Source organism: Stegodyphus dumicola, chromosome 2, assembly GCF_044657685.1.
Source record: "Stegodyphus dumicola isolate Sdum_Otavi_A_Nest chromosome 2, ASM4465768v1".
Classification (NCBI taxonomy): Eukaryota; Metazoa; Arthropoda; class Arachnida; order Araneae; family Eresidae; genus Stegodyphus; species Stegodyphus dumicola.
This window is the reverse complement of record NC_140769.1, coordinates 219,947,490-220,235,847: the sequence shown is the minus strand read 5'-3', so window position 1 is coordinate 220,235,847 and position 288,358 is coordinate 219,947,490. Positions and strand designations below refer to the sequence as shown.

Sequence of the window (288,358 nt, the reverse complement as noted above, 5' to 3'; positions counted from 1 at the left end):
CATTTTGCGTCACCTGCCTGCAGATTATTGTGGTTGCAAAAAGTAACCGAAATTCATGATCTCTAACAAACCTAGCCATGTAAATTAACCTAACCGTATAATCTCCAACCAAAGCTAGTCTGATCTAATTGCACTCCCTACAAACAGCTTAGTTAACGATGCTACTAAACATTAAGAAGATTCTCAAAGTCCTTGCAAAATATATCAAGAACCCTGGAATTAGCGAAATCGCACAAAAGCTTCAAAGCTGCAGATTTCGCTGTGAAATCATTAATGCACTATGGATAATGCGCATAACTGTACTTCCTGTTCCCTAGTGGCTGCATGGAACACACACAGTCTTAGAAATAAGACTACTGAACTTCATGATTTCATTCTGGAAAATGAAATTGTCTGGTTACAGAAAAAAAGCTGCGCTTAGTGCTAGACTGAAAATCATGAACTACCGCTCACATTGTTGCGATAAGTTCGGGCACAGAGATAGCGGAATCATGATCTGCGTAAATAACAAATTCTTCTCGTGTGTAATGTAACAATAGGAAAGGCTACAAGATGTGGTTGTCTCAATTACCCATCAAAGCTACGGTGACGTATTTTTTGCTGCAGCATACAACCTCTCAGGTAACAGGTTTACTGGAAGCATCCTTTCATGCATTATCCCCGACAACATGCCTATTATTGTAAGAGATCTAAATACCAAGCGCACCGAATGCGCTTGTAGAAACAGTAGTTGAAATGACAAGGCCTTGCGTTAGTTCACCTTTAATAATCACATCTGAATTTATCAGGCGGAAGAAACTAAGTGTAGATCTTACTATCCACGGCTGCTTTTCCATAATATTCTTAAGAAAACCCCATCTAAAAGCAAATATCCACAAATCATTCAGATATTGATAATATGACTGAAGAGTTTACAGCTCGCTTAAACGACATCCATCGTGATGCTTATCGTTCTTCCGAAGCCTGGAAAGAACAACACCAAAATAGAAAATTATCGCCCTATAAATCGGTTTTCCAATCTTAGCGAAATTTATGCATGCATTATTTTAAAAAGAATGAAAGTATATCTTCTGCTACTTCCCTCTGACAAGCATAGATATAAGGAGTAACAATGTACAAAGTAAAGTTTTATTACAAAGTTCGTCAGGCTCATTGAATTCACTGCGGTAGATATGCATCACAAGAAATTCATGGCAATTCTTATGACAGACGTGGAGAAATCTTTCCAAATCATTTGGCATAATCTTGATCTTGAATTTTAATTGAGAAATGATCCTCCTCCTCAATTACCTCCCCAATCCTTATAGACCAAATTTCTAGTGTTAGTCAAAGAAATGTCCACATCCCTTTGAAGAACATTACTGCAGGAACATTATTCTTGTTTTAGATCCCTCATCTAGCTTTTTTAAATAATAGATTTAACAAGAAATAAACTGGATCATAACTGAATGTTAGCTTGCCACACCGATGAGACGACGATAGTCATCAGCGTTATATCACCAAATCATCAGTTAACGCCATCACCAAACTACAGAATTTCTTTATTAAAATTGAGGACTGGTGAATGAAATTGAGAATCACCATAAATACCTCTAATTCCAAGCTCCTTCTTACACGTGAGAAGACGTAAATTTGGCAGACTGTAATGAACAACCTTTACTTATCTGGTGATGAAGTGAATCGCGTCGCTTAATTAAGGTATGTAAAGAGCTATCATGAACCGAAGACTCATATGAACATTTCATATTAAGGAAAATCACAGGGAAAGCTGTGTTGGCAATCAGTTTACCATATTCCTTGGAAACTACTCTGGGCTTTCAAGATGAACGGAAAGATTTATCTGTCCATAGTAAGGCTAATGTTATGTTATGCATAGCATTGAATAAAATTCTGAGGAAAAACTGTAAATGCCCATTAACTAAATAAAAACAAACTACTGCACGATGATCTGAAAATTGATTCTCTATTAGACATCATTCAGTTTAACGAATGTTTCTCCAACATTGGGCTTAAGTGTGATACTGCAAACTTCTCAAATATTCATTATTACCAAATTATCCTCTAGTATACACTTGCTTGGAAACCACAGTTTCATAACTTAGCTGTGACCTTGTAAGGATCTTAAGTTTTACTAACGTTTATTTTATTTTAAATCTTTACTATCACTTCTTATTTTCTACTTCCGGCCAGAATTATAAGCGTTAAAGTATTTATGCAAAGTTTGTCTGGCGAACGCCAAGTATTTAAGTTGTGGCTTTTTGCCAAGCCAGAGAGAGGAAGCAGTGAGTCGAAGCAGGCCGCTTACCTTAGAAGTTTCACTCAGTTGCTGGTTGCCTTCCAGGCCAGAGGTTTTAATCCTCTTGATAATTTTTAAACGTATTGTAGTGTTCACAGTTCTCTGTACTACATACGGCTTCCTGTTAATATAAGGCCAATCTTCCACGTTTATTATTTTAAAGTTAAATTAGAGTTTAGTTCTATTTTTATATTTTTACGTTAGACCCCAAGTAGCGGGTCTGTGTATTCCGAAGTACGGAAGTTTTTGTAAATAGAGAAAAATAAAGGGTTTTGTATACCCTTCTTGTGTATCCTGTCTACTTCCCACAGTTTTGAACATAGCTTTAGTAAGCTCTCTGTTCCGAGTCAGGTCCTTGCATGTTCCCGAAGAAGGTAAGACGGAACATTGATCCTGATAGTGGCGCCCAACGAAGAAGAATAACCATGGCCGAGTTTCAAGAAGAACCTGTGCTGCCTGCAGAAACGGCTCAGAATCCAGAAATGCCAGCTGCCGCCCTGGAAATATTTGGTTACATCGTCCAGACCATGCGCGCTTCGATGAAACCAGAAGCAACATTTAATGGAAACTCACCGGTAACCAGTTTTTTGGAAAAATTGGATGACCACTTCATGCTCTACCCCGTGCACGAATTTCAAAAAGTTACCTTAGCTACCAGCGCTTTGAGGGGCCAAGCGCTTAACTGGTTCAAATGTATAGGCAGAAGTCTCTTGGGTCAAGCAGGAAGTCCCACCTATACTTAGGAGAATTTCAAGACTGCCCTAGTAAAAGCCTTCCCTGTTGTAAGGGATCGTGCGAAATTAGAAACGGAACTTTTTAGTATATATCAACAAAGAATCGAAAACCTCTCAAGCTTTATTTTAAGAAAAATTCACGACTTCAAACTCTTGTATGGAAACCGTCCGGATCCTGAGATAATTCAAGTGATTTTGCCGAGGTTACTACCCCAAGTGCAAGACTTTATTGAATTAAGAAATCCGACTACACTGGAAAAGTTATTTGAGCTAGCAATCCAGTTTGAAAGTAGAAGAACGGCGGACGTTGAAAGAAGACGCCAATATCAACAGCGAAACCAATTTGGTGCGCCAAGACTACAGCAAACTCAAGCACACGGCTACGGAAGCAAAGCGAATCAGTGGGCAAGGAAACCCGAGCATTCAAAAACAGCCGGCGAACGTCGACAGTTGAATAGCAATCCAGGAAAAAAGTCTCAAGGCCAGTGGAAAAAGAAGGAAAGCACGGAAATGAAAAATAATTTAAACTAAAACGGATTTCTGCTGACGGGAGGGTGCGGAAATCCGAAGGCCACGAAAACCCCTCTTCCTTCAAGTTAAATACAGTAATGGTGAAAAATTTGACTCTTCCGAAGATTGAAGTGTTGGTGAATAATATCCCAGCCACCGCCCTCCTGGATACAGGCGCGCAGTGTTCCTGTGTGGCAGAAGATTTTTTTAGGAAGTATTTTCGGAAATACCGCATATATAATTCGGATAATACGACAGTGTTAGCGGCGCAAGGAGAAAAATGTAAGTGTATAGGTAAAGTACCGCTGTATGTCCGTATCAAGGACGAACAAGTAAAGGTGATGTTTTTTATAGTAAAGAATCTGCAAGCACATATAATCTTAGGAATAGATTTTCTTTCAGAGGCACACGCAACGCTGGATTTTAATGAAGCGTCCCTTAAGCTGACAATGAAACCAGTTCGTGCAGAAAAGGCTGAACCGCCGATGTTAAATCTTGACCACCTGCTTAATGACGAGCAAGGAAGAATCCTACAAGTGGTAAGTGAATTTGCTTCGTTATTTAGTGATATTCCAGGATTTACTCAGGTTACTAACCATAGTATTGACACCGGAGATTCAATGCCAGTTCGCCACAAAGCATACCGGTATGATAAGAATAAGGAAAAAATTATAGAATGGCATATCACCGATATGCTACGTAAAAAGATCATAACGCCCATCTCAAGTAGTTATGCTAGCCCGGTGGTTTTATGTAAGAAAAATAATGACTATCCTTTGACACATCCGAAAAGGTGGAGATTCGCGATTGATTACCGTAAATTAAACTCCATAACTAAATATCCGGTATATCCGTTACCTATTATTGAAGAAATTCTAAGGAACATAACATCCACCAAATATATGACGACTTTAGACTTAACGACTGGTTATTTTCAAATAGGGGTTAGGCCTGAGGACGTGCCTAAGACTGCTTTTATAACCAAGTCTGGCACTTATGCATTTTTGCGTATGCCGTTTGGCCTTTCAGGGGCCCCGGCAACATTTCAGCGATGTATGGACATTGTGTTAAGACCTGTTCTTGGAAAGTCCACATTTATCTATTTAGACGATATCATTATTACTAGTGATAATCTCGACCAACATGTACAGGATTTAAGACAGGTGTTTTCTTTATTAAATGAGGCCGGTCTAAAAGTTAATGTCGAAAAGTGCAAATTTGCAGCCCCTGAATTAAAATATTTAGGTTACAAGATATCTCAGAAAGGAATAGAGACAGACGAATCAAAAATAATCGCTGTACAAAAGTATCCGACTCCAAACACGGCGAAGAAGCTCTCTTCTTTTCTAGGACTTTGTTCATATTATATAGGTCCTTTATAAAAAATTTTGCAGCTATTGCTGAACCATTGTTAAAATTAAAAAGGAAAAAGGCAAGATTCTCGTGGACGGCCGAAGCCAATAGTGCTTTCGAAAAATTAAAACAAGCATTAACGCAAGCCCCTGTGTTGAAATTTCCTGAAAAGGATGTGAATTTAGAAATTTCAGCGGATGCTTCGGATTATGCGGTAGGAGCGGTACTTTCGCAAAATCAACAGCCCGTGGCATTTTTTAGCCGAACTTTAAATCAAACACAAAGAAACTATTCCGCGACCGAGAGAGAGGCACTTGCAGTTTTGTTAGCAGTGCAAAAGTTCCGAGTCTATTTTGGAAAGGCGCCAATAACAGTGTACTCTGATCATGCGGCGGTAACTAGATTGTACTCAGGGAAAAACTTATCCCCAAGGTTAATAAGATGGGCACTCAAGCTACAAGAATATAATCTGGTAATCAAACATACCCCCGGAAAGGAAAATATCGTAGCAGATGCCCTATCAAGAATTAAAATAGATGAACAAGGTAATACTGTAAAGGTGGCAATGCTCACAGCATATATAATAAATTCCCGAGAAACTGTAATAACCGAACTGGGTAAGGATCCTGAGTTTGGAAGCATTTATGAGTATTTAAAGGATCCTGAAAATTTTAGCCACCAAGATATTGTGGCGATAAGAAATAGGGCGGCCCATTACGAACTAATAGATGGTCTATTATTCTATACAAAAACTAAGAATTCCAACAACGAATTTCGACCTGTTATCCCAGCTAGTCTTAGATTAAATATCCTGCAGGAGCTCCATGACAGCCCTTTAGCTTCTCATGCTGGTATTCGAAAAACTATCCAACGCGTACGCGAGGCAGTTTATTTTCCTGAACTGCAAAAGTTAACAAGGGCGTATGTCCAGTCCTGCCCAACATGTCAAGCAGTTAATTATATTAATTTCCGCCCGGCCGGGTTTCTAAATAGTATTAAATCCGAATTTCCAAATGAAATAATTGGCATCGATTTATTGGGCCCTTTCCCAAAAAGTCAGTTAAATAAAAGTCGCTATCTCCTTGTTATGGTTGATCATTTTAGTAAATGGACCGAAATTGTTCCCTTAAAACGAGCCTCCGCGAAATTAGTTACTGATTCTATTTTAAATAAATATATTTTAAAATACGGGGCGCCCCTAAAAGTTATATCGGATAATGGTACTCAATTTGTAAGTAATGTATTTGAAGACATGTGCCAAAAACTGGGCATACGTCATTTAAAAATGGTTCCGTATCGGCCGCAAACAAATATAGCGGAACGGGTCAATAGAAATATAGTGAAAATTATCCGTAGTTATGTTAAAAATCTTCATAAAAGCTGGGATAACTATGTCAATGAATTTGCTTTCGCCCTTAGGACCGCAAAACATGATACAACGGGCAAAACTCCTGCTGAGTTATTTTTAGGCAGAAAGATTATAACGCCGTTAGATAAATTATTTTATGTGCAACAAAGAGCCCCAGAATTTAAAATGGGTGATATAGAAAAACTAATTAAGGAAGCAAAGAAAAATACTGAAGTAGCACAGAGAAAACAAAAACTCTATTACGACTTGAAACGACGGGGAGTAACTTATAAAGTAGGGGATGAAGTTTTAAAAATTAAGCATTCACTTTCTTCAGCACCAGAAGATTACACTGCCAAATTTTTTCCACGATTTTAAGGACCATATGTTATAGAAAAAATAACTCACGCTGTAGTAGTGTTAAAAGCCAGAAATGGTGAAACCTGCTCCGCAAACATTGATCAAATCAAACCCTACTATGATCGTAATAAAATGCAAATATTTTCAGATCTTTTGCAGGATCCGGCACGGCAGGCACGGCAGGCACAAGCTCCAGAGGTGGAAAAACGACAAGTAAAAGGGCAAGCCATTAAGAGGCAGGAGCAAGTGAAAAGAAAGTTTCCCCGCGGAAAAATTGAAGGTAGCAAGAAAAAGAAGCCGTTCCACTGTCCAGAAAAGAGAGTTCACGAACACCCCCAGAATGAAGAAGGGAGAAGGACGACGTATGCAAAGAGAACCAGGAGAAATGACGGCAACTATAACCCGGCTCTAAAACGGAAGATCTACTCATCCGACAGGACTCTCCGCAGCAAATATCGCTGAACTGCGGAAGGGCCACCAGCGACGGAGGAAAAGTTACAAGGAAAATTTGAACTGCCAGCAACGGGGTCCAAGCAGGAACATGAAAGAAGTTTCCCGGTTCCGCCAAGACCAGCTGCCATCAAACGACCAAGACCACAGGCAGAAGCGAAAAAGAAGGTATTCAAGGGTGACAGAACTGGAGAAAAAAGAAAGCATCTAGAGGAAGGAACTGAAGGGCGAGCCCGTACAAGAAGGAGGATAAATCAAACAACAATCTGCACTACCTTTCAAGACTGGGCCCAGAAAAGAATGTCCGAATATCACAAAGATAAGTAAAGTTTTATGTTACTTTGCAAACTTAAGTTAATCTTTCATTCTTACTGCAAGTGGCAGATTTCAAGAAGTTTTACCTCATGCGAGGTCTACCTTTATCGCCAAAAGGGCGAGAAATGAGTTGTTACCGATTTTGGTATTATGTTTTTCAATTACTCGCGCGTAAAACTAAAGTTGATGTATAATAGCGTTGTGTAAAGACTTAAATATTGTAAAAAGTTATTGTATAAATATTATTTAAAACATTCTGGCAAGAAAGAAGTTTTAGTCTGAAAGACTTTTTGAAATGTATTATTTCAATGTAGAAAGAATTGGCACTTGCTTTGAAAAGAATAGAAGTTAACAATGTACTACTAATGTATGTTTTCAAATGTGTAAAATTAACGGCATGTTAATATGTTCTTATATACAATGTGAACTGTTATTTTAAATGTTAAGAAATACCGTGATATGGTAAAAGTGAAAGTAATGTTAAAATTTTTTTTATTCGTGTGACTGTAAAAAGACTAAATCATGGCGAATATGTGTTAAAGGTTGAATGATGTAGTTAGGCTCTCTGACGCTACACTTCAGAGTTAGCCACTTTCAGAATAGTACCTCAGGGTTTAGAGTTGAAATTAGGGTGTGTTACGAGGTCTTGGTATGTTGAATTTTAACACGTTAGTGTTTTGATTGTAGGAGGAAGTGTTGAACACGTAGACAGAAACACATTCGTGTTTGGTGTTCTTTTACAACACATGTCAGAGAGCACGGGGAGAGATAACTAAAATAGTTATGAATGAAATAAGAATGTTAAGAGAAATATAATTCTACATGTTACTTGCCATTTCATTGTGTAACATTTCATTAAACTAGTTTTCCTTCCAGATCTCTGGAAGGAACCAGATTTGAATAAAAGCTCCTGTTTAGATGCAGTACAGATGAAAAAAAATTGTGTGTCCTGGGAGCTGCTATTGTAAAAACAAATTTCTTTCTTTTAAATTTCTAGTTTCTAGCGAAAAATGTTTGTAAAAGATTGGTCTCGCGTTAGATTCTAGAGCTAAAAGTTTTCAACAAGGTCGTTTTAGACCTCAGTTTCAAACTAATTAACTCTGGCGTGAAGTATGTAAGGATCTTAAGTTTTACTAACGTTTATTTTATTTTAAATCTTTACTATCACTTCTTATTTTCTACTTCCGGCCAGAATTATAAGCGTTAAAGTATTTATGCAAAGTTTGTCTGGCGAACGCCAAGTATTTAAGTTGTGGCTTTTTGCCAAGCCAGAGAGAGGAAGCAGTGAGTCGAAGCAGGCCGCTTACTTTAGAAGTTTTACTCAGTTGCTGGTTGCCTTCCAGGCCAGAGGTTTTAATCCTCTTGATGATTTTTAAACGTATTGTAGTGTTCACAGTTCTCTGTACTACATACGGCTTCCTGTTAATATAAGGCCAATCTTCCACGTTTATTATTTTAAAGTTAAATTAGAGTTTAGTTCTATTTTTATATTTTTACGTTAGACCCCAAGTAGCGGGTCTGTGTATTCCGAAGTACGGAAGTTTTTGTAAATAGAGAAAAATAAAGGGTTTTGTATACCCTTCTTTTGTATCCTGTCTACTTCCCACAGTTTTGAACATAGCTTTAGTAAGCTCTCTGTTCCGAGTCAGGTCCTTGCATGTTCCCGAAGAAGGTAAGACGGAACATTGATCCTGATAACCTATTGACTTTAATGTAATTGCTTTACAGATATAAGGTTATATTTAATCTAAATACTGGAAATTTAGTCCTCTAACCGGAACAAGTATGCAGTGAATTATCGCTATGTCTGAGATAGTGCGAGAAAGTCTTACGAAGGTTTAGAAACAACCTTTTTATTTAAACAGAACGTTGAACATAAGGGCTACAAATAACCAGTTTGTGGTAATGCAAATTAAATTAGTACAGTTATAAGGTATTTCTCCCGCCTTCCTAGCTTGCCTTCGTGGTGTAGTGGTTGTGCACGCTGGGCCGGTATTCCAGTGGTCCGTGGTTCGATTCCCAGCGAAGGCGGTTGCTAATTTTTCAATATCTCTTGCTTCCAAAGTAATACCTAATGTTTCTACACTCAACTCAAATTAAAGGTTGATCCGTAGTCTATGACCACAGGATTAAACACTAAGCTGCTAGCTAGCTCAACAATAACAGCGAGTAAGCTTATAGTATCGGCGGCGAGCGAACGCAAAGCCGACATCGTTACAACTAGCTACTGATGACAGAATCTGACCACAAAATGAGCATGCAAGGAACACTCTCTCTTACAAGATCCAAAAACTTAAGCATAAATACACAACCAAATAATTTACATTCTGGTAAGAAATACGGAAAGAAGGAATTAAAGTTCTAAATCATAATAACTAGTCGGTTTAAAATAAAAACATCACTCGAAACATTTTGAACCTAATGAAATGAACTTTTTTTACAAATAAAATTATAGGTCGTACCGAAGAGTAGTGACTGTGCTTGAGAGTACCTTAGAAAAAATTTCACTTTTAGTTCTCGAATACCTAGATCAAAAGTATCTGAAATTTTTCATTTAGAGTATACATGAATAAGCATTATATTGGAAATTTGTTGCTTAATGTTTGTTGTTTAAGCGTTAAGGTATAGAATCTCATTTTCTTTGGTAGCATAAACTAACGAGCTTTAAAAGACTGCATGAGGAATTATCCTCAGATCTTTACTTGAAACAGAAGGCTAGAAGAAGAATGTAAAGAACTCTTTATTCACTCAATATAAATTAATAGATGGGCCCACTTTGGCTTACACAAAGCCAAATAAAAGCTTATTTAAAGTAGTAAATCACAAGCAAGTCATGAGTAATAACGGGGAAAGCAATCCTTATTTTAAGATCAATGTTGCTAATGAATATCTTCTATACAACTAGAAGTTACAATATGGAAACCATTCCGAATCTGACATTTATAAAACTTACGTTCCCATTGGAAATAACCTCGATAACAATCTTCTTACTTTATAACTACGATTTTAATTTGAATTTGCTAAACGTGTTGTTGAAAATTTACCGTTCTCTAAATCCGTTTTAATATGTCAAATGGAATTTTTTTACCTCAATATCCCGAATGGAATTTACAGTATTGAATACAACCATAAATAAATAGCAATTAAGAAGATCAGGTGTTGAACTAAAGCATGAAAAACAACAATCACTTTGATGAGTCATCCCATTCCAGTAATGTCTGTGTAAAAACATGCAGTTTGCGGAATTTAACTCTAAACAAAGGTAACTGTTTTCAGTTCAATGAGAAAATGTTCCCCCCCCCCAAGCTGGAATTTTTTAAAACTGAAATTAAAAAATAAATCCAACAAAAACAATTCCGTTTCTGTTGGAAAGATAACACAGCATCGAATGTACCATTTCCGTCCATCGAGATAACCAGCTTTTTTACCTTTCATGCAGAAACATCGCTAAATGACAGACTCCTCGATGCTTATATACATCATGCTCCATCCTATAACGTCCGTATTTGTCTAAGAAAGAGTACCATTTATCTCTAGAAAAAAATCCCCCTGGCAGTAAGCTGAGGAAGAAGAACCAAGTCACGGTTTCGAGAACAGGTTGGTTGTGCAACGAGCTCTTCCTTCCCCCCCCCAGGTCCGCCGTGCAAATGACTAGTTTTTGATGCGATTCGGCCCGCCACACTGTGATTATGGTGCGGGGAGTGTAATCAGGGTGTCAACATACACCAGATGATATGCTTCATCATTATATTTACTCAAAGATACACGTCTATCCGCTGAATTTACCATCTGCTTGGGGTCTCGTCCACCTTCCTGATCGCTGTCATCAGATTGTCCAATCTTTACCTACCATGCCAATCAGCCATGTTTGGTCATTATTATTAATGATTATTGTCAAAGTTAATAAATGGATGAGCAGCATGTGAACTTTTAAATTAGGCAAACAGCAGTTTCGGACAGGCTGTTCTTACATGATGGGAGAACTTTAAGAAAGAGAAGGAATTCATATTTTGGAAGATTATGGCAGCGGTACAATCATAACCAAAAACTTTACAAATTTTTGCGTAGAACATCACAAAATATCTCTACTTTAACCAATAAAATTCGAAGTTCAGATTGAATAATTTTTAAAATGGATTTTCACTAACATGTCAAAAATACTGTGTTGTCAATGCACATGAAGACTTATTTCTATATTGTATCAGAATGTATGGTAAAATAATAGTATAATCTGGCATCTAATGATTGGAAGTGCGAATAAACCGGCCAGCATAATATGCGATATGTTAGGTTAAGTTATTCGAACATGGCACAGCATGCAACAGCTATTTGCCTAAGGGAAGGGATGCCTTCATGGAGAATCATCTAAAGGAAATTGATTCTTATTCGTGTTACACATGGGGGAAAACCACGAAAATTAACCAAGTAACCAACCTGTTTGCTTGGGATTGAACCCAGGCCGAATTCCCAGAATCCAGCGGTTTTCACCACTCGGTCACTGTTGAGGGTATCTAATATTAATGCTATCTGTTGAGGCTACAATTGGATTATTCGGAAGTAATCAAACTCGGAAGTATGCAATTTTCTTTGACCACCATCATTAAGGTAAAATGTTTTATAGCAAAATTCTGTTGACGAAAATAAAGTAAACTGGTAGGTGTGACTAAAGAATTACTCGAAGTATTCTTTCCAATAATTCTTTAGTCACACTTACTGGGGAGGAAAAAAAAAAAAAAAAAAAAATTTGGAATGGATTAAAAAAACTAAAAATCAGCCAACTGTAAAAAACTCCACTGAAATTTTGTGCTCAGAAAATTTTGAGCTGCCACTGGTATCAGGAAAAAAAAAAAAAAAAAAAAAGTAGAAAGAAGATTTAACTAAGATTATCTGGCGTAAAGCTGATAAATATTAATAACGTTTGTGAATTTACAAAGCATAATAACTAAAAAGCATTGTAGAAATAATAAATCTTCGCATTTTCGTCAATGATGGTTTGACAAAAATGAATAGTATTCGAACTGTGAAAAGTTTTTCTGCAACAGCAGTATAATACATTTCAAAACGAGAAATTGATTAAGCGTAATAAATTACCATATCCTGTAGTTTATGTATTAAAGTATGCATTTGTAGACTTATTTCATTTTAAGACTTTGAGTTCTTTAACTAGGTCAAATAAGGTTTATGAAATAACTTTTGCTGCATCATCTTGACAAGCAGTATAATCCGACATATTTGACAATTATGCATTACGGAAGTCTGGAACTTGCTCGATTATCGAACTCTTACAATATAAACTAAATAATATATAAAATGGAAGTAACTCCATTCATGACAAACATATTCATTTGATAATCAATAAAAACATTTATGAACACTAGACAAATCTTAAATCTTAAATGAGACGCGGCCTAAATTTTCTCAAACCCGAATCCGAAGTTTAAAATTGTCTGGAATCTTTTTGAAAATATTATTTAAAAAGAAGAAGAGAAAACAAGACTTCCTATTTTTGACTAAAACAAGGTTTGAAATTTCCATTCAATGAGAAACAAATTCAAGATTACAGTTTTTTAATACATCTACATGTATTACAAAATATGTTTATTTAGTTGAATATAAACAATGGAAACACCACTACAGACAGCGCATTTGTTAGAGTTCGCACCTGGGTCAAACTACCGATATTTATCGGAGTTATCCACTCAGCTACTGGTGGGACAGTGGCCGCTCAGGCAGGAAATTGGTTAATGAACCGAAGGTTTCATTAACCTTCGGTTCGAAACCCTTGTTCGAAACCCGGGAAAGGCAGAGATGTAGTTTTTCCGTCCCTACACAGCAGCTAACGATATCCTACCTACTAGGTGCCTCCATATTAAAGAGACCACCGCGTCCGTCCTTTGTAGTAGCCAACCCATGGGGAGGGAAAACTGGCGGGATAGTTATTAAAAAGATGTAAATGAAATTCAATAAATGAAGTACATGATAAAAACTTTTAAATCTGGAGATTAATTTATAGAAATTTATATTAATTAATTATTACTTTTTATCTTTATTCTCACTTCTATTTTCGTCTACTCCCAGCAGCATACAAAATTCACTGGTTATGCTTAATTAAGGAAAAATCACAAAAATGACGATTGCTAAAAAAGTTACATGTAGAAAGTAATGAAACTGATTCACAGTATACAATGAAACTGATTCACAGTATACAACACATAGTAAGGTATAAAATAAGACGAAAAGAAATTACCAGGCAATGATGGTGTTATAGAAATTGGCATATGTATAAAATGCACAAATCGGATGTGTCAGTTTGGTGTAGGAAAATTACCTTCAGTATGGTGTGTGATCTTCCCTAGAAGTAATACATCATATACAGCGATGTGAGATGCTGTCAATTATACAGTTTATCAGTTCCGTAGGAAAGGGGAGCCATTGCTCTTGCAAAGCATTTGTAAGCGTGGCAAAGATCTGAAGAAGAAGACTGAGAACAACTGTGCGCTTTCCTAAAGCATCCCAAATGTACTCGCTAGGATTCAGGTCTGGTGGTCGACCTGGCCGCTCCATGCGCTAAATGTTTCCTGCTGAAGATTATCATCCACGATGCGAGTCCTGTGCGGTCTAGCGTTATTGTACTGTAGCAGGAAATTATCATCTATTGCCTCGGCATAAGGGTGCACATTAGCATCAAGGATGTCATTTCTATAGGCCTCAGTATTCATGGTTCCACGTGGAAAGACATGGAGATCTGTGAGTCCACGCAAAGGGATACCATCCCAAACACAGACACTGCCTCCTCCTTATGCATCTCTCTCACGTCTGTTTGATGGATGATAACGGTTTCCAGGTTCTCTCCAAATCAAATAACACTTACTATCGCTGTAAAAGCTAAACTTGGACTGATCTGTAAAGAGAACAGCCCTCCATTAATCAGTTATGCAGAGGCCATGTTTACGTGCCCACCTCAAACGATCCTTTCTGTTACGTGACGTGAGCAAAACGCAAATGGCTGGTCGCTTCACGTATAAACTTTCCACATAAAGCCTTCTATTTACGGTTGACGTTGACACCAGTCTTCCAGTGGCTGTTGCAAGGAAGGTTCTGAGTCGGAGTAGAGGTTATATTCCTAGTCCGTCAGTGTCCGTCTTAGCCGTTGGCTGTCCGTCTTAGCCGTTGGCTGTCCTTGGCTGAACCTGCTGGATTCCAAATCTGCGGCTAAAAACTGTTGCTAAAGTAACCACAGATGGATTCGCATTTAGCTATCTGGCCACTTCTATCTAACTTTGTTTTGCCTCTAGTTTCCCAGTAGCTCTCCAGCGCAGTTCTTTCGGCAAATGATGGAGGTCATTGCTATAAATTAACTATCCCAGATTTCTTATCTGAGAATCACAACAAAATTTGCAGGCTTCCTCGGATTTTATTCTCCTAGTAGATGACATATTTCAATTGCAGCGCCACTAATTTGCATATTGCAGTTTTACTCAGTAATTCATATTTGATAACATACTTAAATTTTATACAGATTGGCTTATTTTTGAACGAGTTATCGCTATTTTTGTGATTTTCCCTTAATTTTTGGAAACTAGTTTAGTTAACGTGTATATAAAGAGACGGGTCTTTGAGTTCGAGAGAGAGCCCTTGACAACTATCGCTCACCATGCTTCTACTTCTTCTAACTGTAACTGAATTACTTAAATCTGCTAGCAGTAATTGCTTCGTGAAGGATCCGGCACTAATTCTGCTTTAATAGCCTGGTTTTAGCTTGTATTTTAAAGTAACTAGCATTTACTCTGAATTTCATGCAAGCTGCGGAGATTTGATTTCTGTTATTATTTTTCTAGATTGTATAACTGCCAGTCTGCTAAGAAAATAGAAATGTTTATTTTAAACCTTTACCCGATTTTTTTTGGGGGGGAAGGGGTTACTGCAGAAGTTATGATGAAACGATAAGTCTTTACTGTTCTTGGAGTTAACATTCTGAAGTAGTACATATTTTCTCAATATTGTTGCCTTCTATGGTTTCGTGGATTTGGAATAATTGATGACTACACTTGATGAAGACTCAAAACACAATTTATTCGCCAGTAGGCGTTATTGAACAGAACAGTTCCAAAGACACGTTTACACTCGTGGAAGAACTATGAAAAGCACGCTGAAGCAATCAGCAACACAACCTGTAACGGTGAAGACAGCGTTATGGCAAAGCATTAAAATACAGTTCCTGACTCGGTCGATCGGTCTCAAACTAATCGCTGAACTCAAGATACTACTTTCTCCCCGTACAGGCAATGTATACATAGCTTTAACCTACCTCCGACAATATTCCCGAGAAAACCGCTAAGGATGTTCTAGAATGTTCTCGATCTGTCTACGACATATCGCCAGTTTTCCGCCAAATCTGGCAACCCTATATTTCTCTGCCACTTCTGGCACCCCAAGCCCACTGTTGACTCACGCTGCTCAGCTTGCAGACTTCTTCTCCGCTCCGCTGGTGGAGTTTCGTTTTCGACCCGCTTTGGGGGTAAGCTCACTGCACAGCCGTTGAGCATTTCGCAACAATATGTAGAGTCATAATTTCTTTTTTCGAAACGAAAATTCTTCTTTGCTCTCGCCCGGATTCGAGCCAGGGCTAGCTATACCACGAGAGCACGCATGAGATAATGCGATACTTCTTTATGTGTTGAGAAATAATATTTGAATAAGAGCAAAAGTTTTTTACGTATTTCAAGAATCTTTCTTGATCAAAACAAATGTAGAATGGAGACTATTACTTTAAGAATTAATACCGTTAAACATTAGACATGGGAAGCTTAATATTTTTTGAAAATTAAAAGTGTGGCTCTCACAGCCACCAGGAGGTAACACTGATGATATAAATTTAACAGAAAATTCAATAAAAAATAAATAACCTTTTTTATTAGCGAACACATTTAATAAATTTAGGGACAAGTACGGAGCATAGGAACTTTTTAAGCAGGGTCGGCGTTTTAGAGGCCGTAAACACTTAAAAGATTTTACAAGATATTCGTTACGTCTTTACATGCATTCGTTACGTTCCATTTCAGGCTTTTCCAGTTAACGGTTTTTTATTTATTTATTTTTATTGTGCCATTTCAGTCTCTCTAAATGGAACGATTCCCATTTCAGCCTTTTCGTTCAGGGTCAACGCAAAACCCGAAAAAGTAACAGAAGGTCAGTTGACTACGATGTATGCGTAATATGATGCCATGTTATGAACCTTCGCCCCTTTAGACACTGTTTAAATAAAACATTAGTGACAGTGGTGATTGTGATGACTTCATGGTTTAATAAGGCACCATTTAGCAAGACGAAACAAACATTTATTAAATATATAATTCAAAGCATAATATAATAGTTACTCAGAGCAGTACGTCGCTCCTACCGCATAGTACAATCTACTACCTTCCTCTTCCGAGGCTAACATGCAACTCCTAATAAATACATTAACCCTTCTCGAAGAAGAGCTACCTGCGCCAAGCATGCTCTGTTGATCGCCAAACAGTCGCCAGATATCACACCCCCGTCGTAAGATTGTTGTTGATATTATTTACAAATCAATCAGCAATCTGGAAACTAAAATCTAGCAACTGTTTGCGATCAACGTGAAAAAGAAAAAAAAAAACTACACATACTTTTATACATTCTATCCTAATTTTCAAATCTCAATTACTATAGACATACCTCAATTTACTACATAAACATAGATAACACATTTTTATATATAAACATAGATAAATCATTTTTAACTTCACTTGTTCCGAACCTTATTATTATTGTAACAATTTATCAATTCTTAATTCAAAGAAACCAAGTTGATATTTTCTTTTATAAACATGTTAAAATATACCCTAGTATTATTCCAATGATGACAGTAAAATTATTAAGTTTCTTATATATATATAAAATTATATTCTTAACATTCCTTTTAATTAATGATGCTGCAGCATAATTTAAATCCTTGGGAGACAAATATCTAAATTTACCACTTACCTCGAATATTTGTTATCCAATAATTTCTCTATCTATTTCAAATTACATAAACATCTTATTTGCACAAAATTGTAAAATGATTATGAAAAGCAAAGAAAACTATCTAATTATTAACTATACAAAATGTTCGTGAAGATGAACAGTAAATTAATGTTCAAAGTTCACAAGTGGGAAGTCTGGATAATGCATCCGCGTTTGACAGTTTTTTTCCAGGGCAATGTTCTATTTCGAGATTATATTTCTGCAAAGCTATGGCCCATCGTTGCAATTTGGACGATTGCGGAGCATTTCTCACTATAAAGGCTAGAGGATTATGATCAGTCACAATTTTCACCGATGAACCGAATATCCAAGGTTCAAACTTCTTCAATGCCCATACTATAGCATAAGCTTCACGCTCTATAGTCGGCCAGCTCTGTTGAGGTTTCGATAATTTCTTGCTCGCATAGCAGATGGGAAATTGCTTCTCTCCCCTTTGCTGTGACAAACATGCACCTATTCCGATTTGGGATGCATCAGAATGAATGACAAACGGATCCTGCAGTGTTGGGGTGATCAGCTCCGTTGACATCGCTAATCGTTCCTTCAGTTGTTGAAATGTTGACTCATGAATTTCTTTCCATTCGAGTATTTCCGGTTGTTTATTTTTCGTGAGTTCTGTGAGTGGGTAGGCGATCTCTGCATACCCTGGGATATAATCGCGATAATAATTACATAGTCCTAACAGACTTTTAAGATCTCTTTTCGTTTTCGGCGTTTCCAGCTTCTTGATTGCCTCTATTTTCTCGGGATCTGGTTGATGTTTTCCTGATCCAATGATGTGTCCTAAATATTTAATTTGAGGTTTTGCAAACGAACATTTCTTCGAATTGATAGTAAATCCAAGTGACTCTAGTTTGGTAAAAACTTTATCCAGATGTCGGAGATGAGTGTCGAAATCCGTGGAAAATATAGCTATGTCATCAATATAGGCTCTTGAAAATTGTTGAAATTCTTTCAGCGCGTTATTCATTACTCTCTGAAAAGTTGCTGCTGCGTTCCTTAATCCAAAGGGTAGCACTTTAAACTGATATTGACCTCGATGAGTTTTGAACGATGTGTACTCTTTACTTTGTTCCTCCATGGGAATTGCCCAATATCCTTTCAGCAAATCTAAAGTTGTTATGACGTTGGCTCTTCCTATACTGTACATTAAATCAATGGCATTTTGCATAGGAAAGTCATCTGGCTTCGTCACTGCATTCAAAGCTCGATAATCTAAGCACAATCTGATATCTCCATTTTTTTTGCTTACACAACCTACTGGATGAGCTATTTCTGCATTACTTTCTTCTATTAGTCCCAATTTCAATAATTCTTCTACTTCTTCATCGACCTTGGGTTTCAATGCTTCAGGAATCCTATAAATGTAAGGTTTCTTCCTCTCCATATTGGGTATTAATCTAATTTTATGAGCTTCAACTTTAGCTATTTTCAGCTTTCCGGTGAATAGTGCTCGGTGTTTGTTGATAAGAGCTATCAATTTTCTTCTCTGCTGCGGATTCAAATTTTCTAAATTCCTATTAGCATCTATTTTAAAATCTTCCAGGTGGGTCGAGAGATCTTTTCCTGGTAAAGTTATAATTTCTCCAAATTCTTCTTCATTTTCAAATATCACTCCAACTGCATTGACACTAGCTTGGAATTTTCTAATTTTATTTGCATGAACATGTTTGATCTTTCCATCAGGTAGTTTTACTTTATAGGAATGAGGTGGGCAATGATTCACGATTTCTCCTGGACCAGTCCATCGTGCATAGAGTTTGTTATTTGAATCTGGTATGAGTAAATAAACTTGTTCTCCGATTTTGAAATTTTTTGGTATTGATCTCCGATTAAAGTACTCAGCATATTTTTGTTGTTTATCACTTGCAATTAAATTGGCTTGTTCGGCTGCTTGTTCTAACCTTATTTTTAAAAGTTGTAAGTAATCCACTGCCGATTCACTTAGATTAGGTGGTATAGGTATTTCTCCTGACCATGAAGACTTCAGTACTGCTAAAGGACCTCTTGGTTGTCTTCCATACATCAGCTGAAATGGTGAGACACCCGTGGTGCAGTTTGGTACTTCTCTGTATGCAAAGAGCAGGTATGGGATGTGCTTATCCCAATTCGAAGGATCAGTCCTGATGACATGATGTAACATTTGCTTGAAGGACTTGTTCCATTTTTCTACTAATCCATTTGAAGCACTGTAAGCAGGTGTAGAGAACCTAGGGTGAGAACTTAGTCTTTTCTGGAATTCTTTAGTTAATTTTGAAACGAAGTTACTTCCGTTGTCACTAGCTATTGTATTAGGGATTCCTGTTCTCATGAAAATCTCCAAAAGCGCGTCGCAAGTGGCTTTTGCTGTCAAGCTTCTCAGTGGAATGGCTTCTGGCCATCGGGAATGTTGATCTACCAGACATAACACATATTTATGTTTCCTAGCAGAGGAAGGTTCAATAGGTCCAATAATGTCGATGTTAACTGTTTCGAAAGGTAATCCTGGCCTTCTGACCGGTGTGATGGGAATCTTGTCAGATCGCTTTTCTGGACTTTTCAACTGACAATCTTTGCACGTTTTACAAAAGGTTTCAACATCTTGTGCTAATCCAGGCCAATAAAATGAATATCGTATTCGCTCCTTTGTTTTTCTTATCCCAAGATGTGCACCGAAAATGGAACTATGTGCTAATTCCAACACTTGTGCTCTTCTACTAAGTGGAAGCACTAACTGAAAAACATTCTGTCCTAATATTTTTTCTTGGTGATGTAAAAGATGATCAATAAATAATTAATTTCCTTTTTTTTATTGCTAGCTTCCATGCTTCTCTCAGCGAGGGACAGTTAACTTGCTCTTCGCGTAGGCGTTCAGCAGACGATAAGTCTGTGTTTACATAAACACTCGCCTTCTTCCCTTCCTCCTTTTCGTTTTTCTCCTCCATAAGCATTAGCGGGGGGGGGAATCGACGCTGTCGTTTGACTGTGCATTGGCGAATAAAGTTTGTAAGTTTTCGCTTCCGTAATTATTTCTTTCTGCGTTTGGTTCTTCTGCCGCAGGATTAATCAACAGTTCGTATATTTCTGGAGTTATTAGGCAAGGCACATTTAGCTTATCAGTCACTGCAATTAATGTATCCACAAAATTAAATATATTGCTTCCATGATCTTTATGGTAAATAGGTACACGGCAAACTTTTGCTTCAATTGGTTGTCCGAAAGCAGGTGTTAGCAATATTTTACCTCCTTCTCTCTCCTCTAAATTTGGAATGAGCGATGAATGTACGATCGTTATCTGCGTTCCAGAGTCTACGATAGCTTCGATTTTCTCAGAGTTAATAAAAATATCTACTTTTTGCAGTGGTTGAACGATGCGTTCTGCGAATTCAGATCGTAGATGGGATGAGTCTACTTTAGCTACGATGGCTTCTTCTTTTGATGTTCTGTTTGAATTTTTTTGAGTTTTGGAATCATCCTTTCCCTTCTTATTTACTGCAGTTTCGTTCTTTCTTCTTTTGTCTGGACAATCTCTCGCGATGTGTTGATAATTTCCACAAATATAACATTCTTTTCTTCTCGCGTGAAATCTTTCGTGTTTTGGATATTCTTTTCTCATGGGTGGTGGAATATATTTGTCGTGTGCACATGTTGTATCCAGGAATCTCGGTGATCGCTTAATTCCATTTCGAACTTCGTCGAAAGATTTTCCTTTGGCCGTGAAATAAATATCACATTCTGTAGCTAATTCTTGAGGCTTCAGCCATTTATTTCCTTGGCGTATTGCGACGTGTGCAGCTGTTTCTTCATCTAATGCTTGGAATAATTTATCGGAAATAATTAACTCCTTGAGTGTTTCGAAATCCTTTACTTCTCTTGACTTGCAGTAATAGTCCCATGTAGCTGTTAGTCTTGAAGCGAACTGGATATGCGTTTCGCCGGAATAACGTTTAGTTTTTCTGAAGTTTTCTAAACAGGTTTGAGGAGTAGGTTGATATTCCTTCAGAACAAGAGTTTTCACTTTTTCGTAATTTTGCAGATCTTCCTCCTTTATATAAACAAGAACATTTGAAGCTTTTTCTCCAATTAATTTCAATAATATTTCTGATTTGTATTCTTCAGGAACCTTCTTGTGCTTAAATGCTCTTTCGATAGAATCGAAAAATATATTCCATTCTTCTGCTCTCTTCGGTACTGGTATAGTCAGTGTTTCTACTCCTTTGATCAGCTTGTCCAGGGAAATTTCGGTTTCTCGTTCTGTGTTTTGGATTAAAGGTGTTGGACTTCTACTTCCTTCATTTTGAGTTGCTCGAATCTTCGCTAGTTCTATTTCGTGTTCTCTTTCTGTTCTTATTCTTTCTTCTTCCATTTGCATTCTTTCCATTTCTTCTTTTCTTTTTCTATTCTCCACTGTAGTAATCAGAATTTCTTTCACGAAATCAGCATCTTCGATGTATTCCTTGCTATTCTGGAGTTTGTGTTTCAGTTCTACCAGCTTCAAATCTGGGGATGCTTCTTCGCCAATTTCCAATAGAACTGTTACTAAATCCTCTTTCTTTGCGTTTTTGAACATTTTCTTCTATTTTCCTTTAGAATCAAGCCTTTCAAACTCTCGATTAAATAATTCTCACGTTTTTACTCTCTTTTGCAAATGAACACTTCTTTCGTTAGTTAGGCTTAACTTTACGCCTCTTCCGTTTTCAACGCTCTAAGCTTCTAACCTCTCTGGTTTTCTCGTAAGAGAGCGTGTTGTGATGACTTCATGGTTTAATAAGGCACCATTTAGCAAGACGAAACAAACATTTATTAAATATATAATTCAAAGCATAATATAATAGTTACTCAGAGCAGTACGTCGCTCCTACCGCATAGTACAATCTACTACCTTCCTCTTCCGAGGCTAACATGCAACTCCTAATAAATACATTAACCCTTCTCGAAGAAGAGCTACCTGCGCCAAGCATGCTCTGTTGATCGCCAAACAGTCGCCAGATTTCACAGTGATTATATCTAACACAGAAAACAAGATGTTTTTAAAATTTGAGTACTATTATTTTTAGTTTTTAAGATTTGAGTATTACTATTTTCTTGGAACAGAATTCAAAATCTTGAAAACTGAAACATCGGAAGCAAAAATCACATTGAAACACAAAAATAAAAAATTTTGAGGGTTTCACTAGCATTCAGTCTGTAGTAATCTTACCTCTTGAAGTTTCCAAAAGTTCGATATCAGCCATTTGCATGAAAAAAAGATCTTTGTTCCTTGACAGATAAAACTGAACACAGAGTGAAATGTGAAATGATAATGGTGCTTCATTTAATCGAACTTGTCTCTTTGAAAATTCCACTTCCCTTTCTGATGTCTTCCCACCATCTGTAATATAATATAATAGAATACAATGTTTTCCCATTGAAAAGTTAAAAAAGGATACACTGAAATTGCACGATATTTGTTGCCACCTTCAAAAAGTCTGAATTTGGAAAGCCGGAGATGGGATATCACGCATACATTTACGCCTGCCCTCTCCACTACCACACACACTTCTTCTCTCTTGATCTTGGTTAAGTGACACCATATATTCTATGGTAAAACTGGCAATGTGCGGCCTTTCCTTGATGCCCTAAGCAGCTTTCTAGGATACCGCGATCCTTTATGCCGTATGCACGTACTTACGTTGCTTAATGGTTAACCCAGCTCTGTCTACAAGTTTTGTCCCCCCGCAGTACTCTGCCATAGAACAGTGGTCTCAAACTCTAAGTGTGAGTGGGTTGCATGTGTGATCTAAGAACAGCTCACGGGTCAGATTTTTTTTAACAAATTATAAATTTTTTATTAACAAAACGAAAAATATTTCAAATAAATTTTGATTACTAAGTATTTTTCAAAACACACATAAACAATAATAAAAAAAAAAAAGAAAAGAAAAGAAAAAAGAAAAAAAAAAGAGACAAAAACTTGCGTTTATTTTTTATCTGAAATCCAAAGTTTGATAGCTGCAAGATATTTTTGTTGGTTACAGTTTATGATATAAAAACATTAACAACTAAATATTAAATTTTCAGGCTGACATTTATTTAAAATAATTCTAACATGTTTAATTAATAATTAAATAACTTACTTTTAATTAAAATTAAAAGAAAATATGAAAACTTCCTAAAGTCCCAAAGAAATAATTTTGAAGTGCAACAAAACTTGCATATAAATAATAATCGTATAGTCTATTTCTCTCATTTATTAAATTTTTCTTCGATGTATAAATTAAAATAAACATAATTATTAATGGCTTTCATTTCTTACTTCATCTTGTTTGCCCACAAGCTGAGCTGTAAAATCACTTAACACTGGTGTTTCAACCTGGGTTCCATTCCAGGCGAACGAGCTAGCTGCAAGGAATTTTCATGGTTTTTCCCCAGGTGTAACGTGTCCGAGCCAATTTGCCTTAGAAAGTCCCCCACGAAGGTATCCTTCCTCTTAAGCAGATAACTCTGGAGTGTTATACTGTAATCCAATAAATCAATTTTACAACAGCTTGATATTTGATGACATTCCAATTCTGACAAAGTCTATAGCTCCAGAGAGAAATAATTAGGCATTACCTGGGTCACAGATTGTAGATGCTCATCGCTGAATCGTTATTGTTACATCGCTGAGTTTTTCGTTATTAATTTTCAACTGCGAAAAAGGTCGCTTATATATAAATGCATTGCAGAACAAAGAGTATTGCAAAAATTCGTAACTGATCTAACTTTTCGCAAGTATGAATAAAAGTTAACAAAATCTTTTATTATCAAATAAATCTTATCTAAAATAAATCTTATCTAAAAATTATACTCGTATTTGTATCACGCTATAAATCAGTTAGCTCCATTTATAGATTTTCTAATGCGTTATTCACGTTCCTTTTTAATGGTAATGAAAATCATGTATACTCGAACTTCAAATAATTAAAATTTTGGATTTTTAAAATTTTGATTATTTGAAATTCACTGAAGACTGTTTGGAAACTGTTCACTGAACACTGTTTTCGCAACAAATTCATAATTGAAATGTCTCTGCGAGCCGCATAAAATTCCTTCGGGGCCGCATGCAGCTCACAGTTTGAGATCACTGCAACGCACATCCATAGCATCCCTCGAACGACCTTGCGGGTGTGCGTTCCATTAGATGCCAGTAAAACTAATCTTTCAGAGTTAAAATTTTTAAACAACTTCTACAGTATTGAAATCGTGAAAAATTTCGGGTGTCATATTTCAACGAAAATATCCATTTCGACCGCTCTCGAAACCATTTGAATGACATTTTTGTGTGACATCTGTACGTACGGACAGAATAAATGACTCTTTTGCCCAAAACGGATTGTAAAATGGATTCAGAAGAGATTTTTTCCTTGACGTCTGTACGTGCGTACGCGTGTATTTATCTCGCATAACTCAAGAACGATTACACGCAGAAAGTTGAAATTTTGTATATGGAACTTCTGTAACATGTAGTTGTGCACCTCTCTTTTTCGTTGCAAACGGCTGTATATAAATAAATATATATATATTTTCCCACTCTGTTATCTGGCTCGGTGAGCTTAAATTTTATTTCTTACACGTTGGTAAATTGTGCAATGTTTCCCTTTAAAAATGATTGGATTATATGGTTTTTATGTTCCGTTAAGGTTTTTATGCCTCCACATCAGGTTTTTTAGATTAGGATTCCAAAGATTCAAATGACGGAAAAGGCGCAAAACTCTGAACGAGATCGGAAAGCCGAGTTTTCAAATCTCGAATCATTTTCAAGATTCACGGAATTAGCAGAACTGGATCTCTCGTCCCTAGTAAAAATATTAGTTTATAATTTATTAAAATTAAAGATTTGATATTTTTGCATCAGAACTCTGATACACTCATCAAATACATCAGAACTCATATAATAAAGTTAAAAATAAGTAAGAGGTTAATATAAATTTATACATCATTTTCACTGTTTTGATGTCGAAATTTACACACACCGAAATAACTGCAGAACAGTGAATACCGAAGACAGAATTCGACGATCAATACGTTAAGTGCCACTTTTTCCTATCGATGTTTATCACAACTACTGTAAACATAAAGAAATAAACGAAGAATATATATTCTGTGCTCAATTTAAAAATGAAAAGAAAAGAAAGAAACATCAAGAAGATCCAGAGTGATACGCCCTTTTATAAGATAAGAGGTCGACTAAACTGAATCACAAACAAAGCTTAATTCTTTGATGTCAATCATTTTCCAACTTAAAGAACTGAGTAGATATTTCAAGCAGTCGGCTAGAGATAAATAAGGCAATCACTGGGAATAGTACTCGAACAGGAGACATGAAAAAATCAATATGTTCGATACAATAATAAAAAGAACCTTGCCTGTGGTTTACCAAATATAGCAGCTTTCTAAACTCCAGCTTCATTATACTAGCACCAGAAGTCTCAGAATAAAATTGTATCTTAAGAAAAATAATCATCTCTCAGTGGGATAGAGGGTACAAAAATTAGTAAAGTACTGAGTGAATTATTATTGACAAAAACGTGACTGTTTCGTACATTATAAGACATGCACATAATTTAGAGAAATGGTTCTCAAATACTTTTGGATTACAGAATCAATTAAGAAAGTATTAGCGGCCTTCAAACTGCGTTGAGCGGAAACCTGCGATGCCATGCTACTCCTAAGGTTCCGCAAGTTGGAATTTAAATTCTAAAGCTATTTCGAAAACCAAGCGTGTCACAAATTAAACATTTGAAATAAATTAAGTTACACACTTTTATTTTTAGCCCAAACAGCGCTAGCTTAGAAGGGCTATTAAGCGTTTTGGCATTTTGCGTCGAATCATTATAAACGGCGTATCACTTTTCAGATGATTTCCACCAGATATTATCACTTTGTATTATATTTAAAGAAATTAAATAATGAAGAATCTGCATAAATGTATGTATATTTCTCGAAGTGTGATACAACAGTACCTAGAGCTATCAAATGTTGAATAACGTAATCCTCCATCCGAATATGGGAATCCGGAAGCCCAAATTTGGAATCTGAAATTTTTTTTTATTATCTATTTTATAAAATTTTAACGAATTTTTTTATTAACAAACTCAACAATTTCAAAGCGAGCAATGGCCACACTGTACGAAAAAGAAAACATTTTAATCTCCAGGGAGCGAGACTGTGTGTCGGAAGTTCTAAAGATACGTTCTTTTTAAATATTTTGCGATATTGCTGTTGAATTGAATTTTATGATTTAACTGCGAAAAACATATTATGTAATAAATAAAGGTAACACACAAAACGTTAAAAAAAAAAAAAAAAAAAAAAAAAAAAAAAAAAAAGCCTCTTTGGGCATAATATAAAATCTGAAAACCTTCAAAAACAAACTTAGAATGTTCTAGCTAATAATTGAGAAATAAATTACTAGGACCATCTACTGAGTGAAAAATGAATGAAAAGCATTTAAGAAAAAAAATTTTTAAAAACTTACGCTAAACAGAGATTAGAATTGAGATCATTAACGAGAACTGAAGTATTTTTACAGACGAAAAGCTTCTCCGGAAAGTTTATTGCGCCAATGAAAGACGTCTTTTAAATGATTAAGTTACAGAATAATGCAAAATGCAACTTTTTGACTAGCAGAATGATAGGTAATGGAGATTTATAAGTTTCTTTCATTTCCTCTTTTTTTTTTTTTTTTTTTTTTTCCGAAACCTAATTCTCAAATTCTCAAAGTAGAATAGTATATTAAGTCAGTTTCTGTACCTTCAGTGACTTTTTGCCGAGTGGGAGTAAAAGTAAACTTTCAGATTTGCGCACCGAAAAATCTTAAATCCTGCTTGCTTGTCGAATTGCTTGTTTTTACGTAGAAAAGCTAATTTTTAATTGTAAATTTTTTAACTGTTTTAATTGAATTTGGTGTTTTATGTTTTACTGTGATTTACAATTTTTAATGAAGATGTTTTGAGCTTTCGTACATTTTTGTTTTGCGCGAAGTGAGAACTGAATTAATTGAATAAGAAATATATCTCAAATTCGTTTAAATAAAATGCATAAAAATGTGTATAATTTAATAGACCATACAAGGAAGTCATATGGTGTCAACATCAGACTTTTTTTTCAGCTGGAAGATTGTAAATGGCAAAGGAGAAGCATGTGCTTCCGCGATAATAATGGACCAAAAATTCGAGAAATTTCTAGTTAAGGAAAGCAAAAAATACTGGCGGCATCTATTGACAAGGAACAAAACAACTATGAAATAATTTCTTTAAAAGCTGAAAGTAAAAACGGATTCGAATTATGATTATAAGCTAGAAATGAAAGACATTTATGAGTATGAGATTCCTCTACGAAATCTAATTCAACAAAGGACAGTATTTTTAATAGTTTTAGCTACAAAAAAGTAAAAAAAAATGTTAATTTTTGGTCAGCAATGTTGCGCAGTAGGAAATTTATGTTTTTTTTTTTTTTTTTCCTTAACATGTGCGTATGCCTCTTAAGACTCTGTATGTATCTCAGAAGTTCGTATCTGGAATGGGGGTCTTTAAATATGAAACTAAAGGACATGAAAAGAGTGCATAATTATTTATCAAAACGAAAGAATACTTTTTATTATGTCGAAATCAAAATTTTTTAACTACTTGATCAATAATACTAGTGGAAAAGCCTCTGCATATCTTTAAAATATAAGAAATATTCTTTTACAACAAGATACAAACATTTTTGTTTTAGATTAACCACCTTTTCCGGTTCTAGTAAGACAACGCAGATATACGCGGATATTCCACTCAATTAAATACACCGGTAATTTGAAATTTATTTCACCACGCATTAGTCAAACAAGTCAAGAATGCATTTATTCAAATCATTGTTACAATGTTACCTCTAGTTATTATTTTTTTCTTTCCTTATTAGGCGGTTGTGCGTCATCCAAGATAGGAAACAAAAAACGAGAAAAAAGTAATCAGAAATAAAATTCACTAGCTATATAATTTAAAGAGCATTCTTTAAAAATAGACGCCCCTTTTGAAAAGGATATAATAAAATACTTCCTTAAATACAGGAAAGATATAATTACCAGCTAAACGAGAAATTTTTAACCGTGGTACGCATAACCGCAGGGGATACGCAAACGTAATTAGATAATAACGACACGCGAAGATTTATTGTTCTGTGGATGTACCAGTCTTCAAATGACACTTCATAATGATGTTTCTATTCTCAGTGATTGCAAAACTTCCTGTTTCTTCCGTGGTTTTGAGACTAAATGCATGTATATATTATATTCATTAAAATATTAAAATTCCCGTTAGTTCTTCCTACTGAAATTTTATATCGAGATGCAGGCTTTTTTTTATAATTTGCTCATTTTATTTTCCAGGTTACTTTATTTCCATAATGTCGGGAGACCAATGCATTTTTAAAAATTATATGCTTATTTTTTCGCAAACCGAAATATCTTCCTTTTAATTTAAATTCTACATTTTGCTCATAAGTTACATACGGTGCTCCTGTAAAGTTTTATTATGCTTTTTTTTTTAAAGCAAATTCCAGTAAATCTGCCAAACGATAATTACCAGTATTTTTTACTATGACATCTCAACTTACTTTTCCTAAAGTATCGTCTGCTGTCATGGATTCGAAAACTGAGCAAATGATTTTATCCAAATGAGAGATATTCTTCTTGATTTTTTTTAAACAAACTATGACCGGAGATTAACATTAACTCTTGCTTATAAATCTCAGACAAAACAACTGACATCTCTTTGGGTTGGAAAAGGTTCACCACGGCTACTGAAATGTCGATTTCAAAAATATCTGATAAAGAACATGTTGGTGATCATTTTTGATTGGAAGGAGATAGCTCACAAAGAATTCATTCCTAACGAAATTTACATCTTATAAAAATATAAGGTGGTGCTTCCGAACAAAATTTAGTGCGTTAAGCCTGAAAAATTTCAATCCGATAATAGGTTTCTTTTCTGCAAGATGGTGCTACGTCACACCATTCTGTTTTTGTTAAGCAGTTTCTGACAAGGAAAAACATCACAATTTTCACCCACTCTCCCTATTCGAAAGGTTTGGCACATGTAAACTACTTTCGTTTTCTAAAAATGAAGTCTTTCCTCACATATCCTTAGATTGATTCAAAAAAGAAATGCAGAAAATCTGAAGCAGAGACTTGAACAGAATTCCAAAAGGCGAGTTCTACGAAGGAATCATGCAGCTGCATGAACATTACCTAAAGTGTTGTACAGAGCTTGAACAAGATTATTTATTGAATGCTAAGAAATAATAATGTTGTATTCTTTGTTTTCCGATTTGTACGAACTTAGTCCAAAACCTTTGTAAGCGGATCGCATACTTTCCATAGCATTATATGAATCAGTGTTTGCAGTTACTAAAAATTTAAATTTGTTTTCCCTAGATATCTATACTTTTTGGTATTTTACTTATTATTTAAAAAATACGAAGTGCAAAATTTTTATTGTCTCATAACAGAGAGATCCCATTCCAACAATGTTCGCATTCAAAACATGTTCACATCGACGAAGACGTGCGTGGTCATAGGTTACTGAGAAACTACTTTTGTGTTAGACTTTTGTTCTAAATAGCCCTATCGCTAAAACGTAGAGAAAAATGAAAACCCAATCCTTGAAAATGATGCATTTTGGTACCATTCTTAAGAAGCATATCTTCTGTTTAAAGAAGTGACCTAAGAAGTTGAAGGAATTCTGCCATTTTCATAGAACTTTTACAGGTTTGTAAGCTTGCATTTGATGAAAGCAGGAAATTTCGGTTTTAAATTTTCTGTTACATTAACTTGCACAAAAATTCAAAAACCAATAGTAGGTGGGTAAGTTTTGCGAAAGAAAGAATAAGAAACGTATATCAAACAGCAATTAGGAATTCTACCAGTTACCTTTTGGGAAATGGATGTGCTATACAATTTTATTGTGTCAGATTTATTTGAAAATAATGCAGGACTATTACGTGAGACTTTAGATGGAGAAAGAAATTGTTAAACAACTCTAATTATTAATGACGTATCTGTCATTTCTTATGCCTTTTACTTAACTTTCAGGCAAATTTTCTATCCCCTTTTTGAAGAAGTCTTTTAATTTTAACACACAAGATTCATTTATTACATTTTCGAATTTTCGTTTAGCATAGAAATGTTTGCCGACAACCCGTGATTTTAAAGAGTTTTAACTAAGAGGAAAAATAGCTAGACTTTTAGGCCAATGAGTAAAGAACTGCATATCACTCATTTTTTGTCGTATCTTCTTGCAGTCTGTGATTCAGCTTTATCCTGCTGAAGAATCACATTAGATTAGTTTATCAATGAACGTCGTTTGTGGTTGAAACCAGAATTTAAATTGCGCCGGAGCCCGTCTCAGGTACTTCTCAGTTTGAGATAAATCCTACTTTTAGCCGGCGCGCACAGGAGCCCTAAATAAGAAGAGCTCCAGCAGCATATAAGCATTCGGTACTGCGCCGCGTGCATAGGTAAAATCCGTCTTTGTGTCTGGCCGTACTTTCCGATGGTATCATTCTCTTTTTGCTTGGGAACGCCTTAGCATAACGTTTAAGCGGGATTCTTACAGTTTTGTTTTCGCTGAATGATGCCCAGGAATGACCCTAATGCGTGAAAATTGTGGTTTGTTTTCCTTGAATAATAATTCCCGTCAAAAAATTACATGCAGATTTCTGCAGATGGCCTCCCTGTTTCATGGAATAAAAAAATTATAAAATTATAAATCTCGAGCCCTAACAAATTTAAGGCATCCTAAGCGTAGATGTTACCGAAAGCCAATCATGAGCACGGATTTTTCACTATGCGCGCTACGCGGTAGGGAATGCTTATATGCTCCCCGGCACATTTTTTTGTAAAATTAAAATACAGTTTCAGAAGGATTTGTTCTCGAAACTTTTACTTTAACAACGAGTAAGTTTGAAAAATTGATTCAATTTTCTTGGGAAACAAACCCTTAATTGGAGTTTGAAACTTTTAAGGTAAGAAAAGCCTCCACTTAAATGTCAAAGGCTTATTTTCCAGAAAGGGCAATGTCGTTATAACAGTGGATAAATTTTTCGCTAACGAAAGTACTAGAAGTAAGTACTCTGGTCGTGCCTGTCCTACGCTAATGACTTGCCCCGGAAAGCAGCACTGAAATGATTAAACAAATCCGTTGGGATGAAGATCGTAACTTGTACAGAACGTTACTTTTGTTCTCAGCTTACAGATCAACCTCTTTGTGCAATTATCTGATTTTTTTTTAGTGAAAGCAGATCGCTGTATACGTGACGAGAACAACACAACAAAAAACTGAAAAGTGCGCATGTCTTGTATAAAAAAAAAAAAAAAAAAAAAAAAGAATGTTAAAAAATAGGTGGCAATGGATGCGTTATTGAAATAGACATCAAGAAACCCAGACAAACATTTCTATCCAAAGTCGCCAAAGAGTTCGTGACTTTTCGGTGGCGGTGCTGACAATTAGAAAGTACCAACGACAGATGTCTGCGATTAATAGCGTGATAATTTTCTAACAGTAAACTTCAAAATAAACCATATTTTCCATAATCACTATGTGCGAAGCAAATCTTTTCTGTTGATGCAATTCTATCTTTCCTGTGAAACTTTTCTTTTAGGCTCAACCACTGTCTTTTTCCAATGGCATCAACATATAGAATCCTTTTTGTATCTCCAATCACAAAATGCCTTAAGAAACGACTCCATTTCACGTAGACAGAGAAGTGTAAATCGTTTCTGATGAGTTTCAGCTGTAATTTACTTAGAACCTAAGCACTAACAGAAGAAAACTTTTAATTTCGGATTCATTTTAAGCGAACCATTGCTGTTTACTGTGCATAGGTAAAGCTTCTCCATTATCTCTTTACTGGCGAATGATGGATTTCACTCTGTCAACATATTCGATTCATCATTTTTAATCTTCCTCGTCGGTCTGTTCTGGACAAAGAGGGTTAAAAATTAAAATATTCATTTCAGATATTGGCATTAGATATTGGATTACTAAAATATTCATTTCACCTTGGCATTTTCTGGTAATGTCTGGTGAATTAAAAAAAAAAAAAAAAAAAAAAAAAAAAAAAAAAAAAAAAAAAACCTTCCGACTGGCTTATGTGATTGAAAAATTCTCCAGGTTAGTTCATATAATATTTTCATGCAGGGAAATTTCATTCGGCATTACTTTCCAAGAACACTGATGCCTCAGAATTTATGAATCTTTTGCAGTCGCGTATCAAAAAGTTTAGCGCAAGGGAACAAAAAGTTCAGGAAATAAATGTCCTTTAAGAATTCACCAGCCAAGACATGAACCCCAAAAGTAGGCAAGATCGAATATTCTCTCAAAATCAATAGACAAACAAGGTTTTGCTCTTTCCAACACTTGACTTACAGAAGTAGAGAAATGAAGACACAAAGCGAAAACGAAATAGTTGCTTTTGAGCAGACTATGAGAAGTGATTTCACCGCTCAAAGAATTTTGGTCGAGAAGAGCTAACCTAGTAGTAACGTTGATATTTTTTGATCCTAGATCGATACTTTTCCGACTTCGAAAGTGCTACATATAATGATGACAATGTTGGCAAAAATTTATGTGGCAATAAAAGAACGATATTTCAAAACAAATTATACACGTGGTCAATGATGGAGGATACCTGCCAGTCTTGCATTTCCTCTTTCTTCATACCGATCCCTCTTTATAGGGCTATTAAATTTATCCTTCAGAACTATAATGGTTGCCAGATAACTAGAGACAAGCACTTAAAAGAGATGATACGACTGAATAATGAAGGTTGGAGAAGACAAACACACCCAGGATCTATCTTCCTGTGCCGCCGTGCTCGCTCATGATGAAAATGATGAGTTCCATATGTAGACACTGGCAAACTTTATATTTTTTTTTAAAAGAAATAAATTAACTAAACTAAAGACAAAATTTTTTGCTCGCGATTACGCGGAATCATGAATGTAAATATCCAATTACACTTTCAGCAGTACTGATGGAACTGGCAATTAAAATCACGTGACGCAGTGCCTAATTTCCTATAACGTTAATAATAATTGGAAGTGGAGTTTGGATAATTTTGGAAATTAGAGGACGGCACAGGTATGTTTGTTTCTCATACTGACAGTCAAGAACCTCCCTCGAAATGTAATATTATTACCTGTTATTACGTGTTCAAGCATCCTAATATTTGGAAGGCTGAGCGAATTTTCTCTCTCTTGTTCAATGGATGATTAGACCTTTAAAAATGCAAAAACGATCCTTACGTATGACTGTATTACAATCCATCTAGTAATGATTTTCAGAAATTATTTACACCACAATGCCTAATTAATGTATCGTTCTGAAATTATTAACTAATTAACTGAGTCGTGCTTGTCAGGTTGGTGATGATTTATATGAGAGATAAACGACGAACAGTTTTAGAGAAATTAAATTCTTCAATACAGGGCCTCCATTAACCGCGTGCGGAATAACTGTTTGCGCATTAACTGAGCCTTGATTAAATGAATGTTATTTTGGAACGACAGGAAGATTGTTGTCTACCATCAGCGTAAAATAAAACAAATTAAACATTTTTAACAATTTACATTCAAGTTACTTTAAAACAATTTTCGAAATTGAACTTACTAAGTATGGATTCACTCTTTTAAGATAATTCTACTAAAATTAATCTTAGGAGATAATATAATCAATATTTCTTTAGTAAATAAATTATTATTATTAATATTATTATTATTATTATTATATATAATAATTTATCAAGCAAAGCAGTAATAACAATTTTTAAAAAACCAATTTTGGTCTAGAAAATATTTTTTAATATTTTTTTAATGTTTTACATGTCTAATGATTTGATTTTCATGTGTATTAATTTTTTTCAAAACGTGTTGAACCTTTTGGAGCAGCAGCTCTTGGTAACTTTTAGGCGAGCTTACTACAATTTATATATATTATGTAGTCCATGGTTGCTGAACGATTGGCCCAGATTACATCCCAAGCTGCCATACCAGATCAACTTCGGCAATGTGTGGAAGCTGCTTGGTCTGCTGTACCCCGAGAACACATCCAAAGTCTCTTTGAATCAATGCCGAGGCGTGTGGCAGCGGTGATCTCCAACAATGGCGGCTACTCTGGCTACTGATTCTGGAAAGAACCACACTTCACCGATGTCTATAAATTGAATCATTTGATACTTGGTCAACATGTTATCCACTAAATAAATTTTGCTGTAATATCTCTTGTCTTTCTTGGTGTTGCAATTTGGGTTGCCAGCAGTGTAATTTTCGAAACATTTGGTGTTCAGTAGCATGCCTTTATGGAAATTCAGACTATGTCCCTGATTATGAGTAACAATTAAAACACATCTCACTGATACACATATTTAGTTCACACTGAAAAAAATGTACGGAAAAAGACAAAAATCTTACCTTCGAAAGCTTCACATTTCCACATCACTGAAAAGGAACTTCACGAAAAGCAAGAACAAACCGCCAAACTCAAAGCAATATCAATAAATTGAAAGTGTTATGCCGCCAATTTTTAATTCATGTAAACATAATAATGATCGCTTATTCCGCTAGGGCGCCATCGATCAACAGTTAGACAAAACAAAAACGGAAACTTCCAGTGATGCAATTATAAACAAGAATGCAGATATTTCTCATAAAAATCTGTCAAGTTGCCTATTACACCGAGAAAAGCTGCGTTATTAACGACTACAATAGCATATGTTTGTAATTCAAAAGGAAAGAGAAGTCCAATTCGCGCTATTATTGATAACAGCAGCATATCTATGGATGCTAACTCTTACTTTCAAATGTCTCTAGATACATCTGCAAAAATATCTAAAAAGTCACTAAATTCAGAAGGAATTTCGCTAAAAGTAGTAGCTAATTTTTTTTTAAAAAAAGTACAATTCATATTCTATAATAGGTTTTGTTATTCGTCATTTTTTTAAACTGAATTATCATAAAAATATAAATAATGTTCCCAATTTTTCTGCGGACCATCAGTGGTCCGCGGACACCGGTTGGCGACCGCTGATCTAAACAATATATATGTAAGTCTGTAATAAATCAGACTGAATCTAATTTAAAGTAATAATCAGAGAGCGTTATTCTACACAACGTTTACTAACGAACACCAAAGATTATCTGCTATATATACATAATTATGACGTCACAGTTTCTGTTTACAAACAAACACTACCGTCATCTATTGGCAATCTGAGAATATATAATCGCAAACTTATATTTAATATTATCTGTTGATTGGTCGTCCTCCAGATGCGCCCTCATAGCCTGAGGAGTACATTCAGGATCTCCAGGCATGGATTGAAGTGGTGCACAATTTTGCACGAGAACGAGCAAACTGACAACGGAAAAAATAAAGACTCGAAATGACACGAGAGCTGCAGATGATCGATTCAACGAAGGCGACAAGGTAGTGGTTAGGGAAACCGATTCGACGGAAAGGTGTCCCTCCAAAACTACAGTCCTCTGGGACAGTCCTTACACAATCCTAAACAGGCTGACCGAGGTCATAGTTTGGATGCATAAGTCATCAAATTTTAAGTCTAAAGTTGTTCAGTATGACAGGCTAGCCCTTTACTATGGCCATAGTTCGTAGTCCCCATAGCATATATAATGCAAATATTATACTAAGACCACGCTCCTATATGTATATAAATTTGCAAATTCATGCATTTATTTATTGATTTAGCATTTTCATTTGTTCTATGTTATTTATTGAAATGATTATTTTAGTATTGCATTGATCTTCCTTAGTTATAAGTATGGTTTCCTGTCGAGGATTGTACTTCCCGGGATATGCAGTCGATGGGCTTAGAGTATTGGTAAATCACTGTGCGAATTACGCATTCCAGCGTTTTTTATACTGTCTTGTGTTTAACATTCTTAGTAGCTTGAAGTGGTAACTACTGATAGTGCTCTATTATACTGAGAAGAGCTGTCGTACGAGTACTTTTGTGACAAAATTCTTTGAGGAAATTAATTGTATCAAGCTATCAGCGGTTCTATGTGCATTCAATCATTACGAAACCGGTTGGGTTGGGTTTATTTGATTATGGAAAAGCTATGTCGAGGGCTTTCTACTAAGGAAAGGGATGCCTTCGGGGATGACTTTCTAAGGCAAAATGGATAGTATACACGTTACACATAAGGAAATCCACGAACAAGCTCAGGCAGTCGACACGTTTGCTGGGATTCGAACCTCGGACCCAGCTATCAATGTTCAGCGACCGTTCGGCCCCCGGTGAGGTCATTACTAACCCGTAGGCACATAACAATATACCAGAGTTGATATTCTAAACACAAAAGTGGCACTAAAAATTCTAAGCCCTTACAGGATGCAGTGTATGCAGCTTAGCTTTGATAATGTTGATAAAACTGCTCCAACACATAGTTCTGAATAACCAAAACAGCAAGGAAAGAAATGGAGAGATGCAAAGGAAAAATAATTAGAAGCGTTTTATTTGTTTTACTCTTAGCTGTACAATGCGAAGTTTTAAGATTTCTAACTATTGTTTCAAATTGTTTACAAACTGAAACTATTATCAAGATAACCCGAATATATTATGAAGGCAAATGAAAAAAGTTCCATGACAAAGCAGTTGATTTTATGCGAAGGTTATCAGAGGATGTGTCATGAACATTTCCATCTTAGTTACCTTTAGCTCGCGTAATTTAAAAGGACTAAAAAAAAAAATTAATAGCATCCTATGGATTGGCAAAATCGATACGAATTTTCTGATATATGCACAACAAGCAATATGTACTTAACGGTTTCTGTAACTCTAGCTGAAGAATCAATCTCAAAACTAAAAATAATAAAAAACTATTTGCGAAGCAGTTTCGGATAGGGAAGACTTAATTTGTTAACTTTGTTTTCAGCTGAGATAATTGAGACCAAAAAATTAACCTTGATAAAACAATTGATAAGTTTAATTCTTTAAGAAAACAGAAATTTTCGTAATCCAAGTGAAAAAAAAATATATATATATCCTGAATAAAGCGCTAGCAAACACTTTACCTTAAATATATCGCGCATGTTTCGTATTATATACTGTGTAACGTCTAATAGCTCCTGATATCTTTTTTTTTTTTTTTTTTTAAACTCAACTGCATTAAACAAGAATCAAAAATAAAATATAATACCACACATCAACGAGACATTTATCGAAAAATTTGTCATTCGATTAAAGTGTATAGAGCTACTTTAATTATTATGAAAATGATCAACCATAACTAGAAAAAGTTTCGGAGGAAAAATAAAGAGGGAGGCCCTCAAACCCTCGTTTAAGTTTTTATTAAATTAGATTAAGTTATTTATAATTTAAAATTAAAAACTGACGTACACATTTCAATATCAGTTCCGTTCTGTTCGTAATAATGAATTCAAAAATTCGTTGCAACTACATCTGCACAATTTCATAAACATCAGTCGATTGTAATGTTGCGCCATCTATTGAATAAATATGAAATTATAAGTTATAGCGCCGATAAATAAAATAGTTTTGTTTAAGAATTTAGTGTTGAAATTTTTCAAGAAACAAATCCATTAAGTAAAATAAATAAATAAAAAGAAAAACAAAGTTAGTCTCTATTGCAGCGTAATAAAATTCGAACTGGTTGCTTAATTTACTGAATTTTAAAAGTCTTTCCTGGAATTGCGAATAACCACATACATTCAATAAGTTTCAATAAAACAGTAATATGATTAAAATTCCTAAAGAACAGTAACATTCTATTAATCCTAATTAACTGAGACGGAATTATTTCGAGTAGTGACTGCTCAGGACTGTTTCACAGAAGCTAGAATTAGCTTATTTTTTGAGCATATTATTTTTTAGATGAATTTTTCGCATTAAAAAAAATTCTTTTAGTTTAATTCAAGCAAAATAACGCAAGAGCTTTCTACCAAAGCAGAAATGCCTTTTGTGGCGCATTTTTAACTCCTTCACAGCCAATTTATATTTTACATATGATTGACATTTTTTTGGTATTGTACAATGTGCTCCAATTTCATACTTGGTGAAATCAAACTACTTTCTCAGGAGTAGTAGAAAAAGGAAGTCTCTATGCTTTTACTTCGGCTAATAGTTTTCCATTTTAAATGTTTGTTGAAACCATGTACACAGCGGCGTTACTGCAGCTTTTGGGTCCTTATGCGGGGGAGGGGACAACTGGGCCCCTTCCGATGATTTTCCACACTCCAAGGAAAAGACTGAAATCAAATGTCTTAAGAACCGGCTTTTTTAATGATGACGATTTTTATTCAAGCTTATTTTCTGGATTAATTATTTAGAAATATAAGCAAGTGGTGGAAGGTGTACGCTAAAGTTTTGCGTACTGGAGAAAATTGTGTAATGTCACTCTCCTCTTTTGTTTTCTCTTTCTGGAGATCTTAGATCAGCAGAGCTTAAGAAGGATGAAAATTTGAGTCTTTATCCTGGCCTGAGCTCATGTTATTAGTTAGTCTTAATCAAATTTTGCTTTCATGGGATCCGTTTTGCATGAAATTTTTCTTCCACTGGGCTATGTAATGGTGACAAATAAATACAATTATGCAGAAAAGAAGCACGCCATGTGAAGTGTAAAGTTAAGAGGAAATATGTGAAATATAGAATTAAAGAGGAAGGGAACCTCAGATTAGAAGGCATTTTACCTAAAACTGCATTTTGAGTTCTGTGTGAAATCTGCGCCAATCTAAATTATTATTATTATTCACAATTTTACTATTATTATTATACATGGCCGAGCCAAAACCTTATGACCTTCTCCACATTTTTCTGTGAATTCATCTGGATGACGTCGATGGCACGTGATTAAGTGAAAATTGTATTTAACTGCTGCCTTGGAAAAGGTAAGGAATTTTTCATATTATATTACTGCTTGTCAAAAATGATGTATAATAACCTCACCACAATCAGGAGACGTTATCAACTCACGAGACACAGGACAGCAAATCAAGCCTCTTCCAGACCAATGAGTTGAAACTTCAACACCCACGTGGCAATAGTCACGTCCCTTACCTCACCCTCAGCGCTCCTACAACAACGGCAGCAGTCAGTCAAGAAATGCTACAGCCAGGCGTCGAACGACACTTCTTCAGAGAGCCGGATCACGTCATGCAAGTTCGCATCATAATTCCGTTATATCAGCGGAGCTAGAAACTAGGTAAGGAATCATTCTTGCACTTACTTTTGCGAGTGATGCGAAAGGCTTGCTGATCGAAGCGAATTTAATAGAGGACAGATTATAATTGGCCCGAAGACTCGGAACAAGTATCTCGGAAACCGCGCGACTGGTAGGTTGTTCACGATCTCATTGTTAGTATTTATGCGAAGTAGATAAATGACGGTGAAACTGGCAGGAGACCATCAATATAGAAGCTACACCACCGTTTAGACTTTCAGGCTCTATTGATGGATATTATCTACCATCAGCTAGGCATTTATCAGGATAAATATATAAATGGTTACAATCAATATACAATAATAATTACAATTAACTGGTTCATAAAACGTTTGTTAAGGTGCTTTTAAGTTATCGCTATTAATGGATAAATAGTCGATGAGAATTTCAAGTTTATTTCGAAGGAAGTTACTTTCCAGAATTTGTTTAAACCAGAGATGAGCTGATATTGTAGAGTATGGCTTGAAGTGAAGATCCTCGGTAATTTCACAACTGATAATGATGTATTATAACTTCTTGTTCACAAATGCACTGGTTTGTATGATGTAGACCAAATCTATTTAGGTATGCAAGAAGAAAGGTTATTGCACGATTGCACGATTAGAGGAAAGTAAAGGAATTGGAATAAATAGAAAAGTTCTTCTGCCTATAGTATGTGTAGACTATTGATATTTCCATAATTTTAACAAGTCATCATTTAGTAGTTTATTATTTAGATGCGATAAAAGATTTGGTATATTAAATTGGGGCAAAGATGGATTATTGGCACCATGCTTTGCTAATTCATCTGCTAGTTCATTACCCGTAATTCCAGAATGTACTTTTGTCCATCTGAATTTAGATATTAAGCTGTTTGGAAAAAGAGAAGTTAGATTATGTAGACTGCGTGCTGTGGCCTATTATAGCAGAAATAGCGGATGTGCTGTCTGATATTATCATTCAAGAAAGTGAACGATGTTTAGCATATATATATAATTGCATCTTTGATGGCAAATAATTCAGCCTGAAAAACTTAGTTAGTATCATCATTTCATTGATTGATGAATATATTCCTTTGAAATACACAATAAGCACGTCCGATGCTTAAATTAGTTTCTGATCCATCGGTGTAAATTTGTAGCGTAAAGTTGTTTGCAGATCTTGTTAGTAGAGATTTTGTATACAACTTGGAAGGATTTAATTCAAGATTGTATATTAGGTATTCAAATTTGTCTGGAGAGTAGTGACTATTATTTAGTAATGTGAGTAGTGACTATTATTACTTAGTAGTGATTATGGAAAGTTCCAGAAATGTAAAGTGTTTCTTGAGGTAAAATGAATTTTATCAAGTTATCATCGGTTCTGTCCATAACGAATCTGAACGCAATAACTTTTTGTGCCAGGAATGCGACTGAATGCTGATGACAAAACGAATGAAGAAGCAACTAAGACAGCCGGTGGTAGGCTTTGCTACATTCAAGGAAGAGATGAGAGTGGGCCAAAAATCCGTTAAAGAAGTGAAGAATGCAGGCCAAAAAAGGATGAAATCGGGCCAAGAAAACACTGAGGCAGGTCAAGAGTTTCTGCTGTCGAACGACTATAGCATTACAGAATTTCTCTTGGAAGCTCTAACAAATTGACAGCTTAGAGAAATCCATAATTAAAGCAAAAAATAATTCTGTCGCTTTTAAATTCGTCTTCTCGACCCTCTTTAGAGTTCATCACAGATGATGATAAGACCTCCTAGCAAGTGTACAAAACTCAGTTTTCTGTAGAGGCGGACGCAAATGGATGGGATTCTCAAGCTAAGGCCTGTCACCACTCCACTTCTCTGAGAGCGGACGCAGTAGATATTCTGCCCGAAAACCAAAGGCTAGTCTTCGAAGTTTTATCAGGCGCTCTGGAGCTGCGCTTTGGCGAGAAGTCTGGCGGAATACTGATGATATTTGACTCTTTTATCACTTATCCCACACATCACATAATTCACCGCGAATATATATCTGCTGATAATTCAGACAGCTATATCACTTTTATAACTACACTACAAATTCACAATAATCTGATGATCTTCGGACAATGACTGTCCTACACACTTCCTTGTACTACATTTTCTCGGGCACAAAGATGATCGCCAAATTATAAAAATTGCTGACGATATCTGGACACAGCCGAAATTCAGTAGATCGAAAATCTGGCGTCCGTAACTTTTCCCGTGGATTTGCGAATGCACCTGCTTTGAAGAGCTGTAATCACTTCACTTTAACCGGACCCTGTCGTCCATAACCTTTCGTAGATTTCCTAATCACTGTTTCTTAATGAATGACGTATTCACTTTTTCGAACGGATGTTCGTAACTTTTCGTGGAAATTCAGAACCTAATAGTCTATAATCTGTGCATGGATTTCTTCATCTGTACCGCTGCCACCATTTTAATAAAGCTGTAACGACTGAACACCCGTGTTGGGTGAAAAAAAAACAATTATCTTTTAAATATTTATTTTAAAAACTTAATAAAAATTTCTTGATTACTATTAAATAACATATTCAACCATTACAGCCATAGTTCACACAATGGCCACTGGATTGCGTCTTCCTCCGAGCCTTTTACTACATAAAAAGCTCACACACAAAGCCCTCTCTTTCGTTTTGTTAAAAGTCTTATCGGAAATACCTGGAATGGGGTAATTACTAAGTCCCTTATGTCCGGAAACCGCACCAGGTGATTTAGGCAACACCTCTACTCAAAGTTCTAACTGACGATTAGTCTCCGAACAAAACAGGAAGTTCTTCTCATTAAGCACCTGTGTGTCAAAGGTGTGTATATGTTACAAAATCAATTAACTTAGGCGGAATAGAAACGATAACAAATCAACCCTAAATTGCTGGAACAAAGGAGGTGAAGTCTACGTAAGAAAGAACTTCAGAACAGCCGAAGGCACGAAAACTAAGACAGCTGCCCATCAAGGACGCGGGAAACAAATTATTAGCAATCGTAGGTTACCAGATTTTGAGAAGCCCGATTTTACAGCGCTTAAAGCTTATATTTCTGCAATGAATGGCGGCAGTACTGGACTCTTCGACTCTTTATGCGTCATATAAATGGAGTTCATAGCAATATAGCCATCGATACTGGGGGAAATGTTACAATCATTCTAAAATATTTAGCTCAAAAACTGAAAGTTAAACTCATCTGAACGAATTCTTTCGTTACCCTCCAGACTTCGTCTGGTGATAAAATCGACATCGATGGAAAATTAAACGTAAGCATCACGTTTGTCCACAGATTGCTAAAGTTGGGCAGGAGGAGGTAGGAAATATTCTAAACAACATGCAAGAAAGCGATACTTCAGCAAGTCCTTGAGCCTGTTGCATCTTCCTGGTCAGAAAGAAAAGGCGTTCGACTAGATTTTGCGTTGAATATCGCCGAAGAGCGAAATCACGTAGAAAGAGAGTTACCCTCTTTCTAGAATCGACGCTAGATCTAGAAAGTGGATTTACGACCTTCGACGCTAGATCTAGAAATGGCTACCGATTTGGCATGTAGCGATACACCCTGACGACCGAGAAAAGACGCTACTTACTACTGGACAAAGACATTAGGAGTTTCAGCTGATGCCGCTTGGATTATGTAATGTGTCAGGAACTTTCAAACCCCTTGTGGAGATCGTATTGAGAGGTCTTTCCTGCGAAGCCCTAGATGGCATCATCATCGTCTGAAAAAGCTTTAGATAGCATTTAAAAAATTATGAGGAAGGTGTTTCAGAAATTGAAGGAAGACAATCTGAGGTAAGTCCTGCCAAAAGTAAACTGTTCAGACAGGAAGTGACTTATCTCGGACGTGTCATCTCTGCCGAAGCATTGTGTGCACGAATCCAGAAAAAATATCGGCAGTTAAAGATTGCAGACGCCCCGAAAATGTTCATCAGCTAGAAAGCTTAGTGGGACTTTGCACATACTGTAGGAAATTTGTGAAGAATTATTCTTCCATCGCAAGACCCCTTCACAATTTGAAAGAGAACAAACGTTCATGTGAAGAACGTGTCGCGGCGTACTGGAGCAAATATCTATCTAAACCAGAAAGGAATTACTTTGTCACCAGGAAAGGGTTGCTCGCCATAGTTAAAGCCGTAAAACATTTCCAGCATTATCTCTAAGGCAGAAGATGCCTGCTCCGAACAGATCATGCATCGTTGACTTGGCTATTAAATTTCAAAAATCCCAAAGGCAATAACCAAATAGATACAGAGATTCCAGGAATGTGATATAAGTATCCGGTAACCCCGACGCCCTATCTAGAAGACTCTGCCCAGAAAGCTGACGCTATTGTTAAAGGGTCGAAGCGAAATACGAGCTGCTCAATCCGTTTGCACGTCAAGTTATAACTTCATCGTCTGATTGCAAACCATGGAGTGACCAAGAAGTCAGGAAAAATCAGTTGGAAGACAGCCACAATAAACCCATCATTGACTTAATGAAAAGTTCAAATAGAAAGCTACCCGGCATAAAATGTTGATCTATAGTCCTAAGACAAAGAGTATTGAGCTGTCTGGGACTTACTCTTTACTTGAAATGGCATTATGCACCGGAAGTTCTAAAAGGCATTCCGATGGTAGCTGACACTTGCTCACGGTCGTTCTTAAAGGAATTACACAACAGTCCAATAGTAGGCCAATTCTACTGGAGTAATGCAAGGGTTGACGTGCAGAAGTGGTGCCAATTTTACAATGATTGTGCGGGTCGTAAAGGACCAAAGAAAAGCAGTAGAGAGAGTTAAAATATCTCAGTTGAGAAAAGAATCTTCTCCACGGAAAACATAATTTATTTTTCGACATCGCATATTGATTCACATTAAACATTGAAAAGAAAAAAAATTAATATTTAATTGCTATTTCATGTACAGCATCTATCTCTTTCATATTTATGACTGTAAAATTAACCAATAGGCCAGAATTCCTAAATTTGCACTCTTCTTACACGTCCATACTCGCAAGAGCCGAACTATAACTCATTCTCTAATAAGACAAAAAAAATTTAAATTTTCTCTCACTAGTAGAATCCCTGGCGCCATTTAGTGAGAGAAAAAACACTTTAAAATGAGTGCCTAACATACTCCCACCTTTAATTTATGGTAGAAACCAGAAATTAAACACAAAAATTATATTTACATCATTACTCAAAAATAATAACAAAAAAAAAATTAATATCTTAAAGAAAATTTCAAACAATAAAAATTAAAGTTCTAAAAGTGTTCACACAGTTCACCTACTGGAAGATTGGATCATCGTTCTTAGATATCTCCAGAAGGTAAGGAAGTGGGTCTTCTGTTGATAAATTAATCAATAATTCCAAGTGTACAGCTTGATACACAGCCCATGTGCAGATGACAATCCATACCTTGAATATGTTCTTTAGAAAAAGAAGACCACATAAATCGATGCCCACGGCTTCAAAAACTTTTGTTTTCCTAACTCGGTCAAATGGAAGATGAATGGGCAGAGTGACAAACAGTTTTGACGTAAACATTTTGCTTTTCACTCATTATAATAATTTACTTTGGATGTTAAGCTTAGCAGAAATAGTGTAATAATTTACGCGCAAGATGGAACTTACAGTCTGGAGACCAGTATGACAGTCTTTAAATAACAGTCTTATATTAAACAATTTACTAAGTGATATTTTGATGGCAACAAAATTGGATATTTGAATGATAATTCATCATCATGTTCTAACAACTTTGTTTTGACTCGCATTGTTATTTTGACTTTTCATAACAATGAGACCTCCGACAGTATCTGAGACGCCACCAAAACTTTCTATGAATTCTTGACCAAAGAAACTTCTGTCTCTTTCTTTTCTTCGACAGAAAACTCAGATGAAAAAAAATGATTTCTATTTCTACATTTTCATACGAATCTTTTCATCCAACAAAATATAATTAATATAACTGAAATTCTTTCATAATTCATGAATTCATCATATAAATAATGATATTGCAGTTTTCTTTCTTTCTGACATAACTAAATCTTCATTAGGAACCTGTTCTGACTTGACCCAATTATTTTCTTCGTCTTTTACCCATCTTGTTCCCGTCTCGATAAGATGTTTAGAGCTACAACCACGAAATGGCAGCTCCGCCTTAGATTACCTGGGACAAGATACCATCGGTGTGATTCTATGAGTTTGCAGATTTCTCTGATTCTGCTACCCACAAAATCCTATCCATACTATAAGTGTTGAAAAATCAGTCCAGTGATAAACTGGTACAGTAGCGACGTCCAGAACCTCAAGAGTATAATTTGTTAATCTGACTTCCAAAACACAAGCAAGAAGTTCCAGACGCGGTATTGCCAAAGTCTGTTTTGGAGCAAGTCGCGTTTTGCTCCTGGAAGCTGTACCGAAATTCTATTATCATCTTCACAGCGTAGGAAAATTGCTCTTGCATATGCAGACTCGAAACGCAAAATAGATGTATGGACCCTTTCTCTTTACTTGCATAAACAATACGTTTGTTGATATTTTAGATAATTGTTTCAATTCACTGTACCATTTCTGACGTCTTTCAAACGACTTCTTTTGAATCTTCTGTGGAAGCGGAGAATCTCATTCTGGCTTAGCTAACGGGGCCTTCTGAATCATTAGCTTGGCTAGCAGCAGTGCTGAGACAAGAAAACCGATGGGATCGTAAATACTTTGTGTCACAGATAAGATCTTCCGTTTAGTAAGATTTTTTATTTCAGCGTCAAATTTATTGCAGATCATTAAACAATTCTCCTTTCTATCACATCTAATTCTCCAAAACGGAACTGAAACTGAAGGATCTCCTTTAACCAAACTTCTGTTCTCAGATGACAAATTTTCTATTTCTTCTACAGTAGGGTTTCTTAAACTTTTTCCAGTCGCGACCCTCTTTTATCACTGAGATTTTTCGCGACCCTTTTTTATCACTGAGATTTTTTCGCGACCTCCCATAATATTTACAAAAATTTTGTGGGACCCCATAAGAATTGCGTAAATCCGACACACGCATGAGTGAAACTGTCACTTTTTTCATTTGTAATGTAATATACTATTGCAGTTTTAGGTCATTAACTTTAATTTTTAATTTTAAGACATAGAATAATGTGAAAATTTAAAATAAGTAACAGACGAAGTGACAGCGTCACGTGCAAAGCAAGGAAAATGAACGTTTCTATTATAAAAAGAATGCGCCGAAACGTTTTCGTTTTTTTCTTTGTTTGTAATGTCTTATCTTTTTCAGATACACTGTGTAAAAATATTTGGTAATTGTAAAATTATTATAATAAGTTAAAGAAATATCAGAACTGTAAAATTTTTGGCGCCCCCCCCCCTGCTGCAGGTCCCGCGAAACCCACAGTTTAAGAAACCCTGTTCTACAGGATCGATTTGCCAGAATCTCAAACCCATTTTATCTTCAGCCATAACTTCAGTTGACTTTGAGATAAATTCTTCTAATTCTGTACGCTATCTACGCAATTGTCAATATAGGACTTGCCAGTAACTGCTTTGAGTTCTTCTGAGCACTTTTTCAAATGGTACCTTATAACCGCACTGACTAAAAATGGGCTACAAGAAGCTCCAAACACCACTCTGTTATACTGTTAATTTTATCCGCTTTCTCCCACCATAAAAATCTCAAAAATCGGTGATCAACTTCCATTTGGAGGAAGGTATTTCTAATGTCTAATTAGGCACAACAGCTCTTCTCGAAATTTCAATAATACATAGCCGGAATTTCTTCTATCAAGTTAGGCCTTTCGAATAGAGAGTCGTTAGGGATGATGCTTACCCAACTTTGCACGAGTCGTCGAAAATTGGCCTGACAGAGGTAGTGGTACTCTCTGGCATAATAACTGGATGGTGACACAAGTAGTGGCTTCCTACTTCTTCTAATTTCTTTTCTGAGACTTTCTGTACGGCATTCTCTTTCTGCCATTCTTTAAATACTAGATCATAATCTTCAAATTTATTTAACTTCCTTCTGGTAATGCTAAACAACCTTCTTTCTGCTTCATTTCTATATGGGAGGGTGTTTGAGTTAATACAAGTCCATGGAACACCAACACAATAACGCCCGCTTTCACTTCCAGTAAATTCTTTAAGGAACAGCATGTCGTAGGCTAGATCTACTCCCTTCCTAGACACTGTTTGAGAGGGATCATTAAGCCGTATTGTTTTTAGTCGCTATAAATCTGGAACGCTCAGATCTGTCAGAGATAAATTAGCTATCAGCATAGCTGTATAAACACTACATAACTTTGGGATGGATTCTCTAACTCAGCGCAAATTGTCCATCCAAGTTTTGTTTGAACTGCCATTAATACCATTGTTCAGATGCTTGATTCGACCCATTAGAAGTTGGCTATAATCGTCGCTGCCAATTAAAATTTCTGTTTCTGGACTCCCCAGTCTCAATATCTGATAATCACAATCTATTTTTCTTAAGCTCTTCTAGAACAGGCCCTTTTGGAATGAGAGGAATTTTTCCACACAGATTTTCGTGCTCAAGAAATTTGGCTGTGAGAACTGGCTTGTGACTATTACCCGGTGCACTTAATTAAATTTTATATTTACTGTGAGGTTCAGCTTCTGTTTGTGCACCTCCAAATACCGTGTGGGTAATAGCTGCTGTATCCAGAAGCTTAAGCCCAAGTTTTTTGCGGTGCTCTTCAAAATGTAACCCCTTTCGGACACAGTGTCCAGTAAAGCCCGGACCCTCTTAATATTTTTATTACCATTTCTAGTGTCACAAGAGCTATTTCCTTTTGAACACGGCTGATTTGAAAATATATTCTGGACATTCGCTGGCGGTTTGCACATATTTCTTTGGCAACGAACAAACCAGTTGCAGTAGAGTTCTTTTTATCCCTTTTCTGTAATTTCTCTTTATCTTTTGGTATAATACTTTCAAAGCCTGACCTCGCTAACTGTTTCTTCACCCGTGACCTCCCTCTTCAAAACATTCATTACCATTAAACTCGGGGAACTTTTTCCCAACATTGTATCGCTATCATTCTCTTAAAATATCATCAAGTAAGCAGGATTCTATCACGGGGTACAGCCAGACTGAATTACTTCCTACATCAAGCCCCCTGAATTCTGGAAATCTTAAATGTGCTTCTACCTTAGTAAACAAGTCACACAATGATAATCTGTCCACAGCCCTAGTTTGAACATTTGCTGTTCCTTGACATACACTTTGATAAGAATATCTTTGTCCCCATAACGCTCGCAAAGCTTTCGGATAATTTTCTGAAGTTATTGGGTAACTTTCTAATAAATGTCTAGCTCGAGTTCCAGGTTCTACAGCTTGCAGCAAATACTGAAACTTGTCACAATCATCTAATTCTTTATCTTCATGTATCTTCTTAAACTATGCACAAAATGGCAAACAATTGATTAATTGATAATCAAAAGGTTTTATATTCAATTTAGGAAATTTATACATTTGACTTATAGAGTTACTGACATCAGAATCAGTAAAAATTGCGTCGTTTGGAACTTTGTTTACATTTAGTAATTCACTAACTTTTCTTTTAATTATCATGAATTCATAAGAATATTTCTCATTTTCATCCATCTCATTTGGAATGATAGACTCATCATCTACTAATATATCTATTATACTATTATCTAAAACTTTTAATTCACACATGATGCTGTTCGATTTTTAGTACAAATTAGAAATTTCACAAATCAGAATTTTCATATAAATCAGAAATTTCAAATTTTTTTTTCTAGTTTCGATTTCAGAATACAAGTATTTCATGCTTTTGTAAACGACGCATATTTCTTTTTTTTTAATTTATCCATATTCTATTATTACTCAGTTTTAATACACTACGACCAACTACAGCTGAACACTAATCAATAACAAATTTGTTCGGATACCTTAAAAACACTGAGAATGTTAAATTCAATATCATTCTTTCACAAAATTAAAATATATACTTTATTCAAGAACACAAAAACTTCTAATATAGCTTTAAGCTGAAAATATTAAATATCTATCTCTATCCAACTTAAATATTAGCATGCTTTCGTTCAACATAATGAATCTTCAGAAAAATAAACAAAATTTAAATACTTCTGTTTCGAAAATAATAAACAACTAGTTTTCCTTAAGTTTCCACATCCCAGAGGCGGATGCCAAAATTTTATGCTATGTAATTAATCAACTGCTGTTGAATGAAGTTGTCCGCATCCACTGAATATGCAAGTTCTATAATTAATCTGGTTTAAAAATAAGAAAAAACTTAATTACCTTTTCTTGTGAGCAGGGACTGTAAACATGATTCTTGTTGAAAAAAGGATCTTCTCAACGGAAACAAAACTTATTTTTCGACACCACATTTTGATTACCATTACAAGAAAAAACAAATATTTAATTGCTGTTTTATACACAGCCTCCATTTCTTTCGTATTAATGGCTGTTGGGCCAGAATGCCTAACCCTGCACTTTTCTTACACGCTCAGCCAAGAAGCCAAATAAACCCTCTATTAAGACAAAAAAAGTTTATATTTTCTCTCACTAGTGTAACATCTGATGAGGGTAAGAAACACTTTAAAATGAATACCTAACATATCATTACCAGTCCAGGGATTGCACTGCCTAGGAGGAGGAGTCCTCCGGAAGGTGGGCAATACTACGAATTTTGTACGTAAGTAAATAATTTTAGTGAAATTAGTATCTTTTGTATAATGTTACTATAATGTTCAAAAACTTATATAAACTCCAAGAAGGCGAATTTCACCACATGTGGAAGCGCCAGCAAAAGAAACTCGCCAAGATGGGTAGTTGGGTGAAGGAGGCAAAAGGAAGAGGTGTGGTATGCACGAACCAGCATATTCCGCCGAAGTTCTTATCTGTAAAATTTAGTTATTATATTTTTATGTGTGTGTGCGAAATAAATTCACGTATCGTGAAGCTGGTGTGTTCATTATTGATCGGCCATTTATTATGAATTAGCAAGCTCTTCTATGCCGTGGAATGGTGCAGTTTAAAACCGAAAGTGGATGCGTTCCGGTCGCAGACACTTAGCCGACAATGAATCTCGTTCTTCCCAATGCTTTGAGATTTCTAATACTTTCACATTTCATTACTACTTTACTCAACACATCACACTACATAATTCTCGTATAAAGTCGTTTCGCTCCTCCCACTAATGAAGTTTCCTTTCTCTGTCAGGAAGTAAAGTGATTCGCCCTACTCCTCGCCACACTTGCTGCTTTTTTTTTTTTTTTTTTTTATCTAAAATGCTATTTACACCCTCCAGAATGCTATTTACAGGTTAGGCATCGCATATTTATTAATCTGGGTTAGGGTTTCAGCACGGGATTTCGTACCTCGTGGCCTGCGGCCACCTAACAAAAGTAGGTTTGGTTTATTTAATTTCGGCAAAGCCAGACGGCTATCTGCCTAACGGGAAGGATACCTTCGTGGAGGTCTTTCTAAGGAAAACTGGCTCGTATACATATTACGCATGGGGGAAAATACGAAAACACCCATGCAGCCTGTCCGTTTGCGGGATTCGAAATTCGGACCGAACTGCCAGTGTTCAGTGACTTTACGCTCGGCCGCTGCTGGGCCTAACAGAAATAGAGTGACCGTTTTACTTAATAGATAACCAGTCTCTTCCAATAAAATTTGCCTTTTTAGGCTAGAACTTTATAAATGCATTCAGGAAAATGGGCACCAAAAATATTCTGTTACCATGTAGCTAAAACAAAAACGGGAAAGAAAAGGAATGAAAGAGAAAAAATAAATTTAAGTTAATGAAAAGTGAAATGAAAATTTATACATTTTTAACGGATATTGAGAAAGTTACATTTTATAAGAAAAACATGAAGAAATATAACATTCTATTGAAAATTACACATTGCGACTTACAAAACAGAGTACATAATTATCTAGTTACATAACTTATCTAGTTAAATCTGGAATCGATAGATGGAACCGCATTACGGTGACTTTTCAGGATGTCTCGCTTTGCTTGGTGCCCCTCCTTCTGCAGATTCCTGCATTTCTCTTCGGAGATTTTCCCACGTCCGGAATTCCATATCAGCAACGTTTTCGATATATGAAGAGTGAAAAATGTAGTTTCTGCAGAAATGTATTCAGTTCTGAATGAAATAAAACCTTAAAGAATATTTTATTTCTAAATTAAACACAATGCACCGGTTTAGTGCTATAAACATTAACCTAAGTAAGTATTTTCAGCGAGAGGCATGGTCAATAAAATGCTACAGAGCTTTTATCTCAAGTATGGTGGCATGAACAGCCCATTATAGAGGTCAATAATTTATACCTTTGCTTGTCTTAAAAATTCACTTTTTTTAACTGTTTCTAATAACAAAATAATGGTTCCCAGACAAAAGCCCACTGGACGAAAGCGCACGCGACAAAAGCCCACAAAAAAAAAAAAAAAAAAAAAAAAAAAAAAAAAAAAAAAAGCCCACTGTGATAATTGCTCACGCGACAAACACCCACAGCGATGAAAGCGCACATTGATAAAAGCCCACTCTGATGAAAGCGCACTTTGATAAAAGCACACATTGATAAAAGCCCACATAATGAAAAGGGACATATGGTTTTTTATTACTATAAAATGTATTTGTAATTTTAATTATAGTAAATGGAGAATTCTGAATTTTAATTATCTCAAAAATACGTCTGTTTGTATATTTTATCACTACTTTATCTGTTTATTTTATTAGGTTGAACGCAAACTTTCTACTCTCTGATTAAGTTATTAGCTATAACGTTTCGATGAGAAATCTGAAAATGCATTTTATGATTTATTTACTTACTTAACTTTGGTACGTGTATGTGAAAATGAAAAATATCATTATGAAGCTCCTCACATGCTATTTTTAAGGTAATATGGCTGAGATTAAATATAATTATGCTTCATTATTAAACTATTAACTTTTTAATGGAAAAACAATTGAATTTAATTTTCTTCCTTTTTTAGTTTTTCCTTTAGTTCCTTTAATTTCTTTTAGTTCCTTTTTAGTTTAGTAATATTAAAACAGTTTTATGTAATTAAGCACAATGAAAATTTGGCTAAGAGATATTTTATTCTTTACTTTAGACTGAGCTTATCAAATTTTAAACACATTTCTGATTGAAAGCTTTCTTGAATGTAACAATTATAATTTGGAGATTTTCTAGAGATATTTTCTTTTAGATTCCTGAATAAATTAAAACTGTTAGTTGACACCTATCTTTTGTGTATATATTGTATCATAGTTATTATTCTATATTTTTATGTTTTATTAATCTAGAATCTTTTCTCTCATTATTTAATCCAGAATTTTATTTCAGTTATTTATTATATTGCTTATGAATGTATTTTTATTCTGTTTGTATTAATACTGTACTTTAATTCATTTCTATATCATGCCTATGTATGCTCTACCACCCTACTTATCAGGACTTATTTTTCATGAATTTATCACTTCCCCGCACTCAGTCTTGTCTCCCATGGTCTTATTGTCTGGTTTTCCATTCTTGTGACGCATGGTCACCTCCTCTTCCCCCTAGACTTAAGTTCCTCCTTTACCACCAATTTGCTACCTCCAACTGCCAGGTGCCATCATGGCAAACTATCAGGAGTCGGTAGAATTGCATTTACTCGCGACGCACCAGCAATATATGCGTGGACTGGATTGGATTTGGGACAAAAGAAAAGGAAAGCAATGGTTTCCCACCTGAATAGCCAGTGGACAGTTAGAAAACTGCATGACAAAAGCTCATAAGACGAATGCCTACTTAAAAACTGCCCACATTTTCAGGAAATCCAAAATAGCTATGACATTCTGAAAAATGTTACGAATAATAATTATTATGATTAAAAATGAAATTTCAAGTGGGAATGAAATTGATTTATGCAAAAGCGAAGTTTCAAAATTTAACTAAACTATTTAAAGCCGTGCTTTTAATTTACTATTAAAACTATTTATGATAGCGCACGCAAACGTTTTCTTAATTATTAATATAGAATACGGTACTTTTACCTTTTTCGTTGAAATTAAAGTTCGGCTTTAATTCTCCATATTAAATTCACTATATGCAAAATTTTCTGAATTGTTAAATTATTCTCTGTATATGATGAAATTTGCATACATTTTACGCTGCTTATAATTTTGTAGAATTGAAAAAAACAAGTGTGGCCAGTTTTCCATTTCACCTCCCTTTGTCGGACTTATACGAGGTCACTTCCCTTTGTCGCGTAAATATAATAACAAAGTTACATATACATGTACATGTTTTTAATTACACCATTTTGATTGAATCTGTTCTATTTACATACAGGGTTTTAATTCAGCCGGAGCCCAAAATGAAATGTGTTCGGCTACTTAAATTTATTGTTCAATTATTTGTTATTAATTTAATTTAATTTTTTTTTATTTTATTTTTATTCATGAATCTGCTTTGTACAGCTAAAAAAAAAAAAAAAAAAAAAAAAAAAAAAAAAAAAAAAAAAAGAAAAAATATTAATTTTAACGTAGCATATATATCGGTGTGGATTTTTGTCAGTGTGGGCTATTATCAGCGTGAGCTTATATCTGTGTGGGCTTTTATCAATGTGCGCTTTCATCGGTGTGGGTATTTGTCGCGTGGGCAATTATCACAGTGGGGTCTTTTTTGTGGCCTTTTATCGCGTGCGCTTTCGTCCAGTCGGCTTTTGTCTGGTCACCCAAAATAATACATATTTCCAAAATTAACCCTTCACGACCATATTCTATAAAAAATATAATTCAAGAATAACAATAATTTTTATTGCATTATTCAGATTTTTCATGACAGGGAAAGGAAATTTCGTTAGTGGGAGGAGCGAAACGATTTTGTAAGGGAAAGAATGTAACATGATGTATTGAGTAAAATAATAATCAAACGTAAAGGTATTAGAAATTTGAAAGCATTTGGAAGAGCGAGATCGGAAAATTAATATTATAAAGTAAACAAGAAAAATTATTAATGATGTGAAAGTGTTTCAAAGGAGCCGAGTTGATTAAATGAAGAAGTTTTACGGATAATTTTTGAAGATCCCAAATGTAATTAAGTGACCGCCGTACTTAGCTAAAAAAAATTCTTTTTTCCTTTCGAAATTTAATTCATATTCCCTGATGAGAAATTTCAGCGCCTTTTCAATTTGGCCAATATACACCAAACAGCACCATACATATCAAACAATGCTAAATTATCCCAATGATTAGAAGCACATATGAGATCTTTAAGAATCGAAAAATGAATTTTACTAATAGGGAAAAAAATAACTTAAATATTGAACTTAAGTATGGTGGCATGAACAGCCCATTATAGAGGTCAATAATTTATACATTTGCTTGTCTTAAAATTCACTTTTTTAAAAAATTATTTCTAATAACAAAATAATATATATTTCGAAACTAACCATTCGCGGCCATATTCTATAAAAATTATAATTCAAGAATAGCAATAATTTTTATTGCAATAAAAATTATTGCATTATTCAGATTTTTCATGACAGGCAAAGGAAATTTCATTAGAGGAAGGAGCGAAACGATTTTGTAAGGGAAAGAATGTAACATGTAGGTGAAAAAATAACTTAAATATTGAACTTATGGATAAGTCGAGAAATTTTGTAATTCATAGTAAATTTAAACAATTATTGGGTACATGTCAGCTAAATCTCACTGTCGACTTAGTGTCCTGTTGACTAAATGTCTTGACAGTTAAGTGTCCCGTAGCTAAATGTTCTGACGGCTAACTCTCTATGTCGGCTAAATGACCTGTCGGTTAAGTGTCCGTGTCGGCTAACTGGTGTCGATTAAGTGTCATGGACCCGATGCGTCCATCGTCCCGTGTAAATTACAGGTAAACTTTACTGGCCCAGCTCTTTGCAGGATGAAGAAATCATTAGATACCTGCGGAAATCAAAGAGGTGAGAAATTAAATTCGTAGTATATACCCTGCACATAATAAATTCAGTTTTTGTGCCATTTTGTTAATTCGGGTTCGAAATCGAAATCGAGTCAATGGCTAGGCGGCAATTAGTAGCCAACCGCTACTTTAACCGTCTCTGTTGGTAAATTGCCCTAAGGCGTTGGTACTTAAGTTTTTAATTAAGGCGATTTACGCCGCGCCAACTAGGCGAAACTTGTCAAATTTTGGGAAATGTAGGTGGAGTAAGGGAGATGATTGGCAGGAGCCTGTCACGTGGGTGGTCACCAGCTTACGCGTACAATGAGAAATATTGGAAATATTAATAATTATCAAGTTTTGAAACAGGTTATCTAGATTGGAATAATTAAACTAATATCGCGATCTAAATGAAGAGAAATGGCACAACTAAGTGCAACAGATTAGCTAAACAAAATATTCAAATTCATCCTTTCTGTAAAACACAGATTGGACAGTGGTAGTCACGTGGGAGTCACCCTCCCGTGAACTGTCCACAGCCCAATGCATCTTGAAATAGTAGATATCACAATTCAGTGAAGTCTTGGTCTGAGAAATTAAACACTAAAGTTCTTGTACAACACTGAGGCACATGAGTTACTGTAACTATACACTATGTACATATAGGGACGGCGGTATTTGAGCGAAGTGGCAAATGGTGAAAAACATTTTACACTAGCAATAAATAATCAGAGCTTTGAAGATCCAGGTACACGGATCATGTCCATAAGTCCACAATATTACAAAGTCTCTGATATAACAATAAGAAGATTACGAAAATGACAAATAAAAGATCAGTGCTTTGAAGATCCAGGTACACGGATCATGTCCGTAAGTCTATAAAGTTTCAAAGACACTGGTAAAATGACACAATGAAGATAAAATAAAGATAATAGTACTATGTACACATTTCACCATTTGCTGTTATGGAAGATGCCTCTTGGGCGCTTTGCTGTAATTTCTATAGTAGGATCATAATTTATCAGATTACGGATATTTTCGTATTGAGAAAGTTCTATTTTAGCATAGAAATTGTGGCTCGTGGTGAGAATTTGATCATCTATGGGTCTTATTTTTAGTTCTTTATGTATCTGCAAGTTACGTACGAACCATGGGGAGTCAACAATTTGTCTGAGTATTTTGTTCTGAAAGACCTGTAGTTTGTGTCTATAAATCTTGTACACAGTGGCCCAGATAGGCACTGCATAAAGTAGGGTGGGTCTTATTAAGCTGGTATAGATCTTCTTCTTGAGACTGATATTTAATTTAGCATTTCTTCTTATTAAAGGGTAAAGAGACATTTTAGCAGCGGTGGCTTTGCGCAAGGCATACTCCGTGTGTTCTTTGAATAACAGCTGTGAGTCGAAGACCACTCCTAGATACTTGGTACTTGGAACAATTTCTAGGGCTTGATCATTAATTTTTATATTTACATTTACAGGAGTGAACTTCCAATGACGTCTGAAAAGGAGAATTTGGCTCTTTGACGGATTTACTTTTAACTTCCATGAATCATAATAGTGTGCTATGATATTTACTGCGCTTTCAAGTTTATCTACAGCGAGCTGAGGTTTTAGCGACTTGGTTAAAATTGCTGTGTCGTCGGCATATTTCACTACTTTTGCATTCAAAGGAACCGGCATATCATTCGTGTAGATATTAAACAGAAGCGGTCCCAGAACGCTTCCTTGAGCCACTCCGCTTTTAATTCTTTTTCTTGAAGAGAGAGAGTCATTAATTTTTACCTGAAAGGTCCTGTTTTTAAGATAGCTTTTCATGAGCTAATAAAACTGATGGGCAGATGAACAAGGTGCAGCTTGTAGAGTAGACCCTCATGCCACACCTTGTCAAATGCTTTTTCTAGGTCTAGAAAGCAGCTGGCGATTGTGTTCTTTTTTGCGAAGGAGTCTGCAATAAATTCTGTAACGTTCAGTAGTTGGTGCACGGTACTATGACCGGCTCTAAAACCAAACTGCTCTTTACATATAATTTCCTTATCCTCTAGATGTTGAGTTAATCTCTTTTGGAGGACACGCTCAAATACCTTTCCCAAACTGGGGAAGGAGATTTTTTCCTTACAGGAATAATTTCTTCAGCCAAATTATGAAATTGGAAACGGAGCCTAAGTTCTCACTTTCGACAGCTACGTCCTGATTGGTGGATGAAGCATTCTGCTCATTAACATTTTCATTGCTATTTTGAGTTATGTTTCTTCTTGGAAGAGGTGGGAAATTTTCTAAGTTGATATCAGGGGGACTATTTTTTGAAGTTTTTCTCGCTTCTTTTTGGAATTCTTTTTCTGCAATTTTTCTTTTCTTCAAGTTATCCGGATGCATTTCGCAACCACGGTACGAACTAATGTGGGGGCCTCCGCAGAGGCAACATTTGCCGGGTAAGTTTCTGTCTTTTGTACATGTAGTAGTAATATGGTTTTGCCCGCATTTTAAACACCTGGGCTTGTGCTTACAGTGAGCACTACTGTGGCCATACCTCTGACAGTGGTGACACTGTTTGTGTCCTGGAGTGGGTCTGAAGGGAGTAATTTTAACAGCCAAATCTAGAATATGCGTTATGTTGTATATTTTCTTGCCTTCTATGCTGCGTTTGACTTCAGCCATGAAAGTGGGTAGTTTGACAATTTCATTGTCTATTTTCTTGGTAACTTGTCTTACTGTTTTAACCGGGATGTTATTGTCTATTAATTCTTCCATAATGTCCTCGGGTTTGGTGTGAACAGATAATTTTTTGATTACAACTCTTATCGGTTTATCCTGAGGGAGAGAAAAGGTATGGTAAGGAATTTCCTTTTCGTCTAGGTATCTCGTGACTTCACGATACTCAGTGTCCGATTTAACTTTAATGTGGATATCACCACCTTTCTGTACACATTCCATGGATATGGTAAATTGCTTAATATTATCTCTGAGTCTTTCCAGTCCGTGACATCTGAAATGATAATCGGCGGAATTCTGTTAGCCTTTTTGTTGGGCGTGATGAAATCACCTTCATTAATAGTACTGTCTTCTTGTGAGTTTAGCGAACTAACATTTGTAGTGTCCATTTTATCATCTATTTTTAGTGAAGCGTATTTATTTTTGGTTGACGTCATTGAACCGTTGCTGCTTTCACTAAGTGTGCGTTTGTGGTATTTTTTGGGTGTAATCCATTTTTCATTATAATTATTTATTTTGCTTATTTCCTGAATAACATTTGAAACTGGTTTGGGTTGCTTTGTAGTTTGATTAGATGTCGAATCATTGCTAGTATTAACTAACGGGATGCTACCGCAGATATTTTGCACTGAATCTCCTGCAGCTTGTTTAATCGCTACACACTTCTCAAGCTCTGCATAGGTTTTTGGAGCCATTGCTCCATTTCTGGGGTGATTTTCCGTAAGCCATTTCTAAGCGTGTTAAACGCTAAGTTAAACTCAGACATAATCTGCATACAATCCTCAATCGTGCCATGTTTAAGAATATTCTCAACAATATCGCGCTTATTAAGGATTGCTAAATCATTTATCTCATCCATATTTACCAAGTCAAGCTATCCTATCGATGTACAAGACAATGTCGATAATGAAGCGTAGAAATCAAAAATATACTCACGAACTTGTCCAGATGAGCTACTCCAAGTACACCTCTCGAAAGAGACCAACGAAAAACACTTACTATTTATAAATAAATTTCCTTCACTTCCTAAATTTTAGAATCACACTCGTAAAGCAAAATAATAATACGAACTCTAATTCGGGTTTAGATGCTAAATCTTTATATATATATTGTCGCCGATAGTTTATTGTTGCCACTCGGAAAAGTGAGCGCGGAAATTAACGTTTCCGCAGTTTTTAATTAATATCTCGGCCGATTAAAGTCTTACGAAGATGAGAACGGTATCAATGGATTCGGAAAATTGTTTGTAATCCCAGTTTATCAGTCTCGAATTTCAACTCGGCGCCGTTTAGTAGATATTCGAGAAAAAAGAATTTGGCACGTAGCGAAATCCCTCTATTAGGGAAAACTCAAGAAAGAAAGTGGAAAATGTAGGGGAAGCTTCGTTTTTAATTAATATATTTGCTAATTAAAATCCCACGAAGGCGCGAATGGTCAAAATGGCGTGCTACGGACCTTCGGAATCCAACGGTGTGCTTCGCTAAGCCCGGGAGCCAGCCGTGTCGGAGGAGACAATGTTACTTCACCCCACATATATATGCGGCTTAAGTGCCTGTTTGTCGCCGACAGCTTATTGGTTGCTTGCGTAACTGTACTAGCCAACACACAGGCACAACGCTACAGGGTTGCCGTTTCAATTCAGACGTAGACAATTTCGTGTAAAACTTGCCTTTGCTATGACCATCCATCAGTCTCAGGGCCAAACGCTTAAGCGTGTTAGCATTTTTTTTCACCTGAGCCTGCATTTGGACACGGTCAACTTTTTGTTGCCTGTTCAAGAGTTCGTGAAAGAACGGACGTAAAATTAAAAATAACTAATGGTCCTCTGCAAGGCGAGCTTAAAAATGATGGAAAGATCTACACAAGAAATGTTGTGTACAAAGAGATCTTTGACATGTGAATTAATATTTTATTATTTAAATCACATTTATTTATTGAGCTAGCGGTGGCTCTTAAAAATGTATCGCCAGTGGTTTCCTTCATTGCACTCTACTTTAAGTACTTTTACTCTACTACTAAAATATATTTACTTTTGGTTTATGTAATACGAGTAAATATAATTGCAAATTATATCAAATGTTGCGGAAATTCATATTTTTAGCAACGTGTTATTTAATCTGATATATCACTAATGTTTGCTATTTTATTTTACTCATTTTAGAATTGTAATAAGTTGCTAGCATTACCGTTGAGAATGTTCCAAGTCAGGGGTCGGCAACCTGCGGCTCGCGAGACACATGGGGCTCTTTGGATATGAAGCTGCGGCTGTTGAGTTCCATACGCAAATATTACTTATTTTACCCCCCCCCCCCCAAAAAAAAAAAAAAGAGAACTAAAGAAGAGCATCGAGAATTCAATCGGGATTGGACGCAGTCGTTCACTTTCATATGCAACTCAGATGGCCTTCCGACTTATCTCATTTGCCACGAAAAACTCGCACACGATAAGAAATCAAATTTAGAGAGACACTTCACTAAAACCATGCTCAGTTTGCTAGTATATATTCAGCCGGCGAAGAACGGAAAAAAGCTGTCGACGAGCTCCAAAAACAAAAACAGCAATCAAGTTCCATGTTAAGTAACTGGACGCAATCTACAAGTAATGTTAATCTGGCAAGCTACGCGGGATCATTAGAAGTTGGAAAAAAAGGCAAACTATTCACAGATGGTGAGTATGTCAAAGATTGCTTCATACGTGCATTTGTTTTGTGATTTCATTAACAAACCAGAAGTCTTGAAAAAAAAAAAAAAATCAAAGATCCGCTAAAACAGTACAAGATAGAATAGCTAAAATGTCTTTCAAATGTAACGTATTTGCAGGTGGAAGATATTCAACTTTCTTCTGCCTTATCAATTGCTATAGATGAGTCTTGCGACATAAAAGACACGGCACAAGTTGCCCTTTTTGTCAGGTACATGTCTTCTCAAGATCCAAAAGAAGAACTTATAGGATTGCTACCGCTCTCGGGCGGGACAAAATAGAGGGGAAGATATAGCGATTGCCGTGCAAAAATGCGTTGAAAACAATAAGATCGATTTAAATAAAATCGTTTCAATAGCAACTGATGGAGCCAGAAGTATGGCAGAGAGAAATAAAGGGGCAACAACGATTTTTCAGAGCAAAATAAACTACGAAATTCTTACGTTTCACTGCATAATACACCAAAGAAGCTCTTTTGTGCCCAAATATTTCCGGCAGAAATAGTTAAGGCCATGAATTTGGTAATCAAGATTGTTAAGAGCATCTTGTCAAAAGCACTCTACCATCGCCAGTTTAAAGAATTCTGAAACGAAATGGAGACTCAGTATTCCGACCTCCTTCTTCACAATAAAGTACGATGGCTTTCCAAAGCAAAGGTGTTGAAACGTTCTCCTTTGTGCTTGAATGAAATAAATACATTCCTAAATGAAAACGGCATTAATCACCCTGAATTAGAGAACGACAAATGATTGCAAAAATTTTACTTTATGGTGGATGTCACAGCAAAATTAAATGAGCTGAATCTAAAACTGCAAGGAAAGGGAAACCCAGCTTATGTTTTGGAAGAAGAATTGGTTTGTTTTGAAGAAAAATTATTCTTTTTGCAGAAGATATTAAGAGCGGTAAATTACTTCATTCTCAAATTCTAAAGCAATATCACGATAAAACCAGTGCAACTGTTGACACGAATTACTTCAGTTACAAATAATAATAATAATAATAATTAAAGATGAATTTGATGACAGATTTGAGCAATTCAAAACCCCTCTAGCATTCATAGTAAATCCTCTCAACACAAATAGTAACGAAATCCACATTGAGCCATTTGGAATTGATACTGAATCTCTAGAAATGCAATTGGATCGATTTAAAAAGTAAAGCTTTGTGGAGTGGAAAATTTACGGAGTTGGAGGTCCAGAAATGAATGTATGTAACGCAACAAAAGTGGACAGCTTTAAAAGAAATGCCGCGAGTTGATGTAAATGTGTTACATATAAAAATAAGAAATTTGTTATATTATCATATATAAGTATTGTGTATGCAGAGGTCTTTATATATGTGATTTGTATGCTTCAATTAAATGGCACACTTAGGGTAGGACTTAGCATGTGTATGCAAGGTACATTGAAATATATACAATGAAACAGGTGCATTGAACCATGCACAGTGAAACAGGTATAACGAAAATGATATAATCTTACTGTAACTTAATGATACATAAAAAATGAGTTTAGATTTTTGACTGTGCGCATGGTCTAAACTTATATAAATGCCAAGATGGCGAATTTCACCAAATGTGGACTTTGGCACAGAAGCGCCAGTAAAAGAAACTTGCCAAGATGGGCATTTGAGTGAAGGAGGCAAAAGGAAGAGGTGTGGTGCGCGTGAACCAGCATATTTTGGCGAAGTTCTCTTCTGTAAAATTTAGTTATTATATTTTTATGTGTGTGTGCAAAGTAAATTTATGTATCGTGAAGGTGGTGTGTTCATTATTGATCGCCATTTATTATGAATTAACAAGCTCTTCTAAGCTGTGAAATGGTGCAGTTTAAAACCGAAAGTGGATGCGCTCATCGCCCCGAGTAAATTACAGGTAAACTTCACTGTTATAATGTAAAATGAAAAGTCTGAAAAGACAAAGCTTCATCGGAAAAATAAAATTTCAGAGGCAAATCTATTTAACATTGGGTAAATGTCTATTTCACTCTACTGGCAAGATATCGCTAAATCGGCAACTAATTTTGTCGCCAAATTTAGCTAGAAATCGTCACATTTGGCGACATCCAGTTTCTGTGTAACTGTAACCTTATCTGGCCTTTAGATGTAGCTTTAAAACATATATGCTTTCCAGTAATTTGAGATATGGAAGATACTAGAGATTTCTTGATGACTGGATGAAAACTATATAAGACTGGAGAGAGCATCTCCTCTCAGTTTTCAGTTCAGAGTCAAATTCGGAGTATTGAAAAACCTTTTACCTTCATTTGAGCTTCGCTCTTTAGATGCATTTTGCATTGCATTGTTTTTAACATGTTTTAACGTTTGCATTGTTCTTCTTTTTAACATTCTATGAAGATAATTAGTGCATAATGAAGCAAACAAATGGGGAGAATTACCTTATTTTTTTTAAAATACCTTTAAGTAAATAATATTTTAAAATAACAAAAAACAGATCATATGAGTAAAACAAAAACTTTAGATCATAAATTTTATTCAGAAATTATATACCGCATATTAAAATATTCATGCAAACTGACTTAAGCTACTAACTACTACTACTTCCATTTCTAAAATAAATAAATCTACCATCTTTCTTATCTGCAAATCTCTTGTGCAGCAGACTGACAGAAATACCTTCAATCACTTTTCATGATATTTTTAAGAAAATTTTTCAACCGTCTTAATTTCATGTTTCTGAGCATCTTAATCTAATAACTTAGGACTTACAAAAATATAAAATTAAGGGTAAGAAATTACTATAAATAAAAAAATAATAATAATAAAAAAAAGCATGCATACATGCACTGATGTACCGACTTCAACATAAAATGGTTGGTCAGAATAACATCAAACAGAAAATGCACTAGTGCTTCTTCAGCATTTATTTTCTATACGTTAACAGCTTTGCAGGCATGGAAAAACAAAACATACTAATGGCTTAAAAATGTATGGAATTGTAAATGTAAATGAAAAATTTAAGTACTGTTAATCCAAAATGAGGCCGAAATAATACCATTAGAAAGGAAAATAAAAATTATTTCAAACATAAAAATGATATATCTACAGAGCTTAAACAATCAGTTTTTGATGCATCACTAACTCCTGAACAACCTCCAATGCTCTCTTTTCAGTTTTGTGAGAGAAATGTAGTGTTAAGTTATAATGCAGTCTGGGGCCTCTAAAACTTGGAACTTTAGGTTCAGATCTTTTAGCGGCAATCAAGCCTACAGGTTACACTGAACTATGCACCTACTTTCCGATGTGTATTATCAGCATTTTTCTGCTGTCTTCATCAACATAATTCATAAGTCAGAATTTCCATTAGAAATTGAAACATCAAAGTTGCTTTTGTGTATTTGTTTCCTTTTTCAAAGTCCCTGTAATTATTTCTTCATTGCAATCATGGAACATGAACTTTAAATCGGGACATACTATACTTGTATCACAGTTGAGTGCTTTTTTCTTCTGAACTTCCCACTGAAAAGCTAGACCTGAATTTTTTTACTCTACTGAATTTTATACTATGTATTTTTTTATTATTTTTTTCATACTGAAAGTTATATCCATCCCAATTTCATAAAGTGGGCTATTTTAATAAGACTTTATTTCAATACAGAATCACATTTTTTATTACTGCATTTAACATTTTAATGATTTATATATATATACTTTATATAATAGTTGTTATGCATACATTCAAATGATAACAGAAAGTTTACACTCAATATAAGATATCTTTGAACTTGCAAAAACTTCATAAATAAAATACACACCTTTTTCAATTTAACAACTTCAGTGCTAGTTAATTCTTATCAAAACAGAAGAACTCAACAAGAAAGTCAAATAATTTCAAGGTATGGTTATATATATCTAAATGAACAAACCATAATAAATGTCACAAAAAAAAAAAAAAAAAAAAAAAAAAAAGAAAGAAAGAGAGAGAGAGAGAGAGAAATGTAACATGAGACAATCACAAATCACTTTTTCCATATCATACAAAAATACCTATATACATTTCAATTTAAATATGACTGTGTTAAACAGGTTTCAAAAGGCAATCATATTTTAAGGCAAATTCGTACTTTTACAGAACATAGTGCATAGAGAAATTTATAATTAAGGAGTTTCAATAACATATAAGTGTATACTATCACAGTGTTATAAATCAACAGATATTTTCAATTTCTTAAGTGATATAACTTGGCTCATGAATTTGAAAAATAAATAATAATAATTATAATTAATAAATAAATATTTTTTCAAATACTTTAAGACATTTTCCAGTGATTAATGAAGTTATACTTCCATAATCAGAAACTACAATTCCATATGTATGCTTCAATGTAAGGCACTGTATTTTATTGTTTCCACTTTTTAACAAAATAAAAATAATGCATATAAATAAGTCTGCTTAATCAATAATATAATAAACAATATTTGGCTTTAATTACAATATGAAAAGGCTAAATTCTTGTTTCAATAAAAAGCCAGTTTTCATTCTTGAAATATTTTTAGGATTTTAATTTAAACCAATTACATGTTTCTTATAATTAATTAAAATCAAACCTTCCATCATTATTTTCATCATAGGTTCAAAGCCATGACAAGAAACAGAAAAATTCCATGATGAATGAACACAAAAAATAAATATCAAGCTGATAACACAGGATGCTTTTCTAAGAGAATGAACCAGTAAATTAATTATAAATATGTAATTTACTTTATGATGATTAAACTGCAACACAATATATCTGATTACATGGAGGAAAACAAATGTTACTAGGTGTAACTAAAAGAATGAACAGAGGTTCAGTAGAAAATAGAAACTGAGTGAAAATTTGGTTTCAAATAAATCCAAATCACCAATTGAAGATGTTTGAGGCTTACAGAAGTGGTATTCAAATTATAAATCACACTTTCAAATGGGGTCACAAGGTGGATAAAAGTGCTAAAAAGAAAATTCTGAATATATGTTTAGCAAATCAACACTATACTGCAAAATAGATTTTTCACAAATTTCTCCCCTCCCCAAATGTCTAAAAATATTATTGGAAAAATACAGCTAATATATATTTAAATACCATAAGATGACAGAATTTTGATATTTTCATAACATACATGCCTTTTACTTATACTTGTATGTTGTGCATACATAAAAGTACTCATTTCTTTTAAATGCAAATTAATAATTAATACAACTGATTTAAATTCAGTAGACAGAAGCTTAAAAATTATGTAGTGATAAACATAAAAGTAAAATATAAATTGATTTTAAATGTTTTAAATATTTGCAAAAACCCTACAACATAATAAAAACTTAGGTTCTGAAAATGTGTTAAACAAGGCAATGTTCTACATAATGTATATATATATATATATATATGTAAAATTAAAGTAGATTATAACTTTAGGTTTAAAAAAAAAACTAAGACTAATTTTAATAAATAAAAATGATGAATTAAACTAATTAATAAACACACTAAGAGTGCAATCACAGTAAAAATACTAAATAAAGGTATTAATCTCATAAATAAAAATGAATTTGGAAAACAAATAAAAACTTGCATTTCATAAATAAAAATGAGCTCTCATTTGAAATAAATGAATTTAATACATTTATAAACCAAAATACTTCCTTACAACTTTGCAAAGTTAATCTGTTTCGCCAACAAGTAAATTAGTGCATCCAACAAGGAAATAACATAATAATCTGTGTGCAAATGAAAATGCCCTTTGTGTATGCAAAATGTATTACAACATGAAATACAATGAAACAAATTACTCTAATCACCCAAACCTCCAAATCAAAATTTAAACCAATCAAATATACGACTCATAAAATATTCTGTTACTCCATCAACAATTTTTTGAATTTTCATATTTTGACCAGAATTATCATACAATGAATTGCTTTTTCTTTTAACAGAACTGAATCTAGAAACAAACTCTTTTTCTCCTTTACAAAATTTATCATTTGAAGCAAAATCACCACTTATTTTCCCATTAGCAAGAACTGAAAAATCCATACTAGGAAAGTTTTTCTGATTTAAATGCTTAGGAACAGTTGAAGTTTCTACACATTTATTAACTGCATTTGGTGTCTCTGAAGATTTTATTGGTTGATTAGATAGTTTGTTTTCTGAGTTTTCCTCAGTGTCCATGAAGCTTTGTTCTTTTACTCCAAATGAATTCTCATTTTTTAGCATCTTAAACTTTTGAGGACATTCATCTTCAGCTTCTACATTTTTCACTATCCTAGTTTCCAAAGCATTAATACGTTCTTCTAACTTCTGAATTTTTGTAAATTTGTTTATGAATTCACAAATTACATTTTCTAACTTTCTTTGCTCACAGAGTTCATCCCCTGTAGGTTTTTCTTTCATAGCATCAAGAATGGTTTGAAATTCATTCTGGTCAGGTTCTATAAAATTTTTATTTTTTGGTTCCAATGGCAACATCTGTAAAGATAATTCCTCATTCTCAGTACCATAAGCATCAGAATTTATGTCAGATTGACATGGATTGTGTTTAATGGGTGAAATAACTTCATCTTGTCGCATCTGAAAATTAGAAATTTCATTTGAAGTGCTTTTTGTAGTCACTCCCCTGAACTTTTTAACACAGATTTCATGATCAAGAAACAATTTTCTTTTAACAGCAGCATTTCCCATTGAAGTTTCAAAAATTTCTACATTTTCTGGCTTTAAAGGACTTGCATTTTCAATAACACATTTCAGATTATTTTCAGAAATATTTTTATCTGGCTTGTCATCAGAAATTTTTTTATCGTCTGATACTTTATGAAAGCTCCTCACTAGTTTAGAAACATTATTTCCCAATTCTGAAAAAGTAACAGTCTTAGCTGATTGATCAAGATTGTTATCGTGTTCAGTATCCCAAACATTATACTCAGTATCCATGGTAATCTGATTTCTTTCAACTAAACTGATAGTGGTTCCATGACGAAGTAATGCAGCAGCATTACTTTCTATTGAATTGATTTTTTTGTCTACGGTAGTGGAAATATCATTTATAACTGAATTAGATTTTGAGTTCGATTCCTCTTCTGTAATATCAATAAAAGGAACATCATCATTTTTCTTCTCCAATGCATCCTCATCACATAACACACTTTTCAAAACAGCTGAATTGTTCGTTATTATTCCCAATTCATCAGCAGCTTCAAACATAATAATATGAATATTCTGAAGCTTAATATCTGGTTGTTCACCAACAAAAGTCAATATATCTGGCTTCAAGTCATTGCATTCAAGCCATTTATTGGTGACTGGGTCACGTATCCAAGTAATATAATGATTTATTGTTGATTCAGAAATTTTTTCCATGGTCATTAAACCAGTAAGCTTATACATACGTCCCTGCAGGTCAAATTCAAGATGCTGAATAGCTCCAGTGCCTGCTCCATTTTCAAAGTGAAATATTAAGCAAGGAGGTAAACTTTTATATATCAAAACCATTTCCTGATCACGTTCTTTGCAAGAAGAACACTGAAAAAGAGAAACTGGAGCACTAGGTTCAAAAGATTTCACTTTAGAGAGGGTGATAATAGGTTTCTTATGCTTTAAAGTTCTGCGCACATTACACTTTTTACAATCCCTCAAAACAGCATATTCTGTTTCAAAATGATTTCTTACATTTTCATCTTTAGCTATCAAATTATAAAGAGAGCAGAAGGCAGAATCAGGCTCACCTTCTTTACATTTCATGAATGGTTGTAAATATAAAAGTGTACTTTCCCGAATATTTTTTAATTTTTCCTTAGCGATTTTCAGCCTTGGATCATATCTCTTTGACAGATTCCTATCATTAATGACATAAACTGCTTCATAATACGATTTAAATATCTTCATAATCTGAGGGGATTCAGTAATCTTAAAACTTAGACTATTCTTAAACACTTTACGCAGTGTATGGTTATGCACAATTAAAGACATTGATGCATCCAGCCAACAAAGATTTGAATTATTTTCCCACATAATATAACACTTACTGACAAAATTTTCATTCAGTGAATCACTAAATTTTTCTTCAACTACATCACTGTCGCTCAAATCATTACTCTGAGGTACGGTAATGACTGTAGGTACAGATTTTGGGGATAAAACACATTTGGTAGGATTTACTTTCTGAAGGGGTGAACTTAGATTTTCTTCAACCTCTGGCCTGTTTACAGTTGATATCTTTGCATCAGAAGATTCATTCTTCTTAATATCCTTCATTTCATTACAGGAGGTTTTATGCTTTTTCAAGGAAGAAAATTTATTTCCGTTACGTTTATCCAAATTTGTATTTTTTCCAATCATACATATATCAGGAGCAGCTTTTGATTTTAACTTATTTATTGCAAGATCAAGATTAATTGCTTTCACAGAACGGTTTCTTTTAATAGGTGAAGCTCCTGGAGAGACAGTCACACTTTTAGGGCAATCCATATTTAATGCAGATGACACCAGCTGTTATTAAACCACAACAAGTAACATAAATTTTCAGTCACCAAGAATCCTGTACCAAATATGATCATGCATCTAAATAAATAAAAAAATAAATTATCAGAGATAAAAAGCAAATAACAAACAATCAAATGTTAATTTAATAAACAAAACATTCATTTTAAAAATCAGTAATTAAATCAGTTATATTATTCAGAAATGAAAAATATGTATCTTAAAAAATCCAACGCACAGTTAACTTCACAGCTGCTTTTCAGTTTTTAGAGCAATGACAATATGAATAAAAGAGTTTCTTTCAAAATTTTATTATTTTCAGATAATGTACTTGACCATCTTTCACATTTAGCAAATTCAAATACCAATGTGAATACTGTTTTCTTGTTCCCAAATACAATGCCATTGATTCGGCCTGTGGAATCTTGTTTCACTACTGCATTTAAGGCAAATTACTTACATGTTACATCTGCCAGGCTATTGCAACAAATGATAAAGTTGCTCAGCCTTTGTTGCACGATTCTGGAAAAAAAGTATTACATTTTGAAGAGCATTAAAAGTCTTGCTACTGCTTGGGAAAGTGTTAGAGTTAAATGTATGAATGGAATTTGGATGTTGATAAGCATTTTCTATATGAATTCAAATATTTCAATCATAAGAATGATCTCAAACGATTCATGAAAATACTGTGACATTCACTAAAGATCTTTCCTTGCAATGTGAAGTTGCAGATATTTTACTCTTGCTAGACCAGCAGTATTGTGAACTAACTAATGAGGAATTCACTGAATATGAACACAAGAAGAAGAGAATTAGAGAAGAGGGAAGAATGAAGAAATTCAATCAGAATTTGTTCCCCCCTCCTTAAAGGACTTACTTATTTGAAGGCTTTTACAAAGCTAAATTAACTTTCTGCTATATTAGAAGTCATAGATCAACTTTGAGAGATTTAACAGTCTTCAAAAAATGGTAAATGAAGTTTTACATCTCCATCGTGAAATTTATAATGCAAAGAAAAACAAACAGTTCATATAAAAACAATAACACTTATAGAAAAACCAAAGCAAAAAATTGGAAGTGTTTTATAATTTTTTATTGCAACTGAAATATGGACAACTGGTCAGAAGAAACCTGAAACCCAAGGTTTATGTTGACAATTGTCATAGTTCATGAACCAATTTGCAGCCTAAGCAAGAAATAATTAGCTACAAAGTAGTAAAAATTGATTGCACAAATCAGGGGTAGTCAATATTTTTATACCACTGCCCACTTAGTAGGTAGTAAAATTTTTTTACCACTCACTGGTTTTGCAGTAACTTAGTTTAGTGTAAACGCAAAATAATTTTTTGAGTGGAGGGTTAGTAAACATATATGTAGCTAAATCAATCCATTTATTTATATTTTGCTTGTATATATTAGAGACAGAAAATTTATGTTCCAGGTAGACAGGACATCGGTTACAGCGAAAGTGTTTCAGCTACGAAACCTTCAATGGTAGGAAAAGGAAAAGTTCATTTCTCAGAAAAATTTCTCTGCTTTGTTAAAATGTGATAACCCCATTATGCATGCTATAGTTACAGAACAACAGCTAAGAGAAGTGGCAAGGCCTTAAGGCCTGTTTCCACTTCTGCGTATGTGTTTCTTTAATCAGCGAATGAATTCACTTTGATTAAAATCTGCAATCTGGTCGATGTGCGGTGACTGATGACGTACGGATGGAGTTCAACAATGTTCATCTTCTATCCATATGTCTGCAGAAGCATTGGGGTCACATGGTACAAAAGGAGCCATCAGGTGTCGTCACCAAAAACTAATGACGGCAGAAGTAGCGATGAATGCTGGATCAGGGAAAGTCTGGATGTTTTGCTAAAAAAATACTTATTTTTGAATTATATAGCGAGAAATCTGCATACCGAAAAAGACAGCAATCAACTGAATTTAGTTAAAAAAAGAAAAGAAAATAGCAAAATTTGTCCTTTCAATTATTTCCTAGTTCTGCATACACATTTACTTTTAATGAAAATGAAGTCTGACTATATAAAACTACTATAGCAAATCAGATAAGGCATTAAATGATTTTTTTTTTTTCTTTTGAAACAGATAAAAAGTAATAATGTTATTTATAAATTTAATTTGATATCCTTTTAAATATTCTACTGCATTAAAAAGTATGTTAAGTTTATATTTCTCTATTTATACATATACCTTATTAACTAATATATATTTGTCAGCACATCTTTCACTTGGATATGCTTTTGTCAGTCCGTCTAACTTCAATCGGAATGCCACTTTAAAAAACTATTTTTGTAAGAAATGCCTAGAAGCTGAAGAATAAACTCTGGTGAATTTTTTAGACGATAGCACACTGAAATAGAACCCAAAAATTTAGTTTTAAGAATTCATTTACTTGATGATTTACATAAGCCAAAATTGCTAATCCCATCAGTGTGATGATAGCGTAGTGGTAAAGCTGATGGAAGCGAGAAATGTCTCCTGGTGTCATAAGTTCGAATCCCATACTCTTTTTCCACTCTGTTTGCAACTTTTCTTAGCTCCGTATTTCAATCTAATCTATATTTATGTTTTAAAATTTATTACTATTATTTTTATGCATTAAATTTAATGTTTTATTTATGCTCTCATTTACTTAAATTTTCCCCTCAAGAATTTATTTTCAAAGTTATAAAATAATACAAATTTAAAGCATACTCCCTGTACACACACACACACACACACACACATATATATATATATTCGTTTCACTTAAACTTATGAATGTTACACATGTATCTCAGCACATGTATGTGAATGTACATACATGTGCTGAGACTCTGGGATATTTCCAGGAGCTAAACTTTCACCACCAATTAATGTGAGATAGTATTAATGCCCTAAATATTTTTTAATGAAACATTTAAAAAAAAACTTAACAATATTTTATGGATTATGCATATAATATAACTGCGCATAGTGCGTTTTAAAACAAATGAGATTTCTATTAAATTATCCAGCTATGACATTGAAGAAATTGATGCTAAAATTTTATATGCTATCTGTTTTCTCCCGAAATGTGGGCATATTTTAAAAATATAGTCTCAAGGGGCAGTCCACAGTATTACAAGTATGGCAGACTTTGTGTAAATATTGTGAACCTTTCTTTACAGTTGCTCTGTATTTTTAAAGTACTAGCTATTTTTAAATGTGTTTAACTTTTTTTCCTTTGTTTTGCATTAACAGTACATTTTAGTTTTAATTATATATTATTTCGTTAATATTTAAGGCTTCTAAAAATGCGAAGAAATTTTTAAGAATTCCTTCAGCTTCAATGCAATTACAGATGGTTCATAATATAGATTATTACCTTACTTATCTAAAAATTGCTAGCGTGCTTTACTTCCCAGTTCATAAGCAGAAATAAAATTTTGCAACGACATCGAATTTGTCCAAATCCCGTAAGTTAAATACAGAGACATCTGGTGGCAATAAATGCAATCGACCAGCGAACTTCCATACACGTAAATCCACCGCAATACTGTAAACAGTCTTCCGTCTGCATACACGTTTCTCCCAATGACGCTACGTGTTAGCAACGCACTAATGGAAACGAGCCTTTATACATGGAAATGGAAGTGATCTGCACAAGCGAGAACAGACGCCTATACTGTTCAAAATTAAAGCTTAAAATTGCCCACTAGTAAGTGGTAGGGACCAGGTTGACTATCAGTAGCATCAATATTATAATTACAAAAATTAGTTTTCCAAAAAAGAAATCAGGATGTGGTTTTGTCAAACAGGTATGAACCAACTGAAGCTCACAGCTGGGTCTGTTGCAAAGATGCAGATAAAATAAAAGAGTGCAAATGAAATTACACATTATACCTATTACAGTTCAACACATTATTTGATTTTATCTGGAAATATCTGCATCCAAGTAAAAACACTACTCTTTCATGTCCTTGTGCCTTTTAATAAATAAATAATTCAACTTTTGCAGCCATTCATTTAAAAATCTCATACATTTTCCTAGTCCTAAAAAAAAGATTATTTTTCTGCAGTTGAATATATACATATATACATATAAATGCTATTAATTGAATTTCACTGTTTAATAAAATAACCTAAGTAAAATTACATGAACGCTTTATATTTAAACTAAAATGCAAATTTTAATCTGAAACAAGAACTGCATGAACACCTAGTAAACATAAAATAGCTATCCACACACTTTCACCAATATTTAAAATATATCAAACGTGAGGCAAAGTACCAAACATATTAGCATTGGGTTGGCAAGAAAGAAATTTCAGTTTGCACAAGACATCATTATGTTTGTTTTGTTATTCTTCTGTCAATCTTATAACTTTTTTTTTCTTTTGAAACTTGTCAGCTGACACTTTTAGACTGCTACTGAAACAAATTCTATGCATTTTTGTTTACAACTATAAGTTCACTGTCAATTTATTTGTAAAACGTAACAATCCATTAAAAAAAAAAGATCTTATTCAAAGAGTCTTATGAAATTAATGTTCTAGAATAGCAAGCTTTAGCATTGGCACAGCCAACCCATAACACTATTTGCATTAAATTAAAAACAATTTCTAGCTTAACCCTTTGAGGGGCGGTGTATAAAATAATTTAAATTGCGGTAAAATTTTTCATGAACTATAACTTATGGACCCTAAGGACACAAAATTGAGACTTAAAAAAATCTAGAGCGAAGTCCTAAATTTTGCCCTTCTAAGACATTTTTTTTTTCCAGGTAGCTGCCAATTGTTAATTTTGTTTTTTAAATTAATTTTGCATACTTTTGATGTGCATCTGTAGAGATGGGTGCTTGAATATAGTTACGTAAGTCTAAAGACAAAAACTTTTAAAATTTTGGTAGAAATTTTAAAAATAAAAATTATGTTTTTATGCACTTTGATGATGCAACCCAGCTGAATATACTGATGTAAAATATGGGTAAAAAGCTTTTGAACTTGATTTAAATTTGATATTATTATTTTATAAAAAAAATTAGTAAATATGACACTGCATGTGTAAATCGTATCATGCTGCAATTTAACTAGTATAATATTACAAGGAGATATAACAGCCGAAAAATAAAAAAGATTAAAAAATGAAACACTAGGACTCAGATGAGAAAATATGTTGCATTTTTGAAGTCATATTTTATGCTTTAGACAATGTGTAAAAAAACCATGGTTCATGCTATGATACCAAGAATCGCCACCCCTCCTGATGCATACACACTTTAGATTATCAAGAACCATAAGGACCACTTTTTAATTTTTTGTAAATATAGGTTCTAATATATCTTTTTGTTCAGGAAGAAACACCCTTAAACAACTTTATTATTTTATACACCTCAAAGCTCTTATTTCGATTTTCAAACCCTTTGGCCTCCTAGGGGCTCCTTTTTAACTTTTGGATACATTCTAGTTTGCATCTAAAATGAGCCTTAGAAATATTTTCCCTCATTTCACCAACTGTGAAATTTATGTCAAAAAAATTGATTTTTAATCTAACCCTAAATTTCTCTTGGGTTCCCTAGTCTTTCATCTGAAATTAACAAAGATGATAAGAAGAAGCATGCTTTTAAATCAGCAGTTTTTTTGATTACACTAAGAGATGGACCTCAAGTGCACTTCCATTTCCGGCATTTTTAAGTGAGCTTTCTCTTTGTGTAATCTTATCACACCACACAAAGGGAAGAAGGCCTGACTCGGGAATGACAAATCAGTTGTCAATCACCTCCTTTCATTTTCTTTGAATTCTAGGATTTTGGAAAATACTTTTGGTCTTTTGGGGGCTAACATGCCACATTTAACCCCTACAATTGTGTAAAATTTTGACCCCATATGGCAATTTTGATTGGTTGGTTGGTTTTTTTAAATGGCACAAAACCTCGAGGGTTATTATGTGCCAGACAAATGGTGAGTAAAATTCAAGATGAATAAACAAGTATCAAGTGAATTGATGAAATGAACATGAAATACTGATGAAGGCATGGAGCAATGACTTTAAAATGCTCTAACAACAGGTAAAGCAGGATAAAATGTAGTTCAAATCATATGGTAAAAGGAAATGTCTTTTAAAAAACTTATGAGGTTGATGTGAGGGTTTCTTCCAATGAGATCTGTTAAGTTAACATTCGTAGAGTTAAAATAAAATTCACGTTTCTGACTAAAAGCAGGACAGCAGATTAAAATATGATTGGCTGAAACGGGAACGTTGCAAGTGCCACAAATAGGCTCATTGTCTCCTTTCAAGAGGTACTGATGTGTCAGTCTGCAATGACCAATTTGTAAGCGAATCAGTACTACATCCTCCTTCCGATTCTCTCTCGACTCCCAGTACTCCAAATTGGGTTTTACCTGCCTTAATTTGTTAAGAGTTTGGCATTCCCAGAATTCTTGCCACCTAAAAAAGACCTTTGTTCTAATGTAATTCCGTATGTCTGTAAAAGGGACATCGTTTTCTGAGGTAATATCAGCAGATTTTGCTGCAATATCGGCGAGTTCATTGCCTTTGATGCCAGCGTGTCCAGGCACCCAGCAGTACGCGATATAATAACCTGTGTTTCTCAAACGGAGGTGTGCCTTTAAAATTTCTAAGAACAAAGTGTGGCTGATATTTTTATTTATTGATTCAAGAGCACTCAGAGTAGATGAACTTTCTTCTAGTGATGGGCAACTTTCGTACCGGGTACTTTTATGTACCCGGTACAAAATACCCGTTACTTTGAAAAGTACCAAAAACCGATTTCAAGAACCGAGTACCCAAGTAACAATTTGGAGTACTGAAGTAATGAAATACCAGAGTAACGGTTTGCTGTACTGGAGTACCCTAGTAACGATTTGGAGTACCGAAGTACTCTAGTAACGATTTGGAGTACCGAAGTGCCCTAGTAACGATTTGGAGTACCGAAATACACAGCTAATGATTTTGCGCACTGAAGGAGCTAAGTGCAATATCGCCTAATGATTCTATTAATCAGGCATGAAAGAGCAAAAAATGCAAAGGAAAAAAAAGGAGGGACATGTATGTTTAAACATGTCCGGATAATTTCCGGTGTTCTATTCGATAGTTTTTCTCCCCTCAAATAAGCTCCAGAGGGAGTAAAAAAAAAAAATGCTAGATGCTGTGACATTTTCTGAAGTAGGTACAGCGGGATAAAAAAGGATCATATTTATTTAAAAAGGATCATATGATTTATGTTGCCCTATTAAGCAAGCAAACGAAAAATATTTTTCATGATTTATGCTAAAAACATGTTGAGGAAAAGGAAGTAATCTAGTTGGTAGTTGATTCCATTCACCAATCCAACAACAGCAACTTACCAAATCAATCATTTCAGATCCACGCAGTTTTTCTCCTACAAATGATGAAAAATTTAAACATGCACAATTCGGATTGCAAATCATCTAGCGCTCCCCTCCCTTTCCCTCCTGACTATACCGACTCCAATCACAAGCAAGCAATGCCGGCGACAGTGACTCCAACTGTTACTATTCCCCCCCACACACAACAAACGGCCTTTCAAAAAATTTCCACTATTTCACACTCGTCCTCCCGCACACACAAAAGCAATTAATTATACTACCTCAAACTCTAGTCTCCGTGACGAACGGAACGGAAATTCCCCTCCTTTCACGTTTGCCATTCCATGCCCTATTTCAAGGTCATTCATGGACACAAGGAGCGCATATCCCCATTTCGCAAATACAACCAGATACTAATGTCCTCGTACCAAAACTGAAGTGAGCTGAACCCTCATCGATCCTCCAGTAACGAATACCGAAATACCGAGAAGAGATGCATATTTTCGTTACAAAGTAATGAATATCGAAAAGTACCCGTTTCGGTACAGAAGTAACGAATACCGAAAAGTACCGATTTCGGTACTGAAGTAACGGGTACTTGGATGTACCAATTTTCAGTACCCCTTACAAAATACCCAGTTTGGTAGTACCGACTCATCACTACTTTCTGCTATTTTGCCTAGAGATAAGGATTAAAGCATTCAAAATGGCAAAAGTTTCCACAGTAAAGACAGATGCAGCCTTATGAAGTTTACTACTCTTTATTTCTTTATCACAAACAAAAGCTGCCCCGACGTGGTCATGATTCTTTGAGCCATCAGTAAAAATTGCTTTGTAGTTAGAATAACTGCTTCTACGCTCTAGGTAAATTTGTTGGTAATGGATATCATTGGTACTGCTCTTCTTTAGTTCTCCAAAGATGTTAAGTAGGTGAATGTTCACTTCTTGTCAGGGAGCAATACCGAAAAGCTTTTGGGTCAAATAGAATAGTCAAAGCTTTTGGGGTGCAGATTATTTAGGTTAAATTCTTCAATCAGTGAGTGAAAGCGAAGATGAAAAGGTGGGATACATGAAGGACAGGCATGGTAAAGACGCCAGTACTGATCAGATGTAATGAGTCGGACAGGATGTTCGGCCTGTGACATTACTTTATAATGAAGATCAATAGATAAATGCTTGTGTCTGAATTCCAAAGAAGATTCAAAACAGATGACATATAAACTGTGGACTGGAGATGTTCTGAAGGCTCCACAGCAAATCCATAGCACTTGATGGTGGACTGGATCCAATTTTAGAAGCACAGAAGGTCTTGCTGATTCGTAGATAACACAGCCATAGTCAAGTTTGGAACGGATTAAAGCTCTATAAATACGGAGCATAGAACAACGTTCTGCTCCCCATGAGGTATTGGCCAGGACTTTCAGTATGTTGAGAGCTTAGCTCATTTTTTCTTTTAGGATATTTAGATATGCGAAAGATTAGGATAAAGAGTTTAGGATATGCGGAAGGAACGTGAGCTTTCTGTCAAAGATAACTCCTAGGAATTTTGCTTCTGGCTCAACACGGATCAAAGAGCCGTTAAGATGCAGCTCTGGATCAAGGTGTAGATTTCTTTTGCGACAGAAGTGCACACGGACTGTCTTCTGGCTAGAAAATTTACAACCATTGTTGTTGGACCACTTTATGATTCTATTTAGAGCTATTTGTAGTTGTTTCTCAATGTATCTCATAACTTGATCTTGACAAAGATCACCAGATCATCAACGTACAGGGAACCATGCACTGTGGGAGGAAGTTCTCTTAAAATGGAATTAATTTTCAGGCTGAAAAGAGTGACACTGAGCACTGAACCTTGTGGTACACCTTCTTGTTGTACAAATACTTGAAAAAGCAATGAATTAATCTTGACTTGGAAAGTGCGGTCCTTCAAAAAGTTTTGAATAAAGATGGGTAGATTTCTTCGCAATCCAGTGCTGTAAAGGTCATGAAGAGTTCCATGCCGCCAAGTTCTATCGTACGCCTTTTCCATGTCAAAGAAGATAGAAACCACATGATTTCTTCTCACAAATGCATTGCGTACTGCGGTTTCTAAAAACAGGGCATTATCAAGTGAAGATCTTACCTTACGGAAACCACTTTGGTAAGGCAGGCAATGATTAGTCTCCAGATAGTAGGTAAGACGGTGATTTACCATTTTTTCCATAATCTTGCAAAGGCAGCCAGTGAGCGATAATTTAAAGGCCTTTTCGGGTCCTTGCTGGGTTTTACTATAGGAATAACAAAGGCCCTGCACCAGGCAGTAGGAAAAATCTGTTCCTTCCATATCTTATTATATAGAGCAAGAAGGATCACTAGAGATTCATAGGAAAGGTCCTTTATCATCGGATAACTTATGCCATCAGGACCAGGGCAAGTCCTATCACTGCGAGATATTACATTTCTTAATTTAAACAAAGTGAGATCTTTATTATAAGATTCTGCATTAGGATTTGAAAAGTCGATTTGATTCCTTTCCAAGCGCATCTTTGTGGGCAGAAACTCTTTTGAGTAATTGCTAGTGCCAGAGACAGCAGCAAATGTATCACCTAAAGCATCGGCTATTTCTTCTCTAGTGCTAATCAACTACTTATCTTTTTCTAGAACAGAAAAGGAATAATCATTATAGAGTCCAGAGGCTTTGTGGACTCTTTCCCAAACCTGTTTGCTAGACACTGAGGAGGTAATAGGGGACAATTAGGCTGCCTATGATTTTCTCTGACTTTGCCGTCTCACTTTTCTTGCATTCACCTTAGATTTTTTAAAGGCAAAAAGATTGTCCAGTGTTGGATATCGGCGAAAGATACATCAAGCTTTCTTTTGCTCTTTCGAAGTTTTACGACAATCATTGTTCCACCAGGGTTTAGGGAACTTTGGGAACTTTGTCGAGGACTTTGGAATACAGAGTTCAGCAGCTTGTACAATAGTATCAGAGATCATTTTTACTGCAGTATTAATATCCACATCGTTGACCATTTCTTCAGTCAGCACAGCACAAGATTCAAAAAGATCCCAATCATCTTTATCGTAAAATAAGCGTGGTTCTCTTGAGATCTTTGAATTCCCTGTAATATTTACAATGACTGGGAAGTGGTCACTATCGTAGAGATTCTCCCCTACACTGAAAGAGCAGAAAGGTAGTAGAGATGGAGAACAAAAAACCAGATCAATTGCATTAAAGGTTCTAGTCGACTGATGAAAGTAAGTGTATTCTCCATTATTAAGGAGACAAATAGAGTGATCTTCCATTAATTGTTCGATCTGCTGGCCCCTTGAATGTGTTCCTACTTCCCCATAATGTACTAAGGGCATTGAAGTCACCTAAAAGCAATAAAGGTTCTGGGAGCTGCTCTATTATTCTGTCAAATTCTTGCTGATCAATATGCTCATGTGGGAGTAAATAAATGGTGTATACAGAGATTGAAAAGCATAAATTAATCTGAACTGCCACAGCTTGAAGAGAGATCGTCAAAGGGAGAGCAATGTATGGGTGAATGTGGGAGGTGATAAGGCCCACACCACTACAGGCACGATCCCCAGATGGATTGTCCTTTCTTACTGTTGTATATCTCCGTATCTTAGCATGTCTGCTTGGTTTTAACAAGGTCTCCTGAAGCGCAAGGCAGGCAGGTTGATACATGTTTATTAAATCCTTGATGTTATCTAGGATTTGACGAAAACCTCGGCAATTCAACGAAATAAATGTACCCATTATTGATGCTTGTTTTGGCGGTGTTGGTGTTTTGACTTTCGAGGCAAAAGGTGCTTTGGAAGGGATACCCTTCTTCGACGTCCATTTTGTTTGAGTCGTCTAAGCGTCTTGAACTTATGCTTGCGATGGAACTTTGACTGGGGGTCCTTGGTTTTTGCTTATTTTTCTCTTTGATACCATCTCTATGCTTGTTCTGTTGGACATCCTGTTTTCCTTTGGGTGCTGTCACTGGCGTACTACTTTCAACATCAGGTTTTTCCCCTGATTTTTGGTTTCTAGGATCTTCTGTGGTTGCTACTTCTTTTTTCGGTGCAGTTATTGTGGTTTGCGTTGATACTGATCTGAATGATTTTGTTGCGGATGCATAATATTTATTAGGTCCTGGCTGATTAGAAAGAACAAGTCTTTTGGCTTCTGCAAATGATATCTTTTGTGTAACTTTAATGTTTTGAATTTGTTTTTCTGTCTGCCATTTCGGACATGATCTTGAAAAAGCTGGATGCTCGCCTTTACAGTTTATACACAAGGGGGCAGCAGAGCAGCCTTCATTAGCGTGGCCTATGATGGAACATCGAGCGCATATGAGGCTACCGCGAGAAGAGGCCTTTCCCTGTCCAAAGCGCTGACATCGAAAGCAACGCATTGGATTCGATATATATGGCTTGACTGAACAGTTTAGGTATCCAGCTTTGATGTTTTTAGTCAGGTTAGGAGACCTGAAAGTAATTATGACATGTTTAGAGGGAATGAGTTGACCTTCTTTCCGTATTTTGATCCTACGAGCACCACACACGTTTTGATCTGCCAACTTTTTCACAAATTCCTCTTCAGTTACTGACAGTAAGTCTATTTCAGAGATTACTTCTCGGGATGAATTTAGAGTGTTATGTGGCTTAACTACAATGTCTGCTTGTCCTAACTTAGTTTCAAAAGATTATTAGATTGCTTTCCGGACACAGTTTCTATCAAAAGGTCTCCAGATCGAAGTCTCTTAATATTTTTCAGTTCTCCTACAGAAGACAAAAGATGTTTGTTTATTAGAAAGGGTGACATTTTATTCAATTCTTCAGAGCTGGTTATAATTAAGAAACGTGGACAAAGTACATCTGATGCAGTGCTTTCTATGTCGCTTCTTAATCTTTTAGTCACAGTCGAGTATCGGGCATATTTTTGAAGCAGGAAGGTATCATAGTATTCATATTTAAATTGAGTAAGATTCGGGTCCGACCGCCCCACCCACCATGGAGCCCAACAAGGGGACGCAGATTCCTATGCCAGGGCTAGCCGGACCTATACGCAATCTGAAGTTCCACAGTCGGCTTTCCCAAAAGCAGGTACTTCCGAGAGCTTGTCCCCAAGCCACTGACACAAGGACTACTGACCAGCCGATTGACACCCATGAGGACGACAAGGTGCCTCCCATTTAACTGAAGCAGAGGCCAAAGCAGTGTATTGGGGATAGTACCTCGCCCCTCAGCTACCAGGACCCTCCTTTCCAGTGACACAGGTCTCCATGCATGGCAAACACGTGGGCAGTTTTCTCGCCACTCGAAAAACTAGAGACAAGGCTGTTCCAGTTTCTTATGACGAGCCCGAACCTCGGAAGAGGAAACCACATGGGAGAAGGAAAATGGGCAAAGTTGCAGTGAAGAGGAAAGGAGGCAGAAAGGAGGAGAGATCACTGGGACTCCAGGATTGTGACACCCGATCACCGATACGGTAATCCCCTGAAGGATCTTCACCTGCTATGCTTTAGCTGGGCATGTTGGAACGGCCTTCACGCCTAAGGTGGCCCTACCAGGAGCTATGCTCCCAACGTACTTTGCCCGTTCCGCCCAGTGACACCCCCCCACCACACTGAGGCAGCACAGCAGGACTTGGGGAGGGGGCAATTTTGAAATCGTCTTTCTCTTGGGAAAGGGTGAAGTGATGAAGTTAAAATTTTAGATTAATAGAGAGGAATGAAACTTGTGCAGAGTAAAAAAAGAAACAAATATACTCGTATTCAGTCCTAGTGCAGGGTCTGTAAACTCCCCATCCCTTCATGAACATAATACTGAATCCTAAACAGCTTGTAAGTTAATCATAAACAAATTATTACATCATAAACTATTATAATGTAAAGAAATGTCGTCATCTCACACAGTAGAGAAGGAGAAGCCTGGTGCTGCCATCTATTGGCAAGATAACCTCAGTAGGGGCGTCGGTATATATTATATACCGGTATTAAAAACATATACATAATCTTCTTTTAATTATCAGTTTTGATTAAAATGCAGTAAATATAAAAGGTTCAGCATGTGTACATCATATATTTAGATTTTGAATTTTTTCTTTCCCTCAATAGAATTTATCAATCTTCAAACATGATACCTTGAAACGAGGTATTTCATAACTGCAAAATATTGAGCATTCATAGGGTGGTGCTGCCATTTAGAATCGAAAGGAAACACTAGAAATTTATGATTATAGCTTTTGGTGTAGAGAATTTAGCATTTTTTCGAGGTTAAAAAATTGACAAACAACCGGTATATATTATATACTGGTGCCCTTCAAAGGGTTAAAAATTTTTTTTATAAGATTATTGTATTATCATCTTAAAGTAAAACAATTTCATGAGAATATTAATAACACATTTATAGCTTTGAAAACTTAATAAATTCTGTAGCACAATAGTAAATTTCAAAATATCAATAAATGGCATTTAAGAAGGAAAAACCAATTTTAAATTATTTTAATTTATTTTTACTTTTTTTAAACCAACCCTTGAAACAAAATTAAAAATAATGTTAAATAACCCCAATTTTGCTATTAAGTATTTTATTCAATTTTTGTCACATGGGAATCAAACTTTATGTATAAAAAGTATGACTTCAATATTTTTTAAAAATCGATTTTTTTAAATTAAAAGTGCCAATAAATGAATATTGAAAGGATATGTTTATGACCAACAGTTACAAAAATAAATGCCAGATGAAGACTTTTATGGACCAACATGTGTGTGTGTGTGTATATCAAATATGTAAGATCCAAAATTGTCAGGCTTTCAGATATTTCTGTATTTGATATCATCATTTTAAATCTAGAAAGATGACATGTAGACATGGTAACACTGGAGCTTCATTTATTGCTTAGGTCAGGTAAAAAACTGTTGTCTCCCCATAACCACTCAAAGGCTGAAAGTGTGATCTTGTTAGATATCAATACAGTACAAAGTCCGTAATCCAGACGTCTATTATCCGGAATGATCTATAATCCGGACCTCAAAACCACAAACTTTTTTTGTATGCTTTACAGATGCGCGTTTAATGCATAACGATTGGTGTAAGCTAAGCTAAAATTATCTTTACTGATTCTAAGGCATTTCAGTTAATGTTGCAGATTGCGCTGTTCCTTAATCTTCTAATTAGATCCGGCTTTTATTTTTTGCAGACTGTTAGAGCAATTTTATAAAAATTAAGCTTGAACTTTCAATGCCGCGATGATGATAGCCACGAATTTGAAGGTTTTTGGACATCACAAACTAGAGATGAAATTTTCCAGTTATTGGATTTTGTAAAGTAATGTGGAGAAGCGGTAATAAATGAAGATGATATAACAGAAGTTTTTGATTGCAACAACAATGCCCCAATCATCAATCAATTAAAGGATGGCAACCACTTCCGACAGTGAAGAAAGTGACAGAGAAGTTATTGAAAACAAAAAAATTTCGATTGACAAGTTAGTCAGGATTGTCGACACTGCAATTACAGGACTTGAGCAGTGGAACTTTGTAACTGAACAAGAAATTATGTCTGTTTATAGAATTAAATAGAAAGTATTAGCACAAAAAACGAAGCAACTTAACTTACATTGGAAGAAATGTTTAATAAAGTAAACAAATAAATATTAAGCTTTTTTTTTTTTGTAAATTTTGATACTCTTTAGATCATAATTGCTCTTTATTTCATAAATTATGGTTTCATATTTTTATTTCTATAATTTCTGCATGCAATCTTACCAAATTTAAATTGATGATCTATAATCCGGAAAAGCCCCTAATCTGGAATCACCAAAGTCCCGACAAGTCCGGATTACGGACTTTGTACTGTACAACGTCAAATCCCTGTACTGACATTGGTCCAGGAACCACTTCCGTAACCAGAAAGTGCCTGGTTGTGACATGCAAGAATGTCAATTAATCAGGAGAAAAATCACATTTACCATGCTTCTTTTAAGTGAGTATTATATTCTCCATTTCTAGATTTCGAAAGAGTAAAGAGAGTTCTAGTTTGTTTTTTCTTTTTTTAAATACATTTCTCAAAAGTTTTTTTTTTTTTTTTATTTTACATTTATATATTTTTTTGCCTGGTGGTCCAGATACTGCATGTTTGGATTTCGGATTCTATACTTTATGTGGTAAAAAACTAGATAAAATATATTTCTAAACTTTCATTTTCAATAGCCTCTTAACTCTATTTAATTCATTTATTTTCCCTTCTTATTCTAAAAACAGCAACTGCTTAAAATAATACTCTAAACTGTGTCACTTTAAGATGCATTCTACTCACATTATTCTTAAACAATGTTAATGATGCAGGTACTGACATAATGCTTCAGGCAAAAACAATTTAAAAATTTTCAAACCAGAACTCAAACAACTAATCAAAATGAAGCTGAACCAAAATTTATTTATTCTGAACCAGGTTTTCATCTTGGAAATGTCACATTTTTTTTTCACTTCTCTAGCTTGCAAGAATTCTGTCTGCAGCTCCTTTCTTCAAATATTCCCCAAAACATTAAAAGTATCAATGTTGCTCTTGCTTCTTTCTTAAAATATTTTCCAAAATGTAAAAGTATTAATATAATTATTCAGGGAAAAGTGTGCTTTTTGTCCCAAAAAGGAGACTTAAGGTATAAATTACAAATTAAAGCTAGAATTTTAGCTTATCTCCTCCCCGCCCAAATTTTACATGCACACATATTATGTGTGTGTGTGTGTATATCACTGAATACAATTGCATTTCCAGCCATTTTGGTTTACATTTTTGCAGGCAAATACGTTAATTTTAATTTCCTTACTAGTTTGATCTTTAAATTACATCTAATTAACTACTAATAAAAATAAATAGTAAAATTTTATTTAAAGGATTGTGTCAATTTTGATCTTTTGATTTTGAATTACTTCATGTTAAAAAATGTTTAACTTTTGAATTTGAGTTTGAAAATGAGAGTGTCGGAATATCTCTTCTAAAGTGAGAATCTCATTTAGTTGTATTCTTCATGAGCAACTTAAATTTAAGAGATTATTTACTAATTTATTTTGTTTATTTAGTTACTAATTTATTTTGGCTTTAATGGACTAATATCTTTCTATTGATTGAGCACTGTTCGTGACATATGATTTGGCTCTAGCAGAAATATAATTTGATCCTTACTTGGAAGAAAGACGAAACACTCTCACTTAATTTAGTTGTTGTTAATTGATAGTAGATTGGTTTGTTCCCCCTTGACAAGTCAATTAATCTGTGATCAATGACAATAGCTACTTTACTTCAAATTTTAACTTTTTTTTTCAGTTAAGGATTTTTCTCTACAGATTTTTAGGTTTTTAAAGCAATAGAGGTCTAGAAAATACTAATTTTTTTCTTTTATAATTTATGGTTTTAATTTAATTCCTGTTTTTGGAGATGGTATATAAAAAGTTTTCTAATTATACATACTGTTGCGTGCGTACAGGTTTGTTATGAATTGAAAGCACAAGTCCAATGAAAAATGAACAAAATTTATCATTATCACAACTAAAATGCTTAAATTTCCTCAGATATTCGTGCAGTATTACAATATCTCACAGTAGTTATCTTTTAACTGCTCAAATGTTCAAGAGAACTTAATTCAAAACAGCTAGAGAAAGCTAATCCGCGATTCGCTACAGTCAACAAGAGCAGTTTTCTAAACAAACTCTTAAAACAACTAACTAATTTGAGAGGTATTCCTCCTTTTTATAAGCTTTGTAAATCACGCGTGATTGTTCTAGCAATTTCTCGAAATCAAAAACAGATATTTATTTATTAAATGTTAAACGCATTCGCTCTTATATTTTTAATTTTCTGGCTTAGCTTTCTTTTAATATTCATCACACGCTGCACTGCAAGGGGAATAAAACAATTTTATTTATAATTCCACTAACATTAACTCATTAAATACCAAATCTGTAACAATACTCACAAAATCACAAAACAATTTTTAAAAAATCAAATATAAACATGCCTAGTATTTTTGAACACTAAGCTGTTGAAAAATTATCGTAAAGACATAAAGTATGAAATTTAGAACTAATTTTTCACAAAGACCAAAAACTGAAATTCATAATTAATAAATTTCAGATAATCCTATAAATGCAAAAAATAATTTTAAAAATGTTAAAACCAAACTTTTCAAACAAGCAATGACCCAATTCAAAAAAATCAAAGAAAAACGAACATAATTCAATCAACTTCAATGGCACTTCGCTAGGAGGAGGAGCATTAAAATCTCTCTTCCACAAAAATCCTTGCTTTTCTGTACCTAGAATTAGCCAATGAACCATTTCAATGTATTTTAATTATAATAGATTCCCTAAAATTCTTGCCCCTCCCCAGAGCAAAGAGGGGGGAGGGAGTAAATTCTAACTAGAATATTGTACCTTACATAAAGAGAATTCTACTTAAAGAATGAAAACATAAGTGAAATAATAAAATACTTCAGCAAAAAATTCAAATCAAAATTTTACCTTTAAACAACTAGCATATACAGTCAAAAGTCTTTAATCCGGACTCGTCGGGACTTCGGCGATTCCGGATTATCGGTTTTTCTGGATTATAGATCATCAGTTTAAATCTGGTAAGATGGCATGCAGAAATTATAAAATTAAAAATATGAAACTGTAATTTATGAAATAAAGAGCAATTATGATCTAAAGAGTATCAAAATTTACAAAAAAAAAAAAAAAAAAAAAAAAAAGAGCTTAATATTTATTTGTTTACTTTATTAAGCATTTCTTTCAATGCGTGCATGCATAAAGCATACATTACGCATAGTCAAAATTAGAAAATTGCAACCAAAAAACTATTTGATGTGTATTCGTGATATTTATAATGACGAGGAATTTGATTTAAATCGTATCAAAGACGGAGTACATCGAGATGAAATACTACATTTGTTAAGGAATTATAAGCCAAATAAAATAAAAATATGTGCCCTGAACATAAGGATAGTGCTGACAGATCAACTTCCAGTTCATTGCGCACCATGACATCCTCCCTCGCAGAGCAGCAAAAAATTGATAAACAGATTTCGGAATGGTTAGAGAAACAAAGGATATGTCTTTATCCTATTTTGCAGCAATTCCACTTTTTGTTTGATGGACATCGAAACATGCTTTCGCTTTTAGATCCTCTGGGAGCTCCAGAATCGGAAATTCTTTTTGACATAATCATAAGTTGAACCTTACTTTTATAAAATTGCTCTAACAGTCTGCAAAAAATAATAAGCCCGATGAAATTAGAAGATTAAGGAACAACGCAATCTGCAACATTAACTGAAATAGATAATTAGATAATTTTAGCTCAGCTTATACCGTTCAATATCCATTAAACGCACATGCAGCAACGTATTAGTTTGTAGCATTGAGGTCCAGATTATAGATCATTCTGGATTATGGACGTCCAGATTAAAGACTTTTGACTACAATCCAAAGAATTTAAAACGCAAATGAAATTATAAAACTTTAGGGAAAAGATTCAATTAAAACTCACAAGAAGCAATTAAAAACTTTGAACACTTTCATTAGAACACAATCGAAACTATGAAGATTGTTACAAGTAGTGAGATATAGGTTTGCCATTTAGGCTACATTGGCAAAACTAAAATACCTTGGCGAGAACGTAATCGCTCAAAAGGCTAAAAATTAGAACAAAAGATGGAATTTTGAAACCAAAAGGAAAAACTTTTTAATATTCATATACAGTACAAAGTCCGTATTCCAGACATCCATTATCTGGAATGATCTATAATCCAGACTTCAAAGCCACAAACTTACGCATGCGCACTTCCTGTTTACGCATGCGCGCTTCCGATATTGAAGAAAGCGACAGAGAAATTATTGAAAATGAGAAATTTTTGATTGACAAGTTAGTCAGTATTCTCAACACAACAATTACAGGACTTGAACAGTGGTTTCACTCAAAAATTTCAGAAAGAAGAGGAGAAAAAATTCGAAAATTGGTGGTTTCAAGGCGCGACCACCGCACATCAAAGGGTTAAAATAAAATACATAAGCATAGTGAGCAATAATCCGGATCAAAGGGTTAAAATAAAATACATCTTCCGACTCGATCGATCGCTTTCAAGCTAATCACTGAACTCAAGATAAAACTTTCTCCCTATACAAGCAATGTATACATAGATTTAACCTACTTTCGAGAATATTCCCAAGAAAACCGCTAGGGATGTTCTAGAATGTTTTCGCTCTGTCTATGGTATATCGCCAGTTTTTCTCCAAATCTGGCAACCCTATATTTCCCTGCCACTTTCTGGCACCCCAAGCCCACCGCTGACTCACACTGCTCAGCTTACAGACTTTTTTCTCCGCTCCGCTAGAGGAGCTCCATTTTCGACCCGCTTCGCAACAGTATGTATTTGTAGAGGCTTTTTTTTTTTTTTTTTAAATTGAAAAATTCATTTTTGCTTTGCCCGGATTCGAGCCAGGGCTAGCTTTAAAAAAAAATCCAAAAAATGGTACTATTCCGTTAAAGCGGTGTCAGTTAAAAACGAGAAGAAAACAATGCTAAATATCCATGGGTTAAGATTTCTAGCTTTCATTTGAAATATTGCCACTCGCTATTTTGGGTATTTTTTATTTCAACGTGGCTCTAGGTTTCTAGTTCTTATTTGAAACATCATCACTCATTATTGTTTTGCTATATTTCGTCATTCTTTTCATACGATGGATTACACAATTTCACAATTACCTAATGACGAAGAGGCTACCAAAAGATTCTTTCAGGACAAAGGAAAAATTCATAGCAATAGACTTTGTTTTCAGAATCTTCCAATGAAGTTAACTTTTGACTCAAACAAACTCCTATTTGGCATTGTTATGTACGTTCTTGCTGTGGGGAAGAAAGGATTGAGAAGCAAAACATGGCTAATCAGGTAACAGGTGACATTTTGGTAAAGCGATAAAGGCCACTAGCTAGAACTTTATCAGTGTACATGGATAAAGTCAAGAGTGTGTGCAATGTCATTTTTGTGGAATTCTGGGATTTTTTTTAAAGTGAAAATAGGTCGACGTGTACATGGATACCGTGTATGTGCAATTCTTAAAAATGCGGCAAGCAGTTTGCGATTCTGCACTTTCTCCCAATTTCGCACCTAACCGTCATCATGATTAAGCACTTTTGTTCCATAAAAGTTCTAGCATAAGCGTAATTTGGCTAGCAGATTGTTGGAAAAAAAAAAAAAAAAAAAACATGCCTTTACTTCGTGAAAACAAAAACTAGCAGGTTGCTGTAGCAGGGTTGGTCGCCAAAAAATCGCCAAGTTACCATAATCCAAAGATTCACCGACATCTCTTTTCGAAAAATCTTATCCTGAAAAGTTAAAAGAAGTAAGCCCTAACAGTAACAGCTCTTCCTCCTACTCAAGTTAGTCTGGAAAGACTCTTCTCAGATCTATGGCCCTCCAACAAAGAAAATATTGCCGAAGCTATACTGTTTCTTAGAAATAACTAATATCAGTTTCTCCATTTCATAATAAATGCTAATTAATATAAATAATTTGCTATGCCATCAATTTTTTTTTTTTTTTTTTCTGTAGCATCTATTACTTCTTTTATATTAAAAAAATAAGCTGTTACCCATGGGTATATGTTTACATATATATATATATATATATGTGATGTACCAGCTTCAGTCGTAGCTTAAATGATCAGACGATAAGTTTAAAAAAAATAGGATCCATTTATTATTATTCAGGAGAAATAGCAGTTACAAAATCAGATATCCTGAGTAAATAAAAAGAATTACTAATAACTTTTTGTATGAAGTTTACTGCATCGTGACATTTAAGAAAAAGCCCCCGATATTCTTTTGCGAGTCTTTTTATAGCCTCTGGAAAGGCGGAGCTTCCAAGAAATGACGTCAGCCTCATCAGCCAATTCAGTTCGCTTTAAATATTTCCAGAACATTCTATAACTGTACGTGTAGAAGAGGCGGGAAAAACAACTTGACTATGGGGCTGTGGATTTAATTCTACATACTTTCAAATAAGAGAACGTCAACATTAGAAATGAAAAGAACATACAGTTAGAATTTTAAGTGTATTCTTGACTATGGAATTTTATTATTACAAATATATATATACAGTCAAAAGTCTTTAATCCGGATGTCCATAATCCGAAATGATCTATAATCTGGACCACAAAGCTACAAACTTTCTGCGCATGCATAAACGCCTAATACCTTTACTCATGCGTGTTTAATGTATAACGGACGGTATAAGCTAAAATTATATAATTATCTATTTCAGTTAATGTTGCAGATTGCGTTGTTTCTTAATCTTCGAATTGGAACCGGCTTATTATTTTTTGCAGACTGTTAGAGTAATTTTATAAAAGTAAGCTTGAACTTTCGATTATCCCAAACAGAATTTCTGATTCTGAAGTTGCCGAAGGATCTACAGAGCGAAAGCATATTTCGATGTCCATCAAACAAAAAATGGAATTGCTGCAAAAAATGGATAAAGGCATGAAGAAAGTGACAGAGAAGTGATTTGTTTCTCTAACCCTTCCGAAATCTGTTTATCAATTTCACGCTGCTCTGCCGGGGGGGGGGGGGACGTAGCGGCGCGCAATGAACTGGAAGTTGATCTGTCAGCACTATCCTTATCAGGGCAGATGCTTTTATTTTATTCGGCTTATAATTCCTTACTAAATGTAGTATTTCATCTCGTTGTACTCCGTCTTCGATATGATTTAAATCAAATTCCTCGTCATTATAAATATCACGAATACACATCAAATAGTTTTCTGGTTGCAATTTTCTAATTGCGACAATGCGTAATGTCTGCTTTACGCATGCGCGTGTTGAAAGAAATGTTTAAAAAAGTAAACAAATAAATATTAAGCCCTTTTTTTTTGTAAATTTTGATAACCTTTAGATCATAATTGCTCTTTATTTCATAAATTACGGTTTCATATTTTTAATTTTATAATTTCTGCATGCCATCTTACCAGATTTAAATTGATGTTCTATAATCCGGAAAAACCGATAATCCGGAATCGACGAATCCGGATTAAAGACTTTTGACTGTATATATATATATATGAGAGAGTCGGAGTCATTAAAATTCCAAAAGTCGGAGGTCAATCATTTTCCCTACCGACTCCACAGCCTTGATTCTAACTATCTGTAGCCAGCATTTTAACTTTCATGCTTGCTTACACATTATTACCTATGTGATGAAAGATTCGAAAGAACAACAACATTTTTTTAATAAACAATATAAAAACAGGATCGATTATTCACAGTTTTGACAGAAGCAAAGTGGCTAAAGATTTCATGTTCAATATGCCACAATATTCATACATTCTTCTGATGAAGACGCACTTAAACAAAGCCTATATAAACTGTTATTATGTATATTGTTATATTATTATGGAAAGAAAAAATACGCAAAGAAACAAGCAAATATTAACTACCAAACCAAAGTAAATTGCTAAAAGCTGAGAAAGAAAAATTGTCGCCAAAAAATCGCCAAGTTACCATAATCCAAAGATTAACTGCAAAACATAATTTGAAAGCTCGTTTCGGTTGATCTTTACAATATGGTAACTGGTAGTTTGGCGACATTTTGGAGGCGATAAAGGTTACTACCTGGGACTTTGGTAATAATGTGAGCAGTACTCAGTTCCGATTACGCATTATTTTGTGTGAGGGAAATGAGAGATCATGGGATATATCATGTGATATTAATGGACGAATTACGGTTCTTTAATCGGAAAAGGGGGGAAATCGGGAAAAAATCTGGAAATTTTGTATTTGGCTTTATTCTGTGTTGTGTGAAACAGTGTTCATGAATTTTTGGATCCCATGGCCGCAACTAAAGTGAATTCGAAATGGGTATTTAGTGGTATTGAAAAGGGTAGTAATAAATGTTTCTTTAGTTAGGGTAGTTCTAAATATTTCTATCTCGCACAAAAGTGCGAGATAGAAATAAAGATGTTTTATTAAGTTATTTATTTTACCTGGTACCTTGCTGTGAAATATAAGTATGATTTTAAAGATCCTGAAAGAGAAAGAAGAAAAGTTTATCGGACACATAATCAAGATTCTGAAGAAGATTAGGTAAGTTAGTATTTTTAATTATTTGAGGATATTATTTTTATGCATTGTTCTAAATGTAAGGTGGAAGTAAAGGAATTTGGTATTATTGGGAAAATTGTTATTAGCAATGATTTAGTTTAAAGTAATTAGGATTGTAAGGTAATTTTTATTAATTTAATGTATGTGCTCATTTATATTTTAAGTAGTGTTTTTGAATTTAATTATATTTTAATTAAATGATAATTATTTTGTGAATTTTATGTTTGTAGGAATTTGGTATACGTTTAAGTTGAAGTAAACGTGCATGGAAATAATTTAAATATTTGATACTAAGTATTTGTAATGCTTGCGGTATGAATTCGTTGGTGACGTGTAATAATGTAATAGATGATTTAGAGGTAAAAGTTTTTGGATATTTTATTTATTTTATATGTGGAAATGTTCATATTTGGAAAGAGTAAATACTTTTTCGCGATCAGGTAATTTCATATATGTTCTTTTTACCGGGTTTAAAGATTGAGAAAATTGTCATGTATTTTCGTGAAATTTTTCTAATTTATGAGAAAAAAGCAGTGTACATGGATATAGTGAAGAGTGTGCGCAATGCCATTTTTGTGCAATTCTGGGATGTTTTTTTAAGTAAAAATAAGTCGGCGTGTACATGGTTTATGTGTATGTGTTATTTTGAAAAACGCGTAAGGAGTATGGTATTGTGCACTTTTTCCCAATTTTGCAGTGAATATTTGTCATGATTAAGCAGTTTTGTTAGATAAAATTTCTAGCATAAGTGTAATTCGGCTAGTAGATTGTTGGAAGAAGTGTTCAGTAGATAAAAAGAAAAGAAACACGTCTTTACTTCGTGAAGACAAAATGGCGGCGGGGAAAAAAAAATAGAGGGTTGCTGTAGGAGAGTTGGTCGCCAAATTTTCGCCAAGTTACCATAATGTAAAGATCAACCCTCGTTTCTTTCTTTCCTCAATGCCGTTCGTTTTACTATCTGTGGTGTCAAGAATTCACGTCGATTGAATTTTGCCAACTTACCCTAGAAATCAGCCATAATATGACACTAGATTGGAATAACTCCTTTTAAGTCTTTTCACAAAAAAAAAAAAAAAAAAAAGTCGGATGTGTTCTTCTAGAACGATGGGTATTCCGGGGTTTATGCCAGGAAAGCAAAGAACGTTTGCTGGTCGGTGTTCAAGCTCGTTGTGCTACAACATTGATGACAGCCATTCAGGAAAACATTGTGGATGGCAGCATTATATTTTCAGAATGATAGAAAGGATATAAGAAAGAGAAATTAAAAATGCTGGATATGAACATTTCACTGTGAATCACATTTATAATTTTATAGACCCTGAAACTAGATGCCATATCTAAACTGGGGAGTGATTGTAGGGCAGTGCTAAATGGATCAGCAGTTCATTATTTGATAGAATTCACATGGTGTTGGTTATAATCAAAAAATGAAATTTTTTCTGCAATACTGAATATTTGTCATTTTATGCTACCTGTTTAATCAAATTTCTCATTGTTTTGTCATTTTTTTTATTTACATGTAAAATATTGCAGATTAAAAAATTAAAAAGGAAAAAAAAAAAAAAAATACTTTCTACAGAACTAATTTTTTTAGTCTTTTGAACTCTAATTTCATAATTTTATACTTGTCAACAATTGGTGGTAAAAAAAGTGACACATTTTTAACTAATACTGCTTTAATGGAATAGTACCCAAAAAATATACATGCTGCCAACCTGTTCTGTGGGATCTGAATTTAAGTTGAATTATCAGTGCTCTTATCCACTTGGGCCTGAAGTCAGTTTAACTGCCTGAAAGGAGCTTGTAGGTGCATGGATGATTACAAAGATAGTACCCGAGTGGTATATTTTTCTATGTTATACATAATTGTCACTTGGCGAAGATGCCAAAACTTAAGACCCTTTTTTATTCTACATTAGTAAGCTCTGGATAACTGAAAAAGTGGATAGAGGAGCATGATTTAAATTACAAATTCAGAACTGTATGAGAGCATCTTCAACATTTAGCATACCAAATTATTATTATACCATGCACTTTATTTCTTATACTACACCAGAACAAATAATGCACAAAATCAATTAAAATAATTTAATATATATATAGAATATTTTTTAGTATTTATATGTAAAAAAAGATAATGTGAAAATTGCTTTTGCGGTATTTCTATTATTAAATAAACAAGATTCGCAATCACTCCCTCTTCCCTCCCAACACAGAAAAATATATATATTTCAAAATAACAGATTTATTTGGGGGAGGGGGAAGAAAACATTATATCAATTCAGACGAGATAATTGCATTATACTATAGGAATTAAAGCTGTCTATACATCACTGCTACATCCACACATACTCATATCAAAACTATACTACATCCATATCCACACAACCAAAAACTGTGCTACATCCACTACTTAAAAACTATAATGATACACAACACATTGCTGTATTATTGCAAATCACATGAATACTATATACAATTCACGATTTCTCTGTAACTATTAAACTGACGCACACTTATATTTACAAATTTTACCAGTAAATAATAAATTAGTAAGCACTGAAAAAAAAAAATTCACCAATTTCTTCTTACTTCTTTTTAAGACAATGCATATTAATTTTATAAAAGTTCAGCAATTTTTAAAGCTATGTAGGAATTAAAAATTACTTAATAAACACAAATAGAACCATAAAAACATCAAAAACACTGTTATATACTATAAAAAGCAACAGTTCATCTTAAATCAAGTTCACGAAGACACACGTATCTCAATTAGCTATAAAATATACTCACACAATACATTACTCTAACATTAAAAGTAATGCAGACGTTAAGAATTATTACAAATTTTGTTTACACTATGTCAGACTTAAACGTAGTTTAAGCATCTATTGATATAAGTTTAATTATTTCGATTTAGATAAGCATTTTCAGAAAATAAAATGAATTTACGATGCCCTGCTTCAAATCCAAGGCATGTTTCACTTACTTCATTTCTTAAACGACTTTGTACATCATTGGTAGAAAATCTACAGATGCCCTAATTATCAGTTAAATTTATCGAAAAAAGGAAATTTTTGAATAAAAATTGAGACGTTCAACAAAACATCAGATTACAAAACAATAATTATTGCTTCGCACTGCTGCATAAAATACATATAATTTCCGACTCAAACGACGTTGCCAGATATATATTTCAAAGTTTGCAACAACAACAACAACAACAACAACAACAACAAAAAAAAACCATGTCATGTAAATGTGTTTGCATATACATTTCTTGAATTTATAATGTGTAAGCTGTACAAGTTATTTTCCTGTATCATTCGTAAACAGCACTATTCTTCAATGCGGGGTAGGGTCTTGGACACAGTCACTCTGGTGCTACACCAAAATTTTCTCTTCCTGACAGACAGATCGTATTTTATTCTCGAGTGTCAAAAAAAGATGTAAAAACATCTTAATACTCGACTTCTGATAACAGTCTGGAAGAAAAAGAAAGAAGAGTAGTAGTAGGAAGTAGTAGGAAATGTGGGAAGGGAAAAAAGAGAGTCACGTCCGTGCTAGCGGCGGCGAATGAGGGGGTGGTGGTTAGGTCAAAGACGTTACATGATGAAGCAGCGGGTGAAACTGCAAAGTCAGTTAAGCGGGAATGAGTCAATTTTGGTTCTATTTGTTATGTGAGTAGGATGTCACAGGGATAACGATGTTTTTCACCGGGATGCGAGAAGTTGATGCCATCAACTCAAAGAAGTAGACGGCAAGTGCTATGATTTCACCGGGATGCGAGTGCTAATAAGGCTATTACTGTGGGTTTGTACTGAAGGAAAGAAGTTGACTGCTAATCGTTTAATATACTCTTGAATAGATTCGATTTGAAAGTCTCTGTGAATGTAGGAGTTTGGAATATACCAAGAAGCATTGATAATTTATCGTGAAATTTTATTTTGCAGAATTTGTAATTGTTTAATATTAGTTTTAGCTGCATAAAGGAGGGCTAGACGAAGTATGGAGCGATATAAAATTATTTTTTTTGCAGTAAATAATTTGCTTCTTCTACCAAGAAGAGGTCGCATAATAGCTGTGGTGATTTAAAATTCTTTTTCTTTTGCTACGTAGCGGAAGTGGATTCTGAAGGTAAGTTTTTGACCTAGGGCTAACTCTAAGGTATTTGGTTTCATTAATCCAGTCTATTTCTTCGTCAAATATTTCAGGGGGTGGAGAATAGTATTTCATGTTTCCCTTACGGAAAATTATTGCCTTGATTTTATCAGTGTTAATTTTAATCCTCCAAAGGGTGAGCCATTTTTCCAGTTTTCCAGCTTTGGAGTGGGTTTCTTACAGCTATTGCTGTGCAGGCTTTAGTAAGTATGGCACTGTCGTCCGCAAAGAGTGCAAGATGAACAGAAGTGTCTTTAGGGATGTCTTGCGTGTAAATATTAAAAAGGTACAGTGAAAGTGCCGACCCCTGTGGAACACCAACTTTGATTACTCTGATGGTTGAGTTTTTTTTCTTTGATTCTGAGTTGGATTTTGATTCTGAATGTTCTGTCGCTGAGAAAAGAGGCTATTAAGCGAATAAAATGATCTGGAAAATTGAGAGTGATTAATTTGTAAATAAGGCCGCGATGCCATACCCTGTCAAAGGCTTTCGCGATATCGAGGAATATGGCACCGATCGGAAGCTTGCAGTTGTAGCCTTCAATGATAATGTTGATAACTCTAAGAAGTTGATCGCAAGTGCTAAGATGATTGCGAAAACCGAATTGTTCTTCTGGGAGAAAATTCATGGAAGGGTGAATTCTTTGGATGTGGAAACGAAGAATTTTCTCAGTAACTTTAGAAAGATGGCTTAGTAAACTGATAGAGAGATAGTTCTGTGGGAAGGTGAGATTTTGTTGCGGTTTAGGCAGAGTCGTAGATAGGGTTTTCAGCGCCCAGGAACAACTGAGGATTTCGCGCCCCCTACTGCTTGCCAAGAATGGAAAACATTTAATTCTAAAATGTCGTAACATCAGTTTGGCGCCCCTTGGATTCTGCGCCCGGGGACAGATGCCCCCTCTAGCTATGCCCCTGGGTTTAGGAAAAAAAAATTATAGCTTGCTTCCATGGGCTAGAAAAATGAGCGAATTTGATAATGTTGTTGATAATCTTAGTTAGGCAGGTAGCAGCGTTGATCGGAAGATATTTCAGTGTTTTGGTCGAGATGCCATCCTGCCCTGGGGCTTTCTTCGTCTGTAAGGAGCTGATGGTGATGGTGATGGTGATGGCTACGATTGTTGGGGTTGTTAGGAAAGTGAAGTTGTACGGAGCAGGGGTATTAAGGAAGTTATTGAGCACCAGGCTGACCGGTTGAATATGGTTATTGTCGTACAGAGTGGGGTTAAGAGTGAATGTATCTTTCACATAGTCCACAAAAGATTTAGCTTTATCTTCTGTATATGAAATTCTACTAGGTCCATGGGCGTATTTCCAAATCCTACCCCACTTTTCGAATTTTTGACGTCACGGAAATATCGACTAGTTTCACCTGGCAAGATGCCTACCCCACTTTTGACTACTATGGCGCGCTTTCGAAAGAATTGTGCTGCCGAATAGTGTGTTTAGGTGCTAATTGCGAGATTTTCGCAATTTAAATTATTATGAGTGGGAAGTTACGCAAAATCTTTAGTGAATGGTTATTGTTTATCGCCGTAGTGTATTTGAGGAAAGAGGAGAATAATTCACTGCTGATGTATACATTAACAGTATGAAAAATCTGGAAGGTGACACTCGGCAATAAATGTGCTGCATTTCATCGCAAAATTCAGCGCCGCCAGTAAAACAAACGAAAGTGTTCGAAAAACTTATCCACATCTGAAGCCACTATACGAAAATTGTATGTGTGCCAATACAGCAATTAAAAAAAAATAATAATAAAAAAAAACACCAATTGCAGAAAACTTCAGATCAAGGAATAAGAAAGAATTGCAGTGCCTCTATGTGCTTAAAAACTACGAAGCATTCTGCAGACTTTCGTGCCAAAATCAAGGTTGACAAATAGATTAATACATTTTATTGTTTCTTTTAGTGTATATATTTCAAAATTATTAAAATAACTTGAACAGTTGTTTAATTGCTTAAAACAGCAATAAAGTTCATTTATAAAGATATACAAGGAACTTTATAATTGATTGCTTTGGTGAACAACTGAAATTTACTAAATTACCTAACTTTATAACATTAAATATCTTCGTAACTGTTGTATTATGCTCTGTTTTATAAAAGCTTAACTACTTTATTCATTTGTTATACATTAAAATATTTTCTGATTTATTTATTAAATGCGTAATCAATTATCAGGATTACTAAATGTATTAAGAATTTCCATACATGCTTGTGCAGTGTGAATGCATGTTTGTGTAATGAACTTTGATTTTCATGAACGAAAAAGAAATACAATCTCTGAATAAGTACTTTTTTGTTTTCCAGTTCCTGTGTTTAGCTGTAAAAGTAAATTCACTTCAAGTATGTGTCTGTGCATTTGTGACGATGTAAATGCTGAAATGTATGTATAGTAAAAACTCAACAAAAAAAAAATATCCGGAAAGCTCTTGAAGTTTTGGATAGCCGGGCATATAAAAAATGAAATATTGTAATAAGTGAATGGAAGAATAAACTACTAGTCTAAAATCATAAAAACAATTCATCTTATTTGTATCAACTTGACTATCAAAAGCCAATATTTAATATTATGCACAATTTTGAAAAGAATGTATGCTGCTGATCTTTGGAATATGATAACGGGTGATTTTTACAATGGTTGTTATGTGGATTAAGACTGCAAGTTGAAACTTTAAATATGAATAATAGTAATCTGAAAATTTGAAGTAGTAATTTTATATCCAACAATCTCTGCCAAATAACTTCCATATTTGAAGTAATTAAAAACAATATTTTTAACCACTTATTATTAATTTTATAAAGTGCATTCTATAATTTAAATTTTATTTACTTTCATCTATTTTTAATGTTTGCCATTATAAATTTCATACTATGTACTTTTTTAAGATTTCATAGTTGCTAATTAAACTTCTTTTACAATTTATTTAGTTATTCTATACATACATTTATATTTTATGTAAGAAAGGGATTTATGTGCAACAGATATACAGTGAAAAATCATTTAACATAAAACTGAGGGGACTGAAATATTTTTTCGTGATAAAGAATATTGAAAAGAAAAAAAAAAAAAAAAAAAAAAAGAGCATATATTCAACAAAATTAAGCTTATTAGAGTACATTTTATTTACATAGATATGTATATATGCATGTATTTAATAAAAACCAATGAAACTAAAACATCCACAAGAACTTAATGGAATTTAATACAAAATTTTCAAGTTTTTGAGAAACAAAACATTTATTGAGTTTTGGGAAAATAATCTGATATTTTTCTTTGCATTGTCTTTTTTAGCATCAAATTGTTCAATGTCAAACATTTTGTTATTCATTTCACCATTGGAATGTGCGTCTGAATAACTGTCCATACTTTTTATGATGTTCCTCATTTCGGATGAGGTGGGAACAGGAACTGCATTATTCACTTTATTTTCGTCATCAGAATCTGCATCAATGATAATTTTTTAGCTTTGAACAAACTCCAAAATAACTTTGCCTGCCATAATTGAGGCTGTACACACATTATCATAAACTACTGCAACGAATTCTTCCGATAGTATAGTAGACAGTTCATTAATAAACTTTCTCAAACATTTCATTAAGTGTCAGCTCAGTTTCAATATCCTACTTCTCCATTTCTTTTGGCGCCGAAGAATCTGATACTTTTGAGAATTGTGTGTAATGAAAATAATTTTCATTCATCCTTGGAGTTGCTGAATTCTATGCAGTGCAACATATGAGCCAAACTCACTAATTTTTACTCACACTGCCATGTATTCATCATTGAATTCCAAAGCTAACTGATGAGAGATGAGATGTTTGTGTGGCGTTTGTAGACGTGGAAGGCGAAAGTACCGTAGATAAACAAAACCGGCTCGTGTCACAGGCTATTCCGAGGGTATTTCAAAGCCAAATTAGCCTCTTTTCTACGAAACATGTGAAACCACCTCTCTTTCGTTTCACACGCCGCTTAAATCTCGCCAGCGATGCCAGTGTTTTCTGTATTTTGTTCATTTCCAGAAAGGATATCTTTTCATGTTAAGCAGTTTTTGTTTCGTGTTAAGAGAAACAAATTGCATGAAAATACATAGTAGTTTGTTGGGACCGTTGCATTATTTCGTGTTAACCGATATTTCGCCTTAAGCGTTTTCACGTTAAACGTATTCCACTATATACAGATGTGTTTGGACTATGTATATACAAATAATTTTTTAAAAGGAAAATTTATAATCCTTCCAAAAATTTTTGTGCATTATGCTGCTAAAAATTGATCAGTTAATATATAAAGAAAGAAATTTAGAACCAATTTTTCAGAAAGAATAAAAATTGAAATTCAAATTAACTTGATAAAATCCTGTTTAGACTAGTAAAATCTTTTTAAATCGAAAGATATTTTCAATGATTTTCCTTCGCTTTGAGGAGGACTAGAATTTTTTGGTGAACTATTAAGATAAAAAATATATTGAAATGGTTCATCAGCTGATTCTGGATACAGAAAAGCAAGGATTTTGTTTTAGAAGGGGAAATGTAATTAAATTCGACATACTTCCTCTTGACGATATTATGTTAAAGTTGGTTGGATTCCTCACCATTCTTGTTCTTTTATACTACTTTTTGGTTTTTCTTGTGATGGTTTATTTTAACACGTTGACTGCCGTGGGGATCACCGGTGACCTGCACTCGACTTGGCTACAGCGCGGTGGGTGCCACTGGCAATGCGACCAATAGTAAAATAAATAATTAAAATAAATATTGATACTGATAAATTTTTAAATAGTACCATTGTTACTATAATGGTTTGAAGAATAATAAATCGTAAAAATTTAAATTATAAATCACAAAAATGGTCTACTGATGTTTGGAGGTCGCTGGTGACCCCCAGCACGAAGCACAATTATATAACATTATGTTCTGTAGATAATATTTCAACATAATATATATCGCATAATAAAAATTTCAAGTTGGCGTCATGCGCAAATCACGTAAAATGCACGCGGCAGTCAACGTGTTAATTTTTACATTTTAAATTATTCTTGTTCCACATTTATAGGATTTTATGAAGATCATTTGAACTTCAATTTTTTAGTCTTTGTGAAAAGTTGTTTCTAAATTTCTTTATATACTATATATAAGAACTACACTCCTAGAAAAAACTAATTTATATATTTATTTATCCCAAATTTTCATTTTGAAACATTTTAGTACATGCTTTTCCTCAGTATTTTAAAAGTTGATTTTTTGTTGATCTGAAATATGTAATATGGAAAAATTCTATCAAAAAACATAACTCAGAAACAAAACAGGAGATAAATAGAGATAATAATAATGTGGGATATTTGATTATCTTCCCCTAATAGTCATTTGAAACATTTTAGCGTGTTTTTCCATTCAGCTCAAACGGTAAAAATATAGAAAAATTCCCACAGAAACATTATTCGGCTGAGAAACAAAACAGGCAAAAAAATGGGTTGGCGTCAGGAAACTGATTAGTCTAAAACAGGCCTTCTTTTCAGTCATGACCCTTTTTTATCATAGATTTTTTTCCACGACCCCAAAATATTTATGTAAATTTTGTGAGACCCCATAAGCATTGCAAAAATCTGACACACGCGAGTGAAACTGTCAATTTTCCCACTTGTATTGTAAGATAGTATTGCAGTTTTAGGTCATTATCTTTAATTTCTCATTTTAAGACATAGAACAATGTGAAAATTTTAATCAAGTAACAGACAAAATGACAGCGTCACGTGCAAAGCAAGTAAAATGAACATTTATATTATAAACAGAATGCGTTGAAACATTTTTGTTTTTCTCTTTGTCTGTATTGGCTTATCTTTATCTATTTTCAGATACATTGTGTAAAAGTATTGGGTAATCGTAAAATTATTATATTAAGTTTAAGAAATACCAAAACTACTAAAATTTTTTGCGACCCCCTGCTGTAGATGGGGGTTGCGATCTACAGTTTAAGAAAGTCTGGTCTAAAATAACGTTATAATATTTGATTTTGTTGGAACATTGGATAACTGAGGCCACAGCTAGTGCAGTTATGGCAGGTGTGCAAATTATGGAATTTACAGAAATATCAAGTAACAAAATTTTTGGAATTTAGGAGTGAAAAGTTTTTAGAATTTAAGACCCACAGAGATTGAATAGCATAACAAAATGTACCTGCTGAAGCTAGGACTCCAGTGCATGGTTATATTCTTATAAGGAGTGTATGCCTGAATGCAAAGATGCATTTTGAGTCATCATCGCTAGGTCACCAGCCTACACAGCATTGTGTGATACATCATTCATGTAAATAAGAAATAAAATTGACTGCACTTTAGTTAAATAACCAATTTTATTCCTTGTAAGTATTATGCAAGAGTATTGTAATTGTTGAATAAGAATACAACACCTGCTTTCTGTTCATCTGAAATGAGATAGATATTCTAGCAGTTATTCCAGCAGAAGTTTGTAAGAACGGATCATTCTGTATTTAGTTAGATAATCAAAATACACAAGCTATGAACATAACATATTAAACCGTAATTCACTTTTCATATTAGACAGCCAATGTTTATAAATTTTCACATAAGTCGTACTTTCTCGTAAATTTGAAAATACTCTATTGTATGCTGTTCTGTTGAAGACAAGCCTGAAATATTTTTTTTTTTTTTTTCAAAATGCAATTGATAACTTGTTTTTTTACAAAATTTTAACCTGGGAGTCATGAACAAATTTGTGGGGGTCACCAAATTCAAAGAAATTTATTTGACAATAAAAGATATACAGAATTTGAAGAGAATTTTGGATGTTTTTTAACATTTGCCAGGAATTTTAAATTAAACATTTCCATATTTTAATTCTGATTTTATTGCTTTCACTTGATTTATGCATTATGTTTGATGATTTCCAAACAACTCGAATCAAATTTCAAAGCAACTGATTACGTGCAGCTAAGATTTAGTTTTTTTTGGCTATCTTGGTAGCGTCTTGCATGCAATTTCTAATTGTAATACACATCATTTATAAACTATGTTTCTTATTTCTAATAAAATTTGTTGTCAAGTAAGCACATAACATTTCCTAAGCATTGGAAAATTCAGTAGTGTCTCAAAGGATAATAAAAACAATTTTGTTTTCGTTGCAATTTTGTTCATGATGGTTAAATGGTCCAAAATCTCTTGTAAGAGAAATGGGATGGATGCACCAACATCAAATAAACTTAGAGAAAAACTATTAATGAAAATGCAAACAAAAATTTAACCATTGGCTCTCTTTCTACTTCTGAAAAAAAAAAAAAAAAAAAAAAAAAAAAAAAAAAAAAAAAGAGTAAATATCAAGAGTTTATTTTATACTGTTTTACATGTTGCATTATCAATGGAAAAAGAATATCCATTGCATTGTGTGTTAAATGCAGTGAAAACTTGGCAAATGGAAAGCATGAAACCTGCGAAATTAAAAATACATTTAGAAACGGTACTTTTCCTATTTTGCCGCCGCAAACAATAAAGTCGCCAACAACGGTACTACTGATGCCAAACGGAATATCTTCACTGCCAACGTTTTCCGCCTCGTTTTCGAAACAAGTCGCAGCCATTTCTTATCACATTGTTTCTTTCAATACTGGCATACAACTACATAGAATTTTTACAAGATAATTAAAATTTATGCCCCAAGACCATTCACGCTAATTAAGACAATTAGACTGCAATCACACCACTCACCCGAAGGCAAAATGAAGGGTTAAATTCATCAATTTTAATGAGAATGCAGTAGTGAAGTAAAGCACTGCGGTTTTACATAATTTCTGAGTAAGCTATTTGTACGAATTGAAATATTTCTTACATTTAAACTTGTATTCCAAATTAAGATTTAACTTGAAATTAATGTAGATAATTACTGAGAGAATTAGATTTTTGTAGCGTAGTTTACGTGAGATGAGATCACGTGGTGATATGTGATATGAACCGGCTAATCAGGATGTTGAACCATGAAAACATAGTAAATTCTTAATGTCTTTTTACAATTTATTATCTTTATTTATTGGTTTTTTTATAAAATTTTAAAAGATATTAAAATATTTGTGCCTTCAAAATAAAAAATTCTTAGAACTAACGTTTGTTAACATTTTTTATGTGTATACTGTATGTCGTCAACAAAGTCTGCTTGGCGAGATTTGCGCCAGTGAAACTGAAAAGTACCTCAGAAACTAAACATAAAGATTAAGTAAATAAATCTGAAGAATTTTTTTAAGGAATGAGCTGAGAGCATGAAAAATTAAAATGTATTTTTGAAAAAATATACAACAGTTCCTGAGAAGGATTTACAGGCATCCTTAAAAGTTTCATATTTAATTGCAAAAAATTTAAAGCCTCATACGATTGGAGAATCGATCATTCTTCCTTCAGCAATTAAAATGACATCATTTATGCACGCAGAAAAATATAGTAACGATTTAAAAACAATAGCACAAAAAAAAGATACTGTTTCTTACCAAATTTTTGTCATATCAGACACTATAGAATACAAAATCCAGTCTTTACTATAAAACTTGATGAAACTACCGACATTACTAAAATGTTTCATTTCATCATTTATGTGAGATATGTTTTTGAAAACGACGCAGTAGAATATTTTTTATGTTGTAATATTTGGGAAGGAAAAGCAACTGGAGAGAAAATATTTGAAATTATTAACAGACATTTTGAAACAAATAATCTTACCTAGACACACTGTGTTGCAGTTTGTATTAATGTAAGCTTTTAAAACTAAGCCAATACTTTGGCAAGGAGAATTGAAAAAAAAAAAAAAAAAACCCAGAAACATGCTTTTTTTACAATTTACTAAAGAAAATAATACAGATTTCTTGTTTAAAACAACATATGATAAAATTGACAGAAATTTTTTTGAAAAATTTCCAAATAAGGAATTAGGTTGGATCTGTGACCCATTTTGCCTTTGGTGTTTTCAATTCGATGTATTTCTAAATGAAAAAGAACAATTAATTGATATTTTAAGTGACGGAATACTGTGTGTTAAGTCTCTAACTTGCCAAAAATTTTAGTTGATTGGAAACTAATATGCCGATTTAAAAGGAATGAAAGTAAATTATGTTTCATACATAAAATTGTACAGTAAACCTTTAGCTTCTATTTAAAACTTCTAAAATGCTTATGTTACATTTTTCTGTTATATAAGCATTGAAAGTGGATTTCTCACTGAAATAGAAATAGTTTTGCTATTGAATTAACATGGAGAACTTTTTTATTGAAATATTTTTTCTCTGTGACATTAGTTGCATCTATTACAAAATAAAGATTAAAGAACTGTTTTTAAAACATTTTGAATTCGTTGTCATATTGATCTATGAAGCACTAGATTAGTGAGTTTTTATTATATTATTGACAAATATAGTTTTTAAACAATCAAAAAATTTAAAGCGGAGATAATTATTTGTCAAATATGAATGTGTTTTCAAAGAGGAAATAAATAATAAGTGACAAAAAAAAAATTCAGTCAGAACATTCACACCTCTAACAAAGTAATTTGCTTTGATTTAATCTTTATAATACAATATATTTTAAAATGATAAGGCAAAATCCAATGTGAAAGGTTATGCGAAGATTACGATAGTACCTAGAGTATTCAGCATTTCGTATAATCCTATAACCAGATAATAATAATATTAAAATAAATTTTATCTGAATGAAGTTTTTTATTACAGAAACAGTAAAATTATGCAATTACATAAACGATATACACTTTCATACAATATCGTTTACAAGCGCAAGCCAAAGTTCTGTTTATGTTACATCTCGCCCTTCAGCGCATGCTCAAGAATTACCATCCAGGCGAAACTAGTCGATTTGTCCATGACGTCAAAAATTCGAAAAGTGGGGTAGGGATTGGAAATACGCAGGTCCATGGATAGGTGGGATCAAGGTTCTTTAATATACTAAGGTTAGGCCAGGAACGGAAAAAGCGTGCCATTGGTTGCTGGCAGTGACGTCACCCGGGAGACAAGACGCATCGGCCGACGCGTCTGCTACATGATTTTGGTAATGGAAAAAATGTAAACTAAAGCAAAATGATCATTTTACATGTGGTAGATACACCGGAAATACCGGATATATACTTTCCGATTAAGTATTTAGTTAAAGAAAATGTTTATTTTATGCACAGAATTCGTACGAATGCTGAAAATAATTGTAAACATTAAATTCTTTTCGTAAAGCAAAGCATTAGAAAATGAAAAACGATATTTAAGTTAATTAAGGGAAATAAATATTGTAAAACAAGATATTTTTCAATATTTTTTCGTAGTATTGTTTGCACTAAATAAATCTTGTTGAACAGAACACATCATGGCATAACTGCTAAGACCATGGTAAAAACATAATCAAAAAGTATTATTCTATTTATTTTCATTGCTCATGCACTTTTTTTAATACAAATGAACTTTGACATTCCATGAGAAATATATGATCGTGATTTTCAGTTTAAATTACATATCTCAAGCAAAAATATATATAAAAAGATTTGACTTAACAAATTCATATTTAAATACCATAAAATTCTACAAATTTCTTAATATCCGTCATTATACTTTTAAATAGTATACTTATCACATTCTTTTTAAAGTGAAAAGTCACTTAATACTGATTCACTTCAGATTTTAGCAGAAGTGCGTATATTTTCAGTATAATCTAAAAGTACTCTTATAATCCCTTACACTCCCAAGATTTCTATATAACATTTATCCTGACGTGATTATTTGCTATAGTAAATAATCTATTCTTCCTTCCATACATTAAAAATGGAACAATTAAAATACATTTTCTTACACATATACGCACAATAATAATAATAATAAACTTGCCTTACATCTTAGTTTCGGCCCACCAGCGGCCGAGCGGTAAAGTCGCTGAACACTGGGTAGTTCGGTTCGAATCCCGCGAACGGGCTGGCTGCATGGGTGTTTTCGTGGTTTTTCTCATGCGTAACGTGTATACGAGCCAGTTTTCCTGAGAAAGTCCTCCACGAACGCATCACACCTATTACGCAGATAGCCCTAGTGTGCTTTGCCATAATTAAATACACCACCACATCTTAATTTCAATTCAGTCTGTACACAAATTAAATATTTTTAATCACTAATGTATTTTTATTAGCTTGTTTCTTAAAATACTTTTGTTATACTCGAAATATGTGTTCAATATTGAATTATTTTTCTTTCTCTTATAATTAAAACCAAGTTATATGGAATCAAAATTAAAACATATGCAGCAGGTAAATAACACTGAACAGAATATCTTACTTACTCTTTCGCTATTTGTATTCTAGCATTATACACAGATTTGTTTTCCTTTAGGTTCAAGCATGTGTAAGTTATATCAATTAAATTACATCACACATACCTGTATGCATCAGTTAAATAACACTGAAGGAAATATGTCACTCACTCATTCGATGTTTGCATCATAGTGTGGTCGAGAAATTGTTCTTTCCTCACGGTGAGGCATGTATCAGTTTACTTACTTCGCAAAGCTTAACCCAGACGCTGCTTCAATACACAGAATTACGTTTGGGATGTAAAGAAAGTAACCAAAACATGTGAATGAAGTTGGATACGCGAATTCATTAACTAATCATTCAGGTACTCAGTATTGGTAAACATGACACTGAGTTTAAATATCTCACTACGATGTAAGTCTCATACACAAAATGAAGATTATGATAAAAAATGATTTAAAATGAGAAATTTTTCAATTTAAATGTAAAATAGCAGTAAAATGAAAAATAAATGTAAAATTACATCACAGTTATGTATGAAAACTACATAAATTCATTAAAAAAATAGTTATTTTATCTGGTTGTAAAGAGTGTTTTCCGCCAAAAAACGTATTAACGTGTATAATTCTGACACAACGCTATAGCACAATTTGCCACTTCCGCTTAGGTATAATAATAGTAAATTAACAACACAAATCAAATCAAACTGTTGATGCAACGAAAGTAAACAAACCCCAAGAACTAACGCTGTCACCCACATGACGTCATGCGTATGTGGCATAACTTTCTCCCTGCACTGCGCATCGCTCTTGGGCCCCCCCCTGAGGTGGGATCATGGAGTTAGGAAGTAAGAAGGAGTCGCCCTAAACAAGTTTCTCCGTACCCTGCTCTGAAGCACCGGCGATCCCTACGTGGTGACCAAAACATTGGGTCATTTACCATTGAGTTCTATGGGATTTGACGCGTTCGGATGTAAATATTTTGTAATTACGTCGTAAATATACATATAAATGTATATATTTTCTTTTTCTACAACACTTCAGAGTCCTAAGTATGTGAAAGCAACATATTTTTAAACAACATTTCATTCTGAACGGAATTAAATGCTATACTTTTCACAGGACAGTTTTCTCAGAATGGTTTAATTTGAATGAAATATTTTCACAAGTTTTCGTTAATTACATTAAAAAAAAAAAAAAAAAAAAAAAAAAAAAAAATTAAGGTAATTCGATTTATTCGGTTAAGGTACAAAAATTAAGATCAAAGTTTATTGTATTACTAATATTAAAATTATTATTTCTTTTCTATTTATAGAGCTTCTTCCTAAAATACTTTCTTAAATATGACATGATTTTTTGGCTTCTTTTAAATCGAAAAATGTAAGTCAATTTATAATTAATGCTCTATTCGGTTCATTTTAAATTAGAGAATTATTAGGAAAATAGTATTTGACTTTCTCTAAACATTTCTGAAAAAAAAAAAAAAAAAAAAAAAAAAAATTAAAAAAAATTTTTTTTTAAAGTATTATTTAAAACTTGTAACTGATTTATTACAAAATGTAAATGGAATAATTCTTTTAATTATACTTATCAGATTTTTTTTACCCTTCATTTCAACAATACATATTCCAAAACTCTTTATTACGTTCTTAAGTGCGCATCTCATAGCATTTGCTTTACAATACCTTTTAACAGATTGCTTTCCAATACGAACAATTCTTGCTTCTAGTTTTATAACGTATTTGTCAACAGGATTTCAATTTATGTTTACAATTCAATATTAAGGTTATTATATATTTAGATAACATTTATAATCATTATAAATTAGATACATTTAATCATTAGATTTCTTCACAGTACTATCACAGTTGTTTGTAAGTGAATAAATTCTTCATTTCAAATACATTTATAAATAATTTAATGAATATTTAAGTATTTTGTCAAAGGCAGATACATGCTTTTTGCAAGCACATGCATAAATACCCATACATATTTCCTATTTATCATTTCCGGCATGTGCAAATCTTTAATTTCTGTGCATTCACTATATATTTCGTGTAAAGTAATTTACACTAATTTAGCATACACCCGAAAGTTTTACATAAAAAATATATATGAATATAATTTCAATGAAAATTATAAGTATTATTTTTAATACCCACTCAAAGGTCAGTTTTTCTTCAAAATTCCCCCCCCCCCCGATGGCATCTCTCTCTTTAGGCAGATAGCCCTTGCATGCGTTACTCTATTTAATAAAAACTTAATCTGACCTATGTGCCTAATTACAAATATTTTAACATACATAATTTTATATTTACATTTAGCCATCAAGTTTCAAACTTTTCAAATCTTCTAGAAAATAAATTTTGGCGGATCTCTTTTAGCAATTTTCTTAAAATCTATATTTTTGTAGTGCAACAGCTTAGAATTTTATAAAACAAATTCATAATCAAAATCGCTGTTGTTAGTTATCGAAAAATAACCAAGTTGTGATTTTTGCGTAAATGTCAGTAAACTATACAAATTGCTATTATCCATCACACTATGAATGTTTCTTTCATGCGAGAATGTCCCTTTTTCGATTTCTATGGAACTGTCGTGTGTCGAAATACTATCAGAATTTTGTCAAGCGAGCTTCTGAATGTAAACAAAAAACACCCTGTCTGGTGACCCAAGCTTCAAAGCAGTGCTTCACTTCTAGCGCGGAATGGCCCCTCCTCCCTTTCCTACCTCCATGGGTGGGATAGATTTATAAGGTTTCTTGAATTTGCGGGAAATGTCAAATAGGGAGTTATCCTCTATAGCAAGGTTATTTAGGAAATTGGTCTATTTTTGGTTTTTGAACTTCTTGATTCATCTGTTGACTTCTTTTTGCATAGAGTTTAGTTCGCCTTTGAGTTGTGGATCCTTGGTGGTTTGCCAATCACATCTTGGTTATTTTTCGGTAACTAACAAAAGAGATTTTAATCATGAATCTATGTTATAAAATTCTAAGCTGTTGAACTGCAAAAATATAGATTTTAGCAAAAAATGTTATGCTTAAAGAATGAAAAATACCTCACCGTACCTTTAAAATTGTATACATCTTTCGATACCCTTAATTTGCTACTTTTATGTTCCAAACGATATTTGCTACTTTTATGTTCCAAACGCCAATATGTTTTAAATAAAATAATTTTTTTTCAAATCCGCATATTATTGTAACATGTACTTTTTAAAATTAGTGTAAATTACTTTACTTGAAAAATATAGTGAATGCACAGAAATTAAACATTTTCACATGCCGGAAATGAAAAATATGAAATATATATGGGTATTATACATGTGCTTACAAAAAACATGTATCTGCCTTTAACAAAATACGTAAACATTTATTAAATTATTTTAAAATGTATTTGAAATGAAGAATTTATTCATTCATAAACAACTGTGAAGAAATTTAATTGTTAAGTGTATCTAAATTTATAATGATCATAAATATTATCTAAATATATAATAACCTTGACATTGAATTGTAAACATAAATTGACATCTTGTTGACAAATAAGTTATAAAACTATTTAAGCAAGAATTGTTCGTACTGGAAAGCAATCTATTAAAAGGTATTGTAAAGCAATTTTTATGAGAAAGTAATAAAGAAGAGTTTTGGAATATGTATTGTTGAAATTAAGGGTTAAGAAATCTGATAAGTGTAATTAAAAGAATTACACCCCTTACATTTTATAATAACTCAGTTCAAGTTTAAAATAATATTAAAAAAATAATCCTTATTTTATTCCCTTTCAGAAATATTCAGAGAAAGTTAAGTACTATTTAAAGTATTTCGCTATTAAAATAAAAGGTTCTCTAATTTGAAATGAACCGAATAGAGCATTAATTATAAATTGACTTATATTTTTCGATTTAAAAGATGCCTCAAAAGTTAAAAAATCAAGTCATATTTGAGAAAGTATTTTAGGAAGAAGTTCTATAAATAGAAAAGAAATAATGCATAATTTAGATATCAATAATATAATAAATTTTGATCTTAATTTTTGTAATCCTTAACCAAATAAAATCGAATTATCTTTAAATTTCTTTCTAATGTAATTAACGAAAAGTTGTGAAAATATTTCATTCAAATTAAACCATTCTGAGTAAACTGTTCTTTGAAAAGTATATAGCATTTAATTCCGTTCAGAATGAAATGTTGTTTAAAAATGTATTCTTTTCATATACTTAGGACTCTGAAGTATTGTAGAAAAAGAAAATATATACATTTATATGCATATTTATGACGTAATTACAAAATATTTACATCTGATTGTGTCAAAATCCATTAAACTTGATGGTCAATGACTCAATGTTTTGGTCACTAACGAAGGGATCGCCAGTGCTTCAAAGCAGAATATGAGGGAAAACCGGTTTAGGGCCACTCCATCTAACTTCCTACCTCCATCCCTTGAGGGAAGTTTCATAGTTTCAAGGGGAATGGGAATCAGCCTTTCATTCATCTGTTAAGTGTCTAGTTTTAGTTTATGAAAATAAAAAACTACTTTTATTAAATTTTTGGTATTTATCAACATTTTCAACACTTTCTGTTGTTTAATTTATAAAACGCGTTGAAAAGTCATCTAAATCTAGATAAATATATATACTTCTTTTTCAAATTTTGGAAAGGAGGTGGTAATGATCCTCCAGCAATTATAAAAGGAGTGCATGGGAAGAAAGGTTGAAAACTCCTGACATATACTAGAACCTGTATCTGAAAAATCAGCAGCATTTTTACACACAGTCTTGTCCACCAGCAACCGAACGTTGGCTATTATAGGTGAAGGTGGTGGTTAGTGGTTATGTGGCAGTTTGCGTTGTTACAAGCCAGTTTCGCTTAGAAATTCCTCTATTAAGGACCTCGAGTACGTTGTCATAGTAAAATAAACCAAACTTTTACAATAGCTTAGTAACACTACTCTGTCTAGTATTTTATCAGCATTCAGCGACTTTACTGCTTGGCCACTGGTGGGGTTCTAGTATTTTATCAGCAGCAACAAAATTATCTCTACATAAATACCAAAATTATTATGAAAATAGTTGCAAAAACGTTGCTTGGAGAAGAAGCAGTATGCAGCAAAATGCTTGGTCAACATGGCATATTAATAGATATCTATCATTTAGCAAGTATGTTGCAGTAATTATGTATAAATATGAACACTTAATTTCGGCAGTGAGTAAATTACAAAGTCTTAGTTACTTAAACTGAAATTTATGCATTACCAAAATTTAGTGTTAGCACATAGTTTAACAACCAAAATATTAAATTTAGTTTTAATATCCAAACTATAAATAAAATTTTATGAACTATAAATGTGATCAGTTTCTTATCAATACAGCCAAAAGTCGTTAATTCGGACACCCGTAATCCGGAATGATCTATAATCCGGACCTCAAAGCTACAAACTTTCTGCGCATGTGTCACGTTGACGCATGCGCATAGGCGCTTACGTGTGCGCGTAAGACTTTTACGTCTGCAAATATGCATTTACGCATGCACGTTTAATGTATAACGGACGGTATAAGCTAAGCTAAATTTATCTAATTCAGTTAATGTTTCAGATTGCGTTGTTCCTTAATCTTCGGATTGGGTCCGGTTTATTATTTTTTGCAGACTGTTAGAGCAATTTTATAAAAGTAAGCTTGAACTTTGGATTATATCAAATAGAATTTCCGATATATATTTGCTAATATGTAAAGGATCTAAAGCGAAAGTATGTTTCGAAATCTGAAATCTGTTTATCAATTTCACGCTGCTCGGCGGGGGGAACGCAGCGGTGCGCAATGAATTGGAAGTTGATCTGTCAGCACTATCTTATCTTCAGAGCAGATGTTTTTATTTTATTTGGCTTATAATTCCTTACTAAATGTAGTATTTCATCTCGATGTACTCCGTCTTTGATATGATTTAAATCAAATTCCTCCTCATTATAATTCGCTTCCGATAGTGAAGAAAGTGACACAGAGGTTATTGAAAAAGAAAAAATTTCGATTGACAAATTAGTCGGTATTCTCGACACAGCAATTATAGGACTTGAACAGCGGAACTTTGTAACTAAACAAGAAATTATGTCTGTTTAATAGAATTAAAGGCAAAGTATTATCACATCAAACGAAGCAACTTAAACAACTTACATTGAAAGAAATGTTTAATAAAGTAAACAAATAAATATTAAGCTTTTTCTTTTTGTAAATTTTGATACCCTTTAGATAATAATTGTTCTTTATTTCATAAATTACGGTTTCATATTTTTAATTTTATAATTTCTGCATGCAATCTTACCAGATTGAAACTGATGATCTATAATCCGGAATCGCCGAAGTCCCGACGAGTCCGGATTAACGACTTTTGACTATAAAATTATTTGAGAATAGAAAATTCTAAAATATTAAAGAAAAATACCAATAAATAAGTGTTATATTTGTTTCTAACTTATTAAGACAGCTAAACCATGGAATAAGCGTGTTTATGAAAATTTACAGAGCATTGGAAAACAAGAATATAGCCCCATTTGAATTCAACACAAGTTCCTAAAGCACTGTGGGATATAATTACTTTAAATGACCGGAACATTCGAGAGAGTAATATAAATGAAAAGAAATGGTAAAATGTTTTTAACAGGGTTGCCACTCAAACGGAAGAATGAAATTCCCTGACTTTTCCAGGTGTGTTTCAAGAAAATTCCAGTCTATCCGCGTAATGTACGTTGGCTGTGCTAAGGGGTAAATTAATTATGGTATTACATGTATTGTGTAGCAAATTCACTTAATTATTCAATAAATCCCAGAGGACATTTATTCTTAATTATTCTTGGTATACTTTGTTTGATAATTTTGTTTACTTTTCGACTTAAGAAAATTTAAGATATATACATTGGATAACAAATGTACGTTTTATTTAATTATTACTCATGATTTGAGACAAAAGCATCTCGACGTGCGTGGCACGTCTTTTTAGCACAAGTGGTTAAAGAAATTTTAAATGATATTCATTTTATGAACTCTTGATAACGTGACCTTCAAACTTCGACACCGGTTTCGAGCTTTGGCGACAGATATATCACGCATGCACGGCTGTTTCCCTCTGTAATGGAACGGAGCCACGTCTGCTGCAGAGAGGTTTTCCTTCGTTACAATACATATTCTTTGATTCTAACCTCCATGGTACCGTATTACTAGGATTAAACCCATTTTGTTTTATACGAGAACAGGTACTTTCTTTAGTTCATGCACTGCACATGCGATTCTCGAGAATACTGGAAACCAAAAGTTGTGGGAAACTTGCTTTGCCTTTCTAAAAGACAGTCAAATTGGAGCTGCGAAAATTGGCTCTATGCCAGCTGCCCGAATGACACTCACGTAATACACAGTTCGCCCAAAAAGTTATCTCTTCCGACGTCGGCGCAAAAATCGCTTTTTTTCTGGCGGGATCGTTGTATGAACTTCCCTGACTTTTCCAGATTTGGACAAAAATACTTAAATTCCCTGACTTTTCCCTGAATGTTTTGGTCAATTTTCGAATTCCCTGACTTTTTCCGGTTCTCCCGGTTTTGCAGGTAGCGTGGTTCCAGGCCCTGTCTTAAAGTGAGGTGAGAATTCTTATTCTCTCTTGATTACATCAAAAATGATTCTCTATTGATTATATCAAAAAAGATTCTCTGTTAATTATCCCATCATCAGTAACAATTTTAATCACTAAAAATATAATGCTTGCATACAAAATGTGATTAATAATAATAATCATAAACCAAGATTTCTGATTTTACCAAAAATAATTGCCAAGACATTCACGTAAAAAATTTATCTTAATACAGAGGGAGAAAAGTGCAGATAGTTGCTTCAGATGCAGATCTTGTGAAGAATGTTTCCATACAAAATTTAAAGTTACAAATTTTGCACATTGCTTCTGAAGCAAATTTTTGTTACAAAAAGGATAACATTACAGGATATATTAGTTGAAGTTAACTGATTTTACTTCTAAAGAATAAAAATAATCTACTGGTTACCCATATAGTTACGAATTTTGTACATATAAATATGTACAAAATTCATAAAGAACAGTCGTGATGGCTAAGTGGTTCGGTGAGAGGAAGGAGTTGATACCAAACTAAGTATACATTTATCATCTTTATTTCCAGGCACAATAGAATAATTCCACGTAGACAACATACTCTTTAATCATGCAATTACGATAATTTCTTATACTCATTGGTTTAAAAAAAAATGACGCAGGCATTTTAGAGAAGCGAAGTGAGGAGATATCAGCAAGGTGGATGCTAGCATAATAATGACATTATGCTGATTAGCCGCGAATATCTAACAGATGGTACGACTTGTTCCTGCTCATTTGAGATAGTGCTGCAAGCTGCATGACAGCAGTGTATCCTTGAACAATGGTTCCCTAGGAGAGTGGTGATGAAGGGTGCAGTAAGGGACCGCAAGATATCACGGGCCTAGGCAATGGCCCTAAAAACATTTTTTGATAAAACTTTAAATTCTCAGATACACTGATGAGCCTAAACATTATGACCCCCACCACATTTTTCAATGAATTCGTCTGGATGACAACATTGATATACGTGTAATGATAGCACAATTTTGGAAGCACTGATGTAAGTACACTGACACGTAGAAGCGTAGCAATGTTGTTTCGCGTAGATACTTGATTCATATTAAAGAGGACCAAGTCGAGCTGGATTAATTTCCTTTTTTATTTAAATTCACATTTGTGACCACAATTTACTTGGCACTCCAATCGCGCCTATTTTCTGAACATTTACATTTTTGATAATATGGTGATAGAAGCGAGCATAGATGATTGCAGGTTTTGCCAGGATGAAAGCGCAAGCGAAAAAGGGGAGAGTGTCGCACTACTTCAGAGGAAGAAGGGAGTCAAAAATTTCAGTTCGAATAAGAAAAAGTTTTGGTTTACAATTATTTGATTATGCAAGAAGTATCTGTGTGGTTATGGAGGATCGCGTGATTAATTTCGATGCTGCAGTTTAGACTTATAGCGCTATTTTTAAGACAGAGAGAGGAAGTCCCCAAATAAAAATAAAAGAGGTTATAGCAAATTAAATTTAGAAGTTTGCTTTCATATATTTTAATCTTATTTTTTAATCTTATCATATATATTTGATCTGTGATATTTATGCATGTATGTGAAAATTACACAAACTATTAAATAAGAATACTGTAACATTATGAATAAAATTTAATATTTCCAATCAGCCAGATAAATTAATATATTAGTAAAATAATGTACAATATTTATCATCAGCTTTTATGAAACAATATGCAGTTCTGATATATAAATACATTTTTCATTTACAACAAGAATTGCACATTTTTGTTATGCAAAATTATGATGTCAATAAACACTGCATGAAATTCTTCACAACTAAAGTACTTGATTAAATGAATAAAATTTTTTACTATAAAACAAACTAGATAATGAAAAGTAAGGCATTTTAATGAGTGAAACAAACTCTTTGATAAAGCAAAATCTCGTAAGCAATTCTTCAGTGATGTACGTTTCATTTAATTCTTAATAATAAATGACATACAAGCAAAAGGCTGAATCAAGAGAAACATATTTATCATACAGATTCAAGGTAATATACAATAGTACTCATAAACTGTTTACATTTTAATTCATTCATATTAAAATGATACAACAATTTGATAAATTTTTATTAAGAGAAGTAAGGAGATATTAAAGACATAAAACATCAAAAGTTCTAAGCAGCATAATATAAAATGGAAATCAATAAACAGTGCAAGAGCAAAGAAACTGATGTTCTCAAACACTAATTTGTCTTTCTTCTTATTACATGCTGAATTTAAAAATTTATATATATAACTATGATACAGGGCTTAAATTCGATTCAGGCTTGGCTATTACATCATTAGTTTTTGCCAAAACTGTAATTCCAGTCACAGCCCTTAAATAACATGAGCTCTGGTATTTTAATTTATTAGTTTCTTATCTCTAAATTTTTATAGTAATTCATGATATTTCTAATTTTAGAAATTAAGCCCTGATGATATTTATCAACTATGATAATTAGTCATGTGATAGACAACTGGGGAAAGATCTGTAAAGTTTAATGATTTAAAAAAAAAAAAAAAAAAAAAAATATCTTAAATAATAAATAAACATGAATGTCTTAAACAACAATTTACATATGGAGCATAAAAACTGTAATCCCAATACAGAAAACAATTTTCTCAATGACACTTCTTCCCTGTACAGTCTATATAAAAATTTAAATTTTGCCCATTTTTATTCAATGTTTCACATAATCAAAATTATCATAATCTTATTTACTTCTCAATCTGGTTATATTTTACTACACAGTGTCATGTGACCAAAACTACCAAAGTTTGATTTCTTTCTTTCTTTAAATGATCTAAGACAAGTAACGTTTTTGAAGGGGGGGGGGATACATTGCATATACTATTTTTCCAGTACAGGCTTTATTATGAAACAAACATGCAAACAAATAATAATGAAGAAAATGACTTTGATATGAGGAACTTGCTTATTTCGTCAGCTATATAAGATTTCATTTTATTTCAAAATTAACGAATGAAGTAACTTAACTGTAAGTTATAGTCCCTGTTACTAATCATTAAATACAATAAGTGAGAATTCTAATCAAGTTAAAGCTAAAAAAATTCATCATTCAGTTACTGAAAATGAATCAGGAAAATAATTTCTCTGTTTGACTTCCAGAAACTTGCTAATAACGACAGGAACTATATTTTAACAAGTGAAAACCTAATGCACAAGCCAAAACTGTTTTTCAGACTCAAATCCATAGCAATTATTTTTGATTAATAAGAGATTTATTATAAGGCATTAAGAAAATGCAAGAAGCTTGAACTACAAACTTAGTTTGGGACTTTTGTATCACTATCTATAGTAATGTACATTCAATTTCAAAAGCAAAACATGTTAAATAAAAACATCGATAATTATATTTTTGATATAATTTACTAGCATTTAACTTATTAATGTCACATGCACACTAAATGATAATTTTCAAGATAAAACTTTTTTCCTATAATTAAAAATTTGCAATTTCAGTTTTTTTATACATCAAGCAAATACAGTCAAAAGTCTGTAATCCGGACTTGTTGGGACTTCAGCAATTCCGGATTATAGATCCTCAGTTTAAATCTGGTAAGATGGCATGCAGAAATTATAAAATTAAAATATGAAACCACAATTTATGAAATAAAGAGCAATTATGATCTAAAGGGTATCAAAATTTACCAAAGCTTAATATTTATTTGTTTACTTTATTAAACATTTCTTTCATCGCGCGCATGCGTAAAGCATACATTACGCATAGACGAAATTAGAAAATTGCAACCAGAAAATTATTTGATGTGTATTCATGACATTTATAATGACAAAATATTTGATTTAAATCATATCAAAGACTGAGTACATCGAGATGAAATACTACATTTAGTAAGGATTATAAGCCAAATTAAAAAAAAAAAAAACACTGTAGATAAGGATAGTGCTGACAGATCAACTTCCAGTTCATTGCGCGCCGTGACGTCCCTTCCCCAGAGCAGCATGAAATTGATAAACAGATTTTGGAATGGTTAGAGAAACAAAGAATATGCCATTATCTATTTTTTGCAGCAATTCCACTTTTTGTTTGATGGACATCGAAACATGCTCTTGCTTTGTAGATCCTTTGGCAGCTCCAGAATCGGAAATTCTTTTTAACATTATCGAAAGTTCAAGCTTACTTTTATAAAATTGCTGTAACAATCTGCAAAAAATAATAAGCTGTATCCAATTAGAAGATTAAGGAACAACGCAATCTGCAACATTAACGGAAATAGATAATTTTAGCTTAGCTTATACAGTCTGTTATACATTAAACGCACCTGCGTAAACGTATTATGCGCAGAAAGTTTGTAGCTTTGAGGTCCGGATTAAAGACTTTTGACTGCATATATATATATATTTCCTATTAAATGGCAATATATAAAATCAGAAAACATTTTTTTTTTTTTTTGTAACACACACCCATTTAGAAAATTTAAAAAATTGGTATCTGAAGACTTAAATTTTATGTTAGGTTATGTCAATTGATTAAGGCAACTTCACAGCTATCTGTTTACGGAGAGAAATTTCTTCCTGGAGGTCATTTTAAGGGGAACTGTCTTGTAGACACATTAAATTTTACACTTAATGTAATTTATTAATATTTTTAGACTAAGAACTGTGATATTTAAAGCATTAATGAGAAACTACATTTTTTATAATTATTCATGGCTTCATATTTATGTACACATATGTCCCAACTGATAAATACTTATAATTCTGACCCCCTTAGTAGGTTAAATATGTTTTTCTATCAAATGAAAAAAAAAGTAAATTATTTTTCTTTGCGCACATCACTAATTACTAAAGTTTAAAGTGCAGTACAAATAAGGGTCATTAGAAATCAGTTATTCCTTTTTCTAAAATTATGAAAATATTATAAGCAAACAAATTATAACATTAGTTGGAGAAATTTTAACATCACCTTTTTTCCAGTCCATTAATTTATAGTAATTCAATAATTAAATATACACATTAGTGAAAAGAATTTAAACTTTTACAAGAATGCAACATCAGGTTTTGTGGTAATAAAAGCATAGATGCAATAATATATGTGAATTTGTGGACAAATAGCAAATTTAATTATAAGTTGTCCAATATTTAAATCAATGCTTTATTTAAATTTTCAAATATAGTATTTAATCTAATATTTTAAATTTTCATGTTTTTATTTAAAGAATTATCTTTAATTTCAAGAGATATTAAACATATTTGATTATTTAACGCTGTAAAACGTGTAATATTTAAAACAATTCATAAATGCATTTCTAAAACAAACATGTAATATTTAAAACAATTCATAAATGCATTTCTAAAATGTTTTGATAATTTTGTAAGCAATTAAAACTGCAAAGCGCTTATCAACATTATAAACACATAAAGCTCTAATTTAAAACCACTCATGTTTAAGAGCTTCATATTACTTACATTCAATATCTTGATTTTCTTAATAAAAATTTTTATGTAGTGTGCAAAATTTGTTAAAATAACATATGTTTAGCAACTTATTCCCCCATTTTACACACATACTTTCACCCATTTTAAAAAATTCAATAATGCTTAAACTGCTTTATCTTTGTGAACATTAAGTTGCTACGTTTTTGTGTTACCTTCTTTGCAAAAGTAATTTGTTTCACAGTGCAAAAGCCCTAGAAGTTTATTTCCTGAGCTCAAATAAAATTATAAAATTTCTTCCATTAAAAGCAAAGAATAAAAACATAATTTGAAAACAAAGTTACATTAAAAATACATAACTAGATTAAATGCAGAATCAGATTTAAGTGTCAAAGTATTAAGCACAACATACAGTGAACCTTTTCATAGCAACCACATCAATGAACAGTACTTCTGGAACATAAATAGGACATCAGTGTTAAATATTACCTTTATATATGATTATCATGTCTCAGAAGACCAAAATCACTGCAGCCAAATAACCTTAGAAAGGATTCACTGTAATTTACATTTATCATAATTTATAACAAACAAAACATAAAACCTTCCTTCTTTCAGAAAACACACAAGCATATCACGATTTTTAAATGATCTGTATGTAATTTTTCAATCAGCTCCCAAGACAGCGGAAAGAGAAATGAACATACCATATATTTTCAATTCTAAGATGCATCTGTTAACTCTAAGATGCATTTCTGTTAATTTCAATAGAACCAACAGAACAAGATGGGAGGAACCTTACTTTCAATTTTTAAGAAAAAATAATAAATGAAATAAAATATTAAAATACAAGTAATATACTTTAATAATTAACTTTGACTGATTAATAAGATTATCTAAATTAGTAATTTAAATAACCAACTACTTTGGAATAATTAGTAATTCAGAAACATCTGCAGTTCTGTGATGTACCTTATTTTAGTGATATTTATTTGGGATTTTTTTGGAAACAAGGTTGCACTTTAGAAATGAAGTAATATGGTATTACAAGGGTTCAATAACATAGTATAGGCATTTGAATTGATAATATATTGATGCATTAACAATTCTTAAGAATATTTTCCTCTGTGAAAAAAGAAAGACTTTAAATCTGATGTTCAAGAACTTAAGACAAGAACTTATATAAATATTGAACATAACTAAAGCATGTAAATAGAAATTGTATTTCATGTTCATGAATTAATTACTTAAAAAATATAATACGCAAATCGGGCATAAAAATAGGATATTTTTCTTTTGATATTTAGCTTTGTTGTAGCATTATAAAGTACCAAAACAGAATATTCAAATGCCCTTTTTGCTAATAAAAAATATTTTTATTAATTTATAACATTATTTCTCTATAACATACTTTCCTCCCTTTTGTTTTGGCATTAGAATGAGAATTTCTTTAAACATACTTTGTTAGGTCGTAAGTTAAATACAACACGTTTATTTCAATTCTAAATGTTTTAATTTTGTTGCATCATATAACAATATCCTATCACAGGCTTCAGCAACCTATGACCGCAAGTAACCGCATGGCAATTTCATAATTTAAAAGTGACCCACTTGAATTTTGAAAATAAAGTAAAATGTGTAAAAATGTAAAAATAAATTATGAAACATAAATAAAACAAGCACTTGAAGAACACATTAAAAAAAAGTATGACATACTTTGACTAAAAATTTTCAGTTAAAAAACATTAGCATAATTTCAAGAAGAAACTGCTAAGTTTGACATCGGCCATTCTCTAATCCATAATAAAAAAAAAAAAAAAAAAAAAAAAAAAATTGTCATTTTGTCTGCATTCAGTTCAACTTATAAAATACGAGCAAATATTTTCTACACATGAAATTAATTTCAAGTAAGAACAGAAGCAGCTTAAGCACCTAAAATCCACATGCTTGTATTCATCTTAAGATGACTAACTATAGTCAGACTTGACTAAATTGACATTAGTTTACCATCAGGGTAGCCAATGACATCAAACACAAAAATAAACTTCATTCAGATATGTTTGCTTTTATAATAATTTAATATTTAAAGTGTATTGTAATGATTTCTCAACAAAATTTATCTTATTATTCACAAAGAAACATTGTTCTGAACTGAAAATACCACTGACCTGAAATGTCTTCTTAATAGACATATTTCGGTTGATTCTGACCCACAGCCAAAAAAGGTTGCTGCCGCCTGTCCCATAACATTGTATTTCCAGTTAACCTCTATAGTTATCAAAATTTAAGAAATTAAAAGTAAGATAAAAGATTTCATTCCTTGCCAAAAACAGAATTATTGCTAACATAAGCTTAGCAACTAACACATACTACTAATAGTCATATACATTGTACCCAATATTATTTATATTTATGAAATACCATTTGGTTTTAATTTTAGTCATAACTCTTTCATTGATTTTAAAAATATATAATCAACAAAAATGTTATTAATGTTATTAACAAAGATAAGTCTTTTCTGAAGATAAATGTTGTACATGTCTTTATTTTATTTTTTGAAATTCAGTATTCACAATCATCATATGATTTACATATTAACTAAACAAGCAGCCTTATTTACACAGGAACATGACAACAGCACAATGCTCAATAAGCAAAGAACCTTACTCACACATATGCTAATTTGAAACTAATCTGTAATGAATCATGCATTCCAAATTTTCACACATAAATGCTTGCATTCATATATACAAATAGACTGGTAATTATACATCAGTTCAGAAAAAACTTGATTTGATCATTATGTCAAAACACCTACATAAAAAATTATTTATTTTTACAGCCCTGTAAATACAATACTTACAAGTTAGCCACGGCTTTTAACAGATGTCTGCACAGAAAGTAATAAGAAGAAATTTGATAACAGATAAGAAATGACCAAATACTAAAATTAAATTTTATGACAAAATACATTTCTAAATTTAATGAATGTCACAATTAATTATATAAAAATATATGTTTATAAAGTTACAAAACTTAAATTTGACATCATTTTTGAGTTGACATATGCTATTCTTGAATTCGTAACATAAAAACAAATTTATTTGAAATGTTAAGCTCGCATCTTATCAGCTTTTATATATAGTTACAGATTTTGCTTTGACTGACAAACTTTCATTAGTTCCCAAGAAATCATTTTACTACACTCTAAAAAATGGAAATACTTCTAAAACAAATAGAGAATTACAGGTTTCAAAACTGAACATGAAACTAGAAAGCCACAAAATGTTTCTCTTAGTATCATTTTAACACGTTCACGCCGGGGCCAATTTTTATGTTCTTTGCCGGGAGACGACGCTCGAATTTTTGCCGCGTTTCATCTGGTGGCACGCGATTATTATCTGTTCAGACCTGTATACGAGTTATACGTTTGCTAATAGTTACTAATTATAATTGTTACTAAAAAGTTCTTATAATAAATAAACATTAATTTTTCATTATTTTAATTTTCAGCATCTAATAACACAATCGAATGCGTACCATCAGTGGTATGCGTTGCCCAGTGAGACACACTAGTGCGGACCATCGGTGGTAGGCGCTGCCCGATAAGACAAATTAGTGCGTGCCACCGGTGGTAATTGCCGCCCGATGAGACAGACTAGTACGGGCCACTGATAGTACATGCCACCTGATGAGACAGACTAGTGCGGGCAACTGGCGGCCCACGCCGGCGTGAACGTGTTAAATTAAAAAATGAAAAGGTATAACTTTCAGGAGATATAATTTTTGTTTGCAAAAAAATAATAAACGATAGTAACATATTATTTTTATAAAATATGATATATATAAGCTATAAGCTAACATATTTGCAGAAAGATTTATACGAAGTTCAGTTCACATTTCAATTACATAAAACTTACTAATTTTAAAGAACAGAATTTTAAAAATGTTGTATACAGATGCTTTGTAATACAGTACAAGCGATATGCATTTAAACCAACAAAATAATCAAACTATCTACCTTTCACAGGGTAATATTAATCATTGTTTAGTTTATTACACATGTTGAAAAACTTTTGAAAAATTTACTACACATGTTGCAAAAGATAAAGAGAGAATTTTAATTGTAATTTTTTGCAAATACAAAAACATTTAATTTTGTCAGTATGCATCTTGTTTTCAATTACAAGTACATTAAAACTTATATATTTTTTAATTACCATATGTAAACTAAAAAGAAATCTTGGGTTTAATTTCTTGTTTAAAATAATGGACATATTTATAATAAAAATAATCCTTATTAGCTTTTTAAAATTTAATGTAAATTCAATTTTTATAATGTTCAATTTCTTTTCTTTGAAACAACATTTAATTTCATATATTATTCAAAGTTATGATATGTTCACAATCCAACTCCGAAATCACTACCTAGAAAATCTTTAAATTTTACTTAAAATATTTTAATATCTGATTTGTATTGTGGTAGAAGTACACACTTATATACCAAATGAAAATGCTAAAAATTTCTTTCAGCTTGCCTAGATGATAAGATTCAAACAAACCTCAAAAAAATTTTTTTTTCTTTACGAATTCCAAAATGGCAATGAAAATGCAGTCAATTCAGGGGAGGGGCCCAATACTTAATTAACTCTGTGTAGAGTATAAACTCAGTTAAGAAAATAGTCCTCCCTCCAAGCACCAAATGAAAGTAAAAAGAAATTCTGTAATTTACCATACATATACCAGAAATGGCCACTGAGCTTCATTTTTGCTTTCAAAATTAAATGCTTCTAAATTATGTCAGAATGTAGAAATTTATTATTATATACCTAATTTCATAAATATTTATTATTAAAATTTACACATTAACATTTTATTTCATAAAATTCAACATTAATAATTTTTATAATATATTTCTTATAATATGGTATTAAGTATTTTACTATTTGTTTTATATGTACATTAACAATATTCATCATACTTCTTTTTTTAAACATTTTTGTCTTACACCATGGTAAATTTATCACAAATATAAAACACTCTGAGAAATGTATACTTTTAAAATAATGCATAATATAGAAACAGAACTGCTTTACCACAGAAATCTTTTGCTTTTCCATCTGCATGCATTCCCCATACATAATCAATTTGTACATAACAGGCCTTCTTAGCATAATGAAAATATTAAATGAAAAATGCAACTATCTATTACCTATTTAAAATATTTTAAACAATATAAAATTAACTTATTACTTTTTGAAACAGTAATGAAAAGTTACAAAATTAACAAAGAATTAAAAACTATTTTCTAGTTGTTAGACAAAAAGGAACCTCCTAATAAATTTCAAATATTTCTAAACTTTTTTTATATTGAATGGAATTAATAAATGCATAAGCATATAAAAAATCCCCTTTCTATCATACTCATTCACAAAATTATAAGACGATATAATCATAAAAAAGGTTTGTGCTATTTAATTTATAAATACACCAAATTTTTATGTGCCTAGTTTCACCCATGCCAAAATTCTACGATGATTGTTATGCAACAGATCTTATTCCTATAATCTAAAGGCTGCAAAATAATCGAGAACCTATAATAATAATATAATTAATTTTATAAAAAAAAGTTGTGAAATTCAAGTTCAAAAATATAAAACTGCTGCTTTAAACAATATTATAGTGAATATCTTAATTATAGTTAAAAAAGTTTGGTTAAAGTTTAAGGATTTGAAAACATATTTTAAAAATGGAACTTTACAGTTGGTTTTACACAATATTTTTGCAATTAAAATAGTTCACAGATATTGGCTCTTCAGAATATAAAGTTACTGCATCGTAATTCGAAATAAATCTACTTGAAAATTACTGTCCTTACGTATCTTATTTACTGTGCAATAAAAATGTTCAAATTACTTGAAATAATGTGCAAATTAAATTTTCAAAACAACAATTCAGCATTTATATTATAATGAATTTAAATCTCACAATACCTGTAAAGCATGTTTCTAATATAAAATGTTCTTGTTTGAAAATTATTAAATAATGAATATATGAGATTCTTTTGAAAAATGTATGCTGTGCATCAAATAAACTGTAGTATAAGCATCAAATAAAAATAAAATATTGTATTGTAAAACAATAAAAAGCTAATACATATTTTTAACATGCATACAATGAATAATTTCAAGCATAGCTCAACAGAAATTTTTTATGCTACATATTTGCATTATTTTAAAACAATGAAAATATTTTTCATCAAAATAGTTTACATAATCAATATGCTTTTTTAAGGGGATCAATCAGTAATTCAATTGAAATTTATTCAAAAATGATGCTGCTAACTTTTAAGCAGAATAATAAACCTTTCCTTGATCACATATATATATATATATGCATTCTTGACTAATAAGTGGTAAAAAGAGGCTTGAACACACCGCATAAGATGCAAGGTCTCATAAAAATGAAACTATGCGTAAAGTGTATTTATTAATTGAAATACTGGAATGATTAAAAAATGGCTCTCAGGTTCTTTTAAATGTAGTAAAATGGCTGTAAGCATTCTAATGGAACACCTTCACAAAATGATATTAATGCACTTAAACAAACTTAAGAAAATGGCTTCAAATGTTCAAGCTGTATCTCAAGAGCTATCCGTTCCTCCATGATTTCTAATAATTCTTGATTCAGTTCATTATTAAGTCGGGTCAGCATCATGTGTCTTTCACGATGTGCCTGTATTGCAGCTAAAAGCTCTCTTTTTTCTCGGGGAACAGACCTGAAAAAACAACATTTTAGTATTCTATTACTTTTTGTATTTTCACTTTCCCACAACAATAACGGATTTTTATGCAATGGAGGATTCATAAATTTAAAAAATAATATTTTTCTGTAAAAAAGAACTAAATAAAAAATTAAATTTTTGTCAGGGGGTAAGAAAAATAACTGTTGTAAAAAGTTAGACCTCAGTATGCTATTCTGAACCTCTAACATAATTTATCAATTTTTAGTAAATTTTCTACAGTTGATAAATTATTTAATCATTAAATGTGAAATACTTTAAAATTCTGACACTAAGATATTTTTACAGATTACGAAATTAATCCTTTGCCGTCTTAAAGATACCCCCTATAAATGGACTAATAGCAGTCTAATAGCTTTTCAAAAATGAAAATATGCATTAATTTCTAGGCCTATTTTAACTAACTACTTTAACCCTAAATATCCTTCTCATGTATTTTTTGATACCTCTAAAGGAGCCGTTGGTGCTGTTTTAAAACAAGAATATCCTGATGGTAGTTAACATCCAATTGCTTTTCATTTTAGAAAATTAAGGTCTTACGAACAAAATTATGCAATTACTGAGCTGAATGTTTATCTGTTATTGATGCAATTAATAAATTTTATTATTATTTACACGGTAATCATTTTACTGTACATACTGATCATGCTGCTTTAGTCTGGATTAAAAATATAAAACATCCTACAGGTCGTTTATTTAGATGGTGTTTAAAATTATCTATGTATGATTTTGATATAAAGTATAACAAAGGATCCACTAATGTTGAAGCTGACATGCTTTCTAGAAATCCCATTTGTCAGCATTTAAGATTGCAAGTTAATTTATTATCATTGGAAGAAATAAAAGAATATCAAAGTTTAGATAATGTTTGTAATCCTAAATATAAGGAAATGAATGACGTTTTATAACTATTAAAAAACAAGGACTGTATAAAATTGTAATTTCCATGTCTCTTCATATTAAATTACTTGAAAAAGCACATCTAGAATTTGGTCATATTGGCCTGTCCTCTATGCTAAATTTATTGTCTCCTCAATATTACTAGCCAGGAATTGTTCAAGATGTTAGAAATTATTGCAAGCATTGTGAAGTATGTCAGTTTAATAAAAAAAGTAAACAAAAGAAAATTGGTTTAATGCAAAATTTACCATCAGTTAGTGAACCTTTTGAAATACCGCATTTACGCGAATCTAATGCGCATCGTTTTTGGCCAAATGCAGTATTTTAAAATTGGGGTGCACATTAGATTCGAGTGCAAAGTTCGCCAATGACGTCAGCAGTTCGCTGATGGCGTCAACCAAATTTAAATCGTAACAATGAATTACTGTATTTCTCGACTACATTTACCGTTGACACATTATTGCATAGAGGATACAAGCTGCAGAGTACGTAGTCACGAAATGGAGGGCAAACAGAGAAGAATGTCATATGACGCTACTTTCAAACATAAAGTAATTCTTTGTGCTTAAAATAATGGCAATAGAAAGGCAGAGAGAGAGAGAGTTCAACGTAGCTGAGAGCAATGTTCGCTTGTGGCGGCAACAGAAATTGGCACTGTTTGCAACTAAAGCTAGTAGAAAGAAATTCACTGGCCCTCGCAAAGGAAGACACCCTAAAATTGAAGAAAAAGTTTTGGAATTTGTATGTGAAAGGAGGAAGAATGGACAACCTGTGACTAGTAACACCATGAGAAATAAAGCAAAAGAGGAGGCTGAAGTTCTTGGAATACCGAAACAAGAGTTTAAGGCTAGCCGTGGATGGGTGGATTGGTTTATGAAGCGGATGGGCTTATCTCTAAGACGCCGTACAACAATATGCCAAAAGCTTCTTGCAGATTTTGGGGGAAAACTACTAACATTTGAGCAGTATGTCATCACACTTCGGAAGAAAAAGAATTTTTCAAATTGGCAACTCTGACGAGACGTCAATTTGTTTGGTATGCCTCGTAACTACACCATTACGGAGAAGGGGACTGAGGAAGTTATCATCAAAACTTCGGGATGTGAAAAACAACGCGTAACTGTGATGCTAGCAATAACAGCAGACGGGTGCCCTTTCTTAATCTTCAAACGGAAAACATGCCCTAAAACCCATAAGAATCAAAAGCTGTTCCCAGATGATTCGAAACTAAGAGAAGGGGTGGATGACGGAATCATTAACGCTTGATTGGCTCCGAAATGTATGGGAATGCCGTCCCGGTTGGCTCTCCAATCCACCATCAATGCTTTGTCTGGACGCATTTCGTGATCATCTCACCGACGATGTAAAAAAAGAAGATGCACAGCCTTAGGCAGTGATTTTGTTATCATTCCTGGAGGGATGACGTCTATGTTACAACCCCTGGATGTTAGTATAAATAAACCTTTTAAGGGGTACGTTCAGGCGGAGTACGAAAAATGCTTTTGTGAGCCAAATCGTGAATTGACCCAGACAGGAAAAATTAAGCGTGCTGCACCGCACATTGTAGCAGACTGAGTTTCTGCTGCCTGAAAAAGCATCGAAGCACCAAAGATTGTAAAATCTTTCAAGAAATGCTGCATTTCAAATTCACTGAATGGCAGTGAAGATGACGTGCTCTAGAATGGCGGAGGATGACGATGATGATGATGAGGAAAGAAGAAATGAATCTGCACCTGACGAAAAGAGCTGCGAGGATTCCAGTGATGAAAACAGTGAATAAAGACGTTTACTACTAATCACTAATTGTAGAAACTGTTAGCTAGATAGAAATGTTACGATTTATTTCATGTTCATATTTTACGATAGATAACGTATATACGGTAGTGGTAATTAACAATGATTGTTTCACATAACAATTGCCCACTAATAGGTTAATTCTATGTTCTGCTACTTTATGTATAAATCCATTGTTGTATAAAATATGGTATCTAAATTTAAATAATATCATCATACCATTAATTGATAGTTTATATACAAATCCATTGTTGTATAAAATAAGATTCAATAAATTCCTCATATCATTGATGCGCATTACATTCGCCGACAAACAATTTTTTTATTATTTAAAGTTTTAAAATGGGGATACGCATTAGATTCGCATAAATACGGTATTATCTATTGATACTGTTGGAGATTTAAATTATTATAATTCTACTAAAAAGTATATTCATATAATTATTGATCATGCCACCAGATATATTTGGACTTTTGCTTACATAAATTGCTTATAACAAATTTTTCAAATTCAGGTACTTAAGAAAATTTTAAGTGATAGGAATGCTGTTTTTGCATCTTCAAAATTTAAACACTTTTTAAGGAATCATAATGTAAAACAATTATTGACTACAGCAAATGGACACCAAACTAATGGTAAAATTGAATGTGTTAATCAAACGATTATAACTAGATTAAAATGTAAAATAAATTCTTATCAAGGTAATATTGCTTTGACAAAATTACTACTCTAAGTGACTGAAGAATATAATAATATCCCTCCATTCTGTAACAAAATTCCCACCATCATACTTAATGTATGGAAAATTACCTTATGATTCCTTAATCCAAAATCAAGAATTATAAACCTAATCCTCTAACTAAAAAGAAATCAGAAATTGTTCATTCAACTAGACTCAGACCTTTTAATCCAGCAAGTGAATTTCAATTAACTGTTAGAAATAGTAGAATTCCTATCTTTGTTCAAAATTAATTTTAATTTTTCAAATTTCTTTCCTGATTATGACTTTTAATATCTGATCTAGACTTAAACACTAACTATGACATGACCTTTTATATTTTTCACATAATTTTGAGTCAGCTATGGTCACGAAACTGGCTTGGCTTTTTATATACTTTTTCATACCAGCCACGATCCTCTGACCATAGTTTAGCACAGAAATGCTACCCCCCACATGTAAACACATATTTTCCCCATAAATTTAGATTATTTTGTAACAATTTTTTTTTTCCTTCCTTCTTGTTGTAAGGTAAAATTCATTTCTTGTTTCTAAATTTCTAAAAAACCCTTTGATACAATGTACAATGACAAAAACCAGTTACCTTTAATTAGGCAATGGAGGTTTTTTGATATTTTGTACCTAGCAACCCCCAACCATCAGCAAGCTGCTCTGTTGGCGAGAACATGCCAAAAATTTTGATTCAAAGTGTTAATGTCTTATTGTATCATATCATTATTTATATTGAATTATATCGTAATGTTTTGTATTGAATTTTAAAATTATTTTCAAATATGATGAAAATAAGCTGGACTTACTGGCCTCAAGACTTTAAAAAATATTTCATTCCATTTCAACTATTTTTATGAAAGTACTGTGGACATTTTAAGAAAAATTGAGGACTTTTATGCTTATAATTTATTTATTATTATTATTCCATATAAAATTTAGTTATATGTTTATTTATAAATCATTGTAAATTTGTATACTTCAAAAACTTTACACTTATATGAGAAAAGATCATGATTTATGATAGGACATAGTTAAAGCTTGTAAGCTATGTCCTGGATGTTTCTTCATGTCTTTCCTCATACTTCCTGCTTCACTAATCTACTAATACTTTGCTCACCTGGCCTTTTGTTTTGAAAGCAGGGGCGAAAGATGTAAAATATAAAAAAATACGATGGCTTTGCTCTATGCAAACACGCAACCTCTAAGTAACTTTTCATAATTTAGGATCTTCCCCCTTGACTAGTACCTTCCAAAATTCTCTAGTCTGTTACATAACCCACTTGTATAAATAACAAGCTCATGCCATTTTGCGGTGCAGAAGACTGCTTCCTAATCTCGCTGCTACAAGACTCCGCGCTGCATTGTCCACCTTTTCTCCCTTTGTTAGAATTAATTATGACGCATAAAGTTTAAATTCAATCATACTTAGTTAAAATCACTATGGATCTGCAATTTAAAGAGTGTTATCTAAAAGGAAAATGATCTGCTAATTGGAGTAAATAAAAATGGGCAATTAAAAACTAAATCAATTTGTGTCATCTTTGGATATCCTCTTTACTACTCTGTGAACATGCACACAACAATTATGAGACTTTTACATTTTTTTTTAATGCTCTCAACAGAGAATTTCACTTTGTTCAGATATAATGATTTCCTTTTTTATTTATTACTGTTATTATTTTACATGTTTATGGATTCTGCCAATGCTTTGTGAGTCTTCTAAAAATAACTTTCTTTTCTCCCGAGTGAAGAACAGATACTGTTAACCACAGAATAATTAAAAATTTTTTATATTTAACAGAAACTGATTTCTGTTTGCAGTGTGTCACATTTTAAAAATGAACTTTTATAATGGCCACATAAACTAAAATTTTTCAATAAGAAATTTTTTAATTTGGAAATATGCCATAATGTTGTATTATACAGACACATTTTTTTTTTTTGCAATAAATCTAATAGATTCATGATGTAACACTAAAGTTCATATTGCTATTGTAAAACATAAATTTTTCCAACAATTACACATTGAACTCAATATAATGGGAAATTGAATTAATTCTTGCAGTTTGTTGGACAGAAAACAAATGTTTATTTTTATAGAACGATAAGATATTTACTGAAAGTAGTGTTCCTCGGCAGCTACAATCTTTTCCCACTTTTCGGGTAACAAATAGATTCCATGATAAAAAAAATTCACATTCTTTTAGGGTGATTCACTTTCAGTTTCTGAAATCGTTAAAAACATGTGTTGTTCAGAAAGGCCATGCTGCATGGAGCAAAACAAATGTTAATCAGAAGAAGCGATGTCTGGTGAATATGGCGGATGGGGTCCTTTGAAAGGGATGCTTGACGGAAAGACACATCTTCGAAATCTTTTCAAGGCTTTTTTCACTCGGTTTGCAACAAATGGTTTGGCATTATCATGAAGCAGAACTACTTCATTGTGTCTCTGAGCATACTGCACGATTCAGATTGAGTAATTGTGCTTCGTAGAATTTAGCATTCAAAGTTTGATCTGGTTGCAGCAACTCATAGTTCACATCAACTTGACCCCACCAAATGCATAGCCTAATCTTCTTGCCATGAATATCCAGTTGAAGTTGATGATTCACCCTGATATGATTTCATGCAAAAATGACTTCAATTTTATTTTTGTCTTTGAAGCAATACTTTATAAATGGTAAAGCATTTCACATCTCTTTTTGTCAATTCCCGAGGTACTCGGTTTCAGGTTCAGAAATTTTTGAATCATTCCCATTGGTTTTCAACACTTATTTAACAGTTGATGCATTCACATTTAGTGTTTGAGACAACTACCTAAGTGTCCAAGACGAATCTTCTGTCAGTGATGTCTGTCAGTCTAAATGCCCATCATCAAACTTTTTCGGTTACCAGGATGCATTTCATCCCTTACCTCAAAATCGTTGTCTTTGAATCGTCAAAACCAATTTCTGCACATTGTTTCTGATAAAAGACATTCTTCATACACTTCCACTAGCTAACAATGATTTTCTCCAGAAGATTTCTCGAGATAAAAGCAGAAGAGTAATACTTCTTGCAAATGCTGTTTCGTAGGTATGAAACCTGACATATTCAAGGCACTAAATAGGCATGCTTTTTTCCACTCTATTCGAAAATCACATACAGAACTGAAAGCCTAACATTTTTACCATTAAATACTTCTTGTTTCACTGTCCACTATGCTGCACTTGTACAGCTACTGTCCTCTCTGCATCAACAGTAAGAATTAATTCAAGCTCAAAATAATGAGGCAATATAAATATTTTAAAAGCAAAAATTCATTAAACTGCTTATTTTAAAGTAGTACAGACAAAAGTCGTTAATTCGGACCTCAAAGCTACAAACTTTCTGCGCATGCGTCCCTAAGACCTTTACGGCTGCCAATATGCGTGTGCACACGCGCAAAATATGTTTACGAATGCGTGTTTAATGTATAACGGACGGTATAAGCTAAGCTAAAATTATCTAATTCAGTTAATGTTGCAGATTGCGTTGTTCCTTAATCTTCGAATTGGATATGGCTTATTATCTTTTGCAGACTGTTAGAGCAATTTTATAAAAGTAAGCTTGAACTTTCGATTATGTCAAATAGAATTTCTGATATATGTTTACTAATATGTAAAGGATCTACAAAGCAAAAGCATGTTTCGAAGTCCATTAAACAAAAAGTGGAATTGCTGCAAAAAATGGATAAAGGCATATCCTTTGTTTATCTAACCATTCCGAAATCTGTTTATAAATTTCACGCTGCTCTGAGGCGGAGGGGGGGGGGCACCTCGGCGCGCAATGAATTGGAAGTTGAACTGTCAGCACTGTCCTTATCTTCAGAGCAGATGTTTTTATTTTATTTGGCTTATAATTCCTTACTAAATGTGGTATTTCATCTCGATGCACTCCGTCTTTGATATGATTTAAATCAAATTCCTCCTCATTATAATTCGCTTCCGATAGCGAAGAAAGTAACAGAGGTTATTGAAAAAGAAAAAATTTCGATTGACAAATTAGTCGGTATTCTCGACACAGCAATTATAGGACTTGAACAGCGGAACTTTGTAACTGAACAAGAAATTATGTCTGTTTATAGAATTATAGAGAATGTATTATCACATAAAAAACGAAGCAACTTACACAACTTACATTGAAAGACATGTTTAATAAAGTAAACAAATAAATATTAAGCTTTTTTTTTTTTTTTTTTTTTTTTTTTGTAAATTTTGATACTCTTTAGATCATAATTGTTCTTTATTTCATAAATTACGGTTTCATATTTTTAATTTTATAATTTCTGCATGCCATCTTACCAGATTTAAACTGATGATCTACAATCTGGAAAAATCGATAATCCGGAATCGCCGAAGTCCCGACGACTTTGGAGTGTATTAAAAGCAGTTAGAAAACGATAATATACCTCTAATGAGTTAGCTAATAAAAATATTTATAAAAGTTATTTTTTAATGTTTTCTTTTTGGCATTTAGGAAATTACATTTTACTCCCAGTAATAAAAATACAATTACACATTCCCAAAACGAAACATGTCTATTGAGAATGATAATTTTCAAATTTGATTTCTCATTACATAATAAACCTAATTATTTGACCTAGGCAGACAAAGGATTGTTTAATAAGCATTCACAATTCAGTTTTAATATCTCACTGGGAAAAAAATTAAAAACCTCGCAACAAACTAGGCATGTCTTTTTTCAACTTTGGAAAGTGGAACTATATTATTACATTATTTCTTTTATTGTTACTTTAGTTTCAATATATGTTTTCCATGATTTAATATTAAACCTCATGACTGGCTTTATCCGGTCATGAAATTTTTTGTCACTTGGTATAGCTTAAAATTTATGTTATTTTGCTTTCTTACTTTCTTTAAGATTTCTTGAGATAAAAGCAGAAGAGTACTTGAAGATACCTCACGCAAATGCTGTTTTGTAGGTATGAAACCTAACATGTTCAAGACACTAAATAGGCATGCTCTTTTCACTCTACTCAAAAGTCTCATACAGATCTGAAAAAGCCTAATTTTTTTTTAAAAACTTCTCCGATAAAAATTCAAGTCGTGACTGCTGTTATGCTTCATGCCATTTCAGTTCAAAATGTGTTTCACAGAAATGCTTTACTTATGTAAATCAGAAAAATCTTATCACCAGTAAAAAAATACACTTGCAATGAAACTTTATTAATCCATTAAATTATCTTTGGATGCTTTAATTTCCCATACATCATCACTTTACTCTAAATCTGTAATTTTTTTCAAACTTACAGCGGTTCATTTCATTCATTTATTTAACATCATTAATTCCTACATAAATATAGAATAAAACACAGTACTAACATATAGTTTTCCTGTATGTGCTCATATTTATTAGTCGTAATCCATAAAATTATAAATATAAACTGAAATTAATTTAACTTGTGGACTATACAAATATGTTTCAGATTTACATGTACTGATACAGCAAAAATATTTTTACAATGAATCCTCATTTCATTAGGACATTAAGGTGGAAGACAAGAAATCTTTTACTCTAGTTTGAAATAAAATTCTATACTCCAAAACTTTAATTTATGAGTACTGATAATTACTTACGTGATACTGGCAGCTTGTATAGCTAAAGGAGGAGGTGCTGATGGATGCCGCTTTCTATCACATGAAGCTTCATCAGGCTGGCTAATATCTACTAATAATGCTGTACTGTCATCTGTGGCAACAGGTGTTGACACCTAACAGAGGTATGAATTATTAGCTACTTTCGCACAAATAAAAGATGTTTAAACACACATTTTAAAAAACTATACATTGATACACACAAAAGGTTTCTTATAAAAAGATTTAAAATTTGGGAAACTTTAACCTTAGCTGGATGTTTGTTATATAGAAAAGATGCGATATTTTTCCCAAATTTATATTTTGTGGGAAATTGGGTGATCCTTACTTCAGGAAACAAAATTATTCTATGCTGTTAGTAAAAGATACATAATTCAACCAGATATAAAATAAATAAAGAAAAAGAAAGGAAAATACTATTGCCTCCCATAAAGGGAGAAAATTTGATTTTTTTTTTTTCCAATTTCCCCCTATGCAAAATTTTTTGCATTACGAAAAAGTGAATGAGATTTCAAATCACTTAGAGCATAAGACATTTGTGAAATGAAGAATTCATTAACCAGAGAAAATTTCTGGATAGTTTTAACAGAATTAAAATTAATACGAATAGTTAATAGATCAGATATCATTATCTATTATCACATATCATTATTTTTACTTTCTGATGTAAGACTGTTCTTCTTAAATGTGAAATTTGAATCTTGGTTTAGTGGTATATGTTAAATAGTACTGATAAAGATTATAATTAATTCTCCCAGAATTAATTACAAATTAAGTCAAGATAATAACTTGAAGTTTAGATTTATGTATAATCTAAGAATTTTTTCAAAAAATGGAATGACAATGAAATTACCTTGATTGTTTTTAAAGGTAAAATGCTTTTCATAATGATAAGGGCACTTTTATAAGTCTTAGCTACATGAATGACATTTCTATCAAAAATTAAAAAACTATGTTTATTTTTCGGCAAAATCAATACATAGCTAATTTTTTTTTCTTTATTTTGAGATTTGAATTAGTACATTTTCTTCCACTAAAAAAGAAAATTAATATGAAACAACAGAAAGAATGTGATCACAATACTAACCTACAAACTCCTAAAATTCAAGTACAGTCTTTCAATAAGCAAAGATTATGGTGTAAAAAAATTTACAGAAGAAAGGGAAAAAATTCAGGCCTTTAATTACTTTTGATAACTATGCCCCTCAAACTCATAATTCATTACTGTGTTTAGAGAAATTACCCTTAATTAGTGACAAACCTTATGTAATTATGACAGTTTTAATCTGCAGTTAAGAACAAAATGAATTTTGACTGAAATTTTGAAGCACATTAACAAAATATCCCCTCTGCTACATCTACATGACTAACAGTAGCTACAATTAAGTGATGACATTCCTATACAATAGTAATAACAACATTTTCAAGTCTAGATAAAAACTAACTGTGTCACACTAACATTTAAGAATAAATCAGTGAATAAATAATGTCAGTAAGAAAATACACTGATATCTGAACTAAAAATTTAATAATTTAAGGACATTTTTGGCTTAAGTTCTCATATATGAAAAACTGATAAATGAAGAGAATGATGACAAAACAGATGACGGAATATTTCAATAATTTCATACTTATGACTGAATGTAGGAGAAAAATGGATTCTAAAAGTAAATAACATGTGAAATCTGATCATTTTTACATTGGAAAAGATGGTATCACCCAGTAGAATAAAGTATAAAACTACCAAGAAAAACTGAAGAAACCATAAATGTATTTTATCCCATTCATTTAAGAGCAACTTTTTGTTATTAAATTATAATTGTCAACAGTTATCAATTGTTAAATATTTATACTAAAGCAATTTACTACCCACAATTTTTAAGAAGAATAAGATATTTGCTTACCTAAATTATCAAAAATTAAAAAAGGATTCATATGTTGTTTCCAAACATTTAAAAAAAATCATCTCATGTAACTATGCGAGATTAACGGGTTACCACTCACAGAAGCCAAATATACTTCATATTGTTACGAAATGAACAGGCACGGCGAGATAGCTGTTTAGGGTTGCCATAAAATGGCAAGGGAAGGCAGGGTTGCTACATTCAGCAAGAAATGACCTATTTGGCGATATGTCATGGACAGATGGAGAACCTTCTGGAACGAATTCTTAACGGTTTAGCCCAGAATGTTCTTGAACACAAGCCGAAAACTACATAAACCCTGTTGGTCCGCAACGAGAGTGTGAGCCTTGTCTAGTGAGCTAAAAGTCAGTATCGAGTTAGCGAGCCGTGTGGAGTCGACTGAGTTGACAGCCGGGCAGCGAGTGCCGAGTGCAGCGAAAGAATCTCATAGTGTATTGTGGTTAGTGCATCATTGTGAGAGTGTCTTGAGCTCCGGGAATGATTGAACCGAAGAGTCGGGAGCTGTGCTCTGTGTGTCTCGAGTGCATTGCGAGTTGTAGCGGGGTGAGTCTCGAGAGTATGTGGAGTTCCGAGAACGACCAAGCAGAATCGGGAGTTGTACTCTAGTGCTCTGCAGTGAAGTTGTCTCCACCGTGATAGCCTGATAACCTGGCGGCTGTGTCGCTGATCGTGTCAGCATGTTTATAGTATTTCATCAACGACTGTAAAAACGTGTTTTGGAGCTGTCCTGACAATACTAGCCAATAAAGTATATTTCGATAATTCATCAAGTGTTGTCGTTATTCACTCCAAATCTACGAACGTGAAGGAAGGAAATAATGCAACAACTGGTGTCAGAAGTGGGATTTGCTAGTTAATGCCAGTGACCTGCCTGCAAAGGAAAGCCATGACGGAAGAAACAAAGACTTTAATGGACTTCTTAGCCGAGATCATAGCCGGACAGGAGGAGTTGAAAGCCAGATGTGCTGAGATAAAGGACGGATATGCTGAGATAAAAGCTGGATATGAAGAGATGACAGCTGATATGAAAGCTGGACAAGAAGAAATAAATGTCGGCCAAGAAAAGGTGCGAGAACAACTACGACAGGTGAAAGTGGAGCTTACAGAAGAAACTGGAGCCATAAAAGATGATGTGGAAGTGAGAGAAGTGGCTTCTGAAGAATCAAAGGATGAAGAAATGAAGGAAGTAACTAACAAACTGCCTGAGAAAGATCTAGAAATGATAGATGAAGCATTAACGGGATTAACGAAAAAGAACAAAACCACGAAGAAATAAAAGACAGGAAAGAAGCTTCTGATTCTCAAGTGCCTGAAGTGGACGTGAAAGAAAGTTAAAATGCGACTGTTAAGTTCTTCGAAACTGATGGTGAAGTTATGAAAACGAAGTCAGCAAGTGTTGAACCATCTGAAAGTTCATGTAATACTGAGATTGAAGAAGCTGATGTACAGCTGAAGCAGTGTGCTCCAGTATTGCAAGAAAATTCACGCACATCACAAACTATGTGCGCGTCTAATAGTGCTGATTGTGCAGATAAGGACTTGATTCTAAACCTCGATACTTATGTTTGTGAAGCATTGGGTTCCGTTCATGACTCTGATGCAGAATTTTAAGCTGGTTCCCAGGAAACGAAGGAAAATAAGCATGTGCCATCTGCTAAAAATACTGAGGTGAATTGTAAACGTGATTCAAATAAACCACATAGTGGTGAAAGAATTGTTTTAAATCTCCCAATGGATGAAAAGTCTGAAAGGATTGAATGTTCAGACTGTGACATGAAAAACAGAAATGCATCTGAGGACTGCAGTGGCAAAGTATTTGACCCGTGTATAAAAAATGAAAAGACTGAGACTGAAATACATTCAGAACTTTAATTTGTATAATTTAAAATTGTTATAACTTGAACATAGTGTAAATATTTGTTTCTTTAGTTATGTTATCTGTATGTTTTAAAACGTTTTGATTGTATCGAATTTGGCTTCTGACCAAGGACTGTACTGCCTGGGATGTGCAGTCCTTGAAAGGGGGCAGTGTTACGAAATGAACAGGCGCAGTGAGATAGCTTCCCCGCAAAGCAGTTTTAGGGTTGCCATAAAATGGCAAGGGAAGGCAGGGTGGCCACTTTTGACAACAAAATTGGCGATATGACATGGACGGACCGAGAACCTTCTGGAACGAATTCTTACCAATTTAGCCCAGAATGTTCTCGAACACTATATAAACCATGCTGGTCTGCAGTCAGTGTGTGTGCCTCGCATAGAGTGCGAAATAGTTAGTATCGAGTTGATGTCTCATCTAGCGAGTCAATCAAGTTGAGAGCCTGGCAGCGAGTGCCGAGTGCACCGAAAGAGTCTCGTAGTGTATCGTGGTTAATGCATCGCCGAGAGAGCATGTTGAGCTCCGGGAAGGACTGACAGTGTGAAAGCTGTGTCGCTGATTGTTCCAGCGTGTTTATTGTAGATCTTCAACAATTGTAAAAGTGCTTTGGAGCTGTCCTGATTAATATTGGTAAATAAAGTGTGCTTCGATACTTCATCAAGTGTCGTTGTTATTCACTCCAAATTCACACAAACCCTGTACGAACGCAACAATATGTTTATGTTCACCTCTTTGTCGAAGGGGCTGGAAATCAATCTCAACACAATAAATTTCATAAATATTTTACTTGCTCCAATGTACAAACTGCAAATACAACATAATATTATACCTTTAGAACAGAGTTATAAAAATAATCATGTGTTGCCCCATTTCTGAAATAAAATCATACAAAACTTAGTTTATTTAAAAGTGGAAATAAGTTATTTTTAGTGTTTTATGAATAACAGCAGCACCCTCTTTAGGCAAACACAATGAATGTTACAACAGTTTATTTTATTATAAACAGTAACATTAAAAAAATCATTTAGAAAAAATTCAGATTTTATTTAAGGAAAAACATTACTAACAGCATTCCTGTTAGTAATGTGAGCTCTTGTAGCTTAAGTAAGATAAGAAATTATGACCTCTACTTCTGGGAGAAATGCAGCTTTACTTTTTTTTTTTTTTTCTAAACAGAACTAATTGAACAATTACAAAAAATAAAGTTGATTACAAATATTTCTTAGTAATGAATTAATACATATGTTGCCAATGTATTCATATATCAGTTATCTATTTTAACTTAAATACTCAATATATCACTTTCGGGTTTCATAAACACATAGAACAAAATGAAAGTAGGTATTGAAAATGATATAAATTACCTGTTCTAAGAGAAAATTTCCACTATCTGCAGGATTCACACGAAGACCTAAAATTAATATTTATATTTATACAAAGAAAACCTAACAAATGAAGAGTTATAAAAGTGATTTAGACAACAAACATTTATTAGAAATTTAAAAGAAATAAACCTTTGAGCTTCCCTTGGGGGAGGGGAAGTTTAAAGTCAGTAACATTTAAAAAATTATTATTTAAAGAAATTTTCAATAAATATTACAGCAATAAGAAAAAAAAAAAAAAACATTTTTTTGGAAGTCTTAAAATAATAATAAAGATGTTTTAGATCTACCTGTTCAAAAGGAAGTTCTATAAAAAGAAATTTTGAGGACATCAAGAATTAACACAGTTTCTGACATGGTTACTAATAAAAAACTTTTAATGAAATATTATTTTAATTTGGAATCATCAACCATAGTTTTAAAGACCCTTCTGTCATGTGGATGAGCTGTGGGGTAAAAATGAAGATAATGATTAAGAAAGTTGGAACAACTTTAGTTTTGGAGTTATCATCCATAAACTGCAAAACAAACATCTAGCAACCACTGCAATTGCAATATTGAACATTCTATGATAGCCATCAGAATGAAAAAGTAAAAAAAAAAAAAAAAAAAAAAAAAAAAAAGTGGTACTGCTCCTGGTTTTCCACAGCAGAAAAAAATTTCATGATGAGTTTTCAGAAAATTGAATTGATGGAAGTAATTAATGGCTGTTACATGCTTTGGGTGATGAAGTCTACATTACCTTGCTCTGTAAGCACATACAGTGGCAAAATATGATAGTAGAAATTCCACTGTATCCACGAAAAGTAAAAATGTAATGATGATTCACTTTTTTTACATGACTGTAGTTATGAAACTGTCATAAGTCAAAATTACACTATACTGTTTTGAAACAGGATTATCTCTAGCACGGAATCAAATTTAGGATCTTGGAACACTTGATGGAAAATGCAACATCAACCATAATGCTTTTCACCGAAATAAATTTCTCAACTTGTGAAGATAATTGGGTGATAAGCTGTAACTTCCAGTGTAAACAACCTTCCAATTCTCCAGACTTGACACCCTACAGTTTTGGGCTATGGCATTCCTATATCAACAACTCTACAGAAATGGTATTTTAGTCATATTTCTGCAAAAAAAATAAATATATGAATCTCAGGCGGTTCATAATATTGTAGCTTTTCTTCAGACAATACCCAAAAAATAAGAGCTGCCACATGGAATATTTACTACAATACAGAATTTCAAGTTGTAAATCTATTGTTACACAGAAGAAAAAAACTAACTAAAAATGCATATATTGTTACAAATTTTGTATTTAGATAGGTAATTTTAGTAGAATTATTATTAAAATTGTTGTATTTTTCTGAGTAATGTAGTGCAAGACAAATTTTAAGAGAAAGCTATAGCAGAAAAATAAGAATACAGGGGCACATGCATTTAACCCTGAGTAAATGGGATTGAAATTGAATAAATGTTATTGACCACTGTGTTAGTTGTAACCGTAATTCCTTCCTCGTATTGCTCTCCAGTAATTTCGAGAAGCAGAAAGTACTAGAAATATCTTGTAGATGGTTGAAAACTATTTAAAGCAGAGCAAAGAGCATCTCCTCTCAGTTGTTTAGTTACTACTGAAGTGAATTGTTTAGTTCAGCCTGAACTGAGATATCCAAGTCAGCTTTCTCTTTGGATGTGCTTTAAATTGAGTTGTATTTAATGTTCTTAGTAGTTTGAAGTGTAACTACTGATTATATTATGTGATACCATGAACATGTGTCTGAATATTTCTGGGGAGAATTCCAGAGTCCTCAAATAATTCTCCTGTTAAAAAAAATTCATTTTTATTAACGTATTATCCAACTTGTGCATTCAATCTATTACGAACTTGTATGCATGCAACAATTTGTGATGTCAAGAGTGGGGTTAAATGCTAATGACAAGAGCGATGGAGGAGCAATTAAGACAGCTGCTGGCAGCCTTTGCAGCGTAAAATGAAGAGATGAAAACGAGTCAAGAATTGGTTAAAAAATAGATGAAAGCAGGTCAAAAGGAAATGAAAATAGAAAGCAAATTTGAGGCTATGGAAGGAAGTAAAGATGTTGTTGAAAATACACTGAAGAAAGAGTTTCTGATGTCCAACAACAAATAAATGACAGGGTTTCTGTGTTCGCCAAAGAAGTTGATATCCCGACGAAATTGTTACCAATGGCAGGGAGCAATATGGATGGTTTTAAATTTTTGTCCGTCTCTGAAGCTATCCACATATGATGGGAAGGTTTTTTGGCAAGCATATAAGACACAATTTTCTATAGTGGCGAAGGCGAAAGAATGGGATTCTCAAGCTAAGGCTTGTCATCTCGCCACTTCTCACAAAGCAGATGCAGTGGATATCCTTCAGTCTCTTTGTGAAAGCCAAAGGCTAGATTTCGAAGCTCTATCCAGCACATTGGAGCTGAACTTTGGGAACAAGTGTTTAAAGGTTTATAGCAGGCTTCAATACAAATCCCGTCCACAGAAGTTCACGAATGTTAAAAGGTTGTCTCATCTCGCCTTTTTCGAATACCCAACAGACACGAGGGAAAACTTGTCCCTGCAGTACTTCATCCACAGCATGGCATCCAGGATCCTGAAATGCAGAAGCTCTATGAATGGCAGATGTCAACGATTTAACAAGCACTCTGGTGTAAGCCATAAAATTTGAGGCAGTCCAGCAACCAACTTGTAGAGACCGCCACTCAATCAGAGCTGGTCAAGTCCAGGAGCCACGGTGGATCAAGTGACTGCTATCTAGATAATTTAACTAGACAAGTGAATGCTTTGATATGGAATAGGAGTGAGAAGAAACGGACTCAAAAGTGTTGGAAATGTGGTGCTGAAGGCCAAGTAGGAAGGAACTGCAGAACAACCCAGGGCATGGAAAATAAAACAGACAAGTCAGTGCCTCGAGACAGAATGTGAGTTACAAGAAACCTAAAGTGAGGAAACTGTGGTGCTGAGGGCCACGTACGAAGGAACTGCAGAGCATCCTAGGGCACAGAAAATAATACCATTACCCAGCAACAGCGGAGGAAACAAATTAACGGCCATATTGCACAGTGGAGTCTGAAGGATAATGAGAAGCCTAATTTTAAAGTGCTTCTGATTTCTGCAGTGAGTAGCAGCAATAATGGATTCTTCATCATGGGATATATCAATGGAGTTCCTTGCAATATGCTTATCAATAAAGGTGCGAATGTTACTATCAATTTGGAAATATTTCGTTCAACAGTTTAAAGATGAACTCATTTGCATGCCATCCTGTGATACTGATCAAATCAAAAGAGATGGGAAGTTAAAATAAACATCAAGTTTGGAAGTGTCACCTACAATCAAATGGCATATGTCGCAGATATTACAGAATCTTGCATACTCAGATTGGACTTTCCCCGGGAAATACAATTTTTCCTTGGACTTTAAAAATCTGCATTCAGCCTCTGAGAACATAACTATCCATCATCAGAAGGGATCCTCAGCTGGAAACATCGATGTCTTGTCTTGAAGACCCTGCACAGAAAGCTGCCGGTCAAAGATTTAGATCCTGGGATTTTTATTAACCTATTATCGAATTTGTGCATTCAGTCTATTACGAACCTGTATGCACACTACAATATTTTAAAATGATCAGGGATAATGTAACCCTCTTCTCTATAACAGCATTACCACACATTGAAAATTAACTGTAACAGGAATGTTTATGAATGTTTGGATCACACTGTGTAACAATGTATCATTCCAATATTTCCAACAGACTGATTTAAAACAAACTCTCGTCTCTACTCTAAAAATAGCAGATTTCATTTTTTTTTTCTTTTTAAAGGGAGGGGGGTCAGGATACAGTGAATGAGGGTTTATAAGGGGTATGAATCAGTTTTCAGAAGACCTCTTTACAAAATGAATGAGAAAGTTTCTGAACTGTAAAATATTCATAGGGATATCATGATATGCTGAAAGAAACAATATGATTTGATAGAGATTATATAAAAGATATCCATTCAAAATACTTAGCAAATGTTGTCTTTTAATCGCTTCAAAATATATAGCAAATATTCTTGGTCACAACATAAAAAAAAAAAAAAAAAAAAAAAAAAAAAAAAAAATTCTATAAAAAATTTATTGTTTACCACTTAATTAGGAATTGGTATTATTTCGATTCCTACATCTTTAACAGATTTTCTAAATATAAGTTAAATCAAATTTTACAGTTAAAAATTTTGATACAGTTACTGAAACCAGAAATATGAGATAGCAGACAGAATGGCAGGCAGAAGAAGCTTGATGACAAAAGTGGCTTTTAATTCAGACACAAAAAGAAATTATTCTCGACAGAACTTGATAGTATACCAAGACTATTAAATCGTACCATGGGCACACAATGTCAGATTTCAATTTGCATGTTAATATAAACACAGTTATTTGCAGACTTTATTTTAATTTTAGTATGATTAAAAGATCAAATGCTGTTATTACTTAAAATCAAAGACAAGACGTTAAAAAAAAAAAAAAAAAAAAAAAAAAAAAAAAAAGACTATAGCCAAGAGATAAGTAAAAAAATTTGATTATTTTCTTTTTAATTTCTAAAGAGAAGCATAGTTGTAATGAAAACAGATTTTGCTCTGGTGATAACAATAAACTAATATTTAACATTTTTGTACATTATACAAGTATACAGAGGTATGCTGTTATCAAGAAGACGGTTTTTCATATGATAAATAAAAGCATTTATAAAATATGTGAATAGATGTTTTGAAAATATAAAACTATACCTCTGGATGCAAATTCCACTAAATTTTAATAATTTTCAGTAAACCTTTAATTATTTTAAATTGCTTGTAATTATTAAATTATATTACATAAGTTTCATATTACAAGAAATACTTATCTGCAAGACTGCAAACAAATTTAAATACTATGATAATGAAATAGAAGGCACACTAAGATTTGTACTTTGATTCTTTGTTAAAAACATCCTTCAGAAAAACATTCATGTGCACAATTACACATAAATCTATTCATATCATAATATATTACATACCATCTTGCCCTAATGGAGGTTTCTTATATATCTCAAAAGCTCCAGACTGTAAAAAATAAGACAGAAAACATTATTGCAAATGAAGCAATAAAAATAATATAATTACAGTAAAATTAATAAATTAAACTCACAGGTATTTTCCAAGATACAATTTAAAAAAATAAAAACAAACAATGGCAACCACAAAAAAAAAGTGTATCAACGTTCCACAGAGTAAATTTCATGATATATTTGGAGCATGAAAAAGTGCGACAAAATACTGTTTGTTACATCACTGTGAAACTACTTTTGATTTTGAAAAAGTTTTGATATCGCAAAATAAATACAGAGGAAATTCTAAAGAAGTTACTCTTATTTGACAAGAAAAAACTAAAAAGAGAAAACAATTTGTTCCTTAACGGCTTCTCTAGTGAAAGAAATTTAGTTACCTTTTAAAATACTTCACATTAATTCAAAACAATATAATAAATAAATGCTATACTGCACTGAATTCCATTTACCTTCAAATGCAAATTTGCACTATCTGCATCATCAAATTCTGTAAAATCTGCGAAATCTGCACTATCACTTACAGGATGTTCATCAGGGTGGAAAGCATTCTTCTGTGGTGTAGCCTGAAATATACATACACTGAATTCATAAAAGCTTTCAAATAAATATATATGCATTAATATTTTGTTTTCTAAACTGTGCTACCATATTCAATGGATTAAATGATAAACTGACTATACAGCAGATCAAAAGTAACTAAAAAATTTTTGAGAGCAAAAATTCATATTTTAATGTAGGTAAAATTTAAAAAAAAAATCACATTATGAAATTTGATGATAAAGATTCATAAAACAATTAGCTGACGCTTTGTATCTGATTCTCAACTAGATCCTTATTGACAAAAATAGTTCTTGATACCATAATTTCAATGGTTAAGAACTCTCTCTCTCTCTTTTTTTTTTTTTTTAAATCAATGGACTGTACCGATGGGGCAATTCTACTCGAATTTTTTCTTTAGATAAGCAGATTATAGGTTAGGACAACCAACCATTTGGCAACATTCCCAAAGAGCTCCAAGTAGAATTTTCGGTTTGGTGTAGTCCATTAAGAAAAGGGTCATTACTGGCATTAGAATATGGCCATAATGATAAGGAAATACCATATTTTTCAACCTTTGTGCTTTTTTTGAAACAAACTCTAAATAAAAGAATGGCAAGTTATTAAAAATTAGACAATACATTATCATGGGAAGATTATTCACAAATTCATTGGAAGAGATAGCTTTTGTGGAAGCATTTCTTTAAACAGAAACTTATCATTCCTGCTCACAGGAACTATGTAACATCTCTTAAAAAAATATGGACTCTAGACAACAGATTTATGAATAGCCCACCTCACTATAACTTTGGGATCATGGAATTCCTTCCTACCACATAGTTATGCTCCTTTCAAATCAACTTATTTTGATGGAATTACCATTTGTCAAGATGCTATCTGCTCAACTGCTGACAGGAGGCATAGCTAGGGTTTTCAGTGTCTGGGAAAACTGAAGATTTTATGCCCCCTCCTGTATTCCAAAATGCAATGAAGGGAGAGAAATTCCCTTTGCTCTTCCCTAGCTATGATACTGCTACTGACCCAAGTTAATTCACTGAATTAAGCAGCTGTCATTCAAATAATAATAATAAAATATTTCAAACACTAGAAACTTCACGAGAGTTCATATCTCTTCTTAAGGATTCTGACAATATCTATTTGGAAAAACACAATAGGACTATAGATAAGTCTTTGTCTTTTCTTTTTTTTATCATAAATTGAGCACTTACTGTAAAAGAATGGTGCATTATGTTTTATTCAAAGTATAATCTATCACTAGCCACTACTTTTCCCCCGTCTTTCTGGCAGCATACGGATACCGCACCAACTGTCTGGTGGAATTTCAGCGAAGGTAAGCTTCTAATGTGCTTTTTATTATAATTCTTATAGTCTTATGTGTAGGTGCTGGTCCCTGTCACGACTTCTTGCTTTCTACCGAGGGAGAACTCGTGCTCTTGGATTACACGGATTTTTAAATGCATTATTATGGACGTGGTTAGTGATTTGGACTATGAATGTATTTCTGATTACAACTTGGACAATTTGGATAGGGCCTGTAATTCTTCAAGGATGCCTCTTATGAAAACAGATAAGGATGAACTGTTGAAGAATTTATTTGTGAAAAAGGTGTATGATAAAATAGACTGCCAAATGCAGACTTTCTTCAAAATTCGCTCAGATTTGAAGAAAAATTAATGGTTGCCATGACCAATATCTTCGGTAGAATTCAGACAGGATAAGAATATACATTCAGATATGGTATGGGCATAGATTATGAAAATCAACTCACATATTCAAAACAGAGATGAGCTCTTTAAATTGCCGCATGCTAATATAAACATTTGTGTGTCTGATTTATATCCAATTCCTTTTCTTATTCTATTTTTCCCCTCAACTATGTATAATCTTTTAGAGTTAATATGTGGAGTTTTGTTACGTTTTGCATTGCCTTCACATATATTTTCGTTTCTTCTCTTTTTATTTCGGAAAGCATTACCTCCAGTCTATTATGGCGGGAAGGCGCTATTTATCAGATGAAGAATACCCTTGTATGGTTAATAAACCATTTACTAATGTGCAGGTGAGAGTGATAATTCGTTTTCTAAAGAGTTAGAAAGTGATACTTCTCCGTGCTTCGAGATTTACCACATTCAGTCTTCATTTTAAATTTTGTTACTTCTTACTGTAAATAGTCTTTACTGTGTTGTTTTATTACTTTTAAACTTTAATGATGGATTTTATCAATTAAAACTTTGGAATAATTCAAATAGCGCTTCCGAAAATTATTTTCCAAGATACGCAATTTTTTAAGTATATTTTCAAGTAAAATAAAGGAAAAAACGTTATTAAGTCCTAATTTTAACATATATAAGAGCTCAAGTAATAATCTAAAATGATGCCAAAAATTACAATGCTAAAAGTGAAACATTTTTTCCCCCGATTTTTTTTTTTGAAAATTAGGCTTAGCGATGCAAAACCTGCGTCCTGTACAGTGACTGCCTTCGATTCCCTTTCGTCCTGCATGAGCATCTTAAACAAAGGTGCGCCGTTGCGAAAGGGTTAAGTAGGATTAAATTTTTTTATAATTTGTTATGCTGCCCTATTGATTGATACTTGCCTTTAATTGTGATACCATGATTGTATGTAATCTATTAACCAGCATAATAGCATTGAAGTCTCTTTTACCTACAAATCCAATGTTTCTTTCCTTATCAGTTTAGCACTTTGTCCTATTTTTAATTAGTTTGGATTATCTTAGCATCTACATTGCTACTTTGGGACTAAGTTCGAAAGCTGACAATTTTTGATGAATGTAGGCTTTTTCGAGCCAGGTATTTTGGTGTTTTAGCAAAAGCAAGAAATTAGGTTATAGTGCCGTAAGAATGCTTCATCTTTAAAGGCTATCCACAAATCAACCCAATTTTTGGTTTCTTTATGATGTGAAGTGCTGCTCAGAGAGGTAATGTGTCATTAATGTAAATATGTAATAATCAGAAGGAGCAATGTCTAGTGAATACAGTGGGAGGAGGTAAACTTCTCATTTGAGTGTTTCCGAGTAGTTTTTGACCAGCAGCACAGCATGTGAATGAGCCTTATCATGCAGGCGAATAATTGTCATGTCTGGAGTAGTAGTAAGTGCATTTTTCTTTGAGTGCTTGGCTCGATCCCATCAACTGCGTTTGGTAGAGAGCCACAGCAATGGTAACTCATAATACATAAGACCAAGCTGATCCCACCATATACATAACATGATATATATATATATATATTTTCATGAACATTTAGCTTGGCTGTCGATATTAAAACATGGCCAGGTCGCTCCTACGATTTCATCTTCTTAGCGGATCTATTTTTCATCACCAGTGACTATACAATGCAAAAAACCCCTTTTGTTTATACATTTATATCTAGCAAGCAGAATTTCATGTGTAAAAAACCGGCATTCAATGTTTCTTGGCTTCAGGCATATGGAACACAAATTTCCTTGCTTTTGAGCCAATGCCAATGATTATAAACAAAGTGAAATTGCCTGTTGTGTCACTCCTAATGTGTGTCCTCCTAAGTATAAGTTACATTCGGTATGAATCTTCCTCCAATAATTCTTCTAATTCCACGTCTTCATGCACTTTCATCCTTCTGCTCTGTTCTTTGTCTTCTTCATCAAATTCACTGTTTTAAAACTTCTGAAACCACTCACGACAACTTCTTCCAGTTAAAGCAGCCTCACCATATGCTTCTACAAGTAACTGATGCATTTCAGCTGCAGATTTCTTCAAATTAAAGAAGTAAATAAAAAAATTCCCTCAAATAACGATCATTCGGTTCAAAACGCAACATTTTCGCATGAAAACCATATATGATACCTATATAAAATTGCTATTATTTCAAGGTTATATTGTTAGCAGATATCCAACCTTACAATACAAAGTTTACATCAGACAATTTTAACTTACTGGTAGTACATTTTTTTTTTTTTTCAAATGGCAGAGACTTATTTGTACTTCCAATATAAATAGAAGCGTATCTAATAAATTTTAAAATTATCTTTCATCTATTATTAAATGATCTGATAAAATCTTTTCTTCCTGCTTCCTTTGCAGTTTTGTAACATTGGGGATGAAATAAAAACACCTATAGGAAATTATAATCAGAATTGATTAGCTAACGAACTGGCACTAACAAAGGTGTATATGACATAGCATTTTTTTAAAATTAAGCTCAATATAGATGTAAAAATTTACTGATTTCTCATCATGATCTTCTTCCTCATTACTTCTTAACTTTGGTTATCTTCCCATTTTGTTCATCTATTACTATATTATACCATACTATAATAATATAAACTGCTTTGTTATTTTGCCAGTTTTAAGCAGATTATTTACATACCATGAATGAAATTATACTCAAATACAAAAGGACAGTTCAAATAAATATGCATCAAATTACTATTACTACAAAACAATGATAAGATGGAGAAAAAAATATAATTAAGCTTTGTTTTATCTTACTTTTCAGCATCTTAAAGTAATTCTTAGTAAACTTTCAATAAATAATTTTGTGTTTTGGTGGGGGGTCTTTTTTTAATGTTGTTTCTCTTTCTAAGAGAGAATCTAACTTAAAAAAAAAAAAAAAAAAAAAAAGTGATCACTCAAGTGACCAACAAAAAAGAATATGTTACTTTATAATAAACTGTTCATATTCAGAATTCCGATGACAATTAATACTTTTGTCTATAATTTGTAGCAATAAAAATTTAGCACGGTTTAACTTAGTTATTCCAGAATACATGTTTATTTTGTGTTATTGCCAAGATAATCAATAATCTGCAATGCCATGATTTTTCCAGTTCTGGATTGATGTTAGTTTTGATTGGTTTTCCAGTGTATCTTTTAAGGCATTTTTCATATAATAAGCACATTTAAAAAGTGATCATTTCTAAATCTAATGGCTGCAGATCTATGATTTCAGTATTAGTATGGTTTGGCTCATTATGAAAGAATAAGAGACCTTAACATATGCCTTTTATGTAAGCCAATATGTCTGCGGGAAAACAACAAAAAGTAAAAAAAAAGGTTGTTAACCAGACAGTCACTAAATTCACTGTTGCGAATTGGGCATTTTTCATGGAATTCTGAAATACTGTCATATGAATCCTGTCTTCAGTTTCTTGAACTTGTGGGTTCAATAACAAGATGGCATTATTATTTTGCCACTTGCATTCATACGAAACAAAGCTGATTTCTGATACTGATTTCAGTTCTTTTTAACTACCTAGGAATTATTCCTTTCATATATTAATGGATAGTTCATTTTCATATATATCTAGTTATTTTAATAAGTATACAGACACAGCAGCTTTTAAGCCTGCTGTGACCATTGTTTAATTGCTCTTTAATTCTTTTCGCCCTTCTGGTATATAACAGACACAGCTAGTGTAACATCAAATGCTATAAAAACATTATAAAAACCATATGAGAAAGTAAACTCACAGTGCTCGGTGAAACTCGAGGAGGAACAGCAGGAGGAACACCTAGAAAATGTGGTACAGTCTTACCTAAAATTGTAATGATAAAATATGACACAAATTTTGTAATTTATCATATTAACAGATAATTTTAAATTCCCAAAGCCTTTTCAAAGATTCTGCATCAGACTTAATATAAACATTTGAATGCAGTTTACAAATGCATTTAACGCTGCTTAAGATATAATGTTACGCTTCAGATAAGAAAGATTTATCTGACAGTAAAAACATTAACAAATTTTCAACAACCATAAAATACCTGCAGAGAAGTGACAAATACACACACATAACACTCAAATACCGAAATGCATGAATGAGATCGGAAAATGCACATTTTTAGGTAGTATCTGCAATGCAGGAAAGGAAAGTATAAATAAATAAAAAAAATCAGTTGCCAAGCAATTTTGCCTGTCTTGTGAAACAGATTCTATTGTGATTATGGTAAGTCAATGGATTATTATACTTCTAATGTAGAATGATATTTGGAACTTGAGGAATGGACACTCAATTTCTGAAAGTTGTTCAGACATCCGATATTCCTCAAACCCTGGTGTCACATGATTAGCCAGATTACCTAGATGCTTGAAGAAAGGTTTTACTAACGATCGTGGGCAGCCTTGTGGTCAATTATGGCTACTAACTATTGCTCAGCAATATCTAGAACTGTCCATGCTAAGAAGTAAACAATAACGAGCAAATAACATCCACAGACAACTTGGAAGGTTGCAGATGCATATCTACGAATGAAGTTGGTGCAATGAAATTTAATGTTACTGGAATATGGCTTCAAAAGTTCTAGCAAAGTGCCTCACATGGACTTACAAATGCATTAATTAATTTCAAGAAGGCAAGAAAAAAGTGGCTTATTCCAATGAGTCAGAGTATCTAGTTATTATGAGATAATGGTCAGATTTGAATGTGGTACAGACTCCAAAATGCTATAGACAAAAGCTGTCAACAGTTAAGCATATTTTAAGTGGTAGAGGCTCTATAATTATGTGGTATGTGTTTTTTGAATTATGGGATTTCTTAGGATTGATTGGATCAAGAATGTTCAAGACTGGTATAAAAAGTATTTTGTACAATTCTACAAATGGTCTGGCAGCCACATCTGCCAGATATAAACTCAAAGGTACGATATGATCAAAATATCTTTTTGTGCATAAGATCCCGCACCTATAACAACCAAGTAACTGCAAGTGACCCCTATCCAGAATACATGACTTAGTCTCTTTCTAAGAGACTTTAACGACTCATACAATCTATGCTAAGCTGCCCTTCATCAGGTTAAAGATAGTCTCAAACAACACAGAATATGTATCTTATGATATTTAGCATGAGTGTGTGTACACACACATTCATACATAAAAATAGACACAAATTGCAAATTATATCTATGTTTATGAAAAGTTTTGACAGATTTGTGGTAAGAAGAGAAGCAGCAAGCAGGTGAGGTAATTATAAAATGAGGCTGCACACCTTCTAAAACGCAACCACATGGGAAGAGGTTGACACTGGAATGCGGTTGAGTAGCCACCATTTGTTTTATCTTTCTGTCTGCTTTTTAGCCTTGGTTATAAAGGACACTAAATCTCAAATTCCTTGTGAAATTTAAAAAGTCACTAACGGAATGTTTTCATATGTTAAAGGAGTGTTTGGTGATAAAGCTATGTCACGTGCACGAGTTTTTGAATGGCACAAATGGTTTTCAGAATGTCAGGAAGAGGTTGAAGATGATAAACATCTTGGTCTATCTGTGAGGTAAAGAACTGAAGAAAACACTCAGAAAATTCGTGAAACTTTGCAGAAAGAGCGGTGTCTGAGCATTTGGAACATTTGGATAACAGACACTGTGAACATTAACGAAGAGACAGTAAGACAAATTTTACATGATGAATTAAAACATGAAAAAAGTTTGTGCAAAAATGGTTTTTCTCTCAGGAACAAAAAGACAGTCGCAAGAACATTTGCTGTGATGTCATGAAACGACTCAATGAAGAACCGGACTTGCTCACCCATGTCACTACATGTGAAGAAACATGGATCTTCCAATACAACCCAGAAACAAAGTGTCAATCGATGTACTGGAAAACTCCGTCACCAAGAATGAAAAAAGCACAAATGAGCAAGTCAAAATTGAAAGCAGTACTGATAGTTTTTTCAACGTAGGGTGCTATCATGACTGAACGGGTCAAACAGTTGGTCAGAAATACTAAAAAAAAAAAAAAAAAAAAAAAAAAAAAAAAAAAAAAAAAATTTCTAATCAATTTAGGGAAAGAGTAAGGGGAGAAAAATAGATTTGTGGAAGAACGACACATGGATTCTGCATCATGACAATGCACTAGCCCACAACACCTTTGTCAGCGAAACAATTTTTTGTGGACAAGTGCATTCCTTTGTTCGAATATCCTCCACATTCACCAGATCGGGCTCCTTGTGACATTTACCTGTTTCCTAAAATGCAAAGTGAATCAGTCTGTTGAAGAGATAAAAGCAGAAACGGCAGAGTCGTTGAAAAGGGTAACCCACAGCATTGCTTTGAACAATGGAAGGAATGTACACAGTGGTGTATAGATAGGGAAGGGGAGTAAGTTGAAGAGGATAAAAGTTAGTTGTAACTTTGTTTCAGTAAATCACATTTCTGAAACTAGTCTCGTTATTCAATTGCCACACCTCATATCTAGGTCAAGGTGCAGAAAGCAAGTGCTTAGTTATTCACTATGCCAGCTTATTAAGTGAAAGGTTTCAGTTCAGGAAACTTTTACAATTTTTAGAATAGAGGGGAAGTACTGAAATTAAAATGAAGAATTAAGGAGTTATTGCTAATTTAAATTCTAATTTTTATGTTTTGAATCTTACACATGTATATATATATAAATGCAGTGGAAAGAAGTGATGTTTAAATTTGACTTAAAATAGAAATTAACAGGATTTAACTATAAGCTGTTTAAAAGTAAAAAAGTACTATAAACTGGAAATCTCCGATGCCTAAATGAAAAGATTTAATTAAAAGACTGAATTTTATGAACAAAAATATTCTATTAAAAAAAAAAAAAAAAAAAAAAAAAAAAAAAAAAAAAAAAAAAAAAAGGGGGGGGGACTCAAATGAGATATAAATCATTTACAACAAAACACAATAAAAAGAGGTATGTTTATACACTAACAGTCAATTGTTATGGATGGATGACATTGGCCGTGATAGCATCAAAGACAAGCATAAGTACAGGATACAGTAAGACCGAATTTGTGCACATGCAACTTTTGGATCACCAAAGTTGTTCGCCACGTGATAACGCTGATTAGAGATATAAAGGATTTGATGCATACTGACCATTGTTGTTCAAAAACAAAATTTAAATGGAAAGAATCAATTGATGAACTTGCAATTTTTAGGATGTCTTCCCTAGATTACTCATATGATTTTACACATGGCCATATTACTGGTATGATTGAAGAAGGGCAAAAAATAACAGATGTTACTAGGGAGTTTGAAGTCAACCACTGTGTTGTTTCAAGGCTTTAGAAATCAGATTATTTCAAACAAATGGAATGTATAGCAAGTATTACACGGGACATCATGTTTGCAGTAGAAAGCATGCAGAAGATAGGTTTATAGTGCTATCGACAAAAAGAAACTGGTGCAGCACAGCTACTAAGGTAGCAAATTAGTCACTTTCTGCTACTGGTAAGTGAATCACCTGAAAAACTGTAGGTAGACATTCGCATCAAGGAGGACTATATGTCCACTATCCTGTAGTGTGCATTCCACTGCCTTTAGCTATCACTGTTTTCACCCGTATGCAGTGGTGTTGTCAGCATCACAATTGGAGGGAAGATGACTGGTTTTGTGTACTATTGTGCAGGTTTAACCTGTCATTGCATTGTACATGCCAGTTGATCTGATGTGTGAGTCGCACTGCTTATAGTCCAGCACACATAAAAGAAAGGGACCAATATCCTACATGTAGTATGAATGGTATGGGGCTGGAATCATGATCAACAGCCATACATTGCTCTATATGCTTTCAGCTGGGATATGGCTGCCAACAACACATTAATGTTGTTCTGCTGCTTCATATTTGCATGTTCCATGGTGCTGTTGGTGATAAATTTGTTTTCATGGATAACATGTCATTATTCAGGAGTCTCAAGAAAGTGACAATATCCAACAGCTTGTATGACATACATGTTCTTCAGATATGAATCCAATTGAAAATGTTTGGGATACTTTAGGGAGGAATCTTGCAGGTGTACGATGTCCTCTAATAAACAAGGACATTCTCATCCGGGCATCAACAGAGGAATAGTATAAATTACCTCAACAGCTGCTGGATAATATTGCGCAAAGCATGACACAATGTGTGGAATCTTGCACTGCGCTGCATGGTGGCCATATCCCGTACTGACATCTTATGCCAGAATGCCTGTGGAAGGTAACTACATTTTTTGCACTTCTATGTATTCAGCACAAAATTTTGTACCTTGAGCACTTTTCAAAGCCTGAATTTCAGAGCACAACAAATTATCTTTACTGTTATGTCTCAGTATTCTGGCATTATTTTACTTCACTTGGCATCCAACCACAGTTATTTTTTAACATGCTATATTACCGTCTGTTCTTAGCAACTGTTTACCAGTGTATCAGCACACTATTAACAAATGATAGCTATTTCAATATGTTAACATTTACTAAGAAATTCAAGCTAAGGGGAAGAGAAATTAAAATTTAATATGGAATTTTATTCAGTTACTATTTAGCTACTATTCAGTTTATACTGTTACTAGGCAAGGGGTTTTCATTAATGAGAATTTTGTGAACTCAAAATTTGATTTGTCCATCTAATTATTGATTGAAAGGAAACAGCATTTTTAGTTGGCTTAGTGAGAAAGAACTGTGCAGAAACTACATTTTTAATTCACATTTTTCTACCTCTGTATTTTGTAGGTAACGAAAAATTTTCTAATTATGCTTTTTAAAAAACTCATTTATATTTCTGCAATAATTATAACGAATAATACTATAAATACATGGTATTATAAGTCAGAAAAGATTATTCACACAGTCACTTATTATTTCAATTTTGAACATTTAAATAGAGTCCAATGATACATAGTTAACCCATGCCTGATTTCAATAATAACTATGAAATTTAACTATTGGGATTGTTTAAAAATTCATAGAATAATATAAAACATCAAATCTTTTATAAATAAACAATAAAATTGAATGAATCATATACCTAATTTATTTAAATCTAACGAGGAACTTCTGATATGATTATGTTTAGGCCTTGGTGGCGGAGGAGGTGGTGGCTCTTTTTTTGGACCTTGAGGAAGACTAACAACAGGTTGAGAAGATGTGAAGTTGCTTGCTTTAGAAGCATCACTAGTACCAGAAAACGAACTGGAAATATTGAAATAAAGTAATACTTATAAAAGAAAATTATATTCTATAAAAAGTTAAAAAAAAAAAAATGTTACCTTCTTAAATAATCTGAAATGGCATAAGTTTGATTATCTAATTACAGTTTTATTAAATCTTTCTTGTAATATTTTCATGATTTGAATTTAAAAGAATACATTTAGAAAATTTTGTTTATTTGCAGAAAGTATATGCAAAGTAATATCATCTTTATTTGAAATAACTGGTAAGAGCTATTCAGGATAACCTTTTTATAATAATAGGAAATAGCTAATTTCTGAAAATATCATTTTGACATACTTTCTATAAAATAAGCATGCAAATCCTCCCCTGTAACCTTTTTATTTTAGATCTCAAAATAATGTGTTTCTATAATTATGGAGGAGAAGGATTCTAAACTTCCATTTCATTACATTTATAATTTTTTATAGTATTAACATTCAGTGTATGAAATTTGAAAAAAGAATAATGAAAACTAATCATTATATAGTTAAATACTTTTAAGTAATCACATTAATAATAAATCAACTTATAAAAGCATGAAATAACCATTATTCATAATTAAGTTTCAGTGAAACAGAACTTTATTGCATACTAATAATCAAATATATTAATATGTTCCCTTCTTTTTAAAATTAAATGGTAAAACTCTTGAGCATTCATCAAACATCATTATGTGCTACATCCATGTGTATTGTTGTCATGACTTTTCTAACCTAATCAGAACAGGCCCATGAATTTTATCATGGCAACAAGTACAAGCTTGTGTTTGTCATTGACAAAAGCCTAGAGCACTATACAGGTGAGAGTCTTACTGCCCCAATTTGAAGGAGAGCATCCTGAAGAACAAGTTCAAGTCTCTCACCCCTCTATCCCCTATGGTTACAGCCGGAAACATCGCGGAGAAAACAACGCAAGGCGAAAACGTCGTGCTACAAAACATCGCAGTTCTAAAACATCGTCGTCGAAAATAAAGTGGTTAAAAAACTTCGCGGTTTAAAAACATCGTCGTCGAAAATATTGTGGTAATAAATAAAGTATATACAAATCATCGCATGACGATAACATCGCAGACATGCTTTTTTCAGGCTTTAATAACTGTAAATGGATATTCCCGTAATGATTTGTGAGCGCAAGATGGAAAGAAGGATAATTTTTACTTTCATATTTTTTATTAACTAATAAATTTTAGCTGAAAAAATAAGAAGGAGACTTAAGCATAGAAAATTAATGCAACTTATAGCACTTAATAGAATTTTAACTAACAAAGTAATATATATAGTAGTAACAAAGTAATATATATATAGTAACAAAGTAATATTAATAGTTAACTAACAAAGGTCATTAATAAATCATTTTTATAAAGTTTTTACTGGTAATTTTTTATGAAAAGTATTATCTAAAAAAGATTAGAAAAAGGAAGGTAAGTAACTGCATGACCTTATTTATAAAAAAATTGCTAAGCTAATTTTGAGATTATTTTCTTCATTTTTGTTAGTCTAATACTCTTATAGCGAAAATTATTTCTTGTTTTGTTTCAGTTTATTCTTAAAATGTCATTAAAATTTCCATGCACAGCGTGCAGTCAGTTACTTGAATGACGATTTGTTAGTTATGAAGAAAGTCAGCTATGCATAATATTTCAGTAGGATTTGGATATATTAGATTATGCCAAAGCACACTACGGCTATCTGCTTAAGGGGTGGGATTCCTTTGTGGAGTACATTCTCAGGAACTGGTTCATATGCACATTATACTTTAGGAAAATCACGAAAATCTTCCTGCAGCTTTTTTTTTTTTTTTTTTTTTTTGTTGTTGTTGTTTAGAAATAATGTATACTTGCAGTGAACATTCTTGGTGACTATCTCCCTCTAAGACGAACAGTGTTTTTGAGAATAAACATTGGTTTTTAATCATTATGCAAGTTCACCACATTCTCTCAAGATTAAACAAATATGGAATTTTGAGTAGTCGCTTTAAATAGGATTGCTCACTTTAAAAGTATTATTTAATTTTTTATATACATTTTATTCGAAAATTTTGTAGTTACTTGTTGAACTTACAGTGGCCAACTTTCTAAGACAATTTTGAATGTTTTCTTCGGTATTTCTTAATTTTCAGAATATCTTAAATTATGCTCGCCAAAAATCTGTACGAAATTAAAATTAATATTTCTGAGTGAGATTCTATTTTGTAGCGATTCTTTGCCTAGCAACTTTGAAGCGACTAATTTTTCTTGTAGATTTTTAATTAAAGATAAAATTTAGTAAAATAAAAACTTAATCGAATTTCCTTTATATAGATTTCAAGGATAAAAACTGTACATATTTTATATTGTCTTTTCGTTTCACTGACTGAAACGTTTCAAGTACAATTTCTTTTTGTATTTATATGACAAATTTTTTGGAATAAGAAAATATAACATTTTTATGAATCATATGAATACATATTTATGAATCATATATGCTTTAGAAACATATGATTTTGAATATCAATCGTAATTAAATTTTAAAATCCGGGTTCGCTTCGTGCATGATTATTTTTTAATTAAAGTATCCAGAAAGAAATTGTTTAAAAAAATGAAAGTATTTAGTGCATCTAGCCATTAAACTATTGGAAAAAGATATCTTGAAAGAAGGCATGTTAAGTTCCATAGTTTATGTTTTAAATCAAACAAAATTATCTTTTTGTTTTAATAATTTTACAAATCTTATTTTTTTTTATCTGTAATTAACTGTAGTTTTAGTTTCTCAGTTCACAATAATAAGCAAAGATATACTGTGAAATAGCTAAGTCAATGAGAGGTGTGTTATTAGGTTAAATGTAGAATTCAGTTTATCTATGTGCACCACTGTAAACAACAAATATACTAATTGCTTATCTGGATTTCTTTACCTCAACGTTAAACATTTTCTTCCTCTTACACTCCACAGGGAGGGAAAAAAAGCTTCTCTATCTCTTTTCCCAGCCATAAAAACTCTACTACGATGTTCATTATTGCATCTGCATGTAACAAAAAGAACAAAGTGTTGCATATAAGTTTATAACTTCATGGAGTTACCCATTTTTTATACTTCGATATGTGTTCTTTTTAATATTCACGTAAGGCTTAATTAGCATGTTGGCTATGATTCATACTATATACTTGTATAAAATCGAATCACATGCTTTTTTAAGTGCTGGATTGCTCAAAAAAAACTTTTTTTCGTTTTATTGTTAAAATATGACTAATTTTTATATAAAGTGTAGTGGTGATGGTGCGTGTTAAGAGGACTACATATAGTTCTTATTCGTTTTGTATATTGTCCGTATTTACTAGTCCTTATTTAATTACATATTATAGTAATGCATTTTAGTAATATTTACGAATTCGCATTGATACTGTGACACAATCATTTTGCTTCTTGAAGGCAACTTTTGCAATAAACTTCGAATGTTTCAGTTTCATCATAAAATGAATTGATACGAAAAATATGATTTAAATTTTGTGCTCTAATTTTGCATTAAACTGGACCAAAATTTTTGGGAAATCCTCGTTATTGAAAACTAATACATATATAAAAATAGAAAATAGTAGTTTCTCTAAATTGTTTTGAATTTCTTTTAAATGAATGTCAAATGCTTCTAGGATTAATATATTCCTAATTATAATGGGTAAGAATTGCAATAAAAATTATAGCTCATAGGAAATGTAGAATTATAAAACAATCAGATAATTATGAATTTTCTCAACTGTATTCAGAATTCTTGCATCTTTTTCTTTAACATTGAGTCATCTATGATTGTTTCACTAATGACCTAGCTAACTACAGTGTTATCAAATGAGTCTTACAAAAATGCATATTATGATGCTTCAAATCATTAAAACAGTATAGATAATAGCTCTGGTTACATCTCTGTGTAAGGTCTTTCTGATTTGTATACAAAAATATTTGAGTTATATTTATTTTATTGACAAATGTTTAGAAAGCAGACGTAAAACTCTGATTGACTGAAATGAATGTAGGTCTTTATACTGAAAATAATGCTAGTTTCACAATGCCCTACAATTAAATATAATATGAATTTCTTGCATATCTATGAATTTGCAATTTGAAAGACACACAATTTGCATTTTTGATAGTCCAGTATCAATGAACACATAAATTCAGAAATTTTAATGAAGAAGATTTCTACTTTTTCTACAATATTCATTTAATTTATTTACAGTTATGTATAGAGTATGAGCTTAATTTCAGGAGAGGAGACTAGAAAGGTTAACTTTTTGTTTACTCGTTTACCTGTTGTAAAAGTATCTGGAAGTGGCATTCAAAGGTAATTTGAAATTTTTACTTAACTTTAATATCTTCTACAATTTAAACAAAATGAAGTAATGTGCTATGCATTATAGAAGAAGATATGATTTTACTAAATAATTACAATATTATTAAAAAAAAAAAGCTGGTGTAAATATCTTATTTTTCTTTCATGTCTTTCTTTTTTCTTTTGCTTTCCCCCCCCCCATTAAATTACTAGACAAATTGCGTACTTTTGACCGATCTTACTAAAAAAGGTTTGGTTCCTGGAGTAATCATCCAAATAATTTTAAAAATCCTTTAAAATGGGAAAAAGGTTGGATAGGAGGTAGTCAGCTGAGGAGCATTTGATATTTTCGTTTGAAAAGTAAAAAAAATATATATCTTTTCTCATTTTAGATATTTTTTTTTTTTTTTTTTTTAACATAAACCAACCTTATCTCATATAAAAAAAAAATAAAGCTTTGAAAACTACAGATCTCAATAAGTTCAATCTCAGTGCAGATTTCAAAAGTTCTTTTGATGTCCTTCAAGTTCCATAACCGACATAAAAATTCTTGTCAAAGGCATCTCTCGTGAATAAAAAATACATTTTTATTTTAATTAAAAAGAATAAATATTTTAGTTAAATAATAGTTTTACTTTTAATAAACATTAAGTTAAATTAAATTTAAATAATTCTCTTGCGCATTGATTTAAGTAATGAAATTTGAATTTAAGAAACATTCTCTATTCGTAAAAAGTAAATTTAAAGTTAATTAAATTTTAAATTATGAAATTTAATTGTAAACAAATGAATGATTAATTATTGCTGCGAACTAATCTGCAATATCATTTAAATTCTGAATACATGGATGATACGAAACACGAATGGAATAATTGAAGAGTTAGGTTTGGAGGCAACTTCCCTTGATAAGTTTGTCTCCTGCCTGCTCAACAATTATTCACTTATACATTTTAAAATTTTTTTTACGATTAAAAAATTTTTTGGAATTATATATTTATTCATGGATTTTGATACTTTCACGTAATTTTTATATATGCTCTCAGAATTTAAATGATATTGTAGATTAGTTCGCAGCAATAATTAATCATTTATTTGTTTGCAATTAAATTTCATAATTTAAAACTTAATTAACTTTAAATTTGCTTTTTACGAATAGAGAATGTTTGTTAAAGTTTTATTTTAATTAAATATGTTTACTTTTTGTTTATTTGCATTTTTTCTATTGATTAGTTCTTAAATGTTAATGTTTTTTAAAGAAATTGAAAGTTGATTAAAGAAATCGATATATTAATATATGAATATAATATATGAATCATATGCTGAAAAATTCTTTCCCTATGCTATTTACATAATCAAATGGGTTTTTTTATACTGAAATAAGTACTGGATATATACTGAAAAGTTTTTTTACATTCATATACTGAAAAAGTATTTCCTTATGCTATTTATATAGTGAAAAATGTTTCCTTATTCTGAAATAAATACTGAATGTATACTGAAATGTGTTTTATATTCTTCCCTAATGCTATTCATATGCTAACTTGTTAGTTTTGAGACTCTTTTTAAGTTTGGAAATTAATATAGAGGGAAAGTTAAGCTGAAACTTCGTTTGCAACATTAAACCACAGTATTTTATAAAAGAAGACTTCCATCATAAGTCATCTATTTTATGAAGCAGTATAGAGATTGTTTGTTGAATTACATAATCACCTTGTATTAATGTTTATTTCTCAGATCAAATTATATCCAAAAGTGCATCCTGAAAAATTCGTTTAAAATAGACTGTGTTACTTTCAGATTTTGCAGTGCGTCAGGAAATAATATTTTGAATCTATATTTTAATCAAAAGTTGCCATTCTTAATATTATATTATTTTTATTCAACACAGTGCTTTATAATCCACTCTTTTACTATTTTTAAGTAATTATAAAAATTTATAGTTGTTATTGAATAATGAAAAATATTTATGGCACCATTATAAAATTTAGTGTAGATATGTCAGCCTTGTTCAAAATTTGTAGCTTAAGAATAAACAATAATTTTACTTTCCTTCATTTCGTAAAAAAGGTAATATCATGTCAAAACTTTGCAAATAATGTACCATCTATTAATGCAGTTATAAAAAATTAATTAAATAATAAATACTTCATTGTATACATTTAAAAAAATTAGGAGCGTGAGAAACTGTAAACATAGCAGAAATTTCCGCCTAAGTTAGAACTAATATTTAATAATTGCTTCATAAATATTTTCGAATAAGCTATACATGGAAAACCATAAGCATATTTTGAGAATGTATTTTTGTAGCAAAAGACCGATATTTATAGTGTTACCCATTGCAGAAAAACATGAAACTCTCTAAAATATCTTTCATATTTATCAAATAAAACTTCCATTTATATATCATTCTATATTTAGCAAATGAAAAACTGCTGTTAAGGATTTTTAACGTTAAATTTACATTACTGTCATATAATAAATTATTTTTAAAATTAGGTTATATAATCAGTATTGATCAAAATTGAAATGACTAGGGATTTAAAAGCAAATATCTTACCTCAGTTTTCAAAGTTTCCCCCTTTTAAATATGCAGAAATACGCAATAAAATACCGTATTGTCTCAAAACATAATGGTGTCATATATGAAAAAGTTTTTTCTTTTAAGAATCTTTCAGAAAGACAAAAGGGGCTTACATATAAGATGTGCCCACGCATATAAGTTTGATATATCAAAGTAAGTTACAAGAAAAGCCATTAAAAGTCTAATCTTATTAGTATTTGAGATAAAATTAAGTAAATATATCTCCCATTGCTTTACGAGTTAAAAAATACTCTTAAACGTATTCTTTAATATTAAGCTGCCTGATCAGGATGATTTCAATAAGGAATAGGAATTGAAAATTTCGTCTTATATGCATCCACAATGGTATTAAATTTACTGAATTTTATTAAAATATAGATAGCTTATTGAGCTAAAAATTTATCCACTGTAAACAAATACTCTAAAGTTATTTTCTCACACAAACATGAATTAATGAAAAATGAAACGAAATAAAATTTTAATTGATAGGAATTTTTCAAAAATATCGTTATTGTTAACACCAAATCTCCAATAAATTTTAGCTTCGCATACCGTTTCAGTTAATAAATGATATTTAAACGAACAAGGCATCATCATTTGTCGTTCATAATTTCTCTGATGAAATAAAATTTGATTTATACTACCAAAGAGTGTATACCAAAGAGGCTTAAATAAAACACATTATATGGAGTAAAATATCATTCACATATATTCATGAAAGCTAGTATAATTGTAAATATCAACTCTAAGAGCATAAAAGTTCGCCTAATATTTTTCAGAAAATATAATGTAATTACGACTCATGTTAAAGCTGTAGTAATAAAAACATGTATAATTATATCAGACATTAAACATCCTCATTAATTAATGTATAAATAATTTACACCTGCAGTTGAAAATTGTAGGCTATTCCCCTTAAATAGTCTAAAATAGGCCGATCATTATACTCATTTACAATCTTTTGAATTCTGAGAGATGTATCTCTGTAAACTTTTCTACTTACTGGTGGATGGTGACCTGCAATGTATTGTTCAATTTTTATAGAATTTAAATTTTGTTCCTTTTTTAAGTAATCAATAAATTTCCAGATTGTTGGATGTCATCCGTTCATAAGTTCGTTGAATCTGTGATGCCATCCTTCAACCGCATTATTTGTCCTTGGAACTTTATCTTTTACAGCATCATAACTGTTCCAAAGAGGAATGTCAAACACTGGTCTGCGACGTTGACCACGACGAGTAAATCTACCAATCCATGTGTCTTCAAAATAATTTATGATTGGGTGAATGATGTTCATATTATTTACAAAATAAGTAGATGATATTAATTGTTCAAATGCTTCACTGACATCTGAAGTAGGAACGAAAGCCAAAGCTGCAAGTTGAGAGATTTCCAAAATGAAATTCGGATCAGTTTCATATTTACTTTGTAAACCTGCAGACTGAATCTTTCTATACACACACTGACTTAAATGAAAAAAACATCCTCTCTGAATGATATTCGGAAAGGAATTTTTAAAGGCATTTATGGCAGCCTTTTCAAAATCAGTCATTACAGTTTTGGGCTGCAGATTCGGTTTCAAAGATTTTATCACCGTAAACACTCTATTGTATGTTTCTTCGCGTTTGTTTGGCATTAATACATACACTGAAGGTATCACATTATCATATTTAACACCATGGATTGTATAAATCTGACTGAAAAGCGGTGGTGTTGCTTTAAAAGTTCCATCAGCAAACCAGTTCGGACATTCAGCCATGAAGTCCAGATTTCTGAGGGTCGAAAAAATTAGAATTCTGTCTGTCTGCACTCCACTGTCATACAGCAAAAATTTCTCTTCTTTTAGTGTTTTTGAAAACTGTTCTGGGATTACTAATTCTTCAAGACATCTAGGATTATGCAATGGCATTTCTCCGTGTCGAGCATATCTGATAATTTTTTAAAATATTTTCCACTGGTGGAATATGCCCCGAAACAGCACAAGGAAGACCAATTGTACCAACTGCTGCTAAAGAATGTGTCGATTTTTGCGTTGTTACCGCACGCTCTTTAATTGAACTCATAATCTCTTTCGCTGTAATTTTGCCAGCATTTGGAGGATGCCCGTGAGATGTTTCAAGAATGATATTATCATCTTGAGTGTGAATTCGCCCTTTACACTTACAAGTAAAATACTCTACACATTTCCAAATACTTTTCTCAGCACTAGCACGTTCAAAATTATAGATGTATCCTTTCACCATAAGTTGTTCACGGTTCTTTTGGCTGATGATATAGTGTAACGGCATGTTGGCTTCTCTGACAGAAAATGCAGTTAAGTTTCCGAGTTTCAGGTACAACTAAGACTTGGAGCATGAGACATACATTATTTACCTAATTGTCAAACAATGGTTTTCTCGAGGCAGGAGCCACCTGTTTCCCCTTCACGCTCAAATGACGTTTTACAGTTTGTTAAGTAAAAATAAGCAGGTGTTCCATTATTGAACACAGTTAGTATATGTTTATTAGTAGTTGAACACCAGGAAAATTTCTGTGAACTGAAAAATGTCAGCTAAGCAATTTACAATTTGATTTATTTTTAGTGTATCTGGAATCATTATTGCTAGTTTAAAACTAATGAGCAGTTTTTGTATATAGTGCTGGAACAGATTAAAAATTTAATAAAAATTAAACTCGAGGTTCCTTTCAGGTAACGAATATTAGCATCTTTACTTAGAAAAGCTAGTAAACAGAGTTTTGAAATCGGAATAAATTATTTAATTATTTTAAAATGGTTCAAACCCAAAGAAAAAGATCTTTAAATCAAATATCAGATAGTAATTGAATCTTAAAATAATTAGACTGAAATTTTATGATAAACAATTAGAAGAAAATAAGATAGAGAGATGAGTCTAGTTAGAATACAAATATCTGTGTAGAATTAAAATAAAAAGAGTAAAAAATACAGCAATCCAACATCCAAAGTTTAGTTATAGAGATGTCTTATATAAGCATATTATACTCTAAGTAAAGTGGTAAAAAGCCTTTCGTGTCATATTTTTTTGTACAACTGGTCTATTGTAATGATCTGAATGTTGAGTTTTATCAGAAGTACTTTATTAATTACGTATCTTGAGGTCTCTATCGATATTTATCCACGTACTGTCGAGCAGCGAGTACCAGATGCATGTAGATCACAGCCACTATCATACTTTAAGACTATAAGGAAACCATTTACTTGAGAAACTTAAGATTTAGTCTACCAGGAAAATCAGAAATGAGGTATGAGCTTTAAATCTAAAAGTCACTCTGCACGTTTTTTGACTCATTTTCATTTTTTATTGAATCTTTTTGTTTTTGTTTCACATTTAATTTTACATGAACAAACGTTTCGCAAAGCATTCGAATTTGTAAATTATAATCTTTAATCTTACTGTAATCATGACCCCTATTAGGGGTCGAATGATTAAAATCGCTGAATTCTAGGGGTTTGAACGCAGTGCCATTTCAGGCAAAGAGGCTGGCTTCGTGGTTGATATCGCAGGCATCCTTTCTCTAAGCTTGATAGCCTTTGTGTGCCTTGCCATATTTAAACAACCTAGCCTATTGTGTAAACATAGAAACATATGATAAGAGATTACACTCTTTATGGAAACGAAATGTACGTGTCGAAAGTGTGCAATTAAATTCTACACATGTTGTTTACATATATGTTTATATGTAAATGTAGTATGTAAATTGTGCAATGCGTTTATTTGCTAACAATTTTTATTAAGAATTTAAATACTTCTTACATAATAACAGGACCGAGACAATGATGAAGAGAAAGAAGTACTCAGCTAGAATAAATAACTCAGACGGGAAATGCACGGGAAAAAATAACATGAAAGACAGTGTTATTTAAACCTGAAAATTAATTAATATGCATTATTCTCTGTCCTGATAAATATTTTATGTAGGTTTTTTAGTAATTAAGTCTTTTAATTAAGTTTCGTTTAATTAGGTTTTCTTATCATATGTGTGGAATTCAATCATTTAAGGTAATGTGGATTACCTCAGATAACAGGAAGTGCGGATAAATGGACAACTGTATTATTTCATAAAAAATTATCATTACGAAAATTTATTGCACACGGTACTGTTATTACGCACGGTGTTAAAAAAAATGTCCCTGAAAAATTATCCTGAAAATGTTCCAGTAAACATGTTTCCAGAAAAAACTAAATGTTTCTAGAAAATGTATGGCTATTTTCTTATTTTTCCAAATCTTATACTAACTATTTAGTGTCATATCATAAATATCACCACAAGTTTATATAACTTTTAAAATTAATGAACATTATTTAGCTTTTACATAAGAAAGTTGCCTTACATTTAATGAAATATGTTATACAAATGTACTAAATGTGAAATATTCTATAAAAGATACTTAAAGTGAATAGAATTAATCATACAATTGTGTTATGTGGATAATCACATATAAATTTAAACTAGGTCTTTGGAACATTGTGCATTATGCTTATCAATGTAGACATTACGTCGATTATTTTTTTAACAGTTCGTCGTAAAGGCCAAATCATATTCCCAATTAGTAAAGCCGTATATCATACTCCTAGTTAATAATAATCCGTAAAATGATATTCCCAGTCCGTAAAGCTGTAGATGCTGTTTCTAGGCCGTAGATGTGAAATATATGATATTTTATTCTTTAAGGGGCTGTGTACAATTCTAAATTTTATTTTGTATAAATTTTTTTAAATATTACATTTTAATTTAGAATTAAGATTAATTAGATAATTAAGATTACATTTTAATTTAGAATTAAGATTAATTAGATAATTAAGATTACATTTTAATTTAGAATTACTCGGTCCTGTTATTATGTAGATTTAATCTTACAGGAACAGACGTTGTGAACACGAGACATAAAGAAAGACAGTCGTGTGGGCGTTTGTTGAGCAATCGGAAGCAAAGGGGAATTAATGAAACATTTCGGAAAGCAGAACTGGAAAAAAAAAAAAAAAAAAAAAAAAAACCCACAGTTCTTTTAAAAGCATTATACCAATTTCATTTACTTGTAAAGCACTTATATTTTTTCATTTCTTCGTATTTATATTATTCTCATTATTTACATAAACTAAAGTTTTATTCCTTAAATACATTAAATCGTAAAAGGAAATTTTATAATTTTTGTGTTTAAAGACCGGACACCAAATTTTTAAAGTTGTTTTGACAGATTAAAACATATTTCGGGAAAATTTGTATATTTCTCTTATTGGTCTGAAGAAGTATTTAATAATAAAGAAATTTTAAAAAAATAAATAAATGCATAATGCACAGTTCTGAAAAGACACTGCTTAAAGTTTATATAATTAAAAAAATTATTTAATTTTGGAAAATCTTGTTCCTCAGATTTTAAATATTTTCCATTCTCAGCGACAAAGTTTGAATTTATGATGTTTTTATTATACGTATAATCGTAGAGTTTCGCCTCCTTAATCGAACTACGTAGATATGTAATTTTATTGGAAAAAGTTTAAAATTTTGGATTATTCATTATTCGTATCGTTGAACTTAGGCCAAAAAAGAAAGAAAAAATGTTAATTAAATCTATATTTTTAATATTATTCATTGATGAAATTATATATTAATTAAATAAATCTGTATGTATGAATACTTATATGCAAAAGAGGCAAAGGGCCTTTTTTCAAAAACAAACAAGGAAGGGCGATCTAAACACGTTTGAACTCTAAACTTTTCTGGGTTCTCTTTTTAAACTGCATGGTAGACGTAAAACACACAAATACTAAGAAGTTAAGAAATGCTATTTCTGTCTGTACATGGACCATCATCAGTAATGACCGAAATTTTCAGCTGTCTTTTATTAACCAAATAGCCTTCAGCGGCCAGAGGGGACAGGACCCTGGAGTAAGGCTTGAACGAAACACCTGTTCTCACGGATGTTAACTAATGGTTGACTCTCCCCAATAGTATAAATAGCTGTAATTCATCCGCCCTCCTCTGAGTTCAGCCACTTCGCTTGTTTTTCAACTCATCACTCAAAACTAAAAGACCTTCAAGCGTTAGTTTCCCGAAAAGTTCTTAATTGCTTTCATCTTGCATACAGATTGCTACAATTCCCAGGCAAATCCTAATTCTCACTTCTCTTTCGAAACAAATATATACTATCACTATTAATGAAAGAAAAAATTTCATTTTATGAATAACTGAATATGAAATGTAATCATTTATTAAAAAATGAACTTTTGTAAAAAACTCATAAATCAATATTCTGAAAATTTTAAGTGCGGTGAAATACAGCATTTAAGTCTCTCCCTTAACCCTTTCAGTCCCAATGGGTTAAGTCCCAGTAGATGTTTAAAGACACCTAGAGAGAATTAAACACATTAATTTACAACATAGTTGATGTCCCACTGGTAGCAGGCATCATTTTTAACATCCCCATTACAAAATTGTTGCGCGCATCTTCTTATAGAGGCTTAGTGACAGACTGTCAATTTCTGTTAGTGTGATTTGTGTCATTTGTGATAATTACCAAGAAGGCATAAAAAATCAAGTCAGTTGAAACAAATAAATTGGGATTGAAAGGGTTAAACAATTTAAGATGTTTTATAAATTTTCAGTATTTAGTTATTCAGATTTAAACCAGTAAAATCATCTTCTCCAGATGCCATTTGTTAAATGTATTTAAGTCCTCAAAAAAAAGTATTTTCCCTTTTATTTAAAGATTTTATATTTTGACAACTTGCAGATCCTTGTTTTTGATATTCTGCACTATATCACACGTAAAATTATAAATTTTTGCTCATAAAAACTCACAGAATCATGAGTCTATTTGAATTAATTGTGTTTCTTATATCCAAAACATGTTTAATATGTTGAAGACGCATATTAATAGAGTTTTATAATATATGTTTAGTGGGAAATATGCACTAATATATAACATGCATTAAAATAATTGAGTTACAGGATCAGTAAGAAACCATGGTTATTACCAAAATAAATAAGGACAATGTGCAACATAATAAAGACTACAGAAATGAATGAGCACAGTATTTAAAATAAATAAGGACTATATACATCTCCTCCCACTCCCACATAATCACCACTACATAAGAATTAAACATGTTGCAACAATAAAATGAACAAAAAAGAGAGAGTATGTGCAATCCATTACTCCAAAAAAAGCATATGTTTCAAGTATATGCAAGTATTAATACATAGTATGAATCACAACCAACACACTAAAAGTTGTACTAAACTACAGCACACTAAAAAATACTTTACTTCAAAGGTAAAGAATTCTTAGGACAAAGAATCGTCACAAAGTAGACTCTCTCTCAGAAATATTAATTTTAATTTCGATACAGATTTCTGGAGTGCATAAATTTAGATATTCTGAAAATTAAGAAACACAAAAGAAAAACATTAAAATTGTCTTAGGAAGTTTGTCACTGTAAGTTCAATAAGTAATTACAAAATTTTCGAGTAAAATGTATATGAAAATTTAAATAAAATACTCTTAAGTGCTTATAAGAAATGTCTTAATATAAAAGTTTTCTTCTACCAATGGTGGCCCTCAGCGGACTTCGGTTTGGCCTCTACTAAGTGATGGTCACTTTATTACGGAGGCACCTAATGATAGGTGGGCCACATTTGCCTCCTATGAAGGACAGTTACAATCCTGCCTTCTCCGAGGTTCGAACCCGGGACCTTTGGTATCGCAGCCCGGCGACTCAAACCACTATACCGTCTAGGCGGTCTAAATATAAATGTAAATGTAAGCAATCCTATTTAAAGTGATTACTCAAAATTCCATTCTTTTTAATCTTGATTGAATGTGGTGAACTTGCGTAACGATTAAAACCAATGTTTATTGTTCTCAAAAACACTGTTCGTCTTAGAGGGAGATAGTCACCAAGAATGTTCACTGCAAGTATACATTATTTCTAAACAACAACAACAAAAAAAAAAAAAAAAAAAAAAAAAAAAGCTGCATGAAGATTTTGGTGATTTTTCTAAAGTATAATGTGCATGTGAACCAGTTCCTGAGAATGTACTCCGCAAAGGAATCCCACCCCTTCAGATAGCCGTAGTGTGCTTTGGCATAATCTAATAAATATAAAACCTACTGAAATATTATATAGCTGACTTTCTTCATAACTAAAAAATCAGCATTAAAGTAACTGACAGCACGCTTTGCATGAAACTTTTAATGTCATTTTAAGAATAAACTGAAACAAAACAAGAAATAATTTTCTCTACAAAGTGTATTAAATTATCAAAAATGAAGAAAATAATCTCAAAATTAGCTTAGCAATTTTTTTATAAATAAGGTTATGCAGTTACTTTTCCTTTTTCTAATCTTTTTTAGATAATACTTTTCATAAAAAATTACAAGTAAAAACTTTATAAAAATGATTTATTAATGACCTTTGTTAGTTAACTATTAATATTACTTTGTTACTATATATATATTACTTTGTTACTACTATATATATTACTTTGTTAGTTAAAATTCTATTAAGTGCTATAAGTTGCATTAATTTTCTATGCTTAAGTCTCCTTCTTATATTTTCAGCAAAAATTTATTAGTTAATAAAAAATATGAAAGTAAAAATTATCCTTCTTTCCATCTTGCGCTCATAAATCATTATGGAAATATCCATTTACAGTTATTAAAGCCTGAAAAAAGCATGTCTGCGATGTTATCGTCATGCGATGATTTGTAGATACTTTATTTTTTACCACGATGTTTTTAAACTGCGAAGTTTTTTAACCGCTTTATTTTCGACGACGATATTTTGTACGACGATGTTTTAGAACTGCGATGTTTTCTCCGCGACGTTTTCTTCCGCGATGTAATCGGCGGACACCATCCCCCATAACCAACCTCTCGAGAGGACTTTCGGCTTGCCATATATTTTGAGTGTCTCCATGCCATACACACACACTATACATTTACAAACATCCGTTTCTTCTCCGAGATTTGAACCTGGGCTCTTTGGTAAGGCGATCAGCATATGAGAAATAACTCACGAAGAAAATCCAAGATATATTTCTAAAAGTGGAAGGAATAGTGCATATAACAAAATTATTTAGAGAACAAAATCTAAAGCAATAACTACTGAGCACAAAGCTCAGCATTGTAAAGCACAAAGTTTCCAACCCAATTACTCCTACATTCACTGACTGACAGCCCTTTAAAGCCTTCTATTTAAAGGTTGTTCAAAGAGGAAAGTAAGCATTTTTCAAAACTTTAAAAATCACTCCTAGTGATTCAAAAATATTTTGTAAATGAGCAAAAATAAATCCACTGATGAGCCAAAACATTATGACACCCCCCAATTTTTCAATAAACTCATCTGGATGACATAATTAAGTGGGAATGCTATTTAACTGCTGTTGTAGAAGGTAAGGAATCATTCTTGAACTTCCTTCTGCAAGTGATGGACAAGGCTGCTGATCTAAGTGAATTTGACAGAAGGCAGAATGGAAGACCAGAAGACTTGGAACAAGTATCTCCAAAACTGCACAACTGGTAAGTTTTTCACGATCTGCTATTGCTAGTATTTATACAAAGTGAATAAAGAAACCAGTAGTAAACACTAAAGTGTTGGACATCCACAAGTCATCAAAGAAAAAGGACATTGGAGACTGTCCCTTCATACAGCAAAATCGGAACCAGACAGAGGCTCTGACAGCCCAATACAATCAGGTCTAAGTGCAAGTGTTTCAGAACATACAGTTAAAGCAGACACTGTTGGCTATGCAACTGCGCAGCAGACCTCCCACTCTGTGCCTCTAATGACCAAATGCTATTGGTAACTAATGCTACAGTGGGTCCGGAAACATCCAGACAGAACTATAGATAAACAGAAGACAGTTAGTTGCCTTGTCAGATGAATCACGATTTCTCACTCATGACATCAATGGTTGTGTCATAGGTACAGCAAGTCATACAGAGCCTGGTAGTGGTAGTATTATGCTTTAGGAGACGCTCTCATGGGCGGCTCCATGACCCATAGTTATGGTACAACTAATCATGAAAGCTGCAAATTAGTCGCATCTTTACATGGTGCCTGTCTGCCCAACTGGAAATGGAGTTATCCAGCAGGACAATGCCTTACATCATAAGGCTCGAATTGTGTTGGAGTGGTTCAAGCAGCATACGGATAAATTCTAAATAATGTCCTGGCCACCTAACTCGACGGATCTTAGCCCAATACAGCACATTTCAGATGTCATGCAGCAGTTCAGAGCTCAAACAGCCCCGTGTTGGAATATCTGAACTATGTGTGACTACTGCTGACATTTGGTAAAATCTGTCTCCAGTCATCTTACCAAGAACTTGTGGCACCCATGCCAAGGTGAGCTGCAGCTGTTTTGCATGCCATAGGTTGCATAATGCATTATTGAGTAGGCAGTCATAATGTTTTGGCTCTTCAATGTATATAAGAATATAAGAATACAAAAATACATAAAAACCAAATTATAAAAAAATACAAATATCTACAAAAGTACAGTATTATGCTTGAACTAAATTTAAGACAGATTCAATTAAAAAATGCATGAAAAAAGCTAGCAATGATAATTATGTTATGTACAACATTGAGAGACTACATTTAAATTGTTTTGAATATACAGTGTACAATTCACTTCTCAGCAAATAAAGAGGAGAAAATGTAAAATTCACAAAGATAACTATAAATTATTATCAGTAAATTTAGTTCTCATTTGAGTTATGAATTATTTCTCTCTGGATAATGAAACTAAAAAAAAAAAAAAAAAAAAAAAAAAAAAAAATTCTCTAAGAAAAGGGCTTTTAATAGGTACCATTATAAGGCAAATTTTAAAAAATTGCTGTAATGAAAAGTATTCCAATCAGGTATTCGGTTAAAACATTTTCATACCTTATATATTTATAAGGATGCAACTTACCTTCTCCTCTGTTCCCTGAGTGAGCAATGCACAAGCAATAAACAAAAAAGAAAAACCGAAGTTTAAAATCAGAATAATGTAATGCAGAGATAAGCAAAAGTGTTAAGCTAAAATATGCAGACTTTTTTTTTAATAATAAAGCAGCAAAAGAACAATTTGACTTATTGATATTTTAAAGTGTAATGGTTAAAATTCAATGGCTTCAAACTAGAAAGCAAAGCGCGCGCGCGCACACACACACACACACACAAAAAAAAAAAAAAAAAAAAAAAAAAAAAAAAAAAACCCACCATTTTTGGTAATCCATTTTTATAATGGGTCTATAAATAAACCTCTCCGCAAACTGCAGAAAATATTTTCAAAATATACACAAACTTAAGCAGTCCCTGGAATATACATGAACTCAGCACACATTACATTAAAAACTTTAAAAAAAAAAAAAAAAAAAAAAAAAAAAAACTTTTAAAATGTAGACAAATATTTTGAGTACTCTGAATTCCAATTAATTTGAGTATTCAATAAGGTCCATTGTATAATTCAAATATAGAAAACTCAGCATGTCGCAGAAGACATCATGACACATAGAAAATGAAAAAATGAAGCAACCAAAAATGGCAAAAAAATCTCCAATGGGAATCTTGAAATAATATACTTAAAATGCTTGCCAGCCACTGTGCCTTGCAGTATTAAATTACAGCTTTTACCTTTTTCTCATTTGCACATGCATCATAAAAAACATTTTTATTATTTTCGTAGAATGTTTATTCCTTCTACTTTCAACATATTTTTTCTGCAAAGCAGATTTTAAATTAAGACATAATTATACGAGGCGTATTCGGAAACTAAGTACCGTTTTTACATGAAAATACATGTCTTAAACTATTTTTCAACATAGTTTCCGACAATGATCAAACAATTGTCATAGCAGGTGACCAGTTTTTGTATATCATCGCCAAAGAAACTTCCCACCAGTTTCGATAACCATGACTCCACAGCATTTTTCGTGTCATCGTCAGATCCAAAGCGCTTGCCACCAAGCTTGCGCTTCATGTGCAGGAACAAGTGATAGTCGGACGGCGCCAAGTCCGGGCTGTACGGCGGGTGATCGAACTTGTTCCCAATGAAACTGTCGAATTAACGATTGAGAGACACCAGCTGTATGGGGTCGAGCCTTGTCATGGAGCAACACAATTCCTTTACTGAGCATTCCTCTTAGTTTGTTTTGAATGGCAAGCCTTAGTTTTGTTAAAGTCTCACAAGAAGCATTAATAGTTTCACCTCTGGGAAGAAATTCAGTAAGCAAAATGCCTTTCCTATCCCAGAAGACAGTGCACATGATTTTTTGTGATGACATTGTCACTTTGAACTTTTGTTTTTTCAGAAAATGAGTGTGTCTCCACTCCATCGATTGTTGTTTCGATTCTGGTGTGAAATGACACACCCAAGTTTCATCACCTGTCACAATTTGGTTTAAAAAGTTTTCTCCCTCATCACTGTACCGCGTGAGAAATGTCAGGGCACTACCAAGTCGCTTTGTTTTGTGAACATCAGTGAAAATTTTTGGAACCCATCGGGAACACAGTTTGCGATAATTCAAGCGGTCAGACACAATTTCGAACAAAATGGTACGTGAAATTTGTAGAAATGCCTCTGAGAGTTGTCATTGTGAAGTGTCTGTTCTCATGAATTGCTTCATCAACTTTCCTTACCAAATCATTGGTGACAACAGAAGGGCGACCACTTCGAGCCTCGGCGTGGACATTTCTTCGACCTGCATTAAACATTCTTACCCACTTTCTCACCATTCCATCACTTATCGCGTATTCACCGTAAACTTCTGTCACTTGACGATAAATTTCGGCCGGTTTAACATTCCTCGCGTTCAAAAATTGAATCACGGCACGAATCTCACAGTCAGCGGGAGAACTAATTAATTGTCTTAAACATTTTGAATGTGCACAGCAAACTGAAAACACAACATAGAGCAAGCAAAATGGCGACAATTGAAAGTCAGTGAACAAGAAAGACTAGTGCGCATGCGCGGGACGCCTACCACAGCGCTAGAATGAAACGGTTCTTAGTTTCCGAATACGCTACGTATGTCATGAACCTGCTCACACACACACCAAAAAAAAAAAAAAAAAAAAAAAAAAAGTTAATTTCATTTAAAAAGAGAGAAGAAAAAGAATTTTTGACACAACTAAGCCATCAACAGTTCAGCAGAAAAGACTCCAGAAATCCATACTTCAATAGGGTCACTTTTGTGAAAGAAATTGCTACGAGATTGAAGTTTGTCAATGAGGTTTAATGATAAGGGATAATTTTATCTTGAAGTCACATCCTTTGCTTCATGATCCAATTCATCAGTTGTTATGAGAATTTCTTATGATTCAAAATTAACAGAAAAGGAAAGAAGGTGCTCTACAGACTGTAAGACTTAAATGTTGTAAGATATCTAGTACAACAATTCTAAGAAAAATAATATTTATAATTGTTAGTATACATAATCTTATAAACATTTTTATGTATATTAGGTTTGGATTATTAAAACAGTGCTGCTTTCCGTTCATGGTTAATAATACCTTTTTAGTACCAATATGATTTTCCTTTCTTCAGAAATCAGGAATTTTGTTGGCCCAAATAACCAGATAGTATGCATTTCACGGACTGATTACAGACAAAAAGGAATAAATAAAGAAACACATAGCTTGTTATAGCTTCTTACAGGTAATCAAATTTTAACATACATATTAGATACTAATTTAGAAGTCAAACACTAAAAATCAGCATTATATTTTCAAATTTGAAAAAATAATGCTGATTTTTGTTATTTGACTTCTAAATTAATACTTGTTCGGTGCATAATGGTACCATAATGCATATTAGATACTTTTATGTATAAAGTATACATATTAAAAAACGTGATAAATTTGTTAAAAGTATTTGCAGATTTTTAATAAAAATCGTTTTCCAGATACCATCATAAGTAATTTCAATTTATCTGTTGTTAACAGACTTTTCCAAATCAATTTTATTAGCTTAATTAAGAAGAAACAAGCTAATAAAAAACTTAAAGTGAAATATATTTCTTCTTCAGTAAATAGGTTATGGGATTTCATACATGAACAATTTAATCTTCTGTATACCATTTCCTTACTGACAGTTTGTCTATTAATTTAATATATCATTAAACAGTTACAAAAAGAAAAATAGATATGAAAATTTTCCTCAAGGTTCTTATATTTTTTTATGAAGCAAACAGTCTATATTATCAGCAAATCTCTTGCAGCAATCCCCTCTCTCTGAAAGTGACTAGCATTTCTGAGAATATGAAGAAAATGATAATAATAAAAAAAGGCAATATATTAGACAAAGTACAACTCAAAAGTATAAGATCAGTGCATAAATTCCACTATGAAATATAGGTGAAAATATTATTATTCAGGAATGCGTAACCGGTAAAAATTAATATGCACAAAAGTGTTATAAAAATATGTTAGAAAAGAAATCATTATCCTTGCTCATCTTGATGGAACAAATGGGCTTTAGTTTATGATAAAAGAATTTTTTATTAAAATGCCAATGGCCCATAAAGCTCAGTTAAAAAAAATTACAACATTTCAAATCTTAGAAATGCCATCAAAGGTTTCGTACCTCAATTCTATTGTATGCCTGGAGGACTTTATTCAGCAAAAACTTGAAATAGCTATAATTGCTTCAATGCATATGGAAGCAAATTTGAAGGAGTGGGGGTTGCTGGAGAAAAAATTAGGCTCCTCAGAGCCAGAAAGATCAAAAGCTGTACTTAAATTTAAATTGATTTCAAACAAAAACTTATTTTTTCACTATTATAAGTTCACAGTTCAATATAGTTACTGCTACTGCTGCTGCTTAAAGAAAATGAATCAGCATTCTTGTGTACCATATATGTGATTGTAACAAATTTTACACATTCTCAAGGAATGGAGGGGAAGGAAGGGGAAAAAACCATACTTTTTTTAAAGAATGTATGTAAAAATGTGCTTCTTTAAATGTGCAGCGAATTGCAGTTCTTCATAATTTCTCTAGAAGATAATTCATTAAAAAAAAAAGGGGGGTGTATACTAAAATGCAGTTTTCTTATATATTTACACGACTATCCATACAGACAATCTATTTTCTTCAAGTGTTAAAACTAAAGCATTAAAAAATACATACCTGGATTGAACACGGCCACTAATTACATCGATACTAGATTCTGAAGTTTGGGATGGTAAAGCATTACTAAGTGAAGGACCTACAATAGCACAAAATTATCAATTTGCAGTCTTATAACAAAATTTGGCATAAATATCTGCAAAAAATAGGCACATATACAGTTATACCATACCAAGGGATTTTCTAGGAGCAGGCACCTGTGTTACTGTAGAGGAAACCTGATCTGATTTTAAAGTATCTTCACAAGCTTTTGGGGGAAAAAAAAAAAAAAAAAAGAGAGAGAGATTAATAATTGAAAAGGAAAAAAACTAACATAATTAAATTATCTGCTGACTATCCTGAGACCCACTTATACACTGCCAAAAATACCATCCATGATTTTGATTCTTGTGAGCATTTGGTAACCCTATGAGCTGTTTTATACTTTTCTATAAATATACGAAGACAGAGACAAGTTGCAGAGAATAACAGTGTTTGATCAACATTTTGAAAGGGTTTGCCAAACAATATGCCCCAACCCCAATTAAAAAAAAAAAAAAAAAAAAAAAAAAAAATCAGATTTCATCAGCCAAAATATGCCAAAAAATTTTTCTCAAGGTATCGGCAGGTACAAAATAACAAGTCAGAATAAAATTTACTATTATTAATATATGATTGAAGTATATGTTTACTATGCACAGATAAAAACTGATAATAAAGATTAACTGCAGAGTAAAATGTACCATCTAGTAAAATGCCTTAACATTTGAATTAATACTTTTGTCAAAATTCTATAAGATAAAAAAATTTAATAACATCTTACTTGTTTGTTCTTTCTCACTATATGCAGCTTGACGCTCGGGAGATAATCGAAGGGCTACTGGATGAAGAATTTTTGGATCCTATTAAATAAAGTTAACATTTAAGTAACTAATTTTTTAATAAGTATCATCTATTACAGAATTAGCTGCTAATAAGCTCATTTTTAAAAATATTTCATAATTTTTTTCTCACAAAAATATTACATTAAAGTGTTCCAGTCTATTCTGTTGAATTACTTCAGTCTCTTAACCAATTAGTTATGTCAGTTTTGGTGCTAATAAAATTATCTACAAAATGTCTTCCCTAAATAAATATTTTTACACTCATAAAAATGGGCTTTAAAAAATCTAATCCAAGGCATTAAAAAAATCAACTCATGAATATATTCAATCCTTTAAATTCTGCAGATGATGTAAGAGAGGAAGCAACAATTCCTCCATTCAACAAACAGTGAATAATTATCACTTTCTCTCTCATTATTATTTAATTTAATTTCATTTACTTAAGTGACATACACACACACACACACAGAAAAAAAAAAAAAGTGTGTTGCACATTTTTGCTCTTTAATGAAAACGGATTATGTCAGTATTCTTTGAAGTGCATGAAAATTTTCTATAAAAATAATAAAGCTAAAATTTTAAAATTCAAATTGATGTGATTCTTATCTACCTATTACGTTAAAATATTTCATCATCAATATAATTTGAATCATTTTTTAAAAAATAAATATAAGCCATGTACAAAAACTGCATTACACAAGATATTACAACATGAGACATTTGAACAATGTAACTCAAGTTTACATTTATTATGTTTACATTAATTTTATTAATATTACAATACAGTTCTTGACACATTTTTAGTACTAATACTATTTTATTAATAATTTGAGTTTTTATAAACAGGTTTTTAAGTACAGTAATTTTAATCTACAAAAATTCTAATTTTTCTTTTCTTTTGGAAGTTGTTTCAAACTCAAGTAAAACAAGAACTATCTTTCACTATGCAAATATTTGTTCATAATTTTAAATCCAATTAAAGAAAAAGCCTTGCTCATTCAAATATTGCATAATGCTATCAGGATATTAAATTAAAATTTTCATTAAGGTTTCTAAATAAAATTGTGCATAAACATAAATAAATTATATATTACTTGCTCAACAGATGCAGCAGAAAAGTCAAAATTTACAGGTTTCATTCCAGGAGATGACAGGGAACTAGTTGGAGAATCATTAAACTTTGTCCACTAAAGGAAAGGAAATATTAAAAAAATAAACAATTCTATAAATAATATACGATTTCAAAACTTTTTGCTTAATTATCATATTTACTCACATATTCTGCCCTCTTTTTACTAACTTTATCATATGAAAATCAAGAGGGGAAAATTTTGCTAATAATTTAATTTCCAAAGGATGTGGTTAAATTAATAACATAACAACTAAAATGTGTTTATAAACTGCCATTAACTATCACAATATTACCTGTTTAAAAGAAACCTATATTGGAATATGAATATAATATCTAATAAGATATCTTCATTTATACATCTCAGTACTCGAATCTCATCTCCTCTTATTGTTACTAGTTCTACTTCCTACACCTCAATGCATTCAGCACTGTTGGAACTTCTGTCTGTGTCACTTGCTATAGCTTGCAAGTCATAGCCCTTCAACAGCAATACCATTGTCTTTGTCAGTATTTTTTACCTAGTGGAATGATTTTCGGAAACATACAGAGCATAAGATATTCCTGTTTACTGGAAGCTCTTCATTATAATTGTCTTATCAATCAGAACCCATGCACCCGAAAATTACAAGCAACTCAATAAGTAAGATGAAAACAACCACTATGTGGACAAACATATTTTAAAATTTAGGGAAGCTAACTTTCTGAATGCTTTGAGAAAGGCAAATATATGATTAGAAATTTCAGAATCTTATGCTAAAAAGCTAGGGGGAAAGTGTGAGTAAATACGATATTTAATGAGCAAACTCATATTGTTTTACTTTAGACAGTCCATAGTGAATGTGTGCCAAGAAAGTAACATGAAAGGTTTACATGCACAGCCAATGATAGAAACAATAATAGGTAAATAAAATAGGAACAATATAGGTAGCAAAAAATTTTTTTGGTATTAAATTCAAAATTCCCTTTCCTACCATATCCCTGCTTAATTTTAATTAATCACTAACTGAAATGAAAATTGGACTTGCACCATCAAAACAGTCTGGTAGAATGGATGTAATTTTTTTATGTAAAATAACAGCAGACATTGGTAAGAGTTAATAATTAAATAATTTAATAATATTTAATAATCAAATTAAAATAATTTCTTTATGGTATACACAATATAAACATATTTAGAAAAAATTTAAATGATATAGGGCTGCAATATACAATGAATAAAATCATATGCCATTTCCAGTGAAACCATTTTTTATTGAAAGATACATACCTCCTTACTCTGAGGTGATAAAAGCTCTGATGGAGAAGTATTTTTTGGGCTACCAACAGCATGGCTTTGAGGCAAGTTTTGTGCTTGGTTTGGAATGATATATACATCGGCTGAAGAACAGAAACAGAGTATTGTTACATAAAATAATTCTCAATGTCACAACTATTATAGATTAATTAAAGCAAGAAAAACACGTGTCATTCATAATGATGATTACAACACATTTAAATTTCCATCTCTATAACAATTGGTTTTAAACTCATCTATACTAATTTATTAAAAGTACAATAATTTTTTCAACTTCTTCGGCATGGGTTATACAAAGTGGAAGGACATTACTGGTAGGGACAAAGATTATCCAAGAGGTCAATAAAAAGTATGATATGAAGAATTTAAACACGAACAAAGCAAGAGTCACATAAAAAAGAAACTAAAATGAACAAAATGGAGATATTATTTAACTATTTTTTACTTCTCATTATAATCTTCCAGCTATGTTGAATTCATTTTTGAGTTTTAATGTGCTCAATGAAACAAAACTTACTAGTTTGACTTACATTATGCAAACACAAATCCTAAGTTCAGTTTTAAAGATAATGTATGGATAAAGCAATTGCATTAACAGCCCAGCACTATAAAGCAAAAGCAAAGTATAAATGCATTAACATTATAAAAATGCATTGTAAGGAAAAATTAAAGGAACAACTACACAAGGTACTTTATGTTAGTGTGAAGTCCAATAAAAGGTAATTGTTTGGTAGTTCAAGGACAACATTATCATATCATCCAATGGAAGCAACAGAAAAATATATTTCTGCCTTTCTTTCAGCACATGTGGAAAGGAGTACAGAGAGTACTTGAAATTTTAATTTCAAGGATTATACCAGCACGTAAATTAAGTCTCACATATGGAAAGTGGAATGTGTTGTGGAAAAGGCATCTGACAGATTATGAGAAATGAAGTGCAACTGAGAGGATGAAAACAGAACAAACATCAATATAAGGCTGTAAAAGTAGCCCAAAATCTGGAAACAGTTTAAAAATACTGTGGATGTAAGCAGACAACCAGGTCAAGGCTGGAAACTTACCAATGATTCATGATATAAGAAATATGATTTTTGGTCTGTTTTTCAAAACCAGATTTGACCTCTTCACATGGCAAAAAAAAAGGGGGGAGTATTTTGCACAATAATACGTGTTTCAGTTTGTCAAGAGTTTGAATATGCTCAGTTTTATTTCAGCACAAAACACCTATTAATTTGCAAAGCAACATCTTCAACTCTCAGTGTATGAAAACCAATGCAAGGGGAAATACTTAATTTCCTGACCCATAGCTTTCAATCTCAACACAAATGAACATTTTATTTTTTTCAGCTAAGCTGGGATGTTAGTTATGTATTAAACAGTGGCATAGCTAGGGTGGGGCAAGGAGGGACAGCTGACCCCAGGTGCAGCATCCAAGCGGTACCAAATTGATATTATGAAATTTTTTACATTCTTGGTACATAGAAAGGGGCGAAGAATCTCAGTTGTCCCCGGGCACTGAAAACCCTAGCTATGCTTCTGGTATTAAACATTAAACATGTTACTTTTCAACTGTTTGTCATGTTTCAGGAAGAACAGAATAAATTTCAGCGTTTGTTTTTACCAGAACTTAGGGAAAGGTCTATAATGTAACGCTATAACACAAAAGAGATCTTAACTCTCATTAATAAAAATTGGTACTTCCTTATCTTTATGGCTCCCATCTTAACAATATCAAGATTATCATCAAGTATGTGTTTACTTTTCACATACAGTTCGAAGCTACAATATTTTCACTTTTGCTTTCAATATGACATCAAAAGCATTATATTTTTCCAAAGACTTTTGGTACATGAATTCTGCAAGATAGGAGATAAAATGATAATATGTTGCACCTTCTTGCTTTTTATTTCACCACCTATCATGGATATACAGTCTTTCAAGATTTTATGTATGAACAGCCATTTTTGGGTCTACAAAATGAAGTTTATAATTCACAGTTAAGTAAGCATACTCTGCTTTTTCCAGTTTTACTGTTTTGTATGCTTGTCAACAGTCTGAATAAATTGTCTATCCCTCTTGTTCATGATCCACAATTTTTGGTTCATGTTGTGTTGTCAATTTTTTGGCTCTCAACAATGTACGTGCAATTTTACATGATAGTGGTATGAGTCCTGAATTTTGGTCAGATGCAGTAATATATTTTGCATATTCATTTAACAGAATTTGTCATAAAGGTCAAGATAGAACCCTATTTGAATTGTATACTAAGCGAAAACCATCAGTGCGTCACCTTAAGGCATTTGGAACGGTTGCATATGTGGGAATTCCAAAAGCTAAAAGAAACTCTAAGCTTGATCCAAAGGCAACGAAGGGCCGATTGATTGGATACAGTGTAAGAACAAAAGGGTACAAAATTTGGTTGGAAAATGAACAAAAAGTAGTAGAAACTCTAAACACTACTTTTAAAGAGTCAGTTGGAATGCAGAGAAGTTGCAGTAGAGCTGCACTAGGCACCTTTCCTGATTTGGAATCTGAAGAGAGGGTCGAGTTCTAATCTATTGATACTCCAGTTGGCTACTCCCCTGAAACAGAAGAAAGAATTGATACCAGTGTACTCTCTTCTATACCTAGCACTGACACTCAATCTATATTGACACAGGTAACTTGGCTTAACTTGTTAACCTGTTCCAAGGCCAGACGGCACTCGTACGGATGTGTACTATTTTGGGAAGGAGTCTAATCAAACACTATGATCACCAAATGATGAGGAAAAGTATTATAATGAGAATAATATTCAATATAATCCTACTCTGTTTGATTTCAAGGGAAGCAATACTTATAGTGGTGAAATCGACCCAACCGGCACTCCTTCAACGTCATATACCCAAGACAGCTAACTAGAGGTTTCAATTCCGAACACTTATAACCAAGCAATGAAATCCACAGAAAAAGATAAATGGATAGAGGCGATGGAAGAGGAAATGGCCAACATGTGAAAACATAAGGTATGGCATCTTGTTCCACTTCCTAAAGATAAGACTCCACTAGGTTGCAGGTGGATCTTCAACATTAAATGTGACGAATTTGGAAACATTGTTCGTTTTAAAGCTTGTTTGGTGGCTCAGGGTTATTGGCAAATTAAATACGATACTTATGATAAAACCTTCTCTCCTGTAGTCAACTTTTCAGCAATACTGCTCTTTTTCTCTCTCCTAGTTGCACAGCTTGCATGGCCAAACATACAGTGCGACGTAAAAAGTGCCTATTTCTATGCTCCTTTATTGGAGGAAATTTACACGTCCGAACCTCAGGGTTTTGTAGAGCGAGATACAGAAACTTTTGTGTGTCGTTTAGATAGGGCCTTGTATGGTCTGCATCAGAGTGGGCAATTATGGTACTATGAGTTAGATAGAACACTATGTAACCTAGGGTTTACCAAGTTTGATTGGTGTAATTGTGTCTATCGATTTAAAGATTTTGTCATTCTGTTGGTTTATGTTGATGACATTGTTGTGTTCAGAAAAAGTGAAATTCAGGCTAAAAAAGATATTAAAAGTTCCGAGTTCACATTTTGATTTGAAAATTTTGGGTAAAACAAGAAAGCTCTTGGGTGTGAAATTTGAATATGAGAATAATAGTGTCCTCATTCATCAGCAATTATATATAGAAGACATAGTTAATCGGTTAAAGTCTTTTAAAATACAAATTACCTCCCTCCCAATAGTTAAAGGTGTGAAATACTCAAAGTCCCTGTACACATGAAGAAACGACTGAGATGATAAATTATCCTTACAGAAATGTTTTAGGATGCCTCTCGTTTCTTTGCAATCGCACTCGTCCGGACATGGCCTATGCTGTTAATATATTTTCTCAGTTTCAAAGCACTCCTGGTAAATTTACTGGGAAGGATTACTTAAACTTTTAGGATACATTTCAAATAGCAGACACTACAAACTTAAACTGGTATGCAAGGAACTGAAGCTCAATATATATTCAGATTTTGCTTCAAGCAGGGACAATATGGTGACTATTGGCGGACAAATAGCTTTTTTGGGAGAATCACCTGTATCTTGGCGTACATTTAAAGAAAGGGGAGTGAGTTTGTCTACTACGGAAGCTGAATTTATTTCCATGACTGAATCAGCAAAAGAACTGGTTTGGTTTAAAAACATTTTAAATGAATGCCTTCAGTTTAAAATTGCAAGTAACTATGTTTCAAAACCTGTATTGTTTTTGGATAACATAGCTGCTATAAAAGTTTTACAAAATCACCCATTGAAAACTCAAGGACGAAACATATAGATGTAAAGCTATTCTTCATTCGTGATCTAGTTAACAGGGAAATTTTTTATCTAAAATATGTTCCAAGAAAAGATAATCTGGCTGATCCCATGACAAAACCGCTGACTAAACATAACTTGATAAGATTTTGTGGAGCAATTTTCTTATGAAATTTCTTTTTGTGTGTATTTAACTTTAAATTAAGAGTTTTGTTTATATGTTTCCATTTTTTGACCCTTTTGGACTGTACCATTGAAAAAAAAATATGTTGTAAGTTATATTATGATGAATATTGTGATAATGTAAAATTTATAGAATGAATGTTGTGTGACTGACCAGGGACCTGGGTAAATGTATTGAATGTATGATCATACATGTCTTTGTATTGTTTCATAACATGATGAACTTTTGTATTATGGTAGAAATTTGAAAAATGGGATATGATGTGCACATCGTTCCTAAAATTTTTGAATTGAATGGAATTGTGTATTGTTACATTTATATTTATTCATTCTAGTTTTGAATTTTATAAAAATACTGGTGTTCAGTTTTCATTTCAGGTCGGAGATGATGATGTGGGGGGCATTTGTTGAAAATATGACCTATTGTAACCCTTTTTCTGCATCATCTCTCCTCCTTGAAATAATTCTAACTTTTACACCAGGTTTAGTTTTTATTTTAAAGGGATATAGCAATTACTTCTACATCTTTTTCACTGCCACTGTTTGTATTAAGAATGGACTGTTCCAGCCTAATTAACATGCATAAACGAAACTCGTGGTTACGTCATCTGGAAAGCTGAGTCGTGCCGATAGCTGATTGGCTGCCGTGAGATGACATCATGTATACGTCATGCATAAGTATCTTGCATCGCTCTGGCTTAGTCTTTCTTGTTCCTGTTTTCATTGCTCCTGGCGTGCTGTTCCAGCACTCATTGAAAGACGTTATTGTGATGCGTGTCGTCCAGCAATAACTACTGTTGTTCCGGGCCATGTTGGCTTTTCCAAGATTGAGCGACATCCAATCTCTTGTGGTTCCCGGTGATCAACTGCTGCGGATGGCATCCTGTTTCCAAGGTTAAATGAAGTCAAATTTCAAGTTGTGGTTCCCAGTGAGCAACTGCAATGGGCGGCACCCTGTTCCATGGTTCAGCGGTGATATATCTCAAGTTGTGGTTCCCGGTGATCACCTGCAGTGGGCGGCATCCTGTTTCCAAAGTTAAGCAACATCAAATCTCAAGTTGTGTTTTCCGGTGAGCAACTGCTGTGGGCGGCATCCTGTTCCATGGTTAGCCGGCGTCAAATCTCAAGTTGTGGTTTCCAGTGAGCAACTGCTGAAGGCGGCATAATTACCGCAAGTGTTTTTCAGGTCTAGTGGCGATGTTTTTCCAAGCTGTGATTTCCCACATAGGTATAAGCCCACGTTGATAAAAGTCCACACTGACAAAAACACACACCGATATATATGCTACGTTTAAAATTAATATTTTCCCCTTTTTCTTCAGCTGCGCAAGTAGATTCATGAATAAAGATAAAATAAAAAATAAATTAATAAAAAATAATTGAACAATAAATTTAAGTAGAGGAACACATTTCATTTTGGGCTCCGGCTGAATTAAGAGAGTCAATAAAAATAATGTAATATACTGGCCACACTGCTTCTTTTAATTCTACAAAATTATAAGGAATATAAAACGTATGTAAATTTTCATCATATATAGGGAATAATTTATGACTAATTTATTTATAATAATTTATGATTTTTATAATTTATCGGCCTCAGAAGCATGGTCCATGCTAAGAAAAGAGGGGGTGGCAGGAGAGCAATTAGAGGTTGGTGAGAAATAAATTAAAGAGGATTTTAGATATTTTTTGTTAGCTACTGGAAAGTAACAATACAGTCAAAAGTAGTTAATTCGGACACCCATAATCCGGAATGATCTATAATCCAGACCACAAAGCTACAAACTTTCTGTGCATGTGTTGCATTGACCTTTATGGCTGCGAATATGCGTGTGCGCAAAATACGGTTACGAATGCGCTTTTAATGTATAACGGACAGTATAAGCTAAGCTAAAATTATCTAATTCAGTTAATGTTGCAGATTGTGTTGTTCCTTAATCTTCGAATTGGATTCGGCTTATTATTTTTTGCAGACTGTTGGAGCAATTTTATAAAAGTAAGCTTGAACTTTCGATTATGTCAAAGAATTTCTGATCTATATTTACTAATATGTAAAGGATCTACAAAGCGAAAGTATGTTTTGAAGTCCATTAAACAAAAAGTGGAATTGCTGCAAAAAATGAATAAAGGCATATCCTTTGTTTATCTAAACTTTAACGTTTGTTTATCTAAACTTTGCTTATCTTTAACGTTGCAGCGCGCAAAGAATTGGAAGTTGATACGTCAGCACTATCCTTATCTTCAGGGCAGATGTTTTTATTTTATTTGGCTTATAATTCCTTACTAAATGTAGTATTTCACCTCGATGTACTCAGTCTTTGATATGATTTTGATATGCAGCTGAGGATGGTGGTTCGGTAAAACCATTGAAACTAATCCTGTGAAAATTTTGTAAATATAATGCTGATTTTTTTGGTTTGACTTCTGAATTAGTATTTATTCGGCGTGTTATTGTGCCTTTATTAGTTGTGCTGATACTTTAGCAACTCAACATTTTGTCGATTGAGTTGTTAAAATATCAAAACGACAATTTAAGTATTGTTGTATGGTTACACTGATACTTTAACAACTCATTCGTCAATACTGAATGGCTGAAGTATCTGCACATCTATACAACAATATTTAAATGAAAGCAGTAAGCATAAATATGCAGAATAAGCTTTGTAAACAATATTATAGTGCCAACTTAATTTTGATAGTAAACAGATCATGTTTGCAAACACGCCCTAAAAGAACATCATCTACATCAGTATTTCTCAATTGGATTACTACCAACTACCGGTCTCGAGGACCGAGAAGTTTAATAATTCGACCCATTAGCACAATTTTCGGACAGATAGCTGGATATTTCGCGGACCTTCGGTTGTGAAACACTGATCTACATCACGCATTTATCATCTTCATCACGACTTTATCTACTGGAGTATGTATGTCCTGAAACATGATGCCTGTACCCATTACAATAAATAACGCAATAAAACATGCACCTGTACAACTATGTATCGTTATGTATACCATGTAATATAATGCATTTTGCTTAATCTAATTTAACGCCCGGCGGTGGCAGAACTTGCAATGTTGAGTGGAGTCACAATTTCACCATGACTCGAGGACACCGGAAGGTTGTTGGTTTTCTAGTCAGTGTGTAGAGCTAATGTCTACTTACTTTGGGTAAATATTAGGTGGTTCCTTTATTTCTACGTAATATAACACCACAAACAGTGATCTATATTTTAAGCACGAGGTGTACTCTTCTAAATAGTTCTCTTGAATAAAAGGTTTCAACCTTTATCCTTATTCTTATTGTTACTGTACATCCTGTTGATTAGTGAGTTTGGTTTGGTTGGTGTATGTGAGTATGGCAAAGCCTGTCTGAGGGGAGGGATGCCTTCGTGGAAGACTTTCTAAGAGAACTGGCTAGTATACAACTTACACATGGGGAAAACCACGAAAACGCCATGCAGCCAGCCCATCTGCAAGAGTCAAAACTCGGACTGAACTACGAGTGTTCCGCAACTTTACCCCTCGGCGGACTCTGTTGACTAGTGAGAAGTCACCAGCGTTCTTACAGAAGGCCACTGACAATTTGTATGCTCCCGTGAACGATTAGACCTCATAACTTGTTTGTTAGCTCCATTCTTGAAGCTAACATTCAAACATAAAAATTAAACAAAATTCTACATTTTATTGGGGTTAGTTTCATAAAAAAAAATTTTCTATTGATTTCAACAACAACAAATTTGAGCATTTGTTGAGATAAGCAGTATACATAACAACTTGCATAACACTTACATTCTAAACGTGAAATTTTTTTGATTGGTAGAACGTATCTCATCTAAGACCTAATCATTTATTTTCGATTCGCAAAACTTTCGAGACATTGTTCCTTTGAAAATAAATCTGAGAAAAAGTTCAAATATCGGAAAAAATAATTAGTTAGATGAATAAAAATTAATAAAAAATGAAATAAAAGTTAAACATTAAGAAAGCATCTTTCATCCAATTCTTAAGCTTTTCATGTACGCACAAGCCTCACCAGCGGCCAAGCGGTTAAAACGCTGAACACTGGTAGTTCGGTCTAGGGTTCAAATTTTGGAAAGGCTGACTGCATGGGCGCTTTCGTGGTTTTCCCCTTGCGTAACATGTTTACGAGCGAGTTTTCTTTAAAAAACATCCTCCACGAAGGCATGCCTTCCCTTGGCTTAGTGCCATTTCATCCTTTCTCTTTTCATGCTGAGTTCGAAATACTGTCGTTTCATCCGCTGCCGTCCGCACTTATTTTGTCTTTCCCGTTTCATTCGCTATTCGAAAAGTCACTTAATGATTAAGAAAAGATATATTCAGACGAAATGACCCTTACTACATTGACCTGACTTAGCCTTTGAGTTCTAATACTTATTAAACATTTCCTTTAGATAAATTTATTCCGAGCAGAATAATGAATTTCAGGCATGTTCAAGAGGTGTGTTTTTGAATCTAATTCCATTTTTGTCATATAGTACCCATTTTTTTCACATACTTCTAAAGAAATAGAACCACTATTCCTCTGATTTGACAGAAAATCAAAATGCAGCAAATGTATAACTAAGATGTATTTGTTTTATTAAAAATATAGTGAGTCCTCTTTAAACGGAACCGTTCACGGTTTAAAAGGATTTTGGTTGTAGATATGATGGTCTTAGAAATGTAATATTCACTGCAATGTTTGTTAAATGTTCACAAAAAATACTGGTCTCTTTCAAAAGGCGACCTCTTAGAAATGTTGTCAATAGATATAATTCACCGTAACTATTTTCTAATGGAAATGGAATTAATTTAATCTAATGTCAATTAGAAAACGGCTATTTACAACAGGAAGATTTAAAAGCACTATAACTGTAATTTTTCTTTCACAATCAGCTGTTATATAAGATTAGCTGCTTTCTGTGTATTTTTTCATGTTTTATAACTGATATCCATACGTCTTGAACAAATATACAGTAAATACAAGACAAATTATTAAAAAAATTGCAATTTGAAACACTAATACTAATTTTCTATTACTATACATAATACTATTAATGAATGATGAATTTATATAATATGAATACTTAGCATCTAAAAACGACGAACTTTGAGTCTGATGACTGTATATATTCATGTAGTTACAAAATTTTATTAGATAATATTATATGCATAGTTCTTTGTAATCTTCGCAAACTCTAATAAAATGCTGCATATTTACTACTATAGATTGAGATGATTGTACTACTTAAATTTGTAGATATGTTGACTTCTAATAGTTGTTCCATCCCCCCCCCAAATAATTAAATAAATAAAATGAAAATTAAAAACACTATTCCAAATTGCTGTAGTTGAAAGATTAAGAGGTTACACTTGAAATTCATTTCCTGACAGGGTGTCAGATGACAGTTTTAATTTATTCAGAAATCTGAAAGAAAATATTTCTAGAAAATCACCAAATTATAATTGTTACATTCAAAAAAGCTTTCAATGAGAAATATGTTTAAACTTTGATAATAAACTCAGTCTAAAGTAAAGAATAAGATATCTCTTAACAAAGTTTTCATTGTGTTCAACTGTTTTAATATTTCCAAACTTAAAAGGAACTAAAGGAAAAACTAAAAAAGAAGAAAATAAAATTCAAGTGTTTTTTAATTAAAAAGTTAATGTTTTAATAATGAAGCATAATTATATTTAATCTCAACCATATTACCTTAAAAATAGCATGTGAGAAACTTCACAATGATATTTTTCATTTTCACATACTCAAACCAAAGTTAAATAAGTAAATAAATGATAAAATGCAATTTCAGATTTATCATCAAAATCATTCAGAGAGCAGAAAGTTTTCTTTCAACCTAATAAATTAAATAAACAAAGTAGTGATAAAATATACAGACAGACATATATTTGAGACATTAAAATTCAGACCTGAATACTCCATTCATTATAATTAAAATTATAAATACATTTTATAGTAATAAAAACCATAAGTCCCTTTTGATTAGGTGCGCATTTATCAATGTGTGCTTTTATCAGCATGGGTTTATATCGATGTGGGCTTTTATCAGTGTGCGCTTTCATTGCTGTGGGCAATTATCATAGTGGGCCTTTTTGTGGGCTTTTGTCGTGTGCGCTTTTGTCTGGGAACCCCTTTCCTCATGCCCATTAACACAAGCATGCCACAGCATCACAAAATCAACAACATTGCAAAATACTTTTCAGAACAAGGGCAAGTTTTTTTTTTTTTTTTTTTTTTTTGTGAGCAATAACTGTCATGAAAAAGTCTTTATATTAGTACACAAATGCTTCTGAATAATAACTGAAAGAAAATGTTTTTGAAAGTCTGCATGGATCTTGACATATCCACAGAAAGCATATCCTTCAATTCACAGCTTGTTTACATACAACAATTTGAACCAAGAATAAATTAAAAGTAGCAAACAATATTTTTTATTTCAAATAAGCTGCTAGCAGAATTTTTTATTCCAAAACATAAGCTCTTTCTAATTTTTTTTTAAATCAAAATTAGTTCTAAAAATGAGTAATCACCCTCTGTAGAATTTATGGAAGAAAACGGTGAGCGGTGACATGTTAACTGGACAAAAAGCAAAGCAGGAACATAGTAGTACGTTCATAAGGAAAGCTTGGGAGAAAAGTCAAAATGATATGGTTTGCAATTTCACTTTCAATCCAGAATTATTTAGATTGGCTAAAGTGTTTATGTTGTCTTTTATCTGCATTGACTTAATGAAAACTGTATGTCAATCATGAATAAAAAGTAATATTATTAATCATAACTTCAATATCCTATCTGCAAAACATTCCCAAATTCTCACTTGGCCATTCACACACATTCTCTCGCTTGTGCGCATGCACGTACATACAAAGAATTATTGACATATACCTTCTGAAGTCTTTGGAATTTTGGGAACCAAAGAAGGAGGTAAAACATCAGGTAAATCAATATTATTTCTTCTAAGAACAACTAAATGCATAGCTGTGCAAAATTCTTCAATACTAAGAGCACCATCTTTATCTACATCTGATAACTGCCTATAAAACAAATTATTTTATAAAATTATTTTTAAGTGATTATAGAAATCAATGATAATATATGTATAGGAAAAAAGTAATACTAATGAAAAAATTATTTTTATTGAAATAGAAAAAAATATTTTAAATTCTTTTTAGATAACACATTAAAACATAATTCATGAAAGAATCTTACTTATTGCATTTTAATGTGGACAACTTTACAAAATGCCTTTTGAATCACTTACAATATTCATATAAGATTAGTATCAGAATTTAAGAAATAATGGTATCAAATCACATGAATACAATAACGAATTCATATAGTAAACCCTGAGCAGAAATTTTTCTAATGATGTAGTATGCGATTTACTGCTTTTATTTATTTATTAATTTTTTTAATGGTACTACTAACACACTGTTTTTTAATATGAAAATAAATACAAATAATTAAGAATACAATAAGTGACAATGATTCCATTAATGAATTAATATTAACCTATTAAATCTCTAATTCCATTAAATTTTAATTCCTTCCAATTTTACAGAATAAAAACAGGAGTGGTCCTTAAAAGGGTTACTTTTCATCCGTCATTCAGCCACACATTATGAATGTTGCACAGTATGGCCAAAAATTTGCACAACACTTTTTATTATGAATCTCCACCATGCTTTTGTGAGATAACACAAAAATATCCGTGGTGCGACATTTCACACTTGCGTAGACTTTTTAGATATATAATTCTTGAGCAACATTCAACTGCTTGAGCATTAAAGTACCACTTGACGGATTGAATACTAATAATATTGCAGATGGTACTAAAAGAAATGATTAAATCAACAACCAATTTTAGTGGCACCATCTAAAAACAAATAACTAAGTTAAAACAGTAAATCACATACTACATCATTACTAAACATTTATTTTGGAATTTACCAATTTTGCATACAATTTATTTTGCTTGTAAAATATGCACTTATATTAAAAAAAAATAGTGTTACTTTTTTTTTCATCCTTTGGTATATTCGTTATGGAGCTCACAAAGATTTGGAGTGAATAACGACAACAGTACTTGATGAAGTACCGAAACACACTTTATTTAGCAAATATTAACCAGGACAGCTCCAAAATCACATTTACAGTTGAAAAACTACTATAAACACACTGACACAACCTTTACAATATCAGGCTATAACGGTGGAGACAGCTTTTCTGCAAAGCACCAGAGTTCAGCTCTTGACTCTGCTCGGTCGTTCTCGGAACTCCATGTACTCTCGAGTCTCTCCACGCTAGAACTCACAATGCACTCGAAGACACACAGAGCACAGCTCCTGACTCTTCGGTTCAGTCGTTTCTGGAGCTCAACACTCTCTCTTGATGATGCACTAACTTCGATACACTAAGAGACTCTTTCGATGCACTCGACGACCCACTCGGCACTCACTGCCCGAGTGTCAACTCAATCGACTCCGCATGGACTGACTGTTTAACTCGATACTAACTATCTTTGCACTCACTCTCCGCGTACCAGCAGGGTTTATATAGTTCTTGGCTTGTGTTCGAGAACATTCTGGGCTAAACAGGTAAGAATTCATTCTAAAAGGTTCTCCATCCATCCATCGCCAATTTTGTTGCCAAATGGGTGATTTCTCGCCAATTGTGACAAAGATGCCGTCCCTTGCCATTCAACCTTAAAACTGCTTTGCGAAGGAGCTCTCTTACTGCACCTGGACATTTTGTAACACTAGGCTGATTAAAAAACTGGAAAATGAAGAGGATTTTGTACACACTGATTCAGTATAATTTTTCTTTACATTTCAAAACTGAGATTTCAGTTGAGTTTTCACTATACTCGAAAAATATCTTATATATGCTGTAGATAGAACACCTTTATTAACATTGTTTATGCCTATTACAATTTCACATTATGTTGTTTTTCTTATTCGCAGAGGTAAGCTTTAAAGAGGTATTCCATTTTAACTAATTCCTATGCAAATATCCTTATGTGATCTTATGCATGTGATGATTAAGGATGGCTATATGTTAAAATGTTAGGATACATGTTAGAAGGTGTAAAAAATGAATATATAATATTTCAAAAAGAAAAACCGAACTTCATCTTCCCTCATGAATAATTCTGATCTGGGTAATAATAATATTTTATTTCATTATTTTTTTAAATAGCCTGTCTTAAAACAGTACAAAGTCTTTAATCCAGACACGGAATAATTCGGAATGATCTATAATCCGGACCTCAAAGCTAAAAACTTTCTGCGCATGTGCATAATATGTTTACGCATGCGTGTTTAATGTATAACGGAAGGTATAAGCTAGGCTAAAATTATCTAATTATCTATTTCAGTTAATGCTGCAGTTTGCATTGTTCCTTAATCTTCTAATTGTATCCGGCTTATTATTTTTTGCAGACTGTTAAAGCAATTTTATAAAAAGTAAGCTTGAACTTTCGATTATGACAAAAAGAGTTTCCGATTCTGGAGCTGCCAAAGGATCTAGAAAGCGAAAGCATATTTCAATGTCCATCAAACAAAAAGTGGAATCGCTGCAAAAAATGGATAAAGGCATGAAGAAAGTGACAGAGAGGTTAGTGAAAACGAAAAAATTTCGTTTGACAAGTTAATCGGTATTCTCGGCACAGTAGTTAGAGGACTCGAACAGTGGAACTTTGTAACTGAACAAGAAATAATGAAAGTGAGTGCAAGATAGTTTATAGAATTAAAGAGAAAGTATTAGCACATAAAACGAAGCAACATAAACAAGTTACGTGAAAGAAAAATGTTTAATAAAGTAAACAAATATATATTAAGCTTTTTTTTTTTTTTTTTTTTTTGTAAATTTTGATACCCTTTAGATCATAATTGCTCTTTATTTCATAAATTACAGTTTCATATTTTTAATTGTATAATTTCTGCATGCCATCTTACCAGATTTAAATTGATGATCTATAATCCGGAATCGCCGGAGTCCCGACGAGTCCGGATTAAAGACTTTGTAGTGTACATCAGTTTGGAAAAAAACAAAATTACTTAAGCTACTATTTCATAAGCGTTGTCGATTTAAAAAAAAAGTCTGGATAGAATTCCCGCAAGTCAAGTGTTTAAACTTATCTCCCAACTAGAATGCAAGAATTTCTTGTTTCAAGAAAAACTAAAAATACTCAATTTTAGGATCAATTTCTTCTAATGGATTTTTTCAGATATTGCATGATTACTGTGTAAAGAATAAAAATATTTAAAGAAAACACAGTAATATTTCTTTATTAAATAATGCAGCCATTAACAGAAAATAGTTATGTTATGAAAACAAAGGATTTTACCAGAAAGTGAAAGAATTTTTTTTTGGGGGGGAGTGCACGTGTAATGTACTTGAAGTAATACAAGAGAAATAGTTGCTAGAGTATTGAATGGTGAATAAAAAAGATTTAAAGAATACAGTTCACCAAAGCAGAAAACTATTTATCATTGAAATTCAACTTTTGCGTTCTCTATTTTCCATCACCAGAGAACAATTTCCTTGATCAAACATTAATTACCAAATTAAATTTTATGCCTTTAAAATACAGTACAATTAAGAACATTAGAAATATTTAATTTTCCTTAGAACTGTGAAGTAAATGAAAGAAACAGATATAGGAAACACATTAAAAAAAATAAAAAAAAAATAAGAGAGAGAGCTTGTAGGGTGTTTTAAAAATAAACTCTGAGAAAAAATTAATAATTCTGCAAAACAAATTTATAACCATACATCATTTATATAAAAACTTCGCAATCACACAGTGTAATAATGACTTCTTAACTGAACTATTTACTTTTTCTGAGGGACAATTAAAGAGAAGAAGGGCAGGATTTGCAAAGTGATAAGTGACAAACAGCTCTTTAACACATGGAGAGAGATGGTAAAATTGTGTCAAATATGAGGTGGGTAACAAACTTTTTGCAAAGAAAACTAAAGATTACTTACTCGTCATATGTTCTTTTTTTTGGGGGGGGGGGGTAATTTCTGATTATCTACATTTCCACCAAAAAATTAATTAATAATCTTACAATCCCCCTTTGGTGCTGCTTCTTTCCATTTTTTTTTTTTTTTTTTTTTAAACTCATTTGGTGCTTTCTAATTTAATGCACTCCTATACCGCAAAATTGTGAACTTCCTGCCGATTCATTTTTTGCTAATCTAGCACATGAAAGGTAAAAGCTACTATCTAAATGGCTGTAAATTAAATATGCCTTAAAATAGTTATCAATCAATAAAATTAAAATAGCAAAAAATATTTACTTTTTTCTGTAACTCTTTTGCAGTATTGTTCTCACTATGTACACAACAATCAGTTTTAGCTGAAAAAAATCACAGAATCGTACTAATTTGGCATCGTGCTCTGGACCACAATAAATAAAGCTGTGGTAAACGAGATATGGCTATCTTCAAACCAATTTCCAAGCCACATTTCATACCTTTTCTTACAATTTTTCATGTCATTTCCATAAAATTTGGTCTTTATAAAAAAGTAAAATATCACAGAGTATAAGTTTTTGCAATCTTAGTTGTTGGACAAAATACTTTGTTTCTGCAGGCATGCAACATTTTCTTTTTTATTAGCCAGCAAATTCCACAGCCCCATTACAATTTGTTATGAGAAAAACAAATACTTGTAATGCCTGCCTCCCCGCCCAAAAGGCTGAATTTCAAGTGCAAGTCCATGTATACTAAACAGATAGGTGGTATGTATATAACCTAGATCTGCATATAAATACTTTTTTGCGCAATGTATTTTGCAATATGATTATTTTGAAACATATTACATTGCCTGATGATTAAATTTTCATGGAGGTGAAGATAATCAGAAAGTATCCTTCCCCCCCACAAAAGACAACTACATTTTGTTCTATTTAAAATTAACTTTTTATTTTTTAAGAAGAACGATTTGAGTTGATTTCCCTGATTTATAGCTGCCAACCATAAAATATGAAAAACTGGAAAGTTATCGCACAAAAGCAAGAAGTTACCGTGCTGCGCATTTCTGCTGTCATTTTAAAAAAAACTCAAAACTGACTCTTTAAATTCATTTTATAATGCATGACTTTTACTAGTGAATACTTTATAATGTGATTCTGCTGTAAAATATATTAATATTTAATCAGATATTCAAAATTTTATGTTTTTTGAATACTGTAAAGGCCCTTATTTTCGCAAGCCGTAATTTTCGTGAAAATGAATATATCAGTGATTTCGTGAATTTTATGAACAGAACGAAAAGTTGAAAAATTTCAAAAGTACCTAAGTTAAGTTGAGGAAGTTGAAAAATTCGATTGATTTGTTTGATGTTTTTAACCAACCACATCAAGATCCTCTTTTTCTGACTCAACTAGAGAAGAGGAATATTATTCCAGTTTTTGTGCCCGCTTCCTGCACAGGAGAGATCCAACCTTTGGACTTAACTGTAAATGGTGAGTTCAAGCGTTTGCTCAAGAATGAGTTTATTGAGTGGTATTCTAATTTGTAATAGTGGTAAAATTTCAAAAGTACCTAAGTAAAGTTGAGGAAGTTGAAAAATTCGATTGATTCGTTTGACGTTTTTAACCAACCACATCAAGATCCTCTTTTTCTGACTCAACTAGAGAAGAGGAATATTATTCCAGTTTTTGTGCCCGCTTCCTGCACAGGAGAGATCCAACCTTTGGACTTAACTGTAAATGGTGAGTTCAAGCGTTTGCTCAAGAATGAGTTTATTGAGTGGTATTGTAATGAGCTTTAATTTCTAGAGGATAAAGAATCTGTGGACTTGCGAATATCACAACTAAAACCTATTCAGGCTTCTTGGCTTGTGCGGTATTTAACGATATTGAAGCCAAACATGAGATAATTTTGAATGGCTTCAAGAAGCTAGTATAAATAGTATTCTAAGTGAATGAGCTGCCTTCTATTAATTTTATTGTTTTATATTCGAGAAATATAGTTGTATATTATTCAAAAAATAGTTACAAGAAAGAAAGTTGTGAAGAAAAAGATTGTAACTGTGAAATAAATCATTAAATTTTGGGTAAGTGAAAAATTTCTGATTTTTTATTATTATTTGAGGTGGGGAAAAAAAAAGCATTTTGCGATTACGACGGGCTCGTGAAAATAAGGGCCTTTACAGTAACTAGATTTAGTAATTTTTTTTATAATTTTAAGCGGAGAAAATTCTGACTTTGAAATCTTGAAGAAGAGCTTTGCCTAGGTACTCTTATACATGATGAAAATAAAATTAATAACTCATGCACATACTACTGAGTGAATAAATTTACAAATGCACCATTTATTGATGTAAAACAAAATTACAAACAAATATCAAGTATGAAATATTGGTTGAATTTTCATTATTAGTTCTATAAATGTTTACAGTAGGTAAAGGCAATTCAGATCAAACAAAATTTAATAAGAAAAATTATGTTGAAAGTAATTAATTAACACAGGGTTCGTAGCCACATTTTAGTTAAAAAAATAAGCACCTATAAGCACTTTTCAAGCACATTTTAGGTAAAAAAATAAGCATATGTCTAATTACATTATACACAACTGCATGATCTTAAAAGAAAAATTAGACTTGTAATTTAAAATATGAGAAATTCAGTATTAATTAAGAGAGAATGAGCATTACTCAACCATGGAAAACAATTACATTCTTTTTTTTTTTTTTTTATAATTTTAAATAACAGTTCAATTCACAGAACTAGTTTACAATGAGAGGGAAAAAAATATGCAGAACTAAATCATATTACAAGATTTAATGACAAAATTTCTGTTCAAAATAGAGAAAATAAAGAAACCATAGTTATTATATTCGCTTGGCACCTAAAATAAATACAATTTATTTTTCCACTCTTATTAATATTTAAATAACTTAAATCAAAAGGAGCTTTTCTGAAATCAGAAGATGGAAAATTTCTTCATGCAGCCATCCTTTAACAGTAAAAACTTAACTAACCGGCATACTCGGAAATTTCCGAATATCTGAAAATTCCGAATAGTCGAGCGTAACTGGTAAAAGTGGAAAGGAAGGGAGGGTAGGTTGTAGCCATTCTTTAGATTTTTAAGCTAAATAATGCTCTTGACATTTTGATATGCGAATCATATAAAAAATAGTCCAATGGAACTGAAAATTAATCTGCTTAGCAAGCACAGTGAAACTCTATTTCTGTGAAATATCGCAAACGTTATTGCGCATTATGTGCACCTTAATTCTTCCGCACGTGATATTACACAATCGGAATCAACAACTGCCGGTATTCGGAGAATAAATAACTAAATAAAGGAAAAACGCCTCTTTGCTTCTTCTGGTTTTCACCGCCATGCGCCCATGTGGCATATTTATCATTGAGCAGGACACGTCGGATTGATAAAGAGATTTACCAATCAGGGGTGCTTGTCATTCTAATTTTGAAAAAACTGCATTAAATTTCCGGAATACAATCATTTTTCGCTTGGGTTGGTAGACCACAGAACTTTTAGTCCCATTCAATGCAGATGGGAAAGGGACCCCCCCCAAAAGTCCTTGCTTGCTTTGCTGCGAACTGTAACGGTTTCAATAGTCAAGATTTTGCAGAGAAAGGGGAGAACCCTTAACTTCCGTACTGTATAATGCATTGACAAAAAAAAAAAAAAAAAAACCACTTTTGAAGTTTATCTATACTTTAGCAGTTACTGCAAATATATTAATATAAATATTCATACATCGTAATATGTTCGTAATATGAACATACCGATCATAATAAATGTGAATATGAACTCACCATGCGGAACGAGAATGTAAATTATTAAAATCTTGATAGAAATTCAAACGTGTGTAGTATCGGGTGGGAGCAAAAAAATATGGAATGTACCGGAATTTTCTACCGCTCTCGAAATTCTTTGACCAATAGAATGACACGCACATAATGTTAATGCAGAGAAAGGGGCAAAAGCTATTTCTTAAAAAAAAAAAAAAAAAAAAAAAAAAAAAAAAAAAAAAAAAAACACTAAAAACAAACAGTAAGTGTTTTAGAGAAAAAGTAAGCACCTATAAGGGATTTTATATTTTATTTTCAAATATAAGGACTTATAAGCACTTGTAAGGACCGCTACGAACCCTGTAACAGTGTGGAAACGAAATTACACAATATTATAATAAACACTGGGTATTCAACAAATGCCTTTATCTTCCCCAAATGAAAGTGAACTCATATTTGTTAAAAACTTGTTAAATAATTAATGATCATCTTTTTAATTAAAAAATTTAATATCTTTGTTGACTTTCTTAGAACTACACTTTTCAACATTCCAAAGTACGTTTAATTTACTATATAACACTAATTGATATTAAACTCTATTAAATTATCAAAACGTTAGAAATAATTACAAAAAATCCATTTTATTGAAAAGTTTTCTCTGTTCTAACTTACAGGAAAATAATATATCAAGCATACTTATTTATTTTAGAATCATTTTAAAAACTTACCATATTTTTGACAATTCAACTAGTGGCAATTTTGATTTTTCAAAAAATTCTTTGGCAGTTGCCCCTAAAAGAAAATATGCTTGAGTTTACGGCAACTTAACAAAGGAAAAATTATTTAAATGTCTTGAAAAATTAAGAATGGAAATATTTATCATATTCTTAATTGATAATTCATGAAAAATTTTTATTCAAAGCTGAAGCTAAAATTAATTTCAACCTGATATTTTCTTTTTGAGATCTGGCTGCATGGATTTGAATTGATTTATATAATATTCCCTCTGCTCTTCAGTTATTGACCAGATATCAAAATCATCATCACTAGAATGGCGTTCACTGTTTTCATCATCATTACCTAGAAGATGATGATGCTCCTCAAAATTTGTCCAGCCAGGATTGCCATCTGAAGACAGAATGAAATTTAATACAAGCAATTTAAAAATACATTTATAGATGATTTTACATTTTAGGGACACTGACTAAAAAATTTGTTACCTTTAGTTTCATATAACAGACAATGGTAAATATACCCCTGCGTTTATATAGCTTTATATTACCACAGGGATATATCATCGCTGTCAAACCAATATCTGATGTTCACTATTTGGAGATGTTGACCAGTTTACTAAGCAAAGTTTCTTATAAAATGACTGCTATGCGACTCAACTAATCAACTGCATTATACACTGAACTGTGGTTGTTAAAAAAATATGCTATGTGCACGATCCAGAATATTTTCAAATAACTGTTACATAACAAATGTGCACATAGCATATTTTATTCGACCAAAATCAACTGTAATAGTTAGTAAAACATCTGCTATGTTGGTTAGTCAAAACACTTCAGTAAGTGTTGTTTTGACAACAATTATTATCCCCCACCATAGCTGTTTTACCTACAGCATGAATAGGATCGTCTTGGCATTCTGCCGAGCATGGCAGATTCAGTTCATTGCTGTCAAGCCTTCAGTTGATTAGTTGTATAAGCTTGTAACGTACACTTTGTCAGGTTATAAAGTATAAAGCATACATTTATTTTTGAACCCTAAAATGTATAGAGGAAAGAAAATAGTTCATTTAGTTTTAATAGTCAGTGACAATAAGTGTTCAGAAGAGGAAAATCAGCATGTATTATGCCAAGAAATACCAAGAGAATCAGTTTCTCTGATTCAAGATTTTTTTAAAAATTACATTGAGAGCAGTCAACCGTCCACATCTTCTGGCGTTCGTGTTGAGAACATTTCAGTTAGTTAGTCCATTCCCTGAAACAGACAGTAGCTCACCATTTTCTACAACCTCAAAGAAGAGGAGCTACATTATTTACAGTAATGATGATGATGACAATTCATCAAACAATCAGTTATCAGTACCGGTATTGTTTGCGAGCAACGATATCATGCCAAGCATCTCTCAAGCCTCCACCATCAATTTAGAAAAAAATATTGCCGTTTACTGGGTAAACAATACATGGGCTATAAGACGGCAAAATAAAGTGTACCTAAAGAAGTCAAGTATGTGAAAATTTGTTGTAATCACACTGCAAAAATTGCAAAATAGTTTCGTGTGCGGGTTGATCTCAGAAGAAGAAAGAGCTGCGTTGCATTTCACTTTTTAGAATATGAAGTCATGGGGTGAAAAAAGCTTTTGTACCAGGATCAGTTTCTAAGAGAAATTTACATAAGCAACACGAACGTGATAATCGTATTACTTCCAGGAAACAAACTGGTTTTGATATATTTGTGCCAAAGTCCGATTTTCAAAATACCAAAATAAAAGTGTGCAGATTGTTTTTTTTTAAAACACACGTGATCTCGGACATGATTCATTCTTATGTTGGGTTAAGGATAGTCCAACAACAGCAGGTACGACAGATGATTATGAAACCCTTACTTTAAACGTACATCTTCATGTATCATCACAAATAGAAATGCACAAGCAACTGTGTCTGAATGGTTGAATTTACTTCCAAAAGTGCCAAAAGTCACTGTTGACGAGCATCATCAAAGTGCATTTATGTTGAGTCAACTTTTCGATCACACTTGCACATGCATGCAATTTAGAAAACATGGTGCGTTGAACAAAATAGAAAACAAATGTTGAGAAATGCCTTTTTAAATGTTCTTAACGAAGATAATATTTCAATTCACAAAATGAGAAAGGATCAATGCAATGTGTACTCCAGTTTTCAGTTAAAAAAATGCTTTGCAAAATGAGTATGAAACACATGTCAAACAAAAAGATGAAGCATGTAGCGCTAAGAACAAAGCTAGAGAAAATTTGAAGGATACACCCGATCATGTGGTGATATCTGTTGACATGCAAAGTATTCTTTTTAGCACCAAACTTACTTGCAGGAGCACTGTATTATAAACAGAAACTGCAGTGTCATAAATTTACATTTTATAACTCTCATTCTTAATTTTGGCACAAACCAGATGGAAGGCTTACATCCAACAGATTTACAAGATGTATCATTACCTTAAAACTACATGCAGTTCTTATAAAAGCATTACCATAATTAGTGATGGGTGTGACTATCAAAATAGAAATAAGGTTTTGAACAGTGCATTGAGTGATTTTGCTTTTTTTTTTTTTTTAAAGTAGAAGTGGAACAAATTATACTACAAAAGGGACACACAATAATGGAGGTCATTGGTGTGCACTCCATTGAAGAACATTATATCAAGCCCACTATTTATGCACAAAATTATATAACGAGAATGCGCCAGGCTCGACCCAAACAACCGTATGATATCAGAGTGGTTCATTTACAAGCATCTAACCACCAATTTTTAGTCTATCTGACCTGGTTAAAAAAAGGTGTTATCCCACTGAATATGATATCAGAGACTTTTATATAGATCTAATAGTGGAAGGTGCTTCAAACTTCACCATCCACATAATTATATAATACTTCCTCAACAAAGGCGTCTTCCTCAAGAATATCCTGAACCTTCAACACTGTATGACGATACATTGGAAATAACTAGATCTCAGTTCAGTCAGTTACAGTAACTTAAACCCTTTATTGGCCATGACTACCATTCCTTTTATGATTCTTTAGAGTAGCAGTCTGATTAATAAATGTTTTTTTTTTTTTTGTTCAACAATAATAAAATACTAATGTAAATTAGATAAGTTCTTTCTTTTTTTTATATAATACCTGCCATGTGCCAATAACTGGCAATTAATAATCTGCTACAAATTATTCTAATTTGTACCCATAGCAATAATAAATAAATTATTACATTTGAACACCAAAAATCAAATAAAAATAATGTATAACACCTACAACTTTCAATTAGTTTTCAAAAATCTGCTTTATAAAATTTTACAGGAGAACATTTTTATTCAATAACTCATAGTTACACATTTTGCACATAGAGGATATTGGTCTGACAATGACGATATACCTCTCTTGTACTTACCTCAAATAAAAATTTTACGCCACAATTCCCTTTTCAAATAAACTTATAAAAATACATCCACACCTGAATATAAAAATTTTAATTTCAAAACATTTCATTGTTGATAACCGGAAAAATTAAAAAGTGCATCAGAGATTATATATGAATTTTCCACCAATAATTCTGTATAAAAAACTACTTCAGTTTATTTCTAATAAAATATGAATATAAATGCAATCAATAAGCACACATCAAACTATTGATTTTGAACTGTTTTCAATGATTCCCCCCCTCATTAACGATATTACAACTGATTTCTCAGTAATGAGACAAATTATTTTGCTCACTATGCTATTAATTTGTTGATATTATTACGTTACCTTCCGACATCAGTCGTTACATTATTTTCTTCCTTCACGTTCGTACAGAGTTCGTGTGAATTTCGAGTGAATAACGACGACAGCACTTGATGGAATATTGAAACATATACTTTATTTAGCAAATATTAATAAGGACAGCTCAAAAATCCCGTTTAACAGTCGTTGAAGAACTACTGTACACATGCTGACACAATCAGCGAAACAGCCTTCACACTTTCAGGCTATAACGGTGGAGACAGCTTCACTGCAAAGCACCAGAGTACAGCTCCCGACTCTGCTCGGTTGTTCTCAGAAGTCCACGTTACAACTTGCGATGCACTCGACGACACACAGAGCACAGCTCCCGACTCTTCGGTTCAGTCATTCCCGGAGCTCAACACACTCTCTCGACGAGGCATTAACCACGATACACCAAGAGACGCCTTCGGTGCACTCGCTGCCCGGCTGTAAACTCGATCCACTCCGCATGGACTTACTAACTCGAGACACTAACTATCTTGCACTCTAGACGAGGTACACTCTGACTGCGGACCAGCAGGGTTTATATAGCTTTTGGCTTGTGTTCGAGAACATTCTGGGCTAAACCGGTAAGAATTCGTTCCAGAAGGTTCTCCATCCATCCATGGTATATCGCCAATTTTGTAGCCGAACAGGCAATTTATCGCCAAATATGGCAACCCTAAAACTACTTTGCGGGGAAGCCATCTTACCGTGCCTGTACATTTCGTAACAATATATAATAAAAGGTTATGACAATCAGATTCAGGGTTAAGAATAAGGGCTAGTTCCGTTACTTTGTCTGAATCTCTGTCGAAGTGAACCTCAGAAGCAGAGTTAACATGTAGCAATCTAATAATAAATACTCTGTTGCATTAGTTCTGGTATCATGCATTTTAAATTGCCCTTCCATCTGTTGCAAAGTATTTATTTAGGGTGGATACCTCAGATTAATTTTAATCATGTATATTTGTTTTCTAGGATTATTTTTTCTATATTTTTTTAAAAATATATAGTTAGTTTTCCTTTCAAATTTTGTGCTGCATGTAAAGTACCATTTATGCAGTATGTCTTCTTGCAATGTTGGTGCATGCACTGAATAACATTTATAAAAACAAGAAAGGAATGTAAGATTTTATTTAATGCTTCCCCCCCCCCAAAAATGAATACATTAATGTTGAAGACAGGATTTAATCAATGAGAAGAATGTGAGTTTGCAGAGAACAATTTTTGTCTAAAGATTATAAAGAAGATACGAAACACCTCTTGCTTGAAAGGGAAAGGAAATTTGCTTGGAAATGCAATGGAAACTATTAAAATTAAGTATTGTGCCAAAAGTAAATTTACCATGCTCAGATCAGATTTGGAAGAAATAACACCAAATCAGAATCAAGAGATATGAAAAATTATACAGAACATTTTTAAAAGACCAGATGAATTAAGTGTGAAGAAAACTTATTCTGAAGCCAAATACTAAAATGATGACGATGATGATAATAACAAACTAAATTTAAGTGATTTTGAAATAAAACTCATATAAATGGCAGTGCTCGATTCCCTTATTTGAAACAAAGTACCATGTTAGAAGACTCTGGTACAGATTTAAATTAACAATTTTCAGTTTCCAAATCCTCACACACACACGCATACACACACACAACAAAAAACAAACCAAAAAACAAACAAACAAACAAAAAAAAAAAAAAAAAAAAAAAAAAAAAAAAAAAAAAAAGAATTTGCAGATAAGTGAACTACTTGAGAAATTAGTTTTGAGGTAAAGTAATTGCTCTAGAAGATGAAACTAGTTTAAATGCTGATATTATTAAGGATGTTTTAAACAGAAATTAGATTATATCACATATAAAAACTGATTTATCCAATGGTAGGGAAAACAATGGGCAAAAACACAGTTCCAGCGAAACAGTTATTTTCTAGAACTACTAAAAAAGTTATAATTAATCTCCTATGCAATGAAAAATCATCCAAACTTGAAATAATGGATATTTTTTTTCAATATTACAAATAGCAACAGATCAGATCATTCCTCAGATAAAAGTACTACAAGAAGCATTTGGATTAAATGACTGTTATAAAAAACAAGTTTTGAATCAAATGAAAGAAAAATTATTAGAAAATTAAGAATTCAGGGAAAATGTAAGGTACTCTGTCATTCCAAAAAGGAATAATTATTCTTTCCAGCCTATACCATGATTTTAAATTACCATATGATGTTAAATTATATTTCAAACTAAATTAACACAGAATGCAAAAGAAAGTATTTTTAGTTAGATCTGACGGTTTGGTACGTTGAACGACCATCTATCACATACTGAAGTTATAAGCTGATTAAAATTATTATTCATTAATAAACTAGCATATTATCTTCAAAAGTGCATGTTACTAAAGAAAGCATAAATTCAGATTCCTATTTAACACTAGAATTACTTGAAAATGCTTTGAAAACTGATGATGATGTTTTAGAAAAAGAGCCTTTTCCACTGACTGGGAATTAAGAACTGAATCTGGCTGGAGACTTTTCAATCACAATAAAAACAAACTTAGATTGGCATACAATTTGAATAAAACTATCAACAATGATCAAAACCACTTTCTTCATAAGGAAAGAAAATTCCACATACATTTCAAAATTTACAAAACGTTTGAAAAGCTGTTATTATAATTACTTTAAAAATAGTACTAGGATTTTACCAGTTAGTATGCAGATGAAGAAAGACAATGTACAGGGTTTGTCCAAGAACTAACGAGCTCCATTTGACTGTGAAGTGACAGTACAGCACCAAGCAGTGTTGCGAGTGAAAAGGAGTAGGAGGAACCTTAAGCTTTCCAGCGGTACCGAGGTTAAACACCTTTGTGGTCTCGATGAGTCAGGAAGTACTGCAGTATAAACCACTGTCTAGTGACCTTGTCATACTTACGATAAAGAAAACGTTAGAGCAGAGTGACCAGAGTCCGAGAGGAGCTTCAAAGGACATGGAAATTTCATCATGACAATGCGCCCTCTCACAACGCTTTTATTGTGACATCTTACCTGACCCGGATCGGCGTAGCAACAGTTTCCCACCCACTCTACAGTCCGAAACTAGCCCCAGCGGACTTCAATTCCCTCAATTGAAATGGGTGTTAAATGACATCATCTGGGCACCGTGGAGAACATCAAAGCAACCACGACGGTTCTTCTAAAGCAGTGGTGCCCAACATTTGGCCTCTCACAAGCACATTTTCAAAACATCAACATTTTTGTTAAACATATTTCTAATCTTATGTAATACATCTGAAATATAAATTTCGGCAAATGGGTTTGAGATGAATAATAATATTAGTTGAACTTTATGGAAATCAGAGAAGCGGAGTTAAAAATTATATTTCAGTGCATTTAGATTTTCTGAGTATTTCTCTGTTTCAATTGCCTTGTGGTTATTAATATGGCTTGATAAATTCTGAAAATGGGTGAAATTTTTTTCTTTAATCCGATTTATACATGAATTTAACTTTATTTGAACAGCAGTTACAATCGCAGTCAATTGAAAAAGGATTTTTTCTCTTCCCTGGAGATCTTTGTTCAGTTTAGCTGTTATATTCGTGAGAAAATACAGATCAGATAACCAATTATTATCACCTAATTCTTTGTAACTTTCGTTTCCGGATTCCATAAACTGCTTTATTGACAAAAGAAGTTCTATAAACCTTTGAAGTACTTTCCCCCTGCTGAGCCATCTAACACCGGAATGAAGCAATAAGATTCCATATTCACTATCAAGTTCATCAGTCAGCAATTAAGTACGAGGGTAAGTTGAAAAGTGGTCAGAGTTGTGTATGAAAGTCAAAAAATAGAATGAGACATTAAAGATATGACATACCTTTATTTTTCCACATAGGTACCAAGTACATTGAGACATTTGTCATATCGCTTGATAAGCTTCAAAAAGCCTTCCAGGAAAAAATCAGGGCTTTGCATATGGAAGAAGCACTGAACGGCTTGTTTCACTTCAGTATTGCTTCCAAAGCGCCTTTCCCCGAGATTTTTCTTCAAAGCCGGAAACAGATGGAAGTCGCTTGGTGCGAGATCAGGACTGTACGGCGGATGGTGTAGGCGCCCTCAACCAAGAGTTGCAATATGGTTTTGCATTGCCGTCGCCGAATGTGGTCTGGCATTGTCATCCAACAGCAGAACGCCAGATGTGAGAAGGCCACGCCGCTTTTTCCGAATCGCCTTTTTAAATTTCGACAGGGTGTCACAGTAGCGCGTAGCATTGATGGTTCAAATCTCCAAAAAGTCCAGCAACAAAACTCCTTGGACGTCCCAGAAAACTGTGAGGAACACTTTACCTGCAGAGGGAATTGTCTTGAACTTCTTTCGGACAGGTGATGACGGATGTTTCCACTCCATAGATGCGGCCTTCGGTTCTGACGTGAAATGGTGGACCCACGTTTCATCCCCCGTCACAATCCGAAACAGAAAGTCATTGCCATCTTCATGGTAATGCAGGAGATGTTCCAGGCTGACCCCCATGCGTTGTTCCTTGTGTGTCGAGGTCAATTGTCGGGGCACCCATTGTGCTGACACTTTTCTGTATCGAAGAATGTCGTGGATAATGTTTTGAGCTCGCTCATGTGAGATTCCAAGTTCTTTGGCTACTTCATCGATGGTGATACGCCGGTTCGCTCTAATCATGTCATCCACCTTCCTGACATTTGCATCTGTAGTGGCTGTGCGCGTCCGTCCAGCTCTCGGTATGTCCTCCACTTGCCGACGTCCATCACTGAATGTGCGACACCATCTCCACACCATTTGCTTCTACATCACACCTGGCCCATAGACTTCCACGAAGCGGTTATGAATTTCTGTTCCTGATACTCCACGTGCCCATTCATAGCGGATAACCGCTCTCACTTCCTCCTTTGACCACGAATTCAAAATGCACCTTCTCTCCATACCTACCGAGGCTCAAATGAGAGACTGGTCTCCGCTTCGCGCAGACACTGCAACAGCGCCATCTGCTTGATTTGCAGCGACCTCTACCCAATGGTGTATCGGTGACTTGCGCGTTTTCCTGCTGTGTCGCCTTCCGCCCGTTCAACGCTTCTTCCATATGCAAAGCATGAATTTTTCTTGGAGGACTTTTTGAAGCTTATCAAGCGATATGACAAATGTCTCAACGTACTCGTACGAGAATAATAAAATAAAGGTACGTCATATCTTTAATGTCTCATTCTATTTTTTGACTTTCATACACAACTCTGACCACAGTCGACAGGGAAAACTTATTTTTCAACTTACCCCCGTATTTTATAACGTCTTGCAAGATGTCTCTTATGACTATAAATGCTTACCGTATTTTAACAATTAAGAAATATGGTTATTTAAAAAATATTTTTTGTTCATAGTACCTTATCGGGCTGGCCAGCCCAAGGTTGGTCACCGCTGCTCTAAAGGGCATCTCAGCAGATGACTTTCGAAAAGCATATACAGCATGGGCGCTGGCAAAAATGTATGTGTACGATCAATAAATTGTAAGAGAAAAAATGAGGCTTGTTATTTTGTGGACAAACACTGTATAAGCAGATTTCTTGACCTGGAGAGAAAGCCTTTGTCAACTATCATTGGCTGATTACTCTGTTACAACTGCCTTAAGTTCTTTACTGACTTTAGTTTCCTTAGCTGCAATTCCTTATAAAATATTTAAGGCCAAGCCAAAGTTTATTCACATGCATGTTACTCTGTATTTAATATTTTAATCTGACTGGAACTTCTGTTCTGTGTTTTCTTGCCAGCAGCAGAGTTTTTATTATTATTATTGTTCTAAATTTTATATAACAATATGGCTGACATATTAAAAAAAAAAGTTTACTTTAGCCTTCATCTGAGTTTATGGTTGCTCTACTTAGAATATATGATGAGATGATAAATTGTCTGTCTTTACAGCTGGAGGAGTTGGCATTTACAGTCATGTAGAACCTTACAATTTATACATTTTCAACACATCAGATGCTCAGAAACTATTTAGTTCTTTTTAATGAAGGATATATAATATTTAAAATCTGTTACGACCTACTGAACAGAAGATACTAAAATGAATGTTTTGGTGATTATTTACATGAGCAATGGCTCCTCAACTGGATCTGGCTTTTAAAGTCTGTTTTGCAGCCAGAGGTAAAGTCAATCAAATTTGTTAATTATTACTAATGATGGATTTGCCGATTTATGAATATTTTCAGATATATACAGTGCCAATGCTTATTTCTGATAGTAAATAGACCTATACTAAAAAAGATTATTGGGGTATCTTGAGATATTCATTATTATTAAGAGCAGGATGTGCTTCAAAATTTTGCTTTAACAAAATATATTGTTAATAAATTTGCTCAGCCATGTTTAAAAGCTAGCTGCCACTCGGCATGCACAATACTTTCTTCAATTATTTCATATAAAATACCAGGTCTCCTTTCCTCTAACAGCAAAAAATTTAAATTAAAATTTACAATTATTCTTTCTGTCTTAAAATTTCTTTTTATTTAGAACACACAACACTAACAGGCCACATTTAGTACAAATTTCATAAAACATAATAATTTTTTTTTTTATTTACATCAAGATGCTGCCCAGACTGTATAGTGGTTAGGGGAGCAGACTGCAACACCAAAGGGCACAGGTTCGAATCCCAGAGAAGGTATGGTTGTAACTGTCCATCCCTTCATAGGAGGCAAAGGTGGTCCACCTATTAGGTGCCTCTTGAATAACATGACCACCACTTAGTGGCCAAGCTGAAGTTTGCTGAGGGCCAACCATTGATAAAATAATTTTTTTTAAAAAATCAAGAAGAACAATACAATTTTTAATTAAGCAGGATGATAAAGTACACATTTAAAAAATTTGAATTTCAGGGACTCATATATAGTTATATCACTGAATCATAGATATTATGTATTTTATTTTAAAGAAATTTTGTCAGAGATTAGGATTATGAGAAAAGAGATACGAAGTATGATATACGATCCTACAAGAAAGTCACATAATCCAATGTTTGTCTAAGTTAGAAATAAAATCCTTTAATAACAAGCAAACTTGTGACAGAGTTTATTCAAAACTGGAGTCATATTCAGAATTCCAAGAAATAATTTTATCTAATACCTAAAAAATATACATAATAAAATTCTTTATCCCTAAAAATTTTATGCACTTCTGAAGTGTGTTACGACACAAGTTTATTTATTGATTCACTAAATGCAAATTTTTTAAATGTTTACAGATTTGCATAGATTAATCTGTAATTCTGTTCACAAATTAATATGTATTTCAACAAACATTTTCAAAAATTACCTTTTTGGAAAAATGACCAATTCTTGTCTGTAGACATAGAAAGAGAATTTCGTGGAGATACACCGACATCTACAGGAGAAGAACTTGGTGAATCAGCATTTTTCGCTGAAGGACCCAGAATGAGGGATGTTGGCTACATGAAATGAGAATAAAAAATAAAGTACATATAACAGATAAATTTTGAACAAATTTATGTAACTTATTTAACCATTTGGAAAAAGTTCCTCCTTTTCTTGTGACATATTAGCAATGAATGCTGTTTATGAGTTAACATATTTTAATGATTTCATGACTGTTTTGAAATTATTGCATACAGAAAAGACCTGCCTATTTGTTACTTGTTTAGTAGTATGCTATTTACTGAAACACTACAATTTCTACAATCATTTCTTAATATTTATAATTTTTATTAAGAATTTTTTTAACTTCAAAGATTAAGAATGGCAATCACTGTGTTGTGTCCTTTAAACCAAATAGATGTATTACAGGATTCTGTATTTCAAAATAGAAATAATTTTCATAAAAGCATGTACTGGTTCAAAATTTATAGAAATTACTGTTTTTAGCAAAATTCACAATAGTCGTGTAGAAGAAGAATCAACTCTAAAATTTCATATTCTTAGATTTATACTCTAGACTTTTCACTTTCAAACCCCATTCTAGTATTATAGAGCAGAATTATTTTACCAACAATACATCACTGCACCAACACTGATATTAAGATAATCATCCTCAAAATTTCAGATTCTCACGTTTTTATGTTCGCCCCCCAACAGAACAATAAAACTGTTAACATTCTGCAGCAACAAAGTGAATTATATACAAAGTTATGTGCCAGTAAATTATAAGCTGCAGTACCCTGGCAACAACAGGTAAAATATTAAATCTTAACAGCTGTATTTAGTTTTTTGTATATTTTTAACAACATAAGCTTGATATAAATACCTGCTAAGAGAACAACAAGCCTATTCAAGGTAAAACTTTTATTAATAACAACACTTTGCATTCACATGACTAATTCTGACTATGCTCCAATACTAGAACTTATCTATTGTCATGAAAAGAACACTTAAACCATGTTTTAAGATTTGAGAGAAAAAAATACATTTGAAAGGATTTGAATTTTACACAATGCATGAAAGCTCTCAGTATTACTTCCCTGCATGTGCAGCATTTTAAAGACCAGACTCTACTTATTAATAAGCAAGTACAATTTTAGAAGAAACTAATTTTATTCTATACATAAGACATTCAAATTTATAATAATTTATTTCTAAAAGCTTTGTGTGAAAAGGCAAGGTATGTTATAATTCAAAAATTCAGACTACCAGCAAATATTTTGTTTGAGATATTTATTATGTTTATAGATATAACATTTGAAGGAAATCCACATATCTGAAAATAAGAAACCATTGGAATGCTACTGGAAGACCTACCTGTGAAACAGGCTGATGACTAGGTGATATTTCATTTTCTCCAACTAAACTATTTTGCTTAACTGCAGGCCCAATAATAACTCTATGACTTTTTGTTGGAGGTGGAGGTATAGTAGCTAAAATATGTGGTGCAGCCCCTGGGTTTCTCGTTTCCAGAATACTGGAACAAGCTACGAAAAAAGAATTTAAAAAAAATTATAACAAGCTATGTCAAAATTATTACTAAGCATCAAATGATAAACATCAGACTGAAAATTCTTATAACTAACATTTTAATAAAAATTCTGGCACTTTCTAATTTAACAATGGGCTGTTGTAATAGTATGCCAAAGTGGCAAATGTAGCAGCCTGAAAAAATCATGAGTATCATGAATCAAAAAAGTATTTCTTAGTGGCTGTCCCAAATCATTCAGCAAAAACTTTGATTATAGTGATGCAAGAAAATGAGGCAGAAGAAAGTATAATTTGTTTTGATTGTTGGAAGGCATTTAAAGTGGATTAATTAACAGTTGCCAGATATGAACACTTGGAAGTCAGGTATAATTTACAACTTCACTGATCCTGATAGATGTCATACAAAAGCTATTGAAAAGTATGAGGCAGTACAAAATGGTTAAATAAATGTGAGCATGGCACTGTCCTCCATCCAAATTTCTGCTTAAATGAATTCATGCGAGATTAATTACACGAAAAGAAGAATATGTTGAGAATGTTAACCCTTAAAAGCATGAATTTTTATTTTTATTTTTAAAGTCAAAAATACATTAGAACTGATATCAAATAAAATCAGAAAAATACTAAAATAATCTAAACTAACTTTTTATTACAATTTGGGGGGGGGTATGATAGGCAAATGTGTAATAACAATTTTATGTAATAATACATACCTTATAAATTTGTTCAAACAATTTTAAAACTTTGAATACATCAAAATAACAACAAACACAAAATCAAAAATTCATAAATGTCCACACCCTACACATCAACTCACAATAATGACCGTTATACCGTTAATGCTGTCACCACACAGAAACTTTCAAAACTATATAAGTAAACAGTAAGTATCCAATTGGTTACAGCATGCAGTAAGCTAAAATTTGTGTTTTGATTTGATCTACATGACTATATTGCCAAATGACAAATACATGCATTTAAGGGTTAAAAAAAACCAGTAGTTTTTATGGCACAGTATTTGAAATTAAGCTAGCAAACTCTATTTGGTACTTTTCTTATTTAAGAATTTTTTGTTTTGTTTTCTGCATTTATTATGGATTTAATATAATAGTCTTATTTTCAATGAAGTTGTATACATCGTTAGGACTGCCAACTGGTTAAATATTGGCCTCTAGTTTAATACCAGATGAAAGGAAATCACGAATTCCATTAATGTATGGTACCATCACCGCAACAAAAACACAGCAAGTCAATATAGTTTAAATGCATAGGTTTTTAAATTTAATAAACATAACATATACTGAAATTCAAAGGTAGTGTGACGAGTTACATCAAAATATGATCAAAGTAAATCAACTTATAAGAATTTTTCTTTCATATAAACAAAAAAATCTTTGAAAATGAAAACAACATTAATAAACAAACCACCGAAAACAAAATTCTGCTACCTCAAAGAAAGAGTGGAACCCATAATTTGTTAGTCAACTTCAAGGCAGCCTATGATAACATTGATAGAGCTCATTTACTAAAAGCCCATCTAAGTTAATTAAGTTTGTGAGGCTCCCTCTAACCGAAACCATTTTTGCGATATGCATTCCAGGAGAAACATCTACCTCCTTTAAGATCTGAAATGGATTTAGGAGATAGTTATAACAGATGCTCGTATTAATACAAGAGGTACTACATTTAATAACTATATTTTTACTACTCTACTACTATATTTTTTATACTATACATACTTTTTTTCTGTCACTGCTGTCAATGTTAGTTACCAATGTCAACGTTACAAGCTGGCTTAAGCATACCAAGACATGCTTAAGCCAGCTTGTAGCACTCTAATATGCAAAACATTACACACTGACTTTACGTCAGCTTGCACTCAACATTCTATTATACCTTAAATCTAAGATTTAAAATATTATGCTGGCATGCACAATATTCTACTAAGATATAGCAATAAATCAAACAGGCATTATCAATAATATTCATGCCACTAATAAGATACACCAACAGCTAGGATAGATACAGCAAATTGGTAAATTTAATCTCTTATTGTTAAAAAAATACATAATTATAAAATTTGTCATCAGAACTCTCAGCATTTAGAGAATTAGCCCAATTACAGTCTTTCACAATATGCAGCAACCGACATTCAGATAACTAGAGTGGTAATCCTTATCACTTGAATCTATTTGCACTACAGCAGATTCTTTCTTAATAGATTACAAATGAATGTTCAGTTAATGTTTTCTTACAGGATACAGCACATTAAATATATAAATGAAGAAATGATAGTCTCTGGGATTGTAATCTGGTCAACATAGCTGTTTGTCAAATCATTGGATTAAAATTTATTAAGCAGAACATAATAAAAGACTAGTGGAAAACACAAAAGGGTGCAAGACTTTTAGATTTTCTCTGCTACAGACTTTTCAATCAGAACTGGGATGGAGCTGGGTTCAATCATTTTAATACTGGTAACCAGACATTTTAACCAATAACAGACTCATTCTCCTCATTTTCATTCTATGCATGATCATTCACGAGGCTGCAATGCAGGCTTTAAGCCTGGGCATTGAGATAATTAAAAACAACAGAAAAAAAGCAACAACTTTGTTTCAACATATTTTCTACAAACTTTAATTACTCACTGGATATATGTATATATATTATACATAATCTGTAATTCTAATTTTTTGGTTAATCTGCCATAAGTGGGATAAGTGCGAAACGTGGCAAGAGTTTTTTTTATTTGGTGTGATTTCAATTTGGTTGTGAATGGCTGTATGTTTTCTTGTGGCAAACATAAAGCTTTATTTCCGTGACTGTAATGAGTGCGAGTTTACTGTAGTCGGATTTTTAAAAAAAAATTTAATTTTGAAATATTGTGTTTGTTTTTAAAAGTTTTACTGTTTAATATTTGCAGGAGGTTAAGTTGTTGTTAGCGGAAAATGTTGGATTTCAGATGACATATAGTTTAAAATTTTAGAATGTTTTCATTTAATTTTATTTAGTTAATGTTTTTTGGGTTAGTTAATTATTTTTTATTTATTTATTTATTTTTTGCATGGGGCAATGGAGAGATGTGGAATGTTTAGGGTGTTAAGTGAAAGTGGTTCAATATGTTGAATTCCACAGCGATAGTAACTTGCATATTTTAGTGAGTTTATGATGCATCTACTGTTAGTGAATTTGAATATATTTACTTAATTGACAATTTTGGAGTTCGAGAAAAGTGTTCAACAATTTATTTCAGAAGTTAGTTTAATTCCTTCAATTGAAACTGATGTGGTGTGTCCAAAATGTTCTGCAAAGATGGTTGGTTAATAAGGATTCAAGTAAAAAACTTATTTTTCTAATTTTTAGTCTCATGTTTGTGACTTGAATTTTTGGTAGTTCAATTTAAATTTATGTTTTAGTTTGTAGTAATTTATGCTTGTATTGTATTCAGCGCCATTTTCATTTGGCGATGTTAGATTTTACATCGCTGTTTCTTTTTGCAATTGGCAAATGCGAAATGAAATGGCGATGTAAAGTTTGACATCACAAATGAAAAGAGTTTGGCACCAACTTACCCCGCTTATGGAAGATTCAAAACTACTTTAAAAGCAAGCAGTTTTGCTAAAGCATGGCATCATAATTCAAATTATCTTCTGATCTGTCTATCATGCTTATTGGACTACTTTACTTAATTCTGGCTGTTAAAAAAACTTTAATTGCAATTAATTAACACACTAATGTATAACTGCATAAATACTCACAAATATCAGCCATTCTTTCTGTACAACAAAAAGCCAAGCAGCATTGAATAAAATTCTGCAATAAAGCAATAAGCAAAATAAATATCTTAAAAAGTTATTATCAAATAAATAATGATTTTTTTTTAAAGAAAAGTTCAGACAAAACAACAACAAAAAATCATAAGAATGTTTTTAAGATATTTTAACTGAAAATATTAATAATGAACATTACCTATACTAATCATTAATAATATTTTTACAATTCACATTTTTTGCTGTTCACTTTTAATTATTAAAATTTGCTGTCAAATTTAATTCAACATTTGAAATTCAACAATTCAAATTGTGTTCAACTATTATATCACTAGTGCAGAATCTGACATAATTATGGGAAAATGCAGACTTTTTAAAACTAGATATTAAATTCCAGGAGGGAAAAAATACTTTATGCACATAAAAATCAGTATATTAACCTACAAAAATAACAGTTTGGATTTGAAGGGTGTCAGTTTACTAAGATTATATAAACAATTAAAAAGTAAGGAGGCTATTGACAACTTAACTTTGCAAGGCATTCAAAAAAGTGACACATTTAATTATTATAAAATACATTCTAAATCACTCTTTTATTTTTGTCTAATTTGTATTAGTGCACTTAATTCAAGAATACTTGAAATCTAAGAAGTAAAACATTCATTCATATCACCATTTTTAAAAAATCCCAGGCCTTTCTATTATAATCCAAAGTTTCACCTCATGGTTATATTAAAGTCAATAAAGTTTTCAGAACTAAGTTCTTTGAGATATGCACTTTTGTATATCATTTGAGAGCTGCGCAATGTTCAAACAACTGACCCAAGAAAAGAAGGAAATGATTAGAACGCTCTAATAGCTTTCGAATTATAATTTCAAAAACCACCTCTTTTTTTTTTTTTTTTTTTTAATTATAAATTTACAGATCTTATCCATATTTCTTAGAATGGAAACGAAATCTCCATTCTTTACATTAATTTAGTTTTATATTATTATATTATATTATTTTTATATTTAGTTTATTAATTTAGTTTAGTTAGCTTTTGTGTGTATGAAATTTTAGTCTAAAAAGGGAAGGGGGATGGATTAAAAAAAATTCTACTAGAGAGAAAAGCTTTATTTTAGACAAATATTCCATTCCCCCTGTGTTGTCTATCATTTTGAAAAGGCATCAGTCAGGCCTTGATTAAAGCTGAAAACTGTGCTTTCCTCAATGTCAACGCATTATTAAAATAAAATGGTTTGAAAATTACAGGATCTAAGACAGAATAATTCCTTAAGTTATGGAATCTGCTGAAACAATTATTACAAGTAGAATAATTACAAGTAGAATAAGTAGAATACTGCTGAATTATTACAAGTAGTTTATTTATATTATTATACAAGTAGTTAATAATTATATGTGTATATTGCATTGTATACATCATATAAGAATTACATAGGTATAACTTGTATTCACTTCATATACAGAGAAAACCATGAAAAGCACATGAAGTCTACCTGTTCAGTGACAGAACAGAACTCATAGCAAACAACACAAGTTTCAGCCACTGGTAAACTACAGTTTTTAAAAGTTAGGTTCATATTTATATTTTATACATAGATAAATGGAAAATGCATACTGCTTGCCTTATATTAAATATTCTATCCAAATTTTTAAAAAATTTACTTGCAGTTAATATACTATTATATATGTAATGCTGATTTTCCCATGTTTCAAATAAACATAGTTACAAAAATCTTTATCAATTTAACAAAAAAATACCTACAAATTTATAAAAGGTTTTAAAATCAGAATTTTTACCTTACCTTTTACACACAAATGAAAACTAATCAATGTAAAATTTCATTGGGCTTCATATGCCTAGATTCATCTAAAAAATGAAAACCACACAAAATTTGATAAAATGCATTTTACACAAAATTATATTCAATAAAAACGAAAAATATATATAATAAAAGAAATGCTAGCCCCTTTTATAATCAGTTCTGAGTTACTTAGGGAAAAGAGAAATTACATGTAATAATGCTATTTTAATTGCAAGCAATTTCGACAGCCAGTACAACAGATTCAATCTATCGTACAATAGATTTATACCAGCCATGATTAAACACACTAACTCAAAGGAATATATAAATTCTTACACATAAATTTCAAACTCCATATTTTTCACATACAGAATAATTTTCTTATATGGTAAATATTATTACACAAGAAAACAATGATTAAATACGTAATAAAAACACACACACACACACAGACACGAAAAAAAAAAAAAAATCAATGATAGATTAAAAAAAAAAAAAAAATAAATAAATAAAAAAAAAAAATGAAAACAGTTTTTTTCCTAAGAAGGACTTGTGTAACAGTTTCGAAATTATTACTTTTACAAATACTAACATTGGCACACACTGTGCTTTTTTTAGTCCGGGGGGATAGTTTTACACATCATGAAAATATTAAACAACCATTAAAATCAGAGCTCTGTAAGAAACAATCAACATACCTTACATGATGTTTGAACATTTATATCACATGTTCAAGCGCCATTATATAAATAAGACTTAAATATATACAAGGATACTCAAAATATATATCGCTACTTAAACCCTACCTTTTTTTAAATCCCATGATGAGAATTTGGAAATTAAAAAGAGGTTGCATTTAGGTAAAGATTTATAAATTGAGTATCTTTCTGAAGTACTCTGATAGGTATGCTAGCTGCAATATCAATGGGCTAGGTTTGAATTCTGAAGAAGACATGGCTGTTTTAAGCGTTTAGTGCCTGTGCAGCTTGGAAGAACTTAAAATACAGGCTGGCTCCAGCATAGAACTGGGTGCCCCTTCAATTGGCGACAAATTTTGTTCAGTTTTGGCAATGAAACCCCATTTCTGGTTACCATGATAGTTTTACCTTGGTTTTAGCATCTACTGCCATCACCTAATGTTACCATAACTTTGTTTTAACCTTATATGATATCATCATTCTCCTGATTTCTTTAAAATTGAAAATAGATTGATGTGTACATGAACAAAGTCAAGGCAGTGCGCAATGCCGAATTTGTGCAATTATCTGACTTTTTTTTAAAGTGAAAAATAGATCAATGTGTGCATGGACAAAGTTTGTCAAATTCTTTGACTTCTTATTTTGGTTCTGTGTAGCAGCCATACTGAAATTGTATCTTCCTGGCACTGATATTGAGGTAAAAAAAGAATCCCCCTCAAAGAGAGAGTGCACCTAACTGTAAACGTTTACCTACAGGTAAACCAAAAGTCCTCAGGTTTCTGATGGAAGAGAGAAGGGGGGGGAGAATTTTAAGAAAGATCATCAATCTGCTGTGGTGCTTTGTATCAAAATTGGGGTAGAGGGACACAGTTAGTGGAATGGGATCCAAACCTGTATAACCAATGATGAAATTCTGGTATCCCATGCACTTCTATCTGTAGAAAATTTGGAAGACCATAAAAGCTTCCTATGAACAAGTCAATATAATTAACTTGACTGACATATAGTTATACAGTCAAAAGTCGTTAATCCGGACTCCTTCGGCGATTCACGATTATTGATTTTTCCGGATTATAGATCATCAGTTTAAATCTCGTAAGATGGCATGCAGAAATTCTAAAATTAAAAATATGAAACCGTAATTTATGAAATAAAGAACAATTATGATCTAAAGGGTATAAAAAAAAAAAAAAAAGCTTAATATTTACTTGTTTACTTTATTAAACATTTCTTTCAATGTAAGTTGTTTAAGTTGCTTCGTTTTATGTGATAATACTTTCTCCTTGATTCTATAAACAGACATAATTTCTTGTTCAGTTACAAAGTTCTGCTGTTCAAGTCCCGTAATTGCTGTGCCGAGAATACCGACTAACTTCTCAATCGAAATTTTTTCGTTTTCACTAACCTCTCTATCACCATCTTCATGTCTTTATCCATTTTTTGCAGCAATTCCACTTTTTGTTTGATGGACATCGAAACATACTTTCATTTTGTAGATCCTTTGGGAGCTCCAGCATCGGAAATTCTATTTGACATAATCGAAAGTTCAAGTTTACTTTTATAAAATTGCTCTTACAGTCTGCAAAAAATAATAAGCCGGATACAATTAGAAGATTAAGGAACAACGCAAACTGCAGCATTAACTGAAATAGATAATTAGATAATTTTAGCCTAGCTTATACCTTCCGTTATACATTAAACACGCATGCGTAAACATATTATGCGCATGTGCAGAAAGTTTTTAGCTTTGAGGTCCGGTTTATAGATCATTCCAAATTATTCCGCGTCTGGATTAAAGACTTTGTACTGTTAAGGAACAACGCAATCATCAACATTAACTGAAATTGATAATTTGAGCTTATACTGCCCGTTATACATAAAGCGCGCATGTGAAAACGTATTCTGCGCTTGCGCACACGTACAGTTGTAAAGGTCTTACGTGCACGCGTAAACGTCTATGCGCATGTGTCAACGCGGCGCATGCGCAAAAAGTTTTTAACTTTGAGGTCCGGATTATAGATCATTCCGGATTATGGGTGTCCGAATTAACGACTTTTGACTGTACTTTCATTAATGGACAGTTCTCAAATGTCTACATTTTCTATGTAGGAAAGTAATGCACTCCCATTCAGCAAAAACTGCCTAATAACAGAGTTGGATATCTCTGAATTGAACATTCAATTGAACCATTGTTTTTTAGTATTGGTTGGCCAAACTAATACAATTCAGAAGATGTTTTAAGATCAAAGCTTCCACAAAAGTAGATGACTGTCTTTCAGAAGAAGCAATTACACTAATATGATAAACATGCTATGACATGATGAGATAGATCTCTTGGAATAGAAAATGAAAGAAGCCAGTATCAGTTTTCTCCCCTTTATGGCACTCCCTCTGTATCGTTTACTAATTTACTGAATTGATAAATCCATGAATTAATCCAACGAAGAGAGATGAAGATGTGATTAAAATAAGTAGTTTGGTCCGAGGTTCGAATCCCCAAAACGGGCTAGCTGCATGGGCATTTTTTTTTTTTTTCCTATGTGAAACATATTTTAATATGAGCTAGTTTTTCTTGGAAAGTCCTCCACGAAGACATCCCTCCCTTCATGTACTGCCTTAAGACAGAACACTTAAATAACAATAATAATACATATAGGAAAGTAAATGCAATCAGCAAAAGTTAATTTCTGAATTGGGATACTTTAAACATACATACAGTCAAAAGTCGTTAATCCAGATTATAGATCATCAGTTTAAATCTGGTAAGATGGCAATATTTGTTTACTTTATTAAACGTTTCTTTCAATGCGCGCATGCGTAAAGCATACATTACGCATACTGAAATTAGAAAATTGCAACCAGAAAACTATTTGATGTGTATTCGTGATATTTATAATGATGAGGAATTTGATTTAAATCATATCAAAGACGGGATACATCGAGATGAAATACTACATTTAGTAAGGAATTATAAGCTGAATAAAATAAAAACATCTTTCCTGAAGATAAGGATAGTGCTGACAGATCAACTTCCAGTTCATTGCGCGCAGCGATGTCGCCCCCCCCCCCCCTGCAGAGCAGCGTGAAATTGATAAACAGATTTCGGAATATTTAAGAAACAAAGGATATGCCTTTATCCATTTTTTGCAGCAATTCCACTTTTTGTTTAATGGACTTTGAAACATACTTTCGCTTTGTAGATCCTTTACATATTAGTAAATATATATCGGAAATTCTATTTGACATAATCGAAAGTTCAAGCTTACTTTTATAAAATTGCTCTAACAAAAAACAATAAGCCGGATCCAATTCGAAGATTATGGAACAACGCAATCTGCAACATTAACTGAATTAGATAATTTCAGCTTAGCTTATACCGTCCATTATACATTAAACGCGCATGCGTAAACGTATTATGCGCGTGCGCACACGCAAATTCGCAGCCGCAAAGGTCTTATGCGCACGCGTAAAAGCGACGCATGCGCAGAAAGTTTGTAGCTTTGAGGTCCGGATTATGGGTGTCTGAATTAACGCCTTTTGTCTGTATTAAATTTTAAGCAAATTGCATAGATATTTTCAAAAAAATTAATTCACATCAATAGAGATATTCACAAACAGCAAATAATTTTTTAAAACAATCATTTTTTGAATCATGCATAATTTTGCTGGAATAGATCATACCTTTTTTAACTTAATACTATAACAAAGCTTGACAAACTTAGCATTACATGACACTCTCAACATTATTCATTCAACCTAACAGACAGACCACAAATCAGCTAACAACATCAACAGAGAAAAGCTTTATTCCGAGAAATCTGGAAATAACTTATGAATCACATCAACAACATTTATACTGAATGGGTCTATGGCAGTGATGGTGAACCTATGACATGCGAAGCCATTTTGGGTGACACACATAATGCAATCCCAAAGCTGTCAATGGAGATAAAATTTGCATAAAACAAAAATACCGTATATACCCGCGTATAAGTCGAGATATTTTGGACAAAAACAACAACAACAACAACAAAAACAAAAAAAAAAAAAAAAAAAAAAAAAAAAAAAAAAAAGACTTCAAAGTGGGGGTCGACTTATACGTGGGGCCATAAAAAAATGAAAAGAATTGAAAGTTCAAAAATTTCTTTATATAATGCAGTTGTTTTCTTCCCGCACTCAAATTGGATGACTTATCAAATAAGTCACTTACTTGAAGTAATTTCATGACTTAAATTATGTGACGAACTAATCACAGAATTTCATACTTTAAATAGAGTAAGTTTCGATTAAACCAAAGAATTTTCGGCCCCCGAACAACCGATCAATATCGAGCAATAAAAAAGTTTCGCCAACACGCCAAGAAAAGAGAAATGCAGATAGTTTTTACGTACGTATAAGTCTTTATAATAGTTATTGTTTATTCATGAAATACTTTTGTTAACAGGTGTACACGTCAAAAATTAAAAAATAGCCCACACAGTAACTGAACAGTTTTGAATATTTCTTTTACCTTTTAAAAAGGGAAAATGCAGATAGATTTTACGCACGAGATGATGATGACAGAAGAGTTCTATGAAATGTTTGGCGAATCTGACCATGAATCGGACGTTGAAGGATTTTGATTTTGTTTATTTACCAAGGTATTTTTTATCGTATATTTACTTTTTTTCTCAGATGATTTTGAATACTAAATGTAGTACTTAAAAATTTTTTTCCGAAGTTTCTCGATCGATTTCGGAAGTGGGGGTTCTTATTTTCTACGAATTTTTTATGTCAAAGTGAGGGGGGGGGTCGACTTATACGCGGGTATATACGGTACTTATCTCCTGCAAGGCCTTATCATTGTCAACATTCGGTGTACTTCTCGGGTACACTGGAGAGCATGCCTAGCAAATGGATGACACCAAAAGAGTTAAAGTAGGTTTTTGTTTTTTAATTTTGGCATGTCAAGGTCAAAAAGTGTGCTGTCACTAATCTACAGCAGGCCTTGGCAGCCTGTGACTCATTTTATGATTTCAAGAGACCTACTTAAGTTCGAAAAATAAGGTATAATATATAAAATATAAATGACCACCCGGTGGCAAAGTGGCTAGCGTGTTGCGCAGCTGCACCACAGGTCCAGGGTTCAATCCCCAGCCTGGGCAAGGTTGACTAAGTCTTTCATCCCTTGAGTGGGTCGATAAAATGAGTACCCAGTTTGCTTGGGGACTAAACACCGGGTGTGTGTGTGTGTGTATGGGGGGGGGAGTCCTGCGGCAAGCTGACCACTTGCTAATGCACTCCGGGACTCAAGGTCAAAAAAGCAAATTTTTGGGGCACTGCAGGCCGTGGCTCACTAGGGCTATTGTGCCGCTGAGTTTAGTTTTATATAAAATATAAATATGAAATGAACACTTGAAAATATGTACAAAATAATTGAAAATAAATAATAACATTAACATTTTTGCTTGATTACAAAGTCGCAGTAATGAACATGCATTTTTATTTTTAAAAATAAAAAAAATTAATAAATAAATAATTTCAAGGAGAAAGTGACAAGATAGGAAATGCTGACTAGTAATCCATATAATTCTAAAAAACTGGCTTTGCCATTTCGGCGTAGTTGTCCAATTTAATAAATATGAGCAATTATTTTCATACATGAAATTTATTTTAAGTAAGAACAGGAGCAGCTTAAATACTGAAAATTCAGATGTTTGTATTCATCTTATGGCGAACTAAGACAAACCTGACCAATCGATGTCACAAACCCAACATCACAGAAGCCATTGATATTGGAGACAAAAATAAGTTCATTCAGTTATGTTTGCTTTTATAATAATTATAATTTTAATGTTTAAAATTTAAAATGAATTGTAATTATTTTCAATAAAATTGATCTTATTATTAACCAAAAAAGAGTTTTAAAATGAAAATACCACTCATCTGAAATGTCTTCTTAATTCACACATTTTGATCGATTTTGACCCTCAGCCAAAAAAAGGTTGCTGAAACTTGCTTAATGGTATACTTCTTTACCTGAATAGTGAATTTGGTACTTATGTATTAACGCAACCACCTTAGTAGAAGTTTACAAATTTTCAAAATATGGTAAACTCTGACAACCCTGCTCATAACAATCCTTCAATCAAGCAACGCGATCATTTTTATGCGTGTTCTGTTTTGTTGTATTGCTAGTTCCAATGTTATTTTAACCCAGTGTGACAGTGCAACCCTAAAATTTCGAAGTTCCTTAAAATGTCATGAATAAATGGTATCGTCTTGATTATAATAAAAAAAACCCCGTTTTGTATCTTGATTCCTTTTCTTCCAATATACATACAACCCAAAATTGGATACATTAAAAGCTAGCAGAAATTTTCATGAATACGAAAGTCGCACTTCTATATGGAAATTTATGTCTCTGATGCTGAGAGGCTGATAAATGTTTTACCTTAAATATGAGCTTGAGAAATTTCTCAGCAATGGAAGAAACTGCAGTAAAATTTCTGCACGAACACAGAATTTTTCTGAAAAGTTTCTAAAAGGAACAACAAGGAAATGCGTTTTGTAGATAGCCAATGCTGCTAAGATTTGCATAAAGCTGAGTCTTCGCAGTTCTTCGATTCTTTCTTAAGTAAAAACAGATCACTGCGTACTTCATAAGAGTAAAAAAAAAAAAAAAAAAAAAAAAAAAAAACAGAAAGATTTAAATAAGAATGTAAGTGTTTCAATGTACAACAAAATTCTTTTCTAATAATTAAAATTTGTATTTTAAAGTGCTAAAGTATGTTTCCTTTTTATACGTTGATAATGTTTATCGACATACTATATAGTTTAAGAACCTTTCTAAAAAAAAGGGGGGGGGCATGAAAACCACCAGTCTGCATCCGATAAGTAACCTATATTTTCATCTGTAAAAAATCCCCAAATTTTGCCGAGGTGGTAACGTTACTAATAAGTACCACGAATTTCTTATCCCAGATTCTCAATAACTAATTCTTCACTATTACTTAAATGCTTATGTGATACTATGTACATACCATCAACTCCTGTTACCTGCACAAAGTAAAGGCAGCTATTTTGTGCAGTAACTTATGTTTTATTCCAATCACCTTGATGCAGTTTGGCAACCTTTCACAGTAGAAAAAGTATGAAGACTTATAATTGCAAAATAAAAGTACATATATATTTACAGCAAGCATACATGTTATTATACATATTTTTACCCTTGGGTATTTATCTTGAAAATCAATAAACCTACTTTTCTTGTGGCAAACATAAAGCTTTATTTCCGTGACTGTAATGAGTGTAAGTTTAGTGTACTCAGATTTTTTTAAAAAATTTAATTTTTAAATATTGTGTTTGTTTTTAAAAATTACATACATAAATACTCAAGGGTAAAAATATGTATCACATGCAAGTGCAAATTTTGTCACACTGTCATACAGATACAACTCCTACATTAGTGATTTTGCGCAAATTATCGTACTCCTGTACAAATTTTATGACAAATTCTTCCATTGCAGGCAAATCTCAAATATGCATATTTTAAAACTGAATTAAAGACAATATCAACATTTGTCTATAAAAACTGCTGGAACATAGAATGCAATAAATGGAATGCATATGCAAATGATGACATTGCTAGTTAAAACTGAAAAACTGCATGTACAAGATTACCAGTCTGATCCATTCGAAAAATATGGCAAGTTTTTCTAAGATGGTTACAATAATACCTAAGTACCTTTTGTGCATATTTGCACTCAGGACATCTTCAAATGTGTTAGTGAGCAAAGGATGCTTTTAATCCAACTTTGGCACATTAACAATTATGAAAAGTTTACATTAGCATTTCACTATTCCTTACAAATGAAAAAAAAAAAAAAATGTGTTTGGAATAAAAGACTGAAACCGGCTTTTCTAATATAAGATACTCAACTTATCTCTCATTTCATCTAATATGACTGATAACACGAAAAGCTTCAAATCCTGTTGAAAATAATCAAGAATAAAAAAACCCCTTAATCTTATCTGTTAATCTTAGTATTATTTGTTAATTAACCACTGATGCATCTTGTTTAAAAATAATCAACAATAGAAAACCTGGGATTTTTAATCTAAAGCGTTATCTCTAAATTATCATTGATGCAATAGGATATACTTAACCATTCATGTTATCAAGGATAGTTTTCCGTATATAACATATGTTTAGTTTTAATTTTTTATAGAAGATAAAAACCCTTTAACTATATATCAATAATATTAAACATTAAAAGGAAACACAAAAGAAAAAGCTGCTTTTATTCATGACAGTTATCTTTTCAGAAAATTTTATCGAGTTATAAATCATTAAATGAGGTTAAATAACGTAAAAGATGAACAACCATATAACAGAATTCCTTAACACAGATATACTTAAAACTAAATATTATTATGAATATTACTATTAATTAATTGGTTCACAAAATAAAGATGAAAAATGATATTGGTTATATTTCAACATTTCCACTACACTAGAAACATAGCTGTAAATGATTTCTAAAATGCATAATTCCATAAAAGTCATAAAATACATTACTACTTCCCACTTTGAAATTCTTAAATGTAATAAAAACATTAAGTTACAATAATTAAATAACTTTGAGAAATGCTATCATAAAGATAACTATAATCTTATATATAAGATAAAAACAGTAGTAATTTCTGCAGAGTTTCCGATTTTTTTTTTATTCCATTTAAAATACTCTTGTAATACTGAAAAATCTCACCTTTAATAAAAATTTAAGGAACAAAATATAAAAGATCAAATTGCGTGACCACTTTTTACCATTTACAATGTTTAGCCATTAAACTTATGTTTTCAAATCTAAGCACGTCAAACAGTAAAGATTTCTTTACAAGAACACAATTTTAATTATCAAGATTTAAAAAAAAAAATCTGCTAATTAATTACTGTTATCTCCATTCCACTATCTACATTCTCTTCAACTGCACTGAATCAAAAATTGTCAAAAGTCTCTTAATTACAAGAATTTTATTTCATCTAAAATATTAAAAACTTTTAATTTCTTTATCCTAGAAGTACAACATTTCATTAACACAGAATAACCTAAATCAGAGAATTGCACACCAGAATTTAAAAATTCGGTAAGCTTAATAACTCTCAACTAAGAACAGTATTTACCATTCCAAAAGGTATATTTCCAGATAAGTAAGAAGTTATACTAGTCCTTATGTTCTCCTTGTACTACACTAACTTTTAAGTTATGAATACAAAGATACCTTTCAGAAAAAGCAAATTTAACTTATTTGCCATTTTTTAAACTCAACATTAAATATACTAGAATTTCTTTTATAAGCATTAAATCAAAAACTCAATATTTTGAAAATGGTAATACTGTTATGCTGCAAAGTAAATATAATCATTAACTATGAAGATCATAGCATTTTTGATTTCATAAAACTGGAATAGATTTGACATAGAATTTTTAATTTCCTAAATTATATTTGTATATCACTGTTAAAATGTTTGAAGAAAATATAATAATATTACTATAGGAACATTATTAAGAAAATGAAATCTACATGAATTCATAATCAGCATACTGCATAAATTCAGCATATTAAGATATACACAAAATACTGGAATAATATATTTTTATCAATTGTCTAAAATATTTCCATTTTAATCCATATCAGCATTTCATTTCTCATTTGTAACTGCTTTTTCTTATTTATAAATATATTTCTCATAGTAAGGTACATTTTATAAATTTAATGATGCAGTATGGAAACAAGAGGGCCAAATTTTCAGCTCAATATTAAAAAGAAAGAAGAAATATGCTTCCTTGAAAAAGGTTTCAAATTGCACTGCTATTAGAAAATATGAAATTTTTTTAAAAATATTTCAACAGGATAATATTTGTTTACTACCAAGCTAAAAATTTACATTTTGGGTTCTCGTGGCATCAAAGAATATTTATTTCAAAGTACATAAAGAAATAAGGAAAAAATTATTTATCTTAACTAAAAAGAAATGTTTTGCATATTTCAACATTTTTCATACTAAGCCTGATACACGCTAGTTTATGCTTCCTTTCTAGTGTATGGTAGCTTCTTTTAAATTAGATTTATTAGCAGAATTTATGTAATATCATATTTCATTTATTATCTATACATATGTTATATTATGAATGAAGATTCATAGTATAACTTCTCTTACATTCTGCATTATATTTGTTTTTCAATATGTTCACTGTTAAATACAGTGAAACTACCAATTGAAAGTACATTTGTAACATCTACAATTAAAAACAAACTTGAAAGCCAAAAACCTAAAAGGAAAGTCTCTCTCAACATTCAAATGTTTCATACTTTGATGCATCACAAAGTGCATAGGAATATAGATAAAAATTAAAAACTCTATGACATAACATTGGTCAACATACATAAGTAAAACTTCACATAAATTTACTAACATGTTTAATGCACGTATTGAGTTTTGTTTTCTTCAAGTGAATAAAGATTTGCATCAATACTAAATTCCATGATATGTCAAATTTGATGACATTAACGGCTACAGAAAATAAAAAAGGAAGTCATTTAAAAAAAAATAAAGTGCCCAAAAGATCTATCGTCTTACTTAGAAATGGGGGAAAAATTTCGTTTTGCATATGGATAACATGCACAGTCTTTGATGATCAGGAGAAAACATCACGAAAAACTTCGTGTGTTCTTGTGCCGTACATTCTGCTAAATATTAAATTTCAAAGAATATATTGTAAAAAACAATATAAATAAAAGCTAAAATGACTTACCAAACATATAAAGACATCAATAGCATCGTTGATGTATCAACAAATATTCCCTTTCTACGGCACGATAGTCACTTCGAGAAATAAAATCAAAAACATCTAAAAACGCAAATTACTGTACAGTATCTGCCATATTTTGTTGTATGTGACGTCATTCTATATTAGTTTTGATATCATTTTTATATCAGCAACAAAATGTTTCAGTTTTGAAGATTAATTACGGACAAATATATAAAAAAGTAAAAAACTTTCTAATATATTTAAAGTAATATATAATTTTTAATTAGGTGCGGGATATATTAGAAGACAACAACGCCCTCTATGTGAGCGCCAAAGTTGTACGATTGAATTGGAGAAGATATTTTGTTAATGCTGCATTTTTCATAATATTTTTAGAAAAATGGCAGATAAAGATGCCGGTTTGTATATAATTTAATGTCATTCGAAAAATCTTTCGTTAATATGAACATGTTACTAAATGGAATCGAGTATAAAATTATCCTTTTATGTTTTTATTTTGTGTATTTCTTAGGGTTAAGGTTTAATCTTCGTTAGTTTTGCTTTGTACGATTTTCTTCTGTGACAAGCAGTATTATGAATTAACTCATTTCTTTTATCTTTTTCTGCGATAAGTCGTCAGTGCTTTACTGATCTCTATAAAAAAGATATATATTAATGTGAAATTAGTCAAAAGAGGTTGTCTTAGAAGATTGACCGAGACCTTGTATTAGCAAAAGCTTTTTGTGAATTTTGCATTAGTTTATTTATTTACTTGATTTTACGCAGATGTTATTGATGCTAGTGAAGTGAGAACATAGCTTAGTATCATTTTTGTTGCCTACTCTGTAAGTCTTGTTGTTTGGAATAAAATATGGGATCATAAGCAAAGTGTAATTTAGAATGTCTGATGTTCTGTTTATTGTACTGGATCACTAATAAAAGACAACCACTTTGTTTTGAGGGTTGTATTTTTGTTATATAAATGACTTTATATATTCTTCGCCTTTAGTAGAGATATTAACATTAAGTGGCTAGAGAAACGTAGTTATTGAATTTAATATGATTAAGATTTTTAACTGCAAATGTTCATCCTTGGAAAGGGTATATACTTTTTCACGATCAGGTAATTTCATATATGTCCTTTTTACCGAATTTAAAGATTCACAAAATTTTCATGCATATTCGTGAAATTTTTCTAATTTATGAGAAAAAGCAGTGTACATGGATATAGTGAAGAGTGTGCGAAATACCATTTTTGTGCAATTCTGATGTTTTTTTTAAGTAAAAATAAGTCGACGTGTACATGGTTTAATTATATTTTAATTAAATGATAGTTATTTTGTGAATTATATGTTTGTAGCAATTTAGTATACGTTTGAGTGGAAGTAAACGTGCATGGAAATAATTTACATATTTGACACTAAGTATTTGTAACCATTTTTAATGTTTTGTTATGAATTCGTTGGTGGCGTTTATAATAGATAATTTAGAGGTAAAAGTTTTTGGATATTTTATTAATATTATACTTGGAAATGTTCATCCTTGGATAGGGTTATATACTATATGCTTTTTCGCGATCAGGTAATTTCATATATGTGCTTTTTACTGAGTTTAAAGATTCACAAAATTTTCCTGCATTTTCGTGCAAATTTTCGTATTTTATGAGAAAATAGCAGTTTAGATGGAAAGTCAAGAGTGTGCGCAATGCCATTTTTGTGCAATTCTGGGATTTTTTTTTAAGTAAAAATAAGTCGATATGTACATGGTTACTGTGTATGTGCGATTTTGAAAAACGCAGCAAGGAGTTTGCGATTTTGCACTTTTTCCCAAATTTGCAGTTAATATTTGTCATGATTAAGCAGTTTTGTTCCATAAAATTTCTAGCATAAGTGTAATTCGGCTAGCAGATTGTTAGAAAAGTGTTGAGTAAATAAAAAGAAAAGAAACATGTTTTTACTTCGTAAAGACAAAATGCCAGCGAAAAAAAATAGAGGGTTGCTGTAGCAGAGTTGGTCGCCAAAAAATCGCTAAGTTACCATAATCCGAAGATTAACCTCATGTTTTCCTAAATATGGAAATCCGTTTGGTTAATCTTTGGATTATGGTAACTTGGCAATTTTTTGGGGACCAACCCTGCTACAGCAACCTGCTAGTTTTGTTTTGGACACCATTTTGTTTTCACGAAGTAAAGGGCATGTTTTTTTTTTTTTTTTTACTCAATATTTTTTTCCAAAATATTCAGAAAATATTTTTAATTTAAATAAAACTTTACACGATTTCTATTTTTAATTACAGCAAAGTAAATTTACATTAAATTTAAACCACAGGAAATAATTTATAAAATCGCAACACCAGCTTGGGAAGCAAGTGTGTTGAGGTCAGAGAAAAGTCTCTGGAAAAGAAAGACCTTTTTACTGGGCAGTTGCATGTATTGTTTAGTAATAAAATAACTCTGTGATTTCAAAACCCCTTATCTATATCCGGGTAAAAATGAACATCCCGATTTGAGAAGCAAGGAAACGCTATCTTGAAGAGCAGTGGTTTCAAGGCGTGACCACCGAGCCTCTAGAGCATAGTGACACAATGCTCTAGTGGGGCAGTGGTTGCGCCCTGAAACCACAAAGCAGATGCCATACATATAAAGGGTGTTTTTTATATATGCAGTTTAATTACTGCTATTTTTTAGTGTTTATGATAGAACTCGTGATGTGCGATGAATAACTTTTGAAATTGAAAGTTATTTATATTAATAAAAGGAAGTTATTTTGTCTCGTGGAAAACGAATTTTAAAAGGCATCCGATTTGAAGTACTAAGACCTAAAACATGTATGATTATGTAGTCATTTTGTGTTATTTAGAGGTAAAAGATCAGTAAGCAATTGATTTTCACTCAAAAATTTCTGAAGAAAGAGGAGAAAAAAATTTGAAAATTGATGGTTTCAAGGCGCGACAACCACGCGTCAAAGGCTTAATGCTGCTGTGTTTAAAAAAATCATTGCTGCATAAGCAATCACAGCAAAAATAAATCATTGCTTTTATTCTGTATTGAGAGAAGTACGTTTCCATGCTGTATGATTTTTAAAATTTTCTGCTGCGTACCGAAAACATTTTATTCGGTTAGAAAATCTTTTTTATGAATTCTGGTTTTTATTTTTTTATAACTGCATAATTGAGAATTGATTTTAAACAGAGTAACCAGAATTAAAAAATTGATGATATAATCTTTATAGTAGCAAAAATAGCTTTTTAACTCAAATTAAGAATTTTGTTGTGTTCTGAAAATTAGAACAGCAAAATTCTTTTCTACTCTCAATCCATAAACAGTTTTAGAGAAAGAATAAAAAAGGGAACATAGGCAGGATACAGTGAAGAGAAATTTCAAATTACTTACTGAAAATATGTGTAAAATGCTATCAGTTTAGCACAGGTTTGCATAAAAATCTATCATTTAATTTTCCCCATAGAACTACATGATGACCAAAACGCGCAAGGTTAGCAACACCTAACTCTAAATCAGTTGAATAACGTACAAAAAATTCGATTGTCAGATACAGTTTCCCCACTGCAGTCTGTAACCATATTCATCTATTATGTTGTTCAATAAGATATATTGGTAAGATATATTCCCATCATATGTCTTTTATGTTTAAGATAGTTAATATCTATTCTAAAAACAATTTCTCTAGTCTAGAAACAAAATTTTCTTTCATTTATTACTTTGACAATTTAACGGGCTGTACGCATTTTGAAATAATTATACACATAATGTTATAAAAAATTAAGTTATTAATACATATAAAGAAGCGTCTTAGCATAAAGATATTTTCGTTAAATTTTAATTATATTCTTCATAAATAAAACTGCTTATTACAAAGCGAGCCGCGTGTGACTCCCCAGTTTGCTGGAGGAAGTTTTTATGAATTATAAAATTTCTAACCATACCACAACAATTAATGATCAAAACTTATCAGTGAATTGTATTTTCAGTTTAACAGCTTATGGCGAAGCACTATTTGTCTAAATAAAGGATGCCTTAATGGGAGACCTTTTAAGATAAACTGGCTTCCATTCATGTTACACGTGGAGAAAACTATGCAACCAGCTAATTCGAGAGCTTTGCATTTTCTGAAATAATGAAAATTTTAATAAATTGAAATACAGTTTTGGAAACATTGCTTTTGCAAAATGTACAAAAAAGCTAAGTCTATCTTATCCCTTAGAAGCATATGTTTATTAAATTTACTACTCAGTCTTTTGAATTCTTATTATTTCTCATTTTATTGGAATGCTTTGCATAAAACCTTTTTTTTTTTTTTTTTTTTTGTGTGTGTGTGTACACTCACATTTCTTATATAATTTCTTTTTTCCCCGAGATAAATTAGTTCGATTCAATCTTCCAAAGTTTAGTTTTAGAAATCCCCTTTTTTAAAAACAATTTTCAGTGCCTTTAAAGCTTTAACTGTTCATCAATGCTGATTGCAATTTCTGTGCCTAACGCTGAAATATCATATATGAGTTTGAATTAAAAGGTCAGAATGCAGCTATTTGCCATACGTGTTAAGCTTGTTGATTCATTTACTTTTTAAATAACAATTAGAAGTCATAACACAGATCAGTGAAACATGTTTTCTGCTATAAAATTTAATTTAAATTTAAATTAAATTTTAGAGATAGTCTGTAGGAAGATTCTTTATGTGATATTTAGCAAATAACATTTATGCGTGATTCTAATATATTGTATATGATGACTATTTTTAGAAATAATTTACCTTAATGAAAAAGTCAACATTGTACCATGTTCTGGTTGGATGTGGATGGAATTTAATTTAAATTAAAATGAAAGTACCGTCTTTGAAGGATAAAATTTGAAATCTTTATCGTCTTACCATTTTTTTAAATTGTGTGTCGAAGACAGAAATATCAGTCTAGCTGAATAAACTAATTACTTTAAATACTTATTAAGGAGGGGAGTTATTTATCCTTTAGTTTTCCTTAATTTAATTTGTTTGGATTTTTAAAAAAAATCAGAATTACAAAGAAAAGCATTTTTAGTCTTTCTAATTCAAGTTTATTTCAGTACTTAGTTCTTAAACACGATCAAATCAAAATAAATTGTATTGTATGCTGAGTAATTTCATTTAAAATATGATCGAATGAAAAAAAAAAACATTAAGTAGTCTGTTTTGTGGAAGTTAGTGCTATTAATTAGTATGCTAATTTGGCAAACGGTGGAAAAATTTCATCCAGTTAAAAACATGTGACGTAAGAAAAAGCTGACACCAAAATAAGGCGGGCAAAGTTGTGAGGTCTTGGCTAAGTGGACAGTGTTTATTTACTTGCAACCTACTTCATTTTCCACTTCTGTGGGGGGGGGGAATATTTGGACTCAAATTGCACAATTTTCCTGATTTTACCTTGCTGATAAACTTCCACTGGCTAAAAAGATGCCAAACCAAAAAATTAGCATTTTTAGGAGGTTAAACAATTTACAAACTTGCCCTTTAAAGGCTTAAAACAGAAATTTTAGACATAATTAGATTATACTGTGAGAAAAAAGTGGCAGATAAAGTCAATTGTTTAAAAAAAAATCTGTCTGTGGTTTAAAAGTTATCATTTTATTTTTTATTTATTTTTTTTTTTGATAAAAGTTTACAATTGGGTGCCCCTTGTTTCTTGGCGATTCTTTTTTGAGGCCAAGTTCGGCGCCAGGAAGGCACGATTTCAAGGTGGCCGCTACACAAAACAAAAATATTAAGAAGTCAAAGAATTGCACAAACACTGTGTCCATGTACACATCAATCTGTTTTCACTTAAAAAAATCCTAGAATTGCACAAACTAGGCATTGCGCACTGCCTTAAATTTGTCCATGTACACATCAGTCTATTTTCATTAAAATAAAACAAGGAAGCTGAAACAAAGCTAAAATTATCCTGGTAACAAGAAGTGAGATTTCATCACCAAAATTAAAAAAAAAAATTGTCGCTAATCGAAAGGGCACCCAATTCTACTACTTTTAAAGAAAAGTGCATTTAAGCACATCTCAGGAGAATTTTGCTTTTATCATGTTGATTTTTATCAGGAAAATTTTCTAGTTTTGAGGTGATTTCCTAAGATATACACTGACTACCAATAAGTATTTGGACACCTATGCAAATGATGATATCTGCGGTCCTAAGGTACGTCACGGACTCCGCCGTTATATATCGTGTAGGAAACAGCATCGGCTTTAGTCGCATGCAAGATGCCTCACACTTCGGAGCTCTCTGATTTCGAGAAAGGTATAATTATCAGGTATCGCAAATGTGGTCGATCCTTAAGGGACATATCTAGCGATCTGAAGTACCCAAAATTGACAGTGGCCTATGTGATTAAGAAGTGGAAGGTGAGCGGTGATTGTTGTAATGTGCCCCGAGTCAGCAATCCAATGAAACTGGGAGATAGAGACCGACGAATGCTGTCCAGAGAAATTCGGAAGAACCGCACCCAACGGATGGCCCTTATCTGCGAGGAGTTTCAACAGGCATCCGGGAGTATTGTTTCAATGAATACCATCCGTAAGTAAGAACATCTGCTTGGTTTTCATGGTCGTGCTGCTGCCCATAAGCCTTTGATCACAAAGTCCAACCGCGCTGCTCGGTTAATGTGGTGCAAAGCATATCGAAATTGGACCGTAGATCAGTGGAAACGGGTTCTTTGGAGTGACGAATCAAAGTTCACCCTTTACCGTTCGGATGGCAGGGTCTGGGTCTGGCGTCTACCTGGAGAACGTCTCCTGCCAAAATGCATTCTGCCAACAGTCAGGTTCGGCGGAGGTGCAATTATGGTCTGGGGGTGTTTCTCCTGGTATGGGCAGGGACCTTTGGTCCCCATTCATGATAAGCTCAACTCCGATGCCTACTGCACTATTTTGGATGACAATGTGCTTCCTACGTTGTGGCAGTTTTACGGGTTGGACCCCTGTTACTTTCAGGACGACAATGCCAGTTGTCATGTTTGGACATTAATGAAGGCTTGGTATTGTGCCAATGGATTTCATCGAATGGACTGGCCTGCCCAGAGTCCAGACCTGAACCCTATCGAGAGCCTCTGGGACGAGTTGCATCGCCGAATTCAGGGATGCACTACCCGTGCAAAATCGGTGAAGGAACTTCTATGTCTTCTCCAAGCCGAGTGGAAGAAAATATCACTAGCTGTCATATAAAGACTTGTGGAAAGTATGCCCCAGAGAGTCCATGCTGTAATTACCTCTTGTGGAGGCTCTACCAACTATTGATTTTGAATAAAGTTAGTTTTTCTTTTCTATCACAGGTGGATACTTATTGGTAGTCAGTGTATTTTACTATTGGAATATGAGATAGTCTATAGGAAGATTATTTATGTGGTATTTAGCAAATAACATTTATGCGTGATTCTAATATATTGTATATGATGACCGTTTTTAGAAATAATTTATCTTAATGAAAAGTCAACATTGTACCATGTTCTAGTTAGATGTGGCCTATTGGCATGCAATTTTGACATAAATAATAGCTTTTACTCTAAATTTCTGTTGTAGCTTACTAAGGCAAAATTACTGAGTGATGAAAATTTGTTTTAAATTTTTAAATAGCAGAAATCGTATATAGTATTAAAATTTTATTGTTTGCAGTGGAAGAACGTGTTATTAATGAAGAATATAAGATATGGAAAAAAAATACTCCATTTCTGTACGACTTGGTAATGACTCATGCTTTGGAATGGCCGAGTTTAACAGCTCAGTGGCTACCTGATGTTACAAAGTAAAGATGCTTTTTATTGTCAAATTTTTCTGTTATTACTTATTAATATTTTTTTCTGCTTTTAGTTGAGATAGATGAATTTGGTAATTATTGTTTTTCTTTCCAGTACCTCCCCAGTGAAACTATTTATTATGCAAAATTTCCAGTATTAAAAAAAAATATTTATATTTCTTGCCATTTAATTAATTGTTTATAAATTGTAAAAATTAGTGTTTCAACAATACAGGTATTGTTTCTCTGTACTTAGCAATATATTGTATAATGATGTTTTGAAATGTTGTAAAGGTTAGATATTGCTCAGTATCAATCTTTCGATTCTCAAACTGATCAGCAATTTTTCTGTAATTATTCCTTTTTATTGAAGTATGATGATTTTTATCTGTATATTTCAACAGATATATAAACTGAATATTAATAAAGCTAAAAGCATGTTTGTAAAGTCGCTAATTTTCCTGAATTGTATTCAATGAATGCAACTCTTGTTAATTTTTCAGGCCAGAAGGCAAAGATTATTCCATTCATCGGCTTATCTTAGGAACACACACGTAAGCATCTTTCTTCATAAATATATTTTTTTTAAAGTTATGAGACTATAAGTAAGCATACAAATTGTCATAATTAGTATGAATTATAAAAAAATTCTCGTAAATATATTATTAGTTCTTTATGCATTTTTAACTCGTCTTTATTCGAGGATTGTGATATCACTGCAATGATTATGCGTATAGTTCAAACATTTTTAAATCTTAGCAGTGATTCTATAAGGTATCCCATACCTTTTTATTTGATTGTGATACTGCTTTTCATCCTTGAAAGCAGAAGACAGTTGCTTTTAATAAGACAGTTGACAGCTGCAGAAGACAGTTGCTTTGGTGCTTTGTAATAAACAATTCTCTTATTTGGTAATTTAACATAAATAAAGCTGTCAGAATTATGATGGCTTAATGTGTCATTATGTAGTTTATGTAAATTTGTATGTAGAACATTGACATAAGAACATGTTAAAAATATTTTACTGACATAGTAGGATAATAATGAGTTACACATTGATTCAAAGTATGAAAGTATGATTGATGGAATCAGTTTGAAACAACAGTCCTGTGACAAAGATTTAAAATTAATGTCAAATATATATTTTAATAAATATCTTAAATATTAATATTTCTTATATGTTAGCAATTCATATTTAATATTGAATAAACATAAAAAGTCTAATTTTTACTGTAGAGGGATTCTGCTAAAGACTCGAAGAAAAAGAATGAATGCAACTCTGGCAGAATTAGAAACCCAAAATTCCTTAATTTTGCATAAATTTATTAAAAGATTATGCAAAATGTGGTAATCGTCTGTTAATCGGGACTGGATTCAGAAATGTATGTATGCATGCATGTGTATATGGATGTATGTGTTCGTGCATGCATGTATATAAGTACATGCATGTATATGTGTGTATATACGCACATACATTTCTGAATCGGTTTTTGATAGAAGAAGGGCACCAAAAATGCAAATAATACATAAAAATTTGTGCTAATTTTAATCTTTAAACTGATATGTATACTTGCGAAATTTTGCCAAGGAGCAAGTATTTAATCCAAGTTAAATGAAAGGAAGATCTCACAATGACTTGGTTACAAGCAAACAAAAGCTCAACAGGTATTAAAGAAAAATCTATTTAAGTGTTTAAATGGAAAATTACTAATAATTTTTCTGTGAACTGGCACTTTTGTATCTGCTTTCGTGCGTTTAGGCAATATTAGAGTGCCAAGTAAATTGTGCTCACAGATGTCTCTTTAAATAAAAATGTAATTTAATCTGCTTCGACTGCCAAGTGTTCTCTTCAGTACGGATCTTTGCTCTACGCCAAGCAACATTTGCTACATCATTTTTACATATGTACTAATTTCCTTGTATGTTGCAACAAAATAGTAATTTTATTGTGTAATAATGGTGTTTTGGTATATTATACTTTATATTGAAAGCTACTGATCAATAGGCGGAATTTAAAATTGCTGTTGCACCACTATATCAGCATCATAAAAACCTGGTAAGGAAGTGACCTTTGTGATGCTTTTCATTTATACCATCTAGTAAATGGTTTTGACAAATACTTTATTTTTTACTTCAACATAATTTATATTTTTACTTTGCTGATTTTCTTCCATGTACTTACAGGTCTGATGAGCAGAACCATTTACTGATAGCAAGTGTTCAGTTACCCAGTGAAGATGCTCAGTTTGATGCCTCACATTATGATAGTGAAAAAGGAGGTAATGTATATGGAAAATAACTGTATTTGAATTGTTTAGTTGAGTATTTTCTCAGACTGCTGTTATACGTTGCTAAGCAGTGATTTTTTTATTTGGGCTGATTGATTTCTTTTCTTTAGAATTCGGAGGCTTTGGATCAGTGAGTGGAAAAATTGAAATAGAAATCAAAATTAATCATGAAGGCGAGGTTAATCGTGCTCGGTTTATGCCTCAAAATCCCTGCATTATTGCTACTAAAACACCATCAAGTGATGTTTTAATTTTTGATTATACGAAACATCCATCAAAACCAGGTAAAGGAATAACATTTTGTTTGTTTCCTTAACTTCAGAATGCTTATTTTGTTTTGAAAAAAGGAAGTCAAGAGCAGTATTTATTTTAGTTGAAGTTGATTAAAGTTATTTAGTTTATTAAAATTTGTTTAACAGTTTAGTTTTTAAAAATGTTTAGCAGTTGTCTAAAATGTACACATTCACATATATTTTAATTGCACAAATTTTAGAACCATTTAAGTCACTTAGACATGAAGTATAAGGGATTAAAAATTAAGTTTTTAATAATTTATAAAATTGCATGTTAGGTTGCCATTGCTAATATCTGAATGATTCCTAAAATTTTGTGACTTGCTTCATATAATTATTTCTGAAATGAATGTAAACCTTTCTACAATGAAAGAAATATGTAAAATTTTAACATTATCATGTGCTTGTCTGATATTAGCTAAGTTCTGGAATTTAAATTTTCATTATTTTTTAGCTTAAGTGTAGTTTGTTTGTTGTACAACAAGGATTTAATTTTAAGTTTATTACAAATGGAATTAGCTTCCAGTGTGTTAATCTTTAACCACCGTATTTTTTCTTCTGTCTTTTGTGTTATCAAAGCTTAACTTAAATATTCAGCAAGTTTAAAAATTTGCTTCTGTATGAAATGAGTAGTTTAAAGTTTGTGGCTTCATTTTCGAACTCTTTAACTTGAACTTTACTTTTTAGATCCAAGTGGGGAATGTACTCCAGATCTCCGTTTGCGTGGCCATCAAAAGGAAGGGTAAGCAATTTGTAGTACATTAGCATGCAAATCTTCGATTTTATTTAACTACTAACATTACTGTATTATATTTTCTACAGTAAGGCCTTCATTGTTGAAAGAACTGAGCGTCTTACCACATAACTTAACCCCTTAATGATCAGATAATTTTCAAGAAAACTGTCATACAAGTGCCTATTTTTTTATTGAAGAAAATTGTACAAAAATAAGTGTATGTACATTATATGTGCTCATTTGTAATTTCTGGAATTTTTTTAGCTTTAAATTAAAAAAAATAATAATTTTAGGAAAAGCCAACATCAGGGTTATTGTGACTGAATGTTGGTTTCCCAGTAAGCCAGAAAAAATTTAAGACATATGTGTTTTAAACATTAGAAAAGAATTTTATTACACCTATGCATAATATAAGTGAAGATTAGTAATTTTTTCTTATGTGATAAATTTCAAAGCATGAGATGCAAAGACCAACATCGTAATCGGGACAGTAGTACAGAGTTTCCTTCTACATCTCTTGTTCTTTTCATTTCTTCTGGAACAACAAACTTTACATTCTGTTGATGGTTGCTGTTTCTTATCAGTTGGGGGGTATCTGTCTAATAAAATGCCTTCCAATCAAACGGTTTGGATTATCCTCCAAGCTTGGCTGGCCTCATTTTGGAATGGTGTTTGATGACTGATACATTTCAATAAGTTCATCTACTAAAGATAAACGAAATATCAAATAGGATTTTTCCCACCTTGTTTTTTTGTAAATAAAATAGGAGTTCAAAATAGTTGGATAGTACCCATAAGCATAGATGCATTTCCCCACATTCCAATAACTAAAAACGCAAAGAATAAAAAAATAGAAAAGAAAGAGAAAGAAATTCCTAACGAAATAAACATGCCAGTATCCCTTTAATTTAAAGAGTTGTGATTCCAAGTTTGTTTATATATCAAAACCAGAAGCACAGAACAGAAACTCATACTCATGCATGAAGGTCAAAAGCCACGTGACTTAACCAATGTGAAAACCGTTACCATTTAGCACCATCTAACTGGCATTAAAAATTCAAATAAATCATTCAGTTTTCAAGTTACGTATATGCGACGCTGGGCTGTAGAGATTGATCGAAGCTCTTCGTGTATACTCTATGCTGGGCTGGTAAGAGTGGAATCGTTGCATCGCGTATACGAGACGCTGGTCCTGAACGGATTAATGAAGTTTGTTGCAATTTCATTTTCTTGTAAAATTTTTTTTAAAGAAGTAGAATCTCTTGCTGTTAAATTTTGGTGCAGACTTTAGTTCTGCCAATTTGATAAAAAGTTTTAATTGTTGAAAAATTAAATTCCCTTGTTTTATCTTAAAGTCTCACTTTATGCTAAGATTCTTAATTGCTCTAGTTAAATTTTTAACAATTTGGCTAGGTGTTGCTTACTTCAATAAACCTATTATTATGAATGTAATAATAATATCAATATATCTGAATGGGCAAGCAAATTTATTGAAGCCATCTTCTGAAAGGTTTTTAAGAAACTTCTGCTCTTTAGAAAATAAACAGAGGTTACATAAGTGAGTTGAATAAGAACTTCCCATATGAATACCATTTGTTTACAGGCAAGATTTGTTTGTGGGCTTGATAAAGTTATTAAAAAGTGAGAAATAATCTTTCAATTTTCATAAATCTAATATAATAAGCATTTCAGAAAAAAATTTGGAAGTTCAAGAAGACTTCCATAGATTTCTAAGCAGAAGTAATTTTTAAGTGGAAGAGATTTGTAGAGTTTCAAAGTCATAGCAGTTGATATTGTAAACATTTAAATTGTTGATTTTTTTTTCAGTTATATGCATTTTGTTAATAATCCAACAGTATTGCTTTTCAGTATTAGTTTTATCAAAAAATAAATTACATATTGATTTAAACTGCCTTGTAAATTCATTATCAAAAATCTTGTAGTTTTCTGTATTCTATTCTTGTAGTACTATTTGCTATAAATATGATAGGATTTTTATGAACTTTTGGAATTGCATATGAATTGGCAAATCTATTGTTCGCAGTATAAAGAGAAATTTTCTAATTTATTTATTTATTTTTTTTTTTTTTGTGAAAAGCATAAATTTTATTGATTATTGACCTTTCTTTATTCTTTCAAATACAGTAGGTAGTTGAATTGTCCAGCTTCTTTTCAAGAAGAGAATTATAAAACGTTTTTCATAAAACGCTAAAATAGTTGCATTTTTTTTTTATCAGTTTGGGTAGTTGTAATTTGCTTTTACAGTTGCAAAAACTTCTGAAATAAATCTTTCCAGTTTTTAATTCCTTTAAAATCTTGAAATTTAATAGAATGCAGATCAGTGAAGAGATCTTTTAACAAGCAAAAGAAAGAGGGGGAAAAAAAAAAGGCATAATTGGATTGCTAATATGTATAGTAAAATTTTGCATTTGATTGGTTAAGAACTACACAATGCAGAAAGTTAAGATATAATGCAAAATGAATTTTGGGATATGACACAATTTAAGTTATTACTGTTTTTAGAATAGAGAGGGAGAAGTACCCAAATTCAAAAGAGAATTAAGGGACTGTTGCTAATTTAAAGAATAAATCACAGTTTCATATTTTTTATCTTACATATTCCCTCCTTTAAAGAGAAAAAGGCTCGGCAATAGGAAAGCATTTTGAGAAAAAAGCATTAGATCAGTAGCAAAGGGAGGGAAATTTTATCTAAAATAGGCAACTCCAATGAATTGTTTCAAAATGTAATTTAGAAATATTAGAACAATACATGATATAATCTGTAAATTAAATTCGCGTGCAATGTGAAAGTTCTTGTGGAAATGTAGCTTGAAAATTAATAAATTTTATAGTTTTTTTAAAGTCTTTCCCAAAGAAATGAGTGTCGCAATCAGTTTAAAATCAAAACATTTCAAATATGTAGCCATGAATTTCTAGTAAAATTGGTACTTATTTACGCATTATAAAACAAAATCACATGCTCTTATTATGCAGTAATGTAAGAATTAATACACAAAAACCAAGAAGATACAATATGATAATGTAGTAAACTTTGATGAAAAATAACAGGCAGAAGCAAATCAGCATAACTGCCTGCTGATGGTTGTGGAATACTTAAATACAATTGATGCAAAAACCTCCGTTTCTAATGGGTTTTAACATTGTTTAAAGTTTTTATTTATTTTTATGGTTGAATAATTTTTTATAATATGTACTTGTAATAATAATAAAAATATATGTATACAAAATTTAAAATTCAGATTAAGACAAATAACTTAAAATTATTGCTGTGGGATAACGTAAAAATTCTATTTACTAAATTTCTAAGAATCTCAAGTTATTCTTAGAAATTTAGTAAATAGAATTTTTACATTATCCCACAGTAATAATTTTAATAATGAAAAAAATTTAATGCTTGTTATGTGTGAATAGTATATGCAGTAGCACATTGTGCAGAAACTATGGCCAGAGGAAGGTGACTAATGAAAAATATGAATACTCAGACTAACAGAGGAGCGAAACTAACAGAAACTTAGAATTAAAATCGCATAAGTAAATTTAGAATTTTCATATTAGGGAAGGCCTTTTAAAATTTTCCACACAATATTATAAAAATCTTGAATACATCGATTAATTATTTTACATGATAACAAAAAATTTCAAGATTTTATAACTAACTGTCATTCCATTTAACATAATTTTGAAGTAACTTTGCTGAAATTATGCTATTTATTATTATTACTAAGACAAGACTAATTTACTTATTTATAAAACCGGAAGACTCCATAGCTTCTCTGTATCCATCTTATGAGCAAATTCACTTCAACAGAGTGTTGTTTTGAACCAAGGAGGGCTAAATAGTAACTTTTAAAAGGCCTTCATTTCTGGTTTTATATAAGTGTCTGACTAATGAAGACATCAATTATTTTGCAATCACGCGTGGATTGAGGTTAGAAGATCACTGAAGTATCAAATACGCAGTAGAAGATTCTGGGAACTTTTGAAGAATTACAAAAATCACTTGATAATCCAAACATATCTTTATCACTTGTTGATTACTCTATGACATGGCATATCAGAATGGGGAATTCTGCATCCCACTATTTTGATTATGATGTATTGCATTTTAACAATGAATGGAAACAGCCAAGCAAGAGATGTTTTTTAGCTACTAAGTGCAGGCAGTAAAAGAGAAGGTGTAGTTAATAACAGTACTGTATATAAGCTTGGTCATTCTTTTAGTTCTCGATAGTGATTGGACCAAAGTTTACAGCAATGCAGATACTCCATAGAAATCACAGATGCCTTGAAGGGTATGTGCTTTAAATGAAAATTAGTAATTTAAAGGTCTGTTATCAATTTATTCTATTAAAACTTGAATTTGGTAATAAATTTTTCTTCATATTTTGATATTTTGCATATTTCATGTGATGTATGTATTTGTGGATAACGTGACATTAGATGATAGTTTGATTAGAAGCAGCACCGATTCACTTTTAGATCACAGTCAATATAACTTAAAAGTAATAGTTGTAATGGATTGTCAGTGGTTTATTATGTAGATAGACATGGCTGAATTCAGCATAATTTTATTTTTGAATAAAATTGTTCAGGAGACAGTATTTATTTTGCACATGGTTATGGATGCAGTAGATACCCTACAATTGTGTATATATAGTTGCACTATAGAATAAGGGAAATTGCAGTCTTATTTACAGCAAATTGTGTTTTGTTTATCTGATCGACTAACAACTATACACAATGCAAAAGGTTGAGATGATATAATGCGGAATTAATTTCAGTTTCGGAAAAGTTATAACTAATTTTGGAATAGAGGGGGAAGTGTCCAAATTAAAAAAAAAAAAAAAAGGAATTACAGGGCTACAGTTAATTTAAGGTGTATTTCAGAATTACATATTTTTCATCTTATGTATGTATACATATATATAGAGAGATTATTTGCATACATGTATATATATATATTATATAAAAATTTTATTTAGCTATGGATTGTCATGGAATCCAAACTTAAATGGGCATTTGTTGAGTGCTTCCGATGATCATGTGAGTAAGCTGCTGTTTTATGATTTTCCCCCTGATTATTTCTTTTAAAGCAGTGTTAAAATATAAAATATTCAAGAAATTTCCTTTTTTTTAAAGAAATATCTTTATAAATTTTCAGACAATTTGCTTATGGGACATCAATGCTACACCAAGAGAAAACAAAGTTGTTGATGCAAAAACTATTTTTACTGGTCATACTGCTGTTGTCGAGGTCAGTATATATTTTTGCTAAGCTTGTAAAGTATATTTTTTCACACTTTACTGCATGCCTTCGTGGTGTAATTTCTAAGCACATCTGGCTAGCAGTCAGAAGGTTCAGAGTTAGTGCCCTGGCAAGAGCATTGGCACATTTTTTGCATTTCCTCTTCCAAAAAAGTCCTAATAATTCTACAAGTAGCACCTGAGACCCCCCTTGAAAAGGTAATGTACAATTCTTCATCACCAGCAGAATTTGGAAATTATTGAGTCTTGTCCTCCACAATTGCCCTTTAGAGAGAGAGAGTATGTAAAGTATTTTCTCTCTCATCTAAAAATGCTGTTTCTGATTTCTATGAGCTAGTAGCTCTTTGGAATTCTTTAGCAACCAGTTTTCCCAAACTCCCACACCTGGAATCCAGTTGTTTTAATGTTTTTTGTTACCCATTAAAAGTGTTTATTGTCTTATTGATAAATTAGCTTGAATATTTTCCCTTTATTTTGAAAATGAGGAAAATTTAAAACAAAAAAAATTATGTGAAGTATAATGCTATTTCTCTTTAACTAGAACTTTCAGATAAAAAGATGGAAACATTATTCTTAAATATAGTTTGATGTATAATTGGTTTCTGTATTTGTTTCTGAGAAAAACAAATGCCGAGAAGGATTTCTTATTTGTATATTGTAAGAAAAGGCATTACAAACTTAATTGCCTAACTAGAACTTTCAGATAAAAAGATGGAAACATTATTCTTAAAAATAGTTCGATATATAATTAGTTTCTGTATTTGTTTCTGAGAAAAACAAATACCGAGAAGGATTTCTTATTTGTATATTCTAAGAAAAGGCATTACAAACTTAATTGCCATTTGTGGCAAAAATGAGCACTCTTGATGACAAAATAGCTAAAAATCTATTAGTGGTATTTTGTCGAAGCTGTCTTTGAGCTCTGTCATTAGAAGTTCAATTATGGAATCAATATCTGACTCAAAAAATCCTGTCTCTGATTTTGTATTAATAGTGAAAGAATCCATGTTGCTATGAATTCGAGAGAAATATTCTTTCAGATTTGTCTATCCTATCAAACATTCCTTGATAACAACTGAAATTTCATCAGGCATGGAATTAATATTATATTCTTTTCATATTTTAATTAGCTTCATAAAAGCATTATTATTTCCTGCTTGCATATGAAAATTCAGGAAACTGAACTTTTTCATTGCAGCTTCCGTCTTTTTTTGCACTTTAAATCCAGTTACACTGTTCCCTCGTAATGAAACATATAATTTATTTTAAAAACCTAAAATAATACTTTTCCATTTTGCCGGCGCAAACCTCGCCAAGCAGACTTTGTTGGCGACAGCATACAGTATACGCATAAAAAAAATTTTTTTAAAGAATTTTTTATTTTGAAGGCATAACCATATTAATATGATTTCAAATTTTGTATAAAGCCAATAAATAAAAACAGTAAATTTGTAAAAAACATTAATTTAAGAATTTACTATGCTTTCATGGTTCAACATCCTGATTTGCCGGTTCGTATCACATGACCCAAAGTCATCTCATCTCACGTAAACTACGCTACAAAAATATAATTCTCTCTAATATCTACATTAATTTCAAGTTAATTTGGAATACAAGTTTAAATGCAAGAATTATTTCAATTCGTACGAATAGCTTACTCAGAAATTATGTAAAACCACATTGCTTTACTTTGTGCATTCTTATTAGAATTGATGGATTTAACCCTTAATTTTGCCTTTCCTATAGTTTCGCCTTCAGGTGAGCAGTGTGATTGTATCCTAATTGGCTTAATTACCGCAAATGGTCTTAGGGTGTAAAATTTAACTATCTTTTGTAAAAATTCTATGTAACTGTATGCCAGTATTGAAAGAAACAATCAATCTGATAAGAAATGATTGCAACTTGTTTTGAAAATGAAGCGTAAAAGGTTACCAGCGAAGATATTCCGTTTGGCATCAGTTGTAACATTATTGGCGACTTTGTCATTTGCGCCGGCAAAACGGAAAAGTGTACCCTAAAATGTCGGAAAGATAAGATAACCTCATCAACATCACCAAAACTATTTTTAAATTCAGTTATTGTATATTTAGCTATTGGAGTTGGTTTAATAACTTCTGTCATTTCCAAAAATTTCTTTAAAACATTTCATCTGAATAACCTCTGTACTTTGCAATGTAAAGGAAGTTGTTGCTGCATACTTCCCATCTTTACATAATGCACTAAATAACCTGGTATTCAAGGAATTATGTGTTATAAAATTTGTAAATTTTATATACCTTTGCATAGTAGTTTATAAAGTATGTCATTTTTTATGGTTAAGGTTTTTCTATGTATACTCCAATGCAACCATACACATTCTAGTGCCATTGCCTTTATTTTTGGAAAAAGATCTATATAAACTTTCATGGTGTACACTGTTTTTGTATTCAGTGGTTTGCAAAATAGAAATTCTTCATTAGATGTACTCTAAAAATTGGTTCTCTGTCAGATAACCCACTGGACGAAAGTGCATGTGACAAAAGCCGACACGAAAAACCTCACTTTGATACTTGCCCACGTGTCAAATACCCATATAAACAAAAGAACACAGGGTTTTTGTCACTATAAAATGTATTTATAATTGTAATAAGTTGAGGATCTGATTTTTAATGTTTTTCAAATATGTTTGTTTGTATATTTTGTCATTACTTTATTTGCTTATTTTTATTAAGTATAAAAAAATTTCCTCTCTGATTAAGTGATTAGCTGTAATTGTTTCTATGATAAATCTGAAAATATATATTATTTATTTTTGGGTATGCTATGTGAAAATGAAAATTATATTTGTTGATAGACTATTATATTTTTCATGTTAAAGTAATATGTAAGTTAGTAATTTCATTCTCTGCGACCCTGCATTTTACTGATCATGAAGCATTTGAGAAGTGCTGTTCTAGAGCAATAAGATTTTTTTCTTGTTAATTCTCTGAGCGACATGGACGGCTTTATCTGGTCGTGAGATTTTTTATCACTTGATCTACATTAGCTGCTTATAGTTTAATGTATTTTGCTTTCTTTCTTACTTTAACAATGTTAATGTCATCTTAATGATTGTAAGTTTATGAAAATGGAGACTAAAATAAGTAATTATAAAAATTTAGGTAATAAATGCAAAAATACAAGTCTACCAAGACTTGTATTTTTGATCTAAAAACTCATGTTGCTCAAAGTGTTAATTTTGAGGAGGGAGGATAATGCTGTCTTTTTATTTATTATTTCACTGCCATTTTCAGACTAATTAAACCAAAAGCATTTGTGCATTGCAAGCCTCTCTTTTTGTTTTCTTTTTTTAAGGCCTGGAGGGCTATTAATTTTAAATCTGCGTTTTGCATCGATTTTAAACTGCTGCCACCAAATATTATCACTATGTAGTATATTTAAAGAAACTAAATAATGAAGAATCTGCATGATTGCACAGATGTTTCTCGCATTGTTACGAAACAACAGTACCTAAAGCCATCAAATTTTGAATAACGTAGTCTTCCAACTGAACATGGCCACTTGGAAATTGAATTTCGAATTTGTTTTATTATCTATTTAAAATTTGGTAAAACTTATTTAATCAAGCGTTTATTAAGATTGCCAAAACTGAAGCAAAAGCAATCTTATTATTTTCAAGCATGCCGTATTTTGCTAAAAATCCCAAGTATTCCAGTTTCGATGCAGTGAAAACTATAGGTGTTAGAAGATAGCCTATTGGAATGTGATGTCAATAACGGCAAATGAAATGTTAGAATAAGAACTCAAACTGATTTGAGACATGTTACTTGCTTCTTATTAACAAAATTCATATGGAGGCAGAGATGAAACTAAAAATAATAATCATGCTTTTTCCAAAAACAGTACATGCAACAAATAATAATAATAATATAAATAAAATAAACTGTATTCAAACTTGACTTTTTGACCTCAAAAATGCATTTTGTCAAAAAGTGCCGAAATTTTGTTAGTCTAAATTTGTTCTACTTATGACTGATGGTTAATACACAAGTACCATATTTTGTTTAGACAGTATTAAAGTTAAATGGTTATTAGAGTAAGGCAAAGCATAGTCTTACTATGCTTTGCTATGATGTATGCCTTATAAGAGAGTTCATTCAAAAATTATATTTGTGTTTCATATTGGGAAAGGAGTTCGGTATTCAAGAATATCCATTCACTTGGAGATTGCAAGCTTTAAAATCAGACTATCAAATTTTGTATGCTTATATTTGTGTGGAAATATATGCCTGTTAAGAAATATTCTGAGATTAAGAACAAGAAATTATTAACCCTCTTTTCTCTAGACCGATATTACATCTGTGAGAAATGAAAAGTCCCTATTTTGATGGAGAACAATATGGGTTTCTAGTGTCTTCGCACTCTTATTCCTTACCAATAGTCCTCTTGAGAACAGTTTGGCCTGCCAGTATTTTAAGCAATGCCATGCTGCATAGACATTTTGGGTGTGATATAAAATCATATTGCATAAGTGTGATATAAAATCATATTGCATAAATTGCATGAGTGTCTAAACTTTGTGATTTGAATGCACGCCCAATGATGTGGCAGCACTAGCTACTATACTGATTGGGCGATTTTCTTAGTATAATTGTTGAGAAACTTACAAAATGAAATTCATCAAAGAAAATAGAATTTTATTTAATTAATTATTAATCATTTCACAAGAAAATAATAAATTAAATTAAATTTAAATAATTCTCTTGCACCATTGCTGCAAGGAATGAAATTTGAACTTGACAAATATTCTCTATTCGTATAAAACAAATACATTCAAAAGTCTTTAATTCGGACTCGTCGGGACTTTGGCGATCCCGGATTATAGATCATCAGTTTAAATCTGTTAAGATGGCATGCTGAAATTATAAAATTAAAAATATGAAACCATAATTTATGAAATAAAGAGCAATTATGATCTAAAGAGTATACAAAATTTACAAAAAAAAAAAAAGATTAATATTTATTTGTTTACTTTATTAAACATTTCTTTCAACGCGCGCATGCGTAAAGCGTACATTACGCATAGTCGAAATTGGAAAATTGCAACCAGAAAACTATTTTATTTGTATTCGTGATATTTATAATGACGAGGAATTTGATTTAAATTATATCAAAGATGGAGTACATCGAGATGAAATACTACATTTAGAAAGGAAAAATATAAGCCGAATAAAATAAAATCATCTGCCCTGAAGATAAAGATAGTGCTGACAGATCAACTTCCAGTTCACTGCCCGCCGTGACGTCCCCCACATCCCCGTGCGCGCGCAGAGCAGCGTGAAATTGATAAACAGATTTCGGAATGGTTAGAGAAACAAAGGAGTCTTTATACATTTTTTGCAGCAATTTCACTTTTTGTTTGATGGACATCGAAACATGCTTTCCCTTTATAGATCCAGCATCGGAAATTCTATTTGTCATAATCGAAAATTCCAACTTACTTTTATAAAATTGCTCTAACAATCTGCAAAAAGTAATAAGCCGGATCTAATTCAAAGATTAAGGAACAACGCAATCTGCAACATTAACTGAAATAGATAATTAGATAATTTTAGCTTAGCTTATACCATCCGTTATATATTAAACGCGCATGTGTAAACGTATTATGCGCATGCGTAGAAAGTTTGTAGCTTTGAGGTCTGGATTAACGAATTTTGACTGTATAAAATTTTCTATTCATATAAAGCAAAGTAAAATTTAGTTAAGAATGATGCTAAAGCAAAAATTTAAAGTTTAAAGAAATTAAACATTTAGCAGTAGTAGCAATGAAAGCTCTCTGAATTATGTTGTGCAGACATTGAAGACAATAAAAGATTTTTGAACTTAACCAATTTATTAACAATATAATAAAAAATAAAAACACATAAAATAAATGTCAACAATATTAGAGTATTAGGAAAAACACAACATAATCATCATTCATCAAATATTTTTACCTGTACTCCAAAACACTGGCATTCTATACAAACAAAAACAAAACAAAACAAAAAAAAATGTCCTAAATAGTGACTATGCAGCCTAAAAATAAAGCAGGCTACCCATTCAATAAGTCCATAATCAATGGTCAAGAAAACACCTGAAAAATTTAAATGTGAAAACACTTAAAACCGGCCTAACTCCGTTTGCACAAGGAGTCGTCGCCGCTCACGTATTTTTAATTCCGCCCTCATTGAAGAAACATGGACGCCGCCCACAGCAGTCACTCACAGGAAAGCCCCCGGAACCGAAGAACTTCAATCTGGAACCATCATCTCACAAACCGGAATCAAGGCATTTTTTCACCGGACTGCAGGCATCCTTTGGAAGGGGCTGGAAACCGCTCACTCACCAGCCGGGAAACCAGGAACTAGAAGCTTTGAGCCAGAGCGACGCGAGATACTTATAGCAGAAGTAGGAATGATGTCATCTCACGGCAACCAATCAGCTATCGGCACGAATCGGCTTTTCAGATGACGTAAATCATGTTTCGTTTTTGCATCTCAATTAGGTTGAAACAGTCCGTTTTCAATGCAAACAGTGGCAGCAAGAAAAAGAAGTAGAAGTAACTACTATGTTATATTAAAATAAGGACTAAACTAAATAAAACATTTCAAGGAGGAGAGATGATGCATTAAAAAGTTTAAAAATAAGTATTATTTTCCAACAAATGCCCCCCACATCATCATCTCCGACCTGAAATAAAAACCGAATGCCAGTATCTTTACAAAATTCAAAACAAGAATAAATAAGTATCACAATTTCATTCAGAAATTTTTAAGAAAATTTTTCTTTGGGAAAATCTTATCCCATTATTCAAAAATTTTTACCGTAGCAAGAAAGTCCAACATGTTACAAAACAATACAAAGTCATATATATAATCATACGCTCAATACATTTACCCAGGGCCCTGGTCACTCATACAACATTTTACACTATACAATTTTACATTTACCTAATATCCATCATATATGACTTATAGCATATTTTCAAATTAACAAAACTCTTAATTTAAATACACACAAAAACAAATTTCATAAGAAAATTGTTCCACAAAATCTTATCAGATTATGCTTAGTCAGCGGTTTTGTCATGGGATCAGCCAGATTATCTTTACTTGGGACATATTTTAAATCAAAAATTTCCCTGTTCAATAGATCACGAATGAAAAATAGTTTCACATCTATATGTTTTGTGATTTTGTAAAACATATAGCAGCCATATTATCAGCAAACAATATTGGCCTCGAAACATAGTTACTTGCAATCTTAAACTGAATGCATTCATCCAGAATGTTTTTAAACCAAACTAATTCTTTTGCTGATTCAGTCATGGAGATAAATTCAGCCTCCATAGTAGATAAACTCACTCCCCTTTCTTTAAATGTACGCCAAGATACAGGTGATTCTTCCAACAAAGCTATTTGTCCACCAATAGACACCATATCATCCCTGCTTGAAGCAAAATCCGAATCTGAATATATATTGAGCTTCAGTTCCTTGCATACCAGCTTGAGTTTGTGCTGTCTGGTATTGGAAACGTACCCTAAAAGTTTAAGTAATCCTTCCCAGTGAAACTTACCAGGATTGCTTTGGAACTGAGAAAATATATTAACAGCATAAGCTATATCCGGATGAGTATGATTGCAAAGAAACGATAGACATCCCAAAACATTTCTATAAGGATAATTCACCATTTCAGTCATTTCTTCTTGTGTACTGGGACTTTGAGTATTTCACACCTTTAACTATTGGAAGGGAAGTAATTTGTATTTTAAAAGACTTAAATCGATTAACTATGTCTTCTATATATATGAATGAAACACTGATGAATTAAAACACTATTTTTTTCATATTCAAATTCCACACCCAGAAGCTTTCTTGTTTTACCTAAAATTTTCAAATCAAAATGTGAACTCAGGACTTTTAATATCCTTTTGGCCTGAACTTCACTTTTCCCAAACACAACTATATCATCAACATAAACCAACATAATGACAAAATCTTTAAAACGATAGACACAATTACACCACTCAAACTTGATAAACCCTAGGTTACATAGTGTTCTATCCAACTCGTAGTACCATAATCGGCCACTCTGATGCAAACCATACAAGGCTCTATCTAAGCGACACACAAAAGTTTCTTTATCTCGCTCCACAAAACCCTGAGGTTGGGACATGTAAATTTCCTCTGATAAAGGAGCATAGAGATAGGCACTTTTCACGTCACATTGTATATTTGCCCATCCAAGGTGTGCAACTAAAAGGGAGAAAAAGAGCCTTATTACTAAAAAGTTGACTACAGGAGAGTAGGTTTCATCATAGGTATCGTATTTAATTTGCCGATAACCCTGAGCCACTAAACGAGCTTTAAAACGAACAATGTTTCCAAATTCGTCACGTTTAATGTTGAAAATCCACCTGTAACCTAGTGGAGTCTTGTCTTTAGGAAGTGGAACAAGATGCCATACCTTATGCTTTCGCATGTTGGCCATTTCCTCTTCCATTGCCTCTATCCATTTAAGCTTTTCTGCAGATTTCATTGCCTGGTTATAAGTGTTTGGAATTGAAACATCTACTCAGCTATCTCGGGTATACGACGTTGAAGGAGTGCCGGTTGGGTCGATTTCACCACTATAAGTATTGCTTCCCTTGAAATCAAACAAAGTAGGGTCATACTGAATATTATGTTCAGTGCAATACCTTTCTACATCATTTGGTGATCGTAGTCTTTGATTAGACCCCCTCTCAAAATAATACACATCCGTATGAGTGCCGTCTGGCCTTGGAACAGGTTTACGAAGCCAAGTTACTTGTCTCAATGTAGATTGAGTGTCAGTGCCAATTGTAGAAGAAGGTACGTTGGTATCGGTTCTTTCCTCTATTTCGGGAAAATAGCCAACTGGAGTGTCAGTAGATTGGAACTCTACCCTTTCTTCAGATTCCAAATCAGGTAGGGTGCCCAGTGCAGCTCCACTGCCACTTTTCTGCATTCCAATCGACTCTTTAAAAGTAGCATTTAGGGTTTCTACTACCTTTTGCTCATTTTCCAACTAAATCTTGTATCCTTTTGTTCGTATGCTGTACCCAATCAATCGGCCCTTTGTTGCCTTTGGATCAAGTTTAGAATTTCTTTTAGCCTTTGGAATTCCCACATAGGCAATTGTTCCAAATGCCTTAAGATGACGTACTGATGGTTTCCGCTTAGTGTATAATTCGAATGGAGTTCTGTCTTGGCCCTTATGACAAATTCTATTAAATGAATATGCAAAATACATTACTGCATCTGACCAAAATTCGGAACTCATTCCAATATCGTGTAAGATTGCACATACATTATTTAGAGCTGTCTGATTAAATCTCTCACAAACTCCATTCTGTTCTGGAGTATAGACATCTGTAAATTCGTGCTTTACATAATTTTTATTACAATATGACCTGAATTGATCATTATCATATTCTCGCCCATTGTCAGTCCTAAAGTATTTCAACTTAAGGTTAAAAGATCTTTCCGCACGTGCTATATGCCTTTCAAATACTTCAAACACCTGACTTTTCTCCACAATGGTGTACACTACCACATAACGAGAATATTCGTCAATAAAGGAAACGAAATAACGTTCACCATTCGTACCTGGAATGTTAATAGGTCCCCATACATCAGAGAAAACCCTTTCAAGTGGTCTCTTTACTTGAATACCTTCTAAAGGTCTATAGGAGATTCGTCTTTGCTTATTGATTTGGCAATGTTCACAAAACAAATTAGGTGAGTGCTTTAACACGGGAAGACCTCGAACTGAATGTCTCTTACTAGTCCTGACAATAGTATCATAATTTATATGACCAAACCGACCATGCCATAATTCACTATTATTATGCTGAACTGTGGATGCCTCAAATTTTACAGATTTGCCCCCCTTTTTGATTATTTTCGGGAACACATGATAGTTACTTCCTATCAACTTAGCCTTGTACAAAGTTGAATTCTCATCATCAGTAACTTTAATTTGCCCATTTTTACCATAAAATCTCGCTCCATTGATATCCACCCTAGGTCCAGATATTAAATTTCGTCTCAGTTCAGGTGAATATAACACATCTTTAAGCAAAATAACCGTATCCCCAAATTTCATTTTAACAGTACCCTTCCCATGAATTGGAAAAGTTACCCCATCAATAGCTACTAGCATATTCTCATTTTTCACAAGATAAAAAGTATCAAACAATTCACGATTTTTACAAAAATGATGAGATGCAGCCGTATCAAAGATCCAACTATCATCATTTTCTTCCAAATTGTTAACATTGGCTTGAGCTATAAAATGGGACTGTGCATGGGAATTATTACTTTTACTCAACTTGGGTTTATTTTTACACTTAGAAGATGTTTTATTACTACTAGATACAGCTGAGGAAACAGAAGAAGCAGGTGAGGGTGATCTGGAAAAATTACCTCTCATTCTACAGTATTTTTGAATATGACCTGGACGGCCACATTTATAACACTTGAGCCCTTTAATCTGCTTAAGTTTGGGTTCACAGTGAGTACTTTGAACTTCTATAGCCTTATTGGAGTTTTCCCTATCTATCTCTCTTAAATTAAGACGTGTTTCCTCTGCTAGAATTTCAAGTTCAACATTTTTAAAAATGAACTTTTCGTCTGGCCACCTCAAAATATTCTGAACTACTTGATCAAATTTATCTGGAAGGAACCTAAGAAACTGGAAACATATATATAAGTCTCTTACAGCCTGATTAATATCAGCTAACTGTTCAGTTACGCGTTTTAATCTAGAAGAAAAGGAACTAATACTTTCATTTGGCTTGATTTTGCAATTTAAGAACTCTGAAAACAGGGACATATGTCTTGACCGATAATCTGGCTGGAAATATTTGGCAAAGGTATTCCATGCCACTACCGGGTCATCAATTTCACATATCAAGTTTCTATATTCAGGGCTTACATTCATATAAATTAACGATAATGCCAATCGACTTCTATTTTGAAAGTCGGCAATAATTTCTTTTGTAATACCCTTAACATCATCTAAATCAGGACATTTTTCAATACCTTTGACCAAAAGCCATGCATTTTTTTCATTCAAGACAAACTTCATATCTTTGGACCATGTAAAGTAATTACATGCATCAAGTTTAGCAATATTATGCATGACACTAACAGTAGCCATATTTGAATTTTAACAAAACAAAACAAAACAAAAAAAAAAAAAAAAAAAAAAAAAAAATCGCCCCCAATCTCTTAAGTCCTAAATTAACTTTAAACTTCAAAAGTCTGCACTAAAAATAACTCAGGAGCTACTGGGCCCATAACCAAAATGATGCTAAAGCAAAAATTTAAAGTTTAAAGAAATTAAACATTTAGCAGTAGTAGCAATGAAAGCTCTCTGAATTATGTTGTGCAGACATTGAAGACAATAAAAGATTTTTGAACTTAACCAATTTATTAACAATATAATAAAAAATAAAAACACATAAAATAAATGTCAACAATATTAGAGTATTAGGAAAAACACAACATAATCATCATTCATCAAATATTTTTACCTGTACTCCAAAACACTGGCATTCTATACAAACAAAAACAAAACAAAACAAAAAAAAATGTCCTAAATAGTGACTATGCAGCTTAAAAATAAAGCAGGCTACCCATTCAATAAGTCCATAATCAATGGTCAAGAAAACACCTGAAAAATTTAAATGTGAAAACACTTAAAACCGGCCTAACTCCGTTTGCACAAGGAGTCGTCGCCGCTCACGTATTTTTAATTCCGCCCTCATTGAAGAAACATGGACGCCGCCCACAGCAGTCACTCACAGGAAAGCCCCCGGAACCGAAGAACTTCAATCTGGAACCATCATCTCACAAACCGGAATCAAGGCATTTTTTCACCGGACTGCAGGCATCCTTTGGAAGGGGCTGGAAACCGCTCACTCACCAGCCAGGAAACCAGGAACTAGAAGCTTTGAGCCAGAGCGACGCGAGATACTTATAGCAGAAGTAGGAATGATGTCATCTCACGGCAACCAATCAGCTATCGGCACGAATCGGCTTTTCAGATGACGTAAATCATGTTCCGTTTTTGCATCTCAATTAGGTTGAAACAGTCCGTTTTCAATGCAAACAGTGGCAGCAAGAAAAGAAGTAGAAGTAACTACTATATTATTTTAAAATAAGGACTAAACTAAATAAACATTTCAAGGAGGAGAGATGATGCAGTAAAAGGTTTAAAAATAAGCTATATTTTCCAACAAAGAAATTGCAAGGAAATAAAAATAAAAATTATTATCACTGCGAGCTAATTTATCATTTAAATTCTAAAAGCATATGTAAATTAATTGCATTTATCTAAAACTATGAAAAAAATTATTCAAAAATATTAAATGTATTATTCCTAAAAATTGCATAAGTGAGACATTGTTGAGCAGGCAGGAGACAGACTTATCAGGGCGAAGTTGCCCCCATAACTAACTCTTCAATTACTCAATTCGTCATCGATATAGGCAAGGGTAAAAGTAAAAAGCCAAAAGTAAAATCAAATGTTGTGAAAAAATAAAAATTTTGAAAAAAGAAATTTAAACAGTGGAGTTTTAAAAAAATAGCAAGTAAATGACTAGATTTAAAATTAATTAAATTAATTAAAAGGCAATTAAGAGTAGAAAACCAAAGTAATTTAGAAAATCTTGCTTACAGGAAACTTTCTCAACATGAGTTATGCATGTAAACCTAAAATAAACTACAGTCAAAGGTCGTTAATTCGGACACTCATAATCCGGACCTCAAAGCTACAAACTTTCTGCGCATGCGACGCATGTGCGTAATACCTTTACGGCTGTGAATACGCGTGTGCGCAAAATACATTTACGAATGCGCGTTTAATGTATAACGGACGGTATAAGCTAAGCTAAAATTATCTAATTCAGTTCATGTTGCAGATTGCGTTGTTCCTTAAACTTCGAATTGGATTTGGCTTATTATTTTTTGCAGACTGTTAGAGCAATTTTATAAAAGTAATGAACTTTCGATTATGTCAAATAGAATTTCTGATGTATATTTACTAATATGTAAAAGATCTACAAAGCGAAAGTATGTTTCGAAGTCCATTAAACAAAAAGTGGAATTGCTGCAAAAAATGGATAAAGGCATATCCTTTGTTTATCTAAACTTTAACGTTTGTTTATCTAAACTTTGTTTATCTTTAACGCTGCAGCGCAATGAATTGGAAGTTGATCTGTCAGCACTATCCTTATCTTCAGGGCAAATGTTTTTATTTTATTTGGCTTATAATTCCTTACTAAATGTAGTATTTCATCTCGATGTACTCCGTGTTTGATATGATTTAAATCAAATTCCTCGTCATTATAATTCGTTTCCGATAGCGAAGAAAGTGACAGAGGTTATTGAAAACGAAAAAATTTCGATTGACAAATTAGTCGGTATTCTCGACATAGCAATTATAGGATTTGAACAGTGTTACTTTGTAACTGAACAAGAAATTATGTCTGTTTATAGAATTAAAGAGAATGTATTATCACATAAAAAATGAAGCAACTTAAACAACTTACATTGAAAGAAATGTTTAATAAAGTAAACAAATAAATATTAAGCTTCTTTTTTGTAAATTTTGATACCCTTTAGATCATAATTGTTCTTTATTTCATAAATTACGGTTTCATATTTTTAATTTTATAATTTCTGCATGCCATCTTACCATATTTAAACTGATGATCTGTAGTCCGGAAAAATCGATAATCCGGAATCGCCGAAGTCCCGACGAGTCCGGATTAATGTCTTTTGACTGTATATACAATTAAAATATAAAAACAATAGAAAGGCAAGTAAATAGCAAGTTTTAATTTAACTTACCTAGTTACATATTTGAATTTCTGAGCTGTACCAGCATTTGCTAAACAAGTGGATTTGAGTAGTTTGTACTGGTAACTGTAAAAATAGATTTTTCTAAGACAATGTAAAGTTAAGTGTAAAGCTGCTACCTGTGAGAGCTGTTGTAAATTCAAAAAATGTAAAAGTAAAATGCTTGTTAGTGTGCAAAAATTATGCCAATTTTGAGTCATTGTAAAAAGTATAAAAGTAAAAAAAAAAAAAAATGCACTGCTAATCTTTGTGAAAATAGATGTTGCAAACAACTAAAGAGTAAAATTTTTTAGTAAATAAAAATTTGAATAAATAATTGAATTAGATTGGAAAAGAAAATTATGAATTGAAATAGAGAATTATTGTAAGAAATTTTTTTTACATTTTTTGCATTATTTAAAACTTCAATCAAAACTTTAACTAAATACTGTCCAAAGTTAAGGAAATTAGAAAAATTTGATAAAAATCTTCACTCCATTCGGGCTATAGTTGAGACTTTTGAAAAGAGTTAGCCCTTCATTAGTAAAATAAAAAAAAAAATGTAGTTTTTTTTTTTTTTTTTTTTTTTTTTTTACCAAATGGCGGGCACTTGCCTATAACGGCATTGGCCACTACTACAGCCAGAAGTGGTAGCCATTTTATTGTGGAGGCACCTAATGGTGGCCACAGTTAATGAAGGGGCAGACAATTTTACATCCATGCCTTCTCCGGGATTCGAACCTGGGCCCTTTGGTATCTCAGTCAGGCTTCCCTAACCACTATATCATCTGGGTGTTGAATCTAGTATTGATAAAATATACATTTTTACAAAATATTTACAAGTAATCCCTTATCTCTTCAAAATCCTCCTTTACCCTGCAATTTAAGGTTTAAGGTAATATTATGATACCATAAACAGTTAAAATTTTTTTAAAAAAAGTTAATCCGTGCCTTTTTAATAATATAGAATTTAATAAAACTTTTTTGAACATGGTTATTAACTTAAACATTAATTAGTTTTATTATTTCTTCCTTTAAATCTTCTATTTCAATACATATATTTTTAATTCTAATTATTTGGCTATAAAAAGCATTACCTATTACTTTTTTAGAGATATGAGAGTTCCAATTCATTAGTTTAATAGTTTCAAACTGGAATGTCCTCCTTTTATCATATAATTTAATTATGAGCAGGTCTAGGTATTCAATATAATCTTGATTCGTATTACTTCTATTAGGTGTTAAACTATCTGGGTAAATTTTGAATTGAAATTATTATTGAAGAATTATTATTGCAGAATTATTATTGAAAGTTATAATATCATCAATGTATCTGATTTTAAATATTGTTAAACATATCACATTCAAAGATTTATTATTACAATGACAATCAAGATGGACTAATATTAAACAGGACAAAGAACTTTGAAATTTATACCAAATGTTTCAATTAAATTGACATCATTGCCTTTTATGATTACAACATTTTTAATTGGACATTTCTAATATATTTAAATAGATTTAAACTCTCAAAGGTATTGTATAAGGTAATAAATACATTTGTAATTGTGATAAAATAGGAAGTGCCGACCATTATGTTTTTGAATGTTAATCACTCAATATTAAAAGCATCACTTAAAATAAACCTAATCAATATTGAAAAGAATGGACCCAACAACATATTAAAACATACTTAACAATAGGTGTTACTGTATTAATTATAACAAATAATTTCAAAGTTATTTCATCAGCTAATTTCTTATTGGATTCTAATATTAAATCTATGATATATTTTATATTATTTATTTTGTATATGTCAAAATTAAGCTGCCCTGCAGTATAGTGGTTAGGAGATCCTGACTCCTATACCTTTTTTTTTTAAAATTTTATTTTAAAAATATCTAAAGTTGTAAATATAAAAAAAAAAAAAATTCCGATTACAATTTTTTTTTTATTTTAGTGATTATTTAAAACTAAATGCAAAGATTCAAAATATAGTTGAAGTATGAGTGTTTGGTATAAAAATGTGTATATTGTTTCTGATATCTTTGTAACTTTCTTGAATGTCTTTATTATTCCTTCATTTGCAATTGCATTAGTCTTCATCTATAATTTATGATGACTTTACAAATTTCTCATTTGCTTAATTTTTTTTGTAGTTAAAAAACGTTAAATATTCTGGTTATATGAATAGCAGATGGCTGGGCAGTCACTTTAAAAGATATTTGATTTTAATTTATTTCAAGCTGCAACTGGCATTGCGATTTGTACAAATGCTAAATCAATATTATTAAGTTTTTTAAATGCTTACTTTCAGGATGTTGCATGGCATCTTTTACATGAAAGCCTTTTTGGATCAGTTGCAGATGATCAGAAGCTTATGATGTATGTATTGAACAGATTTTTTGTATAAATAGCAAAAAATATATATAATTACTTGTGGAATTTATTTAATATATATTGTTGACTTATCAACTTTGAGTTAACAATATATCTGTTCAAAGAGAATAAAAGCAAATTTTAACTTATGTATTAAAGGAATTAATAACAATAAATTAAAAAAAAGACTGTTTTTAAAAATAAATCTCACTTCTCTCTTTTTTTTTTAATGTGTGTAGATGGGATACACGATCAAATAATACTAGTAAACCTAGCCATACAGTCGATGCACATACTGCTGAAGTAAACTGTTTATCCTTCAATCCGTATAGTGAATTTATATTAGCTACAGGATCTGCTGATAAGGTAATGTTATAGGTTTTTACCTTTTTGTTTACATAGTATTCTGAATAACTAGTATTTTATATTAATATCAAACTTATTTTATTGTACAGTACAAAACACAGCTGTCAGAAAAGCTTGTGAAATGCTGAAAGTTCATGTTAGAAAAGCCAGATGAATGGAGGAAGAAATCTTCCATCTAAAACTATACAGACAATCATCCTGTCATCCACTAAGCCTACATTTAATAATATGTAAAATATTTTTAAAAATGCATTTCTGACATAAAAAGTGATGCATTTTTTGTAGGCTTTAAACATACAAAAGTAAAACATATCCATTTGTGAAATCCAGTTGACCATGAAAGCTGGCAGAGATGGTACCAAATTTGTACCAATCATTCCGATAGAAGTGTAAAGAAAGTGATTGCTCTTTATTTAGTTAGCTGATTGATAGTTATGGATATAGCATATAAAAAAATAAATTGCTTGCATAATTTTTTACAGTCGTTTGTTTGTTTGTAAACAAAGTTGTGTATTGTGCCCATTAACATAGATTTTTCTTGATGCTAGTCCTGAAATTTTGAAAATACTCCACTGCATGCTATTTTGTTGAAGCCTACATTTTAAACACTTTTTTTTTTTAAATGTGAATCAGAAATAGATAAATTGTATATAACTTGTATCTTTCTCTAGAGAAACTAAACTGGCTTATCTAGAATTAATTAGGCTTACATAAAACTGAGACTTATATCTTATCAATGTGTATTCACGTTTCAGATATTATAAATGGAGTTTTGAGCGGTAGTCATGAATGTGATTTATCATGACTTTATAAAACGCTGATTTGTTGTAACTTTTTGTAATTTAGCAAACGTGTTTCTTAAATTAAAAAATATCCTGGGTAATTAAATTCCAGATAGTCAGGCTTTTTACTTTATGTTGTGTAAAATGTATTTGACTTGTTTAATTTATTGTTTTAAGATCCAATTAGACTTGTGATTTGTGAAAAGGCTGAATTAATATTTTTGTAAGAAAAAACCTATATAATATCATTTTGCGCCATCGACTACAAAACGGCAACTCATTTTCAAATTGTTACCACCAAGTATTAGTCTTGCATTAAATTGTACTTAGGAAAGTCCCAGTTCCCTGATTATCAAAATCTTTAGTAGTATTACTTAATACAGGAAATTATACCTGCAGTTATAAAACAATTAAGTGTAAATGAAATGTTAATTAATTTCACATCCCTCCCTTCCCCCCCAAAAAAGGGTCCATTATTGTCATTGAATAAGCTGACGTTCTTGTTGACCACTGTGTTAAGTTACGAACTTTCTGCCCAGCCATATACTTTCTGACACTGAAAGCAAAGTGTATTTATCTGATCAGTACTGCATTAAGGCTGTTTCTTTAGTTTTACTTACCATAAAGCAATGTATGGTTTAAGATATTAAATCATGACAAAGCACTATGTTTTGCTCTTTTCATTTTAGCTAATTTTAAGGAAGAATAAAAAATAAAAATTAAGCTAAGGTTATTTTTGTATTACTTGTATCTAAAAGCTCTTGTTTCAGTTCATTACAGCCTCAACACACATTGAAGTGTTAAATTACTGTATATGAAATCCATTTATTTAATTTTGATACTTTTCAATTAAAGTCTTACTACCTGGTGCTTTTTTGGTTTGGCCTCGTTCTTGGCAATAATTGTCTTTGTAACCATTACCCAGCTGACAAAATTCTTCCATCTAAGGAGTTTTTATTCCTATTATTTCTTAATTTCAGAGTATTTCACATCTTAGGATTTGCTAAAAATGAGCAAGCATCCTATTCCTTCAAGAAAGAGATGTTCTTCATTTGGAAATTGTGTTTGAATAAAATTAAAATGTGACTTAAATCTAAATTGGTAATGCAGCCTTTGGTCATGTTGAGAAGAAAAACGTGTCCAAAGATAAATGTGGCTTGTTAGATCATGTAATCTTTTTGTAACTGCCATAGATTCTGTACTTTTATGATGTTAGACATTAGCATGTGTTGAGTTTTGTGAACCAAAACTTCAAATCAGTCGATGTAATGAGTAATTGGAATAATTACATAAGAGATTATGTGCCTTGTTATTTTGTGCTAGTTTTAAAACCAATAGATGCAGCAGAATCGTGGAAATTGAGAAAAACTTAAATAAAAAATAAAAAAAGGGAATAAAGGAAAAATACTAACGGTGTTCTTTCCCAAAATGGTTTTTTTGGAGGATTTAATCATGAAATTAGAGTGTTCCTTTTCCAGTCCTTTCCATTTTATCTTAATATCAAGCCAAAGGTGTGAAGAAGGAAATAAACCAATTTGGTGCTGGAAATATATGGTATGGCTTTAATTGGAAAGTACCATTACTTCATTATTCTGATTTTTAAATTTCTATACATTATTATAATTTTAAATATTAATAATACAAAGCTGAGTGATTCTTTTTCTAGGGGGAGAAAGAGCAGTAATGATTTTTAATGAGAAACATTTTTAAATGTTTTAATTTTAAACTTCATTTTGATGATGTATTTAAATTGTTTTTCATTTATAGACTGTAGCTCTGTGGGATCTCAGGAATTTGAAGTTGAAATTGCATTCTTTTGAATCACATAAGGATGAAATTTTCCAAGTTCAGTGGTCACCCCATAATGAAACAATATTAGCATCTAGTGGTACAGATAGGAGGTTACATGTATGGGATTTAAGCAAAATTGGTGAAGAACAGTCACCAGAAGATGCTGAGGATGGACCGCCAGAATTGCTGGTACATATTTTTCTGACTTTTTGCTCTGTGTTAAAGTTTCAGTATAATTTAGATGTTAGGTTAGATGCTTACATTGAAATAATTATGTGCTTTTTCATTAGACTGTATTTAAATACCAGAAACAAACTCAAAACAATTGCTTTGGGGAAAAACAGGAAGTTTTCCGTGGTGAGATACCAAAGAAAAGCATTCTGTACTAATTTTGCCCCTGAAACAGTTTTTAGACAAAATGTAAACTGACTCTAGCAATAAAGAGTATCAATTCTAATCTTTGGGATTGTAACTATTCATACTTGTATGTAAAATGCATCAAATCAAAAGGATAAGAAACTGTAAAGCTGAAGAAACAGTTGATACTGCTTTTACATGGGAGTATTTAATGAAACAGGAGTTGAGCAAAATATTTTTTGCACCAGAGGTGTTATTTATTAATTATGAAACTGGCTTTTTTTTTTTTTTCCGAATTGCTTTTCAGATATTGCCATATATTAATTTTTAAAAATCAAATAATGAATATATATGCATATATCTAGAAATGTGTATGTTGTATAATATCTGTGGAAAAACGATGGTACCTAGAGCACCAAATATTTAATACACATAGTCCTTTACCAGAACATGTGCACTTCGAAGCTCAATATATATATATTGTTTCATATTTTGTTCAATATAAGGAATTTTTGATTAACAAACTAGTGATTTAAAAGTGAAAAATGGCAACATATTTCAAAATGAAACAATTTTACTTCCAGTGGACAATTTTTTCAGCATGCCGATTGTGGCCATGCGGCAAAATGGAAAATTGAAACTAGTGAAAACCTTTGTTTTAATCAGTAACCTCAGTTCTTCAAAAGCAGTATGTTTCCATTGCTGGAAAGAATATACTTTTATTTTCCAAGCTTCTGTCTGTTGCCATTCAGTGAAGCCTAAGATACTTAACTTTCAGATTTAAATCGGAAAGTTATTGAGTAACAAACTAAGCGATTTAAAAGGCAGTAAGCACAGAATAATTTTTCTACTTTTTAATATGATTGATTAAATATGAAATGTTTTTATGAAATTGCACTAGCTTGATGTGTTAAAATCATTATATAAAATTTTTTACGACGACTATTTTAGGTAGCAGGCTAGTTTTTAAAGAAATAATATAGGGAAAAAAATTATGGCTACCCCTTCTTCAGAAGTTATAAAAGATATGCTGCTTTTTGATATTTTGTGATTTCATGTTGGATTTTATATCGTATGTTAAGAACTTTATATTTAATAAAGTTAAACATGCAAAAAGTAAATAAAAAGAAAGAAATAAGTTTTATTAGTTATCTCTTTTAGAAAACTGAGCATTGCTGTGCTGAACTGAGAAGAGACTTGTGTAAAAAATGTATGCCAACATCTACACTGAATCGGGAATTCTAAACATATGCTGCCGTTAAAATTTTGTGATTTTGTTGAAATTTTTGTTTTTGTGGCACGAGTGTAATGAAAATGCTGCTTAATAATAAAGTTAATAAAAAAGCAAGCAAGCGTGGGTTCAATATTAGATTGGTAAACTAGTGCTTAACCCTCAGCTGGAGGGGCTGGCGTATGGTATAATTTTAGAGGTGCGGCGTATGAAGTATGCAAGGTCGTTTTTCGAGCCGCTGCTTCGTATTTGAAACTATTTAATCTTATACATGGCATTAATAAGGTGATTCGTCATAGTAAAAAGGATATAAGAAAAGGAATAACAGAAAAAAACGCAATAAAAATGGAAATTACGAATTTTTAATTAATTCAAAAAATGGGGAATGCACTGGAAATGTAATTTAAAGTTATATAGTATTCTGTATTATTTTCTGTATAAAAATTATAAGATCATAAATCATATTTACAAATTATAAATATTCCGTAAAGAAAAGTTCTGTAAGTAATAAATTTCACAAATGAAAAAAATTAAAAACCTTTTGCTACTTTAATCCTCTTCAGATTGTCCCTGTTTACTGCAGCAGGGTTTGCAAAGTTGTACTGTCTTGCCGAAAAGATTTTTGCAGGTAAACTTAGAACACTCAGAGTATTATATTGGTAGTGTGATTATTCTTCATTCTCCTGCACTCAGCATAGTGTCCTTTGATCTTTTTTGCAGGTGGCTCCTCGTCTTTTTCGGCTGTCTTGTCCGTTTCTGTTGTTACCAGCCTTCTAATAATAGCTTTGAAATACGACAGAAGAAATGGCATTTTTAGATGATTCTGAAAATGTGGTTTCATCAAAGATGTAGTTAGATTTAAAAAAAAAAAAAAAAAAAAAAAAAAACTTGATGGTTTTATTACGTTTGACGAAGTTCAACAGCACTTGCGAATTTATGCCCGCTACATTTAGCAGTGCAAAAGATATTGCCATTGTCCATCTCTTACTTTTTCAGGTGACGGTGAAATTACTACAAAGTTGGTCTACGGTGTCAACACCGCCTTTACATTTGTTATAATCCAGGATTGTGTGAAGTTCATCCGTTTCCTGGTCAATTTTGTCATCATCGTGTAAAGTACTGAGCAGTATTACACACTTATTTTTTTTTCGTTGCATATGAAACAATTGTTATATCCTTTTGAAAACCAAACAGTCAACTGCTGATTGCTCTTGTTTTTGATGGCTAGAATTCATTATTATTTTTTTTCAGTGTGTCCACAAGTGTTATACCTTTGGTAAAAAGATATTGAGCTAGTGGGTAGCTTGGATACCAATTGTCGGCCGTCAGGCTACGGTTGGTACCGTCATATGCACCAGTTAGCCTTTTGACAATGTCAATACTTGAATTAGAAGCCTTGTAAGGTCCTAGAGGTTGATTGCCACAATAAAGTTCAAGCTTCAATGTATAAAACGTTCATGAGTCAAACAACTGCAAAAATTTTCAGACTGTACTTTGCGAGCTTGTTGGGGATGAATTGAATAAAAGAGCATCTCCCGCGAAAGTGTTCCAACTTTTCGTCGACTGTGAGTTCATCACCTGGTATATAAAAGTTTTGACAGTTCTGATTGAAAGATTAAAAAAATTCTCTTAGTTCGGCAAGCTTATAAGTTTTTCTTCGGATATATCTTGTGCCTTTATCGTTGAATCTAAGAGTAGCACACAGGTTTCTAAATCGCTTGAGACCCACGCCCACTTGCAAAATTTCAATTCCAGTACCGTCTTTGCCCATGCTTCCTCCAAATTCGGTTTTGACATTTTTTTTTGCACCCTAATACGAATAAAATTCCTAAAAAGGCCAATATTTCTGCTCTATTAGTATCATACATGCTTCTCTTTGAGATGTTTTGAAGATCATCTGCAGTCTTGTTTTATTTGAGATAAATATTTGTATATTGTACAATAGCATCAATCATATTTGTATTTATGATTTACTAGAAAGCAGAAAGCTCATCATTTAAATCATCATAAGATTTGGCACTTGGGAATATTTTTTTCAAATTTTTTCGAAACGTTCTGGCGAATTTGCTCTTGAGGGAAACTTTATTCCACTTATAATTTTCCTTTTCTTCTTCCTCCAACTTTCTTCTTTTTGTAAATTTTTTTACAAACCTCCTCATATTGTAAATCACTTATGTCATTTTCAACTTCACTAAAATCGTCATTTGTTCAGGAAACATCATTTGAGGAAGGAAAATGAGGATGTTTAGAAACATTTTCCTCAATTTCTAAGTCACTTTCATGATCAGAATGTTCGATGACTTCCGATTCATCGACATGAGATGTGTTATCCAAATTGTCAGAGTCTTCATCAACCGGGACTTCTTCTGAAACGCACAAATAATCTTGGGGAGGTACAATATTCTTTCTGTACATACTTGGAGGAGCGGCGTTTGCACATGCGACATGTTCACAATAACTGCTTTCGGGAGAAAAGTGAAAACCAGATTGACCAGAAATACCAGATGCGTTGCACTCATGGAATGTTTCTAGGAGGGTAGAGGAAGGGAGGAAGCTCAGGGAGAGGTCTAAAAATTACAGCCCAAAAGATGGCATTGGTGTACTCTGTACGCCGGCTCCTCCATTGCAGGGCTAATGAGAAGCATAAGAAACCTGAACAAAACCTTTGGTGCATTGTTAAAATCTGAATCCTTTCATGTTATATATATATATATATATATATATATATATATATATATATATGAAGTATCTGATAAAACAAAAATTAAGGTATTTTTTAAAAATATTTTTATTATTTATTTATCTGGTAGTCGTATCTGATCATGTAAATTTTAAATATGATATTGCCTTTCATCTGAAAGAGAAAATATTAAATGACTGAAAAGCAGAAGTGGTGGAAAGGACTTTATTTAAAAAAAATTGAATTTTTGCAAGATGTCATTAAATTATAAGTTTGAATAGATCAGGAATTTTCCTAGAAAAATTTTAATGTGAGCTGCAAAATAATTAATTTGCTTTAAGCAAAAATGGAAAACTTAACAGTCAACAGAAGGATTTTGACTAAAAATATGTAGAAGAATCATCAATCAGGCTTCTGAAAATCAGGCTTGTTTTCTCTTTCAGTATTCTAATTCTCAGTGTGAATGTGAAATATTTCATATAATTTATAGATCAAATTTAGAATTTGTATATATATGTTACGGTGAAACACCGAAATCTAGAGAATGTCGACTTTCACCAGTGAATGTCAACATTCACATAGTCGCTTGGTGTATGTCCGAAATATTTTCCAAATACTCTTATTTCTGACTTAACCGGTGAATGTCGACATTCATCATGTACTAATGGTGAATGTTGAACATATAAGAATATTATATTTCCTTCTCCGTAATTCATTCGCGAAAAAACACACTTGAGACTCAGAATAAAAACTTAAAACACACAGTACATTCAAAGTGAGAAAGGAAAATAATAGAAGTTATAAACTTACCAAATTATGTGATTCAAATAACGAGTAAACGGGCAGCCAATGGCCTAGGAACAGCCCCGAGTATCGAGAGACTCGTTTGCGCATGTGCAGTGCATGTGGAACTAAAAAAAAAATACCTTACCATTCTTGTATTGGTTTAATCCTAGTATACGGTACACACAGGATTTGGGACATTATGGTGTTGGAGACAATTTTCGAAATAGTGCCATGCCGTAGCGTATACTAGGATTTTATCGCAAAATCTTTTAAATTTCTTTTTCTTTTTAATAAATGTTTTATTTGTTGTTTTGTAGTAAAATAAAAAAAGTAGTATTCAATCATCTAGGTTAACCATTTAATATATTTGTATTCGCCAAAATAATCGCTGATTATTGTGATTCAATTTTTAAGTAATTAACTTTATTTTAATGTTATTTGTATCATTCTTCTCTAATAAATAAATAAATTCCTTAAGTAATAAATAAATTTATTTATTAGTTAATAATACTTTCAAATTTCAGGAAATTTTCTCTGGCGTAATCCTGAAATTAATTCTAGCAGTATGATGACATGCTATCATGAAATTTAATGCACATATTTTTTGCTTATGTATGCTGCTAAATAAATATAAAATACCTGAATTTATTTTAAAATTTTATTAAATAGATTTCTTTCGTTTAGCTGCAAAATGTCTAAAAAAAAAGGGGGGGGCATTTTTTAATCCAGATCGGGCAGATTCTAATCTCAATCTTTAGTGCAGAAAACAATTCCTATTATAATAACAATGTTTTGGGGATTATATATATATATATATATATATAAGTTATATGCAATTGGCAAATTTTTGTGTTTTTAAGTGGTGCCATAATTACCTCTCAGCACAGCCAATGTGCACTATGTGGACAGACTGGAATTTAAACCCTGGAAAAGTGGGGGAATTTTATTCTTCTCTTTGAGTGGCAACCCTGCTGGCAGTGCAGCAAATTTCCTATACTGGTTTATGAATTCTGGTTTATTTGTGATGGCAATGTTATTAACATCTACTTGTCTTAGGAGGGATGCCTTGATGGATAACTTTCTTAGTGAAACTGGTTTGCATGTGCTACATATGTGAGTTAATGGTTGATAACTCTTGACTGATGATAATTATAAAAAGATAAATTAAAAAAATCATTGCAGGACTATTATTAGTAATAAATATGAAGATCTATTGTAGCATGTCTCAAATTTGCTAAATGTGATTTAAGTTTGAAGATTCCCATGTCCGAATTATAAATGTTCAGCATTATGTGTGACAACCAGTGGGGAATATCCGTTCTTAATGAAATCTTCTATTTTCATCAATAAATATGGAACCATAGTTGATGGTTCCAGGAAATATGAACTTGGCAATTAGATAAATATATATTTTACATAAGAGAGAGCTGATCATATATATAATACAGTCAAAAGTCGTGAATCCTGACTCGTCGGGACGTCGGCGATTCTGGATTATCGATTTTTCCAGATTATAGATCATCAGGTTAAATCTGGTAAGATGGCATGCAGAAATTATGAAATTAAAAATATGAAACCATAATTTCTGAAATAAAGAACAATTATGATCTAAATGGTATCAAAATTTCCAAAAAAAAAAAAAAAGAAAAAGCTTAATATTTATTTGTTTACTTTATTAAGCATTTCTTTCAATGTAAGTTGTTTAAGTTGCTTCGTTTTTTATGTGATAATACATTCTCTTTAATTCTATAAACGGACATAATTTCTTGTTCAGTTACAAAGTTCCGCTGTTCAAGTCTTATAATTGCTGTGTCGAGAATACAGACTAATTTGTCAATCGAAATTTTTTCGTTTTCAATAACCTCTGTCACTTTCTTCGCTATCGGAAGCGAATTATAATGACGAGGAATTTGATTTAAATCATATCAAACACGGAGTACATCGAGATGAAATACTACATTTAGTAAGGAATTATAAGCCAAATAAAATAAAAACATCTGCCCTGAAGATAAAGATAGTGCTGACAGATCAACTTCCAATTCATTGTGCGCTGCGGTGTTAAAGATAAACAAAGTTTAGATAAACAAACGTTAAAGTTTAGATAAACAAAGGATATGCCTTTATCCATTTTTTGCAGTAATTCCACTTTTTGTTTAATGGACTTCGAAACATACTTTCGCTTTGTAGATCCTTTACATATTAGTAAATATACATCAGAAATTCTATTTGACATAATCGAAAGTTCATTACTTTCATAAAATTGCTCTAACAGTCTGCAAAAAATAATAAGCCAAATCTAATTCGAAGATTAAGGAACAATGCAATCTGCAACATTAACTGAATTAGGTAATTTTAGCTTAGCTTATACCATCTGTTCTACATTAAACACGCATTCCTAAACATGTTTTGCGCATGCGCACACGCATATACGCAGCTGTAAAGGTCAATGCGACGCATGCGCAGAAAGTTTGTAGCTTTGAGGTTCCGGATTATGGGTGTCCGAATTAACGACTTTTGACTGTACTGCAGGGGGACAGTACTTGAACAATACAAAATAATAATTTATTTCAAAACAGTCCCAGAAGCTACTGGTGGTGGTTCTTTCAACTTCGTAACAAAACTAAAATTTGGTTCTAAAGAAGAGGAGCGTTCTGTAACAGAGATACAAATCATTCATTTGCACGGTTTTTCAATAGTAATAAAGTCTGCTTTAACCTGTGTGTACATTTTGATATCTATGTTTCTGAGGTAATTGTGGCTGCTGAAATGGGTATGTTCATTCAAACCTTAGAAGGCATATGAGGAAAGCATTTAATGCTGCTTTGTATGTTCCTGAGGTTTTCCATAGCTATGCATTTCAGTGATCGTAAGAAAAGTTCGATAGTATAATAAAACATAAGCCTGCAGAAATGCTTGGAAAGTACTGTTGTGCTGTTATTTTTCATATTTGCTACTCAGTATTTCAGATGTGTATAATATGAATGAAGAAGCAGGGATTATAGAATTAAAATTGTATTTTAAACTGATTTATGTTTTATATTTATTATTAAAATACTTTCCCATTTTGTGTGCTTGTAAGAATTTATTTTAGTAAAACTTTGTGTTTTATTTTAAATAATCTTTTATGTATACTTAGTGCTTTAATTAACTTACCTGCATTACCATTTAACACATTTAGATTAACTTTTTTTTTTCTCCCGTAATAGTTTATTCATGGTGGTCATACAGCTAAGATATCAGATTTCTCATGGAATCCAAATGAGCCATGGGTTATATGTTCTGTTTCAGAGGATAATATAATGCAAGTATGGCAAATGGTAAGTGGAACTTTTTTTGTAAAATCTAATATTATAATAATTTGTCACACTTTTTGAGAATTATTACATTGAAAACCCATCAGTTTTTTTTTTTTTTAGTTCTGTCAAGTATGTTAAAGAGATCTGCATGTATTTTCACATTTATAATTTTCAATGCGTGCAGAGCATATAACCATGTCATTTTATAACAGTCTTTATTAAATTTGTTGTCTCATCGTATTTTATCCAAAAAATATTTTTGATAAATAATAAAAAAAAAAAAATTATTTTATTATAACAGTTGAAAATAGTTGAAGGTTAAATTATATTTGTGATAATCATTTCAGAATCTACAGTTTAATTTCTGTTAAGTGGCTGGTCATGAAAAAAATTGTGACCTGCTCTCTGCATTTTTATCTCATCTTGTTATTTCTTATCCATTGATAACTCTTTAGCTTTAATTTTCCATTTACTTTTACAATCAACCGCATTGGTGCGAGTGACCCACTCTAATGAATAATGTAAATCTAATAATATTTTTAGTTTGTTTCTTATATGCTTAGGTATGTAGTAGACAGCGTATTGTAAAGGATATATGCTACTGATTGATTATTCAAGGCAAAAGACATGCTTTTGATGGAAAATTTTTAAACTTCTTAAAACAAAAAGTGTTAAATTGAAATTGCATTTTCTCAGTTATATGTTTTCAGATTATGTTAAGTAACTAGAATTCTTATAACTGACTAGACCAGATGAAGTATTTAAAATTTGTTGTTGCTGAAGTAATTCAGCTTTGTTTACTTAATTATTGAAATTTCAAGATATAAAAAGTATTGTTAATATGCATGCGCCCACCAGCGGCCGAGCGGTAAAGTCGCTGAACACTGGTAGTTCAGTCCGAGGTTCGAATCCTGCAAACGGGCTGGCTGCGTGGGCGTTTTCATTGTTTTCCCCATGTGTAATGTGTATACGAGCCAGTTTCCCTTAGAAAGTCCTCCACAAAGGCATCCCACCCCTTAGGCAGATAGCCCTCGTGTGCTTTGCCATAACTCAGCATACCAACCTAATATGCGTGCATATAACTGATAATGTTATGATAAAAAGTATTGTTAATATGCATGCATATAACTGAAAATGTTATGCTCTATTTAATTCTTACATTTTCTTACATGTGTTATATTAATTTATATACACCTTTCATTTGTGCTTCTTAATAACTGAGTGTTCCATTATTTTGTTTTATTATACTTCTAATTTGGTTTATTAAATGATGTAGTGTATTTTTTATTGTCACTTTCTCATGATTGAATGTAGTATAAGTCTGAGTAATATTACTTTCTGCATATATATATATATATATATATATATATATTTATATATATTGTTTTCTCCCCTCAGGCTGAAAATATATATAATGATGAAGAGCCAGAGACTCTTACTACAGATTTAGAACCTTCAACAACATGAGCAATTTTATGTTAAAATAAACCAGTGCTTCAGTTAATGGTATTTTAAAGTAATCTACTTCATTTTAGAATGCATCGTCATCCTTTTTCTGATTGAACTGATTTCTCATTCATTCTTGCTAAATAGTGCAGTTTGATTGCACTTTGTACCTATCATGTATACAGTTTTGATAATAAAGTTTCTCTAATTTTAAATGTTTTTTAATAACTGCATTCATTTCTCATATACACGAAATTCTGCCTTTTTTAATTGTTTAATTTTATAAAAAATTCTGAGTTATATATGGGGTTTTTGTTAGTTAGATTATAACAGAAACTGAATTTATTCATATAGGTAGCAAATTTTAATAAATAACTGTATAACTGCAATTTAAAGTGGAATCTTTTTATGATTATGAAAATTGGCAACACCATAAGTGATTGAATGGAAATCAAATCTGTTACTTATACTTTGAAAACTAATGCTGCTTCATGATTCGTACACGAAATTCTGCCTTTTTTAATTGTTTAATTTTATAAAAAATTCTGAGTTATATATGGGGTTTTTTGTTAGTTAGATTATAACAGAAACTGAATTTATTCATATAGGTAGTAAATTTTAATAAATAACTGTATGATGGATTGTATAACTGCAATGTAAAGTGGAATCTTTTTATGATTATGAAAACTGGCAACACCATAAGTGATTGCATGGAAATCAAATCTGTTACTTATACTTTGAAAACTAATGCTGCTTCATGATTCGTATCATATGAGAGAAAAATAATTTATACTAATTTGTTTTAGTGTGGATGTATTGCTTACACTATAAAAACTTTATGAAAATTAGAGTACAAAAAATTTTTATCATAAAGTATTAAAAACTGCAACTTGTGATTCTGTACTAATATATAATGTATCGAATATGTTTTATTAATACTTACAAGTCTTAAAAATAGTTGTAGAGCATACTTGTTAAGTGATAATAATATTTATTATCACATATTATCATCATTATTTATATCATAACTTTCATTTAACTCTTTTTCCTCCTTTTAATTATAATACAAAATTCGAGATTCGAACTTATTGGGACTTCCGCAATTCCGGATTTGGGATCTTTCCAAATATTAGATCATCAGTTTAAATCTAGGAAGATGGTATGTAGAAATTATAAAATTAAAAATATGAAATCATGATTTATGATCTAAAGTGTATCAAAATTTCAATCAATCAGCAATATGCCGCTTTAACAGTTCACTACGTTCCTCGACATTTACTTTAGCCAAAAAGAGTGAAAAACCCTACAACTTTATAAAACATTTCTTTCAATGTAAGTTGTTCGAGTTATTTCATTTTTTGTGCTAATACCTTTTTTCTTTAATTCTATACACAGACATAATTTTTTTTCAGTTACAAAGTTCCATTGTTTGAGTCCTGTAATTGCTGTGTCAAAAATTCTGACTAACTTCTCAGTCAAAAAATTTAGTTTTCAATAACCTCTCTGTCACTTTCTTCATTATCGGTAAAGGTATTTTCTGGATCTAGAACCGTACTACAGATTTCACCATCCGTTAATTGAATAATTATTGCGTCATTGTCATCACAATGAAAAGCTTCTGTTATATCGTCTTCATTTATTACCACTTCTCCACATTTCTTTACAAATTCATTTAATGGAAAATTTCACCTCTTTTATATATATATATCTTAAAACCTTGAAATTCGTGCCTATCATCCTCAGGATCATGAAATACGGTAGCTGGCCATAAATTATGCCAAGCATTTTTCAAAGTATCTGCAAACACATCCCCCATGATCTTTTGTTACTCCACTCAGCATTTTATGCTAAAATATTTCAAACATTCTTGACTAGTCTTGCCATCATTCAAGAAATTTAACATGGATTTAAATTTGCATTTTAGCGCTCACGCTATTCCGATATCCACAGTCTGAATGATGGATGTACAATTTGGAGGAAAGAATAATATGGATATATTATCTTTCACTAAGACATTAAGCAAAGTATGAGCTGAACAGTTGTGTACAGTCATGACAGTTTTTGCATCATCAAGTAAACCAACCGAATTCAAATGTTGTTAAGCCTCGGGTATGAAATGATTTTCAAACCAGTCATTCATTAATGCTTGTGTCATGCATGCATGCTCTTTTATTTGCACGATATATAACGGGGAAAGTCTGCACTCCTTTAAATGTTCGAGGTCGTGTATTTTTTCTGATTACGAAAAGTTTACACTGGTGCGTGCCTGCAGCATTTGCGCATTAGTTAGTCTCCCTTTGGAATATATCTGAAATAGAAAATCAGATGAAAGATGAAGATTTGGTAATAGGGGCTGCAACTAAAAAAGTTAGTGGAAGACTATTCAGAGGCAGACAAAAGTTTTATGCCCAAGTTAGAAGCTACTTCTACTGAGTATGTGATTACATGCAACATTAATTTCCAATCAACGATGAAGTTGTAGATGTTTCTGCAACTTCATCGTTGATTGGATATATGCTAAAGTTGCAGATGCTTCTGCTGTAGCAAATGCATCCTTTTCAGATATAAGATATATTTTTAAATTTCCAGTTTTACTTCATGTAGTCATGAAAAATGATGATATTGACATTGCAGCGGATAAATTTCAGTCAGAATTTTGCAGCTTACAGTTAGAAAACTTGGATAAAAACCAGCTAGAATTGACACCCAGTGGAGTTTAATTGGAAAACTGAAAGGTGCTGATGGAATTTTAAAATATATTGAGCTGTCTTGAATAATATTGGCCATTCTGACAATTTTCCCAAAGTAATGCAGAGTGCGAGAGGATTTTCAGTATTGCAAAAGACTAAATTTAGATATAACATTAGTAAGGAGACATTAGAAAAATTTATTAGCAAAAGCAGGTCTATGTGGCAATTGCTATGAAGAAAATTATAAAGTTTCTTTCTTAATGAAAGCAAAATCTGCCACTATTCATAGCATTTGTTTAAAAACTGATTAAAGTATTATTTTTTGGTTAAAAGATGCAAATTAAAAAAAGTAAGAGTAAGTATTTTTGTACTGTTTGCATTTAAGAATTAGTAATTGAACTTTCAGATATTAATTAGTAACTGTTTAAAATTAATTCATTATTAAAAAATCTGATGTGTACACCACATGACTTCCTTGTACGGAATATTAAATTATACAGATTTTTTCTTGCATTTCATTTAAACTTGTTAGATTGAATTAAACCTACTTCGCTGACAGTGCATAAACCACAATAGAATAAATGCATTCTTTAAAATTCACTTTGTTTACTATAGCGACACTCTAGCGCTAGGTTTACTTAACAGTATTATATTTCGTTCATATTATAACTCAGAATGCACAAAATTTATATCATTTAAAGAATTATCTAATCGTTGCCACATGTTCTATTCAAATGCCATAACAAAGCTAGAACTATGTATAAAAGAAAGTGAGCAAACAAAACAAAAAAACAGTTTTTCACAGACGATTAAGTATTTCTCATTCAATTAATTCAGTTTTCACTTCGCAACAAGGCCAAAAATACATAAAAACTCAAAATATCTCTATTAAAAATTACGAAGTAAATCTTAAACACTTATTTCCTCGAAAAAATTCCAGAAAGGTATAAACATGATTTAAATAATAAACGAAGGCGTTATCTTTGTTGTTGCGAAGCTAAGGTTCTCTAGATTGGCAACAAATCCGCTACTCAGCTGTTTCAAATGTAAACAAGAGCAATGGCCGCCATCAAATTAGGCTTAGCTGCACTTAAACAATTTTAAAATTGTTGATAATTCTAAAAATATTGCATACAGATTTACTAAAGGCATAAAACCCTTAACCGGAAGATAAAAACAACATAATTCAATCATTTTTAAAGCAAAAATTGTACAATTTACAAACATATAAGAGTAAAGAAACTGCGATCACTGAGCCGGGTAACAGTGGATATATTTATATATATATTTATGTACTTTTGGTGCGGCCGATTGAAACCAAAATACGAGGTGCACATCTACATGTTATAGTAGTCTTATATACAAAATTTCAACGTTCTGAGGCTACTCGTTTTTGAGTTATGCGAGATACGCACGTACATACATGCGTTCTGAGGCTACTCGTTTTTGAGTTATGCGAGATACGCACGCACGTACATACGTTCGAACAGACGCCACGAAAAATTCTCTTCAGAATTCATTTTAAAGCAGTTTTTTTGGAGGAAAAGAGTCTTTTATTCTGTCCTTACGTACAGATATCACGCAAAAACATGGTTAAATTGCATTCGAAAGCGGTCAAAGTGGATATTTTCGTTGAAATATGCTGCCTGAAGCTTTTCGCAATTACAATACTTCCTTTTTACTTTGTACGAGGAAGTAAAAATATATTTTTATCAAAGTCTTCATCGTTTGGAAAAATCTGATTTTTGAGTGTGTCATAGGTTGGCAAGTCTGCTTTGATTAAAATATACAGAATATATATTAGGTAGGATTCAAAAGTTCCCAGACTGTGGCTATAACATAAAAAATATTATAAATTGAATTGCAGAAACACATCCTCCTTCGAAATAAGACCCTTGTGCAACAACTTCTTTTTTTGCCAGCTCTTGTAATATTTATCAAAGCATGTCTGGAATCCAGTTTTGGCCATGTCCTTTAATTCAGCCTGCGATGCACATTTAACTTCATCTGAAGATTGAAATCGACGACCCTGCCGATGAATGTTTAGGAAATAGGAAGAAATCACAGGGTAGATCAGATGAATAAGGAGGATGAGGCAAAACAGTTTTTTGTTTTCGCAAGAAAGTCATCGACAAGTAGGAATCGGTGAGCCGGAGCGTTGTCATGCAACAGCACCCATGACTGCTCAGCCCACATTTTTGGTCTCTTCTGAATTGACTCATGCAAATGATGCAGAATTTCGACATAGATTTCTTTGTTCGCAGTGCATCCTTTAGGGATAAATTCCAGATACACAATGCCCTGGATATCGAAGAATAGCTCTAGCATGACATTTCAGCGATCTTGGCAGAATTTCTGCTTCCATGGAGATTTCCACGTTGCCAATGCTTGCTTGGTTTGAGGGTCATACAAAAAACACCATTTTCTCATCTCCAGTAACAATTCTGCCAAAAAGGGAAGGATCTTTGACAACAGCCGAGATTAAGTCTCCCACCATTTCCATTCGAATTCTCTTTTGCTCTACATTTAACATGCGGGGAACAATGTGTTGACACACCCTATGCATGTTAAAATCTTTAGTCAGTATCCGCTGGCATGTGGCCACATGCCATTTGGCAAATTGTTTGCTGCCTGTTCACATGTACTGCCGCAGACAGCTTTCTGATGTTTTCATCGGTGCGTGAAGTCACGAGACTTCGTCTTCGGCATTCCCTGCGATCTCTGAAACGACGATGCTATTCAAAAGCTTGCGTTCTCGATAATGTTTCACTTCTGTACACATGCTTCAACATTTCAAAAGTGTCCGTAGCATTCTTTCCCAAACAAACGCAAAATTTGATATTGATTCTCTGCTCAACTGATGCCATTTCTTTCTATCGCTGGTTATTAAATGCACCTACCTACAAAAAATATTTTTGAGAGCTGATTCCATACAGAGAAAAAGGTACACAAGTTTCTAAGCTTTGTCCAAACAAAACAACTGATATCAAGGATTTTTTTTTATACTTATTCTGAGCAGAGAAATATATATATATATATATATATATATAAATTAAATTTAGGCAAAGCTCGTAAGCATATGTAATTTATTTAGCATTATTTTCAATTAAACTGTTTTAGGGATTTGTAAATTTATGCATATAAACCAAAAATATGCACACCTAAAATTTTTGTGCAAAATCTCAAAAGTTTCTTATGCAGGACTGCATTTACTGTTAAATGATTAGACATAAATAAAATAAGACAAATCAATTTTTGAGTTTTAAAAATGATACATTTTTAGCAAAAATAGAAAAACTTAAAATCCTATACTAACATTATATTAAATGTCTTTTAGAGGTTCAGAAGGAAAAAAAAAAAAAAAAAGTCCATAATGTTGTAGCAATGGAGGAAAAGATTTTCAAAATTACATGATTAAACAATCAACTGAGCTGCAAGGCAAATGGATCTAGGGAAAAAAAGAATTTCATTAGATATAAAAATTTCAGATTAAGGGCTTCTATAAATAAGAATATAAGATTCATATTTTATTTTAATGTTTTTTAACATATCTTAGAAACTTATATTCTCAGGTATAAACTTATGTATAATTGCCCTTGGGAAAATATATGTTTTTCCCAGACATTTAAATGAATGTCTTGCTAATTTAACTGTAAAAAGATAACTTTTTCTCCCCTTCATTGACACTCTTTTCCTGTAAGAATGATGTAAAAAGTACGTTGTAGGATTGAAAAGTTCCTGGACTGAATCTATAACATAAAAATATTTTGCAGTAGTGCGACTATGAGAACGTTTTTGTGTTACTACATTCTCCCTCTTTTCTAAAAGTGGTTTGTCGCAAATAACGTGGTTGAAAGCTCGTGGCGACAGTATTTTTTGTAGGCAGGTGCATTTAATAACCAGCGATAGAAAGAAATGGCGTCAGTTGAGCAGAGAATCAATATTGAATTTTTCGTTTGCTTGGGAAAGAATGCTACGGATGCCTGAATTGTTGAAGCATGTGTACGGGAGTGAAACATTATCAAATTTGTCACAAATTGGTGTTATATGGTTTTTGAAGTGGTCGAGACAAGTTATGAAGTTTTACATGTTTAATGTACTCCCATTTCTTCTTTTAACCCTTTGTGATGCACTATACTTTAAAGTCGTAATTTCAACAAAGAAAGTTGTATGCAGTCTATCTAGACCTAAAGGAGTATACAGGTAAAATTTTGTATAAATTGCACTTACCGTTTTAATTATGTGTGTGTTCCATGAGGTGAAACACTGCGCCGCCAGAGATTTTAAAAGTGCGACTAAGCGAGCATTGCAGTGAAGCATGGAAATGAGTAGAAGCGTTTTCATAGTAATGAAAAAACACTGCATTATGGCTGTATAGATGGTTTTCTGGATATACACAACATTCTTGAAGAAGTATGGATAAATGAGATAAATATATGTATATACACAAGTCTTTATACAAATATATTTACAAATTTTTCGATTTCTTAGCTTTGTGAAATTGTTCAAAGCATGTCGAACCTTTTTGATAGAAGCACAAACCAACTTTGCAGGTTTTGAACACAAAACTTATTTTGTGCGTTTTCTTGTTCCGTGCAACAATATGTTTAGAATTCCAAAGAGGGGCCTGGGTAAGATGAATCATCAACCTTCTCATCAAATAAATGAGTTTCATCCGACATATCACAATAGGATTACACGAAAGGTTCAGGAGTATATATCTCAGAATCGCTGCTATCTTCATGCTCTGATTCAGAATAAGAGGGTATTTCATGAAGCACTTTTAGCGCTTCGGAAAGAGTTAGATCTCTCTACACCATTTATGAAAAATTAACTACAATTAATGATAAATAAAGTAAAGAAAAATAAGCTATAAGATATACATACACACAAAAAAAAATAATTTATACAATTATTGAAAATAAACGGGAATGAGACTAAAAAGCGACAGCAAAAAATTCGCCCAGCTCTAAGTAAAGATGACTCGAGCTACTGATCAAAATCCCGCCTGAAAACTGCTCACAAATATTTCAAGATGACCATATTAGGGCTTTCTTAGCACAAACCACACCTCACCCCCAAAACAACGGAAATAGAAAACATATACAACACATGTTTTCTCCTAAGACAGATGTTGTGATGCGTAATAGCATGAGATCGCTAAAGGCGCAGTGTTCCTGCTAATGGAACACCCTGTTTTATTCAATGATTCTGTGCATGCTTTTTGTATGAAAAATGTAAAAATATATATAACAAATAATATAGACTACAGTCATCAAAATTATACAAAAATTGTTTTTCAAACAAATTTTTTTGTATCGCCAAAAAATATAGAAAATTACTAGAAAATAAGTGGATTTTAATAACACATCATAAATGAAAATTCTGGGCCTCCTTGTGATATGCTGCCATCGACTATTTAAAAAGAGAAGTTCGAAGTATATTATAAAGGCATTTTTATCCATTTATGGTTGAATTTAACAGTTTCAGAAGCGATTCCAATTGGGTGTTCCATGTAGTGGAACATTGAGCAACAAAGGGTTAAGAAAATACTTAAATATGCGTACTGAACAAAAAATATCAGAAGTTCTTTCTGTATAGGTTTCTATGCAAGTTCACGTATATGTGCATACTAAAATAGCACTGCAAATAAAAGGCTTTATCCATAAAAAGTAAAAAAGTGGGTACCTCCAATTTAGATAAGTACACATATTAAAAAAAAAAAAAAAAAAGTGGATGTTAAATGTTTTACGTAGGTAGTACTTATTTATTATCCTAAAAGTTCTGAAAATGAGTAAATCATCAACTAACTAAACATGTTCTAAAATATCTTCATATTCAAAAATTTTCTAACAAGTAATCTTGTATAACAGTTTAATCAATATAAATCTGCAAATTTACTTCTTAAAGCACTGTCCAGACAGTAGAGTGGTTAGGGAAGCTTACTGCAGTACCAAAGGAACCGGAGAACCTACTGCAGTACCGGAGGAGACAATGGATGTTTGTAAATGCATGGGAACACTCTAAATATAGGGTGAGCCAAAAAGTCCTCTTGCGTGGTTTGGTGATAGGGGAGAAAGGTGGAAGACCCTCGGACTACCCTGCAGTGTGCTCTTCCTCAAAATTGGGTAGAAGCCCAA

General features: G+C 32.4%; 3 protein-coding genes across 8 annotated transcripts; 1 reads left to right on the top strand and 2 right to left on the bottom strand.

Annotated features, from left to right (window-relative positions):
* Positions 1-63,827: 63,827 nt before the first annotated feature.
* On the bottom strand, positions 63,828-96,070 carry LOC118199796 (uncharacterized). 2 transcript variants are annotated; one of them, XM_085811794.1, is made up of 3 exons: positions 95,879-96,070; positions 87,258-87,364; positions 63,828-69,514 (listed from the first exon to the last, which is right to left on the bottom strand). In XM_085811794.1, exon 3 carries the CDS (start codon positions 69,419-69,421, stop codon positions 66,773-66,775), a length of 2,649 nt encoding a protein of 882 aa, XP_085667920.1. In that variant the 5' UTR covers positions 69,422-69,514; positions 87,258-87,364; positions 95,879-96,070; the 3' UTR covers positions 63,828-66,772. The 2 variants fall into 2 exon arrangements, with proteins under 2 accessions (XP_085667920.1, XP_035227550.1); XM_035371659.2 differs by lacking the exon at positions 87,258-87,364.
* Positions 96,071-117,556: 21,486 nt separating this feature from the next.
* Reps (RALBP1 associated Eps domain containing) lies at positions 117,557-234,311 on the bottom strand. Of its 5 annotated transcripts, none has more exons than XM_085811789.1 (21): positions 234,155-234,311; positions 222,658-222,722; positions 220,837-220,891; positions 216,902-217,071; positions 215,466-215,598; positions 204,564-204,746; positions 204,347-204,410; positions 195,727-195,875; positions 184,327-184,436; positions 183,022-183,114; positions 181,867-181,945; positions 181,237-181,311; positions 181,065-181,143; positions 176,868-176,882; positions 158,862-159,025; positions 153,587-153,651; positions 148,010-148,123; positions 147,510-147,555; positions 142,418-142,464; positions 137,235-137,368; positions 117,557-128,167 (listed from the first exon to the last, which is right to left on the bottom strand). In XM_085811789.1, the coding sequence occupies exons 3-21, from the start codon at positions 220,847-220,849 to the stop codon at positions 127,999-128,001; spliced, it is 1,902 nt and encodes a 633-aa protein (XP_085667915.1). In that variant the 5' UTR covers positions 220,850-220,891; positions 222,658-222,722; positions 234,155-234,311; the 3' UTR covers positions 117,557-127,998. The 5 variants fall into 5 exon arrangements, with proteins under 5 accessions (XP_085667915.1, XP_085667917.1, XP_085667916.1 ...); XM_085811791.1 differs by having other exon boundaries at positions 153,587-153,627; XM_085811790.1 differs by lacking the exon at positions 176,868-176,882.
* A 129-nt stretch (positions 234,312-234,440) lies between these two features.
* Caf1-55 (chromatin assembly factor 1 p55 subunit) lies at positions 234,441-279,747 on the top strand. The gene is made up of 13 exons (XM_035366847.2): positions 234,441-234,570; positions 241,801-241,930; positions 242,425-242,475; positions 244,106-244,200; positions 244,320-244,493; positions 245,190-245,244; positions 250,242-250,302; positions 250,421-250,513; positions 266,732-266,799; positions 267,033-267,159; positions 269,709-269,921; positions 277,993-278,103; positions 279,481-279,747. The coding sequence occupies exons 1-13, from the start codon at positions 234,552-234,554 to the stop codon at positions 279,547-279,549; spliced, it is 1,266 nt and encodes a 421-aa protein (XP_035222738.1). The 5' UTR covers positions 234,441-234,551; the 3' UTR covers positions 279,550-279,747.
* Positions 279,748-288,358: the final 8,611 nt, after the last annotated feature.

Bases quoted from the DNA above. Each gene is read 5' to 3' on its own strand.
- LOC118199796 (XM_085811794.1), bottom strand. From the start codon at position 69,421: ATGGATTGCCCTAAAAGTGTGACTGTCTCTCCAGGAGCTTCACCTATT.
- Reps (XM_085811789.1), bottom strand. The intron at 183,115-184,326 runs GTATGTATCTTT...CCTTTCCTTTAG, and splicing joins TATCACCTCAGAGTAAGGAG to TGGACAAAGTTTAATGATTC. The intron at 128,168-137,234 runs GTAAGTAATTAT...TTGTTTTTTCAG, and splicing joins ATACAAGCTGCCAGTATCAC to GTCTGTTCCCCGAGAAAAAA.
- Caf1-55 (XM_035366847.2), top strand. The intron at 242,476-244,105 runs GTAAGCATCTTT...ATGTACTTACAG, and splicing joins CTTATCTTAGGAACACACAC to GTCTGATGAGCAGAACCATT. The intron at 250,514-266,731 runs GTCAGTATATAT...GCTTACTTTCAG, and splicing joins GTCATACTGCTGTTGTCGAG to GATGTTGCATGGCATCTTTT.